Genomic DNA, 284059 nt, shown 5'->3' with positions numbered 1-284059 from the left:
ATTTAAGTTGTTTCTTAGAGCAGGAATTAACAGTTACATTAGTGTTGTGAATCAACTGCATATATACACACATATATTCACTTGGGCAACTTTTGGGAACATTATATTGACTTATATTAATTTCTTCAAGATTTACCCTAACCACCACTTGCCTAACCCTAACCCCAACTCTTAACCAATGACTCAAAAATCTGCCTTTTGGCAAGCCATCCCCAATTAACTGGTGTTTAGTCTGAAATGTGTCCCCAAAGGAAGCTTAAGATAGGAACACACACACACACACACACACACACACACACACACACTGAGAGATTGGGGTGAAGCCAGGCAGCAGGTCTGGTTCCAGCCCGCTGTCCTCTGGTCATCTCTTCACTCGATCTCTTTCTCACTTGTTTTCTCTCGTCTTGCTCCTTGTTTGAGTCAGAGCCCCCCCCCCCCCTGCCCTGCCCCTCCCTCCCGCTTTGCTCTCTCCATTGCCTCTGAAAGGAACCTTGCTGGGCCCAACTGTCTGTCTAACGAGCTGGGCAGGACGGTCACAGTGGGGTATGCGATTGTGTGTGTTAGTGTGTTTACACTTGTGTATATGTGTTTGCAGTGAGCACTTAATGTTTTTTAGGGCGTCTCCGCATGAAAACCCACTTTAGGCCGTGTTTGCTGTTTTTCTCCCCTCACACACACACACACACACACACACACACACACACACACACACACATACCATACACACCTCTCAGTGATCCTCCAGCACTTTTCCACAGCAGGGAGCAGAGGGAGGAGGTGGAGCAGGAGGCTAATGGATATGTTTGTTTACCTATTTGTCCTTGACATGATCAATTGATCAGCAGGCTAATTCACTGCCACCATGGGCTCATTACATTTCCATTTAAATTGCAAATGGATTTCTTCGATGCTTCATCTTCCTTTTCCCACATCTACTGCTCTCGTGTGTGGCGTGGATGTACAGTAGAGGTGTTTGTCTGTTGACACCTCTGGAGCTCAAACACTGCACAACATAATGCCCTCGCTCGCACACATTTATTTGTGAGCATATGACAAAAGTTTCTATTGGAAGTGAAAACCCTCCTCATGTCACTTCTGTCTTTGTCTTCATTATTTTCCATTTTATATAGCGTACAACAGGCATAATTACCTTCATCATGGAGTGGATGTCAGTCATCAAATGGCTGTGATCAAGTCACATACACACACACACACACACACACACAGTCCCCTGAGAGAAGTGTGAGCTAATTCCTGGGCAGTAAAAGTGATTATGTGTTTCTGGGAAGATTACAGTGAACGATTACTGATGTGGAATTTAAACAGTGGGGAATGAAAGGCCAAATTGAGCATCAGCAGGAGATCGACATTATTGCAGATGAGCTTCTGGTAAAGCCGTTTGGGCTTCGGAGCTGCATTTTGAATACATTTAAACATCTGTTCTGGACATTTCAACATTGTGGGATAAAAGGTACATTTTTCAATACATTTTAACTGGTGATTTTTGAACTATTTTAAAGGAATAAAATCAACATTTTGGGAAATGCGCTTATGCTCTTTCTTGCCAAGAGTTAGATGAGAAGATACCACTCGTATCTATCCATTAATTAATATGAAATGGGAGTCGGGAGACAGTTAGCTTGGCTTAGCATAAACGTTGACATCACGAGTAACAGTCTCTTAAACTGATGCTGGCTGTAGCTTCATACCTAACCAACTTAACAAGAAAGAAAATAAACGTATTTCCCAAAATGTGGATCCTTTAAGTATGCTAAGATGAACCAAGTACACTTAAAAAAGTTAATTTCTATCATCTAAAATATATTTTTGTTCTTAGCTCTGATATCATTAAAGGTGAGAATCGACGGATAGACAAATGGATGGACGGAGGGACGGATGAATGGCAGGGTCTTTATTACGACATCTCATGGGATTCATTTGTTTCATTGGCTTGTTTGGCCATAATGGGCTTTATATGATGACTCATCACCCCTGTCAGATTCCACCATGATCCAAACAAACGCACACATTCATCACCATCTAATACACACACACACACACACACCCACACACACACACACACACACACACACACGCACACACACGCACACGCACAGCTCCGATCAATGGTCATATATTTGATCCCTGACAAGCCTGACACTTGCACCCACGAGGCCTTTGGTCACTCTGTTTCTCTTGACCACTCCTTATGCAACATACACACCTACACACACACACACACACACACACACACATACACATACACAAGCACTTTTTCCCTCTCTCACTCCATCCTTCCCCTGACACACTTGTCAAGGACCTCGTTGACCTCTGACCCCGCCCCACTTGGCACCGTTATTGATTTTTCCTCCGACCCTCTCAATCTGGGATGAGGAAGAGTGAGAACGGGATAATTAGTCGCCTTACTCAGGTATGAGGGAAGGGACGCTGAGGATGAAGGGGCGCAATCAATGCACGCTCATGGCGGAGCTTGCAGCAGCAGAAACGGTCAGCCATGTTGAAAATGGGCTTGAGGCGAGATGTTTGAGCAACACTGATGGGTGAGAGGGGGAAGAGAGGGGAGACGGCGGCGGCGTTGTTTGTTAACTTGTTATGTTTTGAGTATTTATTATTATTTTACTAAAACACAAAAGAATAGCAAGTATTAGTAATACAAGAGAAAATGTATATTGTAATAATTTAAGACTACAGTATTCCATATGTTGTACAGTACACTTTGTCAAATAAAGTTACGCAGTTGACAATGATTCATATCTCTTAAAGTGGGAATGTTTCTCCACAGAGAACGGCTTTCCTAAATTACTGCATGAATGCTATGTTTTCAGACGATGGATGGTTTTCATCTTCTCGTTCTCCTTCCTTACTTTTGGTTGGCATGCAGCAACATAAAGCTCTTTATGTCTTTCTACCGTACACTCCCTAATAAAAACATGAAATTTCCAATTCTTGTCCATCAGATGTTGTGTATTTCAGGCTCCACCGAGAGGTTTGTGAACCCGGGGACAGTCTGTGCAACGCTTGCTTAGATTTGTTCCAGAGCATCACATGAGCACAGCCGCAGCAAAATTAAATGAAAATTATTCCAGTAAATTGTTAAAAGCTTGACGTGAGCGCCCGGACTAAACTTTGCCTGATACGGTCAAATATACAGAGACTCATCATACACACAGACCAAGATGAAAGACAACATCTTACGTGTTTCTCTCACCGTCTTTTCTGACATTTCTTAATTTTCACAAAACTACAATCACAAGGTATTTTTCTGCATATTTTTTTACCCCTTCAAGCTAAACTATTGTGTCATATTTTAGATTTGCAGGAACAACTCTATACTAACCACAAATACAGCTCTGATTACTGTGCTTGAAAAAGTTGACGTTTTGAATTTTGAACTTTTTTTATTCACCCAACAATGGTTTAAAGACTGCATTAATAATAAGCGTCATACTCTTATTTTCTGTTAGAATTTGCTGCCTCTCCATAGGTGAAAACGAATCATTATCACATACAAGTGTCCTTGTCTGCCTTTCTTCCCTCTTTCATGTTTGTCATTTAGAGTAGCACATATTTGAAAAAACTGTGCAGTAACTATTCAGCAGATAAAGTCAGATTCTCAGCAAGATGATATGTTACATCCCTTTCTTTGTTTTTTGCAAGTCACACACAGCTGCATCACATCAACGTTTCTTTGATATATGTGTGCTCGCTCTTAGTGGTAAGCAAAAGCTTTTCAAGCAACTGTGGGTCCTTTTTTAACGCGTCTTGCAATAATCCATTCTCGGTCCTCCACTCCTCCACCACCTCCTTATGGATCAGGTTAGAGATTTCACAGCAGTGTTCGGAGGTGACACACTTAGACATAATCTTTTCTTTTTTATTTAATTTCCCACCATCCTCTCAGCTGATTCTCAATCTGTCACTTTAGACGCAGCTGAGAGACTGATTTGGCTTCCGTAATCTGTTCTTGCATTCCCCCCCTCCTCTACTTGAGGAAACCTCGAAATATCATAAGGAGATTATTTCATCCGTAATTGATTGAGAGGCTCCTCACCACAGACCAAGATACTTCAAAGTGTCTGAATTAAGACTTGGTGACTGAGGCAGGGAGGGGTGTGAGGAGGCGACGTGGCTTCATGAGGCTACTGCCGGGGTCGAGCAGCTGAGCCTCTTTGGCTTGCAAATAAGAGTTGAGTCTGATCCTGTGATGGCAGCTAATTGGCTAAAGCAAAGACACATTGGTCAGAGGAACATTTAGATGAAGCTCCTCAGCTCCTGCAGACTGGATTCCAGGCTACAACTTGGTCCACTAAGGCAGATACTTATGAAGAAGAAGTTTGTGAACTACAGACTTTTTTTAGCTTTTCAATGCTGTTTTCAGTCTTTTAGCATTCATTTTCTGAAGATATTGCTGTTAAAGGACTACAATTCTGGTAATGTGCTTAGTCACTTTATTGCTATGAGTTAGATAAAAAAAATACAACTGTTATATCTGTATGTTTAGTATAAAGCTGGAGCCAGGAGACGTTAGCTTAGCAATAGGAATGAAAACAAGGGAAACGGCGAACCTGGCTCTCTCAATAGGAAATAAAATCTGCCTACCAGCATCTTTAATGCTCAATAAATGATATCTCTTTTGTATGATACTTGCAAAAAAAACAAGGAAGTGTGAAAACAACAAGTTGGGCTTTTATGAAAGGTTGTGTGTGGGACTATTTCGGGAGCGGGAGCAGTGATTTTCTGGAGTTTCATTTGTACACACGTTACAGATTAAACAAATGATAACGTGTTAATTAGTGAGCTTTGTTTCCCCCTGCTTCCAGTCTTTATGCTAAGCTAAGCTAACCATCTCCTGGCTCTAGCTTCAGAGGCGTAATCAATCTTTTCTTCTAACTCTCAGCAAAAAAAGCAAATAAGCACAAAATGTAAGAAAATTCAAGGCAGATGGGATCCAGAATTTGTGTCTATTATTGACTACAGGAACACTTGATCCTGTAGATTTCTAGCTTCCTGAGCGCTCAGCATTTGAACTTCCAGTCCATACCTTCCTGCTCCCTTCAATGTGGAGATGACGACCCCCGTTGTCTGCAGAGTCAATCCAAGTAAGCATTATGCTTTGCTTGCTATCAGGGGGGACGCACAGATCCCAAATGATCACTTATGAGTCTGAAGTAAAGTCTTTGGGGCCTGAAAGAGAGAGGATGAGAGGGGCCGTTTCCATTTCATATCTTTTCACCCCAAATCACCCATCTCTGTCTAATTTCTCTCTCCATTTTCTCTCTTTCACTCCTCTCTTTTCCCCCTTTTCCTTTCTCTTCTACTCATCCTTTTGTCCCTCCGTCACCCCATTCCTCACTATCAGTCCTGACCCAATGCTGATCTTAATCCTCTTACCTCACGGCTCCATTACCCACTTCAGCCATTTTTGCATATACACCAAAGAAAGAGGGGCTCCTCTCCTCTTTCTTGAACCCCCAAAGCTCAGTCCTTCAATCTCCCCCAAATATAGATCCCCCAAACCATATATACCTTTTCTTAGTGTATATGATTTTATTTTCAATCAAATGTGGATGTTTCTAAATCTGAGGGGGCAACGAGGCTTTGGAGGGAGGGGGTAAATTTATTCGTACCCCTTTTCTTCTTCCGAGCCCTCATCCAAATTGAAAATGGCGTAAGTCATTTCCCAGGCGGGTGTGGCCGAGCTGTGGGATTATCTCCTGTTTTGTGTTGTTTTTAATCCCTAAATGCCACTTCTGGTCCCATCACTGCTGATAGGGAAATGCAAATGTATCCCCACACTGCTCATTTGCTGTATAGTAATTTACCACGTCATTGTTGGTAACATAAGTGAACAAGAAGTCATCCTTCAGGCCATTTCTTCATTTATCTAAAACATTCTTTTTCATGCTCTGTAATTCATCATGTCAGCTATGTCCCTTTCAACGCGGCTGTTTATGATCTCTTATTTTTCTCTCCTTTCTTTCATTTCTAATTTACTGTTTCTCTCTCTCAAGGGAGAGATTAAGCCCTAATCCCCTGATGCCCCATGGTTAATTGATATGATTTAACTATTACAAGGCCCTGGGTGGTTCCACACTGCTACCTCAGAGAGCGTGCACCCTCCACTGAGAACCACGACCTTCCCTCGTTCCCCCATCCGACCCTCCCCAAGCGTCCCCCAATTCAATCCTCCTTTCCTCCTTTTTCTCTGCCGCCTTTTCTCATCTATCTCTTTCATCCCCCGTCTTGTTGTGCTTCTCCTTCCCCTCCACCATGTCCCTACTTCTGTTCTCCCCTGACGCCCCTTTTTCTTGCTCCCAGGGGTCACCGTTCAGGATCAGTTATGTGAACACACTGGGAGTTTGTCTGCACCTCGAGACCAAAAGGTCAGTTGAAAGACTTAATAAAGCCCTAAGTGCCTTGGAATTTATGTAAAGAAACAGAATTATGTTTATGAGGATGGAAATAAAAGTAGCACATTAAAGGTTCCCCTTTCCTCGCCCTTTCCAATTTTTCTGTTCACCAGTGTCATTGATAAAAGCACACAGACTCCAAAAATCCCCACAACACAAAACATTTCTCTGTACAATAGTCAGTGTAAGGTTTGAATGATGATCTGAAAATGACTTTTTTATTTAATGATTTTGTCTGTTAAAGCATTATGCCATAGCTTTACCAAATGAGCTCCCAGGCTATTCTGTACAAGAATAATTATTTTAGAATTTTTTATTTAATGGTACTGCCACATGCTGTCGAGACTATCTAATGGCTTAAGGTCATGTATATCTCATAGTAGAAAATCCCAGGATTTCCTGGCATTTCCCACAACAAATCCAGCGATTAGTCGCTCATAATCTTCAAATCTTGTTTGTGCAGGAGCAACATGATGCTATAAAAATCCCGTGAAAAGTCCCACTAATAGGTTTTATATGTTTCTTTTACACTTTCTGTATTTTTTTGTGTTTTAAATACATGAAATAAATCAGTTTGTTAATGTCCTTTGCCTCCCTCACACTGCCTTTTATTTGTTCATGTAATCATTTAAGAATCAGCCTGTTGAGCGTTCTCCCGGTGGCTCTTTGTAGTTTATTAGTTCCTGATAAACAGTTGAATCCGCTTATTTGCTTTCTTGCTGAGAGTTAGATGAGAAAATTGATCACTTGTCTTAGCGGTAAATACAAGGCTACAGTGAGGAGACAGTTACCTTAGCTTAGCATAGTGACTGGAAACAGGGGGAAACAGCTAGCCTTGTCCAAACTGTACAGTTAAACTTTGGTATGGGGGATTATGTTACCTTTGGACAGAGCTAGACCACCTGTTTCCTGTCTTTTGCTAAGCTACGCTAAGCTAACTGGCTGCTGGATGTAGCTTCATATTTACTGTAAGAGTGGTATAAACTTTTTTTATCTACAGGTAAAAAAGTAAATAAGGGTATTTTCCAAGATGTCAACTGTTGCTTTAACACAACCTGAATGTCATTAGTTGTATTTTCAGGCTACTCGAAGGATTTTCACAGCACTGTAGATGAACTCATTTATGGTTGACTCTGTCTAGTTTGAGTGAGTGTGTATGAGTTTGTGGTAAAGAAAAGCTTTTATTTGACACTCTTACATTCCTCATATACATCCCTCTGCCCCTAAACCTGGGCAGAGTGTGTTGACTCTATTATCAGTCCAGTGCTGAAATGTTACACCCCGACTGTAAATACGTAACATGAACTTCCTTTCACCACATCTCTCTCCTCTTCTTTCTCTTCTCTTTCCTACGTCTCTCACTAAACACATAATCATTTTCTGGCATTCATACAGACCACCACACACACAAATCCCTTCCCCACCTGCATTGAAACCTGAGAGTGTGTCGGTAATCACTGTCATATTTCTCAGGCTGATGGAACATTCTGCTTAGGTCCGAAAACATGATAAATAGAGGGCCGCACTGTCTGCTCTCGGCTTTAGCATGTATTCGTAATGTGATCATTCTCGAACCCGCAACCTGCTTGTGTGCTTTCATCATCAGCTCAGATCACAACATCCTTTCCTCAGCTTTTAAGTCGAGACACTACAGACAAAACATTGGGGTTTTTTCATACACTGGTCAATTTTCTGATTTTGGGCTATTTCTTTTTTTCAGACTAGGAAAGAAAACATCCGAAATACACATTGAGGTGTTTATGTTACTTCACTTTGTCTATTTGCATCTGTAGATTTCTCCCAAATTCACCTAAAGTTAGCATTAGATATTACCTTATTTAATTTGCATATTTGAACATAACATTTCAGGAAATTTGAAAAAAAAAAAAAATATTCCTTCTATGCCGATAGCCCTTGTTTGATGTTTTTTCTTTTATATTCCCCCTCTTTGAATAGTTGTTTTTACTGATGTAAAGAGCATTTTGTTGCTTTCAGTTTCAACTAGTTCATGGTGAAATAGTTGAAATCTTTACCCTATTCACCTGTACTGTCTCTTTAAACAATACAGACTAAAGTGATTGACCTACAAAACAATCATTGGGTCACTTCTTATGCTGTCGCAAAATCAAAGAAGAAAACATCTTGTATAATTATGTAATATCTGCAAATTGGTCGCTTTTATTGCTTTGTAAAGTGTGTTTATTTGTGCATTTCTGAGAATTTGGATCCAAGACCTTGTGTGTGTGTGTGTGTGTGTGTGTGTGTGTGTGTGTGTGTGTGTGTGTGTGTGTGTGTGTGTGTGTGTGTGTGTAGTTGTGTCAGCTGAAGACTTGGCTCTGTGTAGGTGTTGAGGGAACATGTCATCAGAGGGATAGAGGTGTTTGGGGTTTGGAGAGTCAATGAGGGAGGGCTGAGAGGTATTAGTGTGTGTGTGTGTGTGTGTGTGTGTGTGTGTGTGTGTGTGTGTGTGTGTGTGTGTGTGTGTGTGTGTGTGTGTGTGTATTCAGGGTTATGTGTGTGTGTTGCCCTGCCGTTTACCTTTTGGCTCACCTTAATGTCTGCGTCCACTCGTCTTTCTTCTCCTCCCACTCATCCTCCTGCCCTGCTCTGCGAAGCCCCTATAAGTCACTGAGGTATTTCCACAGCAGTGTGTCAGTGTTAATATTTACTCTGATCTCATGGCTGCACAGATGAGCTCCTCCTTTGTCACCCAGCGTACACCTCTTATAACTCGCCGGCTATGTTTACAACACAAAGTGCCAAAACTGGATGTATGAATATAAAAATGGCTAAAATAAAAAAGAAATATATGCACTGCACTAGTATTCAATTATTATTTGGACTCTCAAATAAAATGGTGGACAGTAAGTTGCATTGCAAATAGGGAAGGAACCACTATTATAGTAGGGTCATTTAGTCATATACGTCTATACAATCTGACTTATTTCGCCCTTATAGTCGCCCCTCCTGATGGCTATTTGAAAGAATGCGAGATTAAGGCACTTCTACATTGGCTTCACTTCTCAAGTTGGAGTTATGCCTCAGTGAATACCTAAACGTCTCTGCTAACCTTAGGGCAACATGGGTAACCATGAGGAGCCGATGCGTACACCTCCTAAATCTAAACGATGCATTAGTGTGATCTGCTTACGTGAGCTGATGGTTGAACTTCTGTTGGGAGGCAGGTTCAAAATGCACGTTACACAAGTTGTACACACAGAACAGAAACAGCCTGCGTGCAGACCGCAGAAGTAGCCTTCAGTCACGTCCCTTATTCAAAGCACAACCTGACCTTGTCATAGCAGTGCAGTCTATTATTGGTTTATTAGCCTCCTCTGAGAAGAATTTCTTCTTCTGTAGTTGTTGAACAATGGTGCAAAATGGCAACATCACAAAGATGGTCTTGCGCTTTTATTCTGACAAACTAACCTGACCAATATATTGACTTGTTAAGACATTTAAATCAAAAAAGCCTAATATTGTATAAGAAAAGTCCACTGCACCAAACAAATGAGCTCAGAAAGTCATGTTGTGCTTTTTTGTTTTAGAGTTGAATACATTTCTTTCATGTGCCCGCATGTGTGTTTCTCTGTGCCATAGTATGTGTGATGTTGGAGTGTTTATCTTTTCAAAGCGGCGTCTCCATGGAGCTGAGTTCTCTCGGTCAAACCCCTGGGTCACTGGGTCATGAACCCTGGGTAAACTAAACAACAAGCTGCTGCCTCCCAGCAGGAGAGAGAGGCCCAGTCTGTTCAGCAGATCAGCTGCAGATCAACTATAATGCTACACTGAACATAAGGCCTCATCACAGAACTCACTTACTCATAGCACAATAATTCTCCGTTTTGTTGTGAAATGTGCTAAGGTTTAGAAATCCTGCTTTTGTGTCTCATCAACTGGCCTTTTTATTTATTTTAGTCAACGGTTTGGGCATATATCATGTTGGCAGACCTGTGGGCTGTAGAGTTGAAAGGAAAATCCCTTTAATATGCCACAAAAGATGCAACCCTTGTTATTTGTATTGTCTATTATCCCTCTCTAACTATCAGGAAGAATGACAAAGTATGACATTCAGATAATTGATATAGCAGCAAATAACTGTTTGCAATGTAAAGACATGGAGTAATGTCTACCTGAGCAGATAATAAAGTTGCTCTCCCTCTGTGTGTGTTGTTATCCAAGCTTCCACATTCTTTGTTGGCATAGCAGGGCCGGCTGTGTGTTCTTTTAATGCATGTTAGTGCATGTGAGTGTGCCCCACTGGTTAGCTCACAGCTCTCATATGGCGGTCACAGCTGATAACGGCGTCCCAACCGACAGCGTCGCCGCAGAAGCATATCCCCCACCTTCCAGTTTCCCTTAAGGTATGTTAGCTCTTTAAGCGTTTTTGCCATAGTTTGTGCTGTTAGCACCGTTAGCTACGAGCTGCTGGCTCAGGCGCTGCCATGTTGAGAGCCGTTGAGATGCAATCAAAACTCCCAATCTCGTTTTATGCACCTTTTTAAAGGCACTTCATCAGTCCTTCGGTTCCGTCTTGTGTCTTGTGTTTCTCCCGATTCATTGTTTTCTCTGCTTTAACAGCAGACTAGCAGACTTTTAATTGGCCCCTGGCAACAATTTGACAGTCGATAGAGCAACGACCCTCATTAAACACCTATTTCACTTCCATTTGGTATCAAGAGAAAAAACAGAAAAAAACAATCAGCAGAGTCTGACTTTTGATTGAGAACAATGATGATTTAGTTAAACTGAAAATCCAATGCCTCCCTCCCTCAGCCCTGCGATCAGCACTGAAAAACACCTTATCCAGTCGATCCTACAGAAAAAGAAAGATGGAAAAAAAGAAAAGCTGGCTCTTTTTCTTTATCCCCAAAGCAGGATAACAGCCCGCGTTAGGGGAATATCCACGCCTGCCAATTGCAGTAATGGCCCCTAATTCCAAATTAATTCAGTCTAAATGAACTGTCAGAGGGAGATTGATTTGTTGGAACTGCTGTCTTGATGAGTGCTGTCGTGGGAGGGGGTGATTAGGCGCTGAGGCCTGCGTTGCTCTCTTACAGCCTGAGGCTAAGGCTGGATTTTTCTTTTCTTTTTTTTATTTTAGACCTGGACCTGAGCAGTGGCAACACCAGCTGTTTCTGGGATGACAGGTAAGGGGACATGTGGCCACTTGGGGATGACGTCCACTGAGTAGGTGGAAGTGGGGACCAACCGATCTGGGGCAAATTTTCATGGAATTGATGGGACAATGTGACGCTGAGGGGAGGTTGATATGTTTCTGAATAGTGTTTGACTTGTATGAAGAGAGAACTTTTAGCAGAAATATTCACAAAGACCAACTCGTTTTGCATTAATTTCGCAGTTATGTCTTGTGTGTTTCTTTGTGTTTCATGTATAAATTGAATTCCAGCCTCTTCCGCACCAAAAAAGTTGCTTCTGCATATAGTTTCAGGCTTTTTCTATGACGGCAACCTTATTAATAGGCTCTCTTCAAAGTTAATTAGCTGTGGAAACGAGGCCAGGGGCACTGGCGTTTCTACCCAGAGGACTTTGCTATCCCCGCTGATTCCTGTGCTAGGCTAATTATTTCCCAATAACCTTACTTACTGGCCATGCTCCCTCCTCTGGGCCTGAGCCTAACAAGCGTCACCCTGCGACTTGAGAGGCTGTTCTGCTTGGAAGTTTTTAGCCACCTGCCTCCCTGCATGCCCGCCACCGCAGAGATGATTTCCTCCTCTTCCTCCCTCTGAGAGGAAGCGAGTTCAGAAGCTCTCGGAGGCGTGAGGGTGGTGGCTTTCTAAAGGCGCTGCTGTTTGATGTCGAAAATTAAATTCCTTCAAATTCGCCATTAACGCTATTACTTAAAGTATTGGACACACTCCTAAGTATCCCAATGGTATTATGTCTGCTGTCATTAATTTTGCCCTCTCCTGAAGCTCTCCCTGCAAATATCAATATCAAAAAACTCTAAATAGTTAACCTTATTACCCTGGCTGTTTATTTTGACTGTTTATTTACTTTCTTATTTATATATTTCCTCTCCCACACCCAAAGCAGAATTGTCTGCTCTCACATACCGCACATATGAATAAATATGGGGCCACATACATATTCTGAGGGCTGAAAAGCTGTTTATCATGCAAAGAGGGAACATCAGAGGCTAAGAGGGGAGGTGGCTAAAATAGGCTGAGCTATTAGAATAGATATTAGAATATATTAGAATATTGGAAATTAAATGTGAACTTGTGATCCGTTGACATACTTGAAGATGAAAGGAGAGAGAAACTAACACTTTAAAGACCAACAAGATATCAATTACCGTAGAAAATAGCATTTTCCAGGTGAAAGATAATTATTGGAGTGTAGCATCACCATTTAGAGCATATATGTATGAAGTCAGTCTATAATCTATAACATATATTTCTGATTCTTTATAGTGTAGTTGTCCTATTAATTACTGCATGTGTTTGTTTCTACAGGAGTGTTTTTCTCATTCTGCCGTACTGCATTAATCCCCCTTTAAAGCTGTCCCATTACAATCCTCACTAAGCACACAGCCTGAGGCCGCTCAGGAGCTGCACTGTACATACACTAACACACTACACCCACTCATGGTCAGAGAAACATGTTTTTCTTCTTCATTGATACTGATCATAACAGATTAAAAGCGAGGCTTCTTCATAATAACTGAAGGATGCATGACGCGTATCTTTGCTAAATTGGTTGTTTTTTGCAGACTTGTCATGCATCCAGCTTAAAGTGCTATTAACTCCTGCGACCCCAGAACAACACCAGCTAAGAGATGTTTGTCGGTAAAGAAAAATATCTGCCTTAGATGAGATGAGATGCTACTTTATTGTTATTGTAATCTTTCGCCATCAGATCAAGCACAAAGTGAGTTAAATGACTTCTTGAGGTTTTAGTGGAATACAGATCAGCTATTCAGAGAAAAACACATTCAGATTAATAGTATCAGCACACGTAATCTAAAATATCTAAAAGAATCTTGACCGTGATATTCTGTATCCTCCTTTGGCGTCTTTACAGAAGGTGGGGCATTTTCATATAACATTGTTTTTAAATAAAAAAGCTTTACGGACATTAAAACATTTCTGCTGCTCATAGCATTCTGTTTAAAGCATATTTATAATGTCATGGTAGACATTATCAATCTGGTGATAGTATATCTGTTTAGACTCTGCATTCAAAATGTATAACACATTAACATTATAACTGTTTTCATGAACATCTCCAAGATTCACATCTGCAGACCTGCAGAAACCTCCTGCATGAGGCAAAATATTCTTTACCATTTATTGTGAAATCTTTAGGGGACACATGTCGGAATAGGGAACTTACTTAGATGCAGCTGCTTATATGTATCACATTGTGGCCCTTTAACAGTATATATATATATATATATATATATATATATATATATATATATATATATATATATATATTTTGTGATGGTTGAGGTGGATAAAATGAGAACTGAAATACTGATTTGATTATCAAATCAACTAAAAATGTGATCAAATATACCTACAAGAACTGTAAGTCCCCTATTAGGCTGTGGTAAATAAAGGAACAGCGAATATATGAAAATGTACATCAATCTTATACTTTATAACAATAATTTATTTGCTGATAAATTCACGCATCAAATACTTAAAGTTGATAATAATGCTCAGAAGGCACCAGACTGCCCACTTAAAAATAGATTTATATGATAGTTTTCTACCCATAAAAAGATAGAAGAGATAAAAATGTCTGCAAGGGAAAGGAAAAGGAGTAAATTAAAGACATTGGAAAAAAAAGCCAAAATCTCACAATACAATAAACACAACATGTGAATTCTCTTGTCTTCTTTTCGTTGTCTATAATCTATTTCCAGCAAAAGTTTCCTTTTGTCCTCCCATAATGCACCTGGGGCCATAATAGAACCCGGGCGTCTCATTTCCCTGATGGAGCTCCGCTCTGCCTGACACCACTGTCCACACACTCGTTAACAACTTTACTCCTCCGGTGGCCTCCGGCGATGCACTGGATGGATAGACGGCCCCGACGTCTCCTTGTCTAACTCTCACTCCGTCTCTCTCTACATCATTCCTCTTCCTCCTGCCCTCTTCCTCTACCTCCTGCACCATTCACCTTCTCCTCCTCCACCGCTCTGACCAATCACTCCACACTGCTATTATTCAGCTTCCTTGTTTTTTCCTCATTTGTTCACAAACTCAGAGCTATTCTGCTTTAAGCCCACTCTTTGATCAATACAGAGTGGGGCTTTCTGACTGCATACATCCTAGTCCATGGCAGCTTAGCCTATCAATACTATTTAAATTCTCCTTATTGCCCCAAACAAGCCGCTGCATTATTTAGTAGGCGTGCGGTCAATTGCACATTATCTACACAACATTAACAGGTAAATGGTCTTTGTGTGGAATCTGTCTAACAGTAGTCGTTGAGCGATGTGGCTACTAGCATCTTTATCACACTGGACAGTCAATACGGTGGGTTTAGTCTCTGAATCCAATGTGCAGATCTCCTTATCTGTCTCTAACTTCTATGACATTTTCCTAATTCAGTGTAAGACAGAGAAATGCAGGTGTCTTTTAGAAGAAGAACAAATGTCAGAGTTCAGCTATTAGAGAGAAAAACAGCCACAACATGCCGTTACAAACTGCAGGTACAACCCACTCTTTTTTGTCGCCGCCCCCCCCCCCCCCCCCCGCACACACACTAAATGGAACAACCTTGTTCAATCCAAAGCAGCAACACAACCATAAGTGTAATGTACTTCTAGATGTAGGAAAGAATGGGCTACAATAAAAGCCGGGTCTCATTTAGCGAGGAAATGTTTTCCCATCTCCTGAGTTGAAAAGGGGAAATATTCATTAAGGAATAAATCAAATGAGCCATGACTGCGACAAGGTTGCAGTGGAAATTCAATTTGTATTCATAAACAGCCACAAGCAGGGAGGTGATAATTCAGAGGAGTTGGGTTACTGAAGCTGTTTGGTACTTGTTATTTAAAAGGCCTGTGTGTGTGTGTGTGTGTGTGTGCACGTGTGTGTGTGCACATAGACAGTAGATCCATGTGTGTGGTTGTGTGTGTCTGTATGTGTGTGTTTCTTGCACTTGATCCCTTCATAAAATAATGAAGTCTGTTGGATCTATTACTTATGATCATTTTCCAAGTATTGTTTAAACTCTAAACTCAATCACACTAAACAATCACCAGAGCAAATGTTCTTTCATAAATGTAATGAAACATAGACGTCATTATTAAAACTATTATAAAACTGGTTTAAATTAAAGTCCTTCACACGTGAAGTTAATAGTTTTTCTTCTATTCATGAAAATTAGCACATAAAAACAAAACATTCTTAACAGAATTTCTGCAGTCATTTGCTGACAACCCGACCTACAAATGTATTCAGTAGAGGGTCAGGAAGTTTAGTCTTTACCTGCTGTGGATACATTTCCGTGTCAATGTCAATTTGCCCTATATGGTAACATGTGAGGAAATAAAGTTGATTTTGATAAAAGCAACCATCAAATGACTAACACTGATCCAAGCTTCCACCATGATGCCTGCATGACCCAGAACTGGTCACTCCGATAATCATCACTTTATTCCTCGATGTCCTGCAAACAGCCCTGGTTGCTAAATACACTCAGACGTTAAGATATTTACAATGCTCATGTGTCACGTACTCACACTTTACATGGGCTTAGAAGACACAATATATCATTCACGTCCGAGTGCATCAGCAAAGACATACTTCTGATACGCACTAATCACTCTGCGTCCTCTAATCATGTCAGATGGCCCTCTTTTCTACTAAGTACCTCAAGTTGGAGCTCAGCATAAACAAAACATCTCTTCTTTTCTTTTGGCACCAGAATGAAAAAATAACAGAAATTTGACATTAACAAAACATAGAGGGGCTTCACCTACAGTGTCATTCATAATGTGGTTCCCAATAGTTTGGCAACAAGATGGCTTGCTTGGGTTTTAGTTGTGTTGGTGAGTGAGAACAAATGTTTGTAGTGTGTTTTCACATGTGTCTGATAATATGTGAGGGGGATGAGTGTGAGCGTAATTAATACATAAATAAATATTATTAAAAAAGGAAAAAAGGGGAGCACCTCGGGCCTAATGTGATTAAAACAGTTAACTATTACATACATTTCTTTTTACATGATCTTCACCCTTTTTTATTTATTATTTGAAACACATGTGATATTAGATTGCTTTGGGTTTTTTTATTGTCTTGTCCGCAACAACAACAAAAAACTTTCTTATAGTAGGCCTACTTATCTTTGCTGCCAAGCCTCCCATACTACACAACAATGTCAACTTCCATGTAGTTGGAAAGCAAATGAAACCCAAGGTCTGGTTGGTGCACATCTCCTCTGTTACACTTTGTTAACCGCTCTTCTTCAAGCTAACCCCTCCATCCTCACAAACAGCTGGAGCCTCTTCTGTTCTCAGAGAGCGTCAGCTCTGGAAAAAAAAGAACAACAAACATATTTAGATCAGAGAGAGAAAGGAGGAGAGATGAGAGATGGAAAGAGGATGAGTTCTCTGCTGTGTTAGAGAGGCCGCCAAAATCCATTACCTAAGTGTTCTTTATCTTTTCCATATGCTTTTGTTGTCTAATCTATCTCTGCAAATCCTGGATTCAGAAAACAAACAAATGGATCAGTCCCGCCGCTTGCTGCAACCAAATGCGCCACTGCAGACACCACAGAGGCACACTGCTGCAGCACTCCCTAGAGGCCGGGGGCCGAAGTGCAGGGAGATATGCACAAAGTGATGGGATGAATGGATGGATGGATGGATAAGTGAGAGGGTGTTGAAGATAATCAGAGACAGCAGCTGGAGGAATTCAAGGACAGGAGACACAGTTGCTAACTCTACTTTCTGCTCTGTCGGATCCTCTGCTTTGGCCTTCGCATCCTTGATCCTCTCGGCTTTTACTCCCCCCCCTCCCCCCTTCACTGCTCTCTTCTTTTAAGGAGGATTGGAGTTTATTCCAGACAATCCACCCCAGTTCAGGAAGTGGAACGAGAGGGACTCAGGGAAATGCGGGATCATGGACGGACTTCCGAGGGGGGAAATCGTATCACAATAGTGCTGGGATTCTTATCAGATTTAAGTGAAGGGGTTTGGGGTTTATAAAGCCAAGAGCTCGGGCTCAGTGGTAAACTTTTAGATTGGTGGGGGTGTAGGGTGGGGAATGCACTGATTATTGAAATGAGTTTGAGCCTTAAGGAAGAGAGAGCGAAAAACAAGGAGGCAAATCATGCGTCATTATAGGCTACTGCAGCAACCTGATTAGCTCTTAGCTGAAAGAAGGTGCAAACTGCTCTGCTATATGCAGACTCCATCTAAACAACAGTAAACTATGATGAGAGAGGCAATGCAACTCTCATATCTGTGTGTCTTGAATGGAGCTAGGGCTTGGAAGGTATTAGCTTAGCATACAATCTATAAGTATGGGCAACAGCTATAGCATCTCTCCAAAGTTACAAAAGAACATACACCTACAAGCATCTCTCGACCTCACTAATTAACATTATGTGGGCCTCTGTTGTTCGCTTAATCTGGACACAAACAGAAATGTAGATGCTACAGCATGTGGTCCAGGTATTCACTTTCTTGCCAAGAGTTTGATGAGAAGGTCTCTATCACTTTCCACTAAACCTACAGACTGGAAACGGTAGTTAATCTGGGTCTGTCATAAGGAAACAAAATCTGACTCCCATTACGTCTAAGACTCACTAATTATGGTGATGTATCCTGTCTGTTTAATTTGTTCAAAAAACAAAAGTAAAAACTAGAGCTATTGCTTTAATGCACAAACATGAGAGAAACATTTGCCCCAAATGTATTTACAATCGATGCCTAAATTGAACAAATGTTAACCGTATGTCTAAACTGAGCGCTGATGGGATTCATAACTTTAGCGCACAGTGATGTCAAAAAAGCTGAGAGATGCTCTTTTTCCTGTGTTTAATATCAGTTAACTGCAGACAAATGAATTGCTGGAGCACAGCTACATAGCCATGCACTTCTTTCATGCTTCAACCCTCCTCCAGCCCCCCCGTCACGCTGTAGGCTAAACTAGCAAGTGATCAGTCCCAGTCATTAAGCCCAGCAGCAGCAGCATGCTGTGTGAACAAACATCCCTAATCACAGCCTCTTAAAGACTCCTAATGAGTCTCTGCTAATTAGGCCTCTCAGTCTGAGTCAATCTTTTCTCTCTCTGCCCCACTCTGTTAGCCCAGCCTCATTTGTCTGCTATAGATTAGTGGATGCAGGGGCCAGTGTGTCTATGTGTCTGAGTGTGTGTGTGTGTGTGTGTGTGTGTGTGTGTGTGTTTATGTGTGTTTATGTGTGAGGTTGGGCCAAATCAGGCTATTGAAAATCATCAGTAGTTAAAGTGAGGGTTTAGGATGGAAAGTCATCAATGATTAAAGATGACGTTCTGCCTTTTCAGAGATCTATTATCTTTAGTCCGTCCCAAAATAGCATCAACGTCTGCTGACAAATGTAACTATAACTCCTCCTAAACTTCTTTGCTAAGTTACAATAATTAAAGTACTCATTAGCTTTTTCGCCACGCATTTAGGCTTCCAAATATAATTGTAAATGTACATTTTAAAGAACTTGTGTTTTTGTTGTAGTTGAAAACAGGTTCACAAATCGTGCTTTTCAGACCAACAACCAACTGTTCAATTTAAAATGAGTTGAAACAGCTGTTAGCAGGAATTGTTTGCTTATTGTATTAGATAAGTGAATACAATTAATAATGATTATTTGTTAAAATTGTTGCCAGACATTTTGTTTTCAATGTCGTTGAACAATATATTATTTCAGGTCTATGATGTAATAAAATGCAGTCTTGGTTGTATTACATTTTTCTTCAGACATCAACCCAAATGTTATATTAATGTTTACAAAGGACACCAGACAATAATTATAAGGAACATTCTGCACTTGATTAGAAGAGACCTCAACTTTAAAATATTTAAAGGGTTTGGTGAAAATCTTGAAACCTTGTTTGTTGATGAGCATCTTTTGTCATACAGCAAACATCTGTGCTGAGATCACTTCCACAGTTCCAGAGTACCTAACAATTCTGCTTGAGCGTCTGTATTACTTTATTGTTACGGGTACTCATGTCACTTTTCAAAAAGCTTAACTAGGTCATCCATCTAAAACCCCTGGATTCACATTCAGACTGAACAATAGAAATCCTGGCCGGGAGTCACTAAAAGAGAGACCTCATCATCTGCCAACCTATGAATCGTGTGTGTGTGTGTGTGTGTGTGTGTGTGTGTGTGTGTGTGTGTGTGTGTGTGTGTGTGTGTGTGTGTGTGTGTGTGTGTGTGTGTGAAAGAGCGATCCCAGAGGATGTTTGGAGATGAAGATGATTTGCCCTGGGTTGTCACTGACCCTGTCTGCTATTTTTTTCTGTCTCCTTTCCTTCGTTTCTTAACTTTACTCCGGATTAAATGGCTTGGCCGTTGCTGAACATGCGCCCAAACCACAACGTTGGTCACAGGGTCGAAAAGCAACAACTATGTACATACAGAAGAAGAACGTTTTGTGAATGAACACCTCACTGGGCAATCCACAAAACAGCAAAATGCTGAGCTGAATCAAATCAATCAAATCACAGTTTGAGCATTGGCAGTAGGCAGTATGTTGTCAATGATCAAAGATCAATGTTGTCAGTGTAACTCTGCGAATACACTCACAGTTATTCAAACACAGCTATAATCTCAGGAACAAGTATTTTTAAGTTAGAATGTTCCTCATGGGGAACATTTAGTTTTTACACATGTAGTTCACTTGTCATGTAGGGACAGTAGTTTGTGATTCTGCGTCAAGACGGAGAAAATATCCCCGATGGTGTCATCCAGTTGGGCTTGAGACGGAAATGTTTGTGCAGACAGCCTGCATTTGAAATAAGTTTAAAAGAAGAAGCCATTTATCAAGCAGGGAGGGAATGACACCGCAGAGTTGACTTGCATGATCCAGAGTTTTTTTAGGATATAAGAATCAGGATATCTCGGCACTAGTTGTGACTAATTTTGAAATATTTTTTCATCTGCGTTACCAGCACAGGAAAAGGGTACGAGGCTACTATACAGTACTACTACATACTGGACATGAAGAAGAGAAAAGCCTGTGCAGGGATATTGAGGAAGACGGAGGATAGCTGTTCTTCTTAGACTTCTTTCACAGTAAAACAACTTTATACAATGATGCAATGCTGTGCTCTAAATAGATACGTGCGTTGCTCTTCTTCTCTTGCATTTCTGACAGTGTAGCCTCGTTAGGCGTTTGCCTCCCAAACTGGTTGTTATTTGAAATGTAACTTTGGGTCTAACTGATACCTGACACTTGCAGTTGTTGGTCCAGAAAACAGAAACCACAGGTGTCACCAAAAGAACCAAGACTTAAATCTTCGACTTAAACCACTCTTCTATGGAGTATGATTGGTTGTAAAGGCATTTTACCAGGTTTATGTTGATGTGTGAGCTGCCATACCGAACCGATTTCCTTTCGGCAGCTTTGAAAACACACACACATTAGCACACACAAGCTCTGGCTCTGCATTGCCCTGTGAAGGAAGGCGGTAATGGCTTGTTGAGCCTCTATAAGGCCGGGCCTCGGGGCCGGTCACAGCCATATCTCACACAGTATCGATCAGCTCAGCGCTAAGTGTGGCCCACAGCCCTTCATCTCTTCTTTCTTCATCTCCCTCTCCCTCTGTTCTTGATCCTGTAAAGTTATAACTGTACTCATGTCAGCCGGGTAATTATCATTGATCTGCTGCTGCAGAAGGTGACAAATTCCACTGTTGCTCTGATCTGTGATCTGTCGTGGCCCACCGCCCTGCAGTGCTGATGGACACTTGTTGCCATGAGCTAGATGGAGGGATTTGATTGAGAAAAGAATATATAACATCATCATTAACCAAACCCATCATTTATGCATTTTTTAAATTTTCAACACAGATTGATTTCAGAATGATTTAATTCCTCTTCCTCTCGCACTTGAAGCAAATCATTGGCATACTCTATAGGGGTTAAATTAAATGCTCCTAAAACACATTAGCTAAAAAAGAATTCCCATCAAGCCATCGTTCCTGGAGATCAGATTCGTGTTACTTATTTAGATGATTTACAGTCTATGGTGATAGGCCACAAGCCCCATATATGTTTTAATATTGGCACTGATGTCAAATGGTGGTGTCAAAACAGGATGCCGTTTTATGTTTCCAGTTAACACAAATATATTTCCAATCATATTACAAATACAAACAATGATGCATCCACTTAATGATACATCATTACATCTACAAGCAGGGTCGTGGCCAGGGTTTTTGGAGAACTGAGATAGAATTGTACAATATTAACTCCCAAAGTAGACGGATATGATTAACCACCACGTTCTCTACAGCTAAACTTGGATGCAGCCCCCGAAACACAACTAAGTATCCTGAGGGGGGTAAACTGCATTGCAGGGGTCCTCTTACTATATCTGACAAAAAGAAAATCAGTTATAACATCAAATGTTAAAACTGGGTATTGGTAAACTCCCAGTTGTATGCTATCAAGTGATTCACTGGCATCATAGAGCTTCCTGATGTTTTCATCCCACTTACCTGCTGGCACATAGCAGCAAGTTCATCGTCATAGAAAAGAGTCTAGATGGTGTCACATCATAACAAATTAGGCGGACAGGGCAACAGGGCAGCAGATTGGTACATTCATCACGGGAGAAATAGATCATGTCACTGTTGTCTGTTCTGCGGAGGCCTATCTGGTGCTGCTGTGGGCCTCTACGGACGGGGCGGCCCAGACACTACATCAAACACAACTGTAGGAAATGAGGCCTTCATGACAAGTAATAGGTTTTATTGAGTGCATGATGAGTGTGTTTGAAATATATCAGAACGGTCTCAGTGTGGCGCACTTTGTACTTTCTTACAGAACAAGAAGTTCAGCTTGTTCCTCTGGAAGGCTGATGGATGACTGATTGATTACTAAGGTGAGCAGGAAGATATTAGTGTTAGTATTAATCACCTGCAGCACTAAAACCTCACAAAGAAAAGCATTTGAGTGTGCTTATATGTTTTAATCCGTCTCTACGGCCTTTTCAAATCTTTCAGTTTGTGTACGCATTTAAGAAACACAAAACCAGCTATTAGCATTCGCAAATCAAAGTCCATTATGGAGGGAGTGTAATTGCGCGTGTCTCAATGTCCCTATATCCTTTTGTAAAACACGACTGATAAATTCCCTTTTTGTAACCTCTGCAGGGTTCAGTGGCCACGTTCAATGACTGTGAGAGAGAAAGAGACAGGGAGAGGAAGAGCGACAGGCAATCATTTCTCTGCGCGAGCGGCAGAGCGGGTAGGCGAGCAGATGAAAGCCCATTTTCCTCTGATTAAGTCCTCTGAAAATATTCCATTTGTCAGTGCCACTGCAGCTGAGACAGGCCCTGGCCTGCACAGCCAGCCGACTGTATCTGTTGACTATGTAGCCGCCGCGATTTACATCGCTCACTGACAACATCATCATCTCCTCCTTTAATGTCCTCCTTCACTTCTGTCTATACCTCCCTCCCATCCCTCTATCCCTCCACCTTCGTCACTGCTTTCCTTCCTTCATTCCCCCTCTCTCATCCCATCCACAGTGCTCAGCACCACCACCCTCCCTTTCCCCCTAACAGCCTATTTTTGTTTGATCTGCCCTCATTGCAAGGTTGACTGCTACCAAAGAGGGGAGAGCAAAGCGGGACCTGGCTCTGTCTTCGTCATAGTCATTTTCAATGTCATAAATTTCAATTTCCAATCTTTCTGCCCTTTTTTTTCCCCCTGTTCTCCAACCTCCCTCCTTCCCTCCTCTTCCCCCTTCTCTCATGGCATACCCATCATGGGAATTTGTCAATTTGGTTTCTCTCTGTCTTTCCCTCTCATTCATTCTGACTCCCTCTCTCCAAACACCTATTGGCTATTATCCTGTCTCATGTCTTCCCCAGACTTCTGCCACACAGAATGCAATTTTCCCCCGGCCGCATCTGTGATGAGATCCAAATGAAAGATCATTAATATTTTGTTCAAAAAGAAATGGAGTTGTGTCTCCTATTTTAAATATTGTCATTTTCCCTCGCCGTGCTCGTCTGCCATTGAGATGCTCTTTCTCACCTCCACCCCATTAGGGGGATGCAGATGATCACATTTTTTTCTGTTACTGCACCCTCTCCCCATGATGAATGCATATGTGTGAATGTGTATGTGTTGGCTTGTAAAAGCGGTGGAAAACCCGACAGGCATACAGAAAGATATTTGCCCTTTGTCTCTTCAGAAGGTCTTTAACATGGAGACACTGACAGAAGCAGATGAAGCAGCTGTGAGTGTTGTTGTGTCAGGAAAGACGGAGTGGCACCATTACCACAGCCCTGGCCCAGTCCCACTGACATGCTGCCTGAATAAAGAGAATAACTGTTTATTTATTGAGGGTATTGATGAACAGAGTATGCTTTGTTAGGTACTGTGAGTTTAAATAAAATAATAACATAAATAACATAAAAGGACACAGGGTTTTCCTGGTATCTTGAAAGTGCACAGACACAATGGAAACATGTGTTGCGTATCATTGATGTGTCAATATTCAGTTTTGTGTAAAGCATGGTCCACTTTATTTACTTTGGTTGAGGAGCTTGTATGTGCTTTGCAGCAGTAATTTGTCTTTATTTGGTAAATGAATGTCAATTGCTGGAGGTCTTCAAGGTAATAATAATTTGTCTGAGTCAAATTTGGATGACTCTCTTGTTTCATAAATGCTGATTATAAAAAAAACACTTTATTTCAACCGTCCTTATACAGCATTTCTAGGCACTCTACAAACAGTTGATGAATAACTTACAGGACAAGATACAAATGTTTATTAATGGCTTTGGTGGCCCCTCTTTTGAAGTTAAGGAATACTTGATAACACAATATAACACATTTTTTATATATAATCCTATTCAGTATAGTACATTGCATCCATAAATAGTCTCAAATCTGCAGTATAAACTGTGAATAAATGAAAGTCATGTTGCTATAAGCCGGGTGTATTTTGAACAGGTTTTGATGGACTCTAAAAGTAATTACAGGTCAACTTACTTACATTAAAGGTGCTAAATTCAACATTGCGAGCATTAATTTAGCATCAAACAACTATTTGCTATGTAAAAATGTTTTGGTGTAGTGCCTACCTGGAGCAGAGAATGAAGTTGCTCTCCTTCTGTGTGTGTTGTAACCAGCTTCGTCGACGTTGCACGAGCTTCCCAAATACAGCAGATAGCAAGGCCAGTTGTGTGGAAGCTGAGAAATGACTTTGCTGAGTATAGTACTTGGGTGACTGCTGCTTCAGGTGTCATGAAACCTGAGTATAATGGAGCTTTAAAAGACAAGCGAGTACAAATTAACGAGCAAAGAATACGACTGATTTAACAGATAGAATGATGGTTTTTGATGTAGAATGTGCACCACAGGAAAATGAAACAATAAAGTTGTGAAATGTAATTTGGGAATTAATCAGCATCCATTAGCCCACGGGGCCTTTCCACCAAGTCTCTCTCTCTCTCTCTCTCTCTCTCTCTCTGTCTTTCTATCGCTTAATGTTCCCTCTCTCATCGAGACATCATGGGTAGCCCGCTCACTGCTCACTCAAGCGTTGCCCATTTGCCTGCTGTCTCGCCAGCTCGCTCTCTAACCAAACTTTGCCTCCTACCTGATACTCTCCCCCTCCCTCCCCTCCCCTCCCCCTGCTCATTAGCATCACATTAGCATTCATTTGCATGGACTCCAGTCTGATTCAATTCAATATGCTCTGTTGCTTGTCATCTTTTTTCAAAATCAAAATACTTTCTTTCTTTTTTTTTTAGCTGCTGTTCACTCATTGCAAGTTTAAAGGGCCATACCAGTGTTTTAGCATGCTTTTCTCACACTTACACTTAATTTTATTGTTGAAAAAAGTGAAACTTATTGTTGAAAATGTAATAAACCAGATCAGTTTATCAGTTTAACATAACATGTGTTTTACTGTCAGCATTTGTTAGCGAGACAGCAATGAAGCTCACGTAGAAAAATATCACTAGAAGGACAAACCCTCTGTACCTATTATGACAATTTCAGTAACCTCACTTTTCATGCCAATGAATGAAGTCGAATTCATTTCAATCTCTTGGCTGGAAAGACACAGTAATTAGCCAGGTGAGCAGAGCAGGGCGGGGTCACGCTCAGGCAATTAAGGAAGTGACAGCCCATCCAACACAGTGACAGGCTGAGGCCTCACACACACACACACACAGAAATGCATTCATAGAAATACCAATATATACGTACAACCAGCACCCTTGCAATTATTTTATAAATGTCATCCGCAAGCTACCTAAATAACATAAGAGCACTGGATCTCTGTCGTCCACTCAACACGCTCAAGAGTGGAAAAAATAAATTCTCCACTGGCCTCCGCACCGGCAACAGCAGTGGCCTGAGGCAATATGTTTTTAAGTTGTCAGTCAATAACATCTCAGGAACAGTGTTGGACATTAACGTGTTACGCTAATGCATTCCTGTAATATTATTATTATTTTTCCTAATGTATATGGGATTACAATTTCCAAATCAATAATTATATTACAGGTATTAATTTAAGTAACGCTTCATCACTGCTCTACCAGAATGTGATTTGTTTTCTGTGCCAGCTAAGCTTATGTTACGATGGCGTGACTGTGTAGCGGGTTAGTATGCATCTTCACAGCGTGTGGAGTTGAACTTTGGTGAACTTTCAGGCAAATATCGCTCAGGCGCATGTGTGACCTGAGGGAGAGGAAGAGACATGGCCCGGTTCTACGAGGGTGCAAAAACATGCATGAAGCCTCAGTTTAGTAGCAGATCTGTACTTCTCAGAGGCTGCGGTTATATCGACATACAGTATGTGTCCTGCTATCTATGCAGCAGAGATTTCATGACCTGAAGCAGAAGCTTTTCATAGTGTAAAGCTGCTGTAATGCAGATCCTGTAAGAATAAACCACATTGATTCATACATCAATGCAACTGACTGCGTTAACCACATCAAAGGTTATTTTTTGGTAATTTCGTAATATAACGAGTAACGTAACAAATTACTTTTGATACAGAGTAATTAGGAAGTTATTAGTTTTTAAATGAGTAATAAGTAAAAAGTAACTTATTACACTTCCTGAGTAACTTGCACAACACTGCTCAGTAACGCCTGGAGGAAATTTCATCAAATTTGACACAAATGTCCACTTGGACTCAAGGATGAATTGATTAGATTTTGGTGGTGATGAAGTGATGACATTTTGGACTGCAACATGACTGGAGGCATACAACTGCAGGTCTATAATGCTAATTAACCCACAGAGAATATTGTTAATACCTGTCATGAGGAGCAGTCTTTTTTCATTATTTATAAAGTATCTCTCGTAACATGTAGAAACAAAAGCTTTTACCACATTCAAGTCTTTAGAGGGAGCAGAAGTACAACATTGCTGGAAGTTGTGGATTCCGGCTCACTGGAACGACTCTTTTTCAGTGGGTATAAATACACATACAAGGATTTTTTTTGTTCTTAAAGTGAAAAAAACTAAAAAGAAATGTAGCTGGCAAACTCCGACTGCTGATGAAGATATTTCTATATGATTGAAAAGTCCAGAACAGGTTGAATGAGATTTTGTCAACAATTGTATATTATTTTTTGACATAATCTGAATATGGGAAAGAATGAAAATGTATCAAAAATGCCCCGAGGAAGAGTTGAATGGAAAATGAACGACCAGAGTTGCTGATTTTGTGCTAAAAACAAGGAGAAAAAAGATACTACTGTATTTAACTTAGTAACTATTTTAGGTGTTGAATTCAATGTTGACTAAAATCACCCAATTTAAACAAGACTTTTATTTTCTTTCTTTACAAAATCTCAGACTTTGCCAAATCATGAAACATTTTAAACCTCATGCTCTATCATACTGTGTGTGTGTGTGTGTGTTTGTGTGTGTGTGTGTGTGTGTGTGTGTGTGTGTGTGTGTGTGTGTGTGTGTGTGTGTGTGTGTGTGTGTGTGAGGCAAGTGGAGAGCTCTTCTAATGTTAGTGGAGGTGATTCACTTGTCACTGTTGAACACCTTAATAAACTGATGACAGCTCAATAGTAATATGATATTCCTTTTCTATCATCACATTAAATCTCTCCCTAATTTCGCATACACACACCCGCTCCTGCATGCTTTCACACAGAGGCACGCACACACATCCATGAAACACTCTGTTTGGATGGGATGCGACACTTTTGCGCAGTGCTCATCTGTGCAGTTAAGTGCTAACGTGACATTTGCCAGGAGAAGGGTGCTTTCTCCCTTTGTCTGCACCTTTCGGTCGCCACCCCAGCACCAAACTCTCAATGCTGTGTGTGTGTGTGTGTGTGTGTGTGTGTGTGTGTGTGTGTGTGTGTGTGTGTGTGTGTGTGGGAAAGTGTGTGAGAGTGTGTGAGAGTGTGTGAGGTGGTGGGATACGGCGTCCGGCAGTTATAAATGGCCATCATTTCCCAAACCACTCTGTTCTCCATTGTGGAGCGCATGTCGCCGCGGGGCGGGAGGGAGGGAGGGAGGTGATATGTGTGTGAGTGTGTGTAGGAGGATGTAAGGGTGTGTGAGGGGGTAATAGAAGAAGTGAAGGGGCTGGTGGTCCCAGAGGGGAACTGTGACGTTAGAGAGTAACGGAGACGCACCAGTAGGTCTGGAAAGCTGCACTGAAATCAGTGTGCGCAGAGACAATTGTCTAAATATAAAGACATGAGGAACTGAATACAATACATGTTTTTCAAAACATTGCCAAGCTCATACCCTAATTTCACCACATTTTAAGATAATGACTAAAGAATATCAGAATCAGGCTTAAAAAACACCATGTGTCATTTGTGTCATTAAGTCAACACTTCTTTGTTAATGCCCTGAAACAATGCGACATGATGGGTGTCCTCAGTGTAGTTACTGTACAGCTATTGCTGTCACCTGATTCAGAGTTTGCTTTCTTTTCCAAGCTCATGGATTTATTTTTCGTCTTCCCTTATGAGCCAAAGTGAAAGCATAGCTTCCAGCTTCTGCTCCAGAAGTAAGAAATCCTAACATTTGTAATAATGCTAATAACTGAAATTGCATCCTTAGAACAGAGCCGGGTATATTGTGTGTTTCACTCTATTAGGACAGTATTTTACGTTAAAATCTATTATTGGCATAGATTCTTTTGTGTTTAATGTTTCACTTATTTAGCAGCCTTTATCAAAATCATTTTCTATCATTTCCTGTCATCACTGTTTAACTTAGTTAAAAGCATGAAGGTTGTAACTCCTAAAAGTAAAACAGCAAACCCCAAGAACACAGCTTTTTTTTCAATGACAGAAATGCTGAATGAGCGATTGCATTAGGTTACGGAAGCTAGTGGAACAAAAGGTAGTACGGAAATATCGTCATGACTTTAGCTGTCATGCTACAATCATTTCAGGCTGACTTAAACTTAAGCAGGTCCTTGATCAGTCCTCGGCATGAGGCTTGGCACGCAACCCTCTCTCCTGCTGATCTTTGCATCATGGCAGCTATGTAATCTCCCTGGCAGTATAATTAATATATATATATATTAATATATATTATATTTGTTTTTGTCCTTTACTCACGTGTTTCCTTTGTTACTCTTCCAGCACTTTCACGAGTAATTGTATAACAGACCCTTTTCTTAGCAGACACTTAAGGAGTAGCAGGAAAAGCAAACTAATGACATTGATTAGGGCTGCATTCCATTTAGCATCAGCTCCTCCTCGCTGCTACAGCACATGCTGGCTTACTGAAGTGGCTCGTTACTCTTATTTTCACGAGTGTTATTTTATTTACTTTAAACTGGATGTTATTTAAGGTCTGGTATATATTTTATACTAGCTTGACATTTCAACAAAATATTCAATTTTGTTTTGCTTTTCATTTCCATCTGATTTTTCTGGTCACTTGCAAACTGCTTTAGTTTTTACTTTTGTTTGGGTGTTAAACTGACTCAGGAGGCCTGTGTGAGCCTATGTTAGCCAATAGTTTAATGTTTTACTGTGTTTTCAAGTTTGCTGAGCTACTCTCTCTACCTGCAGAAGTACCCCACTGGTTAGCCTACTCCTGGTTGGATACCACTGGATTATGTAAATACATATTAACATATATTATAGACCTTACTTTGAAGATGTTGGAAGAAGATTCTGAGTGTTGTTGTTTTTTTATGTCGGAGAATATTTTCATTGCTAAATATGTGTGCTGCAGTGTTGAGCCTTTCATTTTGTCGACTTGTGTCAAGGGTTCATTGAAAGTGTTACTTTCATAATGCTGCGGAGGCCATTTTTGGTGCCAGCTAAATCTAAGGATATCATTTCCTTTTGTTTTATTCTTATATCCGTCTTTTCCATCTCCATCTCTCCAAGCATTTTATTCACTCGACTGAACTCATTCTTATAACTTAAGAATCTTTTGGTAATGGTATTGTGTTTTCTTTTGGCAGTCATGAAGTTAAGGATTTAAAACCGTTAATGACGTTTGGCTGTGCTTTCCCACTATGAGTTTATATTATCCTCTTTTCTCTTTAACTGTTGAAGCAGTTTCGTTACACCAACCACTGAGCTTAAATTGCTCTATTGAAAGCAACACTTGGCCAGGTTCATCCAGTGATTTGGATTGACGTTAGTGGATGTTCGATAGTAGATTCCAAGAGTTATTGTCGTCTTCTGCATAAAAAAATGAAGCAGTTCTGTGAAATATATATATATATATATATATATCTTTTCCCAATGCTGCACTTTGTTTCATAAAGTAGGACTTTGTTTTCTCCGTCTCTTCGTCTCCCCTCTATGTCATCTTTGTATTAGTGGCACTGTGGAATTCCATCATTAAGACACATTCACAAACATTCAAAACCCACTCAGGTTCCTGCTAATGATCTCATTTCCCCAGGGTCACTCTGGACCAGTGTCACATGAACAGCATGATGTGACCTCAACACTTTCCCTCTTGTTTGCAGAAATGTTTCCCTCTTTAAAAGAGGTTAGAAATGAAATGGCATAAACAGCAGGGGACACCGAGTATGTGTGCGATACATTACAAACGTCTTCCACTTCGGCCTATTTCAACCAGGGGCCTGATATAGTTTTGGTGCAAGAGACAAGTGAGGAAAAAGAGAGGGTCGGTTAAGGAGGGAGAACGGCCGGTGTTTGACAGGAGGCCTTTCTAAATCCCACACTCATCCATCATTAGTGGCATTTGTGCACTCTGAAGGCCTGATAATAGCCTTTTGCATTTTCACACTGCGCTTTGCTTTCTGGATTTGATCGGGGAGCGAGAGAACGATGGAGGGGGAAAGGTGTGCGATGAGGGGACACGCATTCATTTTCTTATCCCCCCCCCACCCCCCCAACTCCTCATCATCCCGCTCTGGCTTCTTCAAGGCTGCTTCTCTTTTCTTCCTTCTACATTTTGGGAAAATCACTCTCTGAATTGGAAAAGAGACCCTGGGGCCACAGGCGCAGGGTCCATGTATTTATTTTTTTTTCTTTGGATAATTGACTCTGCTTGCCTGGTAATTCATCGCTTGCATATGCCAGCTAATTCATCAGGAGAGGAGAAGCTGCCGACCTCACAACCTTGCATGCCCCAACACCCCACACGTCCCGAACACACACACACACACACACACACACACACAATTCATATCTTAACACCTCTCACATCTCAACCTCACATTGCTAAATCGCATATATGCATGCGCACATACACAACACACACCGCCCCAGAAGAGCCAGGAGCTCGAAATGAGAGGAGGGAGCAAGCGGCAAGTTAGCGGATGAAAAACCTGAGATGATAGATGGTGCGCATTGTGGCATTATGAATGAATTATACCTCCCAAATACCTTGAGCAGTGCAGACTGTCAGCCTGTATCTATACTAATCTGGGAGAAAATATAGCTGTTTCCACATTAAAGGGGGCCAGCAAAGAACGGGCCGCAGAATTAATTGAGCAATCAGGCCATTAGAGAGAAACATCATACTGAGCCCTGTTTCTGATGTAGCAACATTTATCACTGCTGACCACAAATCTGCTTCCATTTCTGTGTTTTTCCTTTTTTTACTTTCTCTCTCGCTTTCTCTAATGTGGCCCCATCTTCAAACAGATTAGGATTATTGTGACAAGACAAAGGTATCTTTTGTCTTTTGCCGTAGCCGTGTCAGCGCCTGCTGCATTTATCACGGTTGTCACAGAGTCTTAGGGCTTTCAGCTTGCACACCTTGTCCCATTTTTCTCCCAGCGGTGGGTCCATGTTAAATTTGCAAAGAAAAGTACATTATTGGAAAATGTTCCCTGATAAATTGTAGGCCTGTCGAATACATGAGCTTTTTTTTTTAACCTCCGTTTTATGTTTATCAGGTGAATCTTGACAAAATGGGATCCGGATTTTTCTTCCTCAAAGTCACTGTGCCATTTTAACATATTTTGGTAGATGTTGGTATTGTATTTGCTCATAATTCAAATATGACATCAAGGGCAACAAACAGATCAAGAAAATTAAAAAAGAAAGAAAATTTACTTTGGAGTCAAATACACAGAGTGTTACACATTTTTTAACGAATACAATTCATCTCAGCTTAATATTAAATGCCTCACATTAATCCGTCACTGAAACCTAAAGATAAAAGCCGATTCTTTTGGACCTTTTCTTTTTAAATCAGAAATCCACATTTTAGATTACTGATGCCTTTTATAGAATTATACAGTACAGTATTATTATTATTATTATTATTATTATTATTATTATTATTATAGCATGATGGTGTCATATACAGATCAATGGCAGATCTTGGCCACATGATGTTTATGCAGATATTTGAAGCTGTAGGTAGCAACGCTGGCTGAATCTCCTAGGAACTGTTAATGATGCCGTGACATCATCATTAGTGTATCGGGCATGCTATGGTACTTCAAAGTACTGCGAAGCCCAAGACCTTTGTGTTTTTTCTCAATCAACAGGAGACTATTGATATCTGGATATTGAGGTGATGTGTGTCTCTCTGTAGGTGTGTGCTACAGGTGCATGTTCGTAAAGTAGATTCTTCGAGAGGAATTAAATTAGATGAAAAAGTAAGATGTTGCAGGGCTCTTCGGCCATATATCTTTTTCAGTAAGCAGTACACTAAGATGCTGTGTATCTTCTCACTGCTTACAGTAACATGGCCTTTGATTTAACCCTCAACATTCTTTAATATCTGTGCATGTCTGACAACTGCAATGAATTAACCCAGCAACATGTCTGGTTAGATGCACCTTCAATCCAAATAAACCCTCTGATAAATCTGCTAAACTAGAAATGTGATGATAATGTACATAATAAAATGAGTCTCACAACTACTGACTGGACAGGACAGTTGCCTTTGTTGATCTAATATCTAACATATATCCCCCTCTGCTGGACACATCTGAGAACTGTGCAGCAGATGATTCTCTGATATCAGTGAATGTTAATGTTAAGTAAATTGTCAGTTATCTCTCTTTCAATCAACACCTCACATCTGCAGTTAAAGCAGCTTAATTGTCACCCACAGTGTTAATATTTAACTTACTCTCACACACACACACACTGTAAATTTGACCACATTATGTAAACCACTTTAAAGCACTTGCAATATGCAATTCAATTTGCGACATATGTTTAAACACAATACTAATCACTTCAGAGTCCTCAAATCTAGTCGTCCAACACTTGTGCATTTTATAATATTGAGTCAACCAAATAAAACATGCTGTTATGTTTGGAAAGTTTTTTCAAGCCTCACTGGAAATAATTATTCCAGCCATGTTCACAGCACACATGTTTTTATTTGATTTCTGATGACATACTATAATTTGACCTTTTTATGATATTTTGGAACAACATGCTATAACATGAATTTTCTATTCAGCTTTCTATAATATCACTTTTAACAACATCTTCATGATATATTGTATTTTAATATGACTTTTACTTTATTGTTGAACAAGATGCTACAAAATGATTTTGTAATGATATTTTTGATGACATACTATACTATGACTTAAGGACATTATTGGCTATCGTCCTTCACAGTATATGAAATATTGCTGGAAGTTTGTCACACCGGCCATCTGCACTGTAAGTAAATGTGTTAAAAGTTCAAAAGATGTTTCATATACAGATATACATTCATACTGGTTGCTTATTTTCTTGATTGTGTTATTTCTCTGCACAGTGCACACTGGTCCTCTCTCTGATCAAGTTCACTCCTGCCAGTACCCCTTGGTGGGGTTATGCTCTCGGGATATTCTTTGCTTTCTCCTCTACTGCCCTTATTCTTCTGTGGGTGATTTACATTTTGACTGCAACACCTGGCACTCTGAGACAGGTAATGTAATTCTGAGTTTCCTTCAGAGTTTTCTTGGCAAACATTTGTCTTCCTCATCCTTAACTGTCGACGAAGCCATTATATTTTCCAGCCCTGTTTACACTTTACTTTTTACACAAGTCCTTCAAGAATGCTGTCTTTACTGATCGATATACTGTCTATGCATAACCATCACTTCTTATCTTCTTATCTTAACACTTGGAAACCGACGAGCAAAGCTAAATGCCAAGTTTTTTCACAAATAAAAAGAGTATGCTATCAAAAAAACTTAAAGATGTTATAGTCACAAAAAAATACACAGTTTCAATTTATCAACTGCAGATGTATTAAATGTCTGGGGTAACATTTGGTGCATCAAATAAAAGTTTGAACACTTTTCTTTGAAAGCAGCAGTTTCCTTTTTGTTTTCTGTAGTTGGGGTTTGGTTGTGATGGAATGCATAATTCATTGTAATAACCATTGTAAAGAAACTGGTGGCGGTTTAATGCATATGACAATAAATTCCTTGATTCCTTATCATTACACTGTCCGCTGGAAGGTACATGATTATTTGTTCCTGCACAATAGTATGCACTTACACTGAAATGCTTATTCACTATGGTGAGCTGTTTGATACTCAGTCAGCTGCACACAGCGACACCAACTGTTAGGAAAGTAAATCCAATAGTCAAGTGTTCAGTGCACTGATTACATTTAAATACAATATGATTTGATGAATACAATGTAAATAATGTATGCTGATGGTTGTTTAGAGACCAAGTGTGGGTTTGAATTTGGTAAAGTAGTTCGATTAGTTAGACTTTACCTGCAACAAGAAGGCGGACGTGGGAGGAAAGGGTTTGTGTGAGGTGTAGTGCTGCCTCCTACTGGAGGGTCCTGGAACAGACGAGTCAATCTTTCATCAACTGCCACCATAAAGTTAAATTAAATCGGGTTCAAACAGAAGTCAACATAATATACACAAACACAGAGTTAAAATCATATCAAGTTAGATCATTTGGTAAATATGTAATTAAAATCAGTCAAGCATCTGCAACAGTGAGTTTTGAGAAGTGGTTCACATAATTGTGTATCACGATATCTTGATATATTTAATCACAATATGATTCCAATGAAAGACTATACATTATTGTATATTATCATTATATTATATTATTATTATTATATTGTTGACGATTAATTATCACCATGCCCTAATATAAAGCACCATTAAATGGAAATACTATAGTAAAGTACAAGTGCCTCAAAATCATACTTACAGTACTTGAGTAAATGTACTGCGTTTCTTCCCACCTCTGATACTCTGATCTGTACAATGTATTACTGTGTTTGAGTGTTCAAACTTTTCTATGTGAGTTTTGACTGCAGCCACCAAGGGGCAGCATTACATCCCATAATATCCATGGCTTCATCTCACTTCCCTGAGTCATTTCTTTGCATCAAGTATACTCTGAAGCCATCTAGTCTGAAGTTTAAACAATATATGAATTCATCAATGAACAATTTTGATAAGTGATTAGTTGTTTAGGCGATCTTTACACGCCATAAAAGCATTGGTCCCTCCAGCTCAGTTCAATGGGCGTTCTGTGTTTTATATCTTTTTAAATTGAATATATTTGAACTTTGGACTGACCATAGGCATTTGTGGCATTTTTTCATTATATGATATTATTATACAAACCAAGTGATTGATCGACTATGCAAGACAACATTTGACCGATTAATTGATAAAGAAAATGAAAATGATGCTGACGTCATCTCTAGTCACAATGCACGTGATATATTTTAGATTATTTTATTCTATTCATGTTCATAGCTGAGGCCGGATTATTAAAGACAACCAGACAATATCAGCAAGTGTCTCCATATAGGCAAAGGCAGGTGACCACCAGCTCTGGACCATATGTATAAATACTCATAACCGGAAGTGCTAATACGTGTTGTATTAACTTTAATTTAGTTTTAACATAATCCTAATTTAAAACAACAACAAAATAAAATGATGCAAAATGGTGTTTATTGTGAAAAGTGTTCTGCAGTAATGATACTAGTTTTAAACAGTGCCACGCATGAATAACGCAGGTGTGTGTTACCTTAGTTTCATGTCAGCCGGTGTTGGCCCCATGCTCCTGTCCTTCTCGCGCCAGTCCTTTGGATCTCGCGCGCGGGTTGCGGTAGGTTTTCGCACGCTCCACAGCGGACCAATCAGAGGGCAGTATTTCCCAAGAAGCGTCCCGTTGCCATGCAGTTGTCCTGAAGCCTGTACTGTCCTGCAGCGAGGGTGAGTTCTGCAACACGTTATTCCTTCATTACTTCCTTTAATGTTCCGTAGAAACACAGATTAATTCGCTTTTAGTGATATATTTATAATGCAGATTCCTGTTTGTGTTCAGGTTGTTCTTACATTGCCATACATCATTATTGTAGTCAAATTAGTTGTGTCTTTGAGCAAGGTTTAATTCAACATTACAGCTGTGCACGCGTTATTATAACACGTTATTAAAACACGGTGTTATAACACGTTGTTATATATAATATACAGTGAACAGGGACCCGGGTGGAGACGGACACGCCTCTTTCCGTGTGTCTGTCCAATCCCATTTGAGAACACACGCGAACAATTTGCATACGACCAATGATCACAGCTATGCAAATACTGGCTTGACTTGCATTGTCCCGGACCGTTTTAATGTGAAGTTGCCAGATATCTCTCTCAGTTGCAGCACAGTGGACTACGGATAAAGTGTGTGTGCGCGTGTGTTTAGTCCAGACGACACCAGAATAACTCTCCAGTACATACTACTCTGCTCTAAAGTGGATTTTGGATTTTATGAACAACATGACATTTGAGGAACTAAGTGGGGACTATTCTCAAGAAAGGTAAATAATATGAATTATGATTTACTCCAGTTTAATCTAGTATAACGTGTCGATCTCGCATCACACAATTGTTTGTGTGCAGCAACAGTTCGTGCATTAACTATATTAATGCACTTTAAAGATAATGTTAAATATATGCATTAACTATATTAATGCACGATAAAGGTCATGTTAAATCTAGTCTTTTACTACCAGCTAACTGCTCTTCTGTTGAGACCATGTCGCGAGACACTCTCTACTTTTAGATAACTAGCGTTAGCTAACGTAACACGACGCTGCACACTGGTTAAAGGTGAGCAATAAGTATCAGGATAATGGACATGACAGTTTTCAGTGTGGCCGGTTTACTTTCCTCCAGCTGTCAACACGATTTCAACTGTAAAACGCTTCTCTTTTACGTGTCGAGACCAGCCTCTGCACGCCAGTTGTGTTTGTGACGACGCCGGGTTGGTTAGCTAGCAGCTAACGTTAGCCAGGGGGAGGAACAACTGACGATGCAAAAGTTTTTTTTTTGGGTCCAAATGTTACGATGTTAATGACGCACTGTTTGTCTCCGTGTGTTGCAGAATGGATTCAGTGGCGAAAGCTTTGGAAGAAGTCCTCACCTCTGCGTTGCCACAGGGCAGCATTACTATCGGAGTCTACGAGGCTGCCAAATCACTCAATGTGTAAGTACGAGGTTATACGAGTTATTGACCTATTGGCAGTTAAAGATCCCGTACACGTTGACTGACCCACGTCTATCAGGGTATGTGCTATGCTTTCAACACAAATATAAATAGACTAACTTAAGGATCTATTTTCTTCCTCCTTCAGGGACCCTGACAATGTGGTTTTGTGCATCCTGGCCACTGATGATGAAGATGTGAAAGATGTGGCCCTGCAGATCCACTTCACCCTCATTCAAGCGTTCTGCTGTGAGAATGATATCAACATCCTGAGAGTGAACAACACCCGGCGCCTGGCAGAAATACTGGGCGGAGGAGGAAAGCAGAGTGGGGGTGAACCGATGGACCTGCACTGTGTCCTGGTCACTGTAAGTATCCTTCAGTCATACCTGTTTTACTCCTGAATCAATCTTGTAATGTCGTGATTTCATTCAAATTGTTGTGACCTACGCATGAATTAAACTTTTACTCAAGGGAGAACTTGTCAGTACTTGTTCTCCTGCATTTGATAAGCTTGTCTATGACTCCTCCCTCATATGACGTCCTAGGAATTTCAGTTAAGGGACATAAATTGTATCTGCGCACACACACACAGGGACTATTATGATACCATAAAAATATCAATATATGCAATTAGATCATTTATTCTCTTTCATTCATATTTTCAGAGCCCACATTCGACATCATGGAAGGAGCCTGCTTTGAGCAAAGTGAACCGGTTCTGCAGAGAGAGCCGCTGTATGGACCAGTGGGTACCCATCATCAACCTGCCCGAACGCTGAACTTTTAGCTGCAAAAAAAAAACCTGTGAAAGGACTTGTATTCGCAAAGTAACAGCGGTGTGAACCCTGATGGACACTTGACCACCCAGAGATCAAAATTCCAAAGCACTGCTGATGGGGAAAGAAATATTCGGAGGAAAAAGAAGACCCCGCTGTCTACCTGGGATCTATTTAAAGAAGGGGGGAAAAAAAGAGCTGGATTTCCACTTTGGACAGGACCGTTTGTCGTTGCAACCAAGATGAGATGGCGAGGCGCTTGTATCGTCATGAGGTGGAAACTTAAAAAAAGGCACGTGAAGCCGGACTCTGTACAGAAGGATTATATCGTGTATGTTTGGTAAAGCCTCTGTGAGGAGTCGGAGAAGTGGGGAGGAACCAGTAAATGGAGCTGTTGAGTGGACCAAAGCCTCGACCTCTCTCTGCAGAAACAAGGCACTTGTTGAAACACTGGACCTTTTGCAATTTCACTTATTTGATTAAAATTGTTATTGTTGACGTTGCTACTGTCAAAATGTAAAAAGGGAAGGCCTCCATATCCAGTGAAGACATTCTGTGTATTTAGTGTTTTCTATGCCAGCTGGGTTTTTTGCCACAAGTAAAATAATTATTTTGTTACAATTTAAGTTATTTCTAATATTTAAGTGTATTTATGTTTCTATCTTTTTTTTTTTTTTTTACCTTAAATATTTGCAAACTCTGAATACATCATATGTGTTGCTGTCAATAAAAAAAGTATTTTTTTGGAAGCCAGAACTGCATGTTTCCTTTTTTTTTTCCCCCTTTCTGGAAATTTTAGCAAAGCCGAGCTGAATTCTGACCTTTTTGGCAGTTGCAGTTGTAAAGAGGAGTCACGTGCGGATCACAGGGGTCATGTTGGCCTCTGTGGCCTCAGTGCCATCTCTGAGCTGAAGAGAACAATAATCCTCAGCGCTCTCTCTGCACAGGCTTCTGCCTCGGTCAGCAGGACCATGTTCATTCATCGACACCGGTTCCCTTTTCACCGATTCTCAGTGATTTGTTGGACAGTTTTAGTTTGCATTTTCACCAGCTGACTTCCTCGAAAAGAGCATGTGACACATGCTGCACAGTTAGAAGCAATATGAACACATAATACACACATTTCATACTGTATGTTGCAGTACACTGAAGAGTTGCATGTCTACCATTGAGACAGCAAAGTAGCATCAAGTGTTTTCATGCTATTTGAACCACTGGCTGCCTCTGCCCTCGGGACAGGAATACGCGGTGTAGCTCACTGCAGAGCACATGACTGGAGCTACTTGGAACATTTTGTAAAGGAGGCATTGGCATGCGATCTGTTGTGCAAGCTGGTCTCAATTGCTCTACTCCTCCACTCCTTTTCCAACTGTTTTACACACACACACACACACGCACATACGCAGGTGATCTCTCTTGAGTTGAGTGTTGGTGATGTCACTGGGCTGTTGTAAGGCAGGCGATCCCCTATGAAAGTGAGGAGTCATGATCACGAGAAGAGGGAAGGCTGAGGCTGTCCTTGAGTTAAACAACCCAGGTCAGCTTTTCATGTGACAACATTTATTATTGTTAAGTTAAATGCTTAATGCTGTCGTCATTTAATGTTGTTTGCTTGATTGGGCAGGTTTTTTCTTTGGGTGCTCTGGTTAAAGGCAAATCTATATCTATTTCCCTGCCCTTGCTACTAGCACTTGTAACATAACCAGGTTTATTAGGTATACTATATGAGGTCAACACGCATGCCCTCATGTAACACACTGGCATTCCTACTGAAGTCTTATGGCAAAGAATAACGGACGGACAGTCGTTTGAATAAACGCTAATACATAATGACACAGCTTATGACTGGTACCTGACTGCGTGTGTCCCTGGCCAATAAGCTCCTTGTTCCCTGTGGTTTCAGTTGGCATCGAGTTAAAGGTTGTCTGGCGCGTGACTGCAGGGTGTGACGCTGACTGATGTAATGGCGCATTGTTGTGATCGAAGGGAAAAGGTTATTTTAAGGAGCAGTAGAGGGCTGATGTAAGTGTTAATATGCCACATCAGCCTTCCGGTGAAGTCCCTTAAAAGGTTGAGGTTTGCATACGGCATTAGTGCCTACTGGCTGTGCTGTATTGTAGGTTAAAGTTCAGGTGACGCATTATCTACGTGTTTATCATCTGATAAGTCATGGTGCATTTTGAATTGTTATATATAATGCAACCTGGGGAACATATTGTATTACCTGAGTCAGTGGAGTAATACCTATAGAATTGTATTGTATGCCAAAGATTAAGAGCATACAGACAGCAATGCTCTGACCTTGTGAGGGGAAAGGTAAACGTCAGGTTAAGATAGCAGCATTGCAGAATAAAAGGAAAATCTACCATAAAATTCAAGTTCTCTACTTAAAACTGAGCTGGACATCTTTGTAGAAATGTAATCCACCTTCCATGTTAGGGTGAAATTTAAAAGTTTGCAATTCATATCTTCAAAAACCCATTTATGGGTTCAGTCAATAAAGTGTACAGATTTTTTTAATGTGAAAATATTTGGTTTAAGTAAAAGTGCATACATGAACATGTAAGTAAACTATAAAAAAGTAAATAAAGTAAAACCCCAGGAGTGAGATTGGCTAGACAGGCTGGCGACAGCCACACACACTGTTTTATTCTCAGGGCATTTGATTTATTGATTTATTAATTCACCACCTTTAAAATAAATGTAGTGAAGTAAAATGTTCCTCTGTAAAAGTATGAAGTTGTACTCATGGCAAATACTCAAGTTAAGTACAAGTACCTCAAAGTCACACCGGACTTCATACCGCTGGTTATGGGTGGATAATATAAATGAAATATGACTCTGGGAGTCTATGGGAGTGTTGGCAGTTACAGAGTTCAAATGGGCTCAAACGTCTGTTTTGTGTCTCTATACACAGCTGAGCCAACCAGAGGAACAGAGGTGCCACTGCAGTCGGCCCACAACCTCCACCCACCGCCCTCACCCTCCGGTCCTCCCTCCCTCCCTCCCTCCCTTCCTCTCCCCCTCATCAGCACATTCCAACACACTGACACTGTAACTGCCAAGGCAGATTTCCAGTGAGGCACATGGTCAGTGAGCCAGCCTGCCAGCCGCTGGCCCATGAGCCTCCCGTGTGATTCTCACATTGCTGCACAATGACAAACTGGGATTACTGTGAGACTGTGGTGGGGGGGGGGGGGACATGCTTCAGGCCTTCAGGGGCATTCATGCTCACAGAGAATACCCAGTCTGTATCATGTTAGTGCATAAAAGGAGCTGTTTTTGTTTTTTAAACAAAGCTAGCTTGAATGCATGCATCATGATTTATTCCACTGTGTGTATCTTTGGCGTCCGGTGAAGCTGTTACGCTGTCCACACAATGCTAAAGCACGGGGCTTTTCCTGCAGTGACATTTGATCTTTAAAGGAAAACAGAACAATCTGTGAGAAAGCAACGAGAGGAAAGCAAAGTCCTGAACAATGAATAATAGGGGACAATGTCATTTCATCATTAGTCAGTTTTAAGTCTGAGAGCTGTCATGTCCAGTTCTGTATTTCTGCAGTTGTTACAATAGGTGACGATGACTTTTATTCCGGTGTGATCTTCCCATTATGCAGGAGAAAATTAAACAAGCAGTTGATCCACCAGCTGGCCAGAAACAAGGTCAGAGAGACCGAAGTGGCCGCCAACGGTGAATGAAAACAGAAGCTCGGGGTAAGCAGACAATTTTCCCAAAATAGGTACCGACTCTCCAAGAGCGGAAGTCCGGGTTTGGTAGTTTCTATATTTAGCCCTCTTGTGTTCTCTAGTTTCTGACGGCCACGGTGAGAGGCCGGAGGTCTCTCCTATCCCGAGTGAGGTATAAATAAACGACTAATGAGAGGAAATGGCCCCAGATAAACTGTGGGCAGATCTCTCTGAAGGCTCCATCTGAACAGTCAAAAGACCAAAATCAGGTTTCTACATCAAACACTGTAAATCTGTGGATGCAGACTCTATAGTAAGACAGCAGTGGTCATCATGAGTTCAAATCTTCTGACTGTGCAGCACAACACATATTTATTGAGATATTAGTACAGTTTTGTACTTTAGAAATGCTTCACTTTATTAATCTTAGTTAAGTCTTCATACAAAGGTTGGTATATTAATAAAGACATTCATCAAAACGCAGATTCTGACAGTTAAATTAAGCTATCAAAGGAACAATAAGGCTATTACAGAGTTGCTGAATGGACAGAAATCGTGACATGGCCGTAGTAATCTGAGATGTGTCCTTAAGAGGCGTACAGAATGATTTATTGCAAGTAAGAAAACTGACTGTTGTACACAATCATTTAAAATAAAACTGGATTATAACAAATGATCTTGTTGATTTGAAGACCTTAAAGTACCCTTTGGAGAGGGAAACAAAACCATAACTGCACCAGTTAAGTGAAACACAATGTACTTTTTTGTTGACAGAAACAGATGGCACAATATTGTTACAAATCACTTTCATCCCACGGATAAAAACATTCGATAGAAACTCTAATATATTTTTTTAAAGAAAGCTCTCCCACTTAGAGTATGCTTCATGATACAAGGCAAACATAAGTAAGGCTTTAGAGTGTAAGAAAGTCCTAATTCATGCTATTTATTCATACATTTACCGTAGCAGATATATTCCCCTAGTGACTCACAACATGAAGGACATGTTAGACTGACGAGTGAAGACCCCCCACAGACACAAATGTTTAGTTTAAATTTGAAAAAAAAACGTGAAAAAGTCGAGAGCAGTCTTGGGAGAGTGGTTTTCTCATCAATTTGCACCAGTACCAGAAACACTGTAAGACAACGATATGCACATTTCCTCAACTAAGACACTTGTGATGAGCTAGTATGCACGGCTCACAGTATAGTGCAACACTTGCTGACATGCTTCATGTCGTCAGTGTCCTAAAAATGTCGTACCACAGAAATATTTCAGAAGCAATGGCTACAAATAGTTTCATTGAGATGCACATCTAGATGTTCTTTTAAACGCAGCATCATTGGTTTGGCTTGGTCCACAGGGTCTTTATTACACAGTGTTGCCCTGCACACATAGTCAGCTGACACCTAAAGTGATTAAATAATTAGGATTCTGCACGGCATCAATGTGATAAAGCACTTTCATTTTGGCTGCAGTCACTCTGTATTTCACACGGACAGCTGACAAAAGCATCACAGCACCGGGGTCATATTATACCAATGGCTTCAATCTGAGCATAGATGATATTGGATTAAAAGATGTTTTTAAAGGAATTTATCTCCACATGATGGATCATTAAATCAACTAAAGACAACACTGTATCATAGTAATCATACTGTAAATACCAGACAGGACAACGATGGATTAAACAGCATGCGGATTGTCGTGGACCAGTCACAGCTGGGTTGCCAAAATACTTTTGAGAGTCTGAATTTCACACCAGATTTATTGACAATACTGTCCCCCAAATCAATGATACATCACGGTAACATTTGAGTATTGGCAATGTAAACCCCGACCACTGACTTCAGTGATCGAAACAAAATCTGTAAAATACTCGTTGGAAATCTGAAGCCACATGATAAGAGCCATTATTATCCATGTTAAAGGTAATGTGCTTTTAAAGGACTGAAAGGAAACTTTGGCTGGATGAATCTCTTCACTTAAGGCAGACCAGAGCGACAGTAACAGACACTGCCCAATGGCTGTACATACAGTAGAAAGGCCCAAATCCATCACCGAGGAGTGCCATTGCTGTTACAATATTAATAATAGAACATTCTGTACCTGATGCATTCTCAACTCATGCAGCCAAAGTCTTAGCGTTAGTGGTCAGAGCTCAAACTGAACAGTGGCACTAGTGGGGGCTCCTTTTTTCATCACGAGGATGAATTGGTTGAATTGCTGATAACAGAACAGTGGAACACATGGTAATGATACGATCACAGTCCACCCCTTACTCCTCCCAACACAAAGAATACAGCGACATTAATAAGCAACAAAAATAAACACATGAAAGCTAAGTGGCGTCTACTACAATATAGTGCAGGTTTTTTTGTCCTTGAAGGGATTGTCTGAGGTGGGAATGCCCATAAGGAGGGGGTCGTTTCTGGCATGTTCACTGCAGTAGTTCATGAGGTCTGCAGAGGCCTTGGATACCTACAGAAACAAAGACATTTGCTACATTGTTTATTCTCTTAAAAAAAAAGATCCTTATATTTTCTCAATGATGTGTTTTTTCTGCAGAAGCATGAATTATTGTGTTTCTTCAAAAAAGTGGAAACAGAGATTTAGAAGTTTAGAAAATGAAGATGCATTGAATCGGTTTATTGTTTATTTATTATTATTTATTGTTGCACTGTACCTTTATCCTCTCAATGCTCGCCTCTATTCTCAGCTGCTGCACCGTTCGCCGGGCATGGGCGATGTTATTGGAACTGTGAGCCTTCGAAGACATCCTGGGCAATACAACACTGTAACAAAGACAACAAAAGAAGCGTGATTAACACTGAAGAGAACGACGCGTTCAAGCATACGGATTATGAGTGTTAAGCAATCAGGCCTAAGAATGACGCCAAAGCTTTGATTTTTTTTTTATAGTTCCTGCACCTTGATATATTTTCAGGTCAAGTCGGAGACAGTCAATAAAAATAATTGTATACTTGTCCAATTAAAAATGCACTTCAATGCAGTCTCTACAGCCGGAAAACCAACACCAGTTTCAGATTACAAAAAGAACTTGGTTGTGATGACAGAAATGGAAAACAGTAGCATGAGCAAGAAACACGGTCTGTGCAGAGTATGATATTAATATTTATTCAGTAAATGATTTAATGTACTGCTGGTAAGTGTGTTGTAAACAATACAACTGTTGGTTTAATAAGTGTCAACGACTGCTATTAGTGTTCCTCTCCCTTTGCAGGGCTCTTCTTAAAAACACACAAAGCTGAGGCATGCCCATACATTAGCAAAATCTTTTATTTATTTATTTAAAAAACTGCAGTTCCTCAAATGGCCACTTGAGGCTGGATCCAAAAGTGAGTCAATCCCCATAGAGCCCGATGTTAAAATGTCCAACTTTGCAGAGGAAATAAACATGTTTACAGCCTGGTGCAATACCGGTTTTAGTCTCTCTGGGTTATTTCCCTATTCAACTTATTTCCCTATTCAATTGTATCAATTGAGGGCATGGCCTTTTTGAGTGACAGGTGGGTGCTGTCTCAGGTTGCTAGCTGCTAAATGTCTCCTCTGCTGCGTCATCCGGGCATGACTCAGCTCCACGGTCGATCCACATTTTTGCCCATCTTTAGAGTTATGCTGTGTCGTCACGATGGAGCCACACGCTTTGAGTTTCACACCAGTTTTTAAGAAACCTCTGGTTGACGTGACGGATACGTCATCCATATCTTATACAGTTGTTAAACACGAAGTTCAGATTTGTTTGGTCTTTTTTTTCTTTGGTTTTAAGAGTGCCTTCTGCAATCAGCACAGCACCCCTGCTGCCAGACAATATGAGCTCTGCTGATAGGTGCTGAACTACAATGACTGAATATCTGACATTGCAGCATATAAACAAAAAGCTACAGCAATGTAAAGATTTCAGTGTGTCAAAGTGTGTGTGACTGAGAGTGAAGCGTTGGAGCGCTGCAGTGGGTCTGGGTTGTGATTCCACTTCCTGCTAATCATTTACAGACTGAATGTGAACAAGCCCCGACACATACTGCCTTCCATGCACGAGCTCTGGCTCCAGTGTCCCCCCCCCCCTGCACTCTTACTTCCTTTTATTGCCCTTTGTCTGAGTTTCTTATAAAAACACACACGGTATTTCCGTTTTTGCAAAACACGTGCCTTCTTGTGACACAACGCACTTTTCTCAGTAGGGAACAGGAAGCTTCAAGTACAGTTTGTTAGAAATAAAAAAAATATATATTTACATTTTGCTTCATCTTTATATTGTCATTATGCCTGCTGGAATTGTAAACAATTGTAAAATCTTCAGTATTTTACTTAATTCATGTTATAAGTGTACAGTGTTTGGTATCAGACCTCGGTCGCAGTAACGGTAAATTAAAAAGGATAATAGCAGGATAAATGCAACAGGGGAGAGGAACGAGCATTCACATTTTAAACCATAACATTTGATTTTTTTATGTTCAACCCTGTCTGCACGCCGGTTACCCTGCAGGATGTAGTCCCTCCAGACAGCCTCTGATGCTATAGATCTGAGGGAGGGAGGAACAATAACAAAAAAAACAGAATAGGAAGGGAAGGAAAATCTCCACATTCTGCCTTCTGCACGAGGTGCCTGATTAAAGAGTTTTATTTCCATCTAAAGATAAGTAATCACTGCAAAGGAAACACAGCCAGAGATGACTCAAAGAGCTAAAGTGCTATTGATAACATGAAAGTGAGACATGAAAGGGGCCATGCTGTACAATGCACAGCGAACAATCCTCCATAGGAAACATTCTCAGCTTAGTCATGAAGGCGAGGCTCCACAGGTGAAGATGGCGAAGAAAATCCTTTTATCCATACATGATGAGTGAGGGCGTTTATTTCTATAGTCTGGAGGAGTCTTTAGAGGAACGGAGTTTGCTTCTCTGAAAAACACCAGGTTTTTAATGACGTGGGTGCAGTACTAGAAAATTACTGTATTGATTACTGTGCAGGAGGAGTTAAAGATGTTGCTTTTAGACACCGCGATGTGAATCCAGCAACATGTTTCACCTTTTATAACCCCCACAACATCTACAGGGGTTGTGTTTCAGATGGATTTCTGATGGCGAGTGATCATTTCAGTGAAAGGTCAGTCAGTTGTAACAATAATGAACTCAAAGACCTTCTTGGCTGACTGAAATCAGTCCAACAAATCCTTTGAGGCCGTCTGGAGAACCGGTTAGTCACCAAACTTCTTTGCACACCTCTTCAAATTGCTTTTCTGAGCAGCAATTTACTGCTGCCAGGTAAGACCTGGGGTTTCCTGGAGCTACCAAGCAAACCAGATTGCACTGTCTATAAATTGTGCAATATGCAAACACATTATGGAAACTGCTGGTCAAATAAAACAATGACTGAAGAGATAACATGAGAAATGCAAACAGTCTTCACAGGGCAGGGCTGCAGTGAATACCACACTTGGAGAACTCCTTCTTGAAAAGCATCCCTGCAAAAGCAAATAATCCATGACTTGAATTTAAAAGGCGCAAAATGCGGGATTGGGATTATTTCGATTGCCTCTCAATGGCGCTCGACATACGGCGATCCGGCTGCTCACTGCTAACGGCGCTAATAACAGCGAGTAGCAGATATATTAATGTTCAGAATGTTAAATACAGCTTCTTTAACACAGTGCCAGTGGTAATTGTGATTAATTCTTGAACATAGAGGGCAGAGCTGCAAATAAAACCAGAGCGGACCCTCATCAGAATCAGAGCTCTGCCCAGCTGAAGGCCGATTTAAAACAATGGACGCTCTTCTATGACAAACCGGGAGACTCTCAAGGAACCACTACAACCTGCAAACTTTGTTAAGACCAACTAGAGGCAGGTTGATTATAAGTTAGTGCCGTAGATAATTACAGTAATTTATCAAGAATTCTTGTTTGTTGCACTACTTTACTAATTACCTTTGTACAGAACAGATCGGCATGCTAGCAAGGCTGAAAAGTAGCTTTCTGACGCCTTCGGGTGTCTCCATCTGTCACGTGATAAAGAAACCTCCACAGTTGAAATTTAAGACGAAATTAAAGACAGAATTTATAGTCTACTGGCGCCAAATGACTGTATCAGTTCAACCAGCATGTGGAGTAGAAGGAGGAGGCGGCTAAATCGGGAAGAGGCACTTAAAATCCCACCGGCACTCAGAAGTGATTCTTGCAGGCGAAACCATCCCCACTGAGTCACCTCAGTCAAAGAGTGCAGCCCCTGTGATGTGATGCCAGCTCCTACCAGCAGCACGGGTCTGACTGAAACTCTATGGGAGGGCACTGTAGTGTGAGTGCGTGAGTGTGTGGCATTACACACCATCATGCACATATAGGAGCATTGCACAAAAAACGTTACCTCCAAGGATCAGAAACGAGACCACCCCTTCCACAGCCCACCCTATCACAACACACACAGACACACACACACACACACACAGCAGCCAGGACCACCTACTGCACAGACCCCCCCCCCCCCCCCCCCCCCCCTTCGCTCTACCTTGCACACACAAATCCACTCGCACACATGTGATTCATTAGCACAGCGTTCAAAGTGCTAAGAACAGGGAGCCATTATGACTCGGCGGCATTAACACCAACACTCAGAGATGAAAAACTGTGTGTGTGTGTGTGTGTGTGTGTTACACTGCTACTACCCTACCGTTCAGGCTCAAAGAAAAACTCTTAAATTTGCTGCTGACTAATACAAACGGCGCCCATTAAAGGCTAAAAGAAGAGTCAGTCCTGTCAACTGTACAGTATGTGTGGTCCCTTCTGAGTATCTGAAGCTTTTGTAATAAAGTAACACCACTGGAAACAAACTGCTTTGGGCTAAGTATTGCCGGCTGCACTTAAGACTTGACATGAGGTGACGAGAGGTAGGCAAAGATTCCATTTAGTTCACCCCAAAATAACAAGTCTGTCATTTTCTGGCCCGCTCTTTTGTGGCTTGTAAGATTGTAAAAACACAGCTCGAGTTAGCAGCCATACTTCAGCTTTAAGAGGAAAATGATAGTAGACAATGTAGAGTATATTTTGCTGCCAGCTTCATTAACTTCAATTATTTGGAGAGGTCTTGGGAGGAACGTATGTAGGCTAAGGCTGGAATTATGCTGCTGTGAGGATATACTTAAAAGTCCCACACCTCGCAAAGCTCAATAACGTCTCGTGGGAACCTGCATGCGCCTGCCGGCTGCAAACTAAGACGGTGAAATATGGTGAACGGTAATACTTTCTGTACATCAGCATGTTAGCGTCGTCATCATGAGCACGTTGGCTCAAAGCACCGTCGTTGTTTCCAAGTACAGCCACACAGAGCTGCTAGCATGGCTGTAGACAATCGTTAAAAGATCTAAAACCACGTAAAACATCATGCACGAGGACGTTACTTTCCGATCTGCTAAAATCTAAAATGAAAGGTGACATTTTACTGCTAGTGACATTTATGACGATCATGTTAAAACAGCCTGGCGTCTGGTCTGACTCGGTGTACCAGCTGAGAAGTTTAGAGCAGTGAATTGAGGAAAGGCGATATTTGGAGTCTAGACACACGTCTGCTGCTTTGAACAAAAGAGAGTTCAAAGAATTGCTCCAGCCACAAGCCAGTTGATTGGTTGTTCTCCCTTGTGTACCCGCACACACAAAAACTCTGTCATCTCTCGCTTGTACACCCCCCCCCCCCCCCCCCCCCCCCCTGTACACGCTCTCTGCAAGCGTGAGTTTCCCAGTCTGCGAGCTAAAAGTAGCCTTCTCATACTCTCTGCCGCCAGTCAGCACTTTTCCAGCCGAGTGGAAAACCATCGAAAACATGACCTCACACTAGAGTCCGTTGCTGAGCAGATCAAATCAGTGCTCCCCTCCTGCTTTACTATAAACACCGGCCTGTTCTCTCCTGGTTACCGTGCTTATCAAACTCAATAATACTCAAGTCATCAGTCCTGCTGCTGAGTAAAGTGGGATTGTGTTTATGAGCCGGTGTGGGGGGGGGGGGGGAGACTGTCTGCTGAGTGTGTTGGTCTGGGAAAGAGAGAAAAGGGTGAGGCTGGGAGGAGATGCTGTGGGCACACTGTGAGAAGACCCACCAGAGGGACTTCACTACTTTCCCACCAGAAAAACAAAGGAGTGAGAAGAGTTAGAAGGACAGCGTTGTGCTGGTTTCTTTGGCAGCCTCTGTCGTGTAGTTGACACTCAAAATATCACACTGATGCTGTTTACTATGATAAACAGAACCCATAGATACACTCAAGATAGTGGCATTTCAAGTCATGTACAGGTTTAAAGTGCACAGAACAGAAACAGAAAATGAACGGCAACTAATTTGATTTGAAGTTGTTTAATCAAGCAAAAATGGCAAATATTTGCTGGCTGCAGCTGCTTTTTCTCTCCCTATAAACTGAATATCTTCCCTCCTGACTAGTTACAAAGACTAGATGACTAATCACTTCAAAAAGAATCCACATATTGATCGATAATGGAGAAAATACATTAATTGCGTCCTTCTTTTACAGTAAGGTTAGAAAAGACAATGAATCCGCCCACAGTGAAGTGCATACAGCTGAGAGAAGCGGAAAACTAGATCTTGTGATTTAAGGGGAACTATGACAGGACACGGAGTCGCAGCACCGAGAGCTGGAGGTATGGCCGCTGAGATAAGTGCAGCTGACAGGACCCCACCCAGGCCACTGGCTGCACTCTGAGTACAAAGGGAATACTGGGAAATCCAGTGTCCTCGACGCTGGGCTGCGTGACTGCTCCACTGTGATTGGCTGGAGGGTAGTCATTATTCCTGTGTAAGCAGAGGTTTCCAGGAAAAAGCTGCAGAACTGTTAGCAAAGGCTAACGGAAAAAACGTCAAACATGTGGCACTACAAATAGCACAACTGTGTGTTTTTTTTCTTTCTGTAGCACCATGAAATCGTCTCAGTAAAACTTTAAAGCCCCATACAGTAGGTTCTCCTGTCAGTTCTGTGGCTTTGCAGGATAAAAAGAAAACAATCTAGCATACTGTAACGAAGTCACATAGTGTCTAGACGGACGACTAGACTGGACTCATTTCTGCAGGGTTTCTAGATCCTAAAGTCATGCGCAATTACTTGAGGCTCATTCCTGTCCAAATAAACCATGAATGATTCCTTGTGTTAAGCACAGGCTAGATGTCTGACAAGTTATCCTGCAGCAAACACAAGTTAAACTACTACTTTTTTCTTTTATGAAGTCAATTCAATGGCACAAGAATGCATGTCAAGTTAGATGAGGTTGAGCACATCCGTGAGATAGCAAGCCAAGTGGGCAAGCCCAGCACGCTAATCAGTGTTCTTAAACACGAGGATACTCGGAACAAGATTGCGTGAACAAGACTGAGTGCACATGTTACCGAAGAGGAGCAGCATGTGTGTCAGGGACTCTGCCTGCCTGACATAATGACAGATAACTGTGATAACAGAGCAACACTGGTAGAGTGTGTAAGGATTAAGCAGGAGGGAAAATTCTCATGGTGAAAGAAAACAATCCCTATCCGGGCAACCTCTAATTAGGCTCCACTGTACACAGAGCGCAGTTCACACACTCGTCTACTTCACGAGTGTTGCCTTATTTAGACGTAGGGAGTACCGGTGCCACGGGGATTCATTGCACATTAGAAGAAAAAAACATGACTGATGTTTTTTTTTATCGTTCTCCCAAGATAATGAGTACTTTAATTTATGGATGAATACACATGGATGGTCACTTGCTTTTGCAGAGGAATACTGATTTGTGTGTGTGTGTGTGGGGGGGGATATGGCTCCTGATCTGCTTAGTGGGACACTTTAAGCTAGCACTGTCAGCCATCCTGTTAGCCTATTGTTGAGATGGCAAATGATCAGGTGTGTAATCCTAAATGTGGGGGCAGTGTGGCTTTAATGTTATGGGGAATGTAGTGTAAGTGTAGTGTAGCGAAGTGAAGGTCTAACGAACACCTGCAGCAGCTGCCCGATCGGTCCTGTGCATGTATGCAACCCTAGCGGAGAAAGAAGTGAGAAGGCTATCGGACGCAGCGATCGATTATTTCTTATTCTGCCGTCGTTTTCTGTCTGCCCTTCAATAATAAGGCATAAAATACACCAAAAAATAAACAATGCATTAAATCATAAACTAACTATCAACAGCGGAGACGGTCTTGGGATGGGATTTCAGGACGTTTTCATATCAACCGTCTAATTAATAGTACAGCGAAGACATGTGCTCAAAATACACCACACCACAAGGGACTAATTCACACTTAGAGACATTACAAGGGAGAAGAAAAAGAGAAACAGCAAGAGGCATAAAGAGGGACTGAAACTGAGAACAAAGGGAGTCGACAATTACAGGAATACTGTATGTTTCTCCTTTCCATTGATGCAACTGTCAACTGAGCTCCTTGCATTCCTTTAACAGGAAGGTCCGGGGGGTAATGAGCCTATTGTGTAAAAGTCTGAATACTTGGTGACGCTCAATACGTATTAACACACGACTGGCCTTACGCACAGCCAGCCAAGCGTCTCGGAGCCACACAAAAACAGACACAAAGGGCAGCCAGCGCCTCGGTGATATCATGCGCTACTAAAAATAGCCAACAGGTCTGTGTTGTTTCTGGCTACAGTGTAGCAGGTTTCAGCTAAAAATTACCCCAACAGTAGCTAAGTGTTTTCTTAACCGACAGCTGGGTGTCAGCCAGATTAGCAGCAAGGTCTCTGCAGTTTTCACTGAGGTGCCGATGAGACTCTAGTTCCTCAGTAACAGGACCATTATCAAGCCCAGGGCAGCCCAAAACAAACAGAGGCCTTTGGCAGATAATGTCCTGCAGACGTCACTGCAGACGCACGGAGGGTGACATGCAGGAGACACAGGCGACCTATAGGCAGGGAGGCTGCCAGGCAGCATCTCTCTCTCTGCTCTGCCCTCGGAAAACAAACAGCATTGTTGTAAAAGAACTACTGCACAAAAGAAAGCTTAGTGCAAGCTGGAGTTTGCTGGAAATGGATGCAGGGAAGGAATGAATGGTGAGGCAGAAGGCTGTAGAAAAAGACGTGTGCTTGCAACTGAGATAACAGTTTGTGTGTGTGTGTGTGTGTGTGTGTGTGTGTGTGTGTGTGTGTGTGTGTGTGTGTGTGTGTGTGTGTGTGTGTGTGTGTGTGTGTGTGTGTGTGTGTGTGTGTGTGTGTGTGCTGGAGAAGGCTAGTTGTGCAGCTGTGTGTACGTTGCATTTGGTCTCATGCCAAGAATCTGCTGACGCCGACAGGAACGCCGTAAAACTTAAAGCTATTGTGAGCGCTTTGCCTTTTCCCCTCAGTCTCTCTTGCCTCTGAAAGCTACTATTCATGACGAAGGCAGGGAGATGCAACACAATGGGTCTCCATCTCTCACCCAACACTGCCCTGCCTATATGGAACAATAAACAAATGCATTCAGTCGTTCCAGCCTCCACCCGTGAGCCGGTCCAGCTCCACGTTACTACTACAGCGATGGTGGAAAAGAGAAGGCCAAAGGTCTGGAGCAGCAGAAGCAGGAGTGGTTGAACAACAGCGTGCATGGGTGGAATAATTGATAATGGCTCAGACGTCACGCCGCTCATTAGAAAACAACGTAACGGTCGTAAAGGAGAGTTTGCTTTTCAAGTAAAGAGGAAATAGGATTAGTCAGAAGGTGACATAAATGGGGGAGAGGGTGTGAGCGCATGAATGTGAGTGTGAGTCAGAAGGTGCAATGTCCATGTCAGTGGGTTTCTTTGCATGTGTCTTATATGACATGAAGGTATACACATATTATTGTTTAAAGCAGGTACAAATGAGGTGATTAAAGATAATACTGAATGGATAATCTGTGTCTGTTGAATACGCTCAGTATGTTTAATGTTATTCCATGACAATAGAATATACAATAGAATAGATACATTCATGTAACAGTCTTACAATAGACTTGTTCTGCAAGGCTAAAGTGAGGAAGACAACATTAAGAAAAATACATTCAAATCGGTCATCTGTGAAATCAATGGCAGCTACCAACCACGTTAAACAGGACAAAGGGATTAGTGGTGGAAAAATGCAGGCTGCATGATTTCCTCTGTCAGGAGGGTGTGGGAGAGAGAGAGGGAAAGAGAGAGAGAGAGAGAGAGAGAGAGAGGGAGAGGGGGAGAGAGAGAGAGAGAGAGAGAGAGAGAGGGAAAGAGAGAGAGAGAGAGAGAGGGAGAGAGAGGCAGGGAGAGGGAGAGGGAGGCAGGGAGAGAGAGAGAGCAAACAGAGCTTCCTATATCATCAGAAAAGTTCACTTTTCCTCTCATATAGTGGGGCTGTTCATTCACTAGAATCCTGCAGGTACAGTTGAATTAGGAGGACCTCTGTTCTACTGTCAAGAGAAAAAGTATCTTGAGTCAGTGAGACAGACTCAAACCCTCTTATGGCACCAGAATGCCCTGCGGATGGATATAAAGTTCTATGTTAAGGTTCCTCACCATATTTTTGGAGCCTAGGTGTAGCCGCTGTAGCCGACGTGTGCCTCTTCAGTTACATCTAAATACATGTTAGGACTACAGCAGCTACAGAGACACCATGTGGAAACCACAAGAACTGTGATCGGTCAGTCAGCTTGTGTTTTCGGATGCCAGTGGAGACAGTCGAGAATGAAGACAACGTAAGCACGTTGAAGAAAGTCTCAGTAATCTTCTCCTTTTCAGCACCACAAGTCTGGAAAAACAGCGTCCACTGCGACCCGGAGCGTAAACAACACAGTAACTACAGGCAGTACTCAGTTACTGTGAGGAATATATTCAAAGATCAATACAGCTGGACTACGTATTAAATATTATTACAGGTTGACAGTTATTTATCACCCATGAATGAAAATAAAGCATAATTGAAATGGGAATTTGGGACACCAAAAGTCCACATTTCATGGCCCTCGTACATCCTGTTGCATGGGACATTAGTCAATGTTTTGCCACGGCCTCATTAAAACGGTGGATATTTGAGAAGCTCTGCTTATTCCACTGTGTCGCTCTGAAGGTGAAATGTATGTGTCTACAAACTGCTGACCTTTTGTCCCTGCAGGTCAGAGTTCAACAGGCAGGCTGGCACAGCGTAGGTATCGCTTTCTTTTCCCGAGTCTGAGGAGCGGTTTCCCTTACCGGTGTGTCATCTGTGCACTGAACTTAGATAAGGGGAATGACTGAGGGCTAGATAAGAGAGGTGAAAGCTGAAAACAGCTTAAAGTCGGTTTAAATAGTTTAAGAGTCATAAACTAACGTTCTATTTAGAATAACAGACAAAGATCATCTGGTTGACAACCTCTCAAATGTGAAAATGTGTTGCTTTCGTCGCTTAAAAGAAACGACTCTAAAACACCTGAGGACCACAGGAAGCGTCTGATAAGTTCAGGAGTGATTAATGATAAGGAACATGCTCTCAGTGTCTCTATCTAGAGCTCTGACTACATATAGTCCAGGACCCAAATATCCTCATTATCTCCAAGAGAATGAGGGACATTTCTGAACAAACAAGGACAGGAGTGACAGGCATGAGATTACTGCACGTGAGAACTCGAGACAAATTGCATGAGAAGTGACCCACCCATCCACCAACAACACACACACACACACACACACACACACACACACACACACACACACACACACACACACACACACACAGTCCAAAAACAGGAACAAGTTGGTGGGAAGTGCTGATTCCTCGTGTTAATCAGAAGCAAAATGAAAAAGTCACTGTGACAAATGCACATTCATGACATTATTGTAGAGTATTGACACAGGTGAAAACAGTATTATTATAGTAATGAATAACCATCTTCCAAGCGGATTAGCACTATCAGTTCATGGCGACATTGTCACAAGGCCAGGTGACTGACTTTATGATCACCTCATGACAGAGTCGGTGGCCTCGGTGAGCGCTGAGCGGGAAGAGGGACAAAGGGCCACGACCAGAGCGAGTGAGATTCAAAACAGACGAGTGGAAGCATAAAATTTTGTGTTGTGTAGTCATTCATTGGTTAATTCATATTTGCTCTTCTCCATGTTGATCCAATTAAAGGAGTTCCCCATCAATTTAGCGTCAGTCTTCCATATAGTTGGGAAACGCACAAGATATCTGTGTAGCGCATGAACAGAAGTGCTGTCAAATAATAAATTAAACAATGTCTTCACTGGACCAAAATCCCCCCAAAAGAACCCTGCAGTCCCTCAAGATGTTGCATCACAGAACATTCCCATGTGACTCCAGCACTGCCTCTGAAGATCAAAAGTACTTTTGGTTTTGTTTTTACAACATCTGCAGTTTCAGAGGCCGAGCATGCAGAGAGGGAAAGTGGAGATGGACTGAAATTCCTTGAAAGACTTGCATCATTTAGAGGCTGACAGTCTCTCAGACAGACGCATTGACTTACACATAGCAAGATTGAGTTACAAGCCCCCACCACCCCACACACACACACACACACACACACACACACACACACACACACACACACACACACACACACACACAAAGGGGGCTGAGACACAATTAATCAGAAACCACATGAATGGCTGCTCCTCCCTCCTACCACCGTGACCCTGTTCATCTAGTTTCAAAGACATGAGGCTCACTCTGTGGGTCACTCTGAGGCCACTTCCTCTGCAGCCCACCCCGAATCCCTTCAAAATAATGATGTTTGCCTCCTCCTCATCCTCCCGCCGTCTCCCTTTACTTCCTCTCCCTTCATGCTCTATCTGTATCAGCACAAGCAGGACACCTCCGAGGTCACGAGGTCCACCGCTCTCACTCATACAAGTACAAGTAGTTTTAGGTTTATTTAAAACAAAAAAAAGGGACTGTGGACGATCCTTTGGAGTTAAAATCAAGTTTGTGTCCAAGAAAAACAAAGAAAACCGATAATACCTGAAACCATACCCTACTGTGGTAAAGCCCTCAACATAAAGGGATGTGTGTACACAGAGATGTAATCATCTTTTTCCCCAAATAGAGTCAGAATGAAAAGTCTGAATTGCAGACCTTGAGACTGATTGCTCCTGGTAAGAACATTTTCTTTCACAATAAGACGTGTGTCTAGTTCTCCAATAAGCACAGAGAACATTGCCTTCTTGTTACAGTCCACAGAGGTAATTTGCACAAGGAGCCACTGTACCAGAACCCATTCCTGGACAACATGTGAGGCCTTGTTCCACCGCGCACCAGAACAAATGCGTGTAAATCCTAGTCAAACAAAGCCTCGGAGCTCCTTAAATGTGAGTCAGTTTGATAAAGTGTGAATGAGGCACCTGATTTCAGCAGACTGAGACTGTGGCCACGGAGACAGGCCGTGATTGTGCATCTCTCGGACACCTGGTTCTGCTTGTTTGAAACACAGGGACATAGTGTGGCATCGGACAGAAATTTTGGGCCCCCCCCCCCCCCCCCCCCCGACACTTGTGGATGGGAGCCCCTATGCCACAGGTGTCGAGCTTCTTTTTTCAGAGTCCCGACTAGGCCTCCGCGAGGGAGCACACATACTGGCCTTTGTTTGGGATGCCAGCAAACTTCCCCATAGACTCATAAAGGGTGCTGAAGTCATGAAAGAATCCATCAAAGTGACACTGTTTCTCCAGTCTCGCTCTCTCACACACACACACACACACACACACACACACACACACTCACACACACACACACACACACACACACACACACACACACAGAGCTGAATTTGCATGCTGATTCCACTAGAAACGGTTATAAATGAGTCAATTGTAATTGGAGTCTTTAAGATTGAAATGCATGCATCTGCTGCATGTTTAACTTTCCTCCAGTTAGTTCAGAAGCACAATCAGTTTCTATTCAGGACTTGTTGACACATTGAAGGAAAGTCATACGCATTCCTATTCTTCCTTACCTGTCTGACAGGAAGCTTTTTTTAATGCCCGCTGAACTCTCGCACTCCTCTGACAGGATGTGCCCATATTTGGGCTACAGGCCATTATGAATTGCTGCGTACTGTATGTCAGCGGAAATAAGGTGAGTAAAGGTGCGTCTTCCTGTGAGTGGGGGTTCTTCAAAGCACTTCGCCCAGTCCAAACAGAAAGTAGGATCGGCTTTACGTTACATTCCTACAAATCTGACTGTACAGGAGACTTTGAAGTAATCACAAGAGCGACGCCTCTCATGGACAATAGGCTTCATTATGCATAGACACTATATCACAAAACTAAGAGGTGATGGTAGAAAAAAGGATAAGTTTGGGAAAGTTATGGATCATTTACTAAATGTAAATAGTCTGTAAATGTAACTAAAATTACAGACATGTGCTTATAGCTTTCATTGTTTATGATCTTTCTTTTTGTTCTTCTTGGCTTTGCACGTTTTCAGAAATAATTGTTTTTGGCTTTATTAAGTATTTTGTGACTGCAGGTCGGTTACCAACAAACACCAGATCACCTCCAGAGTGAGCCTCACCTGTCGGCGCGGTGTGTGTGTGTGTGTGTGTTAATGATACTCTGCTTGTGTTGGTTACAAGAGTGTCCTTCCAGTAAATAACCCAGACAGTGACATAATATACGGGGCTGCACACACACACACACACACACACACACACACACACACACACACACCGTCTCTCTCTGCAGGAAAAGGCCTCGTTGTTCTGTCTCTCTCATGACAATTAACAGACGTTTAATAAAAACAGATCACGGTATGTTTGGACCACCTGGCACTGCCAAACTAACAGATGGTGCATGTGTTTTGCGAGTGTGAGAGTGTGTTGACTGAAAGCACGCAGAAGCACCGTGTCACATTTTTGCCTTTGTGAAAGAGAGACCACTGAAGCTTTTAGAAGCAGCCATCAACTACAGCGAGGCAGTCAGAGAGCGCCACCACGTGGCGGAAACGAGGTACTGCGGATTGGTGGCCGAGAACAATGTAATTCTATGACTGTCCCAAATATTAAGGTGCTACGCACTATTTTGCTTTTTGCGGGTCTTCAACTCAAACCTGGTACGCAGCCTGCTGTTATTCATAAAATATGTAAAATATATGCTGAATATATATTGAAAGGTTATCACACAGAGCCGCAGTGTTTCCTCTGTACTACCTTGGGGGGCTGACTTCAAATTATGTAAAGTATTTAAAAGACCCCCCCCCACACACACACACACACACACACAGCTCTCAAAGTGGAAGCCACAGCATGTCCTGATAGTCTGTGAAAGACACACTGTTCATTTGTTACAGACAGCAGCTGGGCGTTATGACACTGCCGAATATCCTCCACTCCTGTGACATTACCACCACATTGTGATATCACTGTTAGGGGGGGTTTTGTTTTTGAGGAGTTGGCTGTAAGGATTTGGTGGCAAAGAGATGCAGAAGAGAAAAACCTGTCGTTCCGTTATCCGCGGCTGTTAGTTTGAAGATGGACAGCAGGTGGACGACAGAGAGACGTGTTCCTGTAGGTGGCAGGTTGAAGATAACCGGCCTAAAGATAGACTCTTATTGTCACCGCTGCTCTATATTTAACATGTTCTCTCACCCCTCTCTCACTTTTGTCTTCCATCTGTCTACCTCCCTCATGAACAGACCCCCCCCCCCACACACACACACACACACACACACACACACACACACGCTTTGGTTTGAGCTGTTATTCTGTTTACAAACATTAATAATTAATAATTCATTAATGATTCATTAATGATTCAATCTCGGGTTTGAATTTTTGTAGTTAAGAGAAAAATACTTGTTGACATTTGCGGGAAATAGTGAAATACTATGTTATACTGTGATAAAATATCAAGCTGACGCTAATTTACCAACACATCTGCTGCAAACACTCCCAGCTCGTTTACTAACCTCGACAGTTAGAGGGACAAATCTGACCGCACGTCAGCGTCTACGAGGAACTTCAACCTTGGACACAGTTTACACTCTAAACACATCTATCTTATCTGCTTCCTCCTCTCTGTCCAATCACAGTTGAGGATGAAGAGCAGCCTGAGGCCTCCTGAACCACCTGAACTCTGTGGGTTTGTAATCTTTGAGTTGCTTTTAACGCATTATTCTGCAATGCAAAGGGTTCTTTTACATCTATTACGTTTTTATTAATATGCATGCACAGTTAAATATGTTTTGTGAAGACACATACAATCATTTCATTATTTTGTTAAATGTAATTATTTTCATGCAGTATCACAAAACACATCACTAGAATCATGCATTGTGATTGGTTGATAGTCATGGTATGATAAAGACAGCCAGGATATAATAAACAATGTGTATTGATTGTACACTGTTCAATATTGCTCAACAGCTAAGGAAAAACTACTTCAATCTTAAACAATTTCAAAGAAACTCACCTGCTATAACTACAAAAAAAGAAGACAGACTTCATCATAATCTCGTTTTGCACATTTTAGATGCACGTGCTCAACCTCCACACACTGGTTTCACTCTGTGGACTCTGATACATCCAGAAAAGATTCCTCCAAAAGCTTGTTTTACATTAGAGGGGCATCTTTTTGTTTTTTTGTGTGTGTGTTATTTGCTGGAAAGCTTCAATGTTTTACTACCGACGACAAGTCTCAATATACTGCAGGCTGTCTTGCTGTTTTACACAACTGACATAGTCTTTGTTGTTGATACATAAACACTCAATCATGACACTCAGCATGTGAATGACAGAGAAGGGAGCTGGTGTCTGGATGTTTTCTAACCGGAAACAATCGGTCAATTAATGTAATTTAAGTCATTAATCAAACAAGAACTCATTGATCATCAGTCATTGATTCCAGCTTCTAAAATGTGAGGATGTGCTGCTTCTCTTTCTCTCATGATATTGATCGATGGCCTGCTGTTTAAGACAAAAGAAGCTGTTTTAAAGATGTCAGTTTGAGAAAAAACAACAGATTTGTTAATAATGAAAAGTCATTGTTGTTGCAGCAGTTGTGTCCTTGAGAGTATTGGCTTTAAAATCATTTCACATAAGCCTTGAACCAAACTAAAGCCATGTGATGATTTCTATCCCACACAGGACATCATGAAAAGCGAGGAAGTTGCAGCAATAAAGCATTCCATGAGGATTAGGAGCGCTCCCTGGTCGGGTGGAGATGCCGGTTCTACCCTTCTGTCTGTCAACCGTCTCCTCTGCAAACACCACTGTTGCCGCTCTGCTCAAAGGACGGGGCAGCGGAGAGGAAACCTGAGAGCCGCGATGACGAATCACAATCAAAACCTCTCGACGCGGTTCCAGGGATGAGGGGACATTAGGTCTGTCACGCTACCTTTTCTCACCTATCTGAGATGGTTGCTGTGACAACACTTCCTGCTTGGCTTTGCAAACGTGTGCGTCCGAGTTTGATGTCAATCTGAGTACACGAGCATTGACGGGGCCTCGTTTCCTCAGTCAGCAGTGAAGCATCTACCCTCACCTCCGGGCTGTTATTTAATTCCAAAACAAAAGATTTAACGATATCTTGGAGAGCGTTTCTGCTTTAGAGTAGATGTGTTACTGAGTCGGCCTACTTTAAAAAGGGAGAAGATCCAGCAACACTTTCATTAAAGCAAGTAATGCTGCTGCCAAACCAACAGAAGGGTGTGACTGTGTATCCGCCATGTCACCAACCACCACTCCTCTCAGGGAAGCTGCTGCTGGGTTAGGGTGGAACTCAAGCAAACCACTGAAGGCTCAGCCTTGTGACTACCAACACACACAATGCAGAGCATGTGCACACACGCGAAAACACACACCAACTTCAACACGTCTGAACTACAGAAGAAGTTATGTTTATCATAAATAATGTGTCATGTCTAACCCAGCTAATTAAAGAGTGAATAGATCAAAGTGCTTAATCATTTTTTTTTAATCTAATACTTCCATTCCTGAATCATTAATGGCCGACAATAGTCCAATACAACCAAAGATGTTGAAGTTGTAGCTACCAACAGTTTGGTGTAATTGTCTCACGGTATATCTTCATGAAGTGCGCATACATTTTGTAATCTGGTTTACTTTATATTTGAACTTACAGTAACTTATTGCATTGAACATTTTGTTTATGAAAGCTGTTGCCCGATTGCTCGTCAGCCGAATGTTACATTGTTATATTTAGTAGAAAAATGCAATCATAATCAATCCGTATCGGCCGATAGCTCATCGACGATCAACAACCGGTGTCAGCGGCAAAAACGAGATCAGGACATCTCTAAAAGCTGTTGTATGTCTGCTGGTGTTTAGATAATACTTAACATTTGAGAACATGTGCAGGGCTGCAACTAATGATTATTGTCTGCCAACTACTTTCTTGATTGTTAAATATATGAAAAATGATCACAGAGTCTAAGGTGACGGGTTGGAAATGTCTTGTTTTGACCGACCAACAGTCCAAAATCCAAAGATGATAAAACTGCAAAAAGTAAAGAATATTCACATTTGAGAAGCTGGAACCAGAGAATATTTGGCAAATTTGCTTGAAGAATTACTAAAAAAGTTGGGGATTCAAATATTTCTGATCAACTAATTGATGAATTGACTGTTTCAGCTCTAAACATAAACGCTGCACATTGAAAACTAACTAACGGGTCAATTATTGTGACATTCATTTTAGAACTGCAACTAACATTATTTTTTTATTGTTGATGAATCTGATGGTTAGTTTTCTAAATTAATGTATTTATCTACAAAATGTCGGTAAATTGAGAAAGATGTTTATAATTTCTCAGAACACTGGGTCCCGTCTTCAAATAGCTCGTTTTATCCAACAGTCCAGACCTCGAAGACAAACAGTTTACTGTCATATATCATATAAACAAAGCGTCATATCATCTTATTTAACAAGTTCAAGCAGCAAATGTTTGGATTTAGACGTCATGAATTACTACAGCGACGAATCAAAATAGTTGTTGATCAACTAATGTGACTAATCGACTAATTACTTCAACTCAAAACAACACCCAGCAACATACATGATGTTTCAATGAGTGTGTATTTCACTGTGAGCGTCACAAACAGAGAGTAGAAACACTGTGAATGTAGTACTCTTTGATGAAGTAGAGACATGTACTTTACAACACACAGTACACTTTTATAAACATTTACTTTATAAACACGTACTTTTAGAAACATACACGTTGGTACTGCATCTGCGTACGTGTTCAAGAAACTACGTGAAGCACTCAGCCGTGTAAGGAAGTACTAAAGAAAGTGAAGCAAGCACGCACAGGCACGTACACGTCGTACACACTCCGGACTTTCAACAAACTGTGTGCAACGAAAAGGCCTGCGGGGGAATCCACAGGCCGCTCTATGAGGAAACAGATCCTGGCCGACGGGCGGCCGCTGCTTGCGTCCGCCTCCTGCAGCAAACTATTTTGTCGTCAGCAGAGCGAGTCGGGCAGCATTCTGTGTCGAGAGGAGATGCGAGCTGCCTCCAGAGCAGCCTGTCAGCCCGACGAGGTATTCCTGCATTGGTTACGGCCCGCGTGTGCCGTTTCCCCACATGATCCCAACAGATCATCCTTTGTTCAATAAATGAAACTCATACGGAGACGGAGGAAGGAGATTTAAATCCATCCTCACCACAATCTCAAACTGTACAGGGAGTCCCCTCACCCTTCTTTTTAATCTAATCCTTGCATTAAGCGAGGCATTGTTGGTACCCATCTCGACCTCCTGTTACTAATCAATTTACATGCATCACACGCCACCTTAAATCCTGCCAGCAATCCGGGCTAACCTACTCACACAGCTCCGAATGCAGAGGGAGGCTTTCATGTCAAAGGTCACATTTACCTCTACATTAAACACGCATCTCAATAAGCACGCTTTGAGGAACTGTGCTGTTCTGCCCAGTCAAATGAAACACTCTTGTGAATTTGCAGATTTTGCCAACATAGGGGGTTAGTGTTTAATTCCCAGGAATTGCACCAGACAGGCTCATGATCAGGCCCGACAGCACATGGCAGCTGTTCACGGAGGTCATCGCCTTCACTTCTAGTGAAGTAGCAGCATATTCCTTGTCTGATATCAGGTCTGGACCAAAGCAAAGCAAAGCACGCTGTTTACCTGTGACACCACCTGTGCATGTAGGTCATGACATAAACACTCGTGTTTATGTGTCAGATAGAAGTAAAGGGGCTCGCTTTAAAGAGAAATACACCGACATATTCTGTGTCCGTCATGAGGCTGTTGTTCACTCCGTCATGATAAAAACTAAAGTGTGACAGCAAAAAAAAAAAAAACTATCAGCATGAAGGCAGGGACGTGTGTGATCCTCAGCTTCCACGGTGTGTGGAGCGAACCCACTCGTGTTGATGGGCGTTGAGAGGAGGCTTTGATGGGCGGTGAATGGGGTACTAATGAGTTGGCCTTATCAATGGCCGGTCTGTATTCTGTTCTCCTAATGGCCAGGGGGGGGTGGGGGGGGGGGGACATCAACAGAGCTGTTGATGCTCCATGTAAACATCTCAGCCACTTCCCTGTGTGGGGGCCTCTCTTCAATCATCTTATAATCTAATTGCTTCATGTTGGACTTCCCTTTCAATGTTGCAAGCCATTACCTATTGCATAATAGACGAATGTGAAGAAAGAGGCTGTTTTCTTTTCTTTTTTTACATCTATAAAAGTGTTTTGTGTTCTGGAATAATCTATTGCTTTCCAAAATCAGTCATTATGTGGTAAATACAGTAGGTGGGGCCTGTTGGGAACAACCATGGCAGAAGGCCGAGACAGTACAGAGTAAACCTGTTGAACGTTCATGAAGCAACAAGTCTCACATGTAACCGTATGTGTGTCAGTGGAGGCACAGATGAGGAGATAAACACATTGTTGGGTATATACATTCGCTGTGGTGCCACATAAGTGTTGCATAAACGGATGAAGACTGTGAAAAGCTGACAGCTATGACAGTGTAGATATGTTGTTGGTAGTAGAGACCAGCTGTTTCAGGGTAAAAGATGTTAATGTGACAGTGTATCGACACATGGCAGTCTTACCTGGTAATGTACAGTCAGGTCTATCCGTGTCTCCTGTCCCTGAAGCCGAACTGTATCCGTCAACAGACTGGGAGGAGACCTTTCCCTCTGCAATACCACAACTACACTAATGTGTTACACCTTTAACACAAACAGCTGTACATGGACCTCACCGCCGACTTCAGAGCTGCCGATTCGTGACGCTTTCACTTTCCGCTGACGGTTGGTGTTGATATTTAATTTCGTTTTACTTTTTCCTTCCCAGTACGACCAGTCTGCCCCCTCTCTTTTCCCTTTTCCTCCGCTACGAGAACAGCCGAGTTTAGTCGGGAGGAGTGAGGCGGACCAACCGAAACACTGGCGGATGTTCACCAGCGTCAAGCTAGCTATCTTTAAATACTACTTCCGGGTACTATTTTCAAATAAAACACCCGTTGAGGAATTAAAACCGTGCAAGTGAAAACAAACGGAGGAGCATCTAGTTTAAATTATTAAAGAAAGTGCCAAATGATGAAGAAGTCTCCGTTATAGTGTTTTGAATTTTCAATACAATAATTATTCTGTCTGTATATATAATATTTCAGTTATTGGGGATTGTTTTACTTTTTTTACTTATTTAATATTCTTTACTGTGTTTTTACTTATTTATAATACTTGTTTGTTTTTTACTATGTCTCTTGTTTGCACTATACTGTATGCTGCTGTAATCCTGTAAATGTCCCCGCTGCAGGACTAATAAAGGATTATCTTCTCTTATCTTAACCTGTAACGTGTTGATGCATTGGCTTCATATTTCTATGACAGTGCTGTTCTGCTTTCAAAGAGGCTGATCAAATGAATGGGACTGAAATTAATTTATACGTAACTGGAATCCAGCTAATTTGATCGCATATCTATTAATGTATTAAGAGAAGTGAATTAACATATCACATAAAGTCAAAGTGACTTGAAAATGTGTTAATGGTGAGCAACAGGAATTCATGACACATCCTGCATTAAATCATGAGTCATGTATTTGTTAAACATCACTTTAGTGTTATCGACTAGGTTAAGGGGGACATGTTTTCAGGATAGTTATGTGCACATTGAATTCCCCCTGAAATGTGGACGACTAAAAGCAGTCTCCAACTGAGTAAACATTCTTACTAACAGTACCTGAAAATTGTATTTACGGTATTAATATTTGTCACGTGTTGATGAAGCACTATGAATGCGAATGCATCAAGTCTAGGTTATCTCCAAAATATCCCTCATTCAGAATGTAAAATCTAAAAACCACCACAGCTTCCGGTCTCACACTAGCTCTCTTTGGCTAGCTTTACTGATGAGAGTGAAGGCAGCTTTGTTGTTGTTCCGCTACGTGCCACTCAGAGGCGCACTCTCCCTACTGTATATGAATACATGTTCATATTCAGGTACACATATCTAAGTGACATTCCTTTTCCTTGGTTGAATTTCTTTAAATTACTGATAATAATAATAATAATAATAATAATAATAATAATAATAAGCACTTACATAAAACAATCATTCAGAAAAAACAGACAATACACAGAGGGTATTAAGTAAATGTTTTTATTTAAATTAGCATAAAAAGCAAAAAACTAAGAAACATGTCTAATGGGCTACAGTCAACTTCAAAAACATTGATAGAGCTTGATGCATATATTTCGTGAAGTTGAAAATAAGCACTTTATAAAAAATAGATATCTACATTGTAACATAATAAACGTACAGTATGCATTTCCAAAAGTGGCTATGTGGTCCGTATATTTCCTCCAATGATGTAAAAAAAAAAAAAAAGGAAAGATCTCCACCACTTGAAAGATTGACAGCAGCACTAAACATGATCTACTTTCTACGGAAGAATATGCGTTGGAGACAGTCACGAAGCCTTGACTCTGAACATAACAGGGAATAGTCAGACAATCAAATAGAGTAGCGAAAATGTATCCACAAAATCTTGCTGCCCAGGTCTCATCTAATTATTATGTTGTACTTTAATCACAGGAGTGTGAGGTCTGCCAAACGCAACTTCTGACAACCGAGAAATGGTTCTCTCTCTCTCTCTACACTCCAATCTCCTTTATTTTGGTGTCAAAAGCATTGTGCAATATTTACAAACACAGACAGTTTACATAAAGTATGAAATGTAAGAACAAAAATTGAAATGAAAAGGACTGATTGAAGTGTTGATAATATTCAGTCTTCAGAGAAACGATTGGGAACAGGGTGGCACGTAAGGAGTCACACAGCTGAGGGGTTTTGGGGCTGGAGGAGGACAGGAACTGTGGGACTGGTAAGTTACATGCTAGTGCCGTTTTGTAGCCGGGGGATGTAAAGAGAAAAGCCTGTTTGATTATTTATACGAGGGAGGGGATCGTTGGAGCAGTAGGTAGTAGAGGAGGGTCCCAACAACAGTGTGACTTCTACTCCTGGGCCTCTTTGCCAGTCATCTTGTAGATCTCAGTGGGGCCATCAACATGGGTGATGGTAGTAGTCAGCTGGATGTCCTCTCCACTGTTTGCGCTGGTGTCTCCTGCACACATATACATGACACATCATCAGCAACAAAAACCACCAGTAGCATGACATGAATGCAAAACATTTACCAGAACATATTTAGTTTGTTTGGGGTCATCATTGCGCACATTCCCTTCCATCACTGCAGGCTATGACCGAGGTTGCATAACAAGTTGGTTTAGCTGAATTTCATCAACAAATACTTTCAGCTTGTTCGAAAACAGGAGTGAAACTCAAAAGAGCTGATCAAGTAAATCAACAGAGACTGTAACTTGGAGAACGGTGGCCCTCCCGTGAGATTGGTTGACGCAATTCAGGGAAAGCTTCCAGAACTTCAAACCCTCTTTTTTTCCTCTCCCCGTGTCACTGACGTCAGGAGATGGATGGATGGTTTTGATTACTTCCCCGCTCTCTAGCCCCCCATCCCCCCGCCCCTTTCCTTCTGTCTGGAAGGAAGCCTGGTGTCCATTAGAATCACCCTCTCGGGCCAAAGAGACCCTTCTTTCCCCTGGGAATCTGGGTCCTTCTGAATCACCAACCTCCTCTCCTCCAAAAAAAAACTTTGGATGAATAGGCAGCTTTACAGCAGAGGACACTTCACTGCATCAGAATTAAGTGAGCTACTGGGACACTAATGACATTTAGCCAATCACTTTACTTACCAGGACATGAGTTGTTAGGGTTTATTAACCCTTAAAATAAAGTAAGTAAACTAAGTGTAATAAGTAAATATTTTACAATTATAGCATTGTTCATTACAGATCCAGAGGCAATTTTTTTATTTTCCAAGATTTAATTTAGTTGAGTGCTGACAGACTTACAAACACATATCAAAACATTAAGATAGATTAAAATATATATACAAATATTTGTCTTGCTTATATCTAACTTCTACAATGGCTGGAAATATTAAGTATACTGGATAGACTGATGGATGGATAGAGAACATCATGAAGCAGCATAGAGCATTTACGACACACTCCGTCCCAGTTATACATTTAGAAAGTTAGCAGAAACATGTAGTTACCAGTGATGCACTGACCACTTGACTGCTCGTCTCCGTAACGTTTGTGAGACGGTGCGTAGAGGAACATGATGGCGAACACGTACAGGTTCCACATGCCGTAGATGCCGGTGAAGAAGGCACTGTTCACCTGCACTGTGTGCTCTCCCCAGTGCCAGTGGCCCTCATTCACCTGGACACAGACAAAAGACAAAACACATCATGTTTGTGTCGGTCTTTCTAGAGCGGAGTCTTGTATGTTGTGGCACAGTAGCAAAATAGCTTCTGTGGTCACTGTGAAATTGTAAAAAATATCACCTAAATAGTCCCGTCGGTGGCATTATGACTGATTTCATTGTGGCACTCACCTGACTGATGATGAAGAAGACGACAGTCATGGCGGCACAGGTCAGAGTGACCAGCATGAGGAACTTGAACCTGAAAATCAGACCCTGAAGGGCGATAAAGGGGATGAGTTAATACCAAAACAGTTATTCAAATATACTCTGTGTAGCAGAGAAATCCTTTTGTAGTCATGACCACACTGTTCTTAGTTTGTTTTTTATTGGGGATAATGTATTAGAAATGAGAGCAGAACACACACCTCATAGTGCAGCCGTCGGGCCTTGGACATGGCAGGCAGGGACGTCCTCTTACCGCTGATGTTGCGGAAGACTTGAAAAACCATGAAGCAGAGGAAGAGGAAGTAGAGACAGGCACAGATCCCCGCCACAATTATGAATGCCATCTGAGGAAACACTCGTCAAGGAAATACAAAAATAACAGCCTCCTTATTAAGAGTGATGGTGCATGCTGTAGACGTATGGAAGATATATAAATACAGACTCATTGTCAATCAATTAGACTTTGTGTACCGGTATGCAGGTTTAGCTTTATAAGCTCCTTAATGTGACATTACATATATATTACAGACTGGTCTTCATCAAACCACAGAGAGTCTGGAGCACTACGCTGCTCTTTCCTTTGGATGAGACTCGAAAGGAAGGAAGAAGCGATGGAGAGCTTGGCATCTGTCTCTGAAGAAGTGTGCTGATGAATCTTTCATCGCTCTGCTCAGAAAGCAAAGCATACAAACGGGTACGCGCACACAAACACATCGTTTCGATACCCCAGGCAATGCTTTCACATATGGTCGTTACTGAATTATTTCTCATGTTATTAGTCTAGAGATCAGTTTCCAGTTCATGCTTAAGTCAACTGGAAGAATGTATCGTACATGCACTGCCAAGTCCCAGAGGCAGGACAGTTAGTCATGGTAACTTAGCACAGTATTGGTAAAGACATGCAAAAAGAGCTGGAACTAAGATTCAATTGAAAAACATGATTTGGCCACGTCCACTCTTGAGGGTTTCAGACGAGCCGTTGGCAGGAGACTGCTTTTTTTTTTTCTCATGCTGTTGTCAAACAATTAAAAAAAGGATACAGCAAGCTCAGTTCCTACATCAGACGCCCAGATGCTGTAGAAGGGGTTGGTCAGCTGGACCCCTCTGGTGGCAAAAAAAAAAAAAACCTTTAAGTGTCACAAGATTTACAAAAAACATACGACAGATTCACTAGATTCATTCTAATAATGTGCTGCATAACGAGATTTACCGCTGTTTTATAATAAGCCTCTTGTTCTAAATAGTGACGGAAATAAAACCTGGTCTCACCTCTCGCACATGTCAAAGATAAAAAGGCAGAAGGAGCCAAACACGATGGGTCCGACCTGCTTCCAGTAGACGGAGAAACGGTTCCTCTCCGTCTGGTCCTGAGAGAAAAGGGCAAAACACGCGTAGCGCTTGTAATAACAGCATCAGCTCAACAGCTGTGGAGATGCTCCCTGCAGAAGGCCCCTGAGGGCTAGAGAAGGTAAACAAAAGCAGCTCAATATAAAGAATATGTACGGTACCATGAGGTGCTCCCCGCAGAAGATGATCCAGAAAGAGAGCAGCATGGAGTAGAAGATGCCCTGCCTGATGTCCCCGAAAAGCAGCATCCAGGTCCAGTTGAAGCCAACGGAGAACCACTCCACTGGTATGTTGATGAATGTCATGGAGATACCCAGAGCAAGGATTACCCTGAGGGAGCAAAAACCATCAATACCAACAGACGAGGGCAGAGGGATTACACAATTCTGAAGGAATTTGTAGCATCATGAAGGTTCAAAGAGTGTTTAAATACGTCTACTGATAATTGTTGATTTTAAGTGAATATCAGTGTTTTTCCTGTATAATTAGCAGCCATGTTGTTCAAGAACGATTAAAGGATGAGTGTAAACAAGCTACAAACCCTAAGAAAACTTCTTTGCTATAAAAAAAATAAATAAAAAGTGGGTCATTTTAATTGGCTTTACACTTGAATCTGGACTACATCTTTTACACTGACACGATCAATGTTTTGGAGCAAGGCTACATCCGCGTCTGCTGAAGCAGGCTCATTTGATCAGAGGACATTATTGATTCGATTATTCATTCAGCCACAAGCACAGTGTGTCCCCACTGACCTACCCAAGTCTACACAATTTGCTACCTCTCCAAAGAGACGCAGTATTGCAGCCAACCTCCCTCAACATTTGAAATCCAGACATTTAGAGATAATCAAATGGAGGGTGAATGAATTTGGAACAATCGGCGTACAGAAAGACAGAACAGAGCTCGTCTTCCAAGCGTCTGCAGCAGGTCCCTGCATGCCGCCAGTAGATGAAAGGGCGATCATAAATAGATACTCAAAGAGGGCAAAACAGAGCTTCAGCGTGTGTGTGTGTGTGTGTGAGATGGGGGTTTTCATGTGACCTCATGAAAACACGTGGTAACACAAGTTTTTGGGAAATGCTGTGGGTACTAGAAGAAATGTAACACAGGTTCTAAGCGATTGCACTCCAGACGGGCGTCAGCTTAGTCTACAGAGTGAACAGAGTGAAACCACATTGGACTGGTATGCAGGGAATGTGTCCTGAGCCCCACCAATCATCTATCGGTGTGACTGTGTGTGTGAATGAAGACAAAGGGCTTGGTTTGAAAATCTGTCAAGTTAAAAGGGGAACACCACCTAAATTAAGTTTCCACAAAGACAGAGAAGTCTCAAACTTGTGATGTCAAGTATGAAGTCTGGAGCCGCTCCATGAACATTACAAACTGCTGAAGTATTTCTGGTAAAATATTACAGTACGCAAACACAACACCATAAATATCCCACAATGCAATGTGGCCGTGACAACAACGTTCACAAACAGACAGCTCTGTAACGTCAATGGCGCTTCAATCAAAGTGTAAGTATAACGTTACACTTTGTTTGGCGTAATATATACTTTTTAAATGAGTTCAGACTTTAGGATTTGGGAGAGAATTGTTCATGTTTACGAATACTTGCGGACTGTCTTGGATCATATGAATAACATGTATGAATTTGGAAAATGGGCGTAGTTCCCCTTTAATACGGAGGTCTTAAACAGACATTTTAAATTGCGTCTGCGTTCCAGTCGGGTGAGCCAGTTCCTGGGCCCTGCTGTTGTGCATGCTACCTCACTGACACATTTAGTTGAACAGAGCCATCATGAACATGATGAATCCCACATGTGCTTTTCCTGCTGTGTAGTCACAATGGCTGTAGTATATGAAGATGATGGATGTTTAAGTAACAACAGAGAGAAACTAGACCATCCTAGACCTCTCACATCTGCCCTGTGAGCTTAGAGGACAGTCTGAGGTGTCCCATTGTGACACCTCTGTGGACTAGCATGACAGAAGACTCTGGTACAGCTTTTATGGCATGAAAAAATCATCCGGTGTCCACAAATAGGGTACGAGTCGCACTTTCTGAGAGCCTGCCTGTCATTTGGGAATAAGAGCCGTGAGCCGGCAAATACAGAGGGAAGGAGAGAGAGACTGTGTGCGTGTGTGAGTGTGTGTGTGTGTGTGTGTGTGTGTGTGTGTGTGTGTGTGTGTGTGTGTGTGTGTGTGTGTGTGTGTGTGTGTGTGTGTGTCTCAGTGAGCTGGTGTGCGTGTCCTGAATGTGTGTATGCAGCATGAGGCAGTTGAATGCTAGCTTGCAGATTTTCTAACGCGTTTCACGCTTCGCCAGGCACTTCCTGTGGCGCAGACCGCTGCTCTTACTGATCTGTCTTCCCAGCACGGCGGGGGGTTAGACAAACACTGGGCTGTGAGCATAGCTTCGGCTCTACACAGCATGGTATTTAAACTATCCGCTCCGGGCAAACTACCTGGATTTACTGCTCTAACCTCGATGGGGTTTGGTCAAGGAATGAACACAAATATCCCCGCTTGTTCAGTTTTAGTGCGAGTGACATAGTTTTGGAGACATTGGCCTGGAGATGTCTGCATTCTCTTGAATAATGGAACTAGATGCTCTCTGCTTGTGGTATTAAAGAGCCGGAAAATAAATTTGGGACCATGAACTCAGTTCACAACTCCAAATTGTAAACTGTGAACGTGAACTAGTTCATGTGAATCTGTGTGAACTGAACTTCGAGCCCGCTCTTGAGAAGTGTGAACACCGCTCCCTTTGTTTCAGCTGCAATTCTCTAACAATAATAAATGTTGTGGCAACAATACAAAAAGGTGAACAAAGAATCGCACTGAGGGAGCCGCCTTACTTCTCCAGCAGCACAGGAGGTCTCCTCATGAGGGTGATCCGCCTCCAGTACCAGATCATGATGATGAGGATGCTGGGCGTGAGGAACGTCTTCATGGCAAACCAAACCTTGGTGAAGCCTCCATTCTGGTGGATGCTCTGGAATGAGAAATAACCAGGGTAAACTATCTGTGCCGTTTATGTTCATCTATTGGCGAACAAGAGCTGACACCATCTCACTCAATGGCCAATGTCACAGCTGAAGAGAGGACCCTGGACTGGGTTAACACAAACACAAGGTCCCAATCAAAACGGCAACTTACAACGAGACGAATGTCTTTGATTTCTCCGATCCCCACGTTGACCTTCTTCCGCTCGTTGACGGGCAGGCGAATGTTGAGAAGATAGTACTTGTGGGACACGCTGCCCACCTCCATGAAAGGAAGCGGGTCACAGTCGTAGTAACGCCCCTCGTTCTCAAAGGTCTGGAAAACACACAGCGACACACCATATCTGGTTTAAACCACACACACACACACGTCTAAAGATAACAGATGGTGCTGTAAAGCTGTCTCAACAAGGTGTCTGAGAGTTGAGACACAGACTAGTATCAGCTGGAAGAACAGGTTTAAGTGTCCAGCAACTGCATAATCTGCAATTGAGTCTGTGGAAGCTGATAATCAATACAGGTAACACTATGGTTTCAATACACAATACATGTCTGGAATAAGTCATTTATGTTACTCTAACGACGCATCGTGGTGAGGCAGAGTGAGTTCCACACCTTGGCTGTCGTGAAGTTGCAGGAGAGCTTCCTCTGTTCAAAAGAGTGAGCCATCTCTGTCCAGTCACTGACTGTGTCGTCTCTGTAGGCCAGGCCCACGTCAATGGTGGCCATCGCTCCATCCTCTGGGAAAACATTACAGCAATTCACTGTCAGATCAGTATATTTAGTAGACATTTAATTGTTAAGAGTTTGGTATGCAAGTGTGTCAATAAACACCCTCAAGTCAAAATCATTACATCCAAAAAATAACCGTTTGCAGAAGAAATGTGTGTCTTACAAAATGCAAGAATGCACAGAACAATGGCTTAATTCCAGAGCATGGTTCAGCCCAACTCCACACAACTCACTTTTGGTTCCAGATGCTTTTTCTCAATTTTGTTTTCCACTGCAGATAATACCCGGTCAATGATGGCGGGACTCTTGCTGACCATCATAAAACACTTAAAACTGCCACGTTATCATCTTCAACACAAGTTGCTCCATCCAGCTCTGGGGGGGATCATTACGGTAGAAGATATTCACTGTCGTCTGTATTTCGGGGCTTATTATACTTCCTCCCTGCATAACTCTGCTGGCTGTTATTATCCCAGTGACGGGATCAAATTAAGCCCTGATGACAGACAGCCACGGCCTTTTAACTGTGGCACCAGCAAAGTGACAACACTGCATTGACATGGAGATTTCCCCCACTATAGCCTGAAAAGGTGCTGTTAATTTCCAAGTACCATGCTAGCGTTGCACATGCTAATACCGGAGCGGTGCAGTGTAGAGAAGAGGAGGAGGATGATTTAAATTCATTTAAAATCACGGCTGCTGTTGTAACTGATGTGATGATTAAAGAAGGCTGTATTTTCAAATAGACTTGTTTTGGATGGTATTTTGTAAAATAGACATGTTTATACAAGGTTAAATCATGAGTGTTAATATGTGGTCCCGTCACCTAGAAGGAGTCTGAATAGGTGAGATTAAAAGGATTATTTCTCAGCATGTTAACATATTCAGTGACTCAGTCGGCTCTCCACGGTGGCCCAAATCTAGGTTACTTCCTACTTGATACAAACTCCAACAAGACCTTGAGCTGGCCTCCAACAGCCCAGCCCAGTGAATCCAACAAAAAACAGCTAAAGCCAAGCTATTAAACCTGCATCTTTAGATCACATTACAAAGCCAAGTGTTCTCTCCTCCAGCCCTCCAGAGCGCCTCTTGTGCCGTTATGAAACAAGCTGGAATGAAGAGAAAGCAACTCAGTGGCCTGGGCTTTGAGGAAAAAAAAAAAATAAAAAAAGGAAGGGGGAGAGGGAACCAGATGAGAACTGGCAGCCGACTGTCTCTGCGATGCCCTCCACTCTGCCATTGGTGGAGACGGACGCCCTCGAATGTCAGCTCGCTTCACGCATACATTCCACTCCGGTCCAGCGGCCATTGCCACGGAAACTAAGCCTCCTCAACAGCTGTGTTATTGCTGGACCCGGGCCAAGAGGGCGCTTGAAGCTTGGGTGGAGTGGGGCAGGTGGGCGGAGTGGTTCTCTGAGACTCGCATTGTGACACAGATAAGGGAGTCGAGGAAGAGATGGCCTTGTGTTCATGGTCGTACGGCTGCAGAACATAATCTGCACACCTTTGTCACACAGAAGGTTCTGCCGACGCCATTTTACTAATTATTGAAGACCTGGCTCCGTTGTTTTAGGGGTTTATTAGAATTAATAAAAATGGAGTCTAGTATACCAGTGATCAGGGCAAAAGCTGCATTTGCTACCTTTCTTTCCCCCTGCTGATCCGCTCCATGACTCCAGACCGTGATACGATCTGAACCATGAGTTTTGTGACCCGTTGCACCTCTATTATACAGCCGCCTAGAGGCTGAGGTATGCTTAAAACAGGCTAGTGTTTACGTTTTAGAAGCTTCTCCTTTCTAGCGCACCTCGTCTCGGGAGGAAAAAGGGTTTAAAAAACCCAAACTGGGAATCCCACAGCTGCAGCAATAGCTGGTTTCTACTACACGCAGGCTCTACAGGGCGCAGCTCCCTCTACAGCCACTTGTTCTCACACCTCGTGTAGCTCAGGAAGATCTAAATGAGTCTGTGGCGTCTGGCAGAAAGACCTGTCTGTTGTCCAGGCTGACTCACTGACTCTTCTGTCTGTCTGCCAGGCAGTAAACAACCCACAACCACTGCACACATCTCCACCGAGGCCAAGAATGTGAGCAAGCAAATGATGCTGATGACTAGGCCGCCGTTGTAACAGTAACTGTTTAGACAAGCCAGACCAGAAAGGCCGGGTCACATAAAAAGTACAGCACATACTTAAACGTTTTGTTCTCCGCATGGACTGCAATTACATCTTCTACCTTTCTGTTAATTACAAATTGGTCTACGGTGGATGTATCAAGGACTACAGGCATTGATCAGTGAACACATGTAATTGCTCAGAGGGTCCGGATTACCTCTCTCCTCTCCCTTTATACCCGTCTCAAGGGTTTCTGACAAGCCCATCTACGAAAACCCCCCCAAAGTGTCTTTAGAGAACAAACAGCAGGACATCCATCATTGTTTGCTGCCTTCCAGTGTAACAGAAATCCAATCTACTGAAAAACACATTTCTGGGGGTTCCTCAAGCATTCGATGTGACAAGACTGAAAAAGAGCACAAGGCCACATCCTAGCACGACGTCCTGCAGGGAAGGCAATATGAGAAACATAACTACGAGTACTAACAAGTTAAAATGACTTGAATTTATGACACAAGTGATTAGAACTGACAATAGATGTGAACATTTCATAGGCAAGCTTGGTCACAGAGCACTTCACATAGAACAGCCTCTCACACGTGCCCCATTAAGTTCGACTTTCTTCCCTCTCCCACATCTTGAAATCCACGTCCTGGGGGAGAAACATGAGCCTCCTGTCCTCGCCCCTTTAAGAAAGCCTTGGTTCTCACCGATCTGGTTGTACATCTTAAATGCGATGTCAAACTGCAGGATGACCAGCATGAACTGGAACCAGGGGCTCATCTCCTTTTCGGGCAGGGGGATGTGGACAGCAAACACAATGTTGTTGGCCTCGATCTTCTTGGCCATGGCTTCATCAAAGGTCCGGATCTTGTCGCATTGGTTCGGACCCCACGGCATGAACCATTTTGATTCCTGCCGATGCTTGGTTGTGTCCACACACTTGGTGGCCAAGTACTGAACCGGTGTGGTGGTGCTGGGAGCTGGTGAGACAAACACAAAGCGGGGAGAGATGTTAAGACTGGGTGTCATATTGAAATACTGCAGCAAAGTGCTCCAGGGTCCTGCCGAGCCAAATCTCTCCTCTAATGAATCACAAAAAGTTTGAGTAAAAATCAATAAATAACGAGAGCACAAGGTTTGAGCCAAATCCAGTCCAAACACTTTGGCAATTACTTTTAACAGTGTTTAGAAAAAGGCTCTCTTTCTCTCTGATCGAGAGGGGGAAATTCCCGAAAGCTCTCAGACACCGATTACACCGTTTACGCATTGAGATTCATGAGTTTGACAAGCCGGGGGTTTGTAGTCGCTACACAGGATTTCAGTAGTGCCTGTGAAAAAGATCCGTCATTATCATGCAGAGACAGAAGAAATGTAGTCTCCTGTTAAAGCTGGAGGCCTGATGTGAACGACATACGAGTGGTTTGATAGTTAACAAGGTGCAAGTAAGTAAAGTTCATACTCTACATATCATGGAGCGGAAATTATGTAAAACAACCGGCATGTCCATTGAGCCCGTTTGACTGTGGGCTGAGATTTCCTCAATATTGTGTAATATCAGGTACAACAAACAGGAGGTCAAGTCGTTTTTACAAATAAATTTGTCAGTGACCCTACTTATACAGGCAATACAACTATGAACATATGAAAGTCTTTGTGTCCAACTAAATGTCAGTAGAACAATTTGAAGATAAGTGTGCAGATGCTTCCAATTTGTTTGAGCAAAGTCACAAAGAAAGAACAGGAGAAACACTGCGGTCCAGAATTACCATCTACAGAGACTCCATGAGCTGTTATTACTGTTGAGGGTGCTTGTGGGAAGTGTACTGACTCATGGTGGGGAACATGAAAGCCCAGAGTTTTAGATTCACCTCACAAAAAAAAAAGAGTTCAAGGCTTAAAGTCGTAATCAGGTGCTTCTAGCTAAAACAAACTTGTGAGGAGCAATACTTTTCTATTGTAAATGTCAGCACTTCCTGGTTTCCCCAAAAGTGCAAGAAAGACCTTCAACTGTACACGTGTAAAAAAAATAGAGTAGAAAACAACACATAGCAACAAAGAAGACACACCGAACTGGATTAAACCCAGTTATCCGTCTGGCACCCCTTGCAGTTTAATTATCTAGAGACCCCTGCAGCCCACCGGCTCCTCTAGTCTCCATCGCAGTGTGTCCAGAATAAAGGCCGTCCCCTCAGCCTGCTGACCCCATGCCGTGTTGCCGGGATTGTCGGGAAACAAGGGGAGAAAAAAACCCTTTCTACTCAATTACCCCCACCGCCCCAGCCACCAAGCAAACACAAAGGAATCTGGCTTCATTAAAACCATCTCAGGCCGGAACGGACCAAACAAGCTAATTTATCACCAGCTACGTAGTGAGCGAGACACGGACTGCAGGGACACGGAGACAGACCGACTGGTGTTTTGGGGCTGTTTTCCACATTCAGCCCAAAAAAAAAAAAGCATCTTTCACATGGACTCATTTTCATGCAACTGTCTGTGTGTGTGTGTGTGTGTGTGTGTGTGTGTGTGTGTGTGTGTGTGTGTGTGTGTGTGTGTGTGTGTGTGTGTGTGTGTGTGTGTGTGTGTGTGTGTGTGTGTGTGTGTGTGTGTGTGTGTGTGTGTGTGTGTTGAGTGGGTGGGTGGATTTGAAGAAACTTGACAGCAACTCCAATACAGTCCTTAAGGCAAAAACACAACTTTGACAGCTGTGTGCACTTGTGTTTGTGTGTTTTGTGCACCACCGTCTGTGTCTCGATGCAAACGCAACCAGGGGGAAAGAGGAGGAAACATGAATGTTCTGCCTGCAGAGCAACGGGGATTTGGGGAGAAGGAGAAGACTTCACACAGGAGGGGCAAAGAGGAAGGAGTGAAGGAAAGGTAGAGATGCTGCCTGGGGGCCCCACACAGCCATTATATATATATATATATATGAGAGGTGTGGGGGGAGAGGGGGAGGGGGAGGTAAGAAGAGAGAAGAGGGGGAGTCGAGTTTGTATCAAAGAAGTGAAAAACACCACACAAAAAAAAGGTTAGATGTATTCAGAGCATTCCTGTGTAGAAAACCATACACAGGTATTCACGGATATGGTATCCTGCGTTGATTTTAGGTTAAAGACATGAAGCCAACGGTCGAGGCATGCGGGCAGCAAACACCTTGATACAAAGCAGTGATTTAACTGAGGTGCACTTCGGCAGGTTTGGTGTCAAAGTACCGCATTGTTTGAAGCACGACTCGGTCAAACACGGCCGACGTTAAAAGTTAGCGCTGACCACCGTATTCTGTCCTTTAAAAAACGTTGATTAACGCTGGTAAGGAGACATGTAACGAACAGCTCAACTTCTAACTTTTGTGCTTTTTCCGTTTAAAGACGTTAACGTTTGCATTTCAACAGGCACGCGCGCGCACACAGACAAACGTTAGCTTTTTAAAAAGCGATGAAAGTGAAGAGATTAAACGGGGTAAAAACTTACCAATTAAACCGCCGACCATGAAGGCAACCGCCTGAAACAAAAGCAGAATAACTCCCACTATCACCAACTTTTTGGTGCTCATGTTTTCAATAATAGCCCCCGCCATCGCGAAAGAAAGGTTGAAGCAAAAATTATCACACCGAGCGAGAAACAAAGAATATTGTGGTGGAAAAGGAGACGAAAACGTTGCATCCACGTCCAGTAGGAAGGTCTAAGCTGGGCCCCCGCTCTGCTCCTGCCTTTCAACTTCGAAGGAGGAGGAAAAAAAAAAAAAAAGAAACAGGAATCACATGACCGTATAGCACTGAGCTTTATGCCCGAACAGCCAACACTAGACCGGGGAAAGATTTATGGAGCGCCGGCGCATTGCTGTAGAGGCTGGTAATGCAGGTTACCGTGTCATTGAATGCCTGTAGTAGCGCCTCTGTTGTGCGTTATAGTCTACGGGGCTATTTAAAGGAGGGTTTAGAGGTCCCTTCTCATGTTTAGTGTCAACACATTGTCCTTTAAAAATATATTCTTGATGGGACAATATTTGACGTTTCCATCTAATAAATAAGATTTAAAAAAAACAATTATATATATATATAACTATATATACATTATAATATTCTGCAGTTTGGGTTTGAAGTAATAAACATGTAAAAGTCTTGTTTTCTATTCAGTTCCCACTGGAAACAACACATCTACCTGAAGATGTCTTATTTGTTGAGTTGTCAAAACATTAAATAGAATAGGAGTTTAACGGACATTCCCTTTCAAATCAACATAGCAGGACGGTCAGAGCGGTATCGGCAGACATTTTTATGTGTACTGTTGCAACTACGACATTGACATTGACTTGTTTGAACTAAACTGTCCTGGAGTAGTAACGATAAGGCGGATAGAGAGCCAGAGTAAATTAATACAATTGAACATCTCAATGCCACATCCACACACCCTTGTCACAGCGTAGGCAAGCACATTGCTATCGCTAGATGAACGACAACTTTGTTCGGTTCATTTTCTGCACCAAGAGTCGCATTAAAGCATGGTGGAATTAAGAAGCTAACTAGCTGAAAGATGGCTAGTTAGCTAGCTTGCTAATTCCACCATGCTTTAATGCTACACTGGTTACATTGGTGGGCAGCGCTGGGTCTAACGGTCCCTTCGCCTCTCTTCCCACCAAGAACAAGCTACATAGCTAACTAGCCAGCCATCTGCTTCCCTGGTGCTGCATCTGCTTACTTTACAACACTTTACAGCCCCACTGACGTGTGTCGTCACAAGAACATCAAACAACAATGCCCATTTTCTTTTGTACTTAAATGACCACGGTAAACAGTTCAATGTCCATTCTATTCCCATTCTATTTCTATGAAAACAAGCAAGAATCTTCCTGACTTTTTTTGGGTTCCTCCACAAGGTCCATTTAGTAACTGTTCTGGAGCTTTCTATCACATCCCATGATCTCCTTCAATCAAATAAGGGGTTTTCATTACACAGGTATTGTCACAATATTGAAGTTTCAGAGACTGTTACTCTGTCTGAGCATTCAGGTCAAACACAGCCTTTAAAATGAAATTAGTATACGGTAAAAGATTAAAATGCTCATTTAACATCTTTACCTTTAACTTCACCTTTAAGAACTGTTTGTTTTTCATTCAATCAGTTGGGTTAAGGGGCTTTCCACTGAGTTTGTATTATGTGTATCCTGCAAATCACAGAATGCTTAATGTCTCAATTCACAGTATCGCGGCAGGAATATATAAATTTGCATGTTGTAATGCTCACTGCTGTTTCTTCTCTAAGAAACCTGTATCTGTGCAATTTACAATAAAATATGATGAACAAACAAATGAATATAGTACGTTCAAAACAAGTATGTGAACAGCTGTGAACTGAGCTTTCATGTCTCCGTGTCTTTCATGTCGTCTTTAGACAGATGCTGCGAACTGCAACGAGATCCCATGTTGTCTTCCCGAGAGAAGAAGAGAGACTTAGTGAGAGCTGGCTTATGAACCTTCTGACAGTTTCTGTACGTTTAATATAAATTATAAATGCTAGTGGGGCTGGTGGTTTAGGATTAATCTGGTTCCTTTTCTCATTATAGCCCCGAAAATGATCAAATAGAAAACACAGGTTTGAAATACTTGAGAGTTTTATTTAAAGCCATCCACGTGAGCATTTCAGGGTCAAGTAATAAAGACAACGGACACGCTGTACGCCTTTTAAAAATTCACAAGCACAGAATATGATAAAAAAAAAAAAGCAACATGCAATTTCTAGTAAGTGTATATCATTCCAGTACCAACGGTAAAACACATGTAAACACCACGTAGTAATGGAGTGAACTGTTTCTGACATGCTAGTTCATTATGAAAAACAAGGCTGTTGAGACAGGCAGAAAGGAAAGCATGGCGCCGTCTCCTGAAGTGAAAGAGAGCAGAGAGAAACAGACGATATCTCCAGCTGTCTAAAATGGCTTCCTTTCCTATTTTCTTCCTTTCCATTCATATTAGGGGCCTCGATAAAGACGTGCTGCTGGATGCAACAGATCAATAAACCACTGTCAATTAAAGATATTGTTGCGACAGGAATTCATTTGACTACCGATGTGATGCATTCCTGTTTATAAAGTCCAATATGCTGCACCGGGACCAGAGGCAGGATAAGAGGCAGCCATTCAACCTGATAACAGTGATAACATTGGTTTTGGCACTTAGGGATTGGAGGTAAGATAAATGAAGTTGCATTAGGAGATGCTGGACAGCCAAGGAGTCAGACTGGTAGAATGAGCCTTTAGTTTTATTATTGGAAACGGGCACGGATTCTGTCCAGTGGATCCATCTCCCACATCTTGGTATCCCAGGCCTGGAACCAGCCAGTGAAAGTTGGAGGCTCTGCTCCCTGTTTGATGGTGGTGATGGGCAGTCCTCTGCGACCAGACGGGTCTGATTCCACATAGTCTTTTGCTGCATGACAAGAAGCAGATAGAGGGATTGATAGATAGAAAGACAGTCTTATTGACAGAAAGTGAGACTATACGTAATAGTCTCACAGCACAAATTCACAGACAACAGACTTTGAAAACAAGAAATGATCCCAAAGATGCTAAAGAGCTTCCTAGAGCTGAGGGGGGACAGTATGATCTGTGTGGACGATATGTTTCTTTCTTTAGGGTTCAAGCAACAAACCTATTTTGGGAGCTCCTGTCCTTTCTTCTGCATTAGCCTCGTTGCCAACCCACAGGAAGATCTGCAGGGAAAAGAAACACATTCAACCATTCAAATAGTCCCCAGCTATGCAGAGTTTTAAGAGTATGTATGCCTTTGTGGAGTCTGTGGAGTCTGAACTCCATAAAGGCATACCACACATCAAACATGTTTCTGCAAGCTCTAACGATGACGACAGAGGGCTCATGTTACCTGGTCCCAGGTATCCAGGAGCATGACATCATCAATGGCCAGATCTGACTGATTGAAGTCCCCTGGTACTTCTTCAACCTGATAGACGGAGCAGAAGAAAATTCAGTCTGAATGCGTTGATAGGCTAAACCGAAATAAAGTGTTCCACATCTGTAGCATATGAGCCTCGATAACAAATTGTGCTCTTATCATTTCACTCACACTAAGTCTTCCAGTTTTGTTGGAGCAGCCAAACAGACGCGGGGCGTTCATCATGTTCTGCAGACTCTTGGAGGTCTGGTAATCCTTCTTGCCGCCAAGAGCAGCCCAGAAATCAGCTGAGAGAGAAGACAATACAACATTTGGTGCTTTTGTTTGTTTAATCAGGAAAAGAATAACGACCTCCACCAAAGATTGATGCTGCTGCTCTTTGGGCCAGTCAGCTCCCAAATACATCATCAGATCAGGACAATCAGTGACATTTGTGAGTTCAGATACTTTTAATCTTCAAAGTTATGTCAAAATGAGTCCAAATACTTTGATAAAGTATAACTGATTTTCACATAACTTTTGGCTTTAAAGTACTGCACAGCCATTAGACTAATGAGTATGATGACGCATCCTCCCTCTTTAATCATCCAAGGGCAGAGAAACAAAGCAAAACGCATCCCTACTAATCGTTCCAGTTCATTTTCATGGGAGGTAAATATCATAGCTATTTGCAACCGGGTGAGAATAGTCACACGGCATCTATTCGGCTATTTACACCCGGCCAAGTTGAATATGTAACTTAATTTAGCATTAGTTAGCCTTTTGAAAGATTAGTCGAATTATTATTAGTAGTAACAGAAATATTAGCATAAACATTGACAAAGTATTCATAGGGAGTAGGTTGTGGTGGATGAATGGGTGAAAATCAGGAGTTTCATCCAGGAGACCTAAGTTCATGTCATTTGAGAAGTCTAGTTTTACATTAACTTATTATTTTTCAGTTTTCAGTCGCAGATTGGTTAAGTTCAGACAACAACGTCTTTTGGTTGGGTTCAGGAGAAATATGCCTACAATAGTCTATTCATACACATACAGTATCTAACGTGTGTGCTTGTCTCTGCCATGCTATATACACCCAGGTGAAAATAACCACATTGGCTGTTCCGTCTGGGTGCAAATAGAATTGTTGGCCTCTGACACCTGGGTGCTAATAGCATCGGCCTAAGTAAAAACCTATTATTACATACAATAGTCTATATTGGTCTTCAGAGGACACCCACCTGGCTCCTTGCCCTCGGACACATGTTTGGGACTGCCACCCAGGAAGCCCTCCACATGCTTGGCAGCCGCCATCTCCTCATCACTGGCCCCCACTCCCCGCCACACATACAAGGCGCTCGGGGACTTCAGCACAAACACATCGTTGGTGTTCAGATTGGAAGCAGAGACCTCGACCTGAGAGAACACATGGAGACAGGTAAGAGGTGGAAATCGAGGATGTGACAACGCGAGTCCGTGTGCTGGCAGACGGCTCACCTCCACAGCCCGGGTAGCGCGGGAAGAGCTCTGGCGGATGTTGAAGAGGCGAGTGCTGCCGGTTTGTGAGTTTCCACCTTTGCGTGACGTTCCTCCCATGTGGATGATCATGGGTTTGCCCTGGAACAGACTCATCAAGTGTGGAGGCTCCTGACCCTGAGTCACTCTCACCTATGATGAGGACATTAAAAAAAAACGTCACAGTCTGAATGTCTAAAGGACCATGCCAATATATTTACAAAATGAATCATTGAAAGCATTCAATACATTTTTTGTTTCTTTAATGTATTTTGCCATTCATTTCTGTATGATCTGAAAATCAATTATCAGATTTGAAATTCCCATCTGCATTATTTTGTGTTAATGTACATCACAGCACGCTAATACAGTTAAAGGAAAGACTTATTTTGAAAGTAACAACAGACTTTATGTTTACTGTGATGGATTGCTTTCATACAGCGTAATACTTAAGGGAATGCAGAAATCAATGGATCCCTGGAGTGGAATCAGGGAATAAGTACATTCAAGTTTGTCAAACACAGCAGCATGGATCACAAACGCTACCTCAGATTTAAACTACATTTACTTTGTAGTAAATGGGCTAAAACATACAAAAGCCCCTGTACACTGTTATAAGGGGTCATGGGGTATATGTCGTCATAGTTGGTGAGGGATTGCCTTTTAATAATCACATGTTTTACTTGTGTTTTGATGCCTTTAACAATCAAATAAATACAATTATTTTGAGTTTAAGCTTCATATCTAAGTTGGTGATGAGGCATCACTTGTTATGGCAATGAAGAAGTTGTAAATACTGAAATTATTATGTGGTTAAGTGTGGGAGTGCAGTAGAGTGGTATTAAAATATGAACATTACAGTGACACTGCCCTCTGCTGGTTGTTTTAGGCTGAAGTTATGACAGATTGTTTGTCTTGATCCGCTGTACTTAATCCTCTGTAATAATTTGGTTTAATAGATTTGAGAAGCTGAACCCTTATAATCACTAAAAGTCTTATTTTCCACAGTGCTGCTATTGTGAGGTAGCCAGACATTATGCTCTTCTGTTATAACTCATCTTTTATAGCAACCAAGAAAACCACTAAAAACAAGTTCTGCCAAAAAATTTAATGAGCTAAATACTAAGAAAGTAGACATGAAATATTACTGGCTGTAGCTTACTAATCACCTTCCACAAGTCACATTCAGACTCACACTTCTAATTAAAAATAATTATTTATATTATTCCTTTAATACCCTTAAGTCACAGCCAAGTCTGGTATCAAGCCTTTTGTGAAATACTGGGGTTACCATGGGACTGTACAGAATCTGAACTTGTTTTTACACGTGATGTCAAGGTGAGCGGTGCATCAGCGCCAAAAGCTCTCACCTGAACTGGGGATCCTCCCATTGAGTCATCGAGCTTCACTGTGAGGAACGCCGAACCTGCCAGTTCATCCTGTGTGCACTTCATTCCCTGCCTGACACAGTAACACACACACACACACACACACACACACACACACACAGTCTGAATGACTCTCCTAGAATCAGGGCAGGTCTTAGACTAGGCGTGGTGGGGAACTGTGTGTACATGCTCGACAGCAGCCTGTAGTTCCCGCTGTATTACACCACATACGTGTAAGTATGGATCTTTGTTTTTACCCACCAGGTGTAAATGATGTGTTTCTCGCGGCCACTCAGTCTGTAGCTGTAGAGGATGAGGTAACAGTCTCCACCATAGAAGTGACCGTAGGAGGAGGGATCCACAGGAACCTTTTCACCCTCAACACGCCAAATCTGAAAGCCAAACCACAACCGTTTTTTTCCCCCACCTCACCACACCGTTTTTATCTGGGGTCTTTTTTTAAGCTTTCAAACCCATTCGTACCTGGACCTTGCCCTTTCCATCATCCACCATGCCGTGCTGGGCTGCCATGGCCTTGTTGGAGTGCAGGGAGGCGGCATCGAAGGGCACCTGGTCCACTTTGGCTATGCGTCCGATGGTGTAGGCCTTAGTGGGGCCCGTGGTCTCGTCTTTGTCCTTCCAGTCGCTGAAGAACTGCTTGAACAAAGTCGTCTCAGCTCCTGCAGGAAGTACCTGGATCTGTAAGGGAAAGAGGGATTTTTGAATTACCCGAATCTTTGACATGGCATTAAAAGTGTGACATTTCTTTAATAATAGAAGTTCAAAACAGCAAAATTGAAATGTATTATGTGAAAACAAGACGCTGCTTTTCTGCAAGACACATGTCAGCTTTACCTGTGTCCTGTTGGAGTATCCCTTGTCTTTGATGAACTGCTGCCCCGCGGACATGGCTGCTTTACGCTCTGACATGTTGGCCTTGGGACCTGGTTGGAGATAGATAAGATATAACATGATGAGAAGGCCATAATTCGGAAAAACATTCAACTCTTATGCTACTTCGAGAGCCAATCTAGGTAATGAACTACCTAATGAATATTATTTTTCAAGTAGCATGCTTAGAAATTCTGCAGAATAATGCTCAGTTATTGAGTCTGTAAAGCTGTATAGGCACCTTTCCAAACAAAGATGTTCTTGTCCACCCCGTTGTCCAGGATGTAGCACTCCTCAGGAGACAACATGGCCTGTTTGAAGGGACTGGACGGAGCCACGGCCGACACCTTCATCGAGCCAGAGGCATCAGAGATCTACGAAACAGAGGGACAGCGTCAGCTACCAGCTCTGCTCTCAAAGTGTACCGATAAGTGAGGACGTGTTTCCTCAACCGCTTCAAAACAGCTTCATTTGTTCCAAAATTAAAATGTAATTTTTGGAAAAAGCATATTCTTTAGGTGTAATTTGTAATTATCGAATGTAGAAGTGTATACTCTATCATATGCACTACACACATATTTATTTGATGTTCAGTAACTCAAAGATCCATGGATAAATAGAGTATGCAGGCATCTTTGTAATTCAATTGGACTGAATCGTGGATATAATATTCAAGTTTTGATTTTGAAATTCAAATCAGTAGCACAAGAATGCAGCACAATTATCAGGTTACATTTCAAATCCTGCTTTAGCTAAAGATCCCTCCGTAGTGTGGGTTATGAAATCTTATTTCCCACTCGGAAATTAAAGTCACATATATATCGAACATGCACATATATAACATATATATTTTATATCTATACACAGTACAGGAAAAAAGGTTTGATAATGGGCTATCACTTACATCACTCACCATGTAGAGGGCAGCCTTCTTCCTGTTGGAGGTGTCCACCTTCTCGTCATCGGCAGTACTGGGTGCTATGGTGGGTTTGGGCCCCAGAGCCTACACAACCAGAGGAATTCATTATTGTTCTCCTCTTGTTCTCATAAGTATCACTTGTGCCTCAAGTTACAATTGTGTTTTTTTACACAGATAAAGACACGATGACCTTGACAGTGACTTTTTACATAGACTACATTCTACAGCTTTTTTATCAGGTTAAAAACAATTTGGATGAATTTAAAAAATGTTAAACCACCCCCCCCCCCCTTCTCTCTCCCTTTCATTAGGCCTCTCTGGAGTTTACCCTCCTCACTTGTAAAGGAAGTGTTTACAATACCGCCTTGGCACAGAGTTGGCACAGGAGCAGCACATTACAAAGGACAGCATTGTGTCCACTCGTTCCCACGGTGACTAATCACTGGCCGGCCGTGAAAGCATCAATAACGCTTATAGCTTCTGCTCACAAGTAATCAGCTTTGGAGGGAAATCTTCAATGTGGGGCTGAGATATACCAGGAGAGGGGAGAGTGTGTGTGTGTGTGTGTGTGTGTGTGTGTGTGTGTGTGTGTGTGTGTGTGTCACCTCGATGATTTCTGCCGGCTCTTCCCCCTCCTCCACCATGTGCAGTTTGGCTCTGCCATTTCTCTCATTATCTCTGATGTCGATACCGACCCCAGAGGCCTTCAGCCTCTCGAATCGGTTACACTCACTGCCACACCACTGATAGATGTGCTGCAGGAGAGCGGCAGACAGGAAATGGACATTAAAGTTAGTAACCTTATTACACTTAGATTTCAGTGCTGATTGATTTGGTGACAACCAGGGACACAATGAGTATTAGTAATATACACCGTATATAATGTTCACCCATATATACTCTTACACACACACACACACACACACACACACTAAAACAGATCAAACCCAGCTCACCTGGCCCAGGTCAACAATGAAGCAGTCTCCCTTGTTGAAGCTGGCCCAGGACATGTCCACCTCTGTTGCTCTGATGGCCCTCCGACCCTTGATATGCAGAAGGCGCTTCACGTTCATATCGTTGGTCACCACGTGCTGAAAACCTGAGGCCACGCCCCCTTTCTGTGACAACAAATAATAATTTAAGTGAGGTTATGGAAAGCGAAAATATGTTCCTAAAAAAAAAGCGGCTTTATTTGAAACATGTACATGAACACAGTTAACGGAAGAAAACAGCACTAATCTTACATCATGTGCACAGTTTTGAGTTTATAACCACCAGACAAACAGTCACAAACGTACTATTGAGAGGTCTGAGGCAGGATGTATGGACACAGATGATTTCATGAGACACTGAGATTAACGTTGAGGGAGAAATGAGTTTAACACAACACAGTAAAAACCTCTAAAGACAAAAGGCTGTAAATGATGCTGCCAAATAATGAGATTAGCATGTACTATGAATCACAGCTAACAAAGGCAATAAGTCTTATGAAACAAAAATGAAACTGACATGATGCCTGCTTTTGGAAAGGAGGATCATGTCTGCAACAGTGGTGTACCTGAGAGGCAGGATTGTCTCGTAATGTGCCATCCTTAGTGAAGCCATTAAACAAAACAGGTATTTACAAGGCATGCAAATGATTCACTGCAGAAGAGCAACAGAAACTACAACAGAAAAAGCAATGGGACTGCTTTGATACTCTGATGTTTGATGGATTTTTATCATGCAACACTTTAGATCAACCATTGTCACTGAATGGGAACAGATACAAGGAGGGAGGTTCTTGTTTTTAAAATGTCTGTTGAGGGCTCAGCATTTAACCACAAAGACACAGATTTTTGTTAGGAATCTGGAGGAGTGGATTCTTCAAAAACCACATTGACGCTCTTCATCTTTCTCAAGAGAGCCGCAGTTAAAAATGTCCCTGGCAACAATGCAGTCTCTGTTTATTTTAATGACAGGATTGTTTCCTAACAGTGGAGTTACCAAAAGCATGAAGAGATAATGAGGTTTCATTCTGTCTCTCGCTCTTTTTCGGAAGAACACTGTGTGTCTGAGCTGTGTTTCTGTACATGTGCAGAGCAGAGTTTCCACTCTCCAACTTTGCAAGAGCAGTAAACAGGACTCTGGGCTAATTATATCCAACTAGAGCCAGAAGGAGGTTTGGATGGTTTTCATGGCAATGTGAAACAGATGGCTGGTTAAAAAGTGGCCCGCTTGTGTTTTTCAAAATGTCCTCCTTTAAACAGGGTGGTTGCCTCCGTTACAGTCAGTCAGTGGAGCAGGCCCACACTGGCAGTAGTGAATGGGGAATGTTGTGTTCCCTCTGAACTTCAGACTCATCAGCTTCACTGTTTGGCAAAGTTCACGAAATGCCGACAATCATTAAGCCCTGTAGATATAATTAGTCCTGACAGATTGTTGCTCCATTTGTCATTTTTTTGTCATCATAACTTTCACTGTTTATTTTGTAAGAATCTTCATTGCTCACTTTATATTTTAATAGTGAAGTTTAGTGCGGACGGACAACACAAAAGAAACATTGTTTTATAGTTGACTCATTTATGCAGTTATTAACCTAGAGCAGGGGTGGCCAACCAGTCAGAGACCAAGAGCCACATTTTTTACTGTGTTACCGCAAAGAGCCACATCATACACATGGGCACACATGAACATCACCCTATCCCTTCCTCACACACACACATACCTTTGCTCAGCCAGATTTATTGTAAATGTCACACACCAATATGATAATGACAGAAATTGACTCCTAAGACCACAGGCCAGTCATTTTCAACAATGAACAGTGTGCACTGTCTCACACAGACAAACTCTCAGTTCAACCAAGTCCACAAACAAAAATATAATAATTTACAATAGTGTTTTTCTTTTACTATGCATGTTACTTAGTGGGACTTCTGGCATTCCTTGCCTTGAACAATCCTCTTCAAATCTGGCTTGTATTCCGTTGTTGCCACTCGAAGCAATTCTTTCACATGGGTGTCAGTCAGAACAGATCGATGCTTTGATTTCACGTGTTTCAGGGTAGAAAACACAGACTCGCAGACGTATGTTGACCCAAACATTGACAGTATCTTAAGCGCAGCCCGTTTGACATTGGGGTATTTTTTCATTGGCACACTTTTCCAGAACTCAATGGTCCCGTCCCTTAAAGCAGGTTTGAGTTGGTCCTCCTCACAAAGATCGATCATCTCCAACTCAGCCGCATCCTCATCTGTGACTAGCGGGGCTTTCAAACAGTCCGTCTCGGCGTTAAATGGGTCGACGAGGAACGTAATCTGTGGCCGCACATGCGCGTTTGACGAAAATACCGTAAGCGAAGCGAACACGAACATTAAAAAAACACAAATACAAACTTCGATATGAACGTAAGAGCCGCATGAAACCGGGCAAAGAGCCGCATGCGGCTCGCGAGCCGCGGGTTGGCCACCCCTGACCTAGAGCAATGACCCCCTCCCTCTTTTCTTGTAAATCTTTAATACACAGCAATGTCTATTTGTGGCTACTCGTCACGTGGTGCATATGTATGAATTATGAGCAGTTCATTTGAATTTTACCTTCTAAAACATTTTCATTTGAGTAATTTTTAGAGGCCTAAAGAGGTTAATCTGTGCAGTATTTCAAATGAAACAAGACTTGAGCCATGCTAGCAGCTCTGTGAGGTGTTAATGTTAACATCAGCATCCTAATAAACTCACAATGACAACTCTAACACGCTGATGTTTAGCAGGTATAATGTTCCCCCCCCCCCCCCCCCCCCCCAGGTTGGGAACCACTGCTGGAGAGTATTTTCATTCAGATAGCGAACCAGTCCAAAGTTGTCTTTGCTGAAGCTCACCTGGTACTTGATTCCTGACTTGAAGTATCCCAGAAAGGTGTTGGATTCAGAGTTCTGCAACTCCCTGTACTGCACCGGCCCACCACCCAGGAAGTCATCCAGCTGTGTGGAAAAGATGGCCACTGCTCCACTCTCATCCTGCGAGCACGCGTCCCCTGCAGGAAAGAGACATTTATAGTCAAATCGTCTTTTTTCTCAGCTATTTTCATTCTCTAATTGCATCGCACGGATGCTCGAGAGTCGAGTTTGTCATAAGAGCATTCAGTAAGTTTACATTAGCAGAGCAATCTGCAGCCCATGAGTTTCTGCAGTGACCTTATGGGACCTCTGAGTCAGGACTTGAGGCTTTGAATCAACCACATCTGCAGCAGAGCCACTTTGTATCCTGCTTTTACTGACGGATGGCCCAACAACACAACTATTCCATGACTCTTCATGACTATAACATTGATCCCACACAGAGGGATTAACTATGTTCTCATGTTATTTCTACTTCAATGTCTTGCAGGCAGTAGCAATGGCGGAAGAGAACTAAAAGAGCAGTCTGTGTGCTGGCACTGGAGGAGAATTGGCAGGAAACACTACAAACCGGTCTCTTGTGGCATACAGCAGGGTATTCCAGAAGTGAGCAGCGTCTTTATTGAAGTCCTTGTTATTTAACTGAAAATGTACAGAGCATTAAAAGACTTTGCCTTCAATTTAGGATTTAAAGTTGTTGGTGTCTTTGTTCGCTCTGTAAAGGCCTGAACTGACCCTTAAATGAGATCAGACGGCACAGAGGGAGCTGTGTGGCAGGGTGGAAATTCTTACTCTGGTGTGACTTCTAGAGAAGACATTTTCAGCGACTCATGCAGCAGAGGATGTTTGAGTGCTGAGATCACATGTCTAATTTTATCTATAACCACTTTAAAACCACAGCTATAGTGTTGCAAGGACATCATGAGAACATTGTAATCGCTCAGTTTGTCTCATAATGCCAAAAGGTTTTTAGTGTGACTAAGTGCATGCACTGTATCAGCTTTTCTTTTTAAATTGTTAATATTTTACTTTAGTTTGTGACTGACTTCAACAAGGACGTGATTACAATGCTGTACTTTTGCCCACTTTAAGATTCAACACTGTATTGCCATTTAAACAATAGGACTTTGAAGAAACCCTCAGCACATCATATAACCACTCATATAACACACATTGCAGTAAAATGACTTCTGCCACCAAATGTGTTGGCGATTATTTCTCAAAAATGCAACGCAAGACTGTTTCCTGTTTTGAAAACAGCATGACAACACCATTTTTATAAAGCAAGATAAACAGGAAGATATTCATTTCTAGTCGTTAAAGATGGGATTATTAACATGTTGCACCATAGGCTGGTGCACACTATGTGCCCACGTCTTACCCAGCCACATGTGTATGTTGTATGACGGGGCTGAGGTGGTGAAGAGCATCAGGTAGGCGTCCCCGGTGAAGAAGCTGCCATGCAGGGCCTTAGGAACCGGCTTCAGGTCCAAGTTCTCGATACGCCACACCTGCAGCCCCGGCTGCTTCCCTGCACCCACAAACTCCTTATGGGAAACCATGATGGCTCTGAGAGAAAGGTGGACACGAAAAAAGAAGGAGGAAGAGAGTAAATATGGAGATGCAAGAGGCCAGAGGGTGACGGAGAAAGACGGTGAGAGATTTAAATATTTTTGCCTTGCAAAACGTTGTTGCAAATGGAATCTTGTAAATCCAGACCCAACCTAAGGACAGAGAGATGCAGCAAACAATGAAAAGAACATACCAACAAAATGTGAGGAAGTTATCATTTTGGCATCATTTTGTGTTTCAGGAATATGATTCTGTAAAGATGTGGGAAGCAGCTGGGAGAGACAACCCCACAGTGGTTATAAATACATGTGTTATGTTGACAGGAGGCCTCTCACTTTGTTCGGGCTTTTGAAGGTAGACTAAACCAAACAAACTGGTTCTTAAACCAGTTTTTAGTCATTTATTGCTGCTGCTGTCACATCAGTTAACTATTCACGTACGTAAGTCTCTGGTTGATTTTCTTACATGAAGTCCATTTGACATTTGAATCTGACTATTACTCTTCTTCTTTAGTTTGCACATAATTTGGAGGATTAAATTGCTTTTCTACGGGTTTGGAAAATTCTCCTACTAATTGTGTCAGTAAAACCCATGAAGTATTTTTTTTAAATACATAGCCGCAAAACATATAACAAGGTTCATTTTCATTAAAAGTTTAGAGATGTGCGGTTTAACAAGTTACTTTGACTCTTGGCCTCGTGGATCCTGTTAATTTAAAAGTCCTGTATAAATTGCGAGACAAGTATCGGACAGAGGAGTCATAATATCTTCAATTCTGAAAATAAAGCTGATAAACACCATACACTTGTCTGAACTGTTTTCTTTAAACAATGGAAACCAGATTGATGGAGGAACTTTGAACCATCATTAATCTGTTAATCATACATCTCCCAATATGAGAGAGATAACTACTGCACATATCTTGTGGGTTTATAGCAGAGTAACAACTAATTGGTAACTGCATGACTGCAGACTGCGTCAATAAAGTCATCTTGTGAACTGTGGTGCAGTAAATCACTGAACCTGGCTTGTAGAGTCAATGGATGTTTGATTTAGCAGACATAAACTTCAGATTATGATGAGAGTGAGAGATTATGCAGATTTACGTTTTCCCCGATTACTCAAGAGCCAGATTACAAATGGGATTGGCAGCAGCAGGATTATTACTGCAGTGAGGCTGATGCCAACTGTAATGACACAACACTTGCGTCATCCACTTCTGTAAGACTCAGATCTTACACTCCATAGGCCGCTTTATGCTATGATCCACATACTGCACTGTAACACTACACATGCTCATTGTGCATGGTGTGTTATTTACAGATAGATATTAAAAGATCAAACCAACCACAGATCAGAACAGCCACGCATCATCATTATCACCTGAAGGAGTACTGTTGAGTTTGTTCAGCTGTGTGTTTAGTGAGCGGCTCAGGTTTCAGCGCAGAGAGAAAACACCCAGTGGACTTCCTGCAAGAGGCTGATCAGTAAATGCTGCATCATGAACAGACCTTCAGATCGCTTAAGATCCATGGAGGTTTACTGATGCACCATTAATGACACTGCTGTAACTAATTACATAACTCTGCAAGTCTGTGGTGATACATGTCTGCTGGGAAAGAGCATCTCTAATGAGTCACTTCATCTAATCTGCTGACTGGTCAGACTGGAGGCTGTGTGGGGTGTTTCTCTTATTTAGGTAATAGGAGAAGTGCATCTTTCAAAGAAGAAAAAAGAAGAGAAGCAATGTTGCTTTAATTTGATGTAACATTTGCTATTCGCACAATTTCTTCTTTTTTTTCTTCTTTTTTGTCTTGCATAACATCCAAACCGCTGCTTCCTGCTCTAATTGTGTGTGCGCTCCGTTTCACTCACGAGATAAAAAACAGGAAATAACAGAGTATTTGCCCCATAATAAGCAATGCAATAAACAGCCTGCGTTTCCATAACATATGGAATCCTTCTGGTTAATCTCTCGTTTTCGCGCAGCTTTCGCTGTCTGCTGTGACTCAGAGGGGCGAAATGAACGGAGACTTTCCACATCTGGAAAATCTCTTCTGAAAATCTGCACTGAACTTGCCACACGCGTGCAAAATAAATAAAAATAAATCATTGAACAACGCGAGCTGTGCCACTTCGATCTAAGGAATTCTGCACGATTCAAAAGGCTTGTCACATAAATCAAAGTCCACAAAGTCACAAAAAAAGGCGCATTCTTACGGGAACTCACAGTTTGCAAGATGAATCGCAGAAGAGAGAGGAGCAGAACCGCTGGAGGAGGCTGTAGATGTGGGAGTGGGCTGAGAGTGGAGTGTCTTTATGTTTTAATGGCTAGTAGAGGAGGAGGAGGAGGAGGAGGAGGAGGAGGGTGTGCTCAGTTTGTTCATGGGTCTGTCTGACGAGGAGAGAGAGCACTGATTGGTCGACAGGAGCAGCAATGATAGAGATGCTTGTGTGCACTTTTTCCCCTGAAAAGTGCGTTTAAACTGTGTTGCCATAATTCAGGAGCACACTTTGCGTTTTAAATTGTTCCCTTTCAGTGTTTGTGTGAACTTGGCTCTGCGTGCATTGTTGTATTTACTGTGCAGATTGTAAAGTGTTCCGATAAGGAGGGACAAAGTCCATGAAGTCATATTTCTTCATGAAACAGCAGTTGAATCAACAGTGTGTCTGTTTGTCTTCAGCTCAAAGGAAAGTGTGACTGAATTTTTTTTTATAAAAAACTGCGGAAAATGTGGCTCCCCTCATTGTCCTGGAATGCTGAAGCAACAGGATTTATATGGAAAAAATACTGGAAACATTTGCGCTGTAGCAACATGGAAAACTACTTGAGTCAAGATGAAGGTTTTAGTTTGAAAGGATTTTTTAAAAACTCCTTCCAGCTGACATTGGACACCACTAAGAGAGGATGCTAAATATTGACTCTGACGAGCAGTCCTATTACACACAGACCAAACACATATTTATTAGAGCTCAGCCACGTGACACCACTCTAATCCCTGTTCAACCCTGAAGACAAGCTCACACAAGTCACACCCAGAATCCACCTACTGTACTCTCCCTGCAGACGGTGTGTTTATTTGTACAGATTTCTTAGCTTGAGAGGTGATGAGAAACATGGCTGTTTATACATAAATGTTACGTACAAGGATGACACACATCCTGCAGAAAACAAACCATATACAGGCAGGAGCTTAATGCCACAACTGGTAATAACATATCCAAACATGACAACTGCAGTTCAGCCATCAGTGACTTTTCCAACAGGGTACGTTTTGTTCACAGTGGGGTCACAACTTCAAATCACATTTGACTGTTCACACACGTCTTCTTGAGAATTTGGCCCATTGGAAATAAATAGCTCTTCCTCTATGTTTTATTGAAAGTCAAAGTTCATCAAAGTTTTAGAACATTTTGCAGAATTAAAAGGAAGTGGGTTCGGATGATGGACTGTTCCCACACACCATTTCAGTTTTGTGAAAGAGTAAAATTCTGGTCATCAGGCAATCATATCACAACCAAAAGGAGCTTAATGCCTGTTAAAAACATGTCCCAACACAGCAGTTGTTCAGCTATGAGTACATTTTTTCAACTAAACAGGGCAGGTTTTGTTCACAGGGTAACAACTTTTGACTTGAATCCAACATGGATGAAGAACTGTTCCCACGCATCATTTCATCATGACAGTTTTGTGAAACTGTAAAAAAATTCTTCATTCGCCTGATGTTTGTGTTGATGTGTGTGCGTCGCACAGCAACCACAATATTCAAATAAGATTTGGCTGAAGGAGCTGAATGGATCAGTGAAAGAGGAAGCATCTAGCTTCAAACACAGAATTGTTTTAGACCGCTTCGTTTCTTCCGTCCATTTCTGCATGTAAACAAGTTTATTTCTTATAAAACAGATCTTGGTTTCACATATATAGAAGCTGCACCAACACTGTGAACTCATTTGTTGACAACACTGGTGCCAGACGGGGGTCGGGTGAGTCTCATCATCAAACAGGATGTGACATGTACAGTAGGCCGAGTGGCCGGCTGCCGGAGCCCCATTGTGCCAGAAGCCGACAGCTGACTGATGCATATCCTCAGTGACAATACAAGCAAACCAAAACGGATTAGACTCTTATAGTCAGGGGCTTACGCTGCTAGAAGTGATGCTAGTTCACTGAAGCAGAAATGTTCTCCCACTTTTCCAGCGAATTATCGGGATACCAAGTTAAACATAAATGACCAAACAATATGGTGTTGTTGTTGTTTTATGCTACAGTCCAATGTGTTAGAATGTGTAAAACAAAGTTAAAGGAATAGCTCAACATCTTAGAAAAATAATCTTAGCCTGAATTTAGTCCCAATACTTTCATACTTGTCCGTTCCAAATGTCAGTTAGCTTATAGCTTAGCATTAACACTGGACGCAGGGGGAAACAGCTAGATTGTCTCAGTCCAAACTAATGTGATGGAAAGACTCCAGGAAGTTGCTGCACTCAGCAGTGAAATAAGAGCACCTAATAGGTGGACTTTGTTACTTTGAGACAGAGCCAGGGTAGCTATTTGCCCTTGTTTCCAGACTTTATGCTAAGCTAAGCTAACTAGCTGTACCTTATTTAGGCTACTGTACAGAGTGATATTTTCTCATCTAACTAGAGAGCAAATCAGTATTTTTCCCAAAATGTTGAACTATTTCTATATATGAATTTAATCAAATCTATCAACTTTGGCTTGTTGATGTTGGAGCAGCAAAATGACTGACGTATTTCAGCTGTCAAGCATTGAGTCAAATATGTCTTAGTGTCAAACTTTTTTATTTTTTGGTATCCAAAATGTGTCTGAAGCACTGAGTATTGAAAGCAGTCAAGTACCAAAAAGCTTGCATTAAATATCTGGTGTGATTTGTAATCGTGTTCTTATAGTTCTTGGTTTTAAATTAAATTGTGGCAGATTTTGAACTATTTCGTTGAGACAAAGTTCCTGAACGACTGCTTGGTTTAAGACTACACCTTGAATTGGAGATTTTTGTTTTTGTTGTGTTGAATGAAAATAAGGATTGTTTTAGGAAAAGCATGTTGGATTTCCTCAAAGTTTGGTACCAGCACTGATACTCGGGGATGGATACCCGGCCTTAGCCTTTCTGTGGGACATAAATGTGATGTCCAGAGGTTTATCCACACTTGCTGTTATCTTGCCACTTGTTACAGAAAGTGTCCCCAGTAAAGTACGTGATTAACTGTGTTGGACACAGAAGGTCAACAGAGTCACAAAAACGCAAATGTCTCTAACCTTGGGTTGTCGTAAAAACGGTAACTAGGATACCCACTCCCACCCTTTCTGTATACAGGTTCAGTTTAATGAGGGAAAGGTTAAAGCCGGTGAGCTGCACCCTGGTGATTGTGGAGTGCTGTGAGAGGAGATAGCAGTGACCTTTCATCAATGTCAACCACTAATGGTTGTTTGCCATCGTGCTGATTTAAACTGCCAACCAACACTGAACCTCAACTTCATCACGTCCATGAAAACTCTACTGAACGAGAGTTTGACCGATTTGTGCTGTTATAGATCTCTGTTTCTCCTCTGGATTGTGGAGCATCATGAAATCATCTTACTGTACGGTACTGTAAAAGACAAGCAAGGACTCAATAATTTTTTCTGGGAAGTCCATCTCCAAGTTATCATACATCTTACTGCGTAAGTACGCAGGCAGATAAGGACGGCACAGCTCCTTGGTGATTGGTATATAAAGGCATATGAACGCGAAGAAGGAAGCTCTCAGTGGCATAAACACAGATAACCTGTATCGCCCACCAGTCTGACCCTCAGGATGACGACACCCGAGACGGTTAAACATTAATTCTAAACCAAAATAGATCACATTTTGTTGGAATTACTGCAGTATATGGAGCGCGGTGAGTTAGGTCGTTCAGCACCAAGACACAGAATAAACAGGGAATCAAACTCTATTGTGCCTGAACCCGATGTGTTTCTGCTCTGTTGAATTAACTCGGCGAAGCAGCATAACCCACAGAGCCAACATCCTGATGTTACCAAACAGCAAACAAGGATCTTGTTGCTTTGATTGTACCGCTATTACTTTATTGTACAGTACATCACCCGTGGGTTATATACTCAATAAACACTCCCGCCCATGCAGCGACAGATATGGTTAACTCGTGTGCCAAACAGCCCTTACACAGCTCTGGTGTGTGTGCACCAGGGTGGTTAACATCTATGCTCAAACTCACTCAAGTGAAACTTATTGTGAATCAACTGACAGTCAAGTGTCTTTAGTGTTGGAAGATGTATTCAGATCCTTCTCTTAAGAAAAAGTAGTATTATCACACAATGGGGAAATAGCTATTAGAAAAGTCCCGCAGTACAATTTTTTCCTTAGTAATATCACTGGTGGAAAGATGAGAAGATTGAGATCACTCTCTGATCTGTTTATTAAATATGAGACAACAACCAGATGGTTTGCTTAGCACAAAGACTGGAGACAGGGGGGGGAGCAACTAGCTCTGCTCGAAAGTAATTAAATCATCCCGCCGCCACCTCAAGCCAATAAATAATGACTTTATATTATGTTTGTTTAATCTGTTGTGCAAAGTGTAAAAAACATTGTGTGTGGAACTACTTCTTGGCTGGGAGCAGTGAGCTCCTGGTGTCGCCGTCATCCATATTTTTATAATAATATATCAAATGACAATGTGAAAACACTGTGAAAGGAGCCGCAGAGTGTTTGCCTCTCAACTGAATCTGCAGCTCCACTCGAGTTCCAGATGGTTGTTCAGCTGTCTGGCCCACAATGTCACAATTTCGGTTCACTCTCACCGCTCTCATAGTGCCGTTTTCGGCTGCAGCAGACTTCTGTTTTCAGTGGAAAAGTTCTAGAAGCCCACTGCACGCTACCTGCTCAGCAGCAAATAGCAGCCGGACACAGTTAGTGACCCGCAGCTGAAGAGCTAGAATTTTCCCTCAGGTGGATGGTGGAAATCAAATGAAGAGAGGAGGAGAGAAGATACAAGAGAGTTCATTTTGTATTTATTGAACATTTATTAGAAATATTGTTGATAATACATTGAGGAATGACACAGAGACTCACATTATCATCAATGCAGCATTGGATGTTTCTGTGGGTAAATATCATGTAAATGTTGCTTCTGCACAATATACCAATAAAGCTTTTGAAAACCTTCTGTGATGGAGGCCGACACCAAGTGTCTTATTGGAAGCGTAGCTTTCTAAGATGCATCATTTAATTGATTCTTAGAAACCTGTGACTTCACAGTATGCGTGTGTTTGCACCTGGACTGAAGCATGACCAGTTAATATACAGATAAATTACATTATTTTCATTGGAATATTTATACAAACATTAGAATATGAGTCTCCTAAATGTGAATGTGGGCTTTTTGTTTTTTTAGAAAAAAGCCCATTCAGTTATTCCTTCACTCTTCTTCTACATTTACTTTTTACTTTGTTGAGTCTATATTATTTTGAACACTGCTTAGTTTTTGTATTTGTTGTAGTCTTATTTTAAAGTTATCTGTGCATTATCTTGTATAGAGTAGGGAGTTGTAAGATTGTATCTAAGACAAAGCCAGAAGGGGAAGTCTGTTGAACACAGTAATAATCTGTGTGAAACATCATCAGCTGCTTCGACACAAAAGTGAGAACTGCAATTTGTCTTGCACAAAAAAACATGTAGATATTGTGCAGCTACGGCTGTGGTGATTCAGTGTACATAGGAAGTTCCATAGAGGGACTAGAGCTCAGTTACTTGACACGCGATGTACCACAAAGACAACCACATCCCCTGAAGTGAAATGGTTGACATGTAAAAAGTCAGCTGAAGCAAAGGAAAGCAGAAAGACAGAGAGGGTCCAAAATGGAAAAGGCCTAAAAACTCAAATAACCAGTCACAGCAGCTTGAGGTGATCGGTCATTAGAGGACAGGCAGGTTGGTCTGACAGAAATAAATTGCTGTCTTTATCTCCAGCAGCAATACACACACACACACCCCCAACCCCTCCCCCCACACACACACACACACACACACACACCCCACGCACATCTTCTATCGCAGACAAACACAGAAAAAACCCTTCCAATAGCTGCTGAAGCTTGTGGTGAGGAAATGTAAATATGAACAGCACCCCTCGTATGTAGGCAGGAAATCACTGAGTCATTTATAGCATTAAAGAAGCCTGCATGCCAAACCAAACACTACATATGATCTGCAGCAAGCGATTAAAGCTCAGGGCTCGACTGGTGACTGGCATATGTAACCATTATTTTGCTGTTGTCCTGTGTGCTCTCTCAGGAGTGCAGTAGTCTTGAGAGACTCATTGTAAGACAAGGTGTCCCTGGGCACAGATACAGAACAGCCCTCACCCCTCCTATTTGGCAGCAAGGATGGAGGGGGAAAAAAAATCAACCTCCCAGCACCTCCTGCTTTCTAATTAACACATTATATCTAATATATTTAATCTGCACATAAACAAAAAAACATCAATTTACAGTACTACCGTTTGTTGGCTGTTTCCCCACTTCCTGTATTCATGTCTCCTTGCTGCAGATACCAGTCTCATGACCAACTCTAATTAGCAAAAGAAAAAAGTGTCTACTTTCTTGTTCTGTAATAACATACAATGTCCCGCTTTTTAAATAAAACAAGTTTGATTGCGTACATATTTAAAGCTTTGGTAACTCAAACAAATAGTCTTATCGGGACTTAATCTGATGCCTAAAGCCTAAAGGAGTAAAACTCTTTCTAAAACTCTCCAGAGCCCAAACATGTCTGATGTTGTTCTTATATAAACTACATGAGAGTGCCAAGTCCACCATTACCAGCTTGAGTTTTTATTAGATTCTGCAAGACTCCCTCCAAGACCCTGAGCCACAAATTCTTCTCCTGGACAGGAAGCTGCCAGTTGTTCTGGTAACACGACCCCACAGTCACCAGCAGCATGGGAACAACCAAACAGATGTTAGTGAAGGCAGGGCTTCACGTTTCTCTGGAGAATAACTAACAAACACAGTGGTAGACAAGAATACTTCTATAAAAACATCTTTTATTCACTTAACTTATTCAAAATGGTGTAGAATATATAAATATATAAATATTAGCTTAGGTTAGATTCAACATGAAATGCTACATTTCTACAGCATGAAACAACATCACCGTCGATCATTTACAGAGTAGTGGTCATCTGAACTCTTCATTTATCTTTTCCCTGACACACAGTATTGCAGCTTGATTTCAATAATACACACCAACGGGACGAGATGTGAAGGAATGCATATTACATGAACCCGGACAAAAGCATGACACCAATGCAAACAGCTCCTCTCTTCTCCGACGTCTCCTTGGCCACACAGCTTCATGTCTCCCTGACGTCCCTCTGAAAAGGGAAAAGGAAACATTCTTCACTGACACGCCGACGCTATGATTTGTGGAAGCTGTAAATATCTGTTCCACGCATTAAGGAACATGAAATCTGTTTTCTGGATCAGCGTCTGACTATTTAAAGTTAGAAGTTAGTTTGAAACCTGTTAGTGGAGCTAACTTAAAAAAAAAAAGATTTGTTTAGCAGTCAATGTCAAAGTTCAGCTTGTTTTGTCATGTTACCAGAACAGTCGATCAAATGGGATCAAACCAAACCGACGCAGTCCAGATGAAGCAGATTAGCTGCACCCCCCTTCTCATGAGTACTTTCACACAGAACAAGAATAAGATGCAGCGAAAAAGCCGCATCCTTTTTTCCCAGAGCAGATGAGTACTTCCCATTTTCTTGTTGCTTATTCTTCAGTGTGTAAAGACCTTTAAACTCTTAACAAATATGTTATTTTCTAACTTTGATTAACTACTAATGCAGTGGCATCTAGTAAATCATTAGCGAATGTTGTCCTGAGCCAATACTATGAGTATCGAGGCCGATCAGGGCATATTTTAATGGACCTGTATTGGCTAAAATAAAGCTGATTAATGATCTTTTCTTTTCTGTACTCTACTGTGTTTTGTCAGCATCAGTCTGATATTGTTGCAGCGCTGTTCTTCTGTATCACAGCCTCACGTCTCTACACTGCAAACATTTCACTGGTTCTGTGAGTAAAACATTTTATAATTGATTAAGTCAATTATTCTCTTGATTCATCGTTTAGTCTCAGATAAAAGGTTATAAATACCCATAATAATGTCCCAGAGCACAAGGTGTCATTGACTTTGAGATTGAGATTTTCAGGTTTTAGGACTCATTCCTGCAGCACTCTTTTGATCAACGGACTAATCATTGTACATCAGACAGGTGTGGGGTTGTTACCTGGAGTGTGGGCATGCGGCCGGTCTGTGACAGCCCCGTGGAGCTCCACAAAGAAGGATCCTCCTGCATGGCTAACGTCTGGTTAACAAACCTCAGCATCCCCGTGAGGGAACTCATGTCCACCTCCTCCTCCTCCTCCTGACCCACCAGAGTGCACTCAGACTCCCTCCTCGACTCGCTCGTCTGCTCGTCCCCCCTCTCCAGCATGGAGGTGGCTTCCGTGTTGAGGTTTACGCCATCCCGCCTGTCCACCATGTATGTGAGGGGGTTGAAGGAGAGGTCAGAGGTCGCCGTGGCCTCCGTGTCGCTGAGGCCCTGCCAGCTGTGGTCCGCTGTGTCCGGGAAGGAGGTGACGGAGGGGGAGGTGGACTCCCACGGATGCTTGCCCAAAGCCTCCCTGAGTGTGGCCTTCAGACTCAGAGGGAGATCCAGAGAGGAGTCGACGCTGCTTCTCTGCAGCCAGTCACATGTTTGGTGGCGCTCGGTTTGGCTGGACTGATGAGGGGAAGAGACGGGCTGAAGGTATGTGTGAGCAGGGGGCGATGAGCCAGTTCGCGTGTGTGTTGGGGAGAGGAGGTGACTCGACTGAGTGTGTTTAGAAGAAGGGAGAGTCGTTTGCAGCTTTTGTGGGGAGGCGGGAGGGAAGTGGGCAGAGGAGGAGTTCTCTGGGGAGAGTGCGAGCGTGTGCAGAGCGGGCAGGGAGACTGTGTGATGGTACAGATGCGTGCGGTCAGCAGCTCGCTCCAGACAGGAGATCCTGGCTTGGAGACGGGTCGCTTCCGAATCCTGACGAAGGACAAAGGAAATGTAAAAGATACACTTCCACAATGCAACTTTCACTCACACGTCTAAGAACTCTACCTTGATGAGCAGGGACTCGTTGGACGTCTCCATGGACTTCTTGGAGGCCTGCAGCTGAGTCTGGAGCTGACCGACCTGGACTTTGGCTTGATTTAACTGGGTGCTGAGCTGCTCCAGCTGGGCGTGGAGGTGACTATTCTGGGCTCTGGTCTGCTCATACAGAATCCTGCTTTGCTCCAGCTGGGTTTTACTCTGAAGGAGCTGCGTCTGAGTCTGGTCTCTCTGTGTTTGAAAGTGACTGACTTGGTTGCGTGTGCGATCCAACTGCGTCTTGGTTTGCTCCAGTTCGGTCTTGGTTTGCTCCAGTTGGTTCTGGCTCTGCTGAAGTTTAGCTGCAAGCTGCTCCTGGGAGGAGAGCAAGGTGGAGGAGATTTGCTCGGAGACTTTGAGGAGCTGGCCGCGAGTCTGCTGCAGGGACTCCAGCTGGAGGAGGGAGGGAAGCAGACAAGACGAGACAGGTTTGGTTTTAATGATTATGCAGCTTGATATGCTGCTCCGATACAAATATGATCCACCACCTTTTTAAGTAACCAGGTCAAGTAATCCCAGAGGTTATTACAGAACAAGAAAGTAAACAAATAATAGGAATTAAGATGTCATCAGCTGTGTCGTGTGAGGGAGAAATGAGGCCATAAGAAGAGAAACTGAAGGTGAGGAAAATAAGGAACTCACACGGTGGGGTTGACGTTTCGAAAGAAAAAAAAGAGGAAATCAAAATAGACAAGAAAAGACAGCGACGACCAGAGAGACCGTTATCACGTAGATGGAAGGAGACAAATAGAAAGCCTACTGAGAGACGACGCACTGTCAGCGATGCTTCTGACCGAGTGAAGTCAGGTTCTTGTAATGACAGTATCATTTTACAATGTCAAACACAAGCTTATCACAAATTAGTATCATTAATTGGATCTAATGCTCAGCCAAGAGCCAAGTCTTGCAGAACAACTGCACTACAGCATCAAGGTTTCCCTCTCACCAGTCGCTTTACATTTTCTATCCCAAAATAGAACTTCTCAACTGAAACTTGTCTAGTTGTCTCCATTTTAATAGAGTGATTTGATGCATTACGTGGAGGAAGAAAACACCAGGCTTCAAGCCTCAGAAGGCACTGTACCTCCTTGCCGTGCTGCTCCCTCTCCAAGTCCAGCTCCAGCTCTAAAGAGGTGACCATGCTCTGCAGCTCGGCCTCCAACTGCAGCCAGCGGGCCTCCTTCAGAGCCAGCTCCTCCTCCACAGCGCCCAGCCTGACCTCCTGCAAACACACACACACACACACCACTGGTAGTAGAAGCACAGCATGTGAAGGGAGGAGAACTGTGTCTCAAAAACAGCATTCCTTCTTTTATTTGAACTTGAACACCAAAGAATTAATAATAATTGATTGTGCTTTACCTTCTCTTTGGTCTGCAGCTTGGTGGCGTCCAACTCTCTGGTCAAAGCTTCACAGTGACGTTGACTTTCTTCAAGTTCTTGCAGTAAAGTGTGAAGTTTTTGCTGACAAACACGCAGCTCCTGGGACTCCTGGGACTCCTAACACACCCACCCACCCACCCACCCACCCACACACCCACACACACACACACACACACACACACACACACACACACACACACACACACACACACACACACACACACACACCTCATTTTAGGTAAGTGTCTGACTTCATTTATTAATTCACTTTTTGCGGCGCTGGTTCTGAAAGACAATTTTTAAAACCACTTATAGAAGTAAGAAAATAAATTAAGCTTATTTCATGGCCAATCGGTGGATTACCTGTAGAGTATGCGCTAAATCTAGAATTACTCCCATCAAAGGATAAAGACATATATATATCAATATTATCAATATAATATCAATATTATTCTTTGTTTCATAAAGAAGATCCATATGTTTAATTTTTCCATAATAATTTGAATTCATCATGAAATAAAAATCTATTTTTATTTTATTTTATCTATTTCAGTGAAATTCAATTTCAATTTAAAATGTGATTTTGTTTATTTAATTCACTTATTTACATTTTGAATTAATTAAATAAAAATTATACACAATTATACAAGAAATAGCTTTGTCAATAAATATGTTTTACTTTCCATTTATAAAAATATATATATTTGTGTTTATCATCTATTTACTTAACACAAATCATTATAATCCACTTTGCAGCACAAAACATGGTGCGATTCAAAGGGTGTGAACATTTATGATAGAACTTTATCTTTATGTCGTTTTCTCAGTGTTTCCTCTTGTCCTCAATGTTCCGTTTATAGCGTCACACACACTGACTGCACTACTGATGTGAACCAAAGGTTACATCTCACAAACAAAGTACAGAACAGATAACACACTTGCTGCTGGCTGTCCATCAATCAATGGAGATCTCTTGTCCTCTTTTCCTCTAAAGACATCGAGTTATGCTTCTGCTCTAAACATTCAGTTCGTCAAAACGTTTCTCTCCAAATGTCTTTAAAGGCCGAGTTGGTTCAACATTTCCTGTTACTCTGTGTGTGCTCCTGACCTTCATGTTTCTGTCCGTGAGCTCCCTCTGTGCGTCCCTCAGCTCTCTCTCTCTGGCCTGCAGGCTCTGCTGCAAAGACTCCACCTTCCTCTCCATCTCCTGCTTGTGCTCTCTGATGACCACTTCCAGCTGAGCCAGCTGAGGATGACGGGGACGGATTAAAAAGAAAACAAATAAAACGCACAAATAAAACACACGAGTAGAGAGATGGCAGCAAAACATATTCTACAAATAAAATGAAATAAACCGAAAAAGGTGTGGTGTTTGTGTGTGAGTGTTTGTGTGGGTGCGTGTGCGTGTGTGTTTGAGTGTGTTGTACCAGCTGTGCTCTCTGTTGGAGCTCCCCCTGTCTCTCCTTCAGTGCATTGTCCATGTCTAAGACCTCGTGAGTTCTGTCCTCCAACTCCCTCTGGGTATCACTGTGAAGCCACACACACACACACACACACACATATATACTTTAATTCAATAGTTTATCAGAAACTAACACACATTTCGAAAAAAAAAAACAATTACTGAGTAACTGGGCATGTCCTCTGAATGTCAGATGAAACTGGATGCGATGGTTGCAGGGCCAAATAGAGGAAACATGATTTGAGGACTTCCTATTGTTTATTGTTGAATATTTTTAGGTTGACCTTTGGTTCGAGTACTTACAACGGTTGACTTGAAGCCATTTAGTGCCTCTTTGTGTGTAAAGGGGCTTATTACTGTAATCTTGATCATAACAACGGTTATGTTCTTCTTTTAAAGGTCCGTTTCTGTATCAAGCAGTATGTGTCTGCTAACAAAACGATTCAATCGTTCACGAGTGTGCGTCCAGTTGAGTGCTTGATGAACAATTGCTGCACACAGTGTGTTACACAGCCTGTGTGATTCAAATGTACACGTTTTTCATCTGGGTCAGTGTGAATAGAAAACTTGTACATCACAAACCAGAGCATATGTGAAAATCCATCACAGCAAATCACAAATGACACATTGTTCACAAGTTCAACCGAGAGTAACTTCAAAATAATAATCAGTCATTCATATTATTAAACAGCAAAGGATTTCCTCAGTAAACACAATGCCATGACATTATTCAGCAGACATACGATCAAAGTGTGAGACTTTAAATGGGACACTGGGACAATAACCAGCTCCATGACTGTGTGCGTCTGTCGGTGAGTTTGTGATACACATGTGGATACTGTTTCAAACACAGACGAGCCGGATCCAGTGGAGGATCTTATCTGAGCAACAGCACATGGACGTCATCTCCATCCGAGGCTTGTCCCCTTGTCCCTGTGTGCAGAAGGATATTTCACATGAGGGCGTAACCTCACCCAAGTCGGACAGTCAGTTTTTCCACCGAGGCTTGCCGCTCATCTGCGACGGTTTGGGTTCTTTGTAGAACATCTCTGAGTTCCCGCAGTTGCTCCAGAGTCTCGGCCAACTCTCCCTGCACCGCCCCAAGCTGCCCCTCCAGGATCTGGACCCGCTGGACACAGTTGAGCCTGTCGGCCTCACAGCGATGTAGCTTCTCCTCCAGATCCATCGCTGGGAGGGAAAAGAGGGGAAAAGACAGAAATGTTAAGAGACAAAGGTTCAGATTTTTAAACTGGAGGTGTGTAGCTCTGGCTTCAATTGTCTCTTTTCTGCAATATCTATCAAATCTAGTCAAATAAAAAGGGACTGAAATCTCCTGCACTGCACTGAAACTGTGCAACATACCCGTGTCACTCTTGCTGTCGAGCTGCCTCTTCATGTGCTGCAGGCTTTCGTCCATTCGGCTGATCTGAGAAATCTTGTCGTTGACATCTTTCCTCAAACGCTGCAGCTCCGAATCTTTAGACACCAGCTCCCCTCGACACTTTGTCACCTCTGATGTCAGGTGTCTGCAGGAAGAACAAAGAGAAAAACACGTGAAACAATAATCACTACATTCGCAAAGTGATTCAAAGTCTTAAATGAAACAAATACGCTTTCAGAAAATGCGTTGCAATAAAGGGAAGGCATACGACAGAAAGAAATGCACATAAAGCTTTAAGCGGAATACACATTGCATTGTTGTTGCAGCAACACGTCCATTTCCTCACCTCAATGTTAGCACGGCTCCCATCGTAGAGTTAGACAGAAGGAAATCCCTCCAGAGCTGTTAGAGTAGCTTAACTGAGCTGAGTAAACATGCCTTATGATGGCACCTATCAACAACCATTTTTTCCGCTTCGGAGCTTTTAAAATGTCCCAAAAATGAAACTAACCAGCAGCACTGCAGAATGCAGAATCAGGCTTATATCTCCAAGTCTCAAACAAGTAAGATCCCCATTTATATACACACATGTTTGGGTTGTAGGGGCGAGGAGGGGAGGGCGGCTTCATGCCTACAGGCAAATAGGATGTGGTGTAATCATAAGACCGTCTCACAGACCGAGGCGTTTGATGCAGGTCAAGGAGAACAGCACACTTATAATAAAAATGTTATGTTAGAAAATAGACTAACAAAAGCCCTATACAAAGTACAAGTGTGGGGGAAATATTGAGGTACAAATAAACAAAAAACTACTGAAGTGTGAACCAAAGTAATCTCAAAATATTTGGCATTGACTGTAATATTCTAAATCATTCTTTTACAGCACTGGTGACATAGTTTATGTCTTTAAAATAGTGATAAGTCAACAATAATGGTCCTTATACGTAAACATTTCCATTAACTCGGATTTAAAAGATTCTGAATTTTAACTCCAGTTTCCTTTGTTCCTGAGAGTGGAGCGTGAGAGTCCCTGTGTGTACAGGTTTTCCTACCTGACAGACTCAGACAGACGGCTGCTCTGCTGGTTCATCTCCTGCAGGTCCTTGTCTTTCTCCTGGTTGTCCTGCTCTCTGTTCCTCACCTCAGCCTGCAGAGCGGCCCGAGCTCGTTCCAGCTGCTGCTCCAGACTGGACACCTGCGGACACACACACACACACACACACACACACACACACACACACACACACACACACACAGACACGCACACACACAACATGAGCGTCCATCATTATTTTCCTACAACCAGAACATCCAGTTCATGCACATTTTTCTGGACACTGGAAAGATCACAGAGACTGAAATTTAGGAAGAACACTAAAGAAACTCTGGTCCCAGAAATTCTAACTTTTTGGAGAGCAACATTGTTTCGTAGTGTAGACCTGACCTAATACTCAAAACAAGCACAAGTACACAGACGTCTCTGCAGGCAAACAGATTTCTTGTCATTTGCTCAGATCAGACCTTTGTGTACAGAGAGGCTCCATGTTACTGTCCCTGTACAGCTCTGCTCACTGAATGGAGACCACTGTGTTCTTTTTGTTACTAAAAAAAGTAAATCACATGCTCAAACAGCTGTTTCCCTCGAGCACAGATTTGGTAGATGTGTTCAATTTAAAGCTTCTACAGAAATGTTCAATCTTTCCTAATATGAAGCATCTTGGTCCTTTTTCATCATGTTCTACTTTGATACACAAAAAGTGAGACTCATTTTGGGAGAATAAAATGGTTTAAACTGAAGGTGCAATCCAACGGTAAGACTCTGCAAAGAAATTAAAATCCTTGTGCTACGGTTCTCCTGTCACCCTCTAAAGAGGCCTTACTGGAAGCCGTGGACACGTCACAAAAATGTGTTAGATGTGTGGGCTCCGACTGCAAACCCAAATAAAACTAAACAGTGGTGTTTATTATCCGTCTGGTCAGAATCAAGCAATTCTAAAAACAAAACAAAATGTAAAGTTTCTATTGCTGCATAAAACCCAATAAACATGATGAGCACCATTAAGAGAAGTCCACTGAAGCTCAGCCTGAGGCTAACTAAGCTGATTATTGGAACATCGTTAATGCGCCAAAACTTATATTAATTTGAATGTGCTTCACGGCTGCTCAACATGTAACACTGTATGACCAGAAGAGATAAAGTTAAACCTGGCCTCCATTTACTGTAATTCAACAAGGATTTACTAATGGAGCTCATGTGAATTGAGTTGGTGCAAGGTCAATATCTCGATTTGTTTTTGTGCACTAAAATAGCTCAGCCTGTGAAGTTTTTAATGGCATTATAAGTGAAATACAAACGCAGCATTACTGTTCGTGTCACCTGGTAGTTTAACTGTCTTCAGCTTACCTGTTTCTGCAGCTGGCTCTGACTTTCCTCCAGTTCAGAGATGTGAGCAGTGCTCTCGGTCAGCATGGTCTGCTGCTGCTGGAGAGAAAGCTGCAGCTGCAGGTTCTGCTCACCGGAGCTCTGACAAACCAGAGTGGCACCGTGGAGCTTCTCCTGCAGAGAGGACACCTGAGGAGGGAGGAACAGGGGAGAAGATAAGACAGGGTGGGGGGTCAACAATGGAAGAGGGGATAAGATCAAAGATATGAGTGTGTGCAAATCCTCTTGCAAACAGATGATCTCCAAGCTTGAAAGACTGTCTCATTGTATGCAACACTGTACCCTGTCTTTGTTCTTCTGCAGCTCACTCTCATAGCTCTTCTTCATCTCGTCCATCTGCTGCAGGTACAAGTTCAGCTCCTCTCTACACGCCGACAGAGACGACTGTAGTTCGCACACCTGATGCACAAACGGAGGTCATGGATGGTGCTTGGTGCATATTAGCGGTTATGGTGGAAATCTGCCAGATGTTTTCGCACAGTTCAATGTACGTTATTTGTGTTTTATCTACGGTAACCAAACATGTGTACAGACCTTGGCAGCAGACTGAGCCGCCTGCTCTGTGAAACTCTGCAGCAACTCCTCGTTGAGTCTTACTTCAACCTGCCGCTGCTGAAATTAAATAAAAATACAAACAAAGCATACACATGGGTTGAATTATAGTTGTTGTGCCTTTAACTTAAGTCTGAAAATCCTGTTTGTGTGCTTTAACCAGTGAAGGTAGTAACATGCACTGATAGGATCCTACATACTGGTAGAAGTGTCCTGACCTGTGTGAGTTGGTCCACAGAGCTCTGCAGCAGAACACCTGCGTCCTGAGCATCGTCCCGCTGCCTCTGGAGCGAGCTCAGCTCCTGCTCCATCACCAACATCCCGGAACGAGCCTCCTCCACAGACTGCTGCAACTGCAGAAGAGAGAACATACTGTTACTTACTCCAGGTAATGGTCACAGCCAGTGTTTCTAGGTGCAAATTAACACAAATAATACTTTCATTTGTAGCTAATGAAATGAAGGTTGGTTGAACTGAATTTAAATGAACTGAAGAGCAACAGAGGGCGCCGGAGGTTCAGTTGAGAGAAAGTGAGCGAGACAAAGATGTAGCTGTAGATCACCAGTTTTATTCTGTGCTGTTGCTCCGTGAGTTGTTGAGATTGTGAATTTTGACACTTGTCCAAAGACTGCTGGTACTCTCTTTGTTTTTTGGTCATCAGTGTCTGGTAATGCTGAAGGGTGCTGGTTTTCTGCTGTTAAGAGTATAAACGGTGGATTTAGAGAACACACTCAAATTATAACACGTGACTCAAGTCACAAATGGTTGTGAATCAGGACTAAAACTCGCAGCCTTTGGCAGATGTTCAGTTATGTTCAACGACAAATTGAGCTGAAGTTACCTCTGCAAGCCCGGCTGTGGCTTAATGATGTTATCAGGGAATAAAAACACAAGACGGCAAAAACATGAAAGAAAAAACAATGTTTGAGTGTGTGGGAAGGAGTGTAGCGATGTACCGGTATTAAAATAACACGATATTAAAAAAATGAAATACTGATATCATGTTCAGAATACTCATATGATAATATGAACAGTCCAGTGCCGTTTCTTTCCATTTTCCCTTTGTCTCCCCCGTTTCCGTAAAAAAGGGTGTTGGGTGTTAGACAGCCGAGTCTGCAGGGTATGCCGACTGTTCTTTTTGTGCGTTTTGTGCAGTTATAGCTACAAACTCTCTCTCCCTACACTATTTTGAGTGCAATTTATTTGCCAAGTAAGAGACAAAACACACTCTCTTTTGGCCACAATAATCAGGTAGGGAAAACCTAATATAATGATAGCTCAGGTGTGGGTGTTGTACCAGTAGCTGATTCTCCAGCTCAGTGTTCGTCAGTGCAGCTTGACTGTAGGCCGAGGTTTTCTCCTGTAACTGTTTCTCCAGTGAAGCCACGCGAGCACTTTTTCTTTTCAGCTGAAGTGAAGCGGAGACAAAAAAACAAATAACAATCTGTAAAAAACAATGATTAGCTCTCATGATGATGATGATAAATACATTATATATCGTCACTTTTATTGGCTAAGAAGTATCTTGTAAAAAACATGAAAATAACAAACCCATGACCATGATACTGCTAAATAAATTATAATTTCTCTGAAAAAACAGTTGATAGATGAAATTATGAAAGGGGGTGAAACATTACCTCTTTCTCTGTGTCAGTGGCCTGGCTGACTTTGTCCAGCAGCTCCGTGTGGAGGCTCTGGTAGTGGGAGGCTCTCTGGCTCATGGAGCTCTGCAGCGAGGAGATCTCCTCCTGGGTTCTGCTCAAACGCTCCTGAAGCCGCTCCACCAGGCTGTTCTGTTTGGTCCGCTCAGCCTCCATCGACTGCAGCACTCGCAGCAGCTGCTGGTAGCCTTCACCTGCAAGGATGGAGCGACGCGGAAAGAAAAAACAGGAATGCTTAGATTATTGACATCATATATTAGAGATAAGTATACAGTATGTGGTACCGACCATACAAACGCCATTTGAATTAAAGTGATTATTGATTAATGTGATAAACATTTAATTAATTATTCAAGTTCTAGAAAGGGGTGGAACCATATAAGTGTACTTCTGCCTACTCCTTTCCTAACATGTAATATGTATTTATTTATTTAGTGTATTGAGAATTTGCTGTATCTGTTTATTTGATTGGTTATGCTTGTTTTGTTATTATCTATCTATCTACCTATTATCTAATCCATCTATACATTATTTTGTTTACCTACAAAACAAAAGCACAAAAAAGGATGAGTCTCTCATTCTAACTATATTAAATTCTAATAATCCAAAAGTGATTTAACTTTAAGAACAAAAGAAAGATGGGCAGAAAACTAGTGCATACAATGTAATCAAAAAGGGAAATCCATGAGGGGTAGAATCATATATAGGTATAGATAACACAGAATGTAATCAAGTACACAAGCGGTCTGTCATACCTGGCTTTAGCTTCAGTAGGTGTGCTGTTCCTAAATAGTTCACTGGGGGAAACATGCAGGGCCTGACGCACAGTGTGTCCCCAGCACCCTGAAATAAAAAAAACACAATAACCATATCATCATCGCCTGTGCAAGATCAGTGATGAATATGGAAACTTGTTTTGGACAGTTACTGCTACGACACCAAAAACAGGTTTGGCCAAACAAATAAACTGATGATGTAACGATCCCTTAGGTCAAACGTTACGGGAGAATTAACACAATCTTGTGACACGAGAACACAAACAACAATGTGAGAGTGTGTTCATATTCCTCTCCACCTCTCGTAGATGCAGCAGGGACAGTATGGCCTCCAGGCTGGCCAGCTCCGCCTGGCTCTGCTGAGCCTCTCTGTGGCTCTGGACATCCCTCTGCTCCTGGCTCTGGGTCACAGTGCGCAGCTTTTCCAGCTCCTTTCGCAGAGAGGCCAGCTCCCTGAACTCTGTACCCCGCTCCATCAGCTGTCGTTCAAGATGTGAGACCTTTTGTCCGGCTTCCTCCAGTTGAGTCTGGAGGCCAGCAGCCGCAGACTTGACCTGCCTCCCCTCCTCCTTCAGCTGGCTGGGAGGCAGACGTGGGGGAAGATCAGTGATAAAAAGGTGTTACCCAGCAAATCAAAGCTTTGTCTTCTGAAAAAACGTGATTGATAATGAGAAACATCAGAAATCCTCCAATTTACAAACAATGTACACCACAAACAATGAAATGAACAATAATCTCACATACCTAATTGTTTGGCTCTGTTCAACCGTTCCTTTCTCCAACACTGTGCACTTCATTTCCCACTCCTCCTTTTCTCTGTCACACTCAACAAGACTCTCCTTTAGTTTGCTCTCACTCTCCATCACCTTAAAGAAAACATTCAAAAACACTTTTATGGCATCAAAGTGCAACAAAAAAGGAGTTATTATAAAATGTATATACCTAAATAATGAACTCCTTCAAATAAATCAAATATACCCTCTTAAGTTTAATAGAAATGGTAGCCTTATAGTCTTTGAAGGCTTCTTTGAGTTTCTCTGCATTTTGAAGTGCTTGGTTCCTTTGTTGCTCAGCCCTGTAAGGGATGAGGTAGAAATGAAGTACTAAAGCAATATTAATAATTAGACGTAAAATATCTGATTATGTTTTTCAACGCGAGGTCAAAGTCGATCACTTAATTTAGTTAAATAAAAATATGGATGTACAGGTACCAAACGCAATTACGAGACAAAAGACATTGTAGCAGATCCATTTCATATGGTAGACATGCTGTTTCCAAAAATGTCTGTAGAGAACTATAATCTGTAGTCTAATGAAATGAAATGAAATTGTGTGCAGAAGCCAAGGCCAGATAAAAGCATCACCGTTTGCCCAGCGCTGCGTTGTTCTCCAGCTCTTCTCTGAGCGCGCTCAGCTCGTCAGTGAGAGTCGCCACCAAAATGTCCCCGTGAGCTGCTGCTTCTTGGCTACAGTCTGCCCTCAGCTCTGCAGCCCTGGGAAACAAAGACGAGGACAGTTACTCAGGGTATCAATGCTCGGTTCAATCAGAGGATAACAGTTTCAAGAAAAAGAAGAAAAAGAAGAAAAATCATTCGAAGCAATAATCACGCATGCTCCAGTATTAACAGGAATAGTTTCAAAGGTCTAAAAACAAAAACAATTCTAGTATTATGAACGACTTAAAATGACATGAATGAATGAACTAAATCTAGAGTAGTCTATGCTGAGGTCAATAGGGTTACTTTAGTTCTGTGGCTTGAATCTCCAGCTTTGCTTCAAGACAACGAATCTGCTCACTCATGACTGCCACACCGTTTTTAATCGCTATCCTGGGGCCTCTGAGGCGGACCTAAAAAACAAAAACACACACAGCATATTTATTCACAACAGCTTCTCTTTATTTAAATCACAGATCTCTTTTGCCAATGTATCAACAAAACACTGAAAAATAATAACTCTGACTTTACGCTACTTGCAGCACACAAGATGAAACACAAGATACACTGGTTAAAGATTACACCTTTATTCACCCAAATCATCTGTGTGGGGACGATCGTCGTACCTGCGACTTGGAGGTGGCCAATTCATACTGCATAACATCGAGGTCGCTGATGAGCTGCTCATCCTGCATGGTCAGGCAGGCGTTCTCCTGACGCACACAGCCCCCTTTCTTCCTCGAAGAATAAGACTCCATCCCTAATGACCTGGCCTTGAATGAGGCAGGCTGAATAGGAAGGGAGAACACGGATGTGGATGAGAGGTGTGTGAGTTTATGGCAAGGGCTGTATAATGGTTTGTTTATTTATGTTTTGGTCATGAGATACAGTTTTTACAGATACTCTACATACATACCCAATGTAAATACACAACAACCTGCAGGTGTGGTTTAAGTTATCTACCCTCCTTTTGTCAAGGGAACAATTACCCGTTTTAAACTATTGCACACATACAGTATGTAATACGAGACAATGTGATTGGTGATGTACAATGTGATTGGTGATGTAAAGTATATATGGATGGTTGTTTCTTATTATTTAATTCACAAATATCCTCTTTCTCACCTTAAAGTTAGAGGAAGGTGGGCTGAGACTGGCAGCAAGCGCACGTCTCTCAGCCGTCCCACTAAGAGGCCTCTCCTGGCAAACACAGCCTCACTGTGATGGAGGAACATCAGGTGTCTGCAGGTCTTGTAAGCTCAGGCAATCAGGACTCTTCTGCTCACCCTCACCTCTGTAATCCCATCCGACTGCCTCACTATAGATTGTGTTCATAGACTAATCAGTAAAGAAGGAATCGAGAGGGGAGGATAAGTGGTGAAATACAGCGTCATACAAACTCTTTGTAATGTCCTCAACTGATGTCTGTAAGTTCACTCTGTGGTACAAGAAGTGGTGTTGTAACTGCTGGCTACAAACAGCTGGTTCACTGTGTGAATGTGAGTTATAATGTCATGCAGTTAACGTTAGCTCACCTCAATATCTGTCCCCCACTTTGCAGACTGAGCTCCGTCAGTCGAAGCAGATTCCTCAAACTGACCACATCTCGTTCTCAAACATTAGCTTAATGAGTACAGGTTGATCTCAGTTTATCAACAACTTGTCTTGAATTGTTGAGGTTAGCTTCCAGTTGTTCAAGCAACACGTCCAACGTGTGTGTATGTTGGGGAAAAGAGCAGCTAGCCCAGCTATGCTAAACGTAAACAAAGATGCTCTATATCAACAGGTGGGTAGCTAGTTCACATTATCGTTCTAACAAAAGCCAAATAAGCTACCAAACGTTTACGTTTGAAAGAAGTATTAAAATGTTGTCGTCGTGGTCCTATGAAAGCATTAAATTATGTATTTGAAAACTTAAAGTTGAACAAAACTTTCCAGGAGACCCGTGTTGGAAGGCAAAGTACTCGGAACGTTTGTATTTTTAGTCCCCGCCCCACATCCCAACATCGCGTTTCGTGATTGGATAAACTGACGCTGTGTGTTATATGATTGGTGGACAAGGTTGTCCCGCGAAGACTGGCGCGTGCATTAACTGTCACATTTACAACGGTAGCTTTGGCTGAGGAGGCTCTTGTGTTAAAGCAGCAATTAAACATCCAATAAGCAACACAACAGTCCAAAATATCGGCTTTTATTCATCCTTTAACTAAACAGGTTCAGAAGTATCACGTCAACCTACGTAACGATGTATAAAAATGTAATCGGAATCTCAAGAGACAAAGCAGACGTTACATGTACGTTCTTTGGCTACAGAAGCCTGCTGGTAGCCAGTGGTAACAACATGGAGGCTGACAGGCTGAACAGAGGAGACGAGCTTCACATACACAGACTACATTCGTACAATGACGAGTTATCAATGTCAAAAAGCTCTGTCCATTTAAACAAAAAATAGAAAACATCTGTAAAAATTGACAGCCGAACTAGATGAATATTTACCTCATGCAATGACATACAGCATATTAGTTTTCCAGTGACTTTTTCTGACTCAGATTAAACCAGCAAATGTAGCAGTAAAAAGACTACAAATTATTTTGTTCGTAGAAAAAAAAAAAGCTTACATACATATGGTCCAAAGTAAAATGGAGGACTTAATATAAAAATACTGACCATTAACACTGAGTGAATAACATATTTAAACCTCCTGCCAAGCTGCAAATGCAGGCCTATGCAATACAGTGAAGTTTTTGGATATATCCTGAGTGTGTACACTACAAGGTGAACTCGACTGGAAAAGTAAAGACTGAAGTGCATTTTGCACCGGTCACACAAACAATTTAAAGACTGAGTCAAATGGTCATAATAATGCTGAAGCACCCCTTTATCAAGCCGTATGGTCCTTGACCTGACTGAACACGACCATCAAGGACCAACTTGCATGGGCAGCAAAAGAAAACAATAAACGTCTGAACTCTAAGTATGGAAACTGGGTAAACAACATTCATCTTATGCAGCACTTTATTTTTTCATAACTATCAGACAAAGTAAAAACAAAATAGGTCCTTAAAGACTTCTGTCAACGGTTAAGTCATTTTAATAGATATCAAATAAAAATGTTTTAAAAGGATAATAAATGTTGACTATGGCAGTTGACACTCGAAAAGAATCTTCACTATGAAAACAGTATGTATGCATTTCTTTTTAGAACGGACAAAATGTACTGCAAGTCCTTCTGAACATTTAAACAGTGAAATTACACGTCATTTGGAGAAGGTTATTTTTCAGAATCTCGCATTTAAATGTAAACATAAAGGGGCTTAAAGAACATTACCATGAAAATGCTGCCTTGTAGGAGCTAAAAAGCTCAAATTATCTGATCAAAAAAAAGGTATAATTTGATATGTGCAACAGATAATAAAAAAAGAAAGAAAATGCTGAACAGAAAAAAAGACTTATGAGAAAGGACTAGTGGAAAAGGTAATAATAAAATGTAGTATAATTCTATGTAAAACTAAATATTTGCAGCAGCACATCTCTTCAGTTCTGAGTTGAAGGATATCTCTGCCCAAGGCAACAAGATGGACTCGTAGCTGGGACTGGAGGAGGGGACACTGTTGTAAATAAAGATACATATTTAAGAAGAAAGAAAATAAATGTAACAAAACATAACTATGTAATTGTCTTTGCAGTAGTGAAATTAATGAATTTCTTTTGAATGTGTCTCTCCTATCCTCCAACATTTACCATTTAATGCCCGACCAATCACATTCTGTCAAAGAAAACGTACAGTTTCATACTTAACTGGTCTGGGAATAAAAAGCATATAACTGGATTAAAAATGAAGTACAATAATGATTCACTGTAAGCCAACAGATGCAGTGCACAGATCAATTATGTGCCTCTGAATAAACAGGGCTGCTGTAAACATTCAAAGCAAATAATGAAAGTTAAAAGCAGAATAACACAAATATGGCGTGGTATAATGACAATGCCTTGATCAAAGAACTGTAATCTTTGTAACACATGAGGAACAGACATGTTTAAATGTGCACTGAACCAGTAGACTTCACAGTAACAGGAAAACCTCGCTCCTGTCTAAACTAAACAAACGCATATATCAATTAATGCTCTGAATACAGGCTGTGAACACATGTCCTTAGCACAGCCATAGACCTCTTGCAGGCGCTGGTTCAAAGTTGGAAGTGATGACGACAGTGACAAGTCTAGGAGGGAGTGTCTAGGAGGCAGTGACTCCCTCCCACTCCACCAGGTACTGCACCTTGCCGTCGAGGGTGACCCGTCGTGCCAGGACTTTGTACTTTTCCCCGCAAGCCAGTCGCCCCGCTGCTCCGAAATAGCTGCTGATGGAGCTCTTGAGGTGGGAGAGCTGGCTGTTGGGGTCCATGCCGTGAACTATATCTGTGGAGTGGAGCCCTGGCAGCGGGCTTATCATCTCTGTAGCTGAGGGGTTTGGGTCTGCATGGCTAGGAGGGGGGATCTCTGGGTTGGGGGGCTGCAGGGCCCGTCGTGGCCGGCCACGTTTCCTCTTTAAGGGTGGAGCGGAAACAGGCACGATGCAGGCTGTCGTTCGCATCTTGCTGGAGCTACAGCTAGAGTGGGTTTGATAGGAAAAGAGGAAGTCAAAAAATCTGAGGGCAATAACAAAAACAAGACCAAGAGCAACTACAACGGCTGTACTAGAGCACAGAAGTGCTTTGTGATAAATGTTTACATACTCCGAGACAATAGCAACATCCTGATGTCAAGCAGGTAATGTTCACCATGTTAGCATGCATAATGCACTAAACAAACTGCAGCTGAGGCTGATGGGAAAATAGCTCTAAAGCTATGTAGTCGTAAATTATTGGACAAATTTAAATGACTTGATGGTGGTGGAACAGAAACTTCTACCAAAGTTTATGTTAATTCCTCCAATTGTTTTGGACATTTCACTCTAAACCACAAATGTCAACCTCATAGTGGTGCTAGAGGAAAAGTCAGGCAATCCATAAAGTCATTATGGTTCTTCATCTGGAGACCATGAATGTCTGTACAAAATGTCAGCCATCTATCCTCCAATAGCTGTTGAGATTTTCAGTCTGGACCAAAGTGGCAGATCAAGCGACAGGCAAACAAACCAACAGAGCCCTCCATAGCGCCGTCGAGGTCAAAGTGAGGTGTGAGTGTTGAATGTTGCCGTTGAATAGCAGGCATACCTGGACTGTCTTGAAATGCTAGTTGAGGTAGTTTCTGTGGCGCTCAGGGCTCCGATGGATTCCGCATCTGAAGACAGCAGAGACCTCTCAGTCCTGGTGTTATGGGGATGGATAAAGAACAAATATTATACAAAGAGAAGCTGTTGAAAGTTACTTACAGCTAGTTAATTAATCAGTCAATCAAAGAAAAATCTTCAATGTGAGGATTTTATTCTTTTCTCTTCATTACATCAAAGTAGATTAAACAACCAGCACTTTGAAGACGTCACCATGGACTCGTGCGGTGAATCGCAAATGAAAACAGTTAGGATGCAGCTCTAAGAGTACCGTAGCTATACCGCGACACAAGTGAACAGTGATAATTGTACAGGAAATAAGTTCTACACCACAACTGCTCACTTACTTGATGGAGGTTAAGTGATCCAATGTGTTGGGCTCTAGTGGCAGAGGCTTTCTTATATCCTGTCAAAGACAAGAAAACAATTTCTCAATGGGTTTCCTAATAACCTTACCTTTACAGAGGAATGCAAAAAACACCCACCCTCTCAACAACCGCGCCCAGCTTACGCCCACTAAGACGAATGCACACAAACACAAACACACCTGGGATAAGAGTTCACTGCGCTGTGGTCTAGCGAGAGTCTCCAGAGGACGGGCTCCTTGCTTCCTCTTTCTCTTCTTCTCGGTGCCATTGGTTAACGTCCTGCAAGCACCAGAGCAACAACAACAACATTTCACAACAGTAATGACAGGTGTGCATTAATAACACTATAACTGTTAATGGGTAGAAACATTATGAAAGAAATTACAAGGTGCATCAAAACACTGCTTGTTTTGCATGCTGTATAACTTTCTCATTTTGTGCCATCAGTCCAACATGAGCAATTCAAATTCAAGAGCGTACAATGAACGAGGGACATGTCATAACCAACAAATGTAAAAACATTTGACTGCAGAACTTGAGATGTAAGTTTCACATCTTACCTCATGCCAGATAGGGTCTTGGTGGTGATCTCATGTGAAGCCCTCTCCATCCCTCTGCCAGTTGGCTCATCAGAGTTGGGGGGAGACGGAGGAAAACGGATCCTCAGCCCAAACAAGTGCTTCTTTTTCTTAACCTCCTTCCCCGACTTGAAACTGGAAGGAGCATATGAAAAGGATTTTTAAAAAAAAGGTCTTTCAGGCTCTCAACATAAACGGTTATCCAGTAAAGGAATAGCTTACATGCTACTGTTGTTGTTTAATGCCTCCAGAACACATCCATAACGCTTTGATCTGGGAGTGTTGGCGAGCTGCAGACGCGGAGGAGGAGAGATCGCCGGGAAACAGGAAACATAGGGTGACAGAAAGGTTAACACCATATGGTTTCAAACCCTAATTTGACACTTTAACTTGAGCTATATCGACGCATTAAGCAGCTTATAAACATATACTCTTTGATATTAAATACTAAGCTACACAAATGTGTTTTTATGTTCAGTAGAAAACTCAAAAAGAAACTTTCCATAAAACATTAAAGTGTGGGGGTCCTGAATTGGCCTTTGTTGCAAATGAAAGTTAGTGAATAGCCACACGTAGCTTGATAAGTTGCGTCCATACCTTCCCCAGCTGCAGCAGCTCCCAGTTATCACTGATGTAAGACATCAGGTGCATCTCTGAATCAAAGTACGTCTTCTTGTGAATGACACTCAAGTTGTACAGGCTCAGGTGTGTGACATTCTCCCTGAAACATTTTAGTAACAGCTGTGTGTTATTCACTTAGTCTGGTTCCAAAAGAACCATCATGAAAAGAAAAATAAGGCACAGTAGCAAAGCTGAAGAGTCAGAACAAGATGCATGAGAGACTGGAGCTTAATTATACATCTAGAATTGAATGTAAGCGGGGGCAAAGCACTACTTTGGGAAGACGGCAATCACATCCTTTGTGTATTTTATCAAATAATATACTATTTTTAAAGAAGACTATCTGAGTCAAAGCTGAACATACATCTTGAGCTTCACTTACCATGTGAGAGGCAGTCGGCTGATGTACTCTGGTCCACCATTGCAAACGGAACAAATAAACAGATAAAACCTGAAGTTGCACAAACACAAAAACGCGTCAGCTTATTACGCTGCAAAAATGATTCGGCGACCACAGGACATTCTCAAGGCCTGGTGCTTTATGGTTTGCTAAAGGAAATGTGAGGAAATAAAACAGAAATGTTACACAATCAATAATACAAAATAATGTGTCCTGATATATGAAAAGTGGAAGTGAAGAACACAACAACAACAAGGGTAGTATGACTTCCAATGAATTCATTTCTTTAGGTAGGACAGCTCAGCGTGAATACAGATGTATTGTATTAAGGTTGTTCAGAGTCATTTTAATTTTAATACGGTTCGTTTCACCAGTAAGAACTGGTAGCATGAAGTACGAAACATAAACATAGTGCTATTTGCACCTGTCTCCGTAGAGCATGGGCATCTGTAAGCAATGGAGACACGTTTCATGGAACCACTGCAGACATCCGTTACACTGCAGCATCTTCAGGTACCAACTTCACGGACAGAGAAAAAGAGAAAAAGAAAGAGTCGTTAGCTTTACCGGGAGAGAGGGAACGAGAGATATGGATAGATACAGTTATATAAAAACATGGGTGTGTAGGAAGTAGTTTATCCTGATTCTGTAGTGTATGCAGCGTGTGACTCACTCTCCTGGACCTCCACAGTAGCAGTAGCAGTGCTGCATGTTGGTCTTGTGGCCCTGGTCCCAAACCAGCTCGTCCAGAGCGTATTGGAGAGACAGGTGCAGCCCCGTAACTTCCTCCTCCTCCTCCTCCTGCTTCAGAAAGCCCTGAGCAGACGCACCCCTCATGTGTGCAGCCTCCCTCTGTACACCACACAGATAAATGGCGTGTTTACCCCAACATACAACTATGTACACACGCACATATATACAGCATTTACTCCATAGATTAAGTTTGCACTCTATAGAGTCTCATATTTCAATTTTGCTGCAAACAATGCGCCTCACAAAATAGCGGTCATGTAAATACATGCTCATGTAATCAAACACCTCACACATTCAACTAAAGGTTTAATTTACTCAAAACAAAAGCTGTACCTTAGGTATAGAAGTGAGCTCACAGTCTGAGCAGAGCCACTTGTCATCCGAGTCAATGACAGAGGCGTCGATGATGGGCGAGTGGCACAGCTGATGGTAGCCTAAAACATATTGAACACATTTACTGGCTCGCTCTTTGAAAAAGTACAAAATGTGCTTGATGACCACAGATTAGAGTTCAATGATTGTAGATGAACAAATAATGGATAAGTTAGAAAACAAACTGCATGCACTGCTTTGTTCAATATAAGCGCTTTAGAGACAATGGACATTACCTTGTCCACACTTGTCACAGATGACTATTTCATTGGGTTCATCTGACGTTTCATCCTGGCATATAGAGCACACAATGTCGTCGTCCTCATCATCCTCGTCATCATCTTCATCCCCTGAAATGGACAAAAGGCTGGTTGTGACAGAGTAAAGGCAACGAGCACCTCGTGGTGTTTTAAGTCTATAGGGACTTCTTGTTTGTTTGGAAGTAGGTCCAACTGTAATTTATCCTGATTAATCAGGACACCGTTTCTTTGGAGACACATTCATTTAATTTTTGTAATGGAATTCAAACACAACCCATTAATCTCCATAGTATTGGGGGTTAATGGGAGATGAAGACCTCAATTGAAACCCAATACCGTGCTGTTGTTCTGTCGCCTCTGTAACTACAACAAACAGTGATGTGAGGGCGTAGTGATACACAAGTACGTCTCTTCATCACTGCAGCAACGCGAGAACCGTAACCACTGGAGCTCAGCAGAAAACAAGGCTTTTAGTTTTAATCAGCACTACCACACAGAGTGCATACAGCTGTGCAGAAACATGGGAATTAGACAAGATTTTAAAAAATAATATACATCCAAAATGTGAGCCCAGTTCTTTACATGTGGGCGAGGAACTCGCGCTGTACTGATGCCAGACACTGGACAGTTAACTGCCAGCCACGAGAGAAGGGAGATAAGTAAGGCAGTAGAAGTTCAGACGAGGGTGGGGACAGCACATTACTCATCCAAGAATCTGAGCAAAATCCCAATGAAAACTGTACGGAATATAAAGTGCAGATGCTGCCGGGCAATAAAATGGTATACATGTCCTTTAGATTAAATGATAAATGATAAAAGGATCCAAAGATCGAAATATAAATCCATGCAACATCTTGAAGTTGAATAATTTACCTGTCTGGATATCCTTCCACAGAACCCAAGACTTTGACCGATCCTCAAAAACCACAAAGCAGCGCTGCTTTTCCCGATTTATCTGAAGGAGAAGAAATATAAATATAGATGTCTTCCTTAACGTTTTTAAAACCAAAATATTCTACCCAGACATCTTACAGTAAGACATGAGATCAAACGCCTAATTTGGAGGATTTTGCCAGGTTGACTCCATGCGTCTTATGACCAAAACTATTTTTTCCACTTAACGGCCGAGGTTTTGCAAAATCAGGCAAAAAGAAAAGTGGGCCAAAAAGTTTTTAATAACTTTAGTACCAAAAGGGTGCGTTTCCCGCACACTAACCTTGGTGATTGTCCCCAAGTAGAACAAGCCGTCTGACCACCGGGCCAAGACGTCCTGTCCTTCTGTGAACCTGTCAGACATGTCCTCCTCTCCATACTCTCCCCGAGCAGAGAGGCTGGTGGGGGACAAGGACACAGCCTGCTGCTGCCTCTGGGGGAGAGCTCTGTGATGGACAGACAGGTGATCTACAACCCCGGAGTCTCTGGAAGAGGAGGGAGGGAGGGATTAACATGAAATGTCAATCTCTGCATATTCATCAGCATGGCTTAATAATAGTAATACTACCATCAACACTAGAATCTACTTAAATACTGCCCTGTATGTGTAATTGTTATGGAGAATACAAGGAGATAAGCCTGAAAATGAAACATGCCATTCCCCCTCCAATGGATGCAAACAGGTGATTATACTCTTAATTAGTGCTAATTGGTAATTAACCCAAACCATGCAGTCAGTAATATGGCTACAGGGCAATGCTGAGTAATTATTTAACCTGTCCAACGTTGAAAACTTAAGTAAACGCAAAGGTTTATTAATTTTAACACGAAAACGTTACATAAACACAATTTATTAGTAGAAATTGTCAGTTGTATTTGTACAATGAAATACTTGATATTATTACCGTCTGCTGCAAAACACGATTCACTAAGAAAAGTTAACGTTAGAGATTTTATATTTAATTTTTCCATTTCCCTTTAGCCACTGTCCAGGATTCCCTTTGTTCAGGTACTGAGTGAACATGAGCCACATGAGCCACTAGAGACGACAAAGGACCAGTTTTAGAAACCGTTGCATACTAAATGTCTCGTAATGTGAAATAGCTAGCGCCCAGGCTCCATTGTTAGCATGAACAACCCACATGCAAAGCTTTGACTCCGGAGAGGTCGCTGACCGTCGGACCCACCCCCCCACAGGAAGAAAACATGATGACAACAATACCTCATTGGGTCCCCTCAGCTTCTACAACGACTCGTACAACTAAAAAAAATAATTATGAAACACCGCTGTTATCCCGCTTCTTCTGTGGTTGGGACTTATTTCAAAAGTGTGTCGCGGAAACTTCTGGGGCTACTGCTTCGTCAGAAGATAACAAACGGTTCATTTTCCCCCAGCACGTTCGCCATTTTGGTTTCCCGCTGATGCTCGGGGAGTGCATTGTGGGAAGCGTTCAAACGGCTGCTGCTTGTTACTGGAGGCTGCCGCTGCTACGTTCACCTTTCTTTTTTTCAAACATTTGAAAATGTAGGCAGGGCATGTACTAAACAGGGCATATCCGCCCCTTAAAGAAGTATAGTAGAAAGATATACTTGTTAGGGGTCGAACACGGCATCTTTTCTGCGGAATGTATTCTGTAGGTGTAGATTAAAATACAAACTAACACCATAGACATTGATTATAAACGGCCAGACATTTTCACATAAACATAAGTAATTTAAAACGTCCAGTTGGGCATTGTTTGATAAGCGTGTGCCAATTATGGATCATGTGGCGTTGACGAGTAATTTATTTTATTTTGGTTATGACCGGAAATGAGGTTGATATTTTAAAAACAAGCTTTAATTGTGAAAGACGTAGCGGAAGTACATTGTTCATCATGCTTGCTAGCTTGACCCGGTCATAGCTTCAGGGTTAAGCAACAGACCCGATCCTCATAATGACTCAATTTTAGCGCATCGGTGAATCCACGCTAAAGCATATTTGGCCAATTTGGTTGCCAACCTGAAAAATTAAAATAATAAAGCATTTTGTAGACGAACAGGTTGCGCGTGCGCCGTTGATCCTACGGTTTTTTTTTTTTTCCAAGGCCAGCTTGAGGTATGTTGCTTTGCCTGGAAATCAGCAGCTGCTGCAAAGAGCAGAGGCGCAGGCAAAGTGCAACAACAGAGCGACTCACCAGGACGAGACAACCCGACGGTCCAAGGGCCGTGGATCACAGTGGGGCTCAAATCTGATACAACATGCGTTCATTTCCGCCTCTTCTGTGAACGAAGTCGTGTTATGTGGAAGACGCTCTCCGCTGTGTTTCGGATGATCTCCCACAGCCAGGTCCACGTATTGAGATGATCTATTTCTGTGATGGCGAAGGGTCTGTTTCCAGGGGCCTGGGTGAAAAAGTCTTTCTACTTCCAGGTAATATCACTGTTAATTGTCCTGTTAATCGGATTGTCGTGGTGCGCTGCAGGGTGTGTTTGATTTGGACTGAGGACCCTAGTGTGTATCGTGGTCGTCGTGGTGACACATCAGACTGACAGCAGCCCCCGAGCTCTTCTGATGGATATTATGGGCTGTTTCCATCTACCTGAGGAATGAGTCTGTTGATGAAACATTAAGTTTATAGTCTTCTTTTTGCTGATCCAGAACCAGTGCAGAACAGAGTACAGGCCTTCCACTGAGAGTGTGGATAACATGTGAGGACTCAGGCCAGGAGGAGGGATCTCTGTTTGGATTTCATCTCACTTCATTTCTCACTTTTATTTGACTGGAAAGATGCCTAGACTCACCTTTATTTCATCACCTCCGATAGTGCCAGAGCAGCAGTAAATCCCTTTGGTTGGATAATAAGGTTGGACCTTCTCAGGGTACCAGTGGCTTGTTGCCAGTAACTACTCCCAGCACTAAGGCGCTTACGAAAGAAGACCAGAATACAGGGAAGCTCTTGGGAAGAGTAAACATATTGCTTCATTACATACAGTACAGTCAGCTTATCACAATTTTGAGCATGAGCTACAGTCCGGGGTCTACAGTAGAGTTCAGGAGGTTAACATTTAATCTGGCTTCAGACAACACTAGCCAGTGTTTTCCTGTGGCCTCGTGCGCTGGTTAATTCAACCAGATCAGCCTCAATTAGACTACATTTCCTCCTGTACTTGTTTAAATAAATAGTGTGTATGCCAAACGCTGTGCAGAAGTGGTTTCTTTAGTCCTGAGGTGCTCTCTATACATACAAAAGAAAGTAAAGGATTCCTACGTTTTTGGCCACACTGGTCCTGTGTTTCTATATTTTGTTGTGTAATTAGTTTGTATTTGTGTATTTGCTTCTGTCCCGGTGTTGGTGCAGAGTTTGTTTGTTCAACGAGAGACTGTTTTAGTTTAGTACATTCAGTGTTGGTCTGATATTTTAGCAGATTTGTGCATTTTGTTGCCTACTTAGCTTGCTTAAAAAATGCACTAATTGGCCTTTATATTTAGGTAAACACACCAACATAATGCAAACTCTGATACCAAATGTAAAAGGAGTCTTGTTAGAGGACTTGCTGGTTTATGGCGACACACCAACATGTGTTGGCAGAGGCAGGGTATTCAGGTCTGTTATGGGACATGGAGTCTGGTTTGTATCGAGGCTCCAATAAGCAAGTCTACAGGGTTATCTGGATCCCTTTGCAGAGTAAACCCAGAACAATGTTGTTTTTCTTCATCAGTCCATGTTTCTGATTTGAAGGGCTTCTAGGTTTTAATTGTAAAGTTATCTCGTTAACTCAGTAAATCATTTACCCGACATGTATCACACAAATACTGTACTGGACTAAACAGTGCAGCCTCATAACCTCTGAACATCGACCATTCAAGTTCGACAAATGGCTTTTGAATTTCAAAGCTTTGTCAAAGAACCCAAGTTCAGTTTTGGATTATGTGAATTTCTTTCTTTCCTGTTGCGTCTCTTTGAAGAGAGAAGGATGATTGGCAATTCCTCCCAATCCCTACTTGAAACCCTGAGACCAGCTCCTGGCTGCTCCATCCACAGTATATGAAGATGTGATATACTGCAGGTCTTATGTCCCTGCTGTAGTCACCCGACTGTAAGGACTCAATACTTCATGAGGGTTAACGTGCGGTAACTGAATCTTACTGTTAACAGCTGATTACCCAGACAGTTTTCAATACGGGCTATGTACTACGTGGACCTTGCTCATTTCACTCAACTGCAACAGTCTTCCTGCCTGCACTACTCATAACCAGCTCTGATTATCATCAGTATTAACATCAGTATTAACATCAGTATTAACAACTGTTGTGGAATATTTCTATGTAGATGCGGGATAAGAGTTGATTAAATAAACAGAGTCTGATGAATGCTCAAAGTAGTAAGAGTCAATTTAATGCTTGCAAGCAGGAGAGCGGACATACAGACACGTATCTCAGTGAACTGTGCAAACCACTGTCAACGAAGTACAAGGCACATCATATTTTATGCACACTAGAAATCACGCCTTTAGTTACATGAAAGAAGAAAAGGGAGTATAGGTTTTTGGACACGGGTTGATTTGTTCTGCTCATTATTTTGAGTCTTCCAGGTGCGTTCAACTGGGAGTCAGTTTCATACAGAGGTCAGAAACAATGTTTCCTTTCATCTTCTTCTCGTGTGTGCATATGAACAACCTTGGAAGATAGGACATTGGTTTCATGAACTAATTAAATACCTCTGTAGGACTGCAGTGTTTTTTTCCTGTATCTCTGTACTTTCCCATCAGTAGAACAACATCTTTCAAAACATCCCAAGATACTAAAATATATTTTACCATTATTATACTTAATACATATTTTACCATTACACAACAGTATTAACAACAGTATTTACATCAGTATTTACATCAGTATTAACAACAGTATTTACATCAGTTTTTACATCAGTATTTACATCAGTATTAACAACAGTATTAACAACAGTATTTACATCAGTATTTACATCAGTATTAACAACAGTATTTACATCAGTATTAACAACAGTATTAACAACAGTATTTACATCAGTATTAACAACAGTATTTACATCAGTATTTACATCAGTATTAACAACAGTATTTACATCAGTATTTACATCAGTATTAACAACAGTATTAACAACAGTATTTACATCAGTATTAACAACAGTATTTACATCAGTATTTACATCAGTATTAACAACAGTATTAACAACAGTATTAACAGTATTAACATCAGTATCTTGCATCTGTTGCCAGCTTAACTGTGGTACATTTTAAAGATCTTTTCCATTACATTTAGGAGGAATCTGTTTTTATATTTTAATTTATTCCACTCTTCAAGTGTAATATTTGTATTCCTTTTTGTTATTTACTCAACTTTTCTTACTCACTTCAAACGTCGTTTTACGTTTGCAGTTTTACAGTACACATACATTTACTACGGAGCATTTATATATATAGTACTGCTATATTATGCTTTGTACAACACATAGTATTCAACTGCTTTTTTGACACTTCAGTCCCCTGTGTGGGATCAACTAAGTTTATCTAATGTTGTCTTAGCTAAAAGGAGACGGTGTAAGGACCCCAGGGAGTAACTGAAGGATAAAGCTCTTTGTTGCTCGGGTTTCACTTCTTTAACTCGTAGGCTTCATCAGGTGTCTGCACAGACTGAGACACAACGCCACACAGACGACGTGCACACATGGCTTTTTATTCCCCCGTCATATTGTCTTGTGTGTTTCATGCACAGAGATTTTCTACGTACAGGCATAAGCAAAGGAGTCGGTTCAGATAGTGCTGTGTAGTACATTTGCACTCCCCTGATAACTCAAGTTCCCTCCCCGGAGGCCCGCTATCTGTTTTTTAATCTCCTCAGGACACAGAGTGTTTAAAAAACTACGCAGCTGGGCAGAAGAGACTACAGCTCTAATAACAAACTGCTGTTAAAGCTCTAACGGCCTGCTGCTGCCGTTGGACAATTTGGTGAAATGCACCAAAGGGAATGCAAGGCAGGAATTCTTTTGGTTTTCCTGGAACCCTCCCTGTGCTTTTCTTTGAAGTCTGTAGCTCAATGTGGGGAATTGCTGCATATTTTGTGCGAACGGATTTCATGAAAACCTCATTTGTGTTTTTTATCAGGTTCATATTTTTGGGGGGATTTTGAAACTGTTGCGGAGCTCAATTGAGAGGAAACCCAAACATACACAACACAAAGCTGTCCCCGCCATGTGATCCGAGTGAGAATCAAAATCTCTTCATCCTCCCAAGTGCAGTTTCAGTCCTTGGAAGAAAAACTCTCTGCAGTTTTGTTTTAGTAGAAGTCTCCTGCTGTGGCTGCTCCACTGTGGCTTCCAACCACTGTTCTGGATTTTTGTTACTTGCTCACATTGCAGTAGTCACTTACTGCTCAAATATTGATTTTGATTTGTCAATCGACGTAATATAATATAGATTTTTAAACATAATTGGAAGACTGAGATGTTCAAATATAGCAATTTTACATTGGGCTGGCATTACTTTAGGTAGGAATTTGTTTTTTGGATGTTTTTATACAGTAAACGCCTGTGAAGTTGATTTAAATCACTGAATGACATGCAGCTCTCATGGATGTACATCCTCTTGTCTTGCCTTTAGACCGTGTTCTGTACATTTTAAGATTTGTATTGTCACCTATACAGTTTTTTTCTTTTAGGAGTGAAGAATTCTGTGTTGATATCGTGTAAAAAATAAGTCCCTGATTGCATTAACTTGCACCATGTCACAGAAACAGAAGCAGCTCTGTCCACACACACACTGTGGGACATGTGATGTGTGCATCATGTGACACAGGCAGTCATTTGAATTCTTTTCATGCCAGAATAGCATGTGACACTGGACCATTTCGATCTGCAGCTCCAAACCAATTTACAGCTTAATTAGCTATTGTTGCACATGGCGACTAATCAGCCAGTTCTTTGTTTTGGGACACCCCCATGCTGTCACCATGGTGACACATTATGTGATCAGGTATGATTAGGGAGAACACGTCTGGCTTGAATCAGCATACCGTGCCTGTATAATGTGGTTATAATGTGGTTATACAGGCAGTGCATCGACATTTTAACAATGTGTGTGTGTATAAGTTGGACTTTACTCGCTTGTTCTTAACTGTGAGCCTGGTATATTTTCAGGCTCTGGATCGATTCATAAGAGTTTCTGTTTCTGCTCGCCCTCCGCAGGCTCGGATCTCCTTTGTACGGGTGAAGTACCTGTTCCTTACATGGCTGACTGTGCTGGTGGGGAGCTGGGTGCTCTACGTGCAATACTCCGCCTATACAGAGCTGTGCAGAGGACACGAGTGCAAGAATGCCATTGTGAGTAATGGCTCTGTTTGTTTTGAATGATTTTTTTTGTAATGGTCTTTTATTTTGCAACTACCACTGCATGCGGAACACCTAGCCTCAGGTTGCGTCAACCTCAGTTATTTAGAAGTGGTTGTTGTTTGAAAATTACACAAGTAAACCTCAAGATATAATCTGATTTCTGTGTGGCGACTAAAACGTGTTGTAAATACCTCTTGTGCTCTTAAGATCTAGAATTGTAATATTCCCTCAGATTATCAAACACACGGGGTCTAATATAATGGATGAATATAATTAAAGGGTTCTAAAATTAAATCGCACTTCTCTACATTTTCTGTCTTTCTCCAAGTGTGATAAATACAGGAAGGGAATCATCGATGGTTCAGCCTGCAGCAGTCTGTGTGACAAAGACACGCTCTACATGAGCAGGTGTCTGTCAACGCTGCCAAACAACCAAGTAGGAAAAACACTTTCACTTTTGGTTAAAGTTGTGATTTGGCTGTTTTCAGCATGTTTACTGTTTGTTTTTTGGCGTTCTGTTCGCCAGGTGTACACGGGAAGCTGGGGAGACCACGATGGGATCATCCGCTGTAAGTTGGGGGAGGTCGTGCACTACGAGCTGGGCGAGGAGCCGGAGCCACGGAGAGAAGCCCCCGTGTTCGACAAGCCCACCAGAGGCACATCGGTGGAGAAGTTCAGAGAGATGGTCTTTAATCACCTCAAGGTAAAGGACTCAAGAGAGGTTCATACAGAACTAAATATTTTAGTATGTGGCATGATGGACTAAAGCCTGGAACAGCCCTCTTTAAGTCTCTGTCTCTCTCTTCATCCATCAGTCCAAGCTTGGAGAGCAGGCTAATCTCGCCAGCCTCGTCAGCCAGATCCTCTCTGTCGCTGATGGAAACAAAGATGGACGGGTGTCACTGCCAGAAGCCCGTTCCACATGGGCCCTACTGCAGATGGATGAGGTATATTAACAAGCCGCTGTTATCTGTGGCACAAAATATGTTGTTTTTGTGTAAGATGTCTCTGTGAAAAAGTGTCGGCAAACATGAAATCACTTGAGCTGTTTGGGGGAGACTAAATTGTGCTTTTTTCTTTTCTTTTGGAGGTGCTGCTGGGCCTGCTGCTCCAGGACCGTGGACACACCCCTCGCCTGCTGGGCTACTGCGGGGACCTGTACATGACGGAACGAGTCCCCTACGGGCCCCTGTATGGTTTGTCTCTGCCCTGGCCGCTGGTGTCCTGGGTGCCCAGCAGCGTGCAGCGCACTATAGACCAGTGGTTCACCCCCTCGTGGCCTCGCAAAGCAAAGATCTCCATGGGCCTCCTGGAGCTGGTGGAGGACATCTTCCACGGCACCTACGGCAGCTTCCTGATCTGCGACGTCGCCGCGGCGCACTTCGGTTACACCGACCGCCACGAGCTCCGCCTGACCAACACCCAATCGGTGGTTCCCGAGGACGAGTTCAGACGCACCATGCGGGTGCTGAAGTGTGAGACTGATGCCGACTGCTTGTACGGGGTCGACTGCCAGACGTCATGTGACACGTCGGAAAAGCGGTGCAGGGAAGACCCGGTTCAGCCAAACCTGGCAAAGGCGTGCGGCACGCTGAAGGACTACCTCCTGCGTGGGGCGCCGTCAGGGCTGAGAGAGGAGCTCGAGAGGCAGCTGTACGCCTGCATGGCTCTTAAGGGAAATGCCGGACAGATGAACATGGAGCACTCGCTCATTCTCAACAACCTGAAAGCTCTGCTGTGGAAACAGATCTCACACACCAAAGACTCGTGACGAGGAAGTCCCTTCGGAAATCTCTGTTTCCACACGTGGAGCTGAGTATTAAAGATGCTGTGATTTAGGAATTGCTAATTTAATGAAGTAGTTTCTATCCGCTCCTAACACTTATGAATGATCAAGCTGATGGAGACTCTACATCCTCTGTCCCAGTTTCAGAGGTTAAATAAACTGAATGATTGCATGTTCAAAAGAGTTCATGCAGCCACATTATTAGTCATGTATTAGTCACAGTAGTGGGATGTTTTCGTGGGCACTGCTGTTAACAGACTTGTCAACAGATGTACTGTTACTCTCAAGAGCTGAGAGACCACGTTGCTGTTTTGTTTTTTTGCCACAAAATCATTCAGATATTTTGGAGATTGAAAAAGCAGAGTTGTACAAAGCTCCAGTTGACACTATTTTAAGATTGGCCCATATATTTAGTTATGTTACGGTTGCTCCTGAGCATCATGGCATAATAAGGGAGTGTACCTTTTAAATGATTCGGCAGTTGATATTCTTGTATTTTTTTTGTGTGTCTGGCTAATTCAGTCGAAAGACCAAAACCAGCAGTGCGTTATTTTACTACTCAGTACTGTTGGATTTTCACAAAATTATACTCTGCTAATTTCTTTTGTCCTTGGGCGTTGTAGTTTTTAGCAAAAGTTAAAACAGGATTGAATAGTTCTCAACGATTACGCTGCAGATTAATTCACATTTGGTGCACTGATTGTTTACAGCAGGACAGTTTGTGGCATCGACTCAAAATAAACTACAGTGCCAGTGTTCATCATAATAAAGGAACATGTCACGCAGTGCAACAATGTGACAAACTATTTTGGGCTTCGGCTACACAGGCTGTACTAAATGTTTTCTTCTTTTTAGGGGTATATTTGACCATTTAAAATATAGAATATCACCAGACTTTACTTTGAACAGGTAGCAAACAAAAGTGACAAATCAAAGGGAAAAAAGGCGTTCCCTTTGCTCGTCACTCATCTGCATAATAAAGCGAGGCAGTTCATCAGCTTCAACGTGGACACCGTGATGGTATTTGTCAGTATTCCACAGGGATCTTCCTGCCTCAGTGTACCTCACTCCGCTGTAACACTAGTGACATCGTCAATGCTGCATCAACGACACGAGGAATATCAATGTATTTAATTTGTGAATGTTATCTTGTATATTTCTCACTGAAAAGAGCATTTGTGGTCATGTGCTGTATCACATTTTTGGGGATTTTGTCTCAGTGCCATAGAGATCCAGCTGAAGTCATTTATGAATGTTCACCACCGTCGACGGTGGAGATTGTGATCGACTCCTGTGGTCACACTTGAAATGCTGTATAAAGAGTATTTTCCATGATTCATTCCAGACATTGCCTGTTGTGAAGTTGCTGTGACCGAGTTGACAACCTGACTTGATTTACCACTTTAAACAGACGTGACCTGTAAAGCATGTCGAGCTCGTGGTCAATGCTGCTGGGTTTGTTTTTTTACTTTGAAAATGTAAAATAGTTTACTTCCTGAAGAGACCAGCATGATTTTTGCACAATTAAACGTCACACCATGTCACTGTAACTTATCAATTCTGTTCAGGTCTGATTTATAATACACCACACTGGGAGCTATTATCACACTTTGAGTCATTTAGGTTAAAGATTACTGTTAATATTAGCCATGGCTGAAATATGCAGACAATGTTCTTTAAATAAGTACATGCAACCACTCCACACACACACACAACTCTTTAAAAAACTATTGACAGAGACAAAAACTTGAGTTTGAAATAAATTTATTTGTCTGATGTGTGTGTGTGTGTGTGTGTGTGGTCGCAGCAGAGCCCCTAACCGTCCTCCGCCTCTTGTTCTTGCGCTCGTAAGAAGCTGGCTTTCTTCTGGGCGACGCGGTCCTTCCTCTGTGCCAGAGATAACTTGGCACGATTCCACCTGCCCGGAAAGAAACACAACAGCAGCTCCATTAACATTCAGCACAGAAGGAGAGATTTGTCCGCTCTGCACCGGGAGCTTCCCAGTGCAGATATTCAATAAGACATTAAATACCGCTATTTTCCCAGAGTATCTATAATGTGACGTAGTTATTTTACGTCGTCATAACTTTTCACTCAAGTTGCAGCATCACTGTTTCTGAAAAGGCAATCACGGAAATAAGAACCCACCTCTTCTTCTTGACGTCTTTAGTGGGTTTCTTTACGTGGGTGGGGTTCGCTCTAATGCCGGCGTGTGCTTTCTTGTACATTTCTTCGACCTGACAAAGACAAAAACAACCCACGTGTTAATGCACCACGTCTACAACATTCCACTGTGCCCAATGGTTCGTCTAGCTTCTCTCAGCCCCGTCTTGAAAGGACAGTAAGCATCAGCTAATGCAAATGAAGGACCAACTACATTTTGCTCAGCGGGATTTGTATCATCATCAAGAAGCAGAGAACCAGCAAACAATCGAATATTTGACAAACAAATCCAGAAACAATTGTGATCAAGAAATGTCCAAGGCAATGTTCTACAGTATTAAAACACGTATTACTGCTCTCTGGTGGACAAACTATGTAATGGATGCAGTGTTGCTTTACTGCGTCTATATTGTGAATGAGGAGCCTTGATCTTACTGCGTCGGGCGTGACTCCGTTCTTGATGAAGCGAGAGAACTGTTTCTTGAAGGCGTCCTCGTCCTCCTCCATCAGGTACGACATGTAGTCGGCCACGTTCATGCCCATGATGTGTTTCCGGTGCATGTCTGCGTTGAATTCTTTACTCTCCGTGTCATAGCCGGGGAAACGTTTTATACTAGAAACAAAGGCAGAGCAGAGATACCATCAGGTTTGGTGACAGACAATTCAGCTTTTTTAACTTGTAACCATTTCTTATGAATGATTTTTTCTTCCTGGTTTCTTTTAACTATGTTCCTCCTCCTAAAAACAATCACACTGTGATACAATGAGGCGCTTGGTTCAGTTCATCTCGCTTCTCTCAGCCCCGTCTTGAAAGGACAGTAAGCATCAGCTAATGCAAATGAAGGACCAACTACATTTTGCTCAGCAGGATTTGTATCATCATCAAGAAGCAGAGAAGAACCAATAAACTACAAACCGGACCCGTTTGGCTGATTGGTCTTTACGGAAAAAGAAAAACTATGTATTCTCTCTCGAAGCGATACATTTAGATGTTGAAGAACTTTCCTCACTTGAAACCACACCACTAGTGCAGAGGTGGAGTTGCAGAACCTGTACAATATAACCTAAAACAAACTGGTGCTGTTCACGTTCTCATGCTGACCTGTGGGGAATGGCCAGTCCTCCGTCTACTGCCCCCTTCAGCGCTCCGAACACCTTGTTCCCTGTAGTGGTTCTGGCGAGGCCTGCGTCCAAGTAACAGGTGAAGGCACCTGGCTGTCCGTCAACGCTCTCCACGTTGAACTCATCTCCCGTCACCTCCACCTGGCCCTCGTACACCTGGTCCATGCCAAACTTGTGCAGCAGCTAAGAAGAGGGAGGTACGGAAGAGGATAAGAGAAAACACGCGACGATCACACTCTTACGAAATATGACACAATAAATCTGAACTTTGAAATTGCTGTGTCAGCACAAATCTCACTCTTATTCATGTGCTGACATCAGCAGCTTTGTGTGCGTGTGTTCTTACCCTGCGAGCCAGCAGCAGCCCGGTGCAGTAGGCCGCAGCGTAGTTAGTAAGGCCCACTGTGATGCCGTATTTGGCCAGCTCGTGAGAGTACGCAGCGCACACAATCTGGTCTCCCTCAATCTTTGCATAGGCAATCTGCACGAGACGGACACATTGGGTTAGTCAGGTCATGTTTAATAGTGCGTTTCAGCCACAGTCTCTTAGTCAACTGACCTGGCAGCAGATGTCCCGGTTGGAGAACCGGACGATCATGCGGTACTTAGGCGTGTTGTACTTGTTTTTGTCCTGCACAACCAGGCGCTTCCGGGCAAAGAAGTCAGTCTTCCCCTCTGTAGAATTACAAAGAGTCAATGATTTCCGTTTAGATTGATTAAAACACGAGCACGGCTTCATGGTGCATGGTCACAATCTGGGCAATGAAGCTGAAGTGAAGATAATATAATCTCACCTCTTCTTCTCCTGAATTTGACTTGATATCTCCTGAAGTAGGACTTGTTCTTCACCACTTTCACGAAACCCTGCGAGGAAAAGTAGAGTCAAGATGGTGCCGTGCAAACGATAACCGAAAAAAGTATCATGCTGTGACACAGTGACACTTTTCAGCGTCACCGTGTCGTTATAATAGAATTTATCTTGAGCTTGGTGTGAGTGCTCTGCAGTGTAAGTCTGAGGTTTCGTCAGCCATGGAGGCGCCACGTTGGAGCATTGCAGCTCACCGGTCGAGTACGACCAAACAGCCGCAAACATCCACAAACATCTGCCCCCTCAGACCACTAGAAACCCTTTACTACCATCAAACACATCTCTACACACCATGGCTGCCTGCACTGGATGTATATTTAAAATTTTAACTCACCATTTTTGAGCAGATTTAGCTGCTCTTCCTCCTGGATTCAGATGGGTCTGTTATAGCGGAAGGTTGACTTGGCAACGTATCTCCAGTAGGATGTCTCGTGAGCACACAGCGCCACCTGCTGCCCCGGAAGACAACACGCAGGAGCCGACAGGGGGCAGCACCGACACACACACACACACACAGCAGGGTTCACTCACAGTGATTCAGTGATTTTGTGATTATCAAGTTATGATAAAATAATACAATATAATGCACATTGTTATGTAACTTATTTAAATGTTCATGGTAAAAAAAATGTTTTCAGAAATCTACCAAATAGAGAAACATGTGTATTTCTAGAGCTGAATTCCCTGTCAGGCTAATACGTTGAGCCAGTTTTTATCAGGTATTTCCAGTTAGGTAATGTCAGCAATGCTAATAAACTTATATATATTACATTTTACACAAGAAATGCCAAGAAAAGTGTTTTAAAAAACAGATAAGAGTAGACAATTTAATAACCGTTTATATTTAAATACATTTGAAACAAGGATAGATGTCAAATTATGAACCGTTAAAATAAAGTAACTTCCATGAGCATCGTCTCAACCAGTTTGGGGCGAGTTCATGAATGCATGTATAATGAATGAATAATTAAAATGAATTAATGTGAAAGCTAATGCAGGGACTTTAAGTCAGAATAAACTAGATTAGAATAAATGGTTTGATGAAAAATTTCCAATTCCAAACATGTCACCTGATCGCACTCAGCGATGATGAGGCCAATTTGGTTTTAGACAACTTGACACTGTGCAGGGCAGATCTGCTGATGTATCATCCATCCGTGTTGTGAAATCAAGCTATTAAAAAAAAACGGATGATTTGGGCCGGAAAGGTCTAAATGATGAAATCTCTGAAGCTTGGGTGGATTTTAAATGCAGAGAGAGGTCACAATATTTGACTCTTGAATCAGAATCTGAGGCATGTTTTTGTCTGAGCTATAGCCGCCCACCTACACAAGATGTTATCTCCATATCTATAAAATCACAAATATTTACAGTCAACTTATTGAAACCCTGTATGTATGTTTGGCAAATGTACAGATTTACAGTCCAACACAGAGTTTATAAAACTCCCTCCAGATTAAAAAGAATGGACTCATAAAGAATGGACGCAAGCTTTGCTGGCACAGTAAAGTCCTCCTGGACATTGGTGCTTGATTCAGTATCAGTACTTATGAATATTATTCTCTCACTTTGTCCTGATGTTTGTTGGGGTCAAAGGCTGCACAACTTTCCTCCAAAAAACATACAAATTAAGATTGGATTTGTTGAATTGGAGGTAGACCTACTATACGCCTCATTGTTGTTTAACGGACACTTGACTTCCAAAACTTTGTAGATATGCAAGGAAATATACTTTAAGTGATAATAAAGGTCTTGATCATTTGGGATCCATTAAGGGAATTGCCTTTCAGTATTACAAATGAGATACGACCGTTACGTTTCTTCTTCTTCTGAACTTCTTCAGCTATTATTTCAACATGCGGTCAAACATCTATACTTCTATATTACATTAGCACAACCTGGAAAACTGCCATGATATCACACCAGTATGATTTATCCACTGACGGCACATCCCAACTGAGCTGACATTCAGCAGCAGTTAGTAAGAGTGACACGAGTAATAAAAACAGGAAAAATGTGTCTCACACTGCTGGTCCACCTATTTCCAAACACCAGACTGGGGTTGCTGCTGATCCACCCATTGAACTCTGCTGTGATTAATATGAGCTATGAGCATCATGCTGTTGGTGTCATTCAAAGGGCTCAGCATTGCTCCACAGGTCCCTTTGTTCATGGACATGGAATGTACAGATACCAGGAACAGACTCAACACCGGACACCAGGAGCAACATGAAACAAAATAAAAGCGTCTGGATTTTCTGCATTGTTCATTTCTGCTGTAGAGAAAAATGATGAGGCTGCATCTCCGTTACTTTCTGGTCTTGCTGTGTCATTACCTGAGCATGTTTTTTTTACTTTGATACTCTTTGTTAATACAGTAAATAACTTGGTGTTATTTTAATTTAAACAGTGGTGGACAAGTATTGAGATCCTCTAGGCCTGCTAAGAGCAATAGTTTGACATTTTGACAAATATGCTTTTTTTTTTAGTTAGATGAGAAGACTGATACGACTCTTCTGCACTGGAAAACTGTGGAACAGGGGAAAACAGATCATCTAAAGCTCATTTATTAATGTTTGTTTAATTTGTACTAAAACCCAAGTTGTGGTTTTATAGAGGATTATGTGCTGGACAATGTCTTGGCCGAGCACTGTGGCTAAGCTAAGCTAACCGGCTGCTAGCTTCATATTTACCTCACAAACATGAGACCGCTCAATCTTTCAGCTAAATCTTGGCAAGAGAGGAAATACAAGTGTTTCTCAAAATGTCCTTTTGAAATAGTGGAGAAGCGGAGCTTTGGACACGTTTGGACAGATTCAGGCTAACTGTCCCCAACTGTTTCAAATATTTATGTTAAGCTAGGCTAACTGGCTGCTGGATGTAGCTTCCTATTTAACAGACATTCTAGTGGTATCAATCTTTTCATCTAACTCTCATTAGAAAAGCAAATAAGTGTATTTTAAAGTAGAATACATATGAATTAGTCAAGTAAAGTGCAAAGACGTAAAAATAAAAAGTGCTTGAGTCGAATAAATGTAGGTTTTAAATTCTTAAACAATTACTGTTGAATGATGAACCAACGTGAGTCTATCTGTTCACTCACGACAACTACTGAAAAAAAGGAACCAGGATCTTCTGCTTTTCCGTTCGAGCAGAGCTAGATAATATCCCACACCGTCACTCTCGGTGCAGATGTTCTCAGTGTTAGATAAGAAATGTCAAAGTCACACTTGAGAACAGCTTTCTTGCTCAAGCTCTGTTTCTGCAGAACTGATTTCACAATGAAGAGAATAAACTGTCCAGTCATCCGTCTGCAGCAGCAATCAGCGGTTAATAACAAAGATTCACACTGAGGGCAGAGGGTGTGGTGGGCGTACATAAGTGTAATACTGGTTGTACATTTGTCCACTTTGAATGTCCATTCCACCGATCTCAATTTGATTTTCTCATCCGACATTTTAAACATCTTGCTTTCTGCCTCCCGTAGTGATGTAATATCAACAAGGGGGATCCATCAGTCCTTGTTTTGTGTGCTGCCGACACAGAATAATAGAACGACTTGGACGTTACAGTGGAGTATAAATGACTTGCAGAAAGTCACACGTCAATAAATGTGTTAACAGGCACACCGCCGATAAGAAGACTGCACTTGACAGTTGACAAGCGACACACTGTTGTCTTTCCTGCCTCTTTCTCACAGCTGATTGCATTTATTTGCATGTGCATGTTGAGACATTGTAAAGATTTTCCCTGAAGTCCATAACAGTAAAGACAAACAGGTGTAATTACATCTGCAGCATGCAGATACCTCATTAACCCGCCCCATGGTTTTCAGCGTTTGAATGATAAGGATAGACAACACTGCTGAAGTTCTTTGTCCTGGATCACATACTGTGGCACACACTGCACACACAGAAAAAAACAAATCAGTTCTGCTTAATTAAAATGAGTTCTGCTAACTTAACAGTTGATAGAATATCTCAGGAACGGCAGAGATGGTGCGAGATGTAGATTCCGTGCAAAGGCCAAGCTTTTTTTCTCCACCCACCATGTGACCAGTGCTTTACACGACATGCAAAAAATAGATAAGAGCGGTGTTTTCTGTGTAAAGATACATCCAAGACACAGACCGCAGACTTAAGAGAATCAGCTAAAAGAAACTAACACTTGTAATAGTGCAGAAATGAAGAAATTGGGTTCAAGGTGGGAATATTAAAGAAAAACCCTTATTTAATAGCCAAGATTGGGTACATATCCCCAGTTGAAACTATAACAAGTTATTAAAACATCCAACACAGCACAACAACACATAAATGCTTAGACACACACATGAACTGGCTGTTGAACTCTGACCTTTCAAATGGCTGCTTCATCCCCCCCCCCCACAGAGACACAATGACCAGGAAGCACCAAGCAGGTTTCTTCACATCCACACACCAACGTCCCCCGATGAGGTTCTTATTATTTGAGAGGGAAATTTACAACCAGAAACGGGCTGGTTGCAAACAAGGGGAGCTGCTGATCACAGTGATGGATGAGGAAGGTGATTTGTGGAGTGTTTACAGCATAAATCCAAGCATCTGTTTAGTGTAACGTGAGAGTTTCTTTTCACTGCTTCTTCCGGGTGTTTTTTTTTTCACACTTTCAAGATTTTTTTTCTTAGATAGCCATTTTCTTAGCCATGCTGCACTTTGGGTAAGGTTTAAGGATATTTAAGGTATATGATCATACACAGTTAAACCGGAGTAATAATCCTAACAAGTAAACCATTAACATAAATCAAATAAAAGAAACACAGACGCAAGCTCCCCTACTGCTGCAGGACAAAAATATTTGAAGTGAGGGTAGGCGAGAAAAACAAGACATTTGTGGAACTTCTGTGTGAAAGAAGAACTGTCTTGCGGTCAGCAGCGTCCAGTAAATCATTCATTGTGTTCACACTCGGTCCCTATCTGACGGCTGCAGTTGTGGCCAGCTGAGAGCTCATGAGGTTCGGACTGGGCTTGCATGCAGTTGAACCTGAGGAAAAAGGAGTAAAGTCAGATTGTAGCTGGAGGAAAAGGGATGGAGATAGTTGAAAAGAGAGAGAGGGAGGGGGTTGTTACACTGTGGTTAGAGTTCTGGAGCCAAAGGAACCTGTGAGGAGATGAGATAGCATGATGTGGTTTTCATTGAGGTGCCACAGCAGAGTGGAGGTGCAGAGGTGAACGCTCAGACTGAGAGCCTGCAACAGAGACATAAACCAGTGAAAGTCAGTTTAGCCACAATAAGCTATCATGGCATGCATGCAGTATACTGAGTAAAATCTACTTTTTGTTGTCATGTACGATACAAAAGACCACTGGTTTAAATTATTCTCTTAAGTCTTAAGAAAAAGCAGAAAAGTCGATTGAATGTCTTTTTACACACATTTCTATTTTTATCTACAAGAACAAAATCTGTTTTAGTTTCACTTGTCAACAGTCTGACTTCAAGTGAGTCTATGTAACTTCTGAAGGAAGAAAAAACTCTTCATGTCTCCTACAAATTAAAAGTTGAATCCATGAGAGTTAAAATACACATTTGCTCAATTCAACACACTCAGAAGTTTTGTTGCTACAGCGTAACTTTGTCTGGTGGGACCAGCAAACTTTAACTTGATTTTGTTGTATAACTGTCAGTAGCACAAACAAAGAAAATGATCAAGTCAGTGAATTAGCTTTTCTTGTGCTATACTGTTTGCATCATTATCCCCTATACTTGTCACATGTAGCAGCAGCTGTTTAGCAGATATTCTCGCTTTAAACTGGATTGCATTGAGTCAAAATCAAGACAACATTTTGACAAGCTGCTGTGCACTCTGCTGCTCTTGTCAACATTCACATGCATGTGGTTTAAAAGCTGCAGCCTCAGGTGTATTTAAAACTGCGAGGAGTCCCCTCAGTCTATCCTTGTGAGGGCCAAAAGGGGCCAAAGGTTGAGCTTGAGAAAATAACCTAATGTCTCTACAGCCATTCTCAAACGTCTTTATTTAACCGCACCTTTGACAAAGTAGACAAGTGCAGCGAAAAGCAAAGCAAAAATACAAGAAACCTCCTCCTCCGCTCCCCTGGTTGTGATCACTGCGATTGGGCTTCTATTTCAATCACATACTTGCTGTAAGACTACAAGAGTGAGAATCAAGGCCTGGGGGAAGAGGTGATTGGGTGGGGTGGGGGGGGCAGGGGGGGGTTACAGAGAGACCAGAGGCTGTGGCAACAGCGATAGCGTCTTCTCGACTCTGCATTTGGTTTCCTGTTCTGACTCAGTAACTCTGAGTTTGAACATACTGTCTCTGTGTCTCACTTTTTGAGGATAATCAGAATGCTGTCAATGTCAATTTTAAACAGGGCTTGTTTATAATATTTGAACTGAAAGCACTTATTTGAATATGGTTGAATGTATTTCACGAGATGTGGCTGAGCAACCATACGCTATAGGAAATGTTTTGTATTTGTTATCTGTCCAAAGGTCTGATCAATGTTGCGTTGATGTGCTGCAGAAATGATTTAGTGAAGTCGTTTTGTCTTTGAAGTCATTGTTGTCTGCTCATTTGTGGGAGGAGAAGTGAGAATTAGATCTTAAATATTCCAGTGTAGTCCAATGATTTCTCTTTTTGACCATTTTCAGCAATGAAACATTTACAAATCAGACTTTCTAAAGCAAGTTAAGTGCTGGCATGATAGGAGTTATCAGAAAAATGCCAAACACAGACATGAAATGCAATCTAAAGTTAAATGAACAAAGAAATGTTACATTTTGTATTGATAATTATACAAAGTATAGTCATCTAAAAAAATAACTGGCTTATAATAACGAAAGTAAATCAATTCTAAAAATCAACTTAACCGATTCATTTTTGTACAATGCAAATATCCAGTATAGTTATGAATCAGTGTTTTTGTTTGAATGTCATGGCTGATTAATTAACATGAAAATTATGTTCTGAGGGAGGGAGGGAAAGAAAGAGAGAGTGCGTGTGTGTCTATGCGGAGCTGAGGGTTTTGTGGCGCGTCTCTCTGCAGCTTGTTGCCGATATTTTAACATTCAGACCAAATGCGGAAAGAGTGCGGGACCTTGTGCGTGTCCTCACAGCTGGGATATAGTAGCCTACCTGCAGTGTCAGTGCTGTGTGAGTATGCGACATGTGTTTGAGCTTCATGCCTCGGCTATCTGCTTTGCTTGCAGGTCACTAACTTGTTGCAGCTGCATCAAACAAACTCCGTTCCCACATCGGAGAAAAAAAATCGATACCGCTTTGCTTTGGTCCGACCTTGAACGGAGCGCAAATCTTCGCTATGATTTGAGCCTGTCAGATTGAAAACCTTTCCCTGTATGATGGTTCAATTTATATTATTTTCAATATTCCACTTGGCACGTATGTCTCCTGTATTTATTTTAGTGGACAGTCTAATTGGGACTGCGTATTCGCCGGGAGGGGGTTTTAATGATGTAAAACAATAAGGCTGGAGTCAGTGCGGGTAAACTGAAGCAGTGTAACTGTAAAGGGATACTTCGGCTCCCCACCAGCAGGCTGTTGTGCAGAGCGGCCGTGCGCGTCTCATTAACAGGATCACATTACAACCAGTCAAACAAACAGGTCATTATCCATCACAGCCTGCTCTGCCTGCATGGACCCAAACACACGTTTTTATGTCTGATCACATTCAAATTATATTGTTACCGGTCTGTTTAATCATCTGGCTTCATGAGACCTCAACTTACCCGTTTTTATATCATTTAAAATTAATTTCGAGTTTAGGCATTTATACAAAATGCAAACCATTGTAACAGACTAGCAAACGCACAAACTCTATCTGACTCTTTAGGTTATAAAACATCCATATGAACTTCCTCTTATGTGATTCAGCCTCCGTCACATGTAACTATACCATTAAAGACATACAATACGACCTCTTCTATCCCATATCTACTGGGATCCTTGGGGGGGGGGGGGGGGCGGGGGGGTAGTCCCGCTGCCCAGTGACACCTGGTAAACGATACGGCCTCTCTGCGCCTGCGTAATGGCCTGCCAAAAATCCCAACACCGTCTCGACTGTCAACCAATAGAGTTCCAATCTGTCCAGAGATAAAGTCAGAGCAGCGTGGAGCGGAGAGAAGTGAGGTGGAGGATTTCAGACCTAAGCAGCACCGAAACACCAGACAGACATGCCGAGGTCTTTCCTAGTGAAGAGCAAAAGGGCCCACAGCTACCACCAGCCCCGGTACCTGGACGATGGCTACAGCAGACTGGACACTATTCTGGCTAACGTGTGCGCAGGTAGGTTTTCTTGTGCGTAATTACGCACGACAATTGTTGGATAACTCCAGTAAGAGCGTGAATCCTATCCTATCCCATCCTATTTTCCACATGAAATTTGAATTATTTCCCCTCTATCTACAAATAGACACCAGTTGCACATTCGGTCAGTTTAATTGCTCTGTTCTGCTGTCATTAGAGACAAAATCTCAGGCGGAGTTTGAGTCCAACTCGGAGCCGCAGGAGGATGTGAGCGCCGGCGCTGACAGACTGTCCCCCGGTTCCAGGCTGCTGTCCCCGGGGTCGCTCTCCTCCAGCCCCCCGCTGAGCTGCACAGGCAGCGTCTGTGACCGATCCTCTGACTGTGATTTCTGGCGTCCCCCGTCTCCCTCCTCCTCACCAGGTCTTTTTTCATTTATGTTTTTAAAAAGTGTCAGAGCAGTATTAGAAGATACAGAAACGCTTTGTTCGTTGTGTGTTAGGCCTATTTAAATTATGTAGGTGTCATTATTATTAGACCAGTGAGCTTATTTACATGTTTAGTTTTCAACAGTTGTTATAGATCCATATCAGCTTTGAGTGGGTACAATATTTTAAACATTATCAGAACTGTTACGACCTATATCCTGATGTTAGTTTTGATTATAAGGAAGAAAGACAAAGATGGAGCACATTAGTCTCTGTTAAGGGGTCAACAATGTTCATTGATATGCCTACTTTATGATCTTTTGAGTTAATAATTGATTTCATTGAAATCAGTTGTAATTGCGGGGTCTTGAGGGTTTTAATGGTTTTCTTCTTGTCTAAAGTTACTGCGCATGTCGCGTAGCCATTTACGGCTATTTCAAAACGATCACATTTTAAAACAGGCTATGAGCTGCAGATCGCACATCAGTAAGAACATCCACTCACCCTGAATCCAAATCAACTTCCAGATTCAGAGAAATGCTCCACTCCCTCAGCGGAGGACGGCCACCACTTCAACATCCCAATCTTTCCTTACTCCTGGACAGCGTACTCCGGCTCTGAGCTGAGGCATCTGGTTCAGGGGCCATATCACCGCCACCTCCAGGGCCACAGGGAGCCGCACTCACCCGCCAGCATCTACGCTGCAGAGGACAGTGGCGCCGAGCCGCAATACGCACAGCGGGGCCCGGCCGGATGCTACCAGGACTTTTCTTCAACGGCCCACCAAATCTGCAGGATGCGGGATGTAGACAAGCTGTATGTGGATGTAAAGCAGAAGTCCCGCGCTGCGGAGATCAAGTCTGAAAATGATTTGATTTGCTCGAACATCGAGTCAAGTGGAACTTATAAGTGCATTAAATGTTGCAAGGTACGTTTACCGATGTTTACTGAAGCGTGACATGGTCGAAAGCATGATGGTCCTATTGTTCTGATTTTGTTTGAGTTTGCTGAGATGTTACAAATGATCGTAATGTTTTTTGGTGATCACGGTATATATGACATTATGTCCAATGAGCTCAAATTCACTTAAAACATAAACTGTGTGAACAGCAATGAGACAAGTAGGCCTCTATTTGTTCCCATTTTAGTTTGATATCGAGGTAAAAATGTGTTTCTATTTTTCCATAGGCGTTCTCCACACCTCATGGTTTGGAGGTTCACGTGCGGCGGTCGCACAGCGGGACGCGGCCGTTTGAGTGTGGGATTTGTGGGAAAACCTTCGGACACGCAGTGAGCCTGGATCAGCACAGAGCAGTTCACTCGCAGGTAGGCCTCTCACTGGAAATAGACTATTGCAACAGTTATTAGGCCCACATCCTGGACGCAAAGGCCCCGGTTCGCAGATAGGCTTTGCCACCACAACGTCCCAACCCAGTTACTGTTTTCCTGCACTTAAATCTAATGTTAAGGCCTTCCACACTGACATGTTACATGCTTTACAGGAAAGGAGCTTCAGCTGCAAAATCTGCGGCAAAAGCTTCAAGCGCTCCTCCACGCTGTCCACGCACCTGCTCATCCACTCGGACACGCGCCCTTATCCGTGCCAGTACTGCGGGAAGAGGTTCCACCAAAAGTCAGACATGAAAAAACACACTTTCATTCACACAGGTGAGAAAAAGTAATCGATAATCGAAAAAAAACCTAGCCATTGCTAAATGCCTCACCGTGCGTAATGCGTAAAAATGGCTCTGACATATTGTGTGATCTCATTACCGCTGCAGGTGAGAAGCCGCACAAGTGTCAGGTGTGCGGGAAGGCCTTCAGTCAGAGCTCCAACCTCATCACGCACAGCAGGAAACACACAGGCTTCAAGCCTTTCGGCTGCGACCTCTGCGGGAAAGGTTTCCAGAGGAAGGTGGACCTGAGGAGACACAAGGAGACGCAGCACGGACTCAAATGAGCAGGCTTCGATGCTTTAGCATGAAATCTTGCACTTTTATTGTACTCTGATATTCATATGCTCGTGTTTTATTTTATTCTATTGTTTGTTGCATTGGCCTACTCTTCCCCTTATTGTTGAATTATTTAACCTGAGATATTTTGGGTGATTTTATGGAAATAAAAGTTTATTTATCAATTGTGTTTTTACATTTTTATTAAAATATAAAACCAAAGCCTTTTAGGCTGTAAACATCAATTTCAGAAATTAAATGTTTATTAATAATTTCTAAAATGAATTATCACTTTTAAATGACCAAATTCAAGAAATGCTCCCTCTCCTTTCAATTTAGTCAATTAGATATATTCAGGGGTTACACATTAACTTTTGGAGCCCAGTTGTTTTCAGTTAGGAATTGACGAGCCTTCAATTTCAGTCTCTCTATATTTCATTATTTATTTTCTAAATTATAAGAAAACATTTGTCACAATTTACAATATTTTTTTAGGTTTTAATCCACAACAATACATTCAAAAACATTTAAAAAAATCATTCACTGTCTCAGTCCACTGATTGTAGTTACGTTGTGAGAAACGAGAAGCTGTGTTCAGCCGTGCAGGCCATCAATCACGTCCCCAATCTGCATGTCAAAGTTATATCTCCAATATTAAATAGAAAAACGTTTTGCTGCGTGCGCCACCTGGTCAAAACCAAATATTTCCAGACACAAGCATTGTTAACATACCCATATAACAAATTACCTTATGGTGCCATAAACCGCCATGTGAAGGACGTCTGCAGAAATAGCATCACTTTTATTACAGCAGCTCCTCCAGAACAGCAATAACTGCGTGTCCACATGGCGTTTTCACTGGGAAAAGCTGGGTGTGATTTATTTAGAGAGTAAACATCCACTGCTCTAAAACTTCAAGGATCTGATTTGCACACATCTCACCACAGATTGTGTACATATACTGTACAGTAATGCTGCTACACAATAGCGACAGTAAAACAGCCAGCAGACCAGCGGCAGAGGAAGAAGTAGTCAGATTCTTTATTCAAGTAAAAGTATTAATCAAGAAAAAAGGTACTCAATGTAAAGAATGTCCCATGTTATATATTATGTCATTAGATTATTACTCATGCACTCATATAAAAGCAGGATTTTATTGTTGTCCAAACCTCAACATTATAACGAGTGAATAAAAACGATTAAAATGAAAAGCAGCAAATTCTCACATTTGAAATGTTTTGCAATTCACATTTGCATTTGAACAATTATAGAAATATAGGCTCCAATTAACTATCTGTGAATCATTTATTCGACTAATGTTTCAGCTGTACACACTGATGGGTAAGTTCATTTATAACAAAAATATATTATTTCATTGTTTTGTGTGCAAAAATATAAATGTTTAAAAGGAACTAGTAACTGAAACTGTCAAATGATTGAAGTAAAGAGTAATATTTCCCTCTGGATTGTTGTGAAGTAGAAGTAGAAAATGGCATGAGAAGAAAGTACCTCACATTTTTACTCAAGTAAAGTACTTTGTTACACTCTACTGCTGCAGACTCCACTCCTGTATCCTAGATTAGGAGTAAACACATACGATAATAAGACCAGAGCTTTTGTTTCAAAAGTTATTACAACCAACTTTATTTGTGGAAAAACAAACATTATAGAAAATGTTGGATACCCACGTATTTATTTCATTCAGTCAGTGATCTTGAGCGTGTATTTATTATTCATACGTCCATGCCTGGCTGTGTGTGTGTGTGTGTGTGTGTGTGTGTGTGTGTCAGTGTGCCTGGGTTTTAAACAGCTGGACTATGTTCAGAAGGTCCTGCTCCTGCAGACCGAGCTCCTCCATCAGTGTGTTCAAATACTCCGCTGATGTTGGCGTCTCCAAGGCTTCTCGTACCGCCGGAGACACCTCCGACAACCTGAAACACAAAATACACACAATCACACGCTGACCGCAGCCTTTTGTTTGAAAGTTTTTAAAGATTTAAAGTGGGGCTTTTGTGTAATTATTTCAGTTTTACAGATTGACAAAATCGCATGAGTGTTAATCAACTACGAATTTATTTAGTCCAGGACAGCCCTACTTGTGAGTAAAACACAGTTCACAGGCCTTACAAATTAGGCCATGCACTAGATTTAAGGGGGTTCAAGCTTCAACTCAGCAAAGAATCTGCTCGCTGGTAACATCAGTGTGTTTACATGCACATGAGCATCCTGGTTTTGAATCTTCTTCAGGATATGGCGTTTACGTGGAACATGAGAAACCTGGATATTCGTCGCCCTGCACACGTGATCATAACAGTATCCAGCTTTCTGATCGTCTGTGTGCAGTTGTGTCTTGATTCCTGAACATCTCGGCCAATTATTTCTCTCTGGACAGAGAGCAGTGTAAGGTGTTTACAGTATCCTGGTAGTGGAGCACTCCAGCTGTCATATCCAGGTTTATGAAACCAGGATATGATGTTTACATGTGCAACTCATGACTGAGATACTCCAAAAATCTGATCAAAACCAGGATACTTGTCACTCCATGATGACTCGAATCGTCCAGTAATGTATAAGTAAACTCATGTTCAAACGTGACAGACTGAGATGAGACATTTCAAACTAGGCTTGGTGTACCCAATAAACTGACATCTGAGTCATTATTCCTGCCATAAGAAGACATGTCACATGTTCATTAACTGTGCCATGATCTATCAAATCAGCACAGACCAGCAGCCCTACGTAAAGAGTTTACCTCCACTGTTTGCAACCTTCCACCTGATCTCCATCACCTCTCTAACCCCCGTCCGTCCCTCCCCCATCACTCCCCCTCTACCTGTCCCGTCTACCCGTGTGGAGGTGCACTGCTGGTTAATCTCCGGTTCACCCCAGGGTCTAGTGTTGCAGGGGGGGGGGGGGGCATCCATTATTCAGCCGGCCTGAACAATAGCAGCCAGACCAGCTCCACAGCTGCCACGCAGCAGACAGATAAGGCAGCACAAGAAATTATTCATGATGGAGGAATGGAAGGAATGGAGAAGCTTGAAGTTAAGTTGGAACTAATGAAATCATAGAGTAGCAGTGGGACACGATGTGACTACATGTTTCTGGGAGGGTTAGCTTATCAAAGACGGATCAAATAAAAGTCAACTCAAGAGATGATGAGGCATCTTGTGGCTTGTCCAGCAACCAATCACGCCATCTAAACAAGTATTAAACACAGGTTATTAAGTGGTTCATCAGTTAGATGGAATCAGTGGTTTTAAACATTTCAACATCACATGACACCTTCAATCAGGTCAAAGCCAGAGTGCACAGATAACTAATCCCGTCTCCTTTTCCCCTGACACTGGTAAAATTCCCGAGCATTTGTAAAGGATATTTAGGTTTATTCTAACCAGTGGTATTCCATATAACATAATTCATCTAGAAAACTCCAGTTTGTCCACAGATCAACTCCTAGTGTCTCACTTTTGGAACTTAATACTTTCTATGTGATGCGTTTCAGGAAAGAGTTTGCAGTCACGAGGCTCCCTTGAGTTAAGAGTGATAGATTTGTGTTACCTCCTGCCCGTCAAGCTGCACAACGCTTTTCTTTTGTTAAGTTCCAGAGAGCTCACAATGCAAGTTGTGGTATTGATGCAAACTGACCTTATGGCCACTGAGGGAGTCATAAATCAGAGTCAGCCCAGCATCAGGTGAAAGTTTTCCCAGCCGGGGCAATTTAAAGTGCTCATTTTGCTTGGATGTATACAGTGTGTGTGTGTGTGTGTGTGTGTGTGTGTGTGTGTGTGTGTGTGTGTGTGTGTGTGTGTGTGTGTGTGTGTTTAATTTGTACAGGGCTGCTTGTGTGTGCCTTCTATCCTGGATCACGGATCTAGAGAGGGGCAATCAGGAGGAGATAAGGCCATGAGGTGTCCGTGTGTGCTTAGGCGGGAGCAGCACGGAACTGTCCCCGAACTGCCAGCAACACACACACATACATATACACGCACACACACACGCGCCCACCATATGGCAGGGGATAAAACAATGCCACACCATATATTGTCAAAAGCACGATGAAGCTTTGAACCGTAAAGTGAAGTCACAGTTGGGACAGTTTACTTATTTTCTTCTTTGAATGAAGAACAGAAGCAGAAGTTGTTGCTTTGATTTGAGCATCAATCTGTTAATGCAAAGGTACATTTTTAGCACAACACTAATGTCAGCTTTAGTTCCAATATGTGGATTGCTTCTTTAAAAGTTAAAAGAAAATACATATTGCATAGATATTTGACTGTTGTTCATGTCAGCTTTGATTATATCACTTAGCTCGTTCTTTTCTTTATTTCTGTAAACACACACACACACACACACACACACACACACACACACACACACACACAGAAGAACAGAGGTGTTGGAGTTTGCTGACTGGGTGTATTTTCTGGGAGGCCCTTGATTTCCTCGTCATGTATTTTATTGTCTCTCTCCCTCACAACTAACCAGCAGACTGCCCAGCTGTCATGGTGCATCCTCTTCAGATGGAATTAACACACACACACACACACACACGCTGTGAACTTACAGATGGAGAAGCACGACTGCTAAGAGGGTCCACTCTGGAGTTCTGTGGATGATGTTTGTGTTGGTGAACCTGTGGTGTTAAGAAAAAAAAACACAACAAAGATTATGAGACATACGGGCATTAGTCTACGTGTTGCAGATCTATCTAAACACAGAACATACACAGAACTCTGCTGGAGCAACCTTCTCAAAAGGCAGGTGGCAAAAAAAAGAAATCACAAGATTCTGGTGATAAGTAAACTAGAGGAACAGAATGTGCACGAGGCCGGACCGACCGCCACAAACACTGGCTGCAATAGAGCGCTGATGTATGTTTGTGTGACAGCGCTGTGTGTATTCTTTGGCTTCAGCCTCTTGTCAGCGGGGCCTCCGACTGCAGAAAAGAGAATTCCTGGAAGCAGGACTCTGGAGGTGTTACTCACCACACAGTGATTTAAACCTCCTGTTGACAACATCCTCACCGGCCAATAGGAACCCAGAGTACTTCTATGGCAGGAAATGTTCAATTCTGGTTCAGGTTTGAAAGATTTCTTAATAAACCGCTATAGTGACTACTACTGGGTAAGTAAAAATACTTATTACATTTCTATTATGTAATAAATGTCACATTAAAATGCAATTACAAAGGGCAGCAATCCATCTCAGGACCTTGAAGGCATGTACAGGCTGGGCTGATCTCACTGTTTGAGTGGGACAGTTATTCTTAAAGGCACTTTTCATTGAAGACATTTGAAATAATAAAATGAACGATTCGTTTAGCTGCTTCAGTTTCAGCGTCGTGGTATTGTGCATGCTGGTTCACTGTCACGGCGTATTTAAATAGTCTCGTTAACATTATAATTATTAGCACCTGTGCTTTACCTGTTGTTTTGTGAAGTTCAGTGATCTCATGTAATACCTGCATTGCTCCACCCATCTTTAACCAGAGCTCATATATAAACAGCCTGAAGTGGCAACACTTGTGTACTTCACCTTAAAAACTGTTCTGCTATAACGTGTCAAGATGTCTGCTGTGAAAACAAGTCTACAGACGGCTGATGAAACCCATGCTGTCATGTTTCATGTCTTCCAGTAGGAGGAACCAGAGTTCTTCATCAAATCTAACGAGAACGTTGTGGATTTTAAAGAGTCAGTTGGAACAGTTGGAACTGTCCCTTCCAATGAAATCAATGTGTTAACTACAAGTTCTAGTTTCTCTAATTAGTATATATTACAGATCTCAGGAAGATGAGAGATCAATGTTTTTGTTGCTGGTAGCAGAGAGTTTACTCACTCTACAGAAATAAACGTATCTCAATGAGTTTAAGTGGGAAAAATGTTGCAATTTTTTTATCAGTATAACCATCTAAATACAGAATAAAGCCTACATATGAAATATATTAGAGTATGACAGACAGAAGAACACTCACTGCGAGTGTTCTTCTGTCTTCTCAAGACATTCCAAATTACAGCCAATTTTGTGACACATTTTAGACTTCTCAGTGTGTTAAAATTATTAGACCAAAAAGTAAGTGTGTGTGTGTCTGTGTGTGTTTAACGGTGTGGCCTTATGCAGGCAGACCTGCAGAGCGGAGTGTGTATTTGTGTGTGCTGCACTGACCTGAATGTCCTGACCAGGTTGTTCATGTCGGTGGAGAAGTCACTGATGGTGAGACGCAGAGGACCGACAATGTTTCTGAGACTGCAACACAACACAGAGACAAAAAGATGAGCGACAAAGAGAAACAAATACAACATAAATGTAACATTGTAACTGTCAATAAGCAAGCTTGTAAGGGAAGCCAGAAGGCTTTCATCAGATACAATCAACACTGAATCAGTCAAACTCATCTTTAACTTTGTTTACTGTGAGTTTTCTCTCTTTTTGGCAAATGAATGTGCATATAATAATAAACACACAATAAAAGCACACACACACGCACCAGCTGGTGAGCTTCTCCACAGTGATTCGTTTCTGGATGAGGTGCTGAGCATGAGAGTCAACAAGCGGCAGAGCCGGGTCCTTTGTGCTCTGGTCCTGGACTGTCACCTGGTGAGGGAACAAACAAGATGTATTTGACCTCAGTACACACACGTTCTACTGTTTTACTGATTCTTACAACGAGGCCCTTCATCAACACCCATCCTCTTTTCCCTTCACTCACCTTGCTTCCATGCGGCTCCTCCTCCTCCTCCTCAGGTAGAATCCAGGTCCCCTTATAAAACTCCCTGACTCGTAGCTCCAGCTGCTGGGTCTCTTGCTGCAGCACCTGGTAGTCTGGAGCTGCGGCAGACGGTCTCTTCTGCTCCCCGGCTCCAACCCCCTCTGCATCCTCACCGGTCACCTCATCCTCGAGGTCGTCTTCATCCAGCTCCTCCTGTTTTTCTTCTTTCACATCCGCAAAAGGCGAGCACAGCGAATGCTCAGCCCCGTACAGGAACTTCAGGGTCTCGTCTGTGCTCCAGTCCTTCAACGTTCTTCTCAGGCACTCGAGGAGATTCAGCCGGATGGAGTCGGGTTCGGCTGCAGCAGTGTGGTTCTTGAGGAGTTCTTGTAGCCCTGCTGCCCCCCTCCTGCTCATACCCACCTGGGTGATGTTGAGGCCCGGCTGGCTGGTCAATGCCGCGTCGTGGCCGTCCTGATTTGTGTTGATCAGAGTTGAAGAAGGGAGAGTTTTGCTTTCTGTTAAGCCGTTCGGGTCTTCACCCGGTGGAGAAGTGAGTAGATTTGTGTGTTCTGTTTGTTTGGCTGTTAAGTCAACAGGCGGGGGAGCAGTGTGACTGACCGCCTCAGATAGATTGTACAAATTCAGCTTAGCTGTAGCCTCTTCCACACCGAGTTCATCAGGCAGGCCTCTCTCCTCTGGCACCTGCTCTCCATCAAGTGTCTCAGCATCGGTTCCAACTTCTGTTTTACAAGAAAATGACTCCTGTTGATTCTCATCTTCTCTCTTTTTTCCCTCCCTGTCTGCTCCCTGACTTCGACGACCCTCAATCCCCTTCTCATCGCCATCCCTCCTCTGTTTCTTTCGCCTCTCCGTCTTCCCGTGATCAGTTTTCTCGTCTTCATCAGTACGTTTAGGCAGGTTGCCCCAGTGCACCCTGGGTCCCTGCCGCGGGGAAACCACGCTGGAGACAAAGTCCTGCTCCTGTTCAATGTCGCTGCTTTCACTGTGGCCGTCTGCAGCAGAACCCAGCTGAGAGCTGCGAGGGTCCACGGGTTGAGCAGCTGGGGGGTTCTCCACATCCTCCTCTTGGAGACCCCTCTCCAACAGCATCACAACCTCACCAGAACTCCCGCTGGACACACTGGGTTACATTTAGAACAGCAAACATTGTAAGATGTATCCATTAGTTAAAATATTCACATACAGACACTTAAGCGAATACATACCCATCTCCTTTCTTCATCAATATAATGTCTGGAGGACTGTCAGTGAGGAAGAAGGTAAACATGCAGTTTTAATATGTGGAGGATTATAATATTTAATGATCAGTTCATAGTGCAGCACACATACCTCTCATGCAGCCTGAGCCAAAGAGGTGTAGTCGAGATTTGTAGCTCAAACTCTTTGGAGGCTTTGTAGCAGAAGTTACTACAAAAACACTTATCACAAGAGAGAGATGCAAACATGTGACTGTTTAATATAAACGCATGTACCATTTATTGTTTTGAATCCACACGTTGCATTACTTACCTTGCGCTCTGTGATGTCGTACACCTTGTTGGTTTTAGTAGAAATTTTATACTTTTGAGTTGTGATCTGTAACATGAACCGCAGCACTGAGTCAGATTAGAAGCATTAGACACAATGACGTGTGTTACTTGAATAGCACGGATGTAAAAGGCGCTTACCTTGCCCAGTTTATTCGAACATAAGGGATAACCACACAGTTTAACAATGGATCTCTCCTCGATAGTATCTTTGTAATTAGCAGGAGTGATGAACCTTGCCTGTGACGAAAGGAGACGATAAGATTATTAGCAAAACAAATATTCTTCTTGAAATGCATGCCTGGCACTGGGTGAGCAAAAAGTCAGTACTAGTATTTGACAGGGTAAATAACTTATAGGCTAACAAGTCAATTATCCTTAATAGGTAAAGTCTGGCTTAATTGTTACCATCTGATCTGAAAAAAGACGGTGTACAATAAATAACACAGGACCAGGTAGGCCTTACTCAAGAGAGAGATTTTGTGCCATGTTTAGCAGATGTCTCACGTATCATATATGAGCTGTGAGCTGAGGCTTCTGTTGTTCTGCAGACGTGAACTCAGGCGATACATACGCAGTCAACCAGGAAGTCTTCAGCCACCTGGTCCTCCAGGAGACGCTCCACTACCTTCATGGCTCTTCTCTCCAGATCAAACTTCTCCCCTAACGTCTCCCTCAAGACCTCCCTCCTGACACAGAGACACAAAGATACACACACACAAAGACACACACACACACACACACACACACACACACATTAGAGGAAGTGTTGCTGTTGTTATTTGTTAAACATGCATTTTCATAATTTCTATTCAAGTCGAGTAAACAGATTATTCTAGAACCAAAACTACAATCGTTGATAGCGTGTGATGAAATGATTTCACACCTTCTTGCTTCTTGTTCTTCTTCTTGTTCTTCAGCGGTCTTTGATTGGACGCGTTTCCCACCTGTCACACATAACAACATAATTAAATATGCTAATAGGACTGTTAACTGCTTCTCACGTCACTGTGCGAGTAAACCAACTTCACAAAATACCCGTGAATACCACTGAAACACGTTTTAACTATTTCCTGAAGTCTGTTGAGCTGTAAACATTTTCAGAAAGCCTGATATCGATAAGAGAGAACATGTTTTTATTGTAAACTAACCTCTTTTAGAGGTTTTACCGGAGCCTCCGCTCCTTCTTCTCTCCTCGGTCTCCATGTTGTTTCTGTTTCCAACAGTTTCAACTTTGACCTATGACGTATATCACTAAACGGGAAGCCCAAAGGGACAATCCAGCCGTTAGCAGCGCTCTGAGTTAGCGTGGTATTTTTCACCGGGTTGTTTTGGGACATGTAGTAAGCTGAGGTGGGTATTTATTTACCTTATTATGGACCCGTTTATCACCTGTATTCAACATCAGTGTGTACTGTCTGTGACTGTGTTTGAATAGCTAGGATAGCACAATAACGAGTTGGTTTTTATCTACTAAAGGCTAAGCTAATTCAGAAATATAATCAGTATACATTGTAGTCCCGTTTATAGCAGACTGTCCACACAGAGCTTATCTGACCTTAACTTTAACACAACCAAGATGTACGAACACATACGTAATGAATTAACCATCTGATTATCAAGTAATCTGGTGTGCATTATTTTGACATGTGTCCTGTTTATTTTGGAGGACTTCAGAGTGAAGATAAACCCCAACCTGACAAACAGCAGAGATGTCTCTGGAGCAGCTCAGTGATGTGGTCCAGAGATGTGTGAGTCTCTTAAGAACAACTACACAATCAACTTGCTGCAGTAAAAATGTTTTCTCTCCCTTTTAAATCCCCCTTTGTCCCTCTTCACACAGCAAGCCCTCTCTGATGACAGCTACACCACCGAGGACCATGACGTATTCTCCATATCTGGGCGGACCTGCATTGAGGAGGGAAACAGTGCACAGGTCCTCAGTATTGTCCTGGATGAAAAGAATCAGGTACTCACAGCTTCACCACTCAGACTGGGAAGTGTTCTGCACATTGCGCCGCATAAACACGCCTCCATCCCTCTTTCTGCAGGACATTGTGAGATGTATGGGCTGGAATCTGCTGCCTCCCCTGATCCAGGTTCTGCTGAAGAAACAAAATGAGAAGCTTTCTCCATGCCTTGCCATTTTCAAGCACCTGCTACAGGTTTCTTCTTCTGCTCAACAGTTAATATATTGATATAACATTAGTTATGATCCACTGACCTATAGCAGTTTGCAGACGCTTAGTGTCTTGTTTGTTGGGATGAAATTGTTCTTTTAAGGCTGAGTTGTGGTTCTCCAGACCTGCAGACCCAAAGAGCTGCTGATTGGCTTGTTGGAGCAGTTGGAGCAGGACGACCCTGACACCATAGCAGAGAGCCTCCACCTGCTGTTGAACCCCCTACAGAAAGGTAAAGAACATTTCTCTGGATATGTAGTGCAATATAGTTCCATCACATGTCGACTCAAGTAGAGCCATTTTCCGTTTCACCCGTGCCTTCCTCTCAGTGTTGCTGTGTCTGGGCAGCCGTAAGGCGTCGTCTTTGGGCATGACCCTGTCGTCTGTGCTGGACCAGGTGGCCAAACTGCCTCTACCTCACACCAAGGAGCAAGAGGAGGATGACGTCTTCTGGCTTTGTCGCAGCTGCACCGATCTGACAGACTTTGTCAAGCCTTTTGTCCACGAGGCCAAGTGTCACCTCCCGAACAGCAAGGCACAAAGTGAGAGCACGAACAAGATGGCGGGGGAGCAGGGCAGGTATGAAGAGGACGAGCTGCGGACGGAACTGCTGAAGTTGTGAGTGAGAAATTGGATATTCACAACTGAGACTTGCATATAAAACCCCAAGCACTGATGCAAACGGTTGACTCTCTGTGTGTTTGTGTTCTGCAGCTCTATGAAGACTCTGAGTCACCCTCTGCTGGAGTTACATCTCAGGGATCCGGACACTCTGGCCGTGTCTCCTCTCAGGAATTTTGCCACAGAGATTTTGGTACGGCAAATCCATTCTCCATAATATTCTGGGAAGAGCTGATGGTGCCCTGTAACTTTAATGTAAATGTTGTCACCCTGTCACATATGATATTAATAAGTGAGTGTGTGTGTTTTGTACAGAACACCCTCGGTGCTATCGGAGAGTCCGTCCCCAGTCTTGTGTTCCAGCCTCTTTTGAAGAGAAAACAGGTTGCGGGCTTTCTGGAGGAGGAGGTGCGATATCCTAAAGAGTCTTTGGCGAGCCTGGCTCACCTGGTGTTTGTCCATCACCTGGCCGCAGATACATTCCCCAGTGTTTACAGGTAAGATAGAACAAATTCAAACGTCGCTAGACATTAGCATCGGACAATACTGATGATGATTCATACTGTTTGAACACTTGTTTAAATATTATTCAGAATGGAAATGCATCGTTGACTCTCTCCGTGTGTTTACAGTTCTGTGTTCTGTCTTCGGTGTAATATGGAGCACATTTGCCTCCTCTTGTCCAGGTGAATACACAACAATGTTTTATCTGTTCTGTGCTGTCGTGCAGTGTTGATGTCAGTTGGCTTTAATAGAACGTCACCTATAATGGCACATTTGCTAGTTCATCAGTCAAACAGAGCAGCAGCTGATATCTGTAGATGTAGCGAATGTCCCTGATGTTGGATGAAATGTATAAAAACTCACTTTTCTTTTACAGTTAATGTTTACATGACATATTGGCAATTGAAACCTCAGACATTAATTAGGGACAAAAGCTTTTTTTTAAGTTAAAGTCTAAGTAGCCACTGCTCACACACCATCTACTCACACATATACACAACTGCCCGACTGAATAAATGCAGACTTGGATCTACCGGTTTGCATGTGTTGTGTATTTGAGCTGAATCCCTCACAACTTACTTTAAACGTATATTTTATTGACAGAACGGAAGAGTCCAGGATTCAGAAAGGACTGGTGAGTCAATCTGAAACATTTAAATAGTTACAACATGCTGTAGATTTGTATTGTCGTTTCCAAATGTTTCTCAGGTGATAATGTCACAAGTGAAAAAAGCACAAATAATAATTTCTTGTAACCTACAACCTAAACACCTGTTTATTTTAGAGCTTCTGTAGTCTGATGTGTGTGTGTGTGTGTGTGTGTGTGTTTACCATCACACAGGAGCTGTATGAGAAGAGTCTGGTGCGCTTGGAGGACGGCAGTCTGTCTGCTGATCTGCTGGAGATCAAAACCTTCCTCACAGTCCCTCAGGTGAGCGCGGTGAATCATACGTAGCTCAGCTTTTACTCCGTTGGGATTCTCACAGTGCGGCGCTCTTCTGATGCCAAGTTATTGATTTCACCGTTTTGTTTTCAGAACTTGGTGAAGGTCATGACGATGTGTCCGCAGCATGATTTGGTAAGTCCTCACATTAGTAGGTAGTTTTTGCACTTTGTAGTAGGCGCAAAAAGTAACATTAGCTTCTACTTTTGTGTTGAAATGAAGTCACGTTTTATTAGCATCTAATGATCTCTAAATGACAGCTCTCTGAAAGTAGATATGTTAACATATTTGCTTCTTCGTCAACAGAGAACCAGAGGCCTAAAGGTGTTGCAGCTGAGCATCGATAAGTTTGACACTGAAGCAAAGTACAATTTTTTCCAGTAAGTTCCACCTTTCCTCCAGAAAATGTCTCTTTCTCTTCCACCCTCCAGCGTATTGACTTTTACTGGCCGTCTTGTTTCAGGTACATGCTGAACACCAGTCATCACTCAGGAGTTGAAGGCTACGTCATCAAAAACATCAAGATCCAGATAGATCGTGCCCTGCAGGTGAGATGCTTTCTTAAACTTCTTGGGGGCTGTTTGCTCTGTTGGTTTTTTTTATCCGTTTTGATTCATTAATTAAGAGCTTAATGAGTGTCTTGTACAGTAAAAGGTCTGCCTGTCTGTCCTCAGTCAGGTAACAGTAACACCTGGTTTGAGGGATCTCAACTGCTGCCTTTGCTGCGTAAAGTTCTCAGTCTGCCAGACGGCCCGGAGACCGACCTCCTGCAGTACCTGGACCGGTCAGTACACACAGAACACCCCATCCATCTATTTTCTGTGCCCCTTATCCAGCTCACTGGAACCTATCCCAGCATGCATTAGGGCAAGAGGCATGTTACCAGTCTGTGTCAGCGTACTGACGCCTAACGCACCAAAGTGAGCTTCCTTCTCTTGACAGCATGAACTGGAGTTAAAGTGCATTGCTTAAAGGCAATCAACTGAATAGTCTCCCGTGTGCCAAGCATGTAGGAGACAAAAGAAACACCCTCATGAAGAGGAGCCACTTCATATGTAGATGTAAACGGTTCATTTTAGTGTAATGGAAACAGGATTCTAATTTTCAGGGGATTTTAACTAAAAAACTAAAGAAAACATACTTAATATTTTATTCCATTTCTGCCAATAGATCCCACTAAATGCTGCACACTGTACCTTTTTATTTAATCACCAAAGTGTGAACGAGTGTTGGCTTAATTAGTTAAATAAGCTCAAATATTAACAAAATGGTCGTGTTATAAAGCATTGCTGTGCCTTATAATGAAGTCGTATGAAAACATGATAAAACTAATAGTAGTTAACTATTAAACTTTACATGATGGAACCAGTTTTTCACCACATAAATGACTTTTTCTGCGTTTGACTTAATGAGCCCAACTCGAGGTCCACGTACTATCTTTTTCTGGAGCTTTCAACTGTATTACAGGATCTTATTCACCAAATGTGAGCAACTGAACCTTGAGTCAGGACTGTTTTGTGTTGTTTAAAACAGAGTCATGGAGTCTCTGAACCTGCTGCGTTACCTCGTCATCAGAGACAAAGTGACAGAGAACCAGGTGAGTGATCCAGTAAAAGAACAAAATCAGCGACAGTGAATAATGGTTTAATTAATTTACTGCTATTAAGTTACCTGCCGTGATCTCAGAGGGTCAGAAGGACAACTACACATCCACGCACATGTTTCTGATTCCCATAGCGGTCATTTTACGGCACTCATCAGGAGTTTCTGCTGCTGTTTTGATCTTGCAGACGGGGATCTGGACAGAACTGTACAAAATAGAAGACACGTTCCTGAAGCCGCTACGTGTCGGAGTGAACATGTCGAGAGCTCACTACGAGAGGGAGCTCCACACCACCATGCAGAGCAAGAGGGGCAAAGTCAAAGGTCAGACCGACACTTGTGTCTATTTCAGTTCCACCTTTATCGAAGCACTCGCGTACTCTCGGAATAAAAGCTTTACTACCAAAGCCTGTGAAGAGTCCATGCAAGTTTAAAAAGAATAATACATGAACGTGTGTTTTCAGCAGAGGAGTCTGTGCTGTCTGTGTCTGTTGGCAACGAGAAGCTGCCGAACATGACGTCAGAGTCCCAGATTCAGGTCAGTGACCTTTCTCGTTCACATGACGGTCTGGGTTGTGTATTCGTGCAGCGCTGACCTGATTTGATTTTGAATGTGTCCATTCAGGCTCTGCACTCAGCCCTGCACACCTTCGACATGATCGAGAGTGTGTTGGTGCGAATAGAGGAACTCACCGAGGTGAAGGAGAATCTGTAGACCGAGGCCACAACAGTTACTACCGGAGGTCCTCGTCTTCTTCTCAGGGCCGAGCAAACAAAAAAAGCCTTCAACTGTTCTGTTGATGTATTTTGTAAGAAAAAAAAGAAATTGAGTCCTGAATATATTATTTTAAACAGTTAACAAATCATACAGTGCCGGTGTGTGTTTTTTTATTTTTCAAGTTTTGTTTGCTGGTTAGTTATTGGCTGCAAAGTTTGTATTGCTTCTGTAATAAACTTTCAAACTCTTGTACACACGAGTTAAATGTGGTGCTGTTCTATTAAGTGTGATATTTTCTCTGGTAAAAACAATTAATTTGTGGTTAAGTTAATTATGGATATTGCCTCCGAGGTGCCTGCAGAGGACTTAAATTCAGTCTTTGAAGCAATTTATGGAATTCAAACCTACCTAATAATTACAAGGATATTAGCAAAAAAAAAGTAATGAGTCTCATCAAATGTAGGAGTAATTACAGGACTGATGATCAATGATGAATAATATTTACACTCAGAACTTAATGCTCCATAAATGTAAGAGGTTACATTCTGATAATGGCAGTCGCGTGCTGTTTTTTCCCCCTTTATTAAAACATCCAAACGAGAGAGCGGCAGACTATACATTTACCGTGTTTATAAATTATAACTGCTAAAACAGACACTCATACAGTAGCATTCATACTACAATAAAAATGCACTTTTAAATCAAAAGCCCGTTCGTACTTTAGAAATAGTCGCTTCATACAGCGGTGATATGGTGGTAAGGCATCGGTGACAATAGTGAACAACATACGTACTTTCCCCTTTGATAAGACCCTCTCCAGGACATAAAAAGGCCAAACTTCACCCGCGGCATCACACAAGCTCACAGTAGTAACAAGACTTCTCAAGGTTGTATTTGTCTCTTTTGGTTCCTGAGGTATAAAAGTACAGAGCGTAGAAAAAACTAAATAATCAGACGGTGTGCAGCTGTAACTAGCTGATGTCTTCACAGAGATCAGGTACCTTCTGTTATAAAACTGTTTGACACAAAAGCCAATAGTCTGCCAATATAATGCCTCAAGTCGGTACTCGTCCTGTCTAGGTCTTAGCTAACACATCAGAGCCCTTTAACACGTCCATCCTCAAAGTACTCTGCACCATGGCTGCTGACGTGTGAACCAGCAAGTCAAACCCGTCTTGAATGAATATTTATATTCAAATCTATAAAGCATTTAACGGGTGGATGAGAGAGACAATGGTGAATTCTTTCTCGCCACACTAAAATCTATCAGAACTCTATTCTCACACACTCTCACACACACACACACGTACATTTTCTCTCCACTTTGCAGCATTATTTCTCTTTAGTACTCAGACTTAGTACGTGAACCAAAGACTAGGACGCTGGCAGTTCTGTTCTGTTGATGTGAGACTCCTGGTCCCCGTTTCACAGGTCTTTGAACAGCGGGTGCTGCAGAGCCTGAGCAGCTGTGATCCTGGTGGCAGGGTTCAGGTCCAGCAGCCGGTCCAGCAGGTTGTAGGCCTCATCAGGGACTCTGTCCCAGCCCTGCTCGTCCTGCTTCACCTTGCAGTCTGTCTCTGAGCTCTGCTTAAGGCGAGTGGTTTCCGTGTTCCCTGAGTGTTCCCTTTCAGCACTTTCACCTGCTCCACCTTTGTGCTGCTCTAATGTTGCTTCGGTGGGACGGTGTGTGGGCGTATCCTCTTGGATCCGGTGATGACGGGTGACAGCGGAGTCTTCGTTGGCTTCGGGAAGCGGTGTGACTTCATCCTCCGGCGACGGCCTCCGTCCTCTCAGCGTCTCACACAGCGTTCTGAGGTCCTGCCGAGGCAGCACCCGGCTGCACGCCACTGCTTTACCTGAACGGAGATCAGCCCCAAAAAAACAGATTAATTATCTAAACAGAGCCTTCTGTGCATCACAGGGAGGTTCAGTTCAGTTCTCCTACATTGTTACGGTGACGGTCGGGTGAGACACCGTGTTGCTGGATTCATCATAACACAGCAGCATAGGGGTCAGTTTAAAATGTGAATACACACCAAAGGCCTTGGCAGCCTGGATGGTCTCTCTGGAGCCTCGTATGCTCATGATCTGAGTGAGGGCGATCAGGTCGTCGCTGGCTTTGAAGAACGGGTAGCGGCCACTGAGCAGCGAGAGCAGGATCACACCAGCCGACCACACGTCTATGGCTGCAGCACAGGAGGAGACAGGAAGAGGTGCAACATTAGTAACAAATACAGATCTGTATGCAACACACAAGTAACTGATCAGTTGACAGTTTTTGCCTATTTCTGACCTTTCTCACTACTTTATATATTGTGAACCGATTCAAACCGACATACAGTTTTAAAGGTTCATTCCTCCAAAATACTTTTTTAGAACAACAACAATTTCAACTTCCACCGTTGATGGAATTCCAGTATTGGATGAAAATACAATCATTTATCTCCTCATTGTTTGTTTTTTATGACAAAAACAGAGTCAAAGGACAACATTTAGAATTTGTGACGGTTTACACTGACTTCAGGGTGGTTGAAACTATTTTTCGGGAATGTGGTGAAAGAAGTTATTCTGGTGCCTTGCGGTCAATAATAGTTCTTAGAAAGAATCGGCAGGTCAGACTTCAATCGAAATTGGTCAATGGGTACATCGCTATGAAAAAGACACTCACAGTTAAAAACTATGTTGTATTCCTGATATTGTGCGGATAAATTTAACAATGACTGAGAACTGGCGGTCTCCACTTCTGTGTTTTTGCTCAAGACTTTCGGAGGTGAAATAACATTGAAGTGGATGAGAGAGAATGAAGCTCTCTTGGTGCTTTGAAGCAGAACATTTCCAAACTGTAAGTCTTATATTTTATATGTGCACTTCATCTGAAATAAGACAACATCTATGTTTTAATGTATTCATTGTGTTTGAGAAGTTGTTGAAGTTAAGAGTCCAAAACACACGGACGAATTGAAAGTTGAAGAATAAAGATTTGGATCATAATATTGTGAATGTTGAATCAACAAGCTTTTGCACAGCCGTCATTGCATTTGTGTGACAATAAATCATAATAGTCGTGGTTTGAGGTACAAACCTGTTCCTTGGTTGGGACACTTTGTGAGGACTTCTGGAGCTCTGAAGCCCGGGGTTCCAGCTCTGGGAGCCACCTGCGGCTTCCTTTATCAATACAAACAACACAAAGCAGAGGTTTGAACACAGTTCAGTGAGAGAATAGCAAAAACAAGGAACGTAAATAAGTTAGGTTCACATTTGTGATGAAGAATCATGTTACATACGAGTGGTTTCTCCCTCTTTTTTTCCTGTTACCTGGACATGCAGATGTTGCAGACTCGGTCAGTGAGGTAGCAGTTACAGGTGAGGCCCTGCTGTACCGTCCTCTGGGGCCTCTGACTGCTGCTCTGGGTCCTCACAGGCAGCGGGCCCCGGCTGGCGGAAGAGCACTTTCGACTGGCTGGGTCCTCTGTTTTGCTGGGTTTTACCAACTGAATCAAAGAAAGTACTTCATGACAATGACCTAACTGAGATATAAACACATAATAACATTTAAAGGGGTCTCTCTCTTTGAAGCAAATGTTTCTTCGTCATTTCAATGGTTTTGAGAAACCTTTTATTCTTCCAAAAAGGTTCCGTGCCTACCTCTGTCTTTATGGCAGCTTGTTTGGTGGTTGACGGAGCGCGAGTGCAGCTGTTCAGGTTCCTCTCTCCAAACACAGGACGGGGCACTTTGCGTAGTGCTGTCAAATCCTAGAGAAAGCAAAAACATGGAAGGCAGAATTTAGCTAAAACCAACAGAGTAGTTCAGTGAGAAGATAAACACATACTTTAAAATACCCAGAGAGGAAATTCTTAAAATTCAGATGAGTTATACCCAAATACACTGTAATTACACTAATGTACAATTCAGCTAAAGAAAAGCCCCAGAAACACCAATAAAGGTCAAATGTGATCAGACACCTTGGTGAGCTTTGTGCGAGAGGCGGTGACGGTGGTGGTGACAGAGCGAGCTTTTTTAACCAGTGCTTTCTGAGAGGCAGAGGAAGAGGTGGCGGTGGAGGAAGAAGAGCAGGAAGGCGGTAAGTTCGTGGACTGCAGTGCAGGCAGAGGCAGTGAGGGTGAGGCTGTGGTGGTGGTTTTGGGAAGGAGTCTTGGTGGTGCTTTGCTCCGCTGTGTGGTGTCTGGTTTCCCCGTGGACCCTCCACCTTTTTGCGATGCCCTCTGCCTCACTACCTTCAGCAGCTCAATGTGGGTGTCCGCTGTTCCCTGAGCCAGGCCGAAGTCCACCAGCGCGTACCTGCAAACACATTTAAATAAATTAAGAAATACTTTACACTTTATTCTGGCCCCAGACACCACATCCGCACCCAAACTACACAGAGAGGTGAGAATTTCCCTGTTAACTATTAAAAACAGGAGGAATGGGACTACTCACATTGTGCTGTTCCTGTTGTAGAGGAAATTGTTTGGTTTGATGTCTCTGTGAATGATGCCAAACTGGTGGATGTGTCTCAGGGCCGTCAACAGGTGAAAGATGTACAGACGGACTTCTTCAAAGCTCAATGAGCCAATAATGTCCTGAAGAATGCATTTTGATTGGATCAGAAGTTTTAAATTACATGTCAGCGAACAATAACCACTTGAAGAAAGCTACTAAATGATTTACGTTTTGGGGGATTACATTACAGATTGTATCGTTGCAGAAATCTGTGACAGCGGGAGCCACATGCTTGAAAGAATCTAATTGTACTTACTACAATAGCTTGATGCTCTATATAGGGCATGACGATCACTACATGGTCCTCCTTCCTGAAGCAATACGTCACGCCTATCACGTTCTCTCTGCCTCTGAAAAGTGAGGAATAAAAAAGGACACAGTGAGAAACTTTAAATGCGTTGAATGTGTGACTGCTCTGTGACGAAGTCAATCTTGGTCGGTCACTTCCGACAATCATTTTAAAAACACCGATCAAACATAAATGCACATTCATATAAACAAACGGATGTCTTTCCAAACCAGCCATCACTGTATTGAGGTGCGTAGGTTTAGTTGAATCACACAACAAGGAGCCCACACTAATTTACTACGGCATAAAAATAACCTTTAATAAAACTAGATTAAACAGTTATGATGCAACAGTTCTTTGATTTGCTACTTTAGAATTTGTGAGAACACAACTCTCACATATTCGATGAGTCAACACTGTAAGAAGTCAACAACAACAGCGTAAACAATGCATGAAGCAGAGTATATAAACGTAATTAAAGACCCAACTTAAAAGAGTTTGAATTAGCGGTTCAGTTCTTTAAAAAGGGAGTCTGACAGTCTTGAATCACTTCATAAACACACAGCAGTGTTGGACTCACCCAGCTACAGTGAGACACTGAAGCTCAGCAGCGACGCGTGTGGGATGGCTGGTTGGGATGAGGTGCTTCAGGGCGAACATCTCTCTCCTCCCATCCAGCATCTGAGCCTCACCCAGATACACCGAGCTGAACGTACCTTGTTCATAGATACACGTCATGAACACTTTGAGTCCCTACTGTATTCATCTTAAACAAAAAATGTCTCTGAAGCGCATACTTGCAAACTCCAAAATGCTGTGTACACAGTCAGGCAGAGCAAGTACCTTCTCCAATTTTGTCTGTTATGCGGAAAACCTTGGCCAGCTGAGGGACCGCTTTGGAGAGGATCTCAATGTCTATTTCCACATCCCCTGGAACAAAACAGGAACATATAAATATATATATATATATAAGTCATAGTTGCACAACACACTTTTTGAATCTAGTACCATACTTTCTCACTTTATGTTTCAGGTTGTTGAGCAACAAAAGGTGAAAGAATGACAAACCTCTACAGGCATGTTACTATGTGACGTCATTAAGATGATTATATTCTTTAGGTGTAACTTACTCGAGACTTTGCTTTTCCTCTGACCTCTGTCTGATTTAATGACACATCCGTCTGTGCTGACGCCTTCGGTGCAGACAGGACACAGCTCCATCTAAGACACACACACAGACATGAATACAGAGAGTTAATACAGAGTTATGATGGCAACTTAACTGAAACGTGTTAACTGTAAATGTCGTTAACTTAGGGAAGTGGTGTTAAGTTGGATACTGTATTGAGTCGTATTCACTTGATACAGTGATTGGTTATTGACAGATATATAAGAAATGTTGTCGTTTGTCATTCACACTACAACAAAACTAGCTGTTCGCTGCTGTCTGTCCAGCTAACGTCAGAACAAAAAGACCCAAAACAAAGAGAAACTCACCGCGTTAGTTGTTGCTGTGAAGTTCGACAGTTTCTTCAAACGACAATTTCATGAACACAGTATACAGTCCTGAGCTAATGTGGCTTCGACGAAAACTAATATGTGTAAATATAACTCGGGCTGCGGCTGAATTAAGAGTTTATTGAGCTTTTTTAGACTTTTCCGCCAACAAACTCCGCGCTAAAAGTGACGTCCCTGAAATCTCGCGTTACATCAGCACAAGTCACGCGAGATCAAAGTCTACAGGAAGAAGTATTCTTCTTCTTCTACTGTTTGTTGGCAGACTACAAACCAACGGTTAAGGCATGCCGCCACCTACTGTACCGGAGTTTGTAACATCACAGTAATATTATTATTATAAATTAAAAAAATTAAATTAAAAAAATCTTCATTTAGAAGTGAGATTCTGGATATTAAACCCGTTCCATTCAAACATTTAAATAAAGTGTGTTGATGAATGAAAGTGATAATCAACGTGATAATTAAACCAAACTCTGAGACCTTGTCAGGTTTAGTAACAACAGTGTAAAGACTGTGGTCCAAACCTGCTTAAAATATACCAAAAACTGCCACATTTGTTTGACAGATCACTAAATGTACATTAAACAATCACCAAATGAAATACATAAATAAAGCTGATTACATGGTCAACAACCTACCTATCAAATAAGTGCTAAATGATGAGCTTCCCCATCAAAGGATGAAGACTTGTTCACTACAAGCTGATACTTCTCCCCAAAGACTGCACTGAAGCATTCAATAAACACAGATTTTATTCAATAAATAAATGCATAAATTACATTAGTAACAATTAAAACTAACATTAGAAATGATCTGTTTCATTTACAATATGAACGAATAATAACATGACTTTAAAACAGTCTACAACTCTTCATGTAAAGCTCACCGGTTAACAAAATATGAACAATGACATAAAACACTTTATGTTAATGACATATTCATAGTTAGACAAGCAGTACTTCTAAAATATACCATCAAATATCCCAAGGAAAGCTTCCTCTTCTTTGCATTTAGTGCTGCTACAGTGTGTAAAAAAGAGGGAAAGGGTTAATCAGGAGAAAGCATGTACGTTTAAAGTATATTCAATATGTAGGATTATTTGCATTACCTACTTAAGGAAATAATATGGTAATGAGTCAAAACGAAAGCATTTATAATTGTTTGTACCTTCTGTTGACAGATGAGCTGGTGTTGGATGGGACGCTCATTGTTGAGAAGAAATCAAACCTTCTGGTGAGGGGGGCCACGAGGGTCTCCGTCTGCTTTTGGGGACATTCTGGTGTTTTGACTGTGAGTTCCTCTCTGAAAGTGCTTGATCTCTGCAAGAGGAGGAAGGGAAGCAAATGTCAGATCTGCCAAGTTAAGTTGTTTAAAAGCACCTTTGATTTAGCTTAACCTGGGAGTCAGTAACCATTTTAATATTAATACATTAACAGAATATTCCTTGCTGCTGCCATGTTTTTATCGACATCTAAATGAATCCCTGGAGATGAAAGACGCATTTTAAACTCAATAGGCCCTTTTCACAGCAGCCAATTTGCATGTCATTGCAAGGTAAACACCGGTGTAACTAAATTAATAACATTAATTACAGCCCTGTTTCATTTAGGTTGGTCACGGCCCTGGTATCATGCATGCTGGCATTGGAAAACAATGAAAAGAGTAAGATGTTCAAAATGGCAGAGCACTCAATTGTGTCTCTCCACAGTATAAGATTCATTGGGTTAAACAAATCAAAGTCTAGGGGGCAACTATGTAAACAACAGTATTCTCTGTGTATGTAGCACATGCACAGATCTCTGCATGCACACACACACACACACACACACACACACACACACCTTGTTATTCCAGTCGAGTGTGACTCTGTTCAGTGGTCTAACTGTAACCAGTGAGGGTCCTTGTTCTCTGATTCCAGGTAAAATCGACCTAAAAACAAATATATGACGAATGTTTTTACTGTCTTAACTACAATATCAAATATATTTTGAGAGGAGATTTGACATATTTCACACATTACTTGATTTCTGTCCTTACCTCAGTGGTGTTCTGGCTGTGGTTACACAGGGTTGGACTTGTGAGTGACTGAGGAGCACTGGTGCAGATGTAGCAGCAAAGCCTACACATAAAACAAAGGTAAGAGAATCAAAATCATAACAATGATGGAGGCATAATCCCTCATAATCATGCCTGAGGTAGAAATATATGACTTCCCTCCTCTGAATTAAAAGTAACTGAGACTTCACTCGACCTGGCATGTTGTAGTCGACACGCTGCTGGGCTTCAGGTCTAGCACCGGTTAGACACGAGGCCAATGACGCCTCGCTGGCATGCACCAAGTTCTCGTCATCAAAGTCGTCCCACTCGTTTCCGAGGTCAAAGCTGACCGTCGGTATTTGTGATGACGAAGCATTTACGCAGTGAGCGCTCTGGTTTGACACGACAGCCGAGCTGGTTCTTCTGATCTGGTTTAGAAGCGGTTTATGGTTCTGACGCACACCAACACTGATTCCTGGGTTCATCCACACTGAGGAACCTAAACACAAATGAGTTAAATAAAAATAATGAATACACCATCAAGTGGTGCTGCGCTTTGGTCATTCTTGGTTTCAATCTGAAAACAATATCTCAATAACAACTCCAGAGTTTTTAAAGACCATAATTGGGGGCTTTGCTTGTTTTCTGTCAAAGAATAACCTTTTTTCATGAACCAAGTTAACATTATCCTCATAAAGCTGCTTATCAATGCAATGCACTGTGCTGTCAATGAAAACTCTAAGATGATTTACTGACGGTTTACTGACATGAACTGATGACAATGGCGAAGAGATTGAAACCGATATAATATGCACTGAAAAATAACTCATTAATATGAGATTTGTAGTTAATGTGCTAAAACATGCCAAACCACTAATGACGTGCGTCTTGTAATGAGTTTGCGTTACGTTTTTTAACGATACTTTGATGTTGAGCACGAGATGCAGCAGGTGTCTGGACGGGCTCCTTCATCATCATGTGCATGTCCTCCACGTAGTCCTCATAATCTGAGTATGAGATACCGAAACATACAGTCACAGATCCTGTGATCGTTGAACCCTACAACGTTGGGGAATGTGTTCAGTTCAGAGTCTTTAATTTGTTTACTATTGTCAACATCGCTCAGATGAACTATGTGTGGCAGTTGGAGGCTGTCTTCTCCGGTCAGATCCACCGTCTCAGCGTGTGGTCTGACTGAAGCGTCACAGTGACTTCCTCCGTACCTTCATCAAATACATGAATGTAATTCAGTGTCAGGACTTGATTGATTTCATTGACACTAAACATATTTTACTGTCACACGTTTTTAGAAGCTAATATGCAGCAGTTGTTCAGGGACTTATTCTAATATTCACAATTATGATCAAAGTCTAAGATGTCAGTGTAACTGTGAATACCAGGAAACAGCAGGCAGCCTCTCTTTGGGTTTGTAAGCAAACTCCTGCATGTTGACAGACTCCTCGCTCATTTTAATCTGAGGAAATAAAACACCAAACAGACTTATTCAGTTTAGTAACACAGAGAAAGACTTTTAATGGATTTATAAAGAAATAAGAACGTTGTTGTCAAAGCATAGTTATTATTAATTGTAATTATTTTTACTACACATTTAAACAAAATATTTAATTTCTAAAGTGCATGTCTAGACTTGGGTATTTGTTATACATTTTAATAGTATTCTCATATCTTAATATACAGTATAATAGCTCATGAGCTGAGGCTCATCAGCGTCTTCTGCAGACAAGTCAACATGAAGTGTATCTTGCATCAGTGCACTTTGCATTCTATCCTGGATTAGGTTTAGTATAGCAGTCTTCCAATAATCACAGACTACACATTAAACCGTGTTTATTTGTTTCAATTCAACAACTGTTTTTTGTGTGTTTGTGTTCTTCCGAACCTTAAGCCGTTTGACAGGAGTCTGTGGAAGTGTGTCACACCTGCTCCTCAGGTCTTTCAAATAGGAAGAGAAACTGTGCTCTTGATTTGCTGACCTCTTCCGTGCCACAGCTACTCCTACTTTACCTTGAGGGCGGAGAGAAGACTTCTATACTCTTGACAGCCGCACAAAGTAAAGCACAGGTGCACATAAGTTGCACAAAAGGAGACGTACACAGTGAAAGACGAGTGATTGTACTCACAGCAGTCGTGGCCACACAGATCCTTATTCTTGCAGAAGTGGTTGCATTGTCTTTTATTGCTTAAATCTGATTAGAGAAAATTAAACACATCTCAAATCACCACCTGCCTTTGAAGACATACTAAATCGATATACACCATTTCATATTTCAGCATCAACAGAACCATCAGTTCAACAGTGCAGTGCCTTGGTCTGTAGCAGATGTGGTGTTTTCCCTCTGAGCTGCAGCCTGGTCTGTAGACTGTGGTTTCAGTGCAGAGTGCTGTGGTCTCTGTCCAGTCGGATCAAACGGTGTGTTGTAAAGATTATCATTTCCAAACCTCCGGGCTCCAGAGTAGTAGACGTTGAACTTGTGTTGGATGTCCAGGCCCACTATGGGAGAGGAAAAGGCCAAAAACATCCAGTAAGTACACTCCCTACATAGCATTAGTCTGAAGCCAGCATGTGCAAAAACAAGACGTGCATTATATAAAGAATCTGTGGTTTGATTTGATGAATTTGACAAAAAATGACAAATGCCCGAAAATAATAAATAATAATTGAATAACTGCCTTATTTGGCTTGACACACTTGTTTCTCACAAATAACAGTGAAATTGTTGTTCAAAGGGCATGGTGAATTGTTCAATATATAAATAAAGAACCGTGTAACTGAACAACCCAACATACCTTTATTCCCTTCTATGATATAGGTGATACACATTGTCCATGTTCAATATTAAGGTGTTTTCATGGTGTACCATATTGTGAGCTGATGAGGTTGACACTGATCTCCTCTCCTCTCGAGGCCTTTGCCACCTCAATCTTCTTCGACCAGCTCCCAGACTTCAGCAGGACCAAGTCCCTGGAAACAAACAACAGGTTGCCTGCTGAGAATCAATATGCTATATATTGTCAAACCAGGTTCTGTCTTCTTGTTCATGATGGTGACCGAGCTATACAGAAAGAGAGGGTGAGTGAGAGAAGGACAACAATAAATTGGTGAGGCCTGGGGACTGTTCCCTCACGTGAGTTTCTGTAGGAAGACCACAGCGTTGTCAGAGTTTCCGATAATCAGAGAGATGTAGTGGTTGTCTGGAGCTGTTCTCCTGGACAGCAGCTGTGCTTGGTTTTTAAGGTTCACCTTCACCACAATCTCTGCCGCAGCACAGCTGTACCTCGGAAGCTGAGAAATACAAAGACAACTTTAAAGAAAAGCTATTAAGAATAACAGAGTTATCAGATGCAACCTGGCAATAATAGCTCAAAAGTCTGACCAACAAAAAGTGAAAAGCTCAATAATGTGACGTAATATGAACGTTCTTGTCCCTTTGATAATAAAACTCTGCTACATCTTTTACCTGCTCCAAAGTAACTTCATACTTCGGGAGATTCACGACAGATTCTTTGATTTGGTTCCCAAATGGTGGATGTCTGTTGAGAATCTGAATAAAATAAAGTTAGAAATCATATCCAAGTACTTTATACAAAAATTATTTGAAAATATGTATTTTTGTGCAAACATTTAAGGTATTAACAAGATTTTGCTCAACATAAGCTGAGCCATACTGTGATCACAGTCTACATTCAGCTCAAACAGAGGTTAATCAAATGATTTGGGTTATTAAAAAGTGTTTTCATATCTTAAATATTACACAGACTGACCAGCTCAAGCTCTCTGGGGTTGGTTTGCTCGATTTTGCTAAAAGTGGTGAGTCCAGCGTTCACCATGGCAGTTGACAGAGTCTGGCCTGAAAAACACAGTGTATTATTATAAAGTGTTGATATTTAGCTTGAGACTGCATGTACATCTAACGGGAATATTGTTTGGTTTGTTGATTAATTCATTGTGTATTAACTAGCATGGAGATTTGTCATTTTAATACTGCATTTACACTGCTTGGATAAAAGATGCCACACTATGGTGATGTTTATCTACCTATCTTTTCCAGCTGTTTGGAAACATAGAAGGAGTTTTCCCAAAGCTTGGCTCTGAAGCACTTAGCCAGCATCAGGGAGTTAAGCAGAGCAGAGAAACCAATCTTAGATCGGTGAGTCAGAAACTCTGACAAGCCTAATTGGGATCAAAAAACTATTTAAAGTTTAAAAATTGTCAAAATAGAACAGAGAGCACTTTGTGTACTTGTTGTTCCGGATTTACCCAACGTACATTTGCTGATGCGCATCCCATTCCTGAAGATCTTTGCTGTGTCCTGTGTAAGTCCAAACTCTTGAATTGAGATGGATCCCAACTGAGCCTGAATCAAGCTACAGACAAGGTAACAAACACGTAATATTTATCGTGCACAGTCCATAAGAACTCCATAATATAAAATGTACAGTATAAATAATAAACACAGAGAAAGCCCTGAATGAATAAACTGACCAGTTCACTTTCATCTGACTGGTTTTGATCTTTCCCTCGATGGGAAACCTGGAAAAATACAGAAACATCTTATTCACAATTGTGTCTACGTCGACCATTATGCATTTAAAAACAGGGGTTATGATCCGGTATATGCATGTAGATGTCAATCCTATACATGTGTGAGACCTGATGGTGAGCCTGTTCCTGTCCTTGTTGAGGGTGTTCAGGGACCTCTTCTCATTCATTCTCAACTGAATGTCGCTGAACTCTCTGCTCTTCGACACTAGCTCAATCTGTACATACAGACACTTTTCATCTGAATAATTTTGCAATGCCTTACCATAATAATAATACAAATAAGTTCAGTTTTAAGGAAACCAGCCTGACAATAGAACATGTCACTATATTGGCATTGCTGTGCAGCATTATGAGGAAACCTACCAGGTCAGACAGACTCTCAGTGCCGGCCACGTTGCTGAACTGTTTCATGGTGTCAAAGGCAACATAGTACCTGGCCATCAATCGGCCTCCCTCTGCAGGGAACAAACACAAACTATTCAACACTTTGAAGGCTCAGTTATAAAGGAAGAGTGAAGATAAAGGTGCAGATGTCATCCACTCCACTGAACATAAGTTAAGAAAGTAAACTAAAGAGGATCATTTTGCAAATCATTTATTCTATTTTCTCCTCTCTACCTGTTGGTTTGATGTTGATGTCCTCATCCATGTCGATCAGACCAATGGAGGACAGAGAGTTGAGGTTCTTCAGACACAGTTCTATGAGAGGAAAAATAGAAATGACTTCAAATCAGGCGCCAATCTCCGGGTCTGAAAAGTGAAGGCAATGTGTAGGTGCCTTCAACTTAAACTCTTTCTAATGGCCATCAGGGGGCGACTCCTCTGAAGTCTGATTGTGGTCTACAGTATGTGAAGTCTATGAGAAAATGACCCCACTTACTTTATGTATTTTGTCAGTATATATTCTTAACATGAATTTATGGTCTCAATCGCTTTAATACAGCATGATGTTGAAGCATTTAGAGTAAAATAATGCTTTAGGGCGGGGCTACCTTGTGATTGACAGGTCGCTTTGTGTTTTCAGGTCATGAAAGTTAATGTAACCTTTTGGCCTAAAAATATCCTATTCAGCCTTCGGTTGTACTTTCCTCCACTCGATCGTGTCACTTATGGTTGCAAAAAAAACAAGCAGACTACGACTTCTTATATACTGTCTATGCTTCAAATAGAGTCAAAACAGTTGTGGCCCACCTTGCAATTTAGCTTCGATTCCAAATCTGTCCAAGTTGGCGGAGAAACCTGAAGTTGGAGTCGAGGCACATTGCGATGACGGGTTCTAACATACAGTCATTAAAAGAAGCTGGACACTAATTGTGAAACAGATAATCTTCTGTGTGTTTGGAGCTCTGACCATAGTGTGTGGGGTTCTTGAGGGCTCGGATGTAGAGGAAGGTGGAGCGTATCCAGTCCAAAGCCATGTTGACATCACTGATGGTTTGGAGAACAATCTCAGCATTCAGGTGCTCCACCAGGTGACTGTGTAAGCTGGGGGACAGGAGTATACTGTTACCTCATGCACTACGGTAATAATGTCTACGAGAGAGCTCAGAGTCACAGAAAGACAAGCTGAGGGAGAGAAGAAGAAGATGAATGTCGAGTGACAGTCACACCTGCTCTCAATGATTTCCACCCCATTCATAAGATTCATGTACTTGTCTTTGGTTTGGATCTTGGTCATGATCACTGCAGTGGCTGATGTGTCAAACTAGAGGAAGAAAAAACTGAAGTCGGTATTTAGTTTGTGCATCACACTAGAACTAGTCGTTGCTATCTTTCTTACTCCATTTACTGTATTTAAAAAGATTATTTTTCCATAACAGATACCTTCAGATTCCTGCAAGTTGAAGGGCAATGCACCTTGTGTTAAAATGGTACAGTGCCAGCAAAACAAACATTGTTTTTGTGATGGTGCACCAACCCCATACCTCCTTGTGCTAAGGCAGGTAAGAACAATAATAAAGTATTTCATTGTTATTCTGCCATTACTTGTGGTCTCCCAGCTCGGCCTATCATCTGTAGCAAGTCGGCCTCGCTGTACTCCTCACAGGAGCCTGCCACATACTGCATGGTCGACTTGATCACTACCAGATGAGCTGGCAGGTTCACCCCCATGGCCAGAGTCCTGGTGGTAACTAGGGAATAAAAAAATCAGACCACAAGCACAAATTCAGTGCCCATGACATGCAGTAAAAACTACATTTCAAACTGTACCAGCTAGCGGTGACAGTTAGTGACAGCGTAGTTCCATGTTTCAACATGATACGGGTGATACTGAACGGCTCGCTTGGTGTAACCTGCGATACTTGTCTTTCCTGTTTACGTCTGCAGCGATACGAAAACAATACGGAATCGTGTGGCACACTTTTATAGTCACGTAGCCATTTATAGCACAGGATACAACTGTACTAGTGACAAAGTCTCACAGAGGACAGGCAGGTCTCCCACAGTGAAGGCCTCTTCTATCAACTTCCTATCAGACAAGTCAACTCCTGCATGGTGGTAACCAACTCCTAACATCACCAGATCTAGACCACAAACACAACACCAAATAAAGTTAATACGGTCGGTAATCAAATGAACATGTACTTTCTTACTGGGGCTGGAACTCTGGACTGAAACAGGTTTCAAAGTGTATATCTGGTGGGTCTTGACATTTAGGATTCAAAAGGGGACTCACCTCTCAGTTTTGAATCCAAAATAGAGTTTGCATATTTCGTCAGCCTTAAAAATATTACAAGTAACAAAAAGTCAAGATCAAGCTTTCAATGAAATTAGCTACGGATAAAGAACAACACCATGTTTTGATGAATAGTGACAACATGTTATGGATAAGTAAGAAACATACCTTTGCTTGTGCTCCATGCTCATAATGAACCGAGCATCCTTGGCCAGAACTGCAGCTGACTGCTGGACTCCTTTCCTTGTAGAGCAGAACTACAGAATAACATAATTATTATTCCTAAACATATACAACAAATTCCAAATAATCAAAGTAAATAACACAAGTTCGTAAAGGAGTAAAGGTCCTACCCCTTTCTATAACTTAAATAATAAACTTAATGTTTATCACATATACATAGAAAAAAGCATCTTAATATATAAAACAAAAATTAAAAACACGTCAACAATAACACCATGAAAAAATCTAATCCCACCATCCTCATTAACTTTTAATAAGTTGACAATTTTGTTAAATGACATGAGAAAATCAAGCCGGTTAAGCAAACACACAAGCAGAAAAAAAGGGCAAAGTCTGCTCAATTTCCCACCCACCACGAGTGCAGGCTTCTGGTCAGAGTACGTTTGTATGATGTTGGCCATCTTGTAGTTGAGCGAAAGGTCAAACTTGAACTCTGTCTGGTTCGGGATGCGGGGGAATCCCAGCACCACCTTCCTCAGTTTCACGGGTCGGTGGCTCTCGTCCATGTCCAGATATGTGGCAGGACCACTCTCATCAGACAGCCAGTCTGCTATCTAACAGCAGAGCAGATAAAACAATGATCTCATTACTCATTTACACAAGAGATACGGTAAAAACACAGAATTGTGTCTGTGCATTACAGGGCAGTGCCTCCGTGAAGTGCCTTTCTGAATTTGTTGCTATTTTTAGTTTTTTTCCTACTTAATCACATAACAGAGGACTCCAATTAACCAATTTATCTATGAAACATATCATTCAGAGAGATTTGTCCACAATGCATTTTGAATTCTTTTCACAAACAAATTCCTGCAGTGCTCTTTCTCAGTCTCGTACATCAGAGGTGTTGGGTATGGTGGCTGATACAGCCACAAACCTCATGGAGAGGCCTGCGTCTGGATTCTGTGCCGTTCTGTAGGCGTGTACAGCCTTCATCCTGCTCACAACAACCTCCAGCGTGGCGCCGCGGGTCGTATCCTTCACCACATGCACCTGGAACAACAAAATGTGCCAGGTTACAGTTCGCTTTATAAACATATTTAAGGCCAAAGAGATGGTGATATGTAGGTCAGATTTAATTAGTGTGAGGAGGTGCATCTCAGTCTGGAAGAACTACAGAGACTAGTTGTGTGTGTGGGCCACATGATGGACCATCATTTCTTAATGGCTAACCTCAAGTGAAAAAAAGTGCTGAGGGCAGAGGCTAATTATGTGCCATCAGCCAGTTCGGCATAATGAAGTTTACTGTAGACAGAACATCTACTGGCACATGACTGCACAGTGAGCATCCGCCCCTGTGAAGGCAGGTTATGAGACGCTATAAATACTTAAAAAAGGGTCTCTGAACAAAATATCTGACCTCATCGATAAGGAAGAGTCTGACTAGCTGCAGCAGACAATTGTCCTTCCATTTTCTTGTCATGCTGTCCCATTTTTCCTGTCAAAACATGAATACATTCGGATCACAATTTTATTTTTTTTTGTTCTTATCTTTCCTCTTCCTTAATTTTTGCTGCATTTTGTTTAATTAAGATGCAGTATATTGTCACACACAGGCGTGGTCAGGATGATGTGGGAGTCCTGAATCTCAAAGAAGTCGTCAATCTCTGTGTCGCCCGTCAGCTCCTTACAGGTCAGCCCTAGAGGACCAAACTTCTTCTTCCAGCTCTCAAAGCACTGACTGCAGAGAGCTTTGATAGGGGCCACTGGCAAGAGCAGACAGTGACAGGGTCAGAAATCTATAATGTCATCAAAAATCTAATCTGGAAACGATACACTTGGCAAGTCAGAAGAAACACATTCAAAGCCCCAGTGCATGATAAGCTTTATCTGTGTATTAATAGGGTCTGCATATTATTCTGCTCACTATAGACAGCTTTGACATCTCTCCAGGGCTCTGAGGTCTCCATTAACAGACGAATGATGGCCAGCTCAAACAGCACTGTTTTACCAGACCCAGTAGGAGCACATGCCACAAAGTTCTTACCCGTGTAAAGAACCTGTGAATAAACCAAACATAAATACAGTCACTGTTAACAGGTTATAACAGAGCAATGAAAACGATCATGTTAGTCATAATCCTCAACGTGTCTGTTTATAAAGGCTTCCAAATAATGCTTACATCATCGAGTGCTTTGGACTGAACGTAGTTGAAAAAGGGGAACTCGTTGAAGACGGATCTGAATTTAGCTGCTGTGAAAGCGTGGATCAGGAACTCAAACCACATTACTTGTGAAATTGCATTCCAGTCACTCTACAGTTCAAACATTGTCTAAAATGGTCAAATTGTGTTGACTTATGCAGCAGCAAAAAGGATACGGATTTCAGAAACTGGTCTCAAAACTCCAGACGCAGAGGACCCTAAAATGTGCACAATCAAAACATAGAATAAATTTGGAGTCACGCACTCACTGATTCCACTCACTCCACCTTGAGGATTACATGAAATGTTTGACATTTTGGTAGGGTATAAAATCAAGGGATTATATTTTATAGTGAATGTTAACTAAACATCAGACTGTGGTTACAAGGGTTTCTACTGTTCCTGCACCGCCTGTACTGTTTTACAATCCACCACCTAGTGACCGGCATGCTGCATTACAATGGAAACGGTCAACGAGGAGAGCTCACCTCATTTCACCTCATCACCCAAACACAATGTGGCAGCTGCTGCCATGGCTAGACACGGGCATGCTCATTAGCCGCACCGCTTTACAGAAGCTATACGAGTGTTATTTGGTAAACCAGTCAGAGGCTGCGAGCGCAGCGCCTGTCTGTGACTGTGTCAGTGCAGTGCAGCACCTTGTATGCAGAGAGGCTGAGGCGTCATGGGCGGAACGAAGGCTCTCTTTGTGCCCTTGTCCTGCATCTCAGCGCGTGCCGCCTTCTGCGGGGGTCGGCCGCACGCTGCAGATGAGCCCAGAGGAGGAGGGGGTGGGGGTGGGGAGGGGGGCTCGGGGGAGCGAGGAGAAGCTGCCTGGCTAACTGTCGCCCGTGGCGGCTGAAGAGGAGGAGGCACTGTCACCATGGCAACCGCACTGTGAAAAGTTTGAGGTCTGGATGCTGTCTGGCTTCTGCTGCTGCTGCTGCTTCTGAGGTCACCTATGTTTGACGAGTCACCTCCACTGTTCGACACTTGAACCTTGAACAAGCTGTTGAGGGAGGGAGGAAGGGGAGGATACGGAGGGAATAAGAAGTTGAAATGAGGTAGATTGAGGCAGAATAAGGTAGAATGAGGTAGAATGATGTAGAATGAGGTAGAGTGAAGTAGAATGAGGCAGAATGATGTAGAATGATGTAGAATGAGGTAGAATGAGGTCGAGTGAGGTAGAATGAGGTAGAGCGAGGCAGAGTGAGGTAGAATGACGTAGAATGAGGTAGAATGAGGCAGAGTGAGGTAGAATGAGGTAGAATGAAGTAGAATGAGGCAGAGTGAGGTAGAATGAGGTAGAATGATGTAGAATGAGGTAGAATGAGGTTGAGTGAGGTAGAATGAGGTAGAGTGAGGTAGAATGAAGTAGAATGAGGTAGAATGAGGCAGAGTGAGGTAGAATGAGGTAGAGTGAGGTAGAATGAGGCAGAGTGAGGTAGAATGAGGTAGAGTGAGGTAGAATTAAGTAGAATGAGGTAGAGTGAGGCAGAGTGGGGTAGAATGAAGTAGAATGAGGTAGAGTGAGGTAGAATGAGGTAGAATGAGGCAGAGTGAGGTAGAATGATGTAGAATGAGGCAGAGTGAGGTAGAATGAGGTAGAATGATAGAGGGGGAAAACACAATGTTTCTGCTGCAAGCTTGGAGGCTTATTTGAAGAAGCAGCCTATGGGGGATGGTTTAGCATATTTTTATGTTATTCTTATAAACCGTCCACATGTGTAAAAACCAAGCCTCTTCGTGATATACTGCAGTTCCATTTTAACTACTACTAATGTCATGGATTCCAACAATTTGAGTGAAATTTTTAGACAGCCAAAAACTGGAAACATGGCTTTTATACTGAGAATAACATTAATCCTGCCAATTTAAGCACTTTTAAAATTATGTATCTGCCTCCAAGGAGAGAAAGACCATTGTTGGCCTGCTATTTACAGCCTCAAGGCCACATATTAATCTGTGGCTTTTGAAAATAAGAAACCTGTAACTGCCAACAAGTGGATATTTCTTCTCATCATTCAAAATATATACTACAGTGAGACTATCTTAAAACAATGTGCACACACTGTTCACAATCATATATATATGTCGTCTTGACAAATAACGGACACTTGCCTTCTCCGTAGAGGTGGGCTTCTGCTTTGCTCCAGAGACAAACACCTCCGGCTGATGGCTGCATGACCAGAGTGCTGAGGGGTTGGATCTCCACTTCTATCACTCTGACAGGAACCCTGAGAGTAATCCCTAAACCCGTCACCTCCCCAAAGGCTGGTGCTGCTGCTGCCATCCTGAGTTTGCTCAATCTCTTTCTCATCTTTGTTATGAGTGTAAGGACCGTTGATTTTTGATGGTAAAACCTTAAGACCAGCTGATCCTTTCATAGGAGGCAGGAATGTATTGAGTCTCCGTGAGAAACCTGGGAGTAATAATAAAGAGGGGGAGAGAGTTTCATCAAACAAAGTTGTTGATAGCTGTAATTTGGTGCCTTTTACGGGTGTGACTTTCCAAACTAAGGTTGACTATTCTGCTATTTTGCTTGCTCATGAAAATAATTTACAGCAGGGAATTTACCATTCCAGTTATACTAATGATTATTAGGCTATATTATAAGACCAAGATCCTGGTGTGTTTACGCAAGCCAAGGAAAATTGGGAAAGCTTTCAAGCCTGTTCAAGCTAGCGTGTCAGTGAGTCACACAGTTAAATTTAGTAGTTCTTCAATAGGCCAGATACTGAGCAGTTCACTCAAATCAAGTGAAAAGGAATTCACCCTAATCCAGAGCACAACATACTGTATGGGGCAGGGAACGACTCTGCCTCCTTCTGCACATCCTGAGTGGCTGGAACCTGAGAAAGGGATGGAGGCACTTCCAGCTGCCATGGGCTGACCTCCTGGTGCAGTGGCTTTCTGCCAAATACAATCCACAGGAAAAAAACATGAATTCAGCTGTGAGCGGGAAGAAGATGATGTGGGTCATCTCTTGTACTCACACTTTGTGGACAATGGGTTTCTCAAAAAACAGATTGTCCAGGGACAAGGTGCAGTCGTCGGTGTCCAACATCTCATCGGGTCACGAAGGCGCTCGTACATTTGAATGCAAAGTGGGGAAATGTCAATCAATCACTATGGATCTTGGTTTGGGAAATCTGTCTTGAAGAAGAAAACAAATCAGAGATACTTAATGAGTTAAATGAGAGGGAAAAACTATTGTTGCTGCAAGCTTAGAGGCTTTAATAATATATAATAATATATTAAATTAAATATTAAATATAATTAGCATTAATTAGGTAGTGTGTGAATTCAAACTATTTAAGAAATTAAATCATCACTAAATTACATTTTTGTAAACACAAAAATGTACACGTGGCTTTCATATAACCATAATTAGCTATATTCCTGCTGATTTAACTTAATGCTACTTTAAGCATTTAATATAGCTACTTGTAACTACAATAGAACTGAATGCTCTATAAGTTATACGAAAATGTATTTTGCGTCATGAGTAATGTAGGTTAGTAACATTATCTCACAGAAAAATAATTATTTATCCAACTACATTTCTGAAACAGTGGAGGAAACTAGTTTTGCTAGCTTAAGCTAGTGAACAGCTAGCTAACGTTAGCAACATTCTAATATGAAGACATTTTAACTAACAGTTAGCTCCATAGTTTAACCAAGGACCTGTATTTAAGTTATCTGTTCTATTTCCTCCCGGTGTACCTACCTGTTGTAATGAATAAATTGACATAAATATTAAAACTCCGTAGCTTAACCCTTGACCCCACTAGCTACAGTTGACATTTGAGTTAGTACCTCTTTGTCATGTTTGCGCGAGATTGAACCACTCATTAGTGACAACTTTATTTATTAGCATATTTAAAGTGACAGTAGCGTAACAGTACTGAAGCTATACTTTTTATTAAAAATATTGTCTGTAGCTAAATGTTTGCATCAAAATGTAAGCAGGCCAACTATGACAGATGTTTACTGTGAATCATTTTCATTATTCGTGTATTCGTGTTTGAGACACAGGAGGCTGTGAGTAACTGAGCTAATGACAGAACAACAAAGACCTGTGAGAAGACAACTGTCATGGGGGCATAGTGGTAACATCTCTGCTGTGTTGGCATACAATTCTTCTCTGTGCGTCAATGACAGGTTTACATAGTAAAAACTAAATGTTTTCTATAGCACACAAATAGTAACTGAAGTTTAAATGTATCTGTATCAATTAAAACGGCGATTAACCGCCATCAACCTAAAAAAAATTGCTACTCAAAGGAGATGGTCATTAACTCAGTTTTTTTATGCCTCCTATCTGGAATGAACCATTTCAAATCTTTCGGGGGGGGACATGGCGCCGGCTCGTAACATTACGCGACGATATTATACGAGTCAGTAATTTGCGTAACCTTTTAACTATATATTTTATAAGAACCTTTCACAATCAAATGCAATCATTGGGGGAGGTGTTTGTTTTGTTACGGTAGAGCCAGTTGTATGTACGGTTACCCTTACAAAATAAATGATCTGTCCCACACCAGACCACCACGGAAAATGGCGACTGTGAAATAGATGGAAGACGAAAGTAAGAAATTATTCAATGCAGCGTTTAAATTGTGCCCTGTCTCCATCCGCACCGCTCAGAGGTAACGTTTGTTGGTTTTTCATCATGTTGTTGATGTCTGTGTAGTGAGTAGCGAGGGACGATTGTCATGAGCTATAGTTTAACCTCACGAATAGGTTTGGCTATGGAACAGTCTTATGGAACGGTCTGCAGCTCCAGCAAGAGCAGCATCCAACAACACAGCGTGACATAAACGCCGAAGATATGCAACGATACCGTTACAGCACATAGTATAAATGATCGAATATGCACTGTATGTAGGCACGTTTTGAAACGCATCCCAACTGCTGTGGGCTGGTATATAACTGTGTTGAAAGTTGTAACTGTACAAAATCCACCACCGCTCATCAAAAGCCATTGACGAGGTCCATCTCTTTGCAGTTTTTGTTGCCGCTGTGTAAATGTTATTAACACCTCTCTCTGCCACGGGAGCATTCACTTGGTATGACAGTTTTATTGCCCTTCAAATCCCAGACCTCTCACTCTTGCGACCTTGTACCGTTGTAAATGGCCACAATTAATTATCTTATCAAAGTGTCAAGTGTGTATTCTATTTAGCCATATTTATTTTGTATTCAATGAATGCTGTATGAGTCAGGAAAGATAACTCTGGAGACATTGCAAGTAACTAGACAATTTAGTTTTACATCATAAAAGCACATTATAATAACTAAGAACTACCTATTGGGAACTGTAGCTCGTAGGTAACATTCAATATTGGACTTATAAATGCCCAAATATAACTGGTATGCCTAACGCATGCTAAACGTTTTAATTATAATCTAATCAGGTTGATTAATCTGCCAATTGTTTTGTTATAAAATGTCAGAGAACAGTGAAATATACCCCTTGTAATTTCCTTGAATGTGCTAAATTCCAAATTACGAGCATATCTATGATTGAGGGATTGCCTCAATGGGCTCTCAACACGGTGGCAGCTGAGACAGCGCTAGCAGCTAACAGTGCTAACAGCACCAACACTCTAAACAACAGCAACAGTGCTGACAAAGCTAGCAGTAGCCCCTTTCACACTGAGATTCTGCAATACTGCTGTAAAGAACGTCCGCGGTTAATCTGGGTTTGCTTTTTCACATTGGACCAAACAACGGCGGCACAATGCCACCTAAGTGGGTGATGCACCCTGACATCGCGGGGGCAAAAGAGGCGCGACGTTTAACACAACAGTGTCGGCGCTGCGCCGCACCTGCTGTCCCTTTTCACACAGATGTCGGTTCAGCTCTGTGACTACCCCCGCTGCTGCTGGCTCATCGGCAGAACAACTCCGTCCCCTCAATCCGCCTTCGTACCTTTCATACTGAACAGCGAGGCGGAATAATGGCGCAACTGTCCCGCCTTATACGGGCTGTGTGTGAAAGGGGCTGGTGTTTACCTGGGGTGTAACCAAAGGATAGGCATTACACTTCTGTGACGACGCCGTGTGTTGGGACTGCATTGTTTAGGGGTTGCCGCCATATAAGCAGTGTGTAGAGCAGTCGGTTTTAGCTATCCAGTGGGGCACACACTCTAGGACTTATATCCACACACATGGCCTGACCAAGCCCCCAGGAAGAGCGCCAGGCTTTGAAGATAATTTTGCATGGTGGACAAACCTTAAAATTACAATTTCCAGGTCCAACAACAAAGAAAAGGCCACGGCAATGCACCCATTAGATTATAAGATATCTTGTGTCCAAAGTTGACATTTCCGGGTGGCGATGTAGGGTCATGGAGTGTCAAAAATGTAGAGATTTTCTTAAAGGCCCTGTTGAGATCGACTTGAGCGCCAATTCATTCATTTGAATGGAGCCAGTCCGTTGACATAGAGGGCTCCGGCAAAACAACGCAGGGTTATGCAACAAGGTGCTGTGGTAACCAATCAAATGCATGCAAGTACACATTCCTGCTAGATTACATTGTAACACAAACACCATTTGTCTACTGTTTATCTCACAATCCTTTGTGCCTTCACGACACTGTACAACCCTGAAACTATCAAGGCAAGATTCCGTAGTCACGAGAATATTACAAAGGCGGTAATTAGACTTTTATAATTTTAACATGGAAAAGCATCAACCTTACCCAGATCAGTTATCTGTTACTGTGCAGAGATATCGCCTATCTCTGATCGGCTATGCCTAAAGTTATAAAGGTTTACATTTAACTCTTGGGATACAGTGATAACTGTTGGTTTTGTAGTCAAACACATTTTGGTTAGGGATTATCTAAGAAGGATCTACTTTTCTTTTTCAGGTCATGGCAGCTGAAATGTCATGTCTGACAGGTGTTGATGAAGACGACAAAGATGCGGATCCTGAGATCAATGCCCTCACACTCCTGCAAGAGCCAGTGAGAATGGCACAAGATTCAGCCTGTTGCACCGATTCTTTCGGCAAACCTCTGAAACAAAACAGTGTTCTAGATGTTCTGTCAAACACAGATATGTTGTCTCCGGTTGGCCTGGGAAATGGACCGTCTTCGCATCAGGCTACACAAGCCCATGAACTCAACAACATCTCCACAGAGAAAGAGGAGGCAAAGAGCATCACCCCACTAAAAACTGTGCAGGAAATTGATACTGCAGGAATTTGGGGTTTTGATGTAGACTCGCCTGAGAACTCATTGGATAATTTTAGTAGCACCAGTGACCTTCATTGGGACCCTCACAAAGAGTTTATGCAGTTTCTGTGGGAGAACCATGGCGATTCACCTGGTGAGGAACCTAAAGATGAAGTCTCTTCTGCCAACAGCCAAAGGAGAAGGAAGCGGAAAATGGACATGGTTGTCATGGTGGATCCCTCAGAAGACCTTTACCCTGAACTGAGCCACAAGTCATCTGAAGAATTGTCTGATGCTGAAGACCAAGTAGACTCCATTCCTGTCAGGAAAGTCAGAAATTCAAGAAATTTCTCCCCGTCACAGTCGTCACCAACAGGGAAAGTTTCCACGTATCCCAATGGAACTGTAAAGGCCATCAAGGAAATTCTTTACAATGCACCTGCAAGAAATTCTCATGACAACAGTATAGGTCATGGGCTTTCACCACTGAAGGGGAGGCTCACCATAAATTCTCATTCAGAGGAGAAGCCATTATGTTATCCTTGCTCAAAATGTAAGCTCATTTTCAAGAAAGAGCATCATTTGCATCGTCATATAAAGTCTCATGTTGACTCTCCAAATATCTCGCCAAAGCCTTTTATATGCCGAGAATGTGGACAGTCCTTCAGACAAAGTGTTTCACTTATCGAGCACATGTCCATCCACAAAGAAAAAACGGCAAGACTTACTGAGAACAAAGGCGGGAATGAAAAGAAGAAAGAGGAAAAAAAGAAGCTATTCTGCCCTCAGTGCGCATTTGTTACAAACTGCCCAAACACATTTGTGCAACATGCGAAAACACACGAGAAGGACAAGAGAAAGTTTAGATGTGACAAATGTAGCTTCAGGACACTGAGTGAGACGGATCTTAGGAGACATAACATTATGCAGCATACTGTTATTACTGTTAGAAAGCAAATCCAGAAGGATGACGATGACTCTGAAATCTTCTCCTGTAACATTTGTTCTTATAGAGCTTTTAGCAAAAGTGTTTTTCAGAATCACCTTCTGCGCCGCCATCAACAAACTTTAGAGGAAAACGAAGCAGAACAGCATAGTGAGAAAAATGCACAACCGTCTAAGGAGCAGCATGTGCCTACTAATAAGACTCCTGTAGAAGATGCAGAGATTACATCTAAAATCTCTATAAAAAATCAGATCCCCTCCAAAAGAGCTTGTTCACCAAGCGACTCCAATGACATTTCAGACTTATTCAAAAATAGCAAGATTAAGAGAGGTCTCAAGTCTCAACTAACAGAGTCAAAGCTGGACAAATCCATAAATGTTCTCCTGTCCCGACAAAGACATGGAAAGAAAACTCCAGAACAGAGGAAGGAAAGCAATAATCTCAGAACATCTGTTCAAGATTCCAAAGGTGACAACGATGACTCTGATCAGCTGCCAGGAACATTGACTATTAAGGTTGAAGATTCAGCTTCATCTCCAAATGGCCATAGGATGACATCCAATGCTGCCGAAATAGATCAGTCAACAGTCAGAAAGTCACCGTCTAAAAGGAAGATGTCCATCCCATATCGCAACACCTCTGACCAAGCTTCATGCTTCATCTTACCAAAACATCTGCCAAGTCCCAAGAGAATGAACCACGAAGAAGAGGAAGAAGAAGAGGAGGAGGAAGAAGAAGAAGAAGAAGAATTGTCTGACTATCAAGAAAAAGACATTTTCCAGTTTAACGATACAGATACAGATGCGGACACTGACCTTTTTGACAACGGTATCAAGAAAGAAAAACAAAACATAATTTATACCTATAGCAGAAGAATGTCCATGAGGGGTGCCCTGCAGGCGTCTAAAAGGCTATTTGAGAAAATAAAGACTGAAGAGCAAGACCAAACCGACCCTGAAATCAAAGAAGAATGCATAGAAACGGAAGTCTTCCAAGAAACCATTGACTCCCACGAAGTACCACTGAGTGAAGACTTCACAGAGGATTTTGATTTGGAGTTGGAACCGGGCAGCAAGAACTGTCCATACTGTCCTGCAGTCTTTGAATCGGGTGTTGGATTGTCCAATCATGTCCGAGGGCATCTTCACCGGGTCGGACTGAGCTACAATGCACGCCATGTAGTGTCTCCTGAGCAGGTGGCATCTCAAGACAGAAGGCCACGAATTCGAAGAAAGATTTCAGCGTTCCGGAGATTGAAAAAAGGTAATTGCGTACTTATTGCATGTTCTTCTATTAAAGGGAATCTACGCTTCATTACAACTTGGCTTTTATTTTTAGGACTCTGGCAGTCCATGCCATATGTTATTTTTGAGCATTAAACTTAACAAGTAATTCCTCAGATTTTGGAACGTGGCATCAGCTCTAAAAATATGTCCACTAGGGCAACAAACGACAAGGGGTCAGACAATCATACAGGTTGTAAACAAACCCCAGATTAGTCAGTTCTTTGATAAAAAGATAAGAGCTAACAGTAAAATGATTGTCCAACAGTTTACAAACTAACATCTTAAGTCAACTATTACCTAAGGTACTGAACATAGTCGTGCACACTTTGTTTTTTCTATGAAATGAAAGATTATTGGAGACATTCTTGGTGTGCTAACTTTCGGTTCTACCTCCAATGGACAAGAGAGCGGAAATAAAACCCAAGCTTTGAACTGTAGTTTTCTGTTAAATGTACTTAAAAAAAAGTTAAAATGTGTTTAAGATTGTACGTTTTCTTTGTTGTTTTTTCAGCGTTACAGCTGGAGTCAGAATCTGAGACTGTTAAGAGCATTCACTCCTGTCCGTTATGTGGGGACTCATTTGATAACAGGACTGGACAGTCCAACCACATACGAGGCCACCTCAAAAAGCTTGGTAAAAGTTTTGCAACAAAAAACAAATCCCCATTATTTTTACTCCGGGAGTTGATGCGCGACAAGAAGGAGTTCCAGCGGGCACTTCAAATTCTGGGAAAGAGACGGAACCATTTCCAATATGGTGCTTCATCAAAGGTGTCCAATGTTGATCATTTCACGCCGTCACCCATTGGAATCCCAAAAAGTAATTATTTTCCAAGCGTTTGCACTGATGCCAGAGCACTGATGCCCACGTTTTCTTTAGTGGAAATGGAATCTGAAAAAAAGCAACTAGACACTAAGTTGGATGTTAAACATTCACTCTCGGGGACGACTGCCTTGATCGGAATTCTGAAGAAGAGGAAGTGTCAGGAAGACGGCAGAATAAAGGGGTCTTCTCACATGTCAAGAAACATGTTAGTTTCTTCAAACAATGAGCACAGTTCAGGATCAAGACTTGCGTCTTCACTGCCAAATTCGCTATGCGGTAAGTAACTTCCTCAGTAGTAACCAGAAGGTAAGACTAGAAGTGGAATTCTCCACTTAGAAACTGGATTAGAACTTACATGATACATAAAGAATGCAGTTAATAAGCAGTGTACTTCAATTTTTCTAATATTGGTCTGGCTCTATTTTCATGTTTGTGTATAGACTAGGTTATAAAAAGTAAAAAATAAAGATAAGATAAGTGACAACCATCTACTACTAATATCCTGCATCAGCTTTTGAAGGCTCGGGGGAGGTAATTAAAATGTTTACTCTAAAACTCACATTGAGACAATAACATCTGCAGCAGCTGTTTTGAGCAAATATCTGAGTACTGATCGTATGTGTTGTTAAAGTAAGGTGTCATCAGCATAAAGGCATAGAATGACATTGTCAAAATATTTTCTGATTATGTGGCTTAAACTGATGAACATGTTGCACTAACCTTAATAGCGGAATAGCAGGAATCATACTGTACATTCATAGTTTGTTATATGGAACAAAGACATTTTTAAATATTATTTTCAATCTTACACTGTGGGACTTTTATGAATTATAAACTTGCCAAACAAAGGGAACAAATAAACACGATGTTATTCACGATTTCACTTATTTGTTTTTCTTTGTATTTTGTGTCTTTTTACAGAGAAAGGTGAATTCAACAGGAAGGTTTGCGTCCACTGCAATGCAACTTTCCACAGTGGAGTTAGCTTGTCTAATCACCTCCGGGCATACACAAAACGAAAAAGGAATGCCTTACATGACGGAAACAGTAAGTGTCATCAGCAACAGTTTAAGTTGAAGACAATGAAAAGATCCACTTTAAGAGCATAGTAGCAATCTGTAGCATAATTATCCACAAGCAGTGTTTTGATAAATACATTGGTTGTAATGAGTTAAATCACATTTATTTATAAAATGGTATATGCCATTGCTCAGCAAATCAAAACTTTGGTCTTGAAGTAAATGTCCCCTCCATCTTCGACCCTGAGGATCCAATCCTGATAGTGGTGTTTCTGGGTTGGTTACGTGTTCCAATTAACATAATTGTTAATGTTTGGAAGGTGGGAAAACCAGTGAAGGTTCTCATCCTTGTTGCTGCACCAGCGACTCATACTAATTTAACTTCTATTAATAAGGAACTTGAACGCTCTAACAATATAGAGTTTTCAGAACAGACAGAACGTACCGGAGTTCTTCAAAATCTCAGACTGGGAAATTTGTCTAAACTGGCCCAAAATTTCACACACGCATGGACCAAACTTTAGGCACAGAAATAAATTATACAAGTTGATATAATGGACAGAAATGCATTATATCAACTTACCTAAAGGATACCCTGTGATGTTTTTATGTAAACAACCACAGTTGTGTTTACATTCACAGTTTCTCATCAAAGCACGTCTTGTGTAACCTTGAGGCCTGAATACGTATTGAATAGATTTCCTCACTTATAAATCAGTATTTTTTTAATATGTCAAAACCTGCGTTGTTTCTATTCATACTGTCTAGCTAGCAGTCTTCTTCTTCTTCCTCCACCAACACTTACTGTCAATCAGTGGATGAGCATGAAACCATTGGCAGGAATATGATGTGCCACATCACTTGTGTGCTCGGGATACAAACAAAACATTGCTCAACATCGTTACTAGTGGTCATTCACAGGGTATAGATATTTTTTTTTTCTGTAAAGAGACAGGAATACTTGGCATAGTGTCATTGATCCAAGAACAAATAAACACATTCCATGAGAGCAGTTCAACAGCAGTATTTCAATTATTATTGTAGCAAAGGCACATTCACATATGAAGAGTCAGTTCATGCTACTGCTAGTTTAACTTGCTGTGCAGGAAGTTGCAGATTTTCATAAATCCTCCTCTAAACACGTATATATTGTATGTCCTGCTCAAAGCTTTGAACAATTATATTTATTTATAGGAAAAGGTAAACAGCAGTGTGTCTTCACAGAAATAACGTCCCAGTTACTCAGGACAGTTTTCATAACGCTTCATCGCCGTTCATTACAATCTCAAGAAACAAAGAAGACTTTTCAGCCATTACTTCCTTCACTCGATCTTCTGACCAAAAAACTGTCTGATCAGGCATAATGGAGGTAAATTCTGCCTACTCAGTTGTACCTGAGTAACCTGATCACTGTTTCGGTTTTTGACGAATGAAATCCATTCACCTCCACTGTGTGGGTATGTCAGCAGAAATCTCAGACTGATACCTCAAGATAACTTTAGCCAAAGCTGTCTGTAGGGCCAGATACCACAAGAGGTTGTGATGTCCAAATTATAGTTATAATTAGTGTACCAGTGGTTATTTGTGTCCTCCCCAAGGTAAGGATCCAGAAGGGCGTCAGCAAGTAAGATATTGGAAAGATTTTAATTGTGGAGCTTAGTGGACGCATCTGTGGGAGGAGCGACCTCTTCATGGCAGAAAGCTTTCAGGGCCTACTCTTCCTTCGGTCACATATCAACACACTTATATATGAGGCCTTGTGTCATAGCTACACTGGATTGGGCCAATACAGAAGAGACACAGACCATTCACCTCACTGTCACAAGGCGAAAACACGAGTATGAATAAAGTGAAGGCTGGTAAGGTCCAGTAATCCAAACTGTCACTGACTGTGACAATTTTCACTGAACAACATCCTAACATTTTAGTGGTTATCATACACTTTGTGTCCATTTTAAAAATCTTAAATTAGCAAGGCTGTGCTGTAATCTCAAAGGTAGTGCTGGTAAGTAATAAAGTTAATTCTGTCTTTCAGTATTTGACTGTAAAGCAAGGAGGCAACGCTCAAGGCCTGGCTCAAAGAAGAAGACACTGCCCTTACCACAAACTCCAGAGGAAATGTACAGGCTCACCTGCAGGTAGTGCTTGTATTTTGTTTATAATACTCAGTCATTTTAAATGGTGGATAATATTGCATCTGCAGTCTAACAGACTTCAACTGTGATTGTTGCCCTGTCGCCCTGGGTAATTGTTGTGGTCTATTTGCTTCTGTTGCCAATCCACTTTATTTGTAAAACAAAAACTGCCTAGATGACTGAGAGGCCTAGAGTAGCCCACAAATGGTGAAACGGAGAGTGAAATGATATGTCCCAAACAATCATTGTGATGATCGTGCGTTGTAAAATAACAGCTGAACCAAAACTGGAACAACTAAATCTAAACAAAGGCGGCAAAACAGCAGAGGCTCGGTAAAAACAAATTGGTTGCACAATGGACACTGCACATGACAGTAGTAGCAGTTGTCTTAAAAATAAGTATAATTTGTTTTATACAGTTTGTCTAAAAAATACATTTAATCTAAACCTAAGCAATGTATTTAGTGAAATTCTGATTTTGGCTGGCCTTTTTCTTTTTTAACTCTCGTGTTTATGTGCACCAATGGAAGCATTGGAATCATAACAATATGCTGGTATTTGATCATAGACCAAATTATTATTAAAAATGTAATTTAGACCTCTTGGTGGCACCAGATGAAACATGAATTGATCACCAAAGTTATTGCAATTCATCCCGAGGGGGACATGACGGCCTGTGCAGCTTTTCATGGCATCCAATAATTTTAGTCTGGATCAAAGTGGTGCCTATCCCTAGACATGCTGCTAAGCGCGGCTCAAAACCCCTGTGTGTTGATCTATTATGTTCAATCTCTTCTCCTCTTGACAGGTTCTGTGACCTCGTCTTCCAGGGTCCCTTGTCGGTCCAGGAGGACTGGATCAAACATTTACAGAGACACATTATGAACACTAGTGTCCCTCACACTGGGCTAAGCATGGTAGAGGTCGCCTTGCTGCCCGCGGACCCCCCGACCCTCAAGACTGACCAAGACAGCTCTCTGACAGCCACACATGCTGCTTCATGAAGCCAACGGGGACCTTTTTAGAGTTCACTGACCTGTATGTGTATGTACATTGGATGTTCTTTCACTCTTTTTTTTTTCAATGAAATACTGGCCAAAAGTACAATATTGCTCAATGTTGGAGATATTGTGCATGTTTTGACAGATGAAAAAAGTTAATTATTTGGGATATTATTCCTTTTTTCTGTTTATACTTGGTCCATTTTTTGGGAAATACAATTCCAAATGGACGGACTGTTTTCTTGTTTTATGCAGTAATGTAGTGTGGAATCCATTTTTAATGAAGACAACTTTTACCTCAGATTTCTCATGGTTTGAGTCCGTTTTTGTCAACATTTGGGAGCACCGCTCTTCTGTATCACTATTCACATTTTAAAGATACATAGAATCATGTTTCTTTTGTATTGCAACCACGTTTAAATCCAAGCCCACAGTCTCCGTTTTCAAGCCACAGAGTTGGTGAGACGAATTCGACTGAAAATGACGGCACCTGAAAGCTCACAATTACCAGTTTCAGGAATCGAGTGGAAAAGTGAGCTACTGTACAAGAAAAGAAAACTGTCTGAAAACTTATTATGCATAGAAAGTGTTTCATAGTATTTCAATAACTGCATTGTTTAATACAAAAACTAAATTAAAACTGATGGTGGTTAAGAAAAAGACACTCAGCACAGCCAGTGCTGACGAAGCCCTTCATACATGTCACCTATATTTAATGTTTAAATATACTGTTTTCAAATAATTTTATTTTAAATGTACTATATCACAAAGATACAATGCTTAAAACATTTGTGTTCTAAATAAAATTAAAAAAAGAAACAAGTTGACTTTTTTTCAATCATTTTTTTCACACATTATAAAAACATTGAATCTGTACATTTAGAAAATGACACAATGACCAAATGGTGATGACCTGGGAGTGCTCGACTGTGTACAAAGATACAAGAAAATCCATATTGTGAGAACAATATGCCTCTTTTATTTGGACAAATCCTGAATGACACGATCAACATACTTTCTTAGCAATCTACTGTACATTAGTGGCGCTGCAGCATTTATGTGAGGCTGATGTTTAAATCAGCCTCTCAGTGTAAACAGTATTTTGGAGTCTTCCAACGATTTCCATCATTCAAATGGCCTGCCGCCCTGAAAGAAAAGAAAACGTTAAGGAATCTGATCGCTGCATCCGAGGAGTGTGATGTAGTCCAAATGCACTCCATTTTAATAATAAACACTAGTAGCCTTGGTGGGTACTATTAGCTTGTGCTACTAATCATATAAAGTGTACTAAATAGGAAATAAAACTGAATTGTATCCAAGCAGTCCCTAGTTCAAGTGCCATTTACACACATGTATACAAATGGAATGAACGTGATAATGCTATTTACTTCAGGAAATTAATCAAGTAATACATGAAATAGTAAGAAAGAGAATGATCTACTAAATTAAATAAGTATTCTGCATGTGCAAATTCTGAATTGAAGGAAATATTTACCAAGAAATGTCCTCCCTGTTTTTCTAGGCTCTGTTCTTTCTGTTCATTTTTCCATGATGCCATTAGTTGTACTGCGTTTTGCTAAATACCTTCAGAAAGTGTTCAAACTGAGGTTTCAGCTCCTTCATCATGGTTTCTGCTTTGTCGAGGCAAGAACGTCTCTGCTGCACTTGAAACTCCTTCAGGAAATCAATCAGCATCACAATCATCATCTCTTGAACTCATCCCTTCTCGGGCCAATGTTTAATAAACAGATAAGGAAATGAATAATGTGTTATGCTACTTTACTGCAGTGTTACCTTTATGTTGGTGAGGTGTTCCTGAGAAGTAATGTGGGTGTGCACGGAGGATGCAGACGTGGATACGAAGGCACTGCAAGCTGCACAGTGGAACATTTCAATCTTTGTCATGTGGTCATTTTCCTCCAGAGCTGACAAAACAAAAGTTCAGGCTGTATTCAGACATTGCTTGTGTCGAATAGAAAATACTGCAACAAGACAGTGTGCATCGCTCACAGCTTTTAAAGATATTTACCTTGAAGTGTACCATCCTCTATGGCTCGGCTGCACTGATGGCTTTTATACTGCATGACTTCCTATAGACATAAAAAAAAGACTTCCATCACCAACCAAGGAGCACCAATGCACCAACATTTGTTTATGTTATATATATATAAACCATTTGGAAGTAGTCGGACAATACTGCACAGATTGGGGATTCAACCCAGGAATCGTCAACAGGATGTGCAGTATTTAACCACATTATGTATCATCTTACCTGTAGGAAGGCTATAGCCAGATCATCATAATTATTCTGCTGCTGGATGTGCTCCAGGGTGTCCCAGTGACTCTTGCTCTCCAAGTGATCCTCCAGCTCACCACCATTGGCTAACACAACATCACAAAGGTCACAAGTGATGGGTCTCCTTAAAGAAAAACATCAAGTGTTGCAGAACAATAAAAAGGTCCCATATTGTCTTCTTGATTATAAAGCAAGTCTAGGTGCTATTTAATATTGTGAATGTCTGAAAAATGCTCAATCCACGGAGAAATGCACACAGCCCGTACTCAGAAACTGTGCCTTTAAACGAGCAGTCAGGACTAACCATCCTGGTTGTGATGTCTATGCTACACAAGTGCTGCTAAACTCACTAGTGAGTCTCTGGCTGCAGTGACGCTGTGAAGACGGCGACAGCACAGATGCAGAAGATTGGTAAACAACACTGACCAATTAGAGCAAACTGGGCTTTTTTATTGAAACATGTTCAGGAAGAAACCCCAAATTACTAGTATGAACCTCAAAATAAGCTTGATAGATCTCCTTAAACTATTAAATAACCAGAAAGTAGACTTTTAAAACGGCATAAAGTCACCATACAAGTTTAAAGTGACAGTTCGTAAGACTAACTAACAGCCAAAAGATTCCTAAATTAGTTAAGTTAAAACATCCATATCAGGTTATAAAGCTATTTAAACAAACTCACCTTGACCAAACAGGAATTGATCAGAAGTGACGCTTAGCTGCAGAGTAAGTTGAAGCTTTGCAACTACAGTGGCTAACAAAGCCAGCAAAGTTGTAAAGATATTGTTATGAAATTCTATTAGTTTGCACGATGCTGACTATGTTCTCTCTCTCACCTTGGTCTTTACACTGTACCACAATGTGTTCTTTAGTGCAGTGACTGACATATTTGATTTACAACTAGTTCATTCAATCTGGCAATACGATTAACATGTTAGCTGATGACAGCTAACAACTAGCCCAGCATAGGAACACAGTTGTGTGGATTCCTTCTTCTTGACAACATACTAGTGATAAATCCTGATGCTGATGCTGCACACCAAGCTACTGGGACCGACTTTGGCTTCTGTGCAAACAGGCAGTGAAGTGTGTCGTCCATCTATATCGGTTGAGGCTCTACGTTTGTGCCACAAGTTAGTGCTGCACGTTTGTAGCCCAACTGTATCAGAGGACAATATGAAACGTGATGAAAATGTGACCATGGCTGTCCTTGATGCCTCTATGGCCGGTGAGCGTGATGTGAATACTCTACATGTAACATCTTTAAACAATCTGTGTCTTTGGTTCTTACTTGTCCATTATTATATTTATGCTCCCGTTTCTTGGATCCTCTGTGGAAGGTGAGACGCGGTCCTGTCCTGTAGAACAATATTATACACAGAATTATTATTAGGCTCACAGAGGAAATACAGTACATGTACACATGACACATATGAAGAACTGTTTCTCCTATATTTATATTAACTTCTACTATATTTCATTTAAAATGGTGAGACATAACACCAATTTACCTGTTCCCAAGTATTTCAACTGTTCATAGTCCTGCTGTAACCTGGGAGGGGATAATCTATCAGCAGTGTTCATCTACAAAGGAGAGAACAGGCTTTAATTAGTATTAGTTCAAATGAATAACAGAGTACCACAAACAGAGCCAGTATGCTGTAATAGTCTACATCTCAAAATTGAATATAACCACAGAACGCAAACTGTATAAATATTGTAATTCAGAAAACAAACATGACAACTGTGGTATTTTCAGTCTTATTGGTGATACCTCTCTTTCGTATTCTGGGATTATTATCCTCTCCTCCCCGTCGATCCTCTCTCCTCCATAACATGCAGGAAACTGTTGGGCGGAGGAGGCGTGAATAAGCCTGTCAGGGCTGCAGACCCGGTGGTCCAGAGGGCTGCTAATGGAGTCATAACCCGTTTGATCAAGAGATTCCGTGTTGAGGCTATAAGCCTGTTCTTCAGGCAGTCTATGACCTGGACTGAGACCTTCACTCTGGGTGGGTCTGGTTTCAGGGCTAAAGTCACCTCTGTCGAGGGGGTGGCTCACTGACTCAGAGTAGCATGACCCCCAGCGGCGCTTTTTACGGAAGCCTCCACTTGGAGACGAACACTCGCGTTCCAGGTCGTAATCCTCATCAGGAGGAGATTTGTTGTGGTTTTGGGCGTGTAGCATCTCGTGCTCAGAGTCTGACGAGGGAGGGTCGTAAGGATCATACATTTCAACCCTGACGGAGACAAATGAGGGATTAGTGTGCGTGTGTCGGTCTGTGTGTTATGCAATTTACTATTACATAGATCATTTATAAACGGGGATGATACCAATAACCACTTAATGCTTACATACACTAACAATGTGCCAACAAACTACATGAACTGTTGGGGAATGGGGAGAAAAATATTTTTCTGGAATAAGATATAACTCAAGAGGCTGTGCACATTTAGTGAATTGTGTCCATCTTTTTGAGTTCACACTGATCCACTGCTTCTTTCCTGCAACTTGCACTTTTACCTCAAGGTGCCACCTGGAATAATACATAACGGGGTCACCTTCAGACAGCCCATATTTCAGCGCAAGTCACTACAAGACAAAGTTAAAGGCTCAAATGTGGGACGTCCTGGATTGTGCAGACAGGAGACGTTAGTCTCTACCTGACACTTTAGGCATTTCTCATTTCCCAGTTTGTACATCCTCGATTCCTTTCCTTGCCGTCCTACTACTTCCCATGGGATATGCGAGCTGAGGAGGCGGGGAAGAGACGCGAGGCAAGAGGCGTTGAGGCAACAGGTATTTAAAAAAGTCAGACATCTTTGACTATGTGCCGTCATTTTAAAGCTAGATCACTTAAATGTCGTGTGGCACAGCTGCATCAGCTGTTCTTTGTTTTTGTTATACCACTGTATCCTACGGTCTGTACAGTTGAGCATAACAGTGTTCATGACAATATTTCCTATTAATTCAATTCAAAAAGTTGCATAATATGACAAGAATGTATGTTTGTCATACATTTACTTAACACACATATGGAATGTTTGTATGAAGAGTACCGTACAAATTAAGAGTGACATATGATTGAGTGATGTATATTATATACACACAGACACAGTCCTGTCTATCTATATGACAATATGAAATAGAGCAAATTAGTGCTGAATGAAAGAGAATGTTGTTATTGATATAGTAATTTGAGTCCCGCCATGGTTTGAGATCATTCCAGCTGTGCGTCATGCCTCTTACATTCGCCACGAGTGCCAAAAAGACTCCTGCAAAGGTGTTTCCTCGCTTATGGCTCGTCAGACATGCCTCCTCGCTCCTCAAGATGTATTTTAGGAATTGGGACATCCTTCAAGCTGTAGCACTGAGATTGATTTCCAGGTCACATACCGAAGGATCGAGGAACGAGGCGGCACGAAATCGAGAAATGAGAAAGGCCCCGTGTCAGTATACTGTAGACATCACGGACTGGCTTACCTTTGTGGACTGTCAGTGTTTTCGTCCAGAGAGTCATGTTGTTTTCCTAATGGTTTGAATGAAGACCTCCATTTATCATCAGAATGATTCACTGTAAAGTGACAACAAAATATATTTTGACAAACTGGTCAGATCAGAAGGAGTACAGTTAGCTATACGTACAGCTAAACGACAATGAAGGTTCATTTCCGTTGACTTTTATTAGTTACTGGGACACGAATTAACACAATAATCCCAAATGATGACTTGGAAAAGGAATCGAAAGACATCTTTTCCTACAGTTTCAGGCAGAGATTAGTTTCAATTGATTTCTGCAGTCAGCAGTTATCCATCAAAGTAAAATCTGCATTAATTGTGGCCAGCTTTACATTGTTACTGCATGCTAATGCAGTTATAGTGCACACTTAATTTTGGAGAAAGATGCACTGTATTCATCTTTCAACAACAGACTGGGGCAATCTAGTGGCCCTGGGTTTAAGGAGCAAGGCACGATTGTCCCAATCTCCTGCCATCTATCTAAAAGTACCTCTCTAATTGCCCAAAAATATGAACAAAAGATCAATTCATTGTGATCAATTACTGTCTATATAAGAATGTTTACATCATACAGAAATGAATCAAATCAGGTAATAACAGTAAACAACACAGCAGCATGATTTGTTAAATTGTTAGTTGTATTGTTAAATCCAAGTAATTTGAAGTGAATGAGATTAGACATGCTAAACCACTGGTATGGCTTCATACGGTGTTAATCCCGAGAGCCTGTTTCTAGGTGTGCCTCGATGTGCACTGGAGTTACCTGCACGTTTCTGGGCTGGTCGTGTGTTAGCAGCCATGCCAGACAGACTGTTGTGTGTGTGGTTTGCTAACTTCACTGGGATGTGTAGCATTGCTTCTCTGACGTCCCGGGGTATTCTGTTCATCACAGAAACACACAGCTGAGACCATTGAACTGAACATGAATGCTAACATCAGGGAACCAGGCGAGCAAAGTTAGCTCGTTTAGCATGTTGTGCTGTTAGCTTTAGCTAGATATAACGTTAACTAACTAGTAGCCTCACACAGAACAGTTTATTGAAAACAACGTGAGGCAGTTAGTCTCGTGATGAACAAAAACACATTGTCAGACTTTGAAACTAACACAACGGGCGCTTTGCTCGACGTTTATGATGTGAAACTTTCTCAAATAAATGAACGTTCAACACATTCACTGACGTTAACGTTACGTTACCTTCCGAACGGCAGTTGTGTGTATTCTGGAGCTCCTCCTTTAGGTATTGCTAAAGGGTTTAACGGAAAGTCATTCTGAAGATTCATTATTTGGTTGCTTTATAGGAGCAGATATAACATACAAGATGTGAGGCTCGTTCACCTACAAACTGCTGGTTAATAAACAAATGGCATCTCCCGACAGATGGCAGCACATTGCAATACATCACGGACCTGCCGCTGTACTTTTTTAACTGATCCGGACACGAACACCTGTATGTTAGTGTCCTGAACAGCTCAATTAGCTGCAGGGCCGCTATTGAAGCAGATTTAAATGAGTCTTTCTGCATTAGGTACAGTTTTTCTGTACGAAAGACCTACGTATACGCAAACAATAATTAAAATAGCACAAACTAGTTGACAAGTTGGAGGCCTCTCAGGTTCCTGAAGGAGGCCTCAAAGGCCCCAGAGTGTATGTGTGTCTGTAGGTTAAACTTTTTGTGTTTGAAAATATGTACCACGAAAGTACAATATCATATGACATGATCACAGCTTTCAAGTGGCCCTGCATTAGTTTGTCTTGTCTACCTGTGTCATAATTTGCATCCTGTATATCCCTAAATATATTTGTGGTTACTAAAATACCACAAATAAAGGGTCAGTAGTGGCTCGCATCTCATTTCTGAACACCCAGTGGATTAATCTGGTCATGGATTACATACAAATTATGATTTTTCCTGACACTGACACAATTTTGGAAACCATTGCAAATAATGTTAGTATGATACAAGCTCGGTTATTACATTACATTACATTACAGTCATTTAGCAGACGCTTTTATCCAAAGCGACTTACAATAAGTGTATTCAACATAGGTATTCAAGAGAACTACAGGTCACCAGAAGTCATAAGTGCAACTCCCTTTTTAAACAAGCATCTAAGAGCATAAACCAGATCAAAAGTACAGTGCAGAAACAAACTAATATGAATATAATAAGTGCAACAAACTAGTATGAATACAATATGTGCTAAGTGGAAGGCTCAGGGTAGTACTTCTTGAAGAGGTGAGTTTTCAGCCTGCGCCGAAAGATTGGCAGCAACTCTGCTGTCCTGACGTCAGTGGAGAGTTCATTCCACCACTGTGGTGATTAAACTATGCTACAGTGTTTATAGTGACTTCACAATGGAGAAAGAATGCACCCTTATTTTGAAATCTGTGACAAACTTCGAAAGGTATATTTTACTACAGAACCTGATCTGCAGAGGAGAGCAGTATTTGTTCAAAGGTTATTTACTCTCAACAAAGTGAATGAGCGCAACAGTATGAGCAGCAGTATGTGCTGACGCCTTTAAAAAGCCAGGTAGGGTATCTCAAGGACAGTTACATCATGATGTAATTTCTCAGACAAGTTCCCTTACTCGGAGGGTTACTGCAAGGCCATCAATTAGACTGCTGAACAGAAGGCTACATACATGCATAACATGCAATAACTCTATGACCTTGACTAGAAACAGTGAAGCTATTGTTTCCTCCCCACCAGGACTCACTCACTCACTCAAACATTATTACTGGTTAGCAGAGAATCATCAGGTTCCCAGTAAAAGCCAACCCACGTACAGGAGAATGGACTGGTCTACTGGGAATTATAAATGTGACATATTTTCAGAAGGATCATATGGGTGGATGAACACAAGACATCTATCTTCATCATATTAACATTAGACAACAGGTGAAAGAGATTATGGATTATGTGGGTTAAGCCTAATAAACCTGAAGATATGTCAAGACAAAGACTACAGCTTCTTTACTATCAGTGAACTGGAAACACATCATGTGGACTCATTTGGTCTCACTGTAGAATTAGCAGGTTGGGATCGCCGTCTTCCTAGTGAGTCACTGAGGTCAGTGTAACCTGGTCCACTATCTGTCTCTTGATGACATGGTCAGATGGTCCATGGCTCAGGGGCCTTTGTATGCCTTGTAGGCGGACATGAGCAAAGACTCTTATTTTGTGAGAGTGAAACTTGTGATGAGTATACCGTTTCCACATTTTAACTGATCAAACACAGGTGTGACTAATACGCTGGTTAATGTCTGAGACAAAGGCCTCGGTAATGTTATTAGAGCCACATGTGTATTTCCTGCTATTATGAGTCAAAATAATTAAATGAATCTGATTCATTCACTTCCCTTTTTCATTGCAGCATACTGTGTGCTCCAATGACCACACTACCATACTATTTAGTATGCCAGAAAATACGTTGTATTACATAGTACATAGTATTTAAAATGCAGTATTCCAAAAATAACAGGATTTCAGCCAGCATGTTTTTCTGGCTATTCTGACCCACAATCCTCTGTGCAGCAGATAAATGAGCAAGAGGGTGAAACGGTGCCATGTTATAACGAAGTAGAATGTCCCAATTGAATGCATACTGCATGCAACCGTACGTACTGTGTAAGGGCGTCTGCAGTATGTACTGAAGTAAAGTATGTGATTCTTAACACAGCTCAAGTGTTTTGTGGAGTGCGTCTGAAGTACACGAATAATGATTAGACATTCATCTAAAATCGTGTTTTATTGTGCCATAAAGCTGTGAACTTTGAGCATAGGATCACAAAGGTGGTACAGCAGCTCTAAAGAACACATACTGTAAATATAGGCCTACATAGAAATACATTGAGAAGAATGAAGGCAGATGTGTCGTCATTGTTCAGCTCTGACATGTTAAATAATCAGTCCTACCGGTTCTATTACACATTTCAAACTTCAAAGCATGATTAAAAAGAGTTCCCTTTTATCAGCTCACGTTGGTCTGGGGACATGTTATCACAAAGGACATTCACCGATCTTTAAATCAATATGTTTTCAATGTGCAAATGAATTACTAAAGGCCTTAGTATACAATCTCTACAACAGGAAGGTAAAGGTTCATTTCTGGTGCTTCGTCTCCACCTGAGTTTTCAACTCTAAACTCATTCCTTTGGCTACAGACATTGAGAAAAATAAAGGTTACACGATTAAAATAAAAGTTAAAGCTACTGAGAAAGAAGTGTTGCATTGTGTCTTCTATAACATGTAGAAATTTCTCTGTGGATAGTGTATGTATGAAAAACTAACAAGAAAACATTAAAAATTCATTTTTGGCCTTGTGTTTGTGAAAGCCCTCACTGTAAAAAAAAGGAAAAGAAAAGAAAAAGCAGCAGTTAAGGCAAAAAAGATTGTTCCCCATGGTTACAATTATACCTGAGTACAAACAATAATGGAAAATCTACATACTGTGTCATTGGAGCAAACAGTTTTGGTCTATAGAGTATTACATAGAGAAGCTAGATTTCTAATGTTTTATTACTCAAAGCTATGAAAAGCCTAAATGCCAAAGAGTTGCTGAATTACATACTCAGCAACAAGTAAAACTATCTGTACCATTATTAATACGCAAGCAACTTAGACAACTCATTAAAATAATCAAGAAAATGCATTCATTTTTATGGATATTATAATAATAAAGAGTCTCCTCTTACATCCGTTATGCAGGCGTGTCATGACCTCGTGAACCATGAGTCGTGCTTTTTGTGCTATAAGCCACTCGTAAAGGACGTGTTGGTCTCTCGGCTGAAGTTCTCCTTCACTTCCACAGGCAGCGTGTCAAAGAGATGGTCCTCCACAACCAGGCCGCTTTTGCGCAGCAGGCGGCAGTTTCCCAGCTGGACGGGCAGTCTGTCGAGACAGTTTCCCCTCAGCTCCAGCTGAGTGAGCTGGACCAGTTGACCCACAGTCTCCGGCAGCACGGTGAGCGCATTGTTCCCCAGACACAGCGCCTTGAGCTTCGTGCATCTGAACAGAGGCTTGGGCAGCGCCTCCAGCTTGTTGGAGTTGATGGAAAGGTGCTGCAGATTGTGGAGGAGACCCACATCTGGAGGGAGCACTGAGATGGAGTTGTGGCCCACGTCCAAGTACCGCAGTTTAGGGAGAGTGAACAGGGCCGGAGGCAGGGACTCCAGTTTATTGTGAGAGAGGTGGAGAGACTCCAGAGACTTGACCTGGCCAATGGAGGATGGGATGGTGATAATTTTGTTGTGCCACAGTTTAAGACACGTCAGCCTCTTGAGATGCTGGAAGCTGATGATCTCCTCGATAGTTCGGATGTTGTTCGATTTCAGGTCGAGTTCTTGCAAGTTGGTCAAGCTGAAAATAGCGTGGGGAATCCTCTCCAGTTCGCAGGTGTGCAGCTCCAGTTCAATTAGATTTGTCATTTTTTTCAGACTATTTAGTACCACCAGCTTTGTACCATCATTGTGCACTACGAGCTTAATCAGATGTGGCGACAGCTCTGTGATGTTTGTAGGCATTTTAGTGAGGTTGCTCTTCAAGCACAATGTCTTTAAATGCCTCAAATCTCGCATGGACTCTAGACCAATCATTTTGTTATTTTCTGAGCTCAAGTTGCCGATTAGGTTAAGTTCCCTTAAACTCCTCAGCAAGTACACCCATGCCGGGATCTCAGCAACGTCAGTGAACTTGACATGAAGGCAGCGGAGATGGTCACGGAGGAAAGCAAACCCTGTTTGCTCTACTTTGGCCGGACAGTGGCAGAGATGCAGCTCCAGCAGGCTGGTCATTTGGGAGACCTTTGCCGAAAACCTCACCTCAGGAATCAGCTCCAGTTTCAGCACTTCCAAGTCCGTGAGGTCAAACACTGCATTCGGAAGTCCAGAGAGCATGAAAAGGTGCAGCTCCTGCTGGTCCAGTGCGTTACGGGTCACAAGCTGCCTGAGTTTTTCAAAGGTCCACTCGTGATTGAGGCTGATCTCCCTAAGCTTGTTTTCACTGACCTCAGACAAGAAGACACCAAAGCGTTTGGAGTAGAGTTGGTCATACTGGTCAACCATGTGTAAGAGGAATGCAAAGTCATTTTTGACATCAGGAATGTCACTAAAGCTGCTCTCCTCCCGGACTTTCTCGAATGAGTACTCTTTCAGAGGCCGTCGAAACACCCAGAAGAGAGAGTACAAGCAAGCCATCCCGTAGATCAAAATCAAAGCCATGTAGCTAATAAGCAGCTTGTTCAGCATGAACGCCATGTTGTGCGTACAGAAGAACTTTCTGTACCCCGTTAGCTGTTTGATATCGGGTTCACAATCATGCTTGAAATTTATTTTAGCCAAAAAGGTTGAAGTGTAGGATAATATCAAAATAAACTTGACGGTTTTGACAACGGTCTGTGCTACATAGAGCTTGTAGATGAAATCACTGTCCTCCACGTGAGCTCTGAATTTTCTTACTTTCTCAAACAAGGCTTTGGCCTGCTCCCCGTCTTTCTTGTCCAGGATTGTCATACTACTTGGTACCTCTGCGATGGGCTTATCTGCAGAGAACTTCACCCCGAGCATGGGTGTGGACGAGTTGACATTTGTGCCTTCGTCCTTCCCCTCTAAAGATACCTGCTTGGGTGCACTGGAGGTGCCGGTCAACCGTTGTTTGTTCTCCTCAGAGTCCTCACAAGCCGTTTCAGACAAAGCCTTCGTGGTCCAGGGAGACTCAAAGCATCTACCTAGAATCGAAACAAAATGCTCAATCTTTGAGCTCGTTTTGGGGTATTTGAACCAGAAATTGCTACTGACCATGAGAACAATGGTGTGGATGAGTGTGAGGTAAGGAAAGTACTTGGAATACCAGGGCAAGGCAACATGGTAACATATTTGGTTGATGAAGATATATTGTTGATAGTCCAGGTTGGTCCTGACCCCTGTTGGTTGAGGTTGATTGACATAATTCTCTGCGAACACAGCAGTGTGTTGGTGTGTGACATGGATTTCATGGGCAACTTCGTCTGGTAAGTCCTTAGTGACGAGGGGGAGGGGGAGGGGGGTTGCCACGGTGGCTGCTGTTGAGGCTGCTTTCTGTGCGCTCTGCTCCGTGAACGAGTTAGGCTTAGCTCCCGAGGGGTCCTCCGGGTCCTCCAGACACGGAAGGCAGGCCACCTGGTCCTTGGTGATCTGCATGGTCATGGCGAATATGGCCAGCATGAGCATGACCAGCCCCAGGTAGTCCATGAAGACGTCCCACCATGGCTTCAGGATGCGGTACGTCGGCTGGATGTCATTCAAGGATGCAACCTCAGTGAGTGTGAACATCACTGCAACGAATAGAGGAGAGTCTGTTAATATACTCTGGTCGTTCAAATGTTAGCATGTAAGAAAAAGTCTTACAGATGAAAAAAAGTCTTACAGATAAAACCAATATTTGATTAATCAATAAGTTGATCAACAGAAAATTAAGTGGCGACTATTTTGATATTCCAAACATGCTCTTGTCCCAGTTTCTGCAACGTGAGGTGAAATTGCGTTTTGAGTTGAGTGTATCAAATAAAACATGACATCTGAAGACATAACCTTCAAAACTTTGATGGAAATATTTCACAATTTGACATTTTATATAACAAACAATTATTCAACAACATTAATCAATAAATTCATCTGTAAGGAAAAACATTGCAGCCCTACACTCTCTGATTAAAAGTCTGAACATAAACAGTCTCTTAAACGCTGAGACCCTTTACTTTCAGTCATCTTCTCGGAAACAAAAACAGAAATTTCAGAAATAACACGAGTTTCTAGAGCCCAAACCTACACAGGAAGTTGAAGCTTTCTGGGTCAAATCCACAGCAGGTTGTCAAAAGTGGAAAGCTAGAAACACATTTAACCCCCCAGCTGTACAAGGTGTGAATATGTAACTGTGACTGCACAGCTGAGTGCTCTTGTTCTCCATTATTTCATCTTGGTGTGCTCCATTCAGCTCTCACGTGGCAGGGAAGTTTCATTCAGTAATGTTTGTATGATGTTTAAGCCCGGAGTCCAGATTGTGCTCAATTCAGACTTATTTGAACATGCTGTTACTGGAACAATGCAGAGTCCTTTGATGTGGGCAGAGGGCTACCAACTGTTTTGACTCACGAATACATTGGGCACTCATGGATCACTGTGTTTTCCAATTTAGTGGACGTGGCGTTCGCTTGTATCATATTTCATACATTTACTGCTTCTAATCCACACAAACACAATCAAAATGATTCATGTGATTCTAGGAATAAGCAAATTATCTGTCCATCATGACAGTTTGCTGTCTCTTTAAACCCCGGGACCTGCACTGAAGAGCAATAGTTCTGCAACACATGTTCAATATTTCATACTGCACTATGCGCTGAGGCAGATGACCCATTGAACTGTTCTGAACATTGCTTGCAAGAAAATCTATATTTAACTTTATATAAATGTTTTGTTTTTTCAAATAAGATAATACTACAAATTCCATCTTTCTTTTAATATAATCTTTTTGAGGCTTTAATTGTTTTGAAGAAATTCCAACTATACGTAGTGTGTTTTGATAAAACAAATATACACAAAGTCACAATAAAAAATGCAGAAATTAGTTTCTACTTTGAGGGTGACACCCTTACATGTTATGTGACGCGCTAACAGTTGTTGACTCCCAGTGGCGTTATCTTTAAAAGCCAGCAGTAAGATTAAAAAGGTATGGCTAATAAGTTTCCTGTGTATTAATCATAATGTGTTAATATATGGAAATTCTTTCTCACAGCTAAAAAATATTTTTATTTCAGATCAGTTAAGTTTCAGTTGATCACTGAGATCCATCAGCCTCCAAACAAGCACATAATATGCAGCATATGGCTCCTGCGTATTAATCATGGATGTCTCCAGCATGAACGAAAGGTCACAGAGGTCTAGCAATGCAATTTTTATTCTGCAAATGAAAAATTTAAGAATATTTTTTTCCTACTTTGTTCACAAAGTCAAAGTAGCTTTGCTATTGTTTGACAGACTAATGTGTTGCGTGTGACGTATGGGTGTGGTGCAATTATTTTCTATTTCAGTGGGTCTTCACTACAGCCTGACTGATAAATCAGCGGGCTGATATTAACAGCTGATATAAGTTTATTACATATAAAATACATATACAAAAATAAACAAAGATAATGTCTGATCTCATTTAAAAGCACTTTTAGTATTTAAAAAAAATAGATATCTGATGTATTAGTTCTTAAATATCAGCATATGACTAAAAAAATAAAGTGTCTGTCAGGGAATAGTCTTCATTGTCCCATCGTATTACTGCTGGGCTACACCAAGTTAGTTAACTTCTTGTTTTGGGGAACTTAAAAGCTACGTCTTCTCTCACTGTGACGTGAAAAGCAATCTGTTATGGTCACACCTATCCAGCAGCACACATGGTTGTCACTGTAAATATGGGGTTATGTTGGTGTTTTCTTTTAGTGCTCTGATATTCAAGAATGGGCTTTTTCACGGAAGGCATCTTGACATGTCAGGGGAATAAATAATTAAATGAATGATGGCTGAATTTACACGCTTAATGATCTATCTGGAGAAAGCAGCAGCGCAGGTGATGTTTGTGTATCGCAACAGTGACAAAGTTGATAGAGGCTCCACAGTGGTTTATAATGATCAACCCTCCCCCAGTCTCTTCTCACTTAGCAGAGGCAACACATCTAAACATGAAAATAAAAGGCTTAGTGTGTGGGGGGGCTCCCAGGGGCAGACAAAATCCCCCTCCTCTGACAATGCTGCCCTGTACAGACTGCATACAACTGACCTCACCATGTGATAGTAGCCACTGTACTGCCTGTTAAGTGTTATTTCATTACGAAAGATTATGAGTTTAAGGATGGCAACAATTTAGTGTAAACTAAGTTAAAGCCAGGTTTGGGCTCCAGACAGCAAGGAAATTGGTCACAGACTGGCCATGTGGGAAACAGGCTATATCGCTTATTTGTTATTCATTTACTGTGGGGTAGACTATTCCCCCACAAGAGGCAGTGCTCGAGGTAGGCCGGCACTTCAACGTTTTACTCTTTGGCGCACCGTGACTTTTTCTTGTGCACCGCCACTTATCTCAAGCTGCCGGTACTGTTTTCTGCCCTCTTCATATCAGGTTATCTGGGTAAAACACGTGTGCTGTCATTTATCGATACAATGTTCACGTGATCTTTTCGTCATAACTTTGTTTATAATTTGAGAACAAATATAATTATATTATACGTTTTCTGGAACTGTTCTTTGGATTTACATAATCTAGTTTTACAGGGCAAATATTTCCAGAAAAATGAAATGTTAAATGTTCAGACAAAGACTGTGATATGTATAAACAATAACAACATTATTTAACTGTTTGTTTGCTTTTGGATTGTTATATATGGTAATAATACGGGTTCAAAATGATGTACAATTGCATTGTTTTAAGTCAAAAACCTTAAAATCTCTTGAGGGAGGAACCCCAAAAACAATATCTAGTGTCTTTTATTTACTATAGAAATTCAGAATGTATCTTTTTATCCTGCTGCATCATATATGTGATCATCCTGAATTGAACCTGCTCATACCTGCCTGTTTGGCAGGCTGAAGTTGATTCCAGGCTGCATCCTACAATATATCATAGAGCGATACTACAGGCTACAAATAACACAGGGAAGCACTTTCAATATTAACACATTGGGTAAACATACAAATACACCACCATAACCCTATAACGTTTCAGCTGGATTATTATAAGAGTATTATAGATTGACCATAAAATATGCAAAGCCCAAGTATAATAATAACCATAAAATCACAACTATTTATGACAGGCACAGTATAACATGCTCAACGAAATAACAAATAGACAGGAATAAGTAGCAAGAGACTGCTGATGCTGACATGTGTAAAAGGGAAGTACTGGCCCTTGTGTTTTCCACTTCAAGCACAGACAAGAGGAAATAAGACATGTCTGTGTTTGGGTGATGAACCGCTCACGTGAGGAGTTCTCGGGCAGTAAGTTCTCGGGTGTAGCGTGTCAGGTGACTTGTTGAAACATGTGAAATTGAATTTCCAAATATCTCCGCAGGCGTTAAACATTCACACCAGGTAACCAGTTTCTTATCTGGAAACCATTATCTACTCGGCCACGCGGGGAGAAACAGTATCAGTCAGGTTATTGATTATTAATTCAAAAAAAGGAAATGCGTTGGTTTAAAGTAAACATTCACAACATAGTTAAGGTAACTATACTTACTGCCTGTGCGGCGTTATCTCAATCCAATTATTTCTTCCTCAGCCTGCATGCCACTTTTCGCTCCGATCGTCAGGTGCGCCTCTAACCTAATTTCTCAGCCCAGTTATAAACTGTGGGAATGACGCCGGTGCGTAAAACAAAGCACTGGAGAACATTTGTCCGTGACAGCGCCTATTGTCGTCCACATCCCTCATACCTGAGCTCCCGGGAAGCAGAGCCGGCTGCCTGGCTTATATGTTTGACAATATGCGCAGAAAGACCTCCAGCGCAATGTATCTCTAAGAAAAGGCAGATCCAATATGGAGCCGCACGGACCGCCGTTATGGGTGTTATGGGTGCTTCTCATTGGTGGACGACGTTACGGCAACTTCCCGTGAGCACGGCCTGCTGGCTTATCTGATGTTGCGTTCAAAGCCGTATGGGAAAAGGTGACATAGACGGAGGGACACAGCCAACCTGCTGAGCTAAAAAAAAAAAAATGAGCTGGAAGTGCGCATTTTACCGACATTATGAGCCCCACTGTGACCCCCTGCACTCCGTGGGCGTACGTCCGGTCACATACGCACTTACGCAAACCATAGAGGAAAAATCGAAACGTTGATCTTTTTTTCTTCTTCTTGCCAGCAGAAAGTACAAATATATGAGGCCACTAAAATGGTCTCGCTCATAATTCCAGTAAGTTAAGTATCCAGCAAGAGGAACAAATGAGATGTAATTCAGAACAAAAACCTGAAGGGAATGCTATTAATAATGAGCTTTGCAGGAATACCAACTGAAAACTGAGCTCTCTTGTCTCAGTTCTTTCCAGCGTTACATGAACGCAGCACAGGCTTCTTCTTTGTTTCAGAGTAGCAGACACCACATGCATCATGGTGTTGAAATAACTTTACTCACTAATTAAGAATTATCATATTTGCCTTTTGTGCACATGCCACGTATTTAACACGATGCCTTGTGTTTGTTAGAGTTAAACTAAACTGTTGTTAACATGTGCAACATTATTAATATTATCTATCTATCTGTCTGTCTGTCTGTCTATCTATCTATCTATCTATCTATCTATCTATCTATCTATCTATCTATCTATCTATCTATTTATCTATCTATCTATCTATCTATCTATCTATCTATCTATCTCTCTGTATTATTGGTATTGAGAAACTCAACAGTCAATAGGACCCTGTGTGCTGAAGGCATGCATCGTTTCCAGCTCTTTCTGGATTTGGTTGATGATGCACCGGGTGGAGGAAGTGTCTCCTCAGTTGCAACCCATACAGGTTTCAACCGGTCCTGGGCTGCTGGCTGCAAGCACTCTATTCTTGCTCACGCTACCCTTGTACTTTGAGAGAAGGAGGGGGGGGGGGGGGGGGGGGGAGAGAGAAGCAGGTAGTGAGGGCATGTAGTGCGTTAGTCTGGCAGGTTACAAGATCAGATGTGGAGGTGGCGTGTGACCATACATAAACGCAAGCAGAGCTAGTACACGGATGTGTTCTTTACAGGCTCTACAATAGTGGTTTTGCAATAGAGCCAAATGTTTGCTTAGAGTTGAGTAGGGCAGTCTTTTGATAGCTGAGTTTATAGTGGCTCCCTTTAAGAACTCCAAACAAAGACAGGGTAGACAAAGTGAAGGAGAAAAGTAGTAGAGTAGTGGATGTGAACCCACTTAACTTGACTGGAGCCTCATGAATTGTTTTCAAACAGTTCCCAGTAACTCCCTCCACAACGTGTTGCCACAACATTGTATGCAGTAAAGTTTTATATGACGTACATGCTGATGTGAATTTGGTCAATGACTTTATAGCATTAGTAATACTGCTAATGACACTGATTCTGATTACTATAACCTACAGATGTTCATCTGACTGAGGCGAGACATATGGTTGGTGTGGTGAGGTAACAGGAAAGAAAAAGGCATAACGATTTAATGGTTTGGTTTGTCGTCATACTGGGCAGTAAGAACAGTGGTGGGACAGTATGGGGTTTCCTGGGGGTGACGGGGTCAACAGCTGGGGACCACAGACACCCCTGGCAACCAGCTCAGTGCGTTGAGAATTGCCTCAATGAGATATAAATAATTCAGCATGGACCTCCCTCTCTGTTTTGTAAAGAATATTCTGGGTAGTATCACACCGACACACATTAGCTGGTGGTTTAAATGCACACCAGACAGACACATGTGAGTTCTATGTGTGGAAGTAGCAAAAAAATGCACCATTATTCAATTTTAGACCAAAGCCACAAACCAACACCAAACCCAAACAAACGTGTTTCTATGGTAATTAATTTCCTGTAAGCACGATGAGCAGACAAGAGTTGTCTCACCCACACACCCAGTGGAAATTCAGTATTAGATCAAGGTAAGTGTTTGACATGTAGTGGGGAGAATGAGTGTGTGTACCAGTGGGTGTGTCAAATAACACACACACTACTCCAGACATTTGCGGCTGTTTGCTTGCATGTGTGGATCCTTTGTTATTACTTGACATACAGTATAGTCATGAAGAATGATGATGTGGTGTGATATGATGTTGCAGTTGGAAAGCTGCTGAGGCATTGTGGTCGTGAGTACTGTGTGAGATTTTGTATGTGTGTTTGAGACAAAGAGAGAGCGCCGGAGAACACATCTGACTCTGACTCTGCTTGCCTTCGTTTTGTTTAATGTAACTGTGATATCTCTCGTGCTGTGACTTGTTCATGTTTATGCAAGTTTAGTTTCCACAGTCTTGCTAAGTCCAGCAGCGGTCTTGTATCATGAGTGGTATCCGAAAACATGCATTAAAGATATGTGAATGCTTCTCAGGGACACTTCAGACGAATCAGTTGCAACAGTGTGGTAAAGGAAATATAATAGCTTGTGATGCATATGTTTTACCCACATTATTTTCAAATCAGAAGCTGTAAACAAAAACATTGGGCTGTTGCTTATCATTTGCAGTCGGGATGAGACGGCTAGTTTTCACCAGGGGCCAGAATCACTTGCACTGGACCCAGACATCAACATCACTTCGAGCTGACAACACTTGCCAGACGTCTGATACCATTGCCCAGATGCTGAATACTCAGCAAAACCTGACAAAGATCCGTGTTGGTTGAGTCTCATTTTACTATTCAAACACGTATGATCCCATAGTTATACGTTTCAGTATGTTGCACCACTGAGAGAGAGATCAGTGCCAAATGATCTGTCCATGAAATCTTATCACTGTAATAAGTCAGTTATTTAGCTCCACCTGCTGTTGTCCTGATGCACACTGGCATTATTGACTGGTACTGTTTAGGTAATGATAATGTATTACAAATTTCCAGTTAACTTTATTTTCCAAAGAATTTTCGTAAGAAATACGTTTTTAGAAATAAATGTTAGTTGCTGCACATGCTATAAGTAATGTGTTATTCATGTTTATATGATAGTTAATTCAAATATACAATTTGTAGATTTGTCATTCTGTTCCAAAACCTAACCAAATCAAGTGACTCTTTGTGTCATTGTGTGGTTTCCTTCACAGGCCTGGGAAGTATGATACAGAGGAGCAGTCACAGACTGGTACAGAGTCAGAGACACAGGCTGGCACTCTCAGACATCAATGTCACAGGCCCTTTTTTCATCATCGGGCTACTTAGGATAGTACAGTTTAGGTATTCCTTGTGGCAGTACAGAAGTTTTAAATGGTCATTTGTCATGAAAAACACAAGCATTAATCTTGCTGTTAGTTAGTTAGTCATATATATATAGGCCTGGGAATATATATATAATATATATATAATGCTTTCATATATATATATAAATTATATAGGCCTGGGAATCTATATATACAGTATGTATTATATATATATAATGCTTTCATATATATAATGCTTTCATATATAGGCCTTGGAATAGGCCTGGGTATGTACATATATAATATATATAATGCTGAAAGCATTAGCATTGGTTAGTCAACACTAAGTGCTTAGTAAATGATGTTACTTTATAACTTCCTCTCTCTCTTTCTCTCTCTTTCTCTCTTTCTCTCTCTCTCTCTCTCTCTCTCTCTCTGTCTCTCTCTCTCTCTCTCTCTCTCTCTCGCTCTCTCAACAAAACATGTTATGCAAACGGGAGGATGGTTCGACTAGTTTGAGCCTTACGATTCGCCATACTCCAACGGGGCACGTGATCAGAAAAAGTTATAAATATAGGTGGAGCATTCAATTGTTTCTTCGACTCACAGGCAGAGAGAGGAACAACATGGCGTCGACAAGCCGGTGCGTAACTACGTTAACCAAATATTCCCCTCTTCCTTCATCATGTGGGCTCTCAGAATGTACATTTGTAAACGTTATCGAGTCAGACATGACACATGTTACGTCTGTATTCCTGCTGTCAGCGGTATGTGTGAGGTGTATTTTGATCGGTAACTGCCGCTTTGCTATCGTTAGCCAAATTAGCTGCCTAGCGGTTAGATGTTGCCAGAAGTCGCTCTCTGTATCGCCGTAACATTATCTCACCGCTGTGCTGGTGCTCAATACCGTGAGTTGATTATCACGTTAACGTCGCTTCGCGGCTTGTTTTTCGTCGCTTCGCAGCTTGTTTTTCGCCGCTTTAGCTCTTTTTACGGCTAACAACAGGTAACGGTAATGCTAACGTCAGAGTAGTTTGAAGAACATACTTCATATTGCGTTGCACTCGCTTTGAAGCTAGCGGTCTATTTACATAAATGCTAAAACAGGTTGGTCTGGATTATTATCAATATGTAAATTCAAAGTAGAAAGTGGAAAGTTTATATGCATAAGTATGTCGTAATGTTTCTGATATCACGCCCTTTGGGTCATCTGTTGTGCTTTCCACACATCATCGTGACGTGTGGGGTTATTTAGCTAGCTAGTTAGTAAGTTCAGGGTTCAACGTAAATTATACCTAAAACGATTAGTCGATAAATCAGCTATTTGTGTATATATAATATATTTTATTTTATTAGTTTTTGCACATCCTTTCTATATCAAAATACACTTGCCACTTTTATAATAGACGTGTTTTAACGTACTGTTTGTTTTTGAATTTGAATTTGAATATTCTATTTATAAATGCCTCGATTGTCGCACTGTGTTCATTGTTTGTTGTTATACACCCTTCACCAAGTCTAGTTCCTTGTATGTGTAACGTACTTGACCATAAACGGTTCTGATTCTGATTCATAAAAGTTATTTACAAGTTAAAACCCAAATATTCTGTGACTCCAGCTTTAATGTGAGGGTTTTGTTCTACATAGCTGTAGATTTTATATCTTGGGCATTTTAAAGACGACAATTTAATCTCTGAGATTTTTTTTGTGCCTTTTTATACACAAAACAATTGAGAAAATTCACAGATTAATCAATAATGAAAAGAATTGTTAGTTTCAGCCCCAATTAAGACTGTGATGCTTCTTAACTACTGGCTTCTGTTTGCCTTCAGTTTGTTATCTAACTGCTGTTGACTCAGTTCATCATGGATTAATACTAATATGACCCGTTATAATCTTTGATAATGTTTTACTTAATGTTTGCTTCACATATTGACATTACTCAAGCCAGGTTCAGGCACATTTGAGCTTTCAGAGTTTTTCTTCTCAACAACAAAAGGAAGAAAGTAAAGTGCTAAATGTAACATTATGTATTTAGATCTTCCTCCCTGTGGTGTTTACAAGTCCTACCCTGCTGGCAGTTTAAATCTTCATTATTACTTCCAGCTCTGACCTCAGCATGAACTCTCTCTCTCTCTCTCTCTCTCTCTCTCTCTCTCTCTACCTCACCCCATGCCGTCTGCCTTCATTTTCCTCCCTTTTTTCCATCTTTTTCTTTCCATTTGAGCTGTTTGATCATGTAACTGTTCTGCTTTTGTAGCGGAGATGGCCTGACCCTTCCAAGAGTTCAGTGTCCCAACCACCCTGATGCCATACTGGTGGAGGACTACAGAGCAGGGGACATGATCTGCCCTGAATGCGGCCTTGTAGTAGGTCAGTATACACTACCAATATGGGCACTTTTATTGTATTTATTGTAGAGCTTTCAGTGTTTGAACTAGTTCTGGGTGGTATACCGATACGATATTCATTTTTCATATACCGCCACATCGGAGAATAGCCGTTAAGAGCACTGGGGTTGGGAAAAGTGGGGAGTACGTTGAGAGGGGATCCCTAATAACTGCATACTCTGTCCAAGAGAAGAGCTGTGACTGATGTTGGGAAGTTTTTCAGTTAAAAAAAATCCAACGTAACCACTGTTGTAGCAACTTCTGCCACATAAGCACAAAATGTTTTGGAATACAGACATTGCGATGATGGTCATCGGATTTGAGGCCGTCGGTAGCGCCAGTGAACCAGCAAAGCCAAACATCGTTTAAAGAGTAATTTACCCGAGGCGTTGCAGATGAGAGGACAAGCAAGTGATGGAGCGACATTACGAACGCAATAAAGATCCACCTATCCTAGGAAATGGTGGACAAAGGCTGGTTCAGTGCGAAAATCCCAGATATAAAGTGTATGAAGAGAAAAATCCATTCAACATGTGATGCAGATTGTGAGACAAAGCTGTAGGGAACACACAGCTCTCCTTTAACGAGCCCCCCGAGCAGACACCAGGTCAGGCGGGACACGGGAGCCGCCAGCTGAAGGGCCCTCTGTTCCTGCTGCCATAGCTTTGGCTGTCCTCTAAGGAGATGAACGTCACTTTGCCTCGAGATGTTAGAGAGTTATGTATGGTGAAAAAAAAGCCTAACAGGATTAAAATATCCGAAATCTAATCCTCGGCTCGGCTACACCGTTCCAAGAACAGGCATAACGTGGTAACCAGCAATATGTCCGCCTTTGTCACACCCGTCATCCTTTTGAACATTCGTTAAGATCGTATTTTATTATGTATTTCTGCCTCACAACAACCACAATAAAGAGACAATGAGAAAGAAGAGAGGGATGATGTGCAAGATGTTAAGCTAGATTCAGAATACTGTATAGTAGGAAAACTTAAGAGGGCTGTGGATGAGCTGATGAAATACAGTACGGAAGGATTCAAACAATATTTACAGTATCCGAGTCTCTGAAGATGTCTTCTCATGAGGGACTTTGTGCTGAATATCTTCTGGTTAATTATTCCAGAGGGATTTATTACAGACAGACAGAAGAACACAGGAAAAGCATTTTGTTTGTATGTGCAGGTTATTCACATTAATCAAACTACCATGTCTGATTTGTTGTTACGTTTCACCTCTCGTGTTTCAGTCATTGACGAATAGAAGGAAATGTGTTTGGAGCAGCAGGTGTAGACATCAGTGCACAGCGTTGAAAAACAAGACCGATTCAGTCTGTAAAGGTCTTCAAACCAAACTAAAAGGCCAAATGTATTACACATATTAAATGTCTGTTTTTAAAGGTCATGTGGAAAGTGAAGATGTAGTCCCGAGGAGAAAAACGAACTACATTAAAAAGTGGATCTTGTGCTTTAGGTTTAATCTATTTATTTAAAATTGTCAAACCATTTGTCCTCAGGTGACCGTGTTATCGACGTCGGCTCAGAGTGGAGAACGTTCTCCAATGAGAAAGCCCTCAAAGATCCCTCCAGAGTGGGAGACGCCCAGAACCCGCTGCTCAACGGGGGCGACCTCACCACCATGATCAGCAAGGTGAGGAGCCCTCTGTTATCAATGAGCCGTGTTGTTTGTAGTCTGGTTTAAACTACAGCTGTTTCAAGAAGCTGCAGTTCAAATAATTGTAAGTTCTTCATGAGATATTTAAGCCACTCGGATTTCCACTGGAGTAAATGTTTTTGGACTACCGTGTTCAGATGTGCATGTAAAGTTTTGATAATCATATCAGCATTTTCCGCTTTTAAATGAATATTATCTGGTGCAGATTTTAGTTGAGTCTGGGTCACACAGTGCTTCAGAGCACCGCAGTAAACATGTTCCTCAAGGTTACCATGGCGTCTCTTTGAAATAAGACGACAGGGAATGTTACTGATAAACATCCACTGTTTCCACCACAGGGAACCGGCGCAGCTAGTTTTGATGAATTCGGTAACTCCAAGTACCAGAACCGGCGGACCATGAGCAGCTCTGACCGGGCCATGCTCAACGCCTTCAAAGAAATCAGCACCATGGCTGATCGCATCAACCTGCCGAGGAACATCATCGTAAGTAAAAAAGAAAAAGATCCTTAAATAAGTGTTGCTAAGCAGTCAAAATACAAAAGCTATACCACTTTAGAGAGCCTTGTCACGGAGAGAGAAATGCAAACCACGCAACTGTGGCCAAAACATGGTGAGGAAGGGAACAAGGGAAATGAAAGTGAATGTGCTAGTTGTGTAATTCTGTGTAATTCTGCGGTTTATCATTGAAGTGGAAACTAGACTGCAGACCAGAGTGTATATGTTCATCATGTGTGTGTCTCCAGGATAAAAGAGTACACGAGGTCTTTAAGCTCCAGACATGGCCTCAATAATGTACACGATGATGACGATGATGATAGTAAAATTGTATGTCATTAAAGACAAACAGAAATAGAGTGAATATGCAAATGAAGGAGTTACGTATGCAGGCACACGCAGGTTAGCCTCACTTATACTCGGTCATCATGACTTGCCATCTTGTTTTAGTTGAACATTAAAAATGGTGTTTAAAAAAAGTGTAGCTCAATTTATATAGATGTTTATAATTCACCTTCCAAACACTGTTACAACAAACACTTTATTTGGGTTTTTTGAAACTTGTGTACATGTGATTGTATTTGGGAAGCTTGTCATTAAGACCTTTTCATTAGAGGGATGCAAATAATAATGTTTCTGTAAATGATGTGTTTGCTCTGCAGGACAGAACAAACAACTTATTCAAGCAGGTCTATGAACAGAAGAGCCTGAAGGGCCGAGCCAACGATGCCATCGCCTCGGCCTGTCTCTACATCGCCTGCAGACAAGAAGGTGTACCGAGAACCTTCAAAGGTCACAACAAACACTTCTATTTTATTAAGCTATCTGCCGTATTATTAGGGTTACGACCGCTCTTGAGGAACGATTGACGTAGTTAGTCCTTTGTTGACAAAAAAATCACAAGAATTGTCCTTCTTTAAATTATGTTATAGAGGATTGGACATTATAGTTTGTTGAATTAACCCTGTATTGTCTGACTAGTAAAAACATTTGAAAACATGTCTTCATTTTCAGTCAGTACAGAAACACATTATGGATAAATGACAGTACATTGATATATATATAATCTTTGAAAATGTTTCTTACCCTTTTCCTGGAAAAGTACCACACACAAAATTCCTTAAATGTTTCTCAATGGGATCTGATCTGTGGTCTGTATTTTGCCACCATTAGCGAAGGTATTGTGACTCCCAGCCCTATGGTCTCTATTTATAGAAGTAATGGATGCAGGATTGGTGAACTTTCTTTTTTTTAATGTTAATATGGAGTTCAGTGGAGATTCCACACAGAAAGAAATGTCTGAAAGGATATTTCTTTGACGTCGCCCCTTCCGTCCACAGAGATCTGTGCCGTCTCTCGGATCTCCAAGAAGGAGATCGGCAGGTGCTTCAAGCTGATCCTGAAGGCGCTGGAGACCAGCGTGGACCTCATCACCACCGGAGACTTCATGTCTCGTTTCTGCTCAAACCTGGGTCTGCCCAAGCAGGTGCAGATGGCGGCCACCTACATCGCCAGGAAGGCCGTGGAGCTCGACCTGGTGCCCGGCAGGAGCCCCATCTCAGTGGCTGCAGCCGCCATCTACATGGCCTCCCAGGCCTCCGCAGAGAAGAAGACCCAGAAGGGTGAGTGCTCTAATGATACTGTTGATGCACATTTTGTTTTGAGACCGGAGGGGGAAAAAAAATGTGTATTTGGAAGTTGTTTTGGCCATATAGGTTTTCAGATTGAAAGAGTTGAAGCTGGTCTTGGATGTGTCCACAGAAATCGGGGACATCGCCGGTGTTGCAGACGTTACGATCCGACAGTCATACCGACTCATCTACCCACGCGCTGCAGAACTCTTCCCTCCAGACTTCAAATTCGACACACCTGTCGACAAGCTGCCCCAACTGTGAAGACGTTTTTTCTGCTGTACTTACAGGATTGTATTCTTTCTTTAAAAAAAAATCACGTTTGTGTTGGGTTTGGAAGATTTCCCTTGTCCCTCCTCAGACTTGTTGCCTTTTGTCGAGGCGTCCTCACAGGAATAAAACGGACACATTCCAGTGCTTAAATAAACAGCTTGCAGACTGTTCTTACAGTATTTCATTTGAGTGTATATACTGAACCATGTATATATGTCCAAGTTGGAAAATGTAATTGATGCTTGCAATTTTAGGCTGGTTTCATACTGTATACATAATACTTTTGTTTTTGTAGAAAAATGACCTGGTTCTATTTTGTTAGTTTGAATTGTTCTAAGTAATTTAAAAGAAATAAAAGATTTTCATTAAAGCATGGTAACGAGCTCCTGGTTTGAATAACATTAAACGTTTGTTTTCATTAAACCTGTTTTACTACTCTGGTCCTTCAAAGATCGAAAACTCTTTGTGAGCGCTGAAACGCATCGAAACCTCCTCATAATGAGTTTCAAGCGTGAACAAAAGGCGGATCAGATTCTAAATACCCAGAGTGTGTTCATTGACTGGTACAAATAAAAGCAAACTCACTATTACAAATGTTTAATTTGTGCATTTATGATGGGCAACGACGACTGCAGAAATGCCTTTTTGTTTTTTTTACACCGGTGATCTGCAACAGTTGTGACTTTGAGTATTTGTGTACCATCTATAAAGTCTTCTTCTGTTCTGGCAACAACATGCACAAGCAAAGAATAAAAAAAACAACTTTGTACAATCTATTTTCATCATTAACAAATGTAGATAATTAAAACTAGATAAAATTAGTGCTTTCAGCTTGTGTACATACAGTATGTATATATAATATACCCTGCCCTCCCCTGTAGTGATTCATATCAACAGCTCTCCAACATTTGAGTCACTTTATATTTAACATGCAAGTTAACACGTCATCAGCTGGTTCCTCTGTGCCGGATTGAAACATGTAACTGATCACAGAACAGCGTGGGCAGCATTTAAATGACATTTTGACAGAAACCTGGAATAGCTGAGTTTCGTAGGTTCCCAAATAACAGCTCAGCGCTTTATGGATTTCTGCACAACACGTCTTTGCTTCTTGTCAGTCCATCAATCAGATATTTTCTTTACCACAAGGTTTGTCTGCTGCTTCAAGACGGACAGGAGGAATTTGGCTTCGATAGCTTTTAACTGCAAAACACTGTTTTCACTTTGACTGAGGCAACAAGAAAAAAGCTTTCAGGTTCACTTCACCACAACCAGATGTTCACTTAGAAAACAATCCAACTAAACTTAGCTCTAAAATAACAATTAACTTTGATTTTATTGCTCCAAAAGATACGGCAATATGAAGTGGCAGAACTGAGGTCAACTGAATATCTACAGAGCCACTAGAGGGCATCAGACAGACGAGAATATTAAATATTTAGCATTTCTTCAGGCCAACAGGCCTTTTAAATGATCTAATTTCCAACAATAGTAATGTTTCATTTCATTTAACACTGGATGGAATACCGTTTTATACTTAAAAGATTATTATGTGGATTCTTGTCTTCAAAGTGAGAAACAAAGTGTTAAACCAGATTGTGGACAAAGAGGAGCGTAGGGTGAAGACCCTTTCTTTGATTTCAAGTCGAGAAGCAGCAGCCGTAGTAGTCAAGATGTCTGTAGTTGACCGCTCAGTGAGAATGCTTTGAGCACTTCAAACTGTACAGTGAGATTAAATGTCCTTAAACTGTGGCGAGGGCTTTGCAAATAAAGAAAGGAAAACACACAAAAATAAAATATATATACGACTGAATATAATCTGTACAGATCAAAAAAACAACAACCGACGACAGTGAGACTGAATAACATGATTGTGATGTTGCCGTCTTCTCAGAGTTCATATGAAAAACATTCTCAGTGGTCAGACAATGGACACGACGACAAAGCATTCCTCCTCGTTCACTCTCCAACAACAGTTTCATTTGTTTTCTTTTTCTTAAAAAAAAAAAAAGTTCTTCATGTGGATTAAAAAATAAGTGGGGGTCCTCAGGAGGCTTCTGGACTTTTCTTCTCAATGGCACAAAGTTTTGCCCGGAAGGCTTCGGGGGAGCCGCCGCGCTCGATGCTCCCTCCTCAACATCTTGGCCAAGGATGAGGAAAGTTTTTAATAAAATGATGTGAGCTACAGTCATTGCTGTGTTGGTTGGTTCACAGTGTGAGTGTGTGTGTAGACGGGAAGCTAACACCAGTCAGCGATGTAATCAAAGTCAGAGAACATGTTCTGCTCGTCGGAGTTCAGCGGTCGGGGTTCCCTGGGCGGGGTTAAGATCGGAGCCTCTGAGGTAAATTCATCGTCGAAGTTGCTGACGTCATTGGCGTCGTGAATAGTCGGCACGAACGGCGGCTTCACCTTCTTAGCCAATAGTCCGTTCCAATCCATGTTCTGCCAAGAAACACAGAGGGTCACGTTAAAAGAGGGGTTTTATTTTTTTTTGTTCATTACTTAATGGATCGTGAAAATGGTGTTTTCGTTTCTTACCCTGAAGAATAGATGTTTCTTAACCTCCTCTGCGTCTTTATCTCCTGCTCCCAGTCGTCTTTCTGGATTCCTTCTCAAAAGCTGAGCACAAGGAGAAGCAGATATAGAGTGAATATTAAACTGACACACTGCCAGGGACACACACACACACACACTCATTCGATCGCATAAGACCGACTCCTTCCTTCTCAGAGCATCACTACACACCCTCCTCATGATGGAGATGGCCTCGGTCGAGAGGAATCGTGGGTAGCGGACTTCATCGTTGACGATGCTGTCAAACACCTCCTCCTCATCGTCACCGGGGAAGGGCGACTGAAAAAAAAAAGACAAAATGAAAAATAGGAAGACGCGATTCCCTGACATTCAGCATGAATCACGGAACGCAACGACACAAGGTTACTGAACGTTTGTTACAGCACTCACCTCCCCAACCAGCATCTCAAAGATGAGGACGCCCAGCCCCCACCAATCCACAGCGCGAGTGTACGACGTTTCAGTCAAAACCTCAGGAGCTAGGAACTCCGGCGTGCCACAAAACGTGCTGGTGCGGTCCTGGAAACCCATTCCTGAAAGCAGCACAGACGCCGTTTAATAACAAAACAACGTCCTTAGAACGGTCACTTCCTCTCTCGTTTGGGAACACCCATAACCGATATGTTGAGAATATTCAGCGCGGTGGTTTGAATTTTGAAGCTGCACGATATTGGTCAGGAGATTCTATTGCAATGTTCTCTAAAAGGCCTTCAGTATAATGTGGTTCTCCATTTTACCTTCTTTGCAAAGCCCAAAGTCAGCAATCTTTACATAGCCCTCTGTGTCCAGGAGCAGGTTATCCAGCTTCAAATCTCTGCAAATTAAAAAAAAGATGCTTGAGGACTTCATGCTCCCGACAGATGTGCGACTAAGTGGAATGACTTCACTCAAACTGCTTACCTGTACACAATCTTATGGTCATGTAAGAACTGTAATCCCAATACGACGCAGGCTGCATAAAATCTGCGCGGGGACAAAACAGCCACGATATTAGATTACGAGTATTACACACTGAGAATTCCTATCGAGACGTTGAGACACTCACATGGCCCGGGGCTCGGAGAAAACATCAGCGTGGATGTGCATCATCAGGTCGCCTCCCGCTGCGTACTCCATGACAAAACAAACGTGCTCCTGCGTCTGGAAACACGCAAACAGGTTGACCAGGAACGGGTGGCGGACGCTGTTGACCGCTTCGAAAATCCTCTTCTCGCACATCAGACTGGCGAAGAGAGGAGAAGAGGAGGAAGAGGAGGCCGTGTGAGTTACAGCAGCGCTTCCACGTGCAGCCTTGCAGTGTATTTGGCTGAGGAGAACTTTTAAAGCATTTACCTGTCCACCTCATCGCGAGCCACAATGTCTCCTTTCTTCAGCGCTTTGATAGCAAACATCTCACCTGTGCTTTTGTATTCGGCTAACAACACCTGAGGAGGGGAGGCAGAGGAAAGTTACAGCTGCTGAAACGTGAGGATTTGGTGCTTTTCATTTTCACATTTGAGAAATAAACGTAATAAATGACAAGCAATTTAAAAGATGTCATCTTCAACTCTAGGAAACTTTTTAGACAATACGATCAAGCAGGGAAAATAAGAGACAGAGTAATTGATGATCAAAAGTTGCAGCCTTCTGTAGGCGGATCAAATAAAACGTACCTTTCCAAAGTGACCACGTCCGAGGACCGCCACACATTTGAAGTCTTTGAGACTGAAGTGGAACTGATCTTCTTCCCTGGAAAGGAATCAGTGTTTCCATTAGTTTCCATTGTGAATGAATGTTGCGATGACGGTTAAACTCAAAGCCAGGGGGCAGTGTCAACACCCACGTTACCATTTCAGCCCAGTCAGAACATCAGGACTGAGCAGATGGTGTCAAAGAGTGAAACCACAAACGCAATAACGGTGACACACCCTGCTCAAATAACATATCAAGATATTCTTCTCTTCATTTGAAATGTACTTGAAGCTTTGAAAAAATAGGACCGCGGACAAGACGAGCACACGGCTCTCCTTACCTTATCTCAGAGTCTTTCTGGATGGCAATGAGCTCCAGGTCCGGATGCTGCATCTCCTGCTCCACCGAGCCGTCCAGGTCCGGCTTCACCGCCATGCTGTTCCTCTTGTTCAAGAAGTCAAATGAGGCGAGTGCATCCTGCAGAGAGGGAAGGATAGAACAGTGAAGAAACGCAAGGTTTTGGTCAACTAGAAAAGATGGAGAATTATTTATGACTGGAAAATTATAGTTGCATCTGTTGTGTCTTCATATTAATGATCACGAATGTGCTTTGACAATCACTATATACTAAGATATGCAGGACTCCATTCATCTGCAGGGACACATAAATAATGGAGAACATTTTGTTGTTAAATGAAATGAACTATCCATAAAACGATATAGTTTAGTCTTACACATCCTGTGACTATTACTCCACTAAGTGCTTCTTTGGTTGTGGATGATGATCAGAGGTGACACACATACTGAGGGGAACATGAGCCAGTAAATAAGAAAGGTCTTAAGGTTTATATATCCATGTGGCTACCAGAGCATTTTACGAGAAGACAGCGGTCAAAAACGGTGTATCGTTTTGTTTAGCTCACCCCAACATGAACTGACTTCGTGAATCTCACATCAGTCAACAATACCAGTACTTCCTAGATCACTGTACCTGTACCTCCTCTTTGTCGGGCATCTTGTCCTGCACCAGCGGGTCTCGGTTGTCGTCGGGTGCTGGGTAGTGTTTGGGTCCTGGGGTGGGCTCTTTGTCAAAGTCCAGCTTGGTCACCAGCGGGTCACTGTGAGTCGGCAGACTTGTTGATTAGTTCTGAACAGCCGTAGATGTGTATGTACGAGTATGTGTGCGTTAGTACCTGCAGGGTGTGGGTGAACCGGGCAGGCTGCTGGTCCCAGTCTCAGCCGCCTGCGGGCTGAAGGAGTTGGTGCTGACGGTCGGTATGGCTCTTCTCACCAGGCGGCCCCAGGTGGCGATGTTGATGTTCATCTGAGGGGCTCGCAGGAAGGTTTTACCTGATAACGAAGAGGAAAATGAGACAAAGAGCAAAGAGGGGATGACGTTTGTAAAGAACTGTGAGGAACGGATGGAGAACAACAAGGAACACATGTCAATATTACAAAGTAATGTCTCCTTTTTCAATGGAAATTCATGAAAGATGAATACTGTATTTAGTAAATCCAGGAACCATAATATCAACGTCATAAGGTACAGCGTCCCAAGCATGTTTTAACAAATGTAGGTTTTTCTGTGTCTGAGAATAAGTGTGAGGTCATGTTGAACGATGACTCACCTTGCTGCTTCGAGAAAATCTTCTTTTGTCTTTGCAACTTTGGTCGTCTCTCAATGACAGGATTGAAAAATGTCACCTGTACAGGAGAATTTAAAATTTAGAGACAACACAGAAAGCTGGTACAACTGCATGGGCAGTAGGGAAACACTTCCATTATAGACACACACACATATATATTTATGTATATATAATAGTCGGTGTGTATGTGAGTTTGTGAGCACCTCAGCAAACAGCATCCCCTGTGGCTCCAGGTACAGACACATCCCATGACGCTGGTTGTCCAGGAAGTCCTCCAGTCGCAGGAACTTGACAGCGCAGAGCGAACGCCAGTCACGCCAGTACACCGAGATCTCCAGCTCACGAGACTACAGGACAGAGCCACACACACACACACACACACACACACACACATGAAACCGATGTGACACACACTGAATGTGTTGCTCAAACACAACACTGTGTTTGGTCACAGTCAACAACACAGACGAGGGTCAAGGGCAGAAATGTGTGCGTGTTACCCGGTCCAGCTCCAATGTAAACTTCTGGTCCCAGGCCTGGTTACTGACCGACCTCCAGCTTGTTTGGCCGACTACCGTGTTGTCCAGCTTCAATACTGCGCTGATCTCATCTGAGGAAAACATTTACACACGTTATTCATTAAGTACTGATGTATTAACAATGCCCTGAGCGTGACTGCAACTCAGTTGGTACTACAGACGAGGCCGTTTCTCAGAACTACTTCTCAATCTTCTTATCTTGCAGACAGTGTCCGAGGTCTACTCACTGGAGAGCTCCTCGCTCTTCGTCAGGTTCCGTGAGCTCACGCCGCGGTTTCGGTTCGCTCGGCTGATGAAGGACGAGCGCGTCTCGCTGGGGCTCCAGCCGGGCAGCGGGACAGACGCAGCTTTGGAACGACCGGGGACGTTTTCCAGAAGGTCCTGGCAGCCCATGAGCCTGACGTCTAACGTGCCTGGAAGTCAGGTGGGAAGACACACATACCTGTAGCACACAATCTGTCTTGTTCACAGTGAAGGTTTGTTCTTTGGGCAATAATAACAAAAGACGTAGTGATGAGAAGTGAGCTGTGTCTCTGTAAAGCTACTAACTGGTTGATAACTAACAAGTGGTGTCAAACAGAAGCCCCCGAAATAATTATGCAAGAATAAATATTGACCAAAACTAATACACATGCCAAGTTCCAATACCCCACACTTAAACATTTGGTATTGTTTGGTGGTTAAGAAGAATAGGATGATGCTGGTATATCAAAAAGTGCACATTACCTCAAATGATCGACGTGCTACCAATAACCATCATTGCGTCTCTGGTGCAGTTACCTGTGAGTGCAGCGGGCTTGGTCACGGTGCTGTACTGGTTCTGCGAGGAGATGAGGCTGGATCTGGGGCTGAGGACCGGTGAGGACAGCAGGGACAGCTCCTCCACGATGCTGCTGCTGCGAGGGTGGTTTTTAGGCAACTCGTTGAGGCGTTGCTCCAAGGAATACCGCAGGAGGTCGAGCTTTTGACTGGACTCATTAAAACGAGCCTGGGCCTGGAGAGAGGAAGGAGGGAAGGAAGTACAAAAGGAAAGCAAAGGAGGGTGGGAGGAATGGAAAAAAGAGAAGGATAGAAACATCCATTATAAGGTCCATTCTACTTTAATAGAGCGGATCAGTTTCATTGAAAGGCCATGAAAGTGTTCTGCCGGTCTAAAGTGATGGGAATCCTCTTCCTCCTCGTTTTAAATGGACATAAACTCAAATACATGCTAAACACAAACACCTACCTCTGAATGTGCTTTCTTCTCCGTGACTTTTCCCGAGCCCAGGAGTTTCATGACGTTCTTGGCTCCCTCTGCCACGGCGGACTCTATCTTGGCGTGGTGACACAGCTCCTCCACCCGAAGGTCCAGCGGGCTGATGATGGGCTTGTCTGGAGGACGAGGAAGGAAATGATTTGTTTCATTTAGACGTACTTGTTCAGAAGACCCTGTGTGCACTCACGGGGGGGCGTTTTGTCCTCAAAAGTCACGCAGGCCAATTCTAAAAAAAGGGATCCAAGGCTCACCCATCACGTCGTTGTTGTCGAAGCTCAGCTCGCTGGCCTGGCTGGACTTGAGGATCTGCATCCGGATGAACTCTATCTTCGTCTTGCTGTCCTGGAGCATCTGCTGGGCGGTCGCTAGCAACTTACGATCCTAAGAAAAGAAAACTGAATTTAAACTGTTTGCTGGTGGGGGAATATCACACGATAATAACAACACATGTTGTTATACATTAATGCTTGAATCAAAGATTGTAATGTTTTGTCTTCCATAAAATAACTGGATGTCAGGACTTTACAGAGGACCCTCACAGCACACCATCCCTCACCACTTATTGTGTTTTGATGTTGTGAGCATGTAACACAAACAGCCAGGACGCCAGTTCACGCCCTTAATTGGAGCCAAAAGAACGAGTGACCACATGGAAAATCTTAATCATCAAAAAAAGAAAGTGGGATCTCATTTTGTGTCATATGTGCCATTACACACACAAACACACTCACACAAACACACACACAGTGGTGTAAGCAAACTCCACCCCAAATTCCTCTGAAGTTTAAATCCTGGTTGTTGATGGCGGCACCGCCGCGCGCAGGAAAGACCTCTGTCCAGCAGGCATTTCCTCTCTGACATCAGGACAGGACTATTTCCATCTGGAAGGTGCCTCCGTCCGTCTGTCTGTCTGACCGGGGGAGGTCGCTTACAAAACACACCGACCTCCCCCGGTCAGACAGAGGCTCCTTGTAGACAGTGGGGATCATGTGACAGTTATACACTCAGGCTCGCTCTCTCTTCTCCAAACAATACTCACATGAACACAAAGTCAGACAACCTTTGTGTTATTGAGCAAATTGAAGGACTTATGTCCGGTTAAAATGAGATATGACACGAACCCAAGTTATAAACATAACGTTTTTAAAGAGTCTTTCCAAAATTGTTCTTGTTAATTTAGAATCCGCACACATTTCCATTACAGGACAGTTATGAGAGCATGGGGTGCGGATCTTGTTACATTTGAGAATTAAAGTATTTCCACAAGTGTCAAACTATCCCTTTAAAAAGGATTCTCACTTGTTTTACATTACATCACTAAGTAGAGACTCACTACTGAAACCCTACACTAAACCGTCTACTACAAAGTGGCTTCAATTACTGCCGAGACGGACACAGGAGCCGAGATGAGCGGCTCTCGGCGCTCCAGCTGTTGTTATCCGTCGTGGTAACCTACACACAACCTCCCGGCTGAATGATAGTTCTCCTCACTCTGCGCATTAGAGGAGCCACGGAGAGCTTTGTGAACAAACAGCGGTGCATATGACACACAGGACGCGTCAGCGCCTTCTCATGTTTCCTCCTCCCCTACAGCGACGCTGTACAAGCAGAGCCAACATGGATCATCCTACCACCTGCAGACCGGATTGAGCCTTTAATATACTAAGACTCTTATAATGACTAAATAAACAAGCATTGTGATTACCAGCATTACCGGGAGCATGTAGCTCCGGAGAATTCTGCTACATTTTTGCCGTTTTTCGTGTTTATCACTAATGTCGTATGACAGAATGCATTCATCAACATCTGAAAAGGAAGGGTGGGGATTGGATAAAGTGCAGCGGACTTTGAGACGATCACCGCCCACGGGCCGACCAACCAGCCAGACCTGCCGGACCGAACTGCCCCCGGGGGAGGAGAGCCGAGATGGAAGCTAAGCTAACCCAGCTGGGACCTCAGGCTACTCCACCGCCCAGCCTACTGCTGATGACTGATGCACAATCGCAGAAACAAATAAGATGGATGACAGCATGATGATGGACAATGTTTTCCTCAATGTCGGCCATATTATCCGCCCAGAGAATTGTTTATGTTGCTGCTGTTTACATCCCTTATGATGCAAATTCAAGTCGTATTTTCCTAGTTTTGGCCACGATCAGTTATGATTACGTGCTCACCAAAGCAATAGCTGAGACAGCAATACAACTACAATGAGGTCAAACGGGGCAAGAGACACACTCAGGCAGCTAGTGAACAATGGAACACTTATCAAAATCTATTCATTTAAAACAATGGCTCCCAACATGGGGGTCTGACCCCCACAAGGAGTCGCATGTAAACCTAAACAGGTCAGGAGATGAGGACAGGGAAAGCATACTTCAGACTCTCCTCTAGCTCATTTTCTCTCTTAAATAAGTGTGGCCAACGTTAGGGTTTGTAAAAAACCCTTGACTGCTCGTGTTTCTATTTCTATTTCTATTTCAGTGGCGATGTCACAATGTTGCTCCTGCCACAATACGTTAACTACAGAGGTAAGACCCAGCTTGACTGAGATGTGATCATCCTCAACACACAGCACAAACGGTGAGTCTGCTTTACGGTGAGTCTTACCTTGGAGGGCCCGTTGGAGTACATGAGAATCATGTTCTCTGCTCCCTGTTTGACTTTGAGCTCTATGTCGTTCTGTCTCTTCAGGGCGGCCAGGCGGCTGCTGCTGGTGTGCATCCTCGCCTCACTGTTGGGCGTATCTGGGGTCAAAGGGCATTCTAGGGAAAGGCAAAGAAAAAAAAGTACAGGTGTTAACGTCATGGCTCAGATACATCACTCTGTGTGCCAACGGAGTTTGTCACAAACATACACTTACTGTAAATAGTGTCTTAGCATGCGTGTGCTATTTATCGGCTGCCATTTTGAAGTTCAAAAGTCCTGCAGCATTAACTTTGCTTACAGCAAAACAACAGGAAGCGACTTCAGTAGTCACATAATGTATCTACTGTTTATTATTTAATAAGGTTTGTTCACAAAATACTCCAGTTGACTCTCTCAACACAAAAAATAACTACACAAGCCAATAACGTTAGGATTTGGATCAGGAGTCTGACATAAAGTAGAATTTCTGTTTATTAAACGGTGTCAGAGTGAGACTGGATGTGTCTTTTTTTGCTCTATTTGATTGATTGTGATTACACAATAAAAGTAAACCCAGCGCACACAAATATTCGGTTTAATTTGTTATGATCCTTTGATTTTCAGGAACTATTATTCAAAAAAGGCAATCGCTGCTAATTCAAATGAATTTTCTGTCATGTCATTGTCCCGCTCCTGAAATCTGTCAAACAGCAGAGGGAAACCCCGCAGTCATCTCTATTCTGAGCAACTGAAAAAAAAAAACTAAACAAGCGTGAACTTGCAGACTACTACCAATACTACATTACTTCATATGCTAATGTGGCGCAATCACTGATGACAATGACATATTCAAATACGCAATAACCCAATATCAATCGTTGCTTTTTCCATTGCATTTTGGCTCTAACAACACGGTGCTCGTTAGACACACAAAGTGAAAACAAAAAGAAGTTTCTTCTTCTATCCCCGGAGCTGGACCACAGTTGTGGCCGACGAGCTCACGGTTTCGTAGTTTTTTTTTTGGTCGTGTTGGGACTCGAAAAGGTGTCAAGAAAACCCCTCCCCAGGCTGATCACTGCAGCACAGAGCGAAAACATTTTCTCACACACACACACACACACACACACACACACACACACACACACACACACACACACACACACACACACACACACACACACACACACACACACACACACACACACACACACACACACACACACACACACACACACGGGTGAGGTGGGCAAGAAAACCTGCCTGACTTCTCCTGACTTGACTTGCAAGTTCAGTTTCAGTCTTTATGGCGTCATGAAGCAACCGCTCTCAGAAAAGGACCCAAAGAGCACACGCCACCTCCAGAACACACGCCATGCCATTTTATACACCAGGACTAAATAGTAGGTCCACTATGTACACAACTGAAAGTTATTCAGCTCAATTCTCTTCTTTTTGATTTTTAAAGTCCACTGAGACAAAAAAAAAAAAAGCAAGCCACATGACATAAAGACTTCAAGCAGACTTCCCTGAAGGAGTCGTGAGTTCATCTAATTGAGCCTGAACAGCGTTAACTAAAATAACAGCGGTGAGGAAAATCATTTATTCTGGAAGACGCTGCCAAACACAGATAATAATAACCAGCAGGCGGGCCTGTGATTCATTAATCGTGAATGCTTCATCAAAACGGTGTCTAAGGATTCCTTTGAACACCTGCGGGACATGGGCAAAAAGGAAGCATGTGACTCTTTGAACTGAACGCCGAAATGATTCATCTAATGACCCTTAATGAGCCGAGAAGACATCACTGCTGAGGTTTCGGTGCAGGAGGATGTTAGCCTTCCCGGGGCAACCCCTCTTGTATATCTACACACACACACACACACACACACACACACGCGTACACACACGTGTACACACACACACTGAGGGAGGCAGGGCTAGACGGGAAAACAGAGTGGGCACTTGTAGATTATCATCCAAACCACACATGTGTAGAAAAGCCTGTGGAGCAAGGTCAGAATTTAACAGGGACTTGGGGCAAAACTAACTTCAGCGTTCGCAGGATCCACATTTCACAAGTCAAGAGTCTGAAGCGTCACAGCGATTACATTTATACCACTGTGAGCGAGTCGTTTGTGAAAAAGACAAAAGGCCCGCCGAGAAACACACGTGTGGAAGTGCAGCAGCGCGTGTCATCCCCGTCTACGGTCGGGGCTTTCCTCTCTGCGTGAAGGGGGTGTGGTTTGGTCAAGGTCCTGCAGAGCCAAGAATTCAAGGACCCCCCTCCCCTCCCCCCCCCATCCCCTGCTCCCCCCGCCCCTCTTTCTCAGCAGTTCAGCCCACGCTGAGGCCAGAGGACAAGATACTGAGCTACTGAATAGCTGCAGGGCTGATGTCACTGCTGGACAGCTGACAGGGGGAACCCTCCCTCAGACTAACCCCATCTGTATCTGATGAGAAGGCAATGAGGAACATGCCAACAATACTCTGGTAACAATTACATCATGGTTTGGAGAGCTGGAGAACTAAAACGGGCGTGGGTGTTTTGTGATTTGAGATGTGATACGATAACTGGAAGGAGAACAGACTGGACTTGTATTCAGGGACAGGGATGCCCCGATCCGACACCGATACCTGGGGTTAGGGTATCGGCCGACGCCGAGTACCGATCCAATACCATTGTTAGAATGTTAAGCTGTGTGCCTCACTGTGTGGAAGAGATCTTCCTCCTATGAGTGAGGCAACAGCAGGCTTGACGTAAACATTGAAAATGTAAGAAAGAAATTCTTAAATATAAATTTACTGAATTGGTATTAACCATCAAAAACTTGAATAGAAACTCCGGTCAATAATGTGTAACGCATATAAATCATAGAACTGAATTGAATAGATCAGCCTCTATTGTCACGATACCCGATCAAGCTTTTCGAGTCAGTATTGCCCAATATCTGATCCACAATCAGGGAGTAAACTGCTGCTCTCGGGGCAAGTGTCTTGATGAGTGAGCTCATATGTGACAGAGGGAGCTGACTGGTGACCCGACTGGTGACCCCGGCGTCAGAGCCGCCGCTGCTCCCAGACAGCACACGAGTGCGAGTCGGTCCATTTCTGGCCTCAGCTGAGTGGCGGAGAATAACCAGAGCCCCCCTCAACGTTCTCCTGGAACAAAAACACATTCTGGCTGCTCGCAGCAGAGGCAGAGCAACTCCTTCCTACTAATTGAGGAGACAAGTGCCGTCCCTTGCGGATTCGAGAGCAATTTCAACAAGTTGTCTCGTGACCGCGGAGCCCAGCGGCCCTCGGCCCCTCTCCATCATTTTGCGATGGCCAGCGACATTCCGCTGGCGTCGCGTCACTTAAAAAGAAAGCCCTCGTTCATCAGATTGAGAGTCAGCGAGTCGGGCTAAATTTGTTCCCACTTAAAGATAACCACTTACCAAGAAGACCTCCCTTCCCTCCCCCCTCCTCATCATCTACTTCCTAATGTCAACTGAACCGGGGGGGGGGGGGGGGGGTGATGCTAACAACTAGACAAATAGCATTCCTTCTAATCCTGAATCCACACCGCAGACACTCGCCACCAACGAATGCTGCATAAGGCAACTAATGTAACAGAACTATATTGTGCCGCGAGTGACTCGCCACAAGTGTCATTGTTGTCGACAGACGCACAGGAGCAGGCTTTCAACGGCCTCGGCGGGGAACAATCGGCAGCTCATTGTAACCGTCGGTGGAATGTGGAATGCAACAATGTCAGCCGCTGGAGAGTGAGTCACCTCCAACCACTCAATGATCTCCTGTGTGTGTGTTCATATAGGTGTTGTTCTGACACGACACTGCCAAACGTTATTTACTCAGCGGTGCTTTGCAGTTACAAAAAAAACAGTATCTGGGAGAGAACGATGAAGAGATATTTGGAAGGGAAGTTGCTGCTTTGTGACATGACACAGATAAGATTAATAATTATTATTTATTATCATTTATTACATCCTCCGGGGCTACTTTGCTGTCATGTTTGGGTTGTTACCTAGCAGTTCTTCAGGGTCTTTGACCACGATGTGGGCGTTGAGCTCTTGCAGCTCCTGGTGAAGCTCCTCAACCTTCTTGTTAGATTTTTTCAGCATGTTGTCAACATAAGCCAGGCTCTTCTTGTCTGTGGTGACCTGAGAGGAGAGGAGAGTGGAGAAAATGGGACAATTTATCAAATGGCAAAGATTTAAAAAAAGGGACTCTTCATTAAGAATGTCAGTTTACTCGTGATGGGATTTTTCAGCCGGTGAAAACGGTTGTAAAACGTCTTAGATTGTGAACTTTGATCCGTCTCTTATGAGTTACCCAACTTCTATGGAAGTAAATGTCATCACACAGCTTTGAGAGAAAGACTCTCCGCAACACATTCAGTGATTTTACCTTTCGGAGGTTCTCGGCACCTTCTTTGATCTTCAGCTCCTTGCGGATCTCGCGTCGGATCTGCTCCTTGATCTCGTCCAGCTTCTGTTGAACCATGGTGTCGGACAGCTCCAGGTTGTGTCCCAGACCCAGTCGCTCCGCCACCAGCTGGCCCCTTGCATCCCCCTGAAGGAGGACAACAGAGGAGGAGGAGGAGGAGGAAAAAAAAGAGGAGACGAGAGGAAGATGTGGAATGTATTTAAGAGGAGGTCAGCAAGGGAGGAAGAGAAGGGATAATGGAGAAAGAGGAGGAGAGGACATGCAGAGTTCAGTGACTCAGTCAACAAGAAGTAGACCGACATTACTTGAGCGGCAACTAACCAACAGGATTTATCGATGTAAGCACAAAACAGCTGAGGCTATTAACCCACAAAAAAAAAAAATGCATTTCCGTTTTGTCATGAGTGCCAGCTCACAGCAGTAAGGAAGCGATAAAAACAGAGGAGGAGCTCCAGAGACACTTTCTCATAATAACCACCAACATATTCGTGAAACATTAGTTGTACAAGGAACATATTTCAAATGAATGAAGCTATAACAACTTCAATGCACTGGCGATATGTTGTGGGCCGGAGTATTGTGAGGTCAGCCCGGCGCGGTGGTGTGAACTTGAGCTCACCTCTGCACACAGTGTTTTCACTGCTGCCGTCAGTCACCATTTACTTGCATCCTTAAAGCCTCCACCTTCACTAAAGAGGGATTAGAGGTCCCTTCCTGAATGGCTTCAGCTCTAAAAAAGGTTATCATGAATACAGTGGTGCTCTCGTTATGATCCACTAGTTGAGATGAAGACTGAGGAAAAAAATCGGTTTCATAACACAACTCGTCAAAGTTCTCTGGTTCGAAGATATGTTGTTGGGTAATAAAACCTTTTAATTGAATTACATGGTTCCTACTATAAAAGACCACAACATTTGAAAACGATGAGTCATCAAAGCTCAAACCAAATTACAAACCTAAACATAAAGCCTGCCCTCACTGTGGTACCGTACCAAAAATTGCTCAATTACTGATGTTATTCAACATCTGTGACCTTCGATGTTTTGGTACAATCATCGGTGTAAAGCGCGGTCACTCCAACAAACCACAGACTCAACAGGCACAACAACAAGGTGATCCCTCTAAAGCGGTCACACCTACATTTAAATATTTAGACTCAATTAGCTTCAATTTAGTGGGCTACTGTTAAAAAGCACAGTTGCCTGATGCGAGGATGGTAAAAAAAAAGAAAGATGGACCAATGCAACGAGACATAACATCCAGGTTTAAGTTACCTGAACGTCATCGGTTTCAGCCAACTCCATCTCGAGATCAAATGAACCAACCCGTCCTCGCATGTTCTGCTGACCAGCGCTAACTATCATGACGTGAACTCCGCCGAAGTTCTGTTCGGTGAAACGATATCTTCCTCCACAAAAGGTTGGGCCACACGATACCTGGCCGAGGCTCGGTCCCAAAGCCACACTCGTTCACTCCGCTGCTATCTGATGTTCTTCTGCTCTCTCTGTCTCACACAGACCAGTGACATCAACAAGGAAGATAAACCGTCTGAGCGGCGACAGCCAAATCCCTCTTAGCTTCTAACTCTGTGAGGTCAGAGCAGCCCAGAATGGGACCTAATCTCACTCCAGGGAGAGGACTGTGTCTAAAATTAACCCAAGTTAAAAACACAACACTGGCCCCCCCCCCCACCGGAAAGCAACTTGTGTGGAGGTGGAGGAGGAGGAGCTGTGAAACGACAACACCCCCACAACTGTAAGAAAGGTTCAAATGGCCATATTATATATTATGTTATTGGCGGCCATCATTCAGGCCGTCATCTACTGACTCAATTGATCATCATTAGACAAGTTGCGTCAGGATCCGGGTGCCTCGGCTAAACAGCTACCTGGGGTGAAGATTTGATGTAGGAATAAATCATGACTGGTAAAATATGGGATTTCCACACACACACACACACTCACTCTCTCTCCTCTATAGGTTGCTCCCTTCAGAGGAAACTATATATCGCACATATCCTGGACTTGAGGCTGCCTGATGACTCACAGGTAAAATGGAGGTCACAACTCCTGGAAGTGGAAGAACAGTGTGTGTGTGTGTGTGTGTGTGTGTGTGTGTGTGTGTGTGTGTGTGTGTGTGTGTGTGTGTGTGTGTGTGTGTGGGGGGGGGGGGGGGCGGCTCTCTTCTTCAGCTCTCTGCCCTGCTAAACTTGTTTGCACTGTAGCTGTGTTTGCCCAATGCGGTACGGGGACAGCATGAGGACACCCTAAAGAGCCTATTTTACTGCGCAACAATGCAAGGAAATCCACGAAAGGCCGATCAGATAAGGTGGAAATAAATCAGCCAGTAGACCCACACGGGTCTGCGTTTTAATTTGAGATCAAACACAGAAACTGCAGCAGAAGGAGGAGAGCAGGGGGCTCATTTTGCAGGATTGCTTTCACCTCTCGTTGCTCTATAACTGCTGGACTTCCTTGAGTTGCTCGTTTACCTGTATGGCCCTTATCATTTCTTACTGCTTGAACGCATTACCCTGTCAAGGGGAGCGACGCCACGCAGAGAACTCCAGACTTATTAGGGGTCAAAGACGAGTGAAGCAGGAATTGTAAGCAAATGTTTCCACTCACAGCACAATGCAAACACTTTGTGATGGATTGAGGGAACTTGTTCTCGTCGGTGTGGCTCTGCTTGCTGCTCTGTGGATTGTTAAAGGCTCACAACAGAGGAAAAGACTACATGCTGTGTTTAATAGTACAAAAATGAAATGCTTCATTTTTTTAGGCGACTAAAAAAAGCGATTCTTCATCTCCACAAAATAAAAACAATAAGCTATAGCTAAGAAGTGCAGTATACAACTTTTGAACTTGTTGGAAAGCTCTTTTAGTGCCCAAGACATGAAGGGAAACTGTGAGGTAAAAGAAAACATTAGGTCTGAGCCTCAAGTGTAAGCAGGTTAACTTGCTCTTTAAGCCCGAAAGCTCCAAGTCCAAAAACAAGAGCTCCATTCAGACAATAGGACAATGGAAAAAAGGTTGAGGCCACTATCCAGGCTCATGCTTAAAAAGCCAAGCCCTCGCCATTTCTGATTGAGGCCTATATCTCAAACCTACAACCTGACACCCGGCTGTCTCACCCCACAGCTGGCTGCAGAGTATTGGCCACAGCCTGGCGCTTTGCGGCCACCAGAAATAGAAACACGGGCTAATAAACACGGATCCTACAAACGCAGCCTTCACACGAGCCTTAGACATATCCCATGTCAAGTCAAACTTTTAGGTAATGTCTTGCACTTCAGGTCAAGGACAGACAGTAAATTTATTGTGTGTACACAAATATCACAAAAGGACAACGAGCAAGAACTGCACTGAAGCACCAGCGTAGCTGGCTTCTACGACCTCAGCTAAACATAGATATATATATATATATATATATTCTAATAGAGAAAGAATGACTTCCACATGGCAAATCTTCAAATCCTAAATGCACTACAATCTCATTAAGTAATACAACATAGGGCTGGGCTTGTGTTATTGTTCTGTATTATTATTGAACCACAACAGTTGTTGCAGTTGGGCTCTAAATATTTCTCGGTGGCTGTTTTTCTTTGGGCCTTCTGCAGTCTACTCAGTAGTAACATTGAATTGGTTTAACCCTCCACTCACCTTCTATTTCTGTTGTGCAGTTTTAAGAACAGCTTTGCTTTCGCAACACACCTGTTCATATTTCAGCTCGTTATAGGCATCATTGTGCACTAGACACTGAAACGGGAACTGCTCCTGTTCAATTCTGCACACATTTTGTAACCAAGCTTCCAGTTTCTTTTACCAATGACTGATGGTTTCTTATATTCTCGTTCGACTGCTGCTCAGAGGGATTTTTGTCTCTTTCTGCCTCTTAAATTGTCAGTGTGGTTGAACCGTTAAGACAACGTTTTCTTAGAAATAATATGGAGCAGTCCACTCGTACATCTGAGTAAAGACGCTTTTGTGGCAGGTGACCACAAACCTTTTGATTTATCGACTCTAAATCATACTCGTGTGTTTGCAATATATAATGTGATTAATCACCATCGGCCAGCTCTGATGGTAAAATAGTATGTAACACTTTACATCACCTAGTCTGGCTTAATTATAAACCAATACTATGATGAGATCCCAAATAAAGGACCTCTTTATCCACGTCTGTCCTCATACTCAAGAGGACAGCATCAGCTTATGGTTATCAGACTCTGACTATTAAAAATACAATACACCCACCGTATAAAATAGACATTTTAATATTAAACTGGTTCAGTGAAGGCACCGCCTACATGACAACAGGACAGGTCATCCCCACCTGTTGCCTCAATCTACAACAGCAGCGAGGATCAAATGAATAAAAACACATTTGGATTAATGCTTCTCACTGGTCTTAGCTTCCTTATCTGCTGTCTCTCTCCCTGTAAAGATGAATAAATAGTGTGCGAGTTCTCAGACTGACATGAGTACAGTTTGGGGAAGATATTGCTAAATGCTAACGCTAGACTGCACTTCAACAGGGATTAGGGAAAGTTGTGGATGAGTTGTAGGTCTTTAGACAATGTTTTTGTCAGAAAGACTTACTTCAGGTCTGACGTCACGCAAGTGAAACCACATTAATCAGTGAGTCACGACTTGTTCGTGGGGAATTATGGAACTCGACTGTAATGCCGGGTTGCACTTTGGTCCTTATTTAAAATAGAAAAATGAACTTTTGCATGTTAGAGTAGTGACTTTCTGACTTCTTTTACATCGCTGATGCTAATGTAGTAAGTTCATCCGGTCTGCAACTTAAAGTCAAACAAACCAGCCCTTTATAAAAAAAAACTATTTAACGATTTTAACTGTATTCATATTGCGCATGAACATATTAAAAAATGAAAAATATTACGTTATCGGTAACTAACATCAACACACAGAGGACACTGTTTATTTATGTTTTAAAGTAACGCAGGTTAACTTAACGTTAGCTGTAACGTTAACGTTCAACTACCATTATTTGACTTGATCTACAGCAACACTGACGTTATAACGTTTTACGTCAACGGCCGTTACATGAACTAACACAGCAGCTTCCGCCCAAATCTACCAGTTTAAAAACTTGGAATATTTCAGGATAAATTACTTTGGATAATTGTTTCCCAGGCCTCAATCCATGGATAATTCCCAGACAACTCTTTGGGATCTAACGTTAGCACAAGCCCATAACATAAATACAACACCACCGACTCACAGCGACTCAGCTTTGACAAAATAAGGCTGTTTACTAACTTAAGGTTGAACCTCTGGAGCAACTTTGCGCACTTTTCGCAACAGTTGTCAACTTTTCCTACCTGCACGGAATCGGCGGCCATCTTGGTTTTCGCCTTTGAATCAAATCCTACGGGGAGAGAGGAGGGGAGGTGGAACTCCAAAAACAAGCCTTGTTTTAAGTTTCCCTCTCTGGCGACAAAACAAATAAGTGATTATGTGGACCAAATCATCGGTCATCTCGGGTACATGGGGCTTCCCATGTCGTCTTCACACTTCATTGACGCGGTCGCACCGTCCTAGAAGGGTCCTGGAGGGTGGACTGGTGTTCATAAATAAAAAAAGCTGAGGCATAAATCTGTCCCAGTGCAGTTGGAGAAAGAGGCGGTGGTTAGAGTGGAAGCGTCCGCCCAGAGGAGCTGTAGTGCTGCTGTTGGGCTGCCCTCAGCCCGGGACAGTTAGCTCACACGTGATTCAAAACTTTATGTAGCCTGGCCTCACTTCATGCTAATAACCTGAAATCATCCTGGGGTCAAATAGAGAGAGAAAAACAACAACAACAACAAGTGTCTCGCGTCAGGGGGATTCAAATTAAGGCTAAAATATGGTAAAATAAATGTGCAGACAATGAACATCCTTCACTAAAGATGGAGAATCCTAACTTCTTAGATGTTTTATTTCATTAGTGGTGGACAAAGTACGCCTAGTGAGAACATCACTGAAAAATGCTTAATTATTAGTGAAAGTGCTATAATAAGAACAGTATCAAAAGTAAAAGTACCTCATGCTGATCGTCTTTGGTCACTCAATATGAGTAGCCTACATAAAAGTATTTCCAAAATGCTATATTATTATATTAATATTTTCTTTTAAACATTAACATTTAGGCAGTATCATTATAGTTGGCGATAACTTCAACTGTTAACTGTCTATTCTATGGCAATGCATCCTATTTCATGAATATGTAAAATCTTAATTTTGCAAAGTAACAACTAATGATAACTGCGTGATATCTGTAATGGGGTAAAATAAGTATAATATTTCCCTCTGAAATGTATTGAAGTAGAAGTATAAAGTGCCATAAAATAGAAGTGCTGCACTCAAATAAAGTATAGGTGCCTCAAAATATTCAGCTTGAGTAAGCTGCAGAAGACTGCACCCATTTAATATTGATAATTAAAATCAAAAGGATCATGCAGATGCTGTACAAACTTGCTATAACAACCAGAGCTGCAGTGCAAACAGAAGCTGCTATATGAAATACTGCAAGAGTCACAGTTTGCTTTTGAGCCGCCGAGCCAGATAGATGAGAATGAAATGATCCTATGAAAAAAAAAAAATCCACAGGACAAACGCTGAACTCTTCTCCACCGGGGCCGGAGCATGACATGTCACACCTCAGTGAGAAGACGTACTGCTGCGTCACATAACCCTCAGGGACACAGTCATCACAGCCCATATGTCTCAGAGACTGGGCACTCTCTGTGTTATGGGCTGGTGTCTCAAATATTTATTGGCGGGGACAACAATGCCGGCTCTTCACTCATTAACTGCGCATTGTCCACTTAATAAAAAATGGCAGAGGCCTTGTTGGGCAGACGGATGAATTATGTGCTCCCCTGCGACACCCTGCAGAGGCTGACTGAGGACAGGTGCTTCTGACAGGACGTGATGGTTTTGTCTTTTATGTATGGATCAATATGGTCCGTCAGCAAAATCCACAACCTACACTTATAATGGGTGCAGCGTTTGGTGAGGGAGGAAAGAATGGATAAGATATGGTGTATCTGTACCATTGGGTCAATTAATACCAGCCTTCATCAGAAAGACACACGTCTGTGTGGTTCAGCTTTTCTCCAGCTCTGTTTTTACAGTTGAATGAACACTATACTTATCAATAAACATAATGATAATTGCTATAATTAATTGGACGGTGACTTAAGTTTTATTGGGCAGGTAGGTGTTGTCCACAAGGTTGTAAAATCTCAGAGAAATCCTGATGCATAAAGGATGCCTCTGTGTCTGGGGCCCTTGTAACTGTGTTGTCCCTGTTTTCTGGTGTTACAGCAAATCCTGTGACACAGCAGATTCTGTGGCCTGATAATGAATTTCAGCCATGTCTTGCCACCGCACATGTTTTCATCATACCATATCGCATACTATATATTTTAGCAAATAAATATACTATACAGTATATAGTAGCAGTATAATATATACTGTGGTAATAAAGCTGAAAAACACCGACTGGGAACATTTGTTGCCTTTTACCCTCTCTTTGTTTTTTTTTGTAGGCTCTCCACTGTACTGTTTGCTATCTAATAAAGGCTAAACTGACAGAGATATTCTCAAATGCATCAATTTCAAGACATATAAAAATACTCTTTGAATAATAATTTGTGTCTGATGTGTTTTTTCCACAAAAAAAAGTTCAATATGTTCATATTTCTTGTCTGCTACTTCACTGAAAAGTCCTTTCTCCGTGTTTTCACATGACTCTCGTGTAAGTTGCATTTTGGACCATGACTGACTTCAAGTCGTGACGATGTCACAAAATCATTAAGTAGCTTCCACATGTTAAACTTTCCCCCCCTCCAGCAGATTAAAGTGAAAACAGCTTTCTAGCATCAAACTCTGCACACATCATTCTGCAGGTCAAACATACAGGTGAGGGGACAAAACGTTTTTTGAGTGTTGGACCACATCTGCCAAAAATGTGTGGATTAGTTGAATTTGATTAATTCTAAATCCTGACATCCCCACACAAATATGATGATCTTTGTGTTTTTTTATATTGTATGAACTGGAAAAAAATCAACAGACTTCACCGAAGATTTGGCGTTTGGAGAAGATGTCAATTTTGATTGTTTACTGGCTCAAAGCATCCAAACACTTGAAACTATCGACAATAAATGACACAGTGGTAGCCACATATTGGGTAAATAATCTCGTAAAGACTAAAAAGAAAATAAATAACACCAATAACACGGTGTTTTAGATCCAGTTGTTTTCAGCAGCCACCTCTTGATATTGTTCTGGTTACAACCTCATAAAAGGCCTCAGAGGGGGTTGAAACTCTGTCCTGGTCTGCTTGCTACTGAGGGGGCGCCCTCCATGTTTATCTGGGTCAGAGGGCCAAAACCAGGAAGCTGTAACTGGAAAACGATGTGAGATTAATGGGGATGAGTCCAATAGTTGATGACTGTCCAGGGATTACCAGAGAGCAGGGGTGAGTAACACGGAGTGGCAGCACTGGGTCATATAAACACGTTCTCTGGCCTCTAGTGACTCCTCTCACTTCATGTTACAATGTTATTTCAGGGCTCTCACTTTATTTTACAGCTGCAAGTATAGTGACTTCCACAATAATTGTTTTTTTTTACATACATTCAGGTTGGCATGACAGCCGTCTGTGCTTTTATATTAAATTGTTTTAAAGTATAGGTAAGTTTTATGTCGCCCCAACATATTTAACTCACTGCAATCACCATATCAAATACTGACAAAAGACTTGAGGAGATGGAAAGGATGTTAAAATGGATAAACACAGACACACAGTCGGAGGCAGGAGCAGAACCTGGCAGCTCTTTATCTCCCTCTGCAGGATACCAGCTCTGAAATAATCCAGCTTTAATTCTCACAGCAGCAGCAGCGTTATCTGTCTTTACCACTCCCTGCTCTGCTGTACTTGATGATGATGACGCACCAACATTTATATTAAATCAAAGAACACACATGCATCGCTGGTAGTTTAAAAAAAAAAAAAAAAATGTTCTGTGTATTTCGTTTGCCAATCAAAAGATGAAAACAGTCGTGTTGTTTTTATGTTCCTTCTGACAGAACTGTAACACAAGGAGAGCTGGGAGTGTACAAGGCACACGAAAACTGAGCGGCAAACTGCAGTTTATCCTCAGATAAATGAGTATCTTATTCTTAAGTATATCTAAATACTTCAGGAATCGTGATGTGGCTGTACATCCAGTAGAAAATATCTGCACAGCTCTTTCAGGTGAATTAGTTGAGGCGACAACATTATGTCACTTTAAACTTTTAGTCAGCAAATTATAAAGGGTAGACAAGAACTTTAATCAGCCGATAAAAGGCCTTTAAAACTCCAATAAACCCAACCTTCAAGAAACGAGAGATGACAACACAAGCAAAATGGAAAGTTATTACCAACCTAACATCTTTTATGTGGAACACTGTGAAGGAAACAGCAAAGAATTAATGAAACAGTTCAACACTTTGGGGACATACGCAGAGTTGCTTTCTTGCCCATTAGGTGAGAAGACTGATATCACTCTGTAGGCAGACTTTGGGCTCACTAATTAACACTTGTATACACAAACGGATGTGAAAAAAACAAGTTTGCGGTGTTATGGTGGTGTTATAAGAAAGTGACAGGCTAGCTGATCCCCCCCGTTTACAGTCTTTATGCTAAGCTAACCTGCTAACAGCTGTTTCGTACAACAGAGCGGTAACAGTCTCCTGATTAAACTCTTGACAAGAAAGCAAATTAAAGTATTTCCCAAAATCTTGGCATATTACAGACGATCTGGTTCTATAATGAAAAGAAAAATGACAGAAAAATAAATGGACTGAAATGAGTTGAAAGAACGAACTGTATAAATGGGTTAATCTTGTACTGTAGCAAATCTGCATGTGAATGAATCAGACTGGAAAAAGTAGTAAATATTTACAGCAGCAGCATCTTCACCACGGTGTTCATACACATTTCAATACCCTCATGTCTTCCTTCATTACGGGGGACTAGCCGCTGGGCAAAGCTGCGCAATTACATCCAACAAAACACATCAAGTACAGTATAAAACATACGCACTTGTCCCAGTAAATAGTCCATGGTCACAGGATTTTTATTTCATAAAAACCTCAAAACTTCTCATTCAAGTCCAATAATACAGCACAGTAGTCAGTTTCTTACACTTAAAAACTCTTTAGGTTAGTAGTAGTGGTGAGTGGTGAGGCGTGGAGATGTTGTGTCACCATGGAGCATGTCACCATAGGAAAGAGTTAAAATACAACCAAACACAACCATACCGCACAGAGCCAATGAAAATGTTTAGTCTGGATCGGAGAGCAGAGAAGCCGATCAGGAGGACAGGGCATCTCCGGAACACGTGCCGGCAGAGGTTCTCTGGCCCGACGACCTTTGACATGGAAGTGAAGGGGAATGGAAGGCCCCCGGGGGCTGCTGGGAACACAACCTGCCAACGAAACACAAGCTCCTTGTCCAGTTGGCTGGCACAGACGCGTGTATAAGGCAGCTGTCTCCAGAGGCAGGCGGTTCTGCAGCGCCACGTTATGTTCTCAATCACAAGTACAAACCAGCCACTCAGTCACCTGTTGTCTATTAGTCTCACCCTCCCGTCTCTTCTTCCACCTCAGACTGCACTGAGCCTGTACAAAGTGTCCTCTTCTACGGACACGCGCCCCTTTAGTTTTTGGGGTAGATTTTCTCATAGAAGAAGTTTTGTGCCAGCAGGTAGAGCTCCCCGTCCTTTTCTCTGACAGCATGTGCCCTGACGAACTGGAACTGCTCCAGTGCAAACTCGTAGAATTCGTTCTCCATCTTCCAGATGGCCGACTGCTGCAGCTTGGCGATCGACTCCTTCGTGGGCGGCTTCTTCTCGCTGGTCTTCCTCAGGTGGGATTTCTTCCCTGTGATGAAAGAGGAGGAGGATTAAAGGGGTCTGGGTACATTAACTCAGTGGTTCAGCATTAACATACACATGGTCTATAATGTTAAATGTTACTACAATTACATTTTTTTAAAGTACTTTTTTTTGGTGAAGGGCAAGTTTAGTTGGGGGTCCCAGGCCCAGGTTGCCTAACCCACCCAACAGCTACGTCTGGCCCCATGAAGACCTGACTTGGGTCTGTGATGCAACTATGTCATGGCAGGTGAAGTTCTCAGGAAGTGCAGGGTTGAGTGAAAAGTTGTATGTGTGAGCTGCGAGAAAGCTTTGCTTGGCCTGCCGTGTTGCAGTTCTGAACCGGCACGTTTCTAAACGGGCACTGCACTAGTACCTGATTAACTTGAGTACTTGGCTGTATCTGCTGCTAAAAATGATGAACAGACTTGAGCCATAGTACATTTATATCAATGTCAGATTTAATTCTTCTGTGCTCTCCATTATTCATTCTGGCTGCACTCATAACTAATCTGTAACTACATCAGCGGGGAGGCATGAGTGCATATTGATCACAATTCAGTTCTCAGAGGAGCAATTCAGACTGCTAATATGCAACCACAGCACACAGACACTTTTAGCATTGCAATGTGAGGGAGCCATGAGGTAGCTTCTCAATATATTATAAAATTAGTGAGGGAAACAAAAATATGCAAGGGAAAAGCAAAGGATTTCCAACTAATCAGCAGATGTTGGCACCTGTTTTGTACAGCTCGGTGGCTCCTTTGAAGAAGCGCGGCAGCGCGGCCTCCAGCATCATGACAAAGTCCTCCAGCTCCTCTGTTAATCCAACCAGCAGGTATTCATTCACCAGGTTGTATTTCGCCTGCTCCAGAGCCCACTGGCTGCCCACGTTCCTGCACAGATTATGTTCATTGCATGTTGTTCATTGCGCCAAGAAACAAGGTACAAAGACAGTGACAGGAAAATGCGACGTGAACAGAGTCCAGAGAGGGTTGAGACAACAGGAGGCGAGAGGCAGGAAGGATGGAAAGAAATAAAGTCAGTGGCGGGTTTTGTAACGGTCAGGAAATGTAATAATAGGGAAGGAAGTAGATTGTTTAAACCTATAAAGTAACTTTTTGGCAAAGCCTTGATAAACTCGGTATTAGAAGACTGGCAGCGACTTCACCTTTTATTCGTCAGTATTTATTTAATGTTTCCAATATGCTCTCCGCTGCTTTAATATGCTGCTAGTGCACCACAGGGAACTCAATCATAGCAAAATCCTGCGAACGGCGGATCTTCTTTGCGGCATTATTTCAGGATCTCTGTGTGAAAGGTGCTTTAGACACTCAGACCTACAGCGAGTGACCTGCTTCAGGAGGGCAGAGTGTTACAAGATGGAGGGCAGAGTCAAGGAGAGATTAAACGAAGGAAAGTGAGGGCAGAGGAGAAGAGAGATTGATACACATCATCATGTAGAGAGATAACAAATCAAGGCCGAGATAGCTTTCAGAGACCTTGAGGAGATGAGTGATGGAAAGGGACTATGAGGTTTAATGTTGGGCATTATTAAACAAAGCTGATGCAGCATCCCTCCTGAACTATCTGCACTGCCTCAGGTGAGAAAAGGGATAAGATTCTCGATAGTCTGTTTTTTTGTCAAATTCCACTAAAAAGACCAAAACCAAGAAGGAGTCTGTCTCGCTCTAACCTTTCTGTGGCACATAAACGCCAAGGACAAGAATTACAAACATAAGACTTTAACATTAAAAACATCACAGGAATAAAGTTTCTCTTAAAAAGGTAAAGCTACAAAAAGGCTAAACAGCTGGCCACTGTAGTTTTTAACATAAACGAAACAGAAGTAAACATTGTATTTGTTGTGGACTTGTGGATTTATACCATCGAACACATTTGGTGCTCTAGTTAGTGATGAATGCACCAGAATGGTGGACGTATTTTAACAATTTTAATGTATTTTAACAATTTTAGGACAATAGGCCCCATTGGCACAGAGGAATACGATACAACAGGCTGACACATAACAACACTTGGGATCAATTCCTTGTCGATTTAATTATTTTTATGGAATTTGTTGACAATAAGAAAAATATAGATTATCACCAGCCTACGAACAATCAAACAGACAAAAGATAACTAAAGCTGAATCAAGTTTTGTTTCTATCATTTCAAATATCCGATCATAATTCGGACTCAGAGTTGTCTGAACACAGATGTTTGAACACTTACCAGCATTCAGAGTAGTGACCACAGAAGAAGGGAATCTGGAGCCAGAGCTTCTCAGGAGCACAGTCTGAGCCGCCGGCTGATACACATTCATCAAACGTCTGAAACACAAACACGACGCATGAGCATTTCTGAAGAAAACACCCAATTTGTCAAATTTCATTTCATTCTGACTTTTAATGAGACAATTTATGAATTTCAACCTTCTTGTCTCCTTGTTTCCTGCGTCTCAAACCGGGCCGGTAGTCATCCCCGAAACGCAGGAAGTAATAATAGGACACCAGCCTTTCAATGGGGTCCCGGATCACGTTTATGTAGATGGGCTTCCTCTTCACCCCAAACCTGACAGAAATGACAGCGGATGGGTTGAGGCACTCAAATGTGAACTCAAAAGACAGACCACAGATCTTCTTTTGCGGTTGAAACATGCTGAGCCCAGAGGATCAGCACTGTGCTACACTCGGATAACTACGCGACACTGGTGTAAGAGAAAAGCTGTGAATGACCACAAGGTGGAGTCACCCGCACAAAGCCACAGCAGGGTGAATGAACCGTTTCTACAATGTTGCCATAATAAAGCAAGACGGCGCATTTACTTGGTGAAGTCCAGGAAGGAGACGTGTCCGTGGTAGAAAGCCGGCTTCATTTCCCTCCACTCAGTCACATTCTTTACAAACCGCACCTGAACCAAAACATGATTGTTATTACAGTTTGTTTTACGCACAGTTTGTGTGTGACAATAATATAGAAAACACCAAGAAACCAGGTTTCTACAATACAAAGGAAAAGAGTGGATTCAAGTCAAAGAAGCCGGTGAGCTCTGACCTGGTCCTGTATGGACATGACCGGGTTGTTCTTTGTGGTGTTGATGTGCAGCACGTGATAGTGGTTCTTCCCGCACAGGTCGTAGGCGATGTTGGTGAAGGAGGTGCTGGCCGTCTTGGGCACGCGGTTGTAGATGATGACGACGTCGTCTTCGCCCTCGGACAGCGTCGCGGCCGGCGAATCCCGCTCCCGCAGGCCGTCCTGCGTGTGCCGCTGCTCGATCTCTCGCACCTCGTGTCTGGCGATGGCTCGTTCTGGAGGGGCGACAGGAAGTTCAACTTTAAATACTGCAGAATAAAATTTGTGGGCAAAAATGGCCTTCGGTGAGTTAATCATTATACAACAACAACAACCTGATCCAGGAGTGCTGCTCTGGAGCAGAACCTGACCTTTGACCTCTCTACGGAGCAGAATAACTCAGTAAAAAAACATCTCTTTAAAAAAGCACCAGGAAGTAGTGCATACTAAACACTGCGTAGTCTAGACAGGCAGCAAGGAAAACTCTTTGAGGAGTTTAAATGACTGCAAGCAAAAACACGACCACCGCCAAGTCCCACACCCCCCAGACCTTTGTTTATATATGGGTCAATGTTAAACAGGTGTTGCGCTCAAATATCACTCAGCTGATGCATATTTGACATCTCTGCTACGAATGGAGAATTAAATATAAACCTGATCCACTTAACAGGAGCTACCCCTCAAATATATTATTCTGTCCTTGTCAGAAGTAACACTGCTGTGTGTGTGAGACTAAGCTGTAATTTCATTCGAGCATTGTCTCCTTTGGAGAGCAGATCGCAAAAAAAAAAAAACTCTTTTCCTGCTTCACACCAAGGATAAAAAATAATGTCAAACAGGAATATTTTTTAATCATTTTGTGAGCAGCCTATTTCACGCTGCGGTGCCGCCGCTCTTGTTCACTTATCAGATTCCACTTTAATGTCAGTCCACTACCTTAACTTTCACTCTCCTTATTTAACCTCGCAGTGAAGTGTCCGTGTGCTCCTGTTTTTAGATCAAATAAATGTACCGTCATACGCACAAGTACATCTTTGTGTGTTTCAGACAGGCTCTGAATAGTGTGAATTGATTTCCCCCAACCTAGTTTCCTCTTCCTCCGAGAATAGCATTGCGTAACGAGGGTGAAAGGGTGAAGAGCGAGGAGGTTAGAGGCCGGTCGTTAGACGGTAAGGCTACAGTTATTTGATAGCTAACTGGACGTTTACAGGACATCAATACGCTATAAATGAGGAGGGCGGAGGAATCGCAATCCAAAACACTGCATGAAGCGTCAGAGAAGCCAGACATCAGTGCCTCGGTGTGAATAGATTCCACACAAAGAAGCCCGGGCCTTTGTTACCCTCGGGCTTTTCTTCGTCTGAATTCGCCTCAGATTGACTGGTGTTGACAATGCCTCAGAGTGCTCTGCAGGAAGGATGGAGCGAGAAGAAGAAGGGTGCTTGTGTGTGTGTGTGTGAGCGAGAGAGAGAGAGGAGGGAAGGCAGCACAACACTGGAGCACCTAATACCCGTGGGAGCACTCAATGGAGCCAGCCTAAAGCGCTGCCTGGCTGCTGAGACACTGTCACAGCCCGGACCGGCCGCCTTTCGAGGCCGGCATCTGGCACCGGCGGCCAATTAAGACGTCAACTGGGATTCTGCCGGCCTCTCCTTCATCTGTGCGAACACATTTGGGGAGTGCAACACAACACTGTCACTTGCCCTCCCTCCTGAGCAGCTGTTAATGTTCCACTCATCAGAGCTGGATCTGGTTACGGACGGAGCCGCGGCGCTTTCCGCGCGCTCGCAACTGCTGCTCCGGGCCGATGGCGTGGAGACGTGCCAGGTGGCTGTAATGGCTGAAGGCTGTCAGCGTGCAGAGCGACTGTAATGGACGCATTCATTCACGACCTCCTTCCAGAGCGTGCACAAACAGCAATAACAGTTGCTATGCTGGAGCTTTATCGCTTGGGCTCAAATGTCCTTTTAGGATTATTTTTATGATGGTGTGCAGCGACGGGTGCCAGACGAAGACAGAGGCATTCGAAAAGAATTGTGTCAGAGTGCAACCCGTGACAATGCAAGTCATAAAGATGACGTGCCTTTAGTGTGATGTGTACCAGGTGTCTGCTCACAGTCTTAAAACGCACTGAAAACATACTTTCTCAATCAGAGAAGGTTTGAAGAATAGCTGTGTTTATTTCGCATGTAAGATTTCTGTATTTGTGTTCCCACAGAGTCCTGATGAAACAGATTAGTTGAGTTTGTGTTTAAAATCTTAATTTTTACTCTAAAGCTGCTCTAAATCAATGTTATATATATATATATATAAAAAAAACAATATATGGTGTTAATGTTTCTCCATATCAGCTGGGAGATCAGGGTTATAAGTCACTGTTGCGGTGCCCCAAAGAAAATCTGCTACTGCAGGTTTAACTTTTGGTTGTTTGTGTTTTTTAGTCATGGGTTATGTTTTATTAGAATACTGAGGATTTCAGGGTTAAATGGTAAAAAACAAAAACAAAGAAACAGAGTGCTTATAGAGTACTTTCTCACAAGTGGTTTGCCAGGTTTAGAGATATCTGAGGTGACATTTTCACTGCTGTGAGAAAAACACCCATCAGCAGCAATGTGTTTCTTCAGAGATGGTGTCCCCGCTACTCTGGATAATCCACAGACCTCCCCGTCAACAGTTTTCACAGGAAGAACGTTTTGTTGGAGAAATACTCGGCTGTTGACAGCGAGGTCTGTGGATTATCCAGAGTAACAGGGACATTGTTTACAAAAGAGTACGTATCGCATTTTAAAATGTATTGATTTAATTCTGTGAGCACCACAAATTAAACTCCATACAACGCCACGGTGCTGGCAGTCGACAAGATATCTCATAAACTAGATGGACAAATAAAGATTTTAATGAGTGACTTGTGACTTGACACTTTAAACTGTTCTTGACCATATTTTGAACTACCGACACCTTTTGGGCCAAACATGCTTCATCATGTAAGCTGTCTTTTTGCTTTGTTGTGGCATAAACACACAAATGTAAGCTTTTGTGTAGCTCAAGCTTGGCAGGACGGCTGGCAGCGTCTACATTCCCCCCCCCCCCCCAGAGGAGGAGGGGGACCGTGGGGAAAGCCCGGTGGGGGGCTACTGCGTCCCCAACTACAACGTCCTCAACTATGCGGAGGGGCCCAGAAACCACTTGTTAAAGACATGGCGTTTTGTGGCAAATTTCCAACAACCAACAAGGAGGCGAAGCGGGCACGGGGAGGGCTCCTTAGGCTTTGTAGAAGACGCCCTATTCATCGCGAGACTGAATACACTTGGCACAGACCTCCATATCGGAGGGCGCCACACACACCAACTTAAGCTTAGCGCTCCCTTCTGAGGTCATTTAATTAGAGAACAAAAGCCTGAATTACTATGGCCACACAGCGGGCCTCCTTTCATTCCACATTTCCGTCAGTTTCCTTCCCTCAAGCCGTCTCCGTGCATTAAAAAGCTAATTATGAACCGTGAAGCCAACACGGGTCTTAAACATTGTGACAACTACAAGCCTATTACTCACGAGTTTCATCCAAAGTGAGAGACAGCAGGAAGAGCTCAGGTATAGTCCAACATATTTACTGAAGCAATTTCGCGGCTGATTAGACGCAAGCATTTTTTTTTTGTGGAAAATAATCATTCATATTCGCCACCAGATCTGGAAAAAAAATGCGACAGGCCGTCATGTATTATGGCCGTGGCGTCAGATCTGATGGGATAATAAAAGTGGGGGAGAGAAGATGATCCCTTCTCCAAAAGCAGCACATAAATCTATCATCGCTCCGATCCGCCAGTCGGAGCTCTCTCCCTGTGTCTGCTCCCCCCCCCCCCCCCCCCCACCCCCACGAGAGGGTTAGCCCTTCGAACCGGAGCCGTGGGCTCGGTGGGTAATAGAGATTGGCCATCAGCGGCAGACTGAGGTGTGCGGCTTGTGTGGTTCCGCTCGGATGCCGCTGGATTGCGAAATCAATGAAGTATGACAGGGAGGAGATCTAGGTTGCTGCTGCTGGGTGCCGTTTCCCCCTCTTCCCGCTATATAGACTTGGAAGCAAGCTTCTGTTTTGCGGTGCCAGGTTTTTTTTTTTTGGGGGGGGGGGGGGGGCAGTTATGTCACCACTGCACCACTCTGGAACATTTGGATAAACCGTGCACTTCCGAATTTCTAATTATTCTAATTCAGTCTTCGGATCCGTTTAGCAGAGAGTGGATTACCAGAGGACACGGGAATGAAGTCAGGATGGGGGAGATTCAGGCCTGGCTCCACAGAGCAGCACCTGCCTGACCGTCGTTGTTTCAGCGATGACAAGGAATGTGAAAACATGCTGCGAGGAGAAGCTGGTGTGCCGCTTTTCAACACTGCTGCCAGAAGGGCGACGGATAAACGCTTTCATTAAGCGATTGTGAAGGTGTTCGGTACATTGAAGAAGGCCTTCAGTGCTTTCAAACAAGCTCAGCAAGTGAAAGTGGGAACAAAGACGTAAACAAACCACGCGACACTGAAGCGTGAAATTTCCTTTAAACTAGACACCAAAACTTTTACGCCACATGCAGTATTTCACAGATTTTCCACTTGTTTTAAAGAGAGACAAGACACACATTGGAGTCAACGTGCAATTGTTTGGGAGGGCTATTTTGAAAAAAAAAAAGTTGAGGCATTCCCCCCCCCCCCAATGGTTTTGACACACAAGTATGACATTGACACTCCATGAAAGGTCTCATTCACTCTGCTGTGCCTGCACAGTTCAGCTGGGGAGGAGAGGCGAGGTGGGAGGGTTGGGGGAGAAAAGAAAGGACCAGGTCTGAGTAACATGTAGACTGGAGAGTATGGGCCCCAAACGGACACGATGCACCTCTCTGAGCCCTGCGTCCGTGTCCTGTTGCCTCCAAGTTCCCATTAAATGCAGGGCACACGGCAGACTGTGCATGGCAGCTTCATTATTTATACATGGAGACCCAGCGACCCTGAAGATGGCCTCTGGATTTAAACTGGATTTTCAAAATATGCGCCATGAAAACTGTAGATCGAACTTTCTCTGTCCACGAAGTGATTCCAACACCTCAACTCAAGATGTCTGCTGATACACAGCATTGAGTCCATGCCAGTGACTCTACCACATTTAACACTGAGGTTAGCTCACTGGTAGCGTTAACATTTTACACTTGAGTTTAACGCCGCGTTGCAGCGGAGGTCGGAGGTCGGAGGTCGCCTTTACGTGCTGCGTGTGTTTATGCAGTCAAAGAGGTTTCATAAGAACTGCGTGACACACAAAACGTGCAGTGACTTTCATCCCTGTTCATTGTAACATTAGCAGGGTATTTTGTTTTTTATTCAACTCGTGTCCCAAATTCGTCCCAAAATTAACTTTCATCCTCCCTGATCCTATTTTTTTTGGGCCCCCGGGACGACCTTAAGATCGAGCCCTGTTTGTGGCCCCTGGGAGTCCTCTTGGTAATCCAGCCATGTGAGTCACAGATTGAATGACATTTACTGACAAACAGTAAAAAATATCTTGTCAACAGAACGATACGGGGGAGTATATTTCTGTTTTGTCTGATTTGGGAACGCTAGAAATCGCGCTGAACAACGTATTAACGTCAGACTGCAACATAAGCAACAGAAAGGCTCCACGTTTGAAATTCAAATCAAACAGACGCACCCAGTGAGGTGAAGTAGTGAAATATAGTGTCTGGCTTCATTGCAGATTCTCAATAAATAACACGTTTCACGGCGACTTGACATTTCCTGTCCTGGACTTGGCACTAGCTGCTTTGTGAGGCTGCATAAATACGAGCTGAAGAGTGTTTCATTGTTACGACTTTCACGGGAGTTCTGCTTTCACTAGACGGCACACAGGAGAGCCGGGAAAAATGAGGCGAATACAACGGCAGGTGCAGGATGGAGGTGCTCCGTCCTCCGGAGAGATGCTGCCGCCGCCAGGCCCTCGAGTTCAACTCAGCACCACCCGATCCACGTGAAGGTCATGTATCCGGTAAATGGAAATGGCTTCTTTTTTTTCCCCCTCTCGCCCTGGCAAAAGTAGCGTGGTGAAAACAAGAGTGTTTTTGTCAGAGAGTGCCGACAAAGCATTCCTCATACACAGAGAAGAGACAAAACGTGGCCTTGTCAGCGCTGATATACAACGCTGTGCAGACAGTTTAAAGTGGTTAAGTGGTTTGGGGGGTATAAGTCTTGAGACCATAATTAGTCCAGTGAGTGTCATTGAGGAGGACGGTGTCAACACTAGAAACCTCAAAAATGCCCTGCTTTTGGGAGAACGGGCTCTAAAAGTGCAGCAGCTGAGGACGGGGTGTTTTTTTTTTTTTTGCTCTGGGGAGTTCATAAGCTACAGATTAAAAACAAGCTGTTCCGACTCAAACGCTAAATAAGCTCCAGCCACATGTGGCCCATTTCTAATACCTAGTCTGAATGCAAGCCATGTCTCTACAGTTATGATAACAATCATGGCTCAGATAGATGGAAACGATAACAGTCGTGGTTCAATCTGACACTTTCTCCCCTAATACGTCTTTTATGCGATCGAAGCCGGTAGTGCTGTCTGACGGGGGAGCCAATAATGTCTGGGAAAACAGAAAGAGGAAAGGGGGCCACGTTCTGTCTGCTTCATCAGAAACAGACAGTCAGATGAGATTATGGAGCAATTTACACAGATGGCAGATCCCATCATTCCCCTGCCTTGTTAAGTGAAGGCGAGTCTGACAGATTGGGGGGGGGGGGGATTGATTGTAGCAGATCTCATCTTGGCACAGATTGTCAATGACTAAGCAGTGGGAATTAGCCAACATCTTCAGAGGCATTTGCACTTCAAAAAGGAAGGAGACAAAAAAAAAAAAATATCTGGGTAACTTGTCAAGAGAAAAGAAGCAGGAATGTCGCCGCTAAATGCTCACAGCCTCGCAAACCCTCTCTGTGAGAGGAGCGCAGAGCGGGAGAAACTTGCACAAATTACAGCAGCTGAACGCATATAGATTCGCACTGAAATAAAACTCTGTTTGCCCTCATATCCTAATATAACAACAAACAATGTTTGCATAACAGTGCAGCTCTGGTAAGCTACAACCCAGATATCTGATGTTCCCTCTCCGTCTCTCGGCCCTGCAACAGATAATTAATAATGCATGTATGGGAGTCTGGGGAGAAGTCCACACTCTATTAAGACGGAGCAGACGACAGCTATTCATAGTTTTAATGATGAGTGGGAGGGACAGGTGAGCGCCGCGGAGAATACGTCCCCTCACAGAAACGTGCTACAGTGGAAAACGGCGTTATGCAGGACAACTCTGCGACGACACCAGTTCAGCTCTTCAGGCTTCTCCGTTTTTTCATCTCTCAGCGTTACCGCTTCTCTTCTTTCATCTCATTATACTTCGCACCCGCAGGCCATCCGTCCAGTGAGGATGTTGTACCGCGTTCGCCATCGGAGGCCGAGCAGGCCCCACCTTTACAGATACAGTTCTGACATCACTGTGGAATTGTTTTGTGTTGTTCCTCTGCGTGTTTGGTCACACGAGCCTGTTAATACACATCATGTATCAAGCTGGAGCTAAAACCATCCTCTCAATTTTCTAAATGTTATTCCCTTTATGAAAGTCTGTTCACAGGACGTTCATGTGTGGAGTATTACTGCATGCGTGTCAACAGTTGTATGAAGCCGTTTGTGGCTCCAGCAGGAAGTGATCGGTTGGGTCTGAAGACTACAAGTTTGATAATACATTTTAAAAAGCAGTGATCTTAGCAGACCATTGTAGTCCGCTCCTGAGCCTAGCAGCTCAAGGCTACATTAGCCGCAACTAGCATAACACACCTGAATCTTTAACCAAACCGTCCCGCTCTGGTTGCATTCTGGGTAATGTAGGCGGCAGGTTATGGTTATAGTAATGGAGGCTGCCCGCCTGGGGTTGGTGGAGCTTTTGTCCTTTTCTTTTAATAAAAATAGTATTGCAGTACCCTGTATTGCTACTTACAGCGTTACAAGGGTTGTGGCCGTTCGTTGCCATTTGGACCATGCGCTGTTCATTTCTTTATTCAAAGTTTGTTAATATTGAACGTTTCCAAATTGCACAACATTCGACAACAGGGTCCCCGGCATTACACCCACCAAGTGTGAAGTAGATCAGATGAGCTGTGAAGGACACACTAAAATAATAATTGATCTATATTCTGATATACAGTTTATAATCTTTTATTAGTCCAATAAAATGAGTCAAAACTATGTGTTAAAAGAACAGATTTTGGTGATTATATCAAACTTGATTAAACTTTATTAAAGTCTTGGACACAAAGGCCAGTTTCATATAAATAAGTTATGAGAAGACATTAACATGGGCTCTTGTGCATTGTGGAAGGAGTTTACTATTTCCTAACAGGTAATATGCTAAAAGATTAATTGATTCATCCCAAAAGTAATTGGCAGACTAATCGATGATGAAAATAATTGTTAGTTGCAACTCCTTTTGAGTAAAGACATTAATACAGAAACAATATGTTGATGTTTCTCGGAGGTTTTTAGCATCAGTGACAAAGAGACAATACTAATCCCGTGTATTGGATTGGTGCGCCATTAATATCAGTGAGAGGCAGGACAGGTGTGTGTGTGTGTGTGTGTGTGTGTGTGTGTGTGTGTGTGTGTGTGTGTGTGTGTGTGTGTGTGTGTGTGTGTGTGTGTGTGTGTGTGTGTGTGTCATTACTGAAAGTGTTTGAGAAAAAATATGAACGCCACAGAAAAAGACGCAGACGCATAAATCTACTTATCCTCAGTCAGCAGGGGAAGGTCTTGATTGTACGAGCTGAATATTCAGCAACCCAGGTATTTCATTAATTAAGGCCACACACACACACACACACACACACACACACACACACACACACACACACACACACACACACACACACACACACACACACACACACACACACACACACACACACACACACACACACACACACACGCTCTTATTTGGATTCTGTCTAAATTAACTTCAAGTTGAATTTCAGGGCATTTGGCAATGCTGCTCACACCATTCAGCACAGTGAGGAGAGGGAAGGAGACGCATGCAAAGACAAGGAAGGAAGAAGACAAAAAAAGAAAGAAACAAAGTGAGAGAAAAGGAGGCAGAGACGGGTAGAAAAGAGGTGGAGAAGTCGGACAAGGAGAGGAGGGGAAAGTGTAGGAGCATCACATTAACAGCTGATCCCAGAGGACGCCTGGTGTTACAATAAAACAAGATAAAAGGGACTCTAAAACCAACAGGAGCCAAGTTGAACCAGAGGCTGAGGAGGAAGAAGGTCAGCGCCGCTCGACCACCTTATTTCCTCCTTTATCCCTCCGTGCTCTGATGAAATTGGTTGTAAAAAGGCTGCAGGCCCGCTTTCTTCCGTCTCCCTTTTTACAAGGGCTTATGATCCACAAGCTGGGGCTTTAAATATTTCGGCGTCGCAGTGAAAATTAAATCATTTCTTTCATTTCCCCCCCTCCCTCCCTCCCTCCCTCCACACTTCCTCCTCCTTTGATAGCACATTATTTCAGAAGTCTGTGGCGGATATTCTCCTTTCAGGTGCTCATCCAATGGGGTTAGTCAAACACAAGAGGGATTTGAACATCACAAAAGGAGACTCGGCACGCAAATAAAAAGACGTTGTTTACAACTATTGATCCAGAAGGAGCTGTAAGTTATTATCACGAGAGGGGTTTATTAGCCGCTAGCCTGTTTCCAGCTGTCGGAAGAGAAGTTTAATGGTGTCGCAGAGAGAAAGAAACTCTGCTTACTGAAGAAAAGAAGAAACTGACACCTGCCGTCACGTGTTTACAACCACAGGCTCCATTATCTCAAAAAAAAAAAACCTGCAGGCTTTGACTCAGCGAGGTGTGAGCCCCGGAGAGTCTAAATTTGATCTTGTAGCTTTTATCATCATCAAAATAGTGCGGCGCATAGAAAAACTGATTATTTCTGAGAGCGCATAGAAAGAAAACGTCACATCAGCACAGCACTCCGGAGCAATGTTCTCTCTGAGCATCTCCGCAGGACTGTTTGCTGACACACGACTGATTTATCACTTCAACTAAACAACAACGTATCAGCCGTCACTCAGAGCTCCACCCCGACCTGCAGGGTTTTGGGGGGGGGTCACATGATATTTGGAGGGCCACGTCTGACCAACAGTGACACAGGAAGACGGGAGGCTGCGAGGAGGAGAACGCGCGTCTGTGTGAGGAGTAAAGGAGGGAAGATGTTGGGGAGAGAGGCCAGCTGAGGGGAGTGATGAGTGGCGTTGGAGCGGGGGTGTTCTTCTAGAACGGCCTCCAATTACACCCAGGGTGTGAAACCGTCTATAACACCCTGATTAGCCGTTCTGTCATCCTGCTACAGGAGCAAACGCCGGCTGGCTCTGGTTGCTGCTGTGAGCGCCACTTTGCAGCGGAACACATTCCCCGTCAGCGGCCATAAATCCTCGGCCCCCCCCCAATCAAAGCGTGCCCCTAACAATTCAGCGTCGGCCCAGTATGACCATTAGCGCCGAAGCCTCCCTTCCTCCCACAACAGATCCGTCCCCGACACCTACGCCCGTCCCCGCTGTGGGCTACCCTCCATTAGCCGCTCAAATGGCACGTCTCAGAGAGTGACTGAGCAGCCGGGTCCAGGCGATAGACGCTACCGGCTGCTGATGGTAGCAGATGCCAACGTGCGGAGTGAAAGCAAATGACTCATGCACTCTTTATACCTCTCAAGGCAGCTAAAAACAGAGATGTGGGGTGTCAGGGAGAGTTCAAAGGGAATCTGAGTGCCGTGTCCACAGAAAGAACAACGAGAGGAAGAAGAAGATTACACATTTAGGATGTGGAGGTTTGCACTTGAAGCTGTAGAGAAGACACGGGGCTCAGTCTAGATGAGTGCTACCGATGGGTCGCCTATTGGATCAAGGAGGAAGCAACCATTTGGTGTCGCAGCGCTTTGAGTGGAGTCACAGAGACCGGTTGACACACACTTGACCAATGTGCAGGAGGGAAAGGAGTTCGGGTCGACGCTTGGATCGTCTTTAAAGTAAAATCGCCAACACAAGTGCAGCTCAAGGGCGTATCGGTGACAGGATGAGCGATGTGCAGCAGCAGGGCAGCTCAAAAGGTATAAAGACGTCCAATCAAAGTCCATGCAGTGTGCGCACAAGGACGGACTAGCGATGCCCGACCGACGTCCCTTCGAGAGCAAATTCCTGCCCGGGTCCCTCAGAGGCCGAGTGTGAAGGGCGGCCTCGAGGCATTGAGAGCCTGGCACGACCATCAAAGTCAAAATCCAAAAGCCAAGCCCGGGAGCGACAGGCTGCGGTGACAAATCAATGCTTAAAAATCTTGCGTCAGCTCTGCAAACACTTGGACAATGAAGTGCATGCATCTCTTTCCTCCTTCCGCTCTCGTTCTCGCTCAGCTCGTCACAGAGCCGCTTGTGTCTGGAACTAAATATCACATCGCAACAGATGGGAATTGAATTCCTTTAATCAGGCTGAATAACGGCCAGCGGATAAAAAGGCGATGATGCTCTGAAGGGGGGGGGGGGGGGGGTCTCTGAATACATCTGTCTGCTGGGTGACACACAGCCCCCCCGAGCGACCTGCGGGGCACGGAGGTGAAGAGGTTGTTTGCTACAGTTACAAAGGCCGTTGAGGTGACAGTTTTATTAACAACGTTTCTATTTATGCAGCTCCCAACATACCAGCAATTAACCTGCTACCGGTGGCTACAAGAAAAGCTGGGCTGTCTTCAATAAAATAAAGGGTTTTCTTCTTGTTTATGAATAATCTCCCTGAGGAAATATGTTCAGCGTGGCTTGAATCTATAAAAGCAGGTAGCGGGGACAGATGTTACACAAATAATGACGCACTCGACTGTGTAATGAACATGCTTTCAGCCAAAAAACACAGGAATCATAAAAACACATCGCTCTGGCACTTTGTGTTATCATTTTAACTCAGCTTACTATATTGTGATGGGATGTGACGTCTAATCCAACAGTCTTGAGTTCATCACAAGTGTCAGCTTTGCACTTAAGAGACAATCGGTGCTAAATGAATGATGCAGACGTCCACACCATCCCAACAACTTACATACTTTTAAGTATGTAGTAAAGTCCCTCTGGGTGCTGGTTTAAAAAAGACAGACTGATCAAATTATCTCAACATGGTTGAGAAGATCTAATCACAGCGGAATCCCATTCAAGGCATCAGTCTCCCGTTTGACGTCAGTGAATCGTTACGCAGGAATGTCACGTCTCAGACTTCACATATAGCTTCATAGTAGCGTGACATTTTTCAAGGTGAGCGGTTAAAATGGCCTGAACTGAGGGGAGAGCGTTCATGGCAACCCTGACGGGGGAAAGTGGCCCTGAATCCCCGTCCGTTGCTCTTTATTAAAAGAACCTTTATTATTCGATCCATCCCCTGCACAGTCACTCTGCGTTACCGTTGACCCGGCCGGCAGCAGTGCCGGTGAGCAGCCGGAGAGAAATACCGTCGGAATAATGGATTAGGCCCACAGCAGGACGCACAGCTGCATCGTGGGATGATTGTAATGCAGGAGACTTCTCTGGGACACAGTGAGGCGACGATTAGTTTGGAAGCAAATCACAGCTTGTCTGCCCTGGGGGGGGGGGGGGGGGGAATAATGGGGGAAATTATTCAACCTGCGTGTCAGGCAATAGGATCCCACGCTGTGAGGAGAGAGCGCCGGTCATTCCAACCCACATGAAGTTAATTGTGAACACGAGAAAACATGAAGGTGACTTAACAAGAGCTTCCTCCGTGCGAGAGTCGTTCATGGAGGTTTGATTTTTATTGTTGCACAGACGGACCTGCAGCAGGCGTACCTGGCGACGTGACCGGCCCTGTGGCTGTCTGTCAGCATCGGGCCTGCGAAAGCCTCGGTCACAGCTATTTGTCTATGCAGCACATAATTCAGAGCTCCAGCACACAGACGTCTGCTCAGTATGGTCATCCATCAGAGCGCTTTTTGCCAAGTCAACAGATTCTTGTGGTGGTGGGCAGTCGGGGGGGGGGGGGGGGGGGGGGGGGGGGGGGGGAGAGGCCTCTCAGGTTGTGTTTCAGCACCGTGTGTGTGTGTGTGTGTGTGTCTGGATTTTCACTGTGTGTAAAGTATAGCCCTTTACAGCAGCAGTAATCCATACAGCAAGCCAATACAGCCATCTATACCCCCACCAGGACACGTGATTGTTCCAACATGTGAAAACTCAAGTGGGATTCTTTATTCAATTAAGGTGACTCTAAAAACGATTTCATTCACAATCTAGCCTGGAAACCGGTCCGTCTACTCGCCTAAGGCCCAGGAAAACAAACACGGAATAGAAAGAAAAGCAGTAAACATCCACATTTGAGAAGCTAAAACAAGTGCATTGTTGTAGTTTTTGCTTAAACATTACTTGATTATCAAAAGTGTTTTCTCCCAATCAAGTAACCGTATGTTGTCCCAGTAAAAGTGGCACAACATCAATTATTAAGACCCTAACCACTGCTCATGATTCACAATCAGATGTTTTCACTTATTTTGGCCAATTAGATGATTGTGTGCGTCTGTGCAGACTGTGATTTACTGACAGCTCCCTGACTCTGCTGTTAAGTTTTGTTGCATCTTCATCACTCAAATGTCTGGCGACCGCATATTTAGTAGCTTTGATACACCAAACGTCACCTGAGCGCAGGTGCCTGTCGCAATTATTGCATTACGATTGTTTGGAGGTCGCCACGACCATTCTGCACAGTCGTTATATTACACAATCAACAGAGACGGTTTTAGGTGTGTTTCCATCAGCTAGGTTGAGTCAAATAAACGGTCTGCCTCAGCCAACGGTTATAATGCAGGAAAAGAAAAACAAGGAAACAAAAAGAGCTGCTGGACAGGTTCTTCTGTTTCAGCTCACGTGTGTTGCTTACAAAGCAAGATGGTGACAGAGGTGCCGATAACGCGTCTCTTGATTTATAGCAGAGAAGTTTTGCTGGAGTTGTCTAACTACTACATTTCATTATTTACACCTGTGCTTTTCCTACTGAGGCAACTCAAAATGTCTTCATTTTTCACTGCTCATAGCACCGGCTTTACCAATAAAATGAAAGATTTCTCTGTTCCATTAAGTGTCTCAGTAACACATTTGAATGAACCAGCATGCGCAATAAAAAGGACCCTGGAAGTGCCTCACCTAAATGGAATTCACTGCAGCCATTTTTAATGTTATTGATTACACCTGTGCTTTTCCTGCTGCTATAACGTGTCAAAATGTCTGCCGTGAAAATGGCCCGTTCGCTGCCAGGCTCCCACTCTCATCCAACGATACAAGAGGTGGCGTTTGAACCCCTGAGGTACACTAGCTGCACCCTCAGACCGGCTGCACCACTCTGCTGTTCCTTAAAAAAAAAAAAAATCCCCACAGTGGAGGCATCAGAGAGATAATCCTGCAATGTCCCAGATCTTTATTGGGAGTGAGCCCCTGATGGGAGCTCACAATGAGATTTGAACGCAGCGCCGGCCACGCTTCAATCCCAGGAGAGAGTTTGGTAAAAGGGCAGGAGAGGATTTAAAGCATGTATGCAAAAAAAATATCATTCAAACTTAGTTGGAGCAAATAGAGGTTTCCTGCAGTGTCCTGTGTATTTGTCACTGCTGCCCATCACACCTTTCAGGCTGCCTCCAGAACCACCAGCTGCAATATAGCATGTCCCATACTTCCTACTTAACTGTTGGTTTCTTATCTCAAAAAATGCATCAATTTATCAGTCAGTGACAGAAAATGAATCTGCAACGCACTTGAAGATCTGTTAATCGATTACGTTATTTTTCAAGCGGAAATGACAAACGTGCTCCAGCTGCAGCTTCTCAGATGTAATCATTTGCTGCTCATCTCTGTCTTTTTTTTCTTCCTATCATTACGAAAAAAACTCTAGTTGTACAAAACAAACACGTCATCAATTTCCAAACCAGAACATTAATCATGTCCAGAATTGCCAGATTAACCGATAATGTCAATAACTTCTAGCTGCAGCTCTAAAGTATACAAACACACTCACTATCACGAGGCAACAGGCTGCAGAAAGCAGCACCTCCTCTATCTCACACTGCATTGCACAGATGGATGAGATGTACATTCTGTAGGCATTCAAATACTACAAATACTCGGAATGGCCACGCGAGAGATCATTAAACATGTCATGACTGTGTACCAGTGTCTGATGAGGCGTTAGAGGTGGGTGAGGTGCTGCACACTGACCCAAAATGCACAACAATGGTGATGCACATATCTATCTATCTATCAGTGACCAAAGACAGACACCTCCCACCCAGCCTGCGGTGTTCCTGGAGTGTAGTGAAGGGATGGGATCAGGCTGCAGAGCCCTTTAAAACTTACCGAGCTTCCCCTTGGACTCCTCCAGCTTCTGGATCTGGTTCTCCAGGAAGAACATGGCCACTGCGAACGCCAGCAGCGCCAAAAGCTGCAACTTGGGCGGCATCATGACTCTGAGCAGCCCCATCAAATCATCCAGAGAGCTATTTGGTCAATCCATGCTCAGAGAAGGAGGCACTGAAAACACACACACACACACACACACACACACACACACACACACACACACACACACACACACACACACACAAACACACACACACACACACACACACACAGCGACGACGGTGATTACAAAGCGGCTGAGTGTGTGAGCATGGCCCTCTCTCCCTCTGTGTGCGTGTGTGTGGATATCTCGGCAGTGTTCAAATCCTCTGGTTACCTCAAAGGCGATGTGTGTTCATGCTCGGCTTGGTTATTACATCAAGTCAATTCCCAAAAGAGGCGAGCCCCAGAGATTTATCCAGAGTGCGTAATAGTCCCTCCGGTTCGTAGGAGCGGTGGTACCAGCCACTGTCTTCTGCGTCCCCCATGTAGCGCTGCGCTGTCCCATCCAGTGTGTGTCCACCACCGCACCACGGACACTCTGTTACTACCACTCAGGCCATTGGATGTATCAACAGTCCGCCACACGGATGAGGATTTCTATTCGTTGACAATCTCTATCTGTTCAAACCGGATTGGACAATTTTCAAAAAACGGACCTGAAGTCGGACAGCAGGTGTCGCTGTTGTGTTTGAACCCTGAGAAAAACAGAGACGAAGAAGACGGTTAGAGTCGACTTTGGAACATGCCAAAACTAAAAAAAACATTAATTTAAATGTAATTACCCAGAATTACTCAAATATTTATAGAAATGTTAATATAACTTATATGAACAATGTTATGTCAGCAAGCGTTGAACACTGAGAAAAAAATAAACGATCAGTTATGAAGTTTAACGGACAGGCGCGACGGGGCAGCTCTTTCTGGAATAAAGGGGTCCTCAGAGTAGTTTATGCTAACAAAGCAAGCTCCAAAATGTCGGGAGAGGTGTATCTCCTGTGGCTTCTCTCGCTTTTACAAACGGTGAGTTTATTTACAATGAAAATGAGCAGATGTCGCCGCTGTCAGTCGTGTGTTGTCGTCGGCATAGCTGTCGTCTGTCAGCCGTGTACCGTTGTGTTCATGTTAGTGAGCCGCGTCCTGCTGAGCCCGGAGCTTCTAAATGACGTGGCTTATCTTCAAAAACCCTGAGAGCCCCGATGAGAAGCCTCCTCAGTATTTATATGTCAGCTAACTCATATATAATAGTTATAAACTGATTGTTTTTTTGTTGAAACCGGTGTTTTGAAAGAGAAAGGCAATGTTAAAACCAGTACTTCCGGTGCTAAACATCACGTATCCCCGTTAAAAACTCTCTGTTCAGTAGATGAGTCCAAAATGCTTGTAACTAACGAGTCAAAATGTTTTTTATTATCCCAGTTAAAGTTATGGACAAGGAGAGAGTAGATAATACAGGATGCTGAAGATATTTTCACACAGAAGCAGCTAAATACGGGGCTTTTAATGGGGTAATTAACTTGAGAGGACTCTGGTTTCCTGATTCCTGAAACAGATTATGTTAAATCTACCTGGGAGTCATAGTTACAAGAATAACTGACGAAACAAAGTACCCATCAGCATCAGCTGAGTCGTCAGTTATTCACTGTGACACCAGGACGGTTTGTGAAAATGCTAAACATTTGCTGGTTACATTTGCTTTCTAAATAAAAATTGAATTAATAGATGATATTTTAGTTTTAGCACCACGTTCCTATAGCCCGATAAATAATTATTTATATATTGATTCAACTATACACTGAACGTGCCATTGTAATTTAGATTTAATTTACAGAACTACATACAAGTAACATCACTTCTAAAGCAAACGCATATCCACAATCTCAATTCTTTGTTTCTGTTTTTATCGGTAACAGAATGCTTTTTTTTAATACTAGTAAGATTATTTTTTTTATTTTATTTTTTAAAGGCCAACCTTTTATGTTTCCTCTCTGTGTGACTCTTATCTCCTCCTTCCTCTCTCCAGCTGTCGGCGTATGGTGCCGATCTGACGTCTGAGGCATGCAGGGATCTGGGCTTCTCCAGCAACCTGCTGTGCAGCTCCTGTGACCTTCTCGGGGAGTTCAGCCTCAACAAGCTGCAGCCCGACTGCCAGCAGTGCTGCCAGCAGGAGGCCCAGATGGAAGTGCGCAAGGTAAAGGGAACAACAGAGCTCCAGAGAAATAGGCAAACATATAGTAGTTGCCTGTCTAGATTCAGTCTCAGTGAGGAGGAGGAGGAGGAGGAGGAGGAGGAGTGTGCTACAAAGACTTTATAAAAGGACAATGGACTAGTGTAACACTTATTTGTTATCCTGTGCTGCCTTCACTCTGACTTGCTAAATTTGATGATACACAACAGATACGTTTATTTATCTTGAGCTGATTGGCATGCTGCCTCTAGTTCGCTGAGCTTCACTCAGCATCCACAGGCTCCTCGGTGGATAGGAGAAGCACTCTGAAGACCTCCGTGTCAGAATTTATTTGACAGGATCACAACCTCCAGCCTTTGAGCTGCTACTCAAAACAACCTAGTTTTAGCCTCTCTATCACTGGGTCTGTTTACACTGTTTTTGCAGCTGTGTGTCAGATCTGAGCTGCCACACACACACAAACTCTGTCAGTAGCTTTCTGTCTCAATCCGTCTCTCTGATGTTCAGAGTCGAGCCTCCTCAACCCTAGCGTGACACTCCCCATGGGGTCCAAATATCAGGTTTCACTGTAACAACCTTCCTGTAACCAGTGAGGAGGTGTGACCGTGCTCTCATAACGCCGGTGATTACAACACATTCAGAATGACTCCCTGCTTGCCTCTGGTGGATAAACCCCGAGCCGAGTGATTGTGTGAAAAACAACGTAACCCTTCTTTGATTAAGCACGGTCCCCAGAGCGTGTGTGGTATCCTAGCAACAGCACCTTGGCGAAGTGTAGTGCACACCTCATTACACCTCTTGATGATATCTCCGCTTCAGACCGACACTAAGAGGAACGAATACTCCTCTTCCTCCTCACGATTTGAGTGAAATGTCACATAGTGGAGCAATCGTCCGTCTCCTGCTTGACGCTGAGGGTACCAGTAGAAACCACGGTGTCACTGAGCACATTCTACTCCTCAGGCGGCAACAATTATCTGCCTTTCAGAATACGTCAAGTCTCGCAGTTGACATCAGTGCCGTGTCATTAAACCCTCTGAGAAACGGCTTATTGCGCAGCCTGGTCAATTAGTAAGATTCAGTGGGCATGGATGGCATTTGGGTTACTCATTTTCAACTGTGTGCTTGCTTCTGTGCAGAGCACCTCTGCTCCCCTATACAATACAATATATCATTGACGCTCCACCACCACGCCCAAACGTTTGCATGTTTGTATGGCCAGAATAAATTCCAAATACTTGGAAGGTGCATCCTCTCAAAGACCTAACGTCTATACAGCGTGTCTCTGAGAAGGTCAGTACAGCGTTGATGACTTTTCTTGTTGTCACTAAATCCCATGAAAAGACCAAAACCAACAATGACCCGATGATCCCTCCTCGGTGTTGGCTGTGTAGCCGAGCACAGTAGCTCTGCGGCTGAAAATAGTCCCAAACAAATGCACTAGTTCCTCCTGTTTGAGCAACGTCTGCTGAAAGCTGCGGTGCGCAGCTGTTTTAGGAAAGTACGCAGCATTGTTTAGAAGTGGAACTCTATATTTGTTTTTAAAGATTTATGTCTTCAGTAGGAAGCAGTGGGTTTGGGTCTGTGGGCCGCCCACAGGAAGTGTTAGTTCTGGTGTTTTCATGACGACAATAACAAAATATATATAGTATTGCCAGACTTGGCCCTTTAATCTTGACTTGCACCAAAAATGTTGGTATGCTCACAGAATAATGATGTGTCTATGATCACATATTTCTTTCTCGTTGACCTTTATTCATATCTGTTTGGCAAATTCTTTCATTGACAGTAGTTCCTCGTTTAAAAATATCACCGTGTTTTTAATTATTTAGGCTTTAGTGAACATAGATAGAAGTAAGATAGAGTACATGTAGAGAGTACGGTATTGAGAATGTATTCCCTTTATGTATTATTATTATTATTTTGCATCCGAAGTCACTGGTAGACTGGGTGACTAGCTAATTTAGAGCGTTGTTAAAATGCCCCCGGGCGTCCAGTTAGAGCGGCCTGTCGTTTGTTTCCAGTTTCCTGCTCTCAACAGGGCCGTGAGTTGTCTCAGACCTGCAATGTGTGGTAAAATGAAAAGCACGGAAATTTAATTTCAGCAGTGCTGGATTGTTTACAGAAGGACTGAGGAACGGCAGAGGATCTGAGCTTTGCATGGGTAATTTAATTTGCTGCGCGAACCAGCCAACCAGGTCATTTAGCGCTCTCCTCCCATGAACGGAAAACAGAGCATGTTGTTGAAATACTGCTGTGACACTCCAATTTCCTCTAACTTATCGTGTATTGGTGCTGCAGGTTTGATTACAAGTGAGCCCTGCACAAACGGCCATCCATCAGCCCTGCTCCATATGCACAGCCTCGCAATTTAATGACCCCCGAGGAGTCTCCTGGACATGTTTATGAATCAGTGTGCCCGAATCAAATTACTCCTCCAGGCCAGGCGACCACCAGCAGGGCCACAGCCCTGCTTTGTCTCTGTGTGTGGGCATTGATGTATATGTGTGTGTGTGTGTGTGTGTGTGTGTGTGTGTGTGTGTGTGTGTGTGTGTGTGTGTGTGTGTGTGTGTGTGGAGGGAAGTCCTCTTGGACTACCTGACATTGTGTCTCTCTTTACACAGCTCTATGCTGGGGCCATCCTCGAGGTGTGTGGATGAAAATTGGGGAGGTTCCCCCAAGTCCAAGGTGAGTTCTGTCTATTGGGACGTGATTATATTGTGATATTTATTATTTTAACTTAATCTTAACTGTAGCAGCTCTTTCTTGCTACTAAGTGTGTGCTCTGTGTGATGATTTTTTTTGCAGCAGGTGGTCTAAAATGCCTGAGGGCCCATTTTCAAACAAGCTTTTGAGGTTTTTTATTTTCCTTTTTGTCTCCGGTGGAGACCTCCCATCTCTGCTCGGTGTAACATTTGGTTAATTCGGTGTTGGGTTACGTTGACTGAGTTACTGCAGCCTCAGAATGGGAGTAGACGTCTGGTGTGTGCGCCATATGGCTGCCATTTGTTTACTTCAGCTGTAGCCATCCTGTGTTCCCAACTGTCCCCGCCGCTGTTAACGCCGCATTCCCAGGAGCTTTTACAGTTGTCACTAATTACAGACCTCGGTACTAAAATGGAAATACTAATTGACTGATTCATTGCCTGACATTTGCCTCACTGGTGTTTTTATCTCTAGCTTTTGTCAGGAGTGACAAGCCGAAGATGTTCAAGGGTCTTCAGATCAAGGTAAGGATGATGAATCGTGAACCAGCACGTTGATATAATCTCATAATTACACACGCATTAAGCTTCATCTGGAGGGGAAAAACAACGCAATTTCAAAGGGAAATCAGATTATGTTAATCAGATGACACAAACATTGAATGTCTTTCATTAGTATTGAGGGCAAACCGTCCTAACACGCCTCCTGCTTCTCTCTTTCCCACTCTGCAGTACGTGAGAGGCTCTGATCCTGTACTAAAGCTTTTGGACGATAACGGGAACATCGCTGAAGAACTCAGCATCCTCAAGTGGAACACAGACAGCGTGGAAGAGTTCCTGAGTGAGAAACTAGACCGGATATAGACACGTGTATGTTTTCTGTTTTTAGTCTTTAGTTAAAGGATCGTTTCACCCAAATTTACAATACTTCTAGTTGTACGTAGCCACGCAGATATTTTCTGTTTTTCTGTGCCTGAGATGTCTGCGTCCACCTTCAGGTAAATGGAGTTCTGTTTGTGGCGCTCGCAGCACTGAAAACCAACTTGTCTTTCTAGAACCTGTGTTCCTGTAGATGAACCACCTTCAATGGTTTTATATGAAATGCTGAAGAAATGGTTCCAATGAAAACCGAGTCCTACAAACAAGAATACTCTTAGCTCCGTTGTGTTTAGGTTGTGGCTGAAATCTCAAGAGACAGATCTTTAAAACGATAACAAATCAAGACTATCTGCATGGATAGAGACTACTAGGGGCTACTGACAAAATGTTTTTTATTTTTTAGAATTTGGATGAACCGAACTTTTATGTTATTTACCAATTTGTACACAACTCGGCCTTGAAAGATGGTTGTTAAATCACTATATGACTGTTTTTGTATGTGAAAATCCTCAATTTCTTGTCTGGATTTGACCAAATAACTAATGTGAGGGTGTGGAAGACGTCATCGCAGACCCCCGGTGGGCAGCACACTCGAAACAATGAATAACATTACCGAGTAATCATGGCTCAAAGTGGGTCCATTAGGTTTGAAAAACAACAACAACGCACATCATGAACTGTTTCGTTGTCTACCTGTGAGAGTTTACTTTCCTCTTCTGTCAGTCTGATATTCATGTATGATTTCTTTTTTTTTTTTTTAAATAACGCTCAACATTGTGACTGATGGGATTTGTGTTTTCTAGTTGCTCTTCTAATGCAGGCGTCTTTGCTGAAGCACACGTTAGTGACGACCTCACAGTAAACCAGTGTTGGGATGTGAGGTCTGATGTGAATTTGTGTTTTTTTCGGCATCTTCTGCTTTGAAGAGAAACTAGATTTATTACGGATGCTTGTTTTGTTTTTTTGAGCAAGTGAGTTGACAGTATAAATATGCAACGATAAACAAAGCCTCTGATGTTTTTTCTGTCATTAGCTAGTTGGTCTTTGTTACTCTCGTGCAGATGGTCTCGCCTCATTTAAAACCACTGACATGGATTTGCTGACATCTTGTGGTCTAAAGCGTCACAGCTCGGTGCTGGGACAGGTGGACTAAACGGTTACAACACTTAGTCAGACGGTCGGTCAAACTTGCCTGAAATTTGCAAAATTTATTGCAAAAACCAGCATTAAAATGTATCTCCAGAACATATACATAACATCTCTAGTGTCTCCTGTTACTACGTCATGCAGCTACCAGTCTGCATAGAGAGCACAGAGGGCCGTGCAGCTGCTGATCTGACTTTGCACAGCTTCTTTCCAAGGACGAGTGCTGCTCGGCAGTTTAATACAGCAGATCATATCTGTAACGGAGACAGTAGCTGTACTTAAAACAAAGCGCATACGTATATGAATACATCTTCCTTGACGTGCCGTTACTTATCTTCAGTCCGACATTAATAAAACATGAACATGTTTCACATGTCATGTATGCTCTCATTTATATTTGAATAATTTAAACCACATATTTCACAATCAGTTTTATTAACATACAACTTTAATGATTTCACAAAACTCAAGTAAAAAATGCTTTGATTACATACAAGTATAGGGTTTATAAATATCTAACCATGGAGATGTGCATGTGAAAACTACTTATTTTGCCAGAACTCCTTTTCTTCTTACTCCTGTTGGACTGCTGATACAATGCGAGACATGAACCCCCATTATCAGATAGTAAAGACGTATTTAATGTGTATATGAGGCAACTTAAGAAGAAAACATCCCACAAAGCATGCTGCATGTGAACAGCTAACAGCACACACCTTAGCAAACACTAATTGTCAACGCAGCAGAGTGTTGAAGTTACACATAATTCTGGTCTTTCTTGCCGCCCTCTGAATGGTGATCGGTTTTGGCGTGGGACTGAGGTTTGTAAGCAACCCCCGGGTAGCTGAAAAGCAAGAGGCAACAATTGTTGGAGATTCATACAACTAGAAAGAGCAATAAATTCAGTCCAGAACAAATCCACAGACATCAGCAGAAGCGCAACTATAACTCTTTGAGGGGACTCACTGTGTTTTTTGCTCTTTCACCATCCCCTTGAAAGCCACTGACTTCAGGATGCCAGCAATAAGCAGGGTGCCCCCTCCTATCCAGGCTACAAACAGTGCAGGGCCAAAAGTGTATCTGCAAAGGCAAACAAGACATGATGTAAGTCCTGCATGCAAACAATATGGAGAATATGAAAACGCAAGCAAAACAAGTATCTTTGTGTCCTACCTGGGCATCCCTCCTCCGATCCCTCCTATTCCTCCCTGCATGTTTCCTCCTCCATAGTTTAGGTCGGTGGACATCCTGAAGCTGGCCACAATCTGATCGGCGTAGATAGAAGCTCCTGCGATGCCACACACACCTGAGAGAAGAGTGACAAAGACAAGAACTCTGTGATTTATTTAATGCAACTCCTTAACAATCGGAGATGTCAACGAACAGAAAAAAAACTTGTGTTTTTCATATTTCTGTTATTTGTAACTTACCGCTGATGAGGAACATGATGCCCGCGGTGAGGCTCATCTTTGCCTTGGTGGTGTCCGCCATGCTGTTCATTGTGAGGCAGGCCAGGGAGAAAACGGATATCACCGCTCCGAGGACACCCAGCACCACACCCACTATCATCAGGGCTCGTACAGCCTGGAAAGTACCTAGTGGACGGAAAACCCAAAGACATGTTATATTGAGCCTGATATGTCTGAAATTACTGATAATTTCATTGTATCTTACTCTACCAAGATGCTCTACATTGTATAATAATCTGCATCACATAAATCATGTCTTACGATAAGATTTATTTTTTCCATTTACACCTGCAACACTTCATGTCATCCTCATAGTCTCATGAAGACGATGATGTGAACATACTGTATGTGTTTAATCTGATAATGTGACCGGTATTCTCCTACAGTAGGTGTGCTGTAGGAACCTGCCCTTTGCTTCTTGTTTGTTCTGTTTCTGATAACTGTGTTGACCTGAGTCTCGGCCTGGCCGTCCATTACAGTGACCAGAATGAACTGGTGCTAATGCAAACACTGATAGCAGTGGGCTTGATGCAGTTAGAATAAGGATGGCAGAAACTGAGAGTCAAAATATTTAAATAATTATATAATTTACACCAAATAGTTAGAAAGATAAAATTATCTGATTTATCCTTTCAGCACCTTAGCGGGAAAAAGTCCTCAGATATATTTTTTGCTGCAAATCAAAGTGTTTTAATCTCTTTTATTAAACCATTCAATTCCTCATTTCGCCACTCACAATTTATCTTTAAATTGGCTTGCAATTTAACAATATATATATATATATCTTCATTTCGTGAATATTTATTTGTTCCAGAACTTCATCGGAGCGATTTGGTGCATTTGAGTGACACTTTTAAACTCAGGAACAATTCTTGTACCTCGTTTTTAGAGTTTAAAAGTTTCTGGCACGTTTCAAAACAAACTGCTCATCTCATCATCTTTATTGTTTTACATAATATTCTACAAATAAGTGGCATTAAAGAGACGCAGAGCGAGAAAAACTCGGCATTCTATGTTGCTTGCACATGAACCCCAGACTCGACAAACCTCCTGCCTTGTAATTTCATTTCAGAAAAACTAGTTTCTTGGCTCTTGACTTCCTCGTAACTCTGATACTGGACTGTTTGGTCACAACTTCTTTAAACTTTGTTACTTACTTACTCTATCCTGTGACCAGAGAAAGCTCATTATGTCTTTTAAGAGTAGAAATGGGAGACATTGCACATTCAAATATGAGAGAGTCTTGTCCTACCTGAGAAACCCAGGAGGCCGTAGAGCGGGCGACACTCGGTCATTCCTGAGGAAGCGGTCTCACAGTTCCGCCACAGACCCTTGTAGGTGTAAACAGATGTCACCACCTCCCCCTGCCTGTCCATGACGCTCCAGTTGTTCATGGCAGTTGCTGCGATGAGGGCTGCTGCACCGACCAAACCCAAAATGAATCCACCATTCTGCAGAACTGAAGGCGCCATCGTTGTTTCCTCCTTCAGAAGTTAGGAAATATAAGGGAGGCACAGCGTGTGTGTGTGTGTGTGTGTGTGTGTGCGCACCGGATGGTTTGTGCCCAGTTTAAATAGAGAAATACTTGAAGTGCAGCTGCATATGTATATGAGTTAAAGCAAAGGTGAGCAGGTGTGGGCAGAGAATGAGAACGGGCAAAGTGATGCTTTGTAGTGATGGTGTCGTTGGGTGGAGGCGGCTGGGTTTCACCCAGTGGGTGACACAGCAGCATGGGTTGGGCTACCTCGTGCTGAGAGGTGTGGACACACTGGTGATACGCGCACCTGGCGCCTGAGTGAGAACTAACTGTTTGAATGTAAATACGGGAAACTGATTCACCGACTCCACGGGGGCTTAAACCGCCAACTGTGAATTATGCGGCCCTTTGCCACGCCAACACCCTCACACACGAAGAAAATGATGCAGCACTGCAGAAAGACAAACATGCGAACGCACAGAGACGAGGCAGCACTGAGTGTGTCCCTCTATCAGATCTAATACAACGGACTACCAGAGAGGAAGTGAGACCAACACTTGACAAATGGAGATTTTTGATTATGACTTTACCATGGACCGAATGTAAAAGTTCATATCAGGCCTCAGCTGTGAGAAACCAGTGAGATAAAAGCTTTTTCACCTCCACATTAAAGCCAGAGGTCAAGCTCAGCTATCTTTAAATCTTTCACTTCTCTCTAAGAACGGTATCTTCCCCATGGGTGTGAAGTGAAAACCTTTAGACTGGGGGTCGTCCATGTGGGGATGCTGTGTCATTGCAATGTCCCCGATTTATGTCCAGCCAGGATATCTGATGCATTTCTACTGTTTAAAATTAAACAAGAGACAAAAAACAAATGACCCAAATATATACTGATGCAGCATCAGTTGTCCTGTCCTTCCTGTTTAATAATTCTGCATCAAATAGATACAGAACGAGCATGATGAATCGACATACACTGAGAATAAAGCCCGGTGGTTTCCAGGTGAGGACTCATTCCGTCTTACTAACTTTTAAAATCAAACAGGACCTCATACGATTTCCATGATTCAACTTATCACCTTATCACTCTGTCAACAACCGGGGAGGAGAGAAGTTTCTATTCTTCTCTTATCATGAGCCTCACTGTCGCTCTCACAAACACAGACGCACAACGAAACTCATACAAAAGTCACCAAACATCATGGGGCTAGAGATTTTAATTCTGTTATGTTGGTCAGTTTGATGAACTTCTGTTTCTTGCGTTATGTCAATATCTGTTTGTCTTTTGTGTAAGCTTTTGTTGTACACCTTATCGGCCTGCTTGTTTAAATAAGAGCGCTCAGGGGGAACATGTCAGGAACATGAAAACATACTTCCCCCAGTTATTATTACAAATGACATCTAACAAAAAACTATTAGAAAAAAACTCTTTGATAATCAGTAGATGTTAAAAAATGAGAAGAATGTAGTGATGTGGATAATCCCAAAAACAAACTAGAATATCAATTAATTGACTCAACTTCACAGCAACATTGTTAACTGACCAGCAACTGACTTATTATCCTTATTATAGCTGCTTATGTAAAATGTTTATAATTTACACATTTCTTGTGGAAAGCTACAAAGAAAAACTCAAACTTTTAGACAATGTTTTTATGGAAACATTTATAATTTCCAATAAAAGAAAAGAAGAAAAAACTGTCCTACATAATGAGACATAATGTACTGGTCTGGGTGACAAACGTGTTGCTGTCCAAATGTAAGAATGCAGGTCTATGAATTATGCCTTTTTAGGCCTGGGTAACTTAATATATTAACACAAATAATACATTGGCTCTTCAGGCTTCCAGCCCTCTAATTTGACATCTTTATGTTTATCTGACTGGCAGTAGCATGGACATGGATGTCAGGTCGCTTGTTGATTTTGATCAATTATTTATAAAGGTTACACGTGAACCTCGTGCATTTAACTTTAAACTGGTTTGTATTTATTTGTTTTTTGTCAAAAGAGTAACAAAATAGCATTTTTGCATTACTCCTGTAAATCTTTACTCTGCATTAATCTGGTACAACGAGTGTGATATAGAGACTTGTGAGTTTGTGGTGCTATGGCTATAGATAAACAGCAATTTATGGCATTTTGAAAAGCACTTGATATCTGCAGAAACACTAGCCTAATATCCAGTTTTGCTATTTGAAGGATGAAAAATGTATTGTAGCCCAGTTATTTTGCTTCAGTCATATTATGGGGAGGTCCTGTGCGCTATCCAGTCTGTCACACGCTGGAGCTGGGTGAGGTGTACGAGTCCATGCCGCTCTTGGTCATCCCACCAGGGAAGAGAATATAGGCAACCTGAGGCTGCAAACTGGCAGCAGACCAGGCGCTACAGTTACACGGCACCACGTATCCCGGGCTGGAGGGTGACGGGTGAGTGTGGGTGTGCTGTCCGTGGCAAGCCAGACCCCCGATCCCTCCAGTCTGGTATCCAAACGTGTGCGCGCTGTAGGGCAGCGCGCCGGCAGCCAGAGCGTGCGGCATCTCCGCCATCCGCTGGACAGCTCCTGTGCTGAACTGCGCCACCGGCTCCAGCAGCGAGAAGGAAGAAGGGGAGGAGACGGGAGCTAGGAACGCTCTGGCTTTATCCCCGGGGACAAGAAAGGAGTCCATGGAAAATCCCTTCAAATGCTCCGCTGCGTCCCCGAGGAAAGACGGCAGCGGGAAAACAAAACGGTCCCTCTTCAGAAGACTCTTAGGTTTGCGCCGGGGTCTGTACTTGTAGTCCGGGTGCTCCTTCATGTGCTGAGCCCGCAGCCTCTTGGCCTCGTCGATGTACGGACGTTTGTCGGAGTCGGACAGCAGCTTCCACTCCGCTCCGAGTCTCTTGCTGATTTCAGAGTTGTGCATCTTTGGGTTTTCCTGGGCCATTTTCCTCCTCTGGCCTCTGGACCACACCATGAAAGCATTCATGGGTCTTTTGATGTGATCTAAAGGTTTTTCCATGTCAGAAGCTCACACATTAATTGAAAAAACACACACCGGTCCTACTTTAAATTAAGTCACCGCTCCAAAAAGCTCATGCTCGTCTCGTGCGTAAAAGGAAAAGTTGTAAGAAATATTTTTTCTGTCTCTATGGTAAGAAAATACTAGAACCTGTAATTCCAAATTGACTGACGCTTTGGCACAAAGTCTAACGGTAAAATGCATAAAGTGCAAAGCCAGAATAGGAGTCACACGGGACCAAGTTGGAAGCTTGTTATGGATGATGCTGGGCATGTCAGCCACTCATCACCACACCACTGTCACGGCGGGCCAAACCAATGGGAATGAGAGAGAGCTGTAATCCCCTCACAAAAGTGACTGTACAACATTTCTGAGGGGCTCCCTCCTTCTCCCTCTCCGACAGTTTAGTCTCTCCAAATGTCTCCTGAGGCAAGTGAAGGCAAGGAACCAGTGAAAAGAGTAATCTGCTGCACAACACACACAGAAAACTAGGAATTATACGACTTTGTAAGGGCTGAGGGATTAAAGTATGGAAGTTGTTTTGCACTGCTGCCCTATGATGACCCGTGTGGCTCATTTGCTCAATTATTAAGTCTGTTTAAGAACATCTCAGAGGGAATATCTGTTTACTGGAGTCATATGAAACCATGTCATGAAACCAGATGTTTTTTTAATTCTAAGGTCACAGCTTCCAAACACCCCTCACCGCCTAAAAGAAAATCTCTAAATGTTGTTATTGGATTTTTCATGGTCAACTAATTATATGTTTTGCACGTTTCATTGTTATGGAGCGATTCCTTCAAAAAACAAACCTCTGGAAAACAACAACTAAAATCACAGTCTGACAATTAGTATTGGTTAGTTAGTTCTTTTCAGGAAACTTCCTCGGAAATTACAAACCCACCAAATGTAACTGGTTTATATTCCAACGTGAAAGTCTAAATGCTGTTTCAAATCCCTCACCAATCTACCAGGAATATCTATTGGGGTAAAATACCGAATTCTGGTGTAAAATTGGGCTGCAAATGTATGGAATTAGGCTGAAATCTCGTTTAATTGCAGAATGTAAAGTTATTAAAACTGCGGAATGACAGAGGACATGAGCCTGCATATAACCCTGCATCTACCATTATTAATTGAAATAGGCCATTGATTGGGTGAATTCTCTAAAACTTGTCTCCATCTTTTGTTGCAAAATCACTCCCGATATTTGTATTCCTACTTGTTAAAACTTGTCGTCAAAACTAATTCAAACATTCACACTCATTTAAATTCTTTCCCATGATTCCATGCCGGCTTCTTATATATCAATATGTGTACAAACGGCTCACCTCCCCCTCCCCCTTACTCTACAAAATCAATATTAATCATAGCTATAATTCATTGGCCCTGGGTGACTCATTGGTTGTTGCAGTTTTCATAATTACTATACCTTATCTGATCAAAATACACTTTGGCCATCTCGTCTGTTATTGAAATGACATTGATGGAGAAAAGCCTGAGCAATAACTTTACTATAAATCACACGCAGCATACTGCATGGATGCACTGCTACAAAATATAGGAGCTTATAGGTAAAAACAGGGATTGGAGTATGTACTCAGGAATCTCATTTTACAAGGAGGAAGCTTCAGGCGCCCAAAATGGCTTCTGCAAAAAGGATTATTACCATGACAGAAGCATGATGTGTTTCCCCCGTAGACAGACCTGTGGCGGTGAGTTGAAGCTCTGGGCTTAGGTCTTGGTAGCGCTGATAAACTTCGCTATCAGGGTACCAGCGAGGAGGAGGCCTTTATTTAATTTACCTCCCACAATCAAAGGCGCCGCAGGCCTCTTCAAAGGCAAAGTAAATGGACATGAAAGATCCAGTGGTGCCCACTGCATCAGTGGTGGAGATGATAAGACGTCTTCGGGGAGCGTTATTCTCCGGGTTTCCTCGGAGCAGACGGGCTTTAGGGATAAAGTGATTGGCAGCAGGGGTCAGACAGTTGATCTGTCTCCTCATGGCTGTGCTGTTATCAGCTGTGCTGTAGGTTCAGGCCTTCACACTCAGGAGGCACCCAGCGCCACACGGAGACAATGATTACATTCACAGTCAAACCATGTTTAGAGCGTTTTTGACAGTGCGAGGAAAAACTGTCCGAGGACCACAACATGAGAGGACCTAAAGGGCAGTATATGGAGAAATCTATTGCTGGCAAACTGTCGCTATCTTCTGTCAAGATTACGTTTAATTCTGCTCAAAGCTTCAACAAACAGAGAGTATGTGTTTTTTGTGTACTCGTGAGTGTTTGGTGTGACTTCTAAAGGGCAGCATTTAAACTCTGGAGAGATGAGGGGGAGAAAAAAATGGGTAATAAGAAAAACTGCCAGCAGCACAAAATGGCTGTCGTAATCCGGTTATCCCCGGGCTCTAAAGATACTGGTCCTCTCCTTAGGAGTCTATCTTTTCTTCTTATGTCAAAACTGTCCTCCATGCACTCAGGTGGATTAAGGAGTCACGCTGTAGAAAGAAATTGACAGGTATAGAAAGACCTGGGGGTGAAAAGGGAATGAAAGGCGACACAGAGTGGCAGGCCGGGCGCTCTGGCCGGGGGAGTGTGCCAACGTCTGACAAGGACAGAATCAAACAAGTAAACTCCACGCTGGAGAAGAAAATGCTGATGTTCCTCACTAATTTACTGCATTGATTAACTGAATCATTACAGAGCTGACTACGTATCCAGTGAAATGTATTTTCTGTCTTTCTCTGAATGGCTGAAGTGTTGCGACGACAGAGATGGTGCTGCTTTATCTCACAGAGGTTTTTTGGGGGTTTAATTAATGGCAGCTCCAATATTACTATTACATGATCATATTCTGGATAGATGATATATGCAAATCATCCATTCCGTTGTTGAAAAATAACTGAACAAGATGCTCTTCTTCACTTTGGCTGTTGTAAACGTGGAAGGATAAACGTGGATCATAAGCATTCAGTTGCAATTTTTTAGGCACAGATGCCAAATATAACCTGGTTCCATCTTCTCAACTAATTGAAAAAATGTACAGATTAATTGACCTTAAAATGATTGTTATTTGCAGCCGTATATCGTTGTAAACATTATAATCTATCTACTGTATTATAGAAGTAAGGCAGACTTGATGAGATGAAGGTCCAAACCCTGTCTGATTCACCAGATCACGCTCTTGTGCTTTGCTGCGCATCACGGTAAACCTCAGCATGATTTATAATGAAATGTTCTCATTATCAATACGCGCTTTTATTTCATGAAAGTCTGTCATTTGAATGGAGTGATTTAAAAAGAAGGAAACTTAACCTACACAGAGGGAACTGGTCAATGGGTTTCCATCTAATTATGTGGATAGTTCAGTGGCTTTCATACTTCAAATTTTGTCATTTCAGCTTCAACTAAATACGCTGAAATCCCGAAACTACCCTGAAGTCTAACAAGAGTTTTTGACATTTCTGAGCAGTCCATTAGGAAACATCTCAGGGGGAAAATCCCCACGATTTTCAGTGCTCTTGGGGGGGATTTCACTAAATCTTGTGCTTATTCTCATGATACTTAGGAAAAGTAAAGCGGTTTTAATAGCTTTCCCACTGACACATTGATGGTGGAATATGCTTAGGCTCTGTGTGGCAGATAGCTTCAAACCC

The 284059-nt window shown here is 42.4% G+C and overlaps 22 protein-coding genes across 27 annotated transcripts; 7 read left to right on the top strand and 15 right to left on the bottom strand.

Annotated features, from left to right (window-relative positions):
- The first annotated feature begins 36698 nt into the window (after positions 1-36698).
- On the top strand, positions 36699-39044 carry gadd45aa (growth arrest and DNA-damage-inducible, alpha, a). Its single transcript, XM_079172543.1, has 4 exons — positions 36699-36847; positions 37414-37515; positions 37664-37883; positions 38184-39044. Exons 1-4 carry the CDS (start codon positions 36798-36800, stop codon positions 38295-38297), a joined length of 486 nt encoding a protein of 161 aa, XP_079028669.1. The 5' UTR covers positions 36699-36797; the 3' UTR covers positions 38298-39044.
- Positions 39045-42345: 3301 nt separating this feature from the next.
- gng12a (guanine nucleotide binding protein (G protein), gamma 12a) lies at positions 42346-65331 on the bottom strand. The gene is made up of 3 exons (XM_079172631.1): positions 64993-65331; positions 44669-44777; positions 42346-44463 (listed from the first exon to the last, which is right to left on the bottom strand). The coding sequence occupies exons 2-3, from the start codon at positions 44759-44761 to the stop codon at positions 44338-44340; spliced, it is 219 nt and encodes a 72-aa protein (XP_079028757.1). The 5' UTR covers positions 44762-44777; positions 64993-65331; the 3' UTR covers positions 42346-44337.
- A 1199-nt stretch (positions 65332-66530) lies between these two features.
- Positions 66531-79798, bottom strand: wls (Wnt ligand secretion mediator). The gene is made up of 12 exons (XM_079173599.1): positions 79575-79798; positions 76814-77086; positions 73875-73999; positions 73414-73575; positions 73113-73249; positions 70410-70578; positions 70171-70268; positions 69942-70005; positions 69102-69245; positions 68866-68949; positions 68522-68690; positions 66531-67510 (listed from the first exon to the last, which is right to left on the bottom strand). The coding sequence occupies exons 1-12, from the start codon at positions 79678-79680 to the stop codon at positions 67401-67403; spliced, it is 1641 nt and encodes a 546-aa protein (XP_079029725.1). The 5' UTR covers positions 79681-79798; the 3' UTR covers positions 66531-67400.
- A 1898-nt stretch (positions 79799-81696) lies between these two features.
- scinlb (scinderin like b) lies at positions 81697-95480 on the bottom strand. 2 transcript variants are annotated; one of them, XM_079172852.1, is made up of 17 exons: positions 95383-95480; positions 92962-93149; positions 91563-91717; positions 88660-88821; positions 88309-88458; positions 87689-87787; positions 87026-87158; positions 86749-86837; positions 86377-86592; positions 86155-86285; positions 85876-85966; positions 84488-84658; positions 84232-84406; positions 83183-83298; positions 82982-83059; positions 82751-82811; positions 81697-82528 (listed from the first exon to the last, which is right to left on the bottom strand). In XM_079172852.1, the coding sequence occupies exons 2-17, from the start codon at positions 93140-93142 to the stop codon at positions 82365-82367; spliced, it is 2172 nt and encodes a 723-aa protein (XP_079028978.1). In that variant the 5' UTR covers positions 93143-93149; positions 95383-95480; the 3' UTR covers positions 81697-82364. The 2 variants fall into 2 exon arrangements, with proteins under 2 accessions (XP_079028978.1, XP_079028979.1); XM_079172853.1 differs by having other exon boundaries at positions 87698-87787.
- A 6607-nt stretch (positions 95481-102087) lies between these two features.
- Positions 102088-117383, bottom strand: ccdc18 (coiled-coil domain containing 18). Its single transcript, XM_079173497.1, has 26 exons — positions 116987-117383; positions 116577-116789; positions 116078-116239; positions 115758-115864; positions 115380-115508; positions 114994-115090; positions 114760-114881; positions 114315-114594; positions 113995-114082; positions 113216-113433; positions 112876-112986; positions 112141-112272; positions 111797-111931; positions 111561-111638; positions 111309-111425; positions 110988-111155; positions 109636-109778; positions 108565-108728; positions 108177-108390; positions 107168-107267; positions 106849-106986; positions 105720-105857; positions 105442-105579; positions 104328-104750; positions 103467-104252; positions 102088-102548 (listed from the first exon to the last, which is right to left on the bottom strand). The coding sequence occupies exons 3-26, from the start codon at positions 116207-116209 to the stop codon at positions 102528-102530; spliced, it is 4179 nt and encodes a 1392-aa protein (XP_079029623.1). The 5' UTR covers positions 116210-116239; positions 116577-116789; positions 116987-117383; the 3' UTR covers positions 102088-102527.
- A 258-nt stretch (positions 117384-117641) lies between these two features.
- Positions 117642-126338, bottom strand: mtf2 (metal response element binding transcription factor 2). Its single transcript, XM_079172506.1, has 15 exons — positions 126228-126338; positions 125289-125490; positions 124946-125027; positions 124049-124162; positions 123774-123874; positions 123361-123539; positions 123112-123207; positions 122670-122738; positions 122264-122387; positions 121889-121956; positions 121649-121801; positions 121268-121367; positions 121068-121126; positions 120665-120757; positions 117642-120058 (listed from the first exon to the last, which is right to left on the bottom strand). Exons 1-15 carry the CDS (start codon positions 126230-126232, stop codon positions 119686-119688), a joined length of 1818 nt encoding a protein of 605 aa, XP_079028632.1. The 5' UTR covers positions 126233-126338; the 3' UTR covers positions 117642-119685.
- A 1020-nt stretch (positions 126339-127358) lies between these two features.
- dipk1aa (divergent protein kinase domain 1Aa) lies at positions 127359-135688 on the top strand. The gene is made up of 6 exons (XM_079173482.1): positions 127359-127418; positions 132211-132345; positions 132683-132790; positions 132881-133057; positions 133170-133301; positions 133445-135688. Exons 1-6 carry the CDS (start codon positions 127365-127367, stop codon positions 134123-134125), a joined length of 1287 nt encoding a protein of 428 aa, XP_079029608.1. The 5' UTR covers positions 127359-127364; the 3' UTR covers positions 134126-135688.
- A 199-nt stretch (positions 135689-135887) lies between these two features.
- Positions 135888-138714, bottom strand: rpl5a (ribosomal protein L5a). Its single transcript, XM_079173608.1, has 8 exons — positions 138628-138714; positions 138220-138289; positions 137985-138100; positions 137772-137906; positions 137406-137608; positions 136739-136916; positions 136289-136377; positions 135888-136058 (listed from the first exon to the last, which is right to left on the bottom strand). The coding sequence occupies exons 1-8, from the start codon at positions 138628-138630 to the stop codon at positions 135956-135958; spliced, it is 897 nt and encodes a 298-aa protein (XP_079029734.1). The 5' UTR covers positions 138631-138714; the 3' UTR covers positions 135888-135955.
- A 7730-nt stretch (positions 138715-146444) lies between these two features.
- Positions 146445-149068, top strand: gfi1aa (growth factor independent 1A transcription repressor a). Its single transcript, XM_079173734.1, has 6 exons — positions 146445-146592; positions 146771-146974; positions 147507-147907; positions 148168-148305; positions 148482-148647; positions 148761-149068. The coding sequence occupies exons 1-6, from the start codon at positions 146481-146483 to the stop codon at positions 148937-148939; spliced, it is 1200 nt and encodes a 399-aa protein (XP_079029860.1). The 5' UTR covers positions 146445-146480; the 3' UTR covers positions 148940-149068.
- Positions 149069-150612: 1544 nt separating this feature from the next.
- On the bottom strand, positions 150613-158508 carry rpap2 (RNA polymerase II associated protein 2). The gene is made up of 12 exons (XM_079173240.1): positions 158343-158508; positions 158078-158138; positions 157766-157880; positions 157333-157431; positions 157175-157240; positions 156995-157083; positions 156871-156906; positions 155642-156785; positions 155420-155526; positions 155098-155178; positions 153499-153567; positions 150613-150862 (listed from the first exon to the last, which is right to left on the bottom strand). Exons 1-12 carry the CDS (start codon positions 158395-158397, stop codon positions 150718-150720), a joined length of 2067 nt encoding a protein of 688 aa, XP_079029366.1. The 5' UTR covers positions 158398-158508; the 3' UTR covers positions 150613-150717.
- glmna (glomulin, FKBP associated protein a) lies at positions 158480-164018 on the top strand. 3 transcript variants are annotated; one of them, XM_079173242.1, is made up of 19 exons: positions 158480-158544; positions 158869-158942; positions 159035-159160; positions 159243-159356; positions 159495-159603; positions 159701-159989; positions 160086-160185; positions 160308-160489; positions 160625-160678; positions 161100-161130; positions 161338-161427; positions 161533-161574; positions 161746-161819; positions 161903-161987; positions 162114-162223; positions 162973-163036; positions 163230-163365; positions 163506-163579; positions 163667-164018. In XM_079173242.1, exons 2-19 carry the CDS (start codon positions 158904-158906, stop codon positions 163754-163756), a joined length of 1809 nt encoding a protein of 602 aa, XP_079029368.1. In that variant the 5' UTR covers positions 158480-158544; positions 158869-158903; the 3' UTR covers positions 163757-164018. The 3 variants fall into 3 exon arrangements, with proteins under 3 accessions (XP_079029368.1, XP_079029369.1, XP_079029367.1); XM_079173243.1 differs by having other exon boundaries at positions 158487-158544; positions 158861-158942; positions 163509-163579; XM_079173241.1 differs by having other exon boundaries at positions 158487-158544; positions 158861-158942.
- Positions 164019-164390: 372 nt separating this feature from the next.
- On the bottom strand, positions 164391-170210 carry cdc7 (cell division cycle 7 homolog). Its single transcript, XM_079173044.1, has 12 exons — positions 170047-170210; positions 169680-169770; positions 169393-169479; positions 169130-169265; positions 168517-168610; positions 168198-168340; positions 167723-168059; positions 167405-167512; positions 167075-167250; positions 166842-166924; positions 165796-165945; positions 164391-165615 (listed from the first exon to the last, which is right to left on the bottom strand). Exons 2-12 carry the CDS (start codon positions 169768-169770, stop codon positions 165185-165187), a joined length of 1836 nt encoding a protein of 611 aa, XP_079029170.1. The 5' UTR covers positions 170047-170210; the 3' UTR covers positions 164391-165184.
- Positions 170211-171028: 818 nt separating this feature from the next.
- hfm1 (helicase for meiosis 1) lies at positions 171029-184795 on the bottom strand (the record flags this gene model as incomplete). The annotated part of the gene is made up of 39 exons (XM_079172982.1): positions 171029-171086; positions 171235-171386; positions 171909-171996; positions 172105-172186; positions 172319-172603; positions 173028-173111; positions 173212-173327; positions 173502-173578; positions 174005-174129; positions 174246-174311; positions 174431-174616; positions 174984-175087; positions 175251-175408; positions 175584-175667; positions 175888-175973; positions 176162-176296; positions 176393-176490; positions 176609-176656; positions 176777-176883; positions 177032-177123; positions 177287-177367; positions 177860-177907; positions 178020-178153; positions 178279-178373; positions 178655-178800; positions 179092-179193; positions 179346-179389; positions 179514-179602; positions 179942-180142; positions 180423-180578; positions 180946-181023; positions 181140-181291; positions 181453-181585; positions 181708-181778; positions 181905-181946; positions 182388-182737; positions 183850-184150; positions 184526-184641; positions 184725-184795. 39 exons carry the CDS (start codon positions 184793-184795, stop codon positions 171029-171031), a joined length of 4641 nt encoding a protein of 1546 aa, XP_079029108.1.
- A 1490-nt stretch (positions 184796-186285) lies between these two features.
- On the top strand, positions 186286-196905 carry znf644a (zinc finger protein 644a). Its single transcript, XM_079172885.1, has 6 exons — positions 186286-186383; positions 188612-191126; positions 191661-192251; positions 192897-193022; positions 195030-195132; positions 195938-196905. Exons 2-6 carry the CDS (start codon positions 188615-188617, stop codon positions 196131-196133), a joined length of 3528 nt encoding a protein of 1175 aa, XP_079029011.1. The 5' UTR covers positions 186286-186383; positions 188612-188614; the 3' UTR covers positions 196134-196905.
- A 198-nt stretch (positions 196906-197103) lies between these two features.
- On the bottom strand, positions 197104-203274 carry LOC306706331 (uncharacterized protein). Of its 2 annotated transcripts, XM_079173364.1 has the most exons (11): positions 203139-203274; positions 202707-202822; positions 201908-201998; positions 200201-200663; positions 199938-200010; positions 199718-199784; positions 198403-198550; positions 198160-198220; positions 197925-198055; positions 197715-197804; positions 197104-197276 (listed from the first exon to the last, which is right to left on the bottom strand). In XM_079173364.1, the coding sequence occupies exons 1-11, from the start codon at positions 203222-203224 to the stop codon at positions 197256-197258; spliced, it is 1347 nt and encodes a 448-aa protein (XP_079029490.1). In that variant the 5' UTR covers positions 203225-203274; the 3' UTR covers positions 197104-197255. The 2 variants fall into 2 exon arrangements, with proteins under 2 accessions (XP_079029490.1, XP_079029489.1); XM_079173363.1 differs by lacking the exon at positions 197104-197276 and having other exon boundaries at positions 197335-197804.
- Positions 203275-205681: 2407 nt separating this feature from the next.
- lrrc8da (leucine rich repeat containing 8 VRAC subunit Da) lies at positions 205682-213475 on the bottom strand. The gene is made up of 2 exons (XM_079172717.1): positions 213208-213475; positions 205682-209257 (listed from the first exon to the last, which is right to left on the bottom strand). Coding segments are annotated over exons 1-2 (2562 nt in total). The 5' UTR covers positions 213209-213475; the 3' UTR covers positions 205682-206696.
- Positions 213476-217395: 3920 nt separating this feature from the next.
- gtf2b (general transcription factor IIB) lies at positions 217396-223792 on the top strand. Its single transcript, XM_079173590.1, has 7 exons — positions 217396-217449; positions 219067-219179; positions 220707-220840; positions 221203-221349; positions 222024-222153; positions 222702-222983; positions 223123-223792. Exons 1-7 carry the CDS (start codon positions 217433-217435, stop codon positions 223254-223256), a joined length of 957 nt encoding a protein of 318 aa, XP_079029716.1. The 5' UTR covers positions 217396-217432; the 3' UTR covers positions 223257-223792.
- A 57-nt stretch (positions 223793-223849) lies between these two features.
- pkn2a (protein kinase N2a) lies at positions 223850-243617 on the bottom strand. Of its 2 annotated transcripts, none has more exons than XM_079173588.1 (23): positions 243382-243617; positions 237993-238157; positions 237610-237745; positions 233565-233719; positions 231206-231335; positions 230925-231070; positions 230477-230690; positions 229924-230109; positions 229658-229767; positions 229361-229504; positions 229140-229215; positions 228705-228861; positions 228503-228629; positions 227852-227988; positions 227493-227568; positions 227173-227264; positions 226886-227062; positions 226741-226803; positions 226578-226654; positions 226231-226373; positions 226012-226119; positions 225805-225885; positions 223850-225708 (listed from the first exon to the last, which is right to left on the bottom strand). In XM_079173588.1, the coding sequence occupies exons 1-23, from the start codon at positions 243400-243402 to the stop codon at positions 225505-225507; spliced, it is 2925 nt and encodes a 974-aa protein (XP_079029714.1). In that variant the 5' UTR covers positions 243403-243617; the 3' UTR covers positions 223850-225504. The 2 variants fall into 2 exon arrangements, with proteins under 2 accessions (XP_079029714.1, XP_079029715.1); XM_079173589.1 differs by having other exon boundaries at positions 228509-228629.
- A 3835-nt stretch (positions 243618-247452) lies between these two features.
- hs2st1a (heparan sulfate 2-O-sulfotransferase 1a) lies at positions 247453-268049 on the bottom strand. Its single transcript, XM_079173728.1, has 8 exons — positions 267871-268049; positions 267492-267665; positions 252025-252278; positions 251796-251881; positions 251403-251541; positions 251203-251300; positions 249706-249863; positions 247453-248974 (listed from the first exon to the last, which is right to left on the bottom strand). Exons 2-8 carry the CDS (start codon positions 267613-267615, stop codon positions 248751-248753), a joined length of 1083 nt encoding a protein of 360 aa, XP_079029854.1. The 5' UTR covers positions 267616-267665; positions 267871-268049; the 3' UTR covers positions 247453-248750.
- Positions 268050-268464: 415 nt separating this feature from the next.
- Positions 268465-273351, top strand: selenof (selenoprotein F). Its single transcript, XM_079173053.1, has 5 exons — positions 268465-268556; positions 269557-269724; positions 272346-272409; positions 272902-272951; positions 273159-273351. Exons 1-5 carry the CDS (start codon positions 268509-268511, stop codon positions 273288-273290), a joined length of 462 nt encoding a protein of 153 aa, XP_079029179.1. The 5' UTR covers positions 268465-268508; the 3' UTR covers positions 273291-273351.
- A 1856-nt stretch (positions 273352-275207) lies between these two features.
- On the bottom strand, positions 275208-277392 carry cldn18 (claudin 18; the record flags this gene model as incomplete). Its single annotated transcript, XM_079172495.1, has 5 exons — positions 275208-275295; positions 275418-275531; positions 275625-275757; positions 275882-276046; positions 277173-277392. 5 exons carry the CDS (start codon positions 277390-277392, stop codon positions 275208-275210), a joined length of 720 nt encoding a protein of 239 aa, XP_079028621.1.
- Positions 277393-279672: 2280 nt separating this feature from the next.
- On the bottom strand, positions 279673-280398 carry LOC306705809 (transcription factor Sox-14; the record flags this gene model as incomplete). The annotated part of the gene is made up of 1 exon (XM_079172666.1): positions 279673-280398. One exon carries the CDS (start codon positions 280396-280398, stop codon positions 279673-279675), a length of 726 nt encoding a protein of 241 aa, XP_079028792.1.
- Positions 280399-284059: the final 3661 nt, after the last annotated feature.

The sequence above is a fragment of the Pholis gunnellus genome (genome assembly GCF_910591455.1).
Source record: "Pholis gunnellus genome assembly, chromosome: 14".
Classification (NCBI taxonomy): Eukaryota; Metazoa; Chordata; class Actinopteri; order Perciformes; family Pholidae; genus Pholis; species Pholis gunnellus.
This window is presented reverse-complemented; position numbering and strand designations above follow the sequence as displayed.

What these genes read in the sequence shown, in the direction of transcription:
- scinlb (XM_079172852.1), bottom strand. Translation starts at nt 93,142, where the DNA reads ATGGTTTCCCATAAGGAGTTTGTGGGTGCAGGGAAGCAGCCGGGGCTG. An exon ending in CAACATACACATGTGGCTGG is followed by an intron (nt 91,718 to 92,961) that starts GTAAGACGTGGG and finishes TCTTTCCTGCAG; the next exon opens with GGGACGCGTGCTCGCAGGAT. An exon ending in GACAGGAGCTCCCAAAATAG is followed by an intron (nt 82,529 to 82,750) that starts GTTTGTTGCTTG and finishes CTTGTCATGCAG; the next exon opens with CAAAAGACTATGTGGAATCA.
- glmna (XM_079173242.1), top strand. Translation starts at nt 158,904, where the DNA reads ATGTCTCTGGAGCAGCTCAGTGATGTGGTCCAGAGATGT. An exon ending in TGTGTCCGCAGCATGATTTG is followed by an intron (nt 161,575 to 161,745) that starts GTAAGTCCTCAC and finishes CTTCGTCAACAG; the next exon opens with AGAACCAGAGGCCTAAAGGT. An exon ending in ACAAAGTGACAGAGAACCAG is followed by an intron (nt 163,037 to 163,229) that starts GTGAGTGATCCA and finishes TTGATCTTGCAG; the next exon opens with ACGGGGATCTGGACAGAACT.
- znf644a (XM_079172885.1), top strand. Translation starts at nt 188,615, where the DNA reads ATGGCAGCTGAAATGTCATGTCTGACAGGTGTTGATGAAGACGACAAA. An exon ending in ACTGCCAAATTCGCTATGCG is followed by an intron (nt 192,252 to 192,896) that starts GTAAGTAACTTC and finishes GTCTTTTTACAG; the next exon opens with AGAAAGGTGAATTCAACAGG. An exon ending in ATGTACAGGCTCACCTGCAG is followed by an intron (nt 195,133 to 195,937) that starts GTAGTGCTTGTA and finishes TCCTCTTGACAG; the next exon opens with GTTCTGTGACCTCGTCTTCC.
- rpap2 (XM_079173240.1), bottom strand. Translation starts at nt 158,397, where the DNA reads ATGGAGACCGAGGAGAGAAGAAGGAGCGGAGGCTCCGGTAAAACCTCT. An exon ending in CGGTAAAACCTCTAAAAGAG is followed by an intron (nt 158,139 to 158,342) that starts GTTAGTTTACAA and finishes TATGTGTGACAG; the next exon opens with GTGGGAAACGCGTCCAATCA. An exon ending in AGGAGCCGCATGGAAGCAAG is followed by an intron (nt 155,527 to 155,641) that starts GTGAGTGAAGGG and finishes TTCCCTCACCAG; the next exon opens with GTGACAGTCCAGGACCAGAG.
- ccdc18 (XM_079173497.1), bottom strand. Translation starts at nt 116,209, where the DNA reads ATGGAGTCTTATTCTTCGAGGAAGAAAGGGGGCTGTGTGCGTCAGGAG. An exon ending in CCTACTGAAGCTAAAGCCAG is followed by an intron (nt 113,434 to 113,994) that starts GTATGACAGACC and finishes CCATCCTTGCAG; the next exon opens with GTGAAGGCTACCAGCAGCTG. An exon ending in AGCTGCAGACCAAAGAGAAG is followed by an intron (nt 105,580 to 105,719) that starts GTAAAGCACAAT and finishes GTGTGTTTGCAG; the next exon opens with GAGGTCAGGCTGGGCGCTGT.
- gadd45aa (XM_079172543.1), top strand. Translation starts at nt 36,798, where the DNA reads ATGAACAACATGACATTTGAGGAACTAAGTGGGGACTATTCTCAAGAA. An exon ending in GCTGCCAAATCACTCAATGT is followed by an intron (nt 37,516 to 37,663) that starts GTAAGTACGAGG and finishes TTCCTCCTTCAG; the next exon opens with GGACCCTGACAATGTGGTTT. An exon ending in TGCACTGTGTCCTGGTCACT is followed by an intron (nt 37,884 to 38,183) that starts GTAAGTATCCTT and finishes TCATATTTTCAG; the next exon opens with AGCCCACATTCGACATCATG.
- rpl5a (XM_079173608.1), bottom strand. An exon ending in ACCGGGACATCTGCTGCCAG is followed by an intron (nt 137,907 to 137,984) that starts GTCAGTTGACTA and finishes CGTCTCGTGCAG; the next exon opens with ATTGCCTATGCAAAGATTGA. An exon ending in GGACTGGCCATTCCCCACAG is followed by an intron (nt 136,917 to 137,405) that starts GTCAGCATGAGA and finishes CTTTGTTTCTAG; the next exon opens with TATAAAACGTTTCCCCGGCT.
- cdc7 (XM_079173044.1), bottom strand. Translation starts at nt 169,770, where the DNA reads ATGGAGCTGTGTCCTGTCTGCACCGAAGGCGTCAGCACAGACGGATGT. An exon ending in CTCGCACAAAGCTCACCAAG is followed by an intron (nt 167,513 to 167,722) that starts GTGTCTGATCAC and finishes TGCTTTCTCTAG; the next exon opens with GATTTGACAGCACTACGCAA. An exon ending in GTGTCCCAACCAAGGAACAG is followed by an intron (nt 165,946 to 166,841) that starts GTTTGTACCTCA and finishes CCTGTGCTGCAG; the next exon opens with CCATAGACGTGTGGTCGGCT.
- gfi1aa (XM_079173734.1), top strand. Translation starts at nt 146,481, where the DNA reads ATGCCGAGGTCTTTCCTAGTGAAGAGCAAAAGGGCCCACAGCTACCAC. An exon ending in TCTGGCTAACGTGTGCGCAG is followed by an intron (nt 146,593 to 146,770) that starts GTAGGTTTTCTT and finishes TGCTGTCATTAG; the next exon opens with AGACAAAATCTCAGGCGGAG. An exon ending in ACACACTTTCATTCACACAG is followed by an intron (nt 148,648 to 148,760) that starts GTGAGAAAAAGT and finishes TTACCGCTGCAG; the next exon opens with GTGAGAAGCCGCACAAGTGT.
- pkn2a (XM_079173588.1), bottom strand. Translation starts at nt 243,402, where the DNA reads ATGGCCGCCGATTCCGTGCAG. An exon ending in GACGTGGTCACTTTGGAAAG is followed by an intron (nt 227,265 to 227,492) that starts GTACGTTTTATT and finishes TCCCCTCCTCAG; the next exon opens with GTGTTGTTAGCCGAATACAA. An exon ending in GACCATAAGATTGTGTACAG is followed by an intron (nt 226,655 to 226,740) that starts GTAAGCAGTTTG and finishes TTTAATTTGCAG; the next exon opens with AGATTTGAAGCTGGATAACC.
- wls (XM_079173599.1), bottom strand. Translation starts at nt 79,680, where the DNA reads ATGGCGGGGGCTATTATTGAAAACATGAGCACCAAAAAGTTGGTGATA. An exon ending in CATGGTCGGCGGTTTAATTG is followed by an intron (nt 77,087 to 79,574) that starts GTAAGTTTTTAC and finishes TTGTCTCACCAG; the next exon opens with CTCCCAGCACCACCACACCG. An exon ending in TCTGCGGGGAGCACCTCATG is followed by an intron (nt 70,269 to 70,409) that starts GTACCGTACATA and finishes CTTTTCTCTCAG; the next exon opens with GACCAGACGGAGAGGAACCG.
- dipk1aa (XM_079173482.1), top strand. Translation starts at nt 127,365, where the DNA reads ATGGCGAAGGGTCTGTTTCCAGGGGCCTGGGTGAAAAAGTCTTTCTAC. An exon ending in AAAAGTCTTTCTACTTCCAG is followed by an intron (nt 127,419 to 132,210) that starts GTAATATCACTG and finishes CGCCCTCCGCAG; the next exon opens with GCTCGGATCTCCTTTGTACG. An exon ending in CCCTACTGCAGATGGATGAG is followed by an intron (nt 133,302 to 133,444) that starts GTATATTAACAA and finishes TTTCTTTTGGAG; the next exon opens with GTGCTGCTGGGCCTGCTGCT.
- gtf2b (XM_079173590.1), top strand. An exon ending in ACCTGCCGAGGAACATCATC is followed by an intron (nt 221,350 to 222,023) that starts GTAAGTAAAAAA and finishes TTTGCTCTGCAG; the next exon opens with GACAGAACAAACAACTTATT. An exon ending in AGAGAAGAAGACCCAGAAGG is followed by an intron (nt 222,984 to 223,122) that starts GTGAGTGCTCTA and finishes ATGTGTCCACAG; the next exon opens with AAATCGGGGACATCGCCGGT.
- LOC306706331 (XM_079173363.1), bottom strand. Translation starts at nt 203,224, where the DNA reads ATGAATCTTCAGAATGACTTTCCGTTAAACCCTTTAGCAATACCTAAA. An exon ending in TCCCAGAATACGAAAGAGAG is followed by an intron (nt 200,011 to 200,200) that starts GTATCACCAATA and finishes TCTCCTTTGTAG; the next exon opens with ATGAACACTGCTGATAGATT. An exon ending in ATAAATATAATAATGGACAA is followed by an intron (nt 198,551 to 199,717) that starts GTAAGAACCAAA and finishes TTTTTCTTTAAG; the next exon opens with GAGACCCATCACTTGTGACC.
- hs2st1a (XM_079173728.1), bottom strand. Translation starts at nt 267,615, where the DNA reads ATGGGGCTGCTCAGAGTCATGATGCCGCCCAAGTTGCAGCTTTTGGCG. An exon ending in GGAGTCCAAGGGGAAGCTCG is followed by an intron (nt 252,279 to 267,491) that starts GTAAGTTTTAAA and finishes TCGCCCCTCCAG; the next exon opens with AACGAGCCATCGCCAGACAC. An exon ending in GGTCACTACTCTGAATGCTG is followed by an intron (nt 249,864 to 251,202) that starts GTAAGTGTTCAA and finishes TAATCTGTGCAG; the next exon opens with GAACGTGGGCAGCCAGTGGG.
- gng12a (XM_079172631.1), bottom strand. Translation starts at nt 44,761, where the DNA reads ATGTCTTCGAAGGCTCACAGTTCCAATAACATCGCCCATGCCCGGCGA. An exon ending in CGAGCATTGAGAGGATAAAG is followed by an intron (nt 44,464 to 44,668) that starts GTACAGTGCAAC and finishes TTGTTTCTGTAG; the next exon opens with GTATCCAAGGCCTCTGCAGA.
- mtf2 (XM_079172506.1), bottom strand. An exon ending in CCCATGCTCTACGGAGACAG is followed by an intron (nt 122,739 to 123,111) that starts GTGCAAATAGCA and finishes GTGCAACTTCAG; the next exon opens with GTTTTATCTGTTTATTTGTT. An exon ending in TTAAACAACAACAGTAGCAT is followed by an intron (nt 121,802 to 121,888) that starts GTAAGCTATTCC and finishes TGCTCCTTCCAG; the next exon opens with TTTCAAGTCGGGGAAGGAGG.